This window comes from Myotis nattereri (assembly GCF_964212035.1).
Source record: "Myotis nattereri genome assembly, chromosome: 5".
Taxonomy (NCBI): Eukaryota; Metazoa; Chordata; class Mammalia; order Chiroptera; family Vespertilionidae; genus Myotis; species Myotis nattereri.
In genome coordinates this window covers 32,340,743-32,577,153 of record NC_138080.1, presented here as the reverse complement: position 1 = coordinate 32,577,153, position 236,411 = coordinate 32,340,743, and the positions used below count along the sequence as shown (strand labels likewise).

Below are 236,411 nucleotides of genomic sequence, written 5' to 3'. Positions count from 1 at the left end.
TGAGCAGCCATTTGAGCTGCTGCTCTGCCGGGGCTCTGACTCTTCTGTCCTTCCCACTGTTGACACTTTATTTGCCTTTCCCAGAAGGTTGACCTGCCTGCCAGCTGGGGCAAGGCAGGGGGGGGTCAGGTCCTGGGCATCTGGGTGAGGGTGTAACTTTGGTCCAGCCTGCAGCTGTTGCAGGTGTGGTCTGTCCGAGACACCTGCCAGGAGGGCCACAGGCACAGCAGGAAGCCTGGGCCACAACAACATGTTGGTCACCCTCACAGGGAGCTGTCACCTGCGGAGGTGGAGGAATGGAGACCAGGGCACCACACCTCTCTCCTGGCCCAGGGACTCAGCCAGATCAGAGCTCGGGCAGGTCAGGGTGAAGCCCTGGGTCAGGACTTGGGCGGGGTCAAAGGTCAGCCTGAGATGCGGGCCCAGCCGGGATCAGGGATCGATCAGTCTGGGGATTCGGCCAGGATGGGTGCCACATGAGTGCTGAAGGGGGAGTGGACTGGCTGACTCCCCAGTTTCTCCGTGGAGCAGCGTTCTGTCCATCTCTTCTGATTCCACTCGGTGGATCCAAATGGTGACTAAAGCTCGGCTCATGCCTCCTCACCGCCCTCGCACCCGCATCTGCCCGGAGCCGGGCCCGATCCTCACCCCACCGACGAGACAGAGGCACAGCCCGCCCAGGACCGGGTGCGTGAGCTCCAGCGGGGCTCTCACCTGTCCTCCCGCCTCACCATCGGTGCGGCGTCCCTCCTGGGCGCGACCCGGGAAGGGAATCCGCCAGTCCCCCTCACTTACAGGAAAACGGTATCAGGACGGTGAGGTCACCACCCCGACACTCCCCCTCGCGCCCCGCCCTGGCCCGGCCCAGTTCCCAATTCCCCGCCCCTGCTCCCAATTCCCCGCCCCGGCCCCGCCCCGCGCCGGGGACGTCACAAAAAATGACCCCAAAAGCACGGCGTGCGGGGCCGCGGCGGCGCAGCCCAGTCTGCCCTCCTCTCTGCGGACAGGCGTCAGGGGTGCTCGCCGAGCGGGGGGCTGCAGCAGCCTCCCACAGGTCGGAAGCACCAAGGCACTGGGGCGCTCGGCCCCCTCCCTCCCGGCTGTCGCGCTCGGCGCGCGCCCGGCGGCCCGAGGGAGGGGGACTCCACTTCCCGGCGTGCCCCGCGGAGGAACGCAGGTGTAGTCGGGGCCGGGCCGCGGCACGCAGGCGCAGTCGGAACCCGGTGGCGGCGCGCAGGCGCAGCCCGGGGCGGGGCGCGCGGGCCGAGCCGAGGGGAGCGCCGGGCAGGCGGCGGCGCCAGAGCGAGTGGAGCGCTCGGGGGTCGCGGGCGGCGGCGGCGGCGGCGGCGGCGTAGAGGAGGAAGGCGGCGGCGGCCCCGGCGGCGCCCCCCCGGCCGGCGCGCGGCCCGACCCGGCCCGCGCCCCCGCGGCGGCCTCGCCACCCATCGCGCCCCCGCTCCCGGGCTCCTCCTCCGCCGCCGCCGCCATGGCCCGGCCGCTGGTACCCAGCTCACAGAAGGCGCTGTTGCTCGAGCTCAAGGGGCTGCAGGAGGAGCCGGTGGAGGGCTTCCGGGTGACCCTGGTGGACGAGGGCGACCTGTACAACTGGGAGGTGGCCATTTTCGGCCCCCCCAACACCTACTACGAGGGCGGCTACTTTAAGGTGAGCCCGCAGCCCATTCGGATGCCCCGACCCTTCTCGCATGGTGATCCCCCTCTCCCTTTGCCCAGGCTCTCCGCTGTCACTCGGGGTTCCTCAGTCACCCCTTCCCAGGCCCAGGAGTCCCCGAGAACTTAAACTCAGACCCCCCCCCCGAGTGGAGGCTCGGGGCGCTGTTTTGTTTGGGCGGGTTCTTGTTTACTTCCCTCCTGGGAGGTCTCAGCCCCTGGTGCCCCCTTCCCCGGCCCCTCCCTGGCGAACCCAGCCTTCAGCCCCTTTCCCAGCCCCCTGCCCGGAACAGACAAAGGCCTCCCCAGAACCAGCAAGCACTATTGTTGGGGAGCACCGGCCTCGGGGAGGGCAGCAGGGAGGGAGGGTGGCCGGCGGTGTGGGGGTAGGGGTCTGGCTCCGCCACTTGCTCAGATGCTAACAAAGGCCTGGATGGGTTTGGCAGCCGGACCTGCTTGGAAAGCAGCCACCCTTGCCGATAGCAGCGGGCCAAGCCCTCGCAGCTTTATCCGGAGCTTTACAAAACCTGTTCTCTCGGGAAGGTTGGGGCGGAGGTGTCACTCCTGCCTCCCCTGTCCTGGGAGCCACACTCCGGGGGGAGCCCCGTGGGCCTCCAGGACCCTCGCCGAAGCTCCGGCTCCTCTCACCCCAGCTGGCCTTGCTCAGGTTCCACTAAGCAGATGGCCAGAATCTCACTCTGGGCCGTTTCTTCTGTGGTTTAATTCCAAGCAGTTCCCTGTTGTTGTTGTTGTTGGGATCAGGAAAGGGAAGTAGGTGCTTTCCCTGGGACTGGTGTGACAAAGGACTCGGGCAGCTTTCTCGTCCTCAGGATCTTAGTCCAGATGTGGCCTAGGAAGGACCCCTTTCAGGTAGCAGGCCTTGACTTTTTGAGCCAGAGGGATGAGGCAAGGCGTCTCCCTGTGGGAGAGGTGAGAAATGAGAATAGAGCTTAGGAACACACCCCATCACAGCCTGCCAAGAGCATGACTAGGACCTGCCAGGTTTTGCCTGGCTGGGAGGCCTGGGTGGGGAGCAGAAACCACAGCCAGGCCAGGCTGGGGGGTGGGGAGGGAGGGGCAGTGCTGCCCAGACAGATGTCTCTGTTTGCACTTTTGACTAATGTTTTGGTCTCACCTGCTCAGTTGTCTGTGAGGGAGCCGCCTGGCCTGCTGGGGTGGATGAGGGGAGGAGTGTGTACAGCCCTGGTCTGAGTTGTGAATTTGGAGTCAGACTGCCCCAGGCAGGGAGCAGATTTGGGGCTGATTGCTGAAAGGTTTACCCAGCCCCCTCCCTAGCCGCCTTTGTCTGCTTGGAGAGCAGCAGGCTGCGAGGATAAGGGCTCCTTCAGAACCAGGATCCCACCCTTAGGCAAAGCCAGGCCAGGACTAAGATTGCGTAGAGCGGTAAAGGATGTGATGGCTGGCTATGGCTTCCTCAGTGGTTGCAGGGATTGTGAGGAGAGCCTCCCAGGTTTTTCTGGGGATAATCTCATTTTCCTAGAAAAGAATGGATTGTGGAGGGAGCCTGCCAGACTTTGATCACATCTGCCATAGGGTCTAAGGAAGCCAGTATGGAGTCTAGGGTGGTTCTGCCACCCACCCAGTCCTCCCATTCCGGTCTCCATGTGGTCAGGTAGGGAGTGGGTTTAACCCTCTTCCGCAGGAGATGTGGAAATGCCCATGGGCCACCGTCACTTCCCAACCACTTCCTCCAGCACCTTTTCGAGGCCCAACCCAGCTGCCCCTAATTCTCCTTTATGAGACAGGCCCCGGGCAGTATAGTGTGCTAAAGGGTGCCAGAGAAACCAGGTTCTGGAGCCCCTCCTACTTCACTTGCTGTGTGCCCTTGGGGAAGGTGCTTTCATTCTCAGGGGTAAACAAGGCATGATGAGACCTGATGGGTGCTTGGTGCAGGGAAGGCCTGTCCCCCCCCCCCCCCCTCCACTGAGGAGGCCTCAGCCATTTCTCAGGGCGTCACTTGTTCTGCCGCCACAGCTAGTGGCCTCATCATGTAGCCGAGAGCAGAAGGACTTGACCCAAATGGCCCCCACCCAGCAGAGATGCCCTGTTCCTCTGTGGCCCCTAGCCTGCTCTTCGCCCCTGAGAGCCTGAGGCACTGCCAGGATCCTGGGCCAGATGTCCCGAAACCTGCGACTTGGGGCTTAAGCAAGCAAAAGAAGCTTCCTCACCTACTGAAACTATGTAGCTCTGTCACCCAATCGGTCAGGTGGCCCTCCCCGTCTCCCACGTGACCTTCCTGTCTGCCTCTTGATCTCCCAAGATGGACACCTGTGGGCAGAGTGTGTCCACCCAGCACTGACTCATCTCCCACAGGGCCCAGGCCACAGAGGTGTCGGGAAGACCTGCCAAGTGAACACACATCTATTTTAATCCTCCCCACAACCTGGGCACTGAGGCAGGGAGTCCAGCACTGTACTGAGGCGCACAGCTCCCAGGGCCAAGGCCTAGGCCCCTGCTGGTCTGTGGAGCTGTTTGCTGGTGTGAGCCCACCTTGGGGCCCAGCCTCCTGACCCTCCTACAGGCCTGGGCCAGATGGGCCTGGAGCTGCTCTTTGGGCAAGTGCCCACACTCCCCAGTAGCAGGATGGTTACCAGGATCAGCTCAGGTGACCCCCAAAAAGCCCATGGCAACCTATTGTGCACCTGACCCCAGATCTGTTAGGGGTTTGTGCGGCATGTGCAGGATTCCTTCTGCGCACAAGTGCCCGTCCCAGCTGAGTGGCCCTTCTGTAGAGGGGTGTCCATCCCAGCCTGATGTCCTTGTTCGTGTGTTTATGGACGGAGTCCTCAAGAGGTATCCTGTCCTGTCCAGCCTGCACCCATACTCGGCACTGATGGGACAACAGGGCCAGCCCTTGTTGAGTCCTCCTGCTCTCTGCCCACCCCCCAGGCACGCCTCAAGTTTCCCATCGACTACCCTTACTCCCCACCAGCCTTTCGGTTCCTGACCAAGATGTGGCACCCCAACATCTATGAGGTGAGCCTGCCTCTCCCCACTTACCCCTCCCAGCCTCTCTGCAATGGGGGCGGGCAGGGGAGGGGCACTGTGTGGCCTGACATGCTGGTATGGGCACTGATCCCTCCCTCCTGTCCCTGCACAGACAGGGGACGTGTGCATCTCCATTCTCCACCCCCCAGTCGATGACCCCCAGAGCGGTGAGCTGCCCTCGGAGCGGTGGAACCCCACCCAAAATGTCAGGTGAGGCTGGTCAGCAGGTAGACGTGCCCCCCCGACCCCCAGCATTTCTGACTTCTTTGCTCCAGACATGGGGAGACACACCTGTGTCATCCTTGGGGTCACAGCTCCTTGCAGTGCTTTGGCATCTATTGAAACTGGTCTTCTGCAAGCGTGCTGGGGCCCTGGGGGTCCGGGGCCATCTCTGCTGGCCTCTCCCCTCATTTCCTGACACACACTGCCCCATCAAATGGGAATCCTGTGTTCATATCTTTCTGCCCATAGGATCTTCCCTCTGCCTTACCCTGAGGTCTCCCCTCCTTTCTCATCCTCCACCGAGCCTAGCCAAGTCCCCAGGCCTGGCACCCCACCTCTTTGCCTGCATATCCTTAGTCCTGCCCAGGCCATAGTAAGAGATGGTAGCTCAGAGGGACCCTTTTGCCAGGCAGGGCACTAGGGCATGGAAGAGGCGTGTTTCAAGTGGAAGGAAGGTGCTCCTGGGCTTGACTGCCCACACCTATCTTGTCCAGAGAGCTGGGCATGCAGCAAAGGGCAGGAGTAGTCAGGGAAGGCCCGCTGAGAAGTCTAGACAGATGTTGCTTTTGGGATAGGGAGGTACAAGGGGATCTCTGAGTGGGTATTGGCTTTATGGTGTGTCCAAAAACTCCCCAAGTGACATTCAGGCCTCAGAGGCTGCAAAGCTGGCATTTAGCGTGTTCTCCAATAAATAGCAGCCACCAGGGGGCTGTGCTCAGCCTGTGGCTCCTGCTACAACGTCGGACCTGGCTTCCAGGATGTGTAGTGCAGCCAGTGAACACCCCTCACACCCTGTACCCACTGACTTTGTGCTCCCTCCCCCAGGACCATCCTCCTGAGCGTCATCTCCCTCCTCAACGAACCAAACACCTTTTCCCCAGCTAACGTGGACGCCTCTGTGATGTACAGGAAGTGGAAAGAGAGCAAAGGCAAGGACCGGGAGTACACAGACATCATCCGGTAAGGAAGGGCTCCCAGATAACCTGGCTTCTCACATCTGTCCACAGGGCAGGAGTCACCAATGGGGAAACCTAGGCCACTGGACAGTGGAAAAGATCCAACCAGATTCAAGCCCAACCCATTGGTTCTTTCCTCCTGTCTCCCCTCTCTCCCTCCCTCTCTCTCTCTCTCTCTCTCTTTCTTCCTCTTCTCCTCCTCCTCCTCCTCCTCCTTTTTAAAAGAAAATTGGGTGTTTTCTGCAATTTCAAATATCTTTCATACAAGTCCATGTATGTAATGTAGTAAGTAGACATACTGTGTGTGTGTGCATGTTGGGATATGGGTGTATCACACACACAGGCATAATAGTGCAGCACAGAAATAGATACCCAGGTGTCCAGCAGCGAGCTCCAGAGGTCCTCCCAGTGTTCCCTTTACCCCTTGCCCCCCTCTCTCCAGGGCAGCATCTCTGACAATGGGGGCCTGTGGTAAGTGTGTCCAGCAAATGGTGGGGGTATGGCTTGCCTGTCCGCTTTTAGGTGCTTCATGACCCACATCCAGGCATACACGTGTCCTTCCACTGCTTGTTTCTGTTCCTCATCAGTTTTTCATATGGTCATTCTTCATGTTACTGAGATTGTGCTTTGTGTAATGTTTTATCTTTCCCACTTAATAATTTGCTGTTGCGAACATCACTTAAGTTTGTAATTTTGAAACTTGGAATCATTATTTAAAGGCAGAAAAAACATATGGTATCAGCATATTTAGAAAATAGCCTTCTTTTCTGAAAAGATAATTTTTTCGTGGTTCTAACTTAAGGATTTGCGAGAATTAGCCTCTTATTCTTGTAGTTGTTCCCAGTGCTCTTCCCTCACAAATGAGCAGGCAAACATCTTCCAGACTCCATATGGTGGATTCTCAGCAGTGCGGGTGCCAGATCGGGGGCTGAACCTTGTTTGGGGCTCTGGGTGTGCAGTCCACTGGCTTTCTGTCCAAGCTGTGTGACCCATTCTTTTGCCTCTTCTGTTTGTCGAATTCTGTGAGCTCTTGTGTCCATTGTCCATTGTCACTTTTTATCATGGAGTTTACTGATTTGTTTCATGACAAACGGCCCTTTATTAGCTTTTTTCTAAATACCTTTCAGTTTGTCATTTACCTTTTATTTTTTATTTATTTATGTTTTTATTGATTTCAGAGAGGAAGGGAGAGAGAGATAGAAACATCAATGATGAGAGAGAATCACTGATTGGCTGCCTTCTGCATGCCCCCTACTGGGGTTCGAGTCTGCAACCCGGGCATGTGCCCTTGACTGGAATCCAACCTGGGACCCTTCACTCTACAGGCTGACGCTCTATCCACTGAGCCAAACCAGATAGGGCTCATTTACCTTTTAATTAGAAAAGCAAATAAGAAGTTAAACACACCCCTGCCTTATGGCCCAGTCATTCCAGGCTTAAGTACTTACCCAAGAGAAACAGGCACATTCTGCACCAGCATCCATGCAATGTTCAAAACAGCACCAACTCGCCAAAAACAAACAACAACCCAAATGTACATCCACGGTGAAGGATGAGCAAGCTATGGCCTGTTCACCAGCCATGTGGACACATCTCCAGGTGTTAAGCTTCGTGAAGGAAGCCAGGCAAACAAGGGAGCACACTCCTGGACAGGAATCCTAGGAAGTGCATCTGTGGCCATCGGGGATATGGGCTTTAAGAGGCATAGGGGCCATAACCGGTTTGGCTCAGTGGATAGATCATTGGCCTGCAGACTGAAGGGTCTCAGGTTCGATTCCAGTCAAGGGCATGTGCCCGGGTTGCAGGCTCAGTTCCCAGTGGGGGGTGTGCAGGAGGCAGCCAATCAGTGATTCTCATCATTGATGTTTCTATCTCCCTCTCCCTTCCTCTCTGAAATCAATAATATATATTTTAAAAAGGCATAGGGGCTCTGGCTTGTTTAGCTCAGTGGATAGAGCATTGAACCACATCCAGTACAGCCAGGGGTGAACCTGAGGAGGGGTGGTGAAGGTTTAAAGAAAATAGACAAGAGAATACAGCTGGGGCTAGGTAGGATCACTACCTAGATGAGAAAACAGTGACAGCTTGTAAGTGAAGCTTTATTTTATAGTCAGATCACACAAAGCAAAACAAGGGGAGTTGTCAGCATGTTTACAATGTTCTTGCGAGTTTCAAAATCTATTTTGTTACTCAAGCCTTGTTTTGGCAGCACTTGCTGCACTTCCCACAGCCCATTAGCTACCTAGGAACAAGGGAGGACTATAAGGTCAAGCTTAATTGTGCTAAGAGGGCTCTGCCCTCCAAGCTGGGACTTGTATGTGGCTCTGCCACAGGTGAGTCTGAGACTTGACTCTATAGCCCCTCCCTACAGAGCGTCAGCCTGCGGACTGAAGGGTCCTGGGTTCTATTCTGGTCAAGGGCACATGCTCAGGTTGCAGGCTTGATCCCCAGTGGGGGGCGTGCAGGAGGCTGCCCATCAGTGATTCTCATCATTGATATTTCTCTCTCTCCCCCTCCCTTACTTTCTGAAACCAATAAAAATATATGTTAAAAAATAAAAGAGGCATAGGGGCGTCTGGGGTGATGGGTACATTTGTGATCTCATTTGTGGGGTGCTTTCAGGAGGCACATGTGTGTCAGAGCTCACTGCTGACACATTACATGGGTACAGTTCGTGTTAATAAAGCTATGGACAAATCAAATAACGAAGGCAAAAACATTTATGTACAAATAGAAGCAAAAACCCCATGATCCTAATACCTAATGGTTCATGTCTGGGTGTATCCTTCCAGATGTTTATCCAAAAAATGGGACCACGCTGTATAGGACACTTTGTAACCAACTTTTTAGTCAGGTTTGTTGAGATGTCATGTCCAGTGGAGCTCATCCTTTTTGGAGTCAGTTTGGTGAGTTTTGATAGTCAACATGATAATCTCCTTGCTGAGGTGCAGATCCAGCTCCACCCCCTGAACTTTCCTCCCACTCTACCCCAGCAGCCCCTGCTCTTACCTAGAAAGTAGGAAACAGCCTTTAGTAGCTTCCTGGGGCCTGATCTTTGAGGCTGTCCATGTGTTTACTTGTCATAACTTGCTTTTCCCTTCCTAAGAAACCAACCATTTTTTGTCTCTAAACAGCCCTCAGTTCTCCGTTTCACCTCATCCTGCAGTTTGACTAGTCCCGTCTTACCCACATGTGTGTGCACCTGTGAGCAGATGTACGCGCGCACATGGCATTGGTGGCCTTGCAGTGTCAGGTCTTCTACCTGTCCTGTGGTGCCCCTCTCTATCAACTTCTGTTTTCTTTTCCCTTACTAAATTCTGCTGGCTTCTTTTAGTCTGGCCTGTTTTTGCTGGTTGTTCTGTAGTGGTGTATGTAACAATTTTCTAAACCACTTTGACACACACAGCCCCCAGGGGACCCATGAGCAACAGGGTGCACCCTTCTCTGTATCCCCCTGTGGTCCCGGGAAAGCTGTCCTTGATGCTGGGCAGTCATAGTTTCCAGTCTGGGAGCTGATGAACTGTGATGGACATAGCAGCACTAGTCCCCCACCAGCCATCCTAGGAGGTGCTTGGCAAGCACCTGCTCTGCCAGCCTCATTTGATACTTGTGCACAACCCTCAGGGTCTCAGGGTGAGTGCTGGGTGGCACCTTCAGAGTATCCTGCCCACGTGGCCCGCTCCTTTGCCAGTTCTTCCCCGCCACCTCCCACATGGTGCCGAAATAAAATCCAGACTATTTTTATCCCTCCAGACTCCCTGTGGGCCAGCTCACATGTGCCCACGTGGGTAGCTGTGATGGCTGCTTTCTGCCTGTGTGCTCACCCCCATCTGCGTTCCCACATGTTCTGTCAGCGTGACCAGGCAGAGCCCCTGGTGGGCTTAGAGGTTTTAGCATCTGTGGATTGGTCCTGCGAGGTTCCAGTTTCAGATGTACTTGGTGCTGGGGCTGGGGTGTTGACGGTCAGGTGTATGTCCCATGGAATGTTACTACCCGGTGTCACCTCATTTGTCCTCCCTTTCACTGTAAACAGGAGCATTTCCCAAACCTCGCCTGCTGCCTCGTGAGCAGTGCAGTGCTGAGTCCACACTTTCCAGGGTGAGCTCGTCCCATCCTTTCTCTCTCTCCCAGGGTGCTGTCCCCACCATCCACTTTTCCTCCCTCTGCCTGCCTCCTAGGCTCCTCAGCTGGTTGAAGTCCTCAGCTGTGGCCCTGGAGGACTAACCCCCTTGATATTTTGTCAGCTGGGTTAAGTGTACACTTTCGTGGCAACCTTTTAAACCTAGTGTAGCAATCTTCCAGGATCCTTGGTCCCTGCTGCAGTGTCCCCTGTGGCTTGGCCTCGGTCAGGCCCCTCCCCGGGGCTTAGTGCACGAGTCACACTCCACAAAGCTGCCTGGTCACCTCCTTTCCTCCAAGGGCATCTGGCTATGGATCCTGACAAGGCCATAGCTCGCCTGACTCCCTGCCTGTCTCTCCCCCAGGAAGCAGGTCTTGGGGACCAAGGTGGACGCGGAGCGGGATGGTGTAAAGGTGCCCACCACGCTGGCTGAGTACTGCGTGAAGACCAAGGCCCCGGCGCCCGATGAGGGCTCGGACCTCTTCTACGATGACTATTACGAAGATGCCGAGGCTGAAGCTGACAGCTGCTTTGGGGACGATGAGGATGACTCTGGCAACGAGGAGTCCTGACACCATGTCCCGCGCCGAATAAACTTACAGATTTTACCTCACCAGGCCCAGACTCTGTGGGCTCTCGGGCACCTCCTGACGCCGAGACTACCTCAGGGAGGTGGCTCCGCTCTTGCCTTGTCTCCTTGGTCTCGCTTTCCTTCTCCCATGTTTGTTCTGGGTTTTCCTCTGCTTCAGAGGAGGGGCCCCGTTAGTGCTGGGCACCTGGTGGGCCTTGGGGCAAAGGTGGCCTGAGGGCCCGGACTCCAGCCCTGTCTACTGGAGCCAGAGACTTGGGGCTCCCAGCTCATGAGTGGACAGATTAACTTGTCACCTCTTCTCTCGGCTTTGGTTTGTTTGGAATCTAAATAAAACAACTTTATGAGAAGCCCAGAGACCAACCTTTCCTTGGCCTCCCCAAGGACTACAGGGTACAGTGGCCGGGCCTGATGCCTGCGGCACCTAAGTGCATGGAGCCCAGGGGCAGGCCTAGCACCTGGGTGCACTCCTGAGGCTGAGGATGTGGGCCCAAGGTCCTGAGCCCTAGGCTGGAAACAACCTGCCACCTCCAGCCCTCAGGTGGCTCCACCCTACTGCCTGCAGACGCTGCACCCAGTGTCACCCAAGCCTCTGACTTTATTTCTGTGTAACTGAAAAGCCTGGAGCAAGCTGGAGCCAGGGTCCGATGGTGACATCAGAACAAAGGCCCGGTGAGCCCTGGCCTGACTGGTTACTGTGGCTGGAGCCTGTCTGACCCCCATGCAGGTGGCGGACAGGTGCACCTGGGCCCTGGCAGACCCCGTAGAGCCTACGCACTTGGTCTGCTTCCTGCTCCATGAATGCACCACAGCCCCAGTGCCACAAGCACAGCTTTTATAGTTGGCCCTCACAATTTTGTTTGTTTGTTAACATGAATGATTTTCCTACATTAAAATGTGCAAAGTTTCACCCAGTTGTTTTAATTTCTTGCTTTCCTTAAACTCAACTGGTGGGCAGCACAGGGCCAGTGAGGCTCCTCTACTCTGACGAACACACCCACTCACCAGAGTACTCAACTGGATTTGAGCAGAGTTCCCCCACCCCCATGGCAACCACACCCTTCCTCCTCCCTGGGCCTTGTCTAGGGGCCTCTGAGCCCCACTGTGCATTACAGGTGAGGCAGCCCGCAGAGCACCCATGAATACTCTTGGACCCCCACATGTATGACCCTCTGCAGGCACCAAGGCCAGGACAACAGCCTGTGTTTTTAGCTTGCAGGCACCTCCTGCTGCTCAGGCCTGGGGATGTACAGCCTCTCTTCAGTTCCTCTTTTAAGTTGGAGGCATTTCCTGCGGGGGAAGCTGAGTCAGCCTCTGCACCTCGCGGGTGGTGAGGGGGAAGATGTCACCCACAGTGTGAGCTACTCTCGGGCTGTTTCCTGTGAGCCCGGCAAGTTGGTGGCAGCCTCCAGAATGGCAGTGAAAGGGAAGGGCCTCCTGGGGCCCAGGAGCCACTAGCCTGCACCAGAAAGCCTTATATTAGCAAACCAGGACCCTTAGCCAAACTAGCCACACCCACTTTACCTGGGTCTGGCTGTTTATGAGCTGCAGCTTCAGTACTGAATAATGTCCCAAAAAGCCAAAAGTACTTAGTTTGGCCATTTATAGAACATTTTGTCAACCTCTGTCTTAGGGTCATGCCAGCACCCACTGCCACCCTCTGGCTTGTTGGTTCAGCTTCTCTCCTTTCCCTGTCTCCACACTCCCAGTGCTACAGAACAAACCACCTGAACTCAGTGACATAGAGCCACTGCCACTGTATACTCCGCTTCTGTGGGTCAGGAATCTGGCAGCTTGTCACCTCGTCACCATGTCTAGGTGACTTAAATCCTGGGACCTGGGGTCTTCTGGAGGCATCTTAACTCAGGTTGGGCGCCTGGGCTGGGGCAACTTCAAGCCCAGGCTCAGAGGGACTGAGTGGCCCGCACATGCCCCCACACCCACCACCAGGGCTTCCTCTCAGCATGGCGGCACAGGCTCCAAGATGACGGTCCCAGGAGCAAGGTCGTTTCTGAGCAGCCTTGGAGGTCACACCACGCCGCTTCAGCTGCACACAATTGGTCGAAAAAGGCACAAACCCACCCAGATTCTAGGAGGGGGGACACAGACCCTACCTCTTGATGGGAGCATGTCGGTGGCCATGTTCTAAAACCGCCGCAAGCCCAGTCACCGTGGCTCAGTGGTTGAGTGTCAACCTACGAACCAAGAGGTCATGGATCAATTGCCGGTCAGAGCAAAAACAGGACACATGCCTGGGTTGTGGGCTCAGTCCCCCGGGGGGGGGGGGGGGGGGGAGGAGGGGAGCGCGGGTGGAGGGGGGCCATGCAGGAGGCAGCCAATCAATGATTCTCATCATTGATGTTTCTATTGCCCCCCTCTTCCTTCCTCTCTGAAATCAGAATGTTTTTAAATAAATAAATAAAACCGCCACAATCTGCCCCGGCCAGTGTGGATCTGTTGGTTGGAGCATCGTTCCATACACCAAAAGGTCGCAGTTTGATTCCCAGTCAGGGCACATACCCAGGTTTCAAGTTCAATCCCCAGCTGGAGGCAACCGATCCTTGTTTCTCCTATCAATGTCTCTCTCTCTCTTTCTCTGTCCCTTCCTCTCTTTCTAAAATCATAAAAGCATGTCCTTGGATGAGGGTTTTTTAAAAATAAATAAAACCGCCACAGTCTGTCCCCTTTTCCTCCATAGACTGTACTCCACACGACTGCCAACAGAGCTTTTGCACACACAGATGTGACTAAAATATCTGAGGCCTCCAGTTTTGAATCATCTTTACTGACCAAGCCAAGGACAGGTGGCTTTGACATGCAGAACTTCAGTGTTCTAAGCTGCATAATCTATATATATATATATAAAAGTCTAATATGCAAATTGTCCCCACGGGAGTTCAACCGGGAGACCAATCACTCGCTATGACATGCGCTGACTACCTGGGGGTGGTGTGGAACGAAGGGAGGCCCTGGCCGGCATCCGGAAGACTCCGATCAGCCCTGATTGCCGGCCAGGCCTAGGTACCCTACCTGTGCATGAATTTCATGCACCGGGCCTCTAGTGGAGTTAATAATTAGAGTTGAGCCCTAGCTGGTTTGGCTCAGTGGATAGAGCTTTGGCCTTGGACTGAAGGGTCCCAGGTTCCATTCTAGTCAAGGGCACACACCTTGGTTGCAGGCTCCTCCCCAGCCTGGGCCCAGGTCAGGGCTCATGCAGGAGACAACCAATCGATGTTTCTCTCTGTCTCCCTCACCTGTGGTCAGCAGGATAACAGCCCCAGAGATGTCCATTCCCTAATCACAGAGTCTGCTCTGGGGAAAGGCAGGAAACAGTTCTTCCCTGAGGTTCCTGCCTACACCGGGGTTTAGCCCAGTGAGGCCCACTTACTACTTCTAGCTTCCAGAACTAAGAGAATAAATTTGTGTGGTTTTAGGCACTGAATGTGAGGTAATTCCTTAATCTGTTACAGCTGCAGGCGGAAACCAACATCCCCAAACTCCGCATTCTCTGTGTGGGCCTCCTCTCACTTTGGGCTCCCCCCGCCCCCCCCCGTCCCCCCCCCCCCCAGTCTGACATCCTTCCAGCTCCAAGTCCAGCAGAGAGTGAGGCCTGTTTCTGGAAAGTTCCAGTAGAAGAAACCTACACCATGGCCCTCAATGAGACTGCTTAGAACAGTGGTTCTCAACCTTCCTAATGCCACCTCCCTTTAATACAGTTCCTCATGTTGTGGTGACCCCCAATTTCATTGTTACAAATTGAACATAATTAAAGCATAGTGATTAATCACAAAAACAGTATGTAATTATATATGTGTTTTCCAATGGTCTTAGGCGACCCCTGTGAAAGGGTCGTTCGACCCCCAAAGGGGTCGCGACCCACAGGTTGAGAACTGCTGGCTTAGAACATTCTGCCCTGAACCAAAAGAGGGGGAATGGAGCAATCTGATTGGCCAATTTGGGTCACATGGATAGGGAGGGCTGAGGAGTAGGCTGGGAGGGAGGGAGGACTGAAGCCCCTGCGAGCCTTCATAACTGCCCCGGCCCTGCCTGGCCCAGAACAGACATCACTGCTCAATATAGCACTCCATGCAGGTGAGCCTGACTAGGACCCTCAGATTTGTGGTCATCCCCCAAGTGCTCATAGCACACGAGTGTTCCTATCATCTGTATCCAGAATAACCAAAGTTTGGAAACAGCCCAAGTGTCCACAGAACGATGAAGGGATAAACAAGATGCGGTCCATCCATACAATGGAGTGATTCAGCCTTACAAAGGAAGGAAACGCTGCTATGTGTTACAACATGGATGAACCTTGAGGACATTGTGCTCAGAGAAGTAAGCCAGACACAGAAGAACAAACACTGTGCAACTGCACTCATACGTGGTCCCTAGCGGAGTCAGATCTGTAGAGACAGAAAGTGGATAAGTGGGTGCCAGAGACCGGGGGTGGGGGCACGGGGAGGTTTAGTGTTTAATGGGGACAGACTGTCAGTTTGGGAAGATGAGAAAGTGCTGAAGATGGATGGTGGCGTTGAGTGGCTACACGACATGAATGAGCTTAGTGCCCCTGAGCTGTATATTTAAAAATGGTTAAGATGGTACATTCTATGTTATATATGTATTTCGTCATGATAAGAAACAGGGGGCCAAGAAAACAACCACCTTAAAACCACACACACAGAGGTGTGAGTTGGGGGTTGAACATGATGGGATATTAGATGATGAGGGGGAACTTTTGTTAATTTTTCAGGCGTGATGTGTAGTGTGGTTTTTCTCTTCAGAGAGACTTTTCTGAAATGCTTCTGGGTGAAAAGCAACTAGCTGGGGTGGGGTGTGTGCTGTGGAGAGTGAAGCTGTGAATGCGACCTCCCCTATAGGAAGGGGTGGGTGGGGTGGGAGGTGCTGGGGGCCCAGGCAGCACCCAAGGCTGAGTTCCCCAGCGCCATGGAGGCCTCCTTATCTCTGCTGCTGCTGCTGGCCCCAGGGGTCCTTTGGGCAGGTGAGTGGGAGCTGAGCAAGGGGGGAAATGCCTGAAGGTTTGGGCGCCGGGTGTTCATGGGTGGGCATCACAACAGATTGGAAACAAGTCCGTTGTCCCCAGAAGGTGACTGATGGAAGAGAGGTCGGCCACTCCAAAAAGGAGGCAAGGCTGAGCCGGGGCCCTGAGGTAGAAAAGTCAGGTCACATCAGGACACTTTCAGATTTTTTCATTTGGACTTAACTTTGATCTTACAGAAAAGTCACTAGAATCCTACAGGTAACTCCCATCTCCTCCTCCTAGATTTCTCAATTGTAAACCTATTGCCGCAGTTGCCTTATCAGCCGCCTCCGGGTGTGTGTATAAAAAATAAATATATGTGTTATTGTTATGAACCAATAGAGAGTAAGTTTCAGGTGCATGGCCTCTCACTCTTAAATGCCATGGGGTGTTTTCTGTGAGCAAGGATGTTCTCTGCACAATTATGGCAGGATTCTCAACACCGTGCATTCATATTAGCTCATCTACAGACCTGACTCAAAAGTCCCTATACGCGTTCCTCATGGAAACAAACCACCCGACCTCCTCCTCCTCCACTACGAGCAGTTTCTTCGTTTCCCCCTGGGTCTTGTGATGCTGGTATTTGTGATGCCTGTGGGTCTGCCTGCTGTGCCCCTGAGGATGGGTTCAGGTTGTGCATTTTCTGCAGGAATCACAGAGGGTTCGCGCCTGCTTCCTGGTGCCATTGTCTAGATCACTTGGTGAAGCTGACAGTCCCCAGATGTCCCCAGAGTAAAATCATTAATTTCCTCTTGTAGTTGTTTTATGGGGAGACTCTGGGACTCTGAAAATATCCTGTGCTCCTCACATCTCACCCTGGAGCTGGATTCACAGAGCACCACAGAAGGTGGGGCAGATGCAGACTTTTTGCTTCCTGGCAGCACCCGACAGGCAGGGTCCTGATATACATACTGGGTTGCAAAGCAAGAAACTACAACCTAGTGAGTGAGGCGACCTGCCCAGCATCGCCTGGTTGGAAGGACAAAGCTGGAATTTGAGCCCCTGCTAGCTGCCTCGCCAAACCATATATGTTTGGCCAGGACTCGATGCCCGGGAGCTTAAGATAAAAGGCGGTGGGAGATGGGCATCGCAGAATTCTAGCGGGGCTGGAGGACTGTGTTGAACTGGGGACCCAGTGGGATACGTGTTCAATCACCCACCCATCATCATTTCTCTCTCTCCCTTCCTTCCATCCATCCATCATTCTTTCTCACTTTCTTCCTTCCTCTTTTCTCCCTCCCCCTTCATCTTTTCTCCCTCTCCCTTCCTTCTATTACACATCCATCCATCTTTTTTTTTTCTCATTACCACCAAACCAGCACTTCAAGAAATGCTAAAGGGACTGTTGGAAGAAGAAGAAATAGAAAGAGAGGGAGGAAGGGAACATCGATGTGAGAGAAACACATGGATTGGTTGTGTCCCACACATGCACCCCAACTGGGTGCTCTACCCACTTAGCAACACCAGCCAGGGCTCTCCATCATTCTTTCTCTCATTCTTCCTTCCTGCCATCCATCATCCCTCCACCCATCATCCTTTCTCTCTCTTTCTCCCTTCCTTCCTTCCATTCATTTATCAGCCATCCATCATTCAGCCATCAGCCATCCATTCATCTATCACCCATTTATCCATCATCCATTTACCATTCATCCATTCATCAGTTGTCAGCCATCCATCATCCATTATCTATTTTGTCATTCATCCATCAGTATTTGCCGAGCACATACTGTTCAGGCCTTTTGTAAACACAACAGACTAGTAGGGTAGACAGTCAATGAGCAAGTCTGTGTGCGACACACTGTCAGGAAGCGCTGAGTGCTAGGGAGAGAACAGAGCAGAGGAAGGGGACGAGGGTTATATTAAGGAAGTTGGGGCGCAGGGGTCTCTGAGGAGATGGCGTTCGAGCAGATACCCAGGGAGGAAGCCAGAGTTGGGAATGTCTGGAGGAAAGGCTGCCAGAGCAGCGTGTGCAAGGAGCCTGAGGCGGGAATGAAGGCAGCGCACTGGAGGAGCCGCGGGGGTGGTGTGGCTGCAGTGGAGTGATGAGGTGTGGGAAGGAGGCAGGACTCGCTGATATGGCTCTTGTGAGTCATGCGGAGTTTGGATGTTTAAAGCATGAAGGGGAATCATAGGAAGATTTTGATCTGATTTACATTTTAAAACTTTTAAAAATATATTTTTTATTGATTTTAGAGAGGAAGAGAGAGGGAAAGAGAGATAGAAGCATCTATGATGACAGAGAATCATTGATTGGCTGCCTCCTGCACACCCCACACTGGGGATCGAGCCCACCACCCAAGCATGTGCCCTGACCAGGAATTGAACCATGACCTCCTGGATCATAGGTTGACGCTCATCCACTAAGCCACACCAGCCAGGCCACTTTAAAACTTTTTATCAACCTTTTAAAATTAATGATTGGCCCTAGCTGGTTTGCCTCAAGTGGATAGAGCGTCGGCCTGCGACTAAAGAGTCCCAGGTTCGATTCCAGCCAAGGGCACATGCCCAGGTTGTGGGCTCAATCCTCAGTAGGGGGCGTGCAGAAGGCAACCGATCAATGATTCTCTCTCATCATTGATGTTTCTATCTCTCTCTCCCTCTCCCTTCCTCTCTGAAATCAATAAAAACAAAAAAAATAAAATCATGATTGATTTTAAAACAATTTTTATAACATTTTTCTTTTGTTTGTTTTTAAAATATGTTTTTATTGATTTTTAGAGCGAGGAAGGGGAAGGGATAGAGAGATAGAAACAATGATGAGAGAGAATCATCATTGATGGGCTGCCGCCTGCACTCCCCCTACTGGGGATCGAGCCCACAACACGGGCGTGTGCCCTGGCCAGGAACTGAGCCCTGACCTCCTGGTTCCTGGGTCAACGCTCAACTGCTGAGCCACACCAGCCAGCCTATAACATCTTTATTGAGATATCAGTCACATGTCATACAATTCACCCTTTTAAATGATATAATTCAAGTGTTTTTAGTGCATTCGGAGTGTTTTGCAACCAGCACCTCTATCTAGTTCCAGAACGTTCCCATCACCCCAAAATGCAGCCCCATCCCCATTAGCAACCACTCCCCATTCCCTCTCACAGCCCCTGGCATCCATTAACCAACCCCCTTCTGATCTCTGTGAATTTGCCTGTTCTGGACATAAATGGAATCACACTGTGTGGCCTTTAGTGTCTGGCGGCTCTCACTGAGCATCATGTGTTCAAGGTCCATGTGTACTGAGTGTCAGGGCTTCACTCCATTGTTATTCATCACCTGATGCTGGAGATTTGGACTGTTCCCACTTTTTCGCAATGTGTGCGCCCCACTGCCGTGAACGTGTATGAACAAGATTTGTGTGGATATATGTTGTCATTTCTCTTGGAGGGGAGTTTCTGAGTCGGGTGGTAACACTTTTAACCTTTGAGGAACTGCCAGGTTATATCCACAGTGGCTGCACCATTTTATATCCCATGGAGGGGATGTGAGGGTCTAGTTTCTCCACTTTATTTATTTATTTTTAATATATTTTTATTGATTCAGAGAGGAAGGGAGAGGGAGAGAGAGAGATAGAGACATCAGTGATGAGAGAGAATCATTGATTGGCTGCTTCCTGCACGGCCCCCTGGCATATGCAACCCGGGCATGTGTAACCCGGGCATGTGCCCTGACCGGGAATCAAACCCAGGACCCTTCAGTCCACAGGCCGACGCTCTATCTACTGAGCCAAATGGGCTAGGGCTAGTTTCTCCACTTTAAACAGCTCCTCCAGCTGCTGCAATAGGCTGCCGCTCTGTGGTGCTCAGGGATGGAATGTGAATGCCAGATGGTCACCTGCTGGTAACCAGGATGTGGGGGTGAGGGATGAGGAGGGATCAAGGGCAGCCCTACCTGTCAATCTGAATGTCTCGGGTAACAGAGGGGGCTGTGTTAGGGTCCAGGCTTCTTGGGCTTGGGGTGGAAGGGTCATGGTGGGGATGGGACACCCAGCCCTAACCTGGCACTCTGTTCCTCTCCCCAGGAAGTGTCGCATTTAAGACCCACATCATCGGTGGTCATGAGGCTGCCCCCCACTCCCGGCCATACATGGTCTCGCTGCAGAAAGCCGGCACCCACTTCTGTGGGGGAGTCCTCGTACACCCGCGGTGGGTGTTGACAGCTGCCCACTGCGTGGTTCAGCCGTGAGTGACCCTGACCTGCCCAGCCCTCTGTCGCCCCAGGCATCCGTATTCTCACTAGGGAGTGGGTCCTGACAGATTTAAGCCAATTATAGGCTCATAGGGGTGTCCCCTTTCCCTCTCCTGTGATTGCTATGGCATGTGTGCGTGACATCGGCATGAGGCATGCATAAGTGACATTAGGCTACAGGATTCCTAGGGAAGCTTTACTTGATACCACAAAGCACCTTCCTTCTGGGCAGAGTTAGGCCTCTTGTGACACCCAGGGATGTGTCTCCCACTGTGGCCATGGGGATAAGCTGGTCTGTGAGAGTGGCAGAACCAACCCAGGAAGCCACCAAATAAATCAATCTTGGAGCTGCCCTACCTCTGGACTAGCCGCTACTAAAGATCCCAGATCAAACTGGTCAAAGTAACCAAAGGGGATCTGTTGGCTCGTGTAACTGAAAAGTCTAGGAGGACATAAGGCTTCAGGAATAGCTGGATCCAGGTGCTTGCACGAGCTAGTCAGGAGCCTGCCCCTCTCAGCTCTTCTGTTGTGTCCCTCGGCCATATAATCAGGAAGGTTCTCACAAGGTGGCAAGGATGGGCCCCCTTAGATCCTGTGGAAAGTTTGTTTCTCTATAGTTGGGGCAAAGTTATGAGGATCGATACTGATGAGCCTACCTAGGGCTTGTGCCAGCCGTAGAACAAATCACTGTGGTTGAGGTATAGCGTATGCCCTGGATGGGGCTGGAGCCCCTCTGAGGGCAGCGTCACACTGAAGGTCATCATTTTTGGACACACAGCGCCTACCTCTGGTCAGGAATGAACTGGAGTCTGGGGCAGGGGTGGCAGCAGGGATAGCTTCCTGGAGAAGGTGGAGAGGAGGCAGTTGAGAAGGAGCAGGGGAAGGACCAGGCAGAGAGAGGCCTGGTAAGGGAGCAGGGGGAGGGGCAGGATCGAGGACCCCTTGGCCTTGAACTCAGCCTAGATGGACCTTGGAAGCAAGGCTCAGGGTATGGGGGGGGGGGGCAGGGGGGGGGCCCGGAGGCTGCAGGATGGCAGCCTGTACCCTGATCCTGTCGCCCACAGGACCCAACAGCTGAGGCTGGTGCTGGGGCTCCACAAGCTCAGAGACTCTGGCCTCACCTTCCGAGTCAAGGCAGCAGTCCTGCACCCCAAGTACAAGCCGGCCCCCAAACTGGACAACGACCTCGCGCTGCTTCAGGTGCGGGGCCTGGCGGGAGGAGTGACAACTGCACCCAGGTCCCGTCTCCCACTGCCGCTGCCCCACTGTCTCTCACTCACCTGTCTCTTTCTGTCACCTGTAGCTGGACGCTAAGGTGCGTCGCAGCAGGACTGTTCGGGCCCTGGGCTTGCCCCGAGGGCGCCAGGCAGTGGCAACAGGAGCAAGGTGCAGTGTGGCAGGCTGGGGGCTGACCCAACCGAGCGGGCAGCTGGCGGGAGCGCTGCAGGAGCTGGACATGCATGTGCTGGACGCCAGGATGTGCAACAACAGCCGCTTCTGGAAAGGCAGCATCACCCACAACCTGATCTGCCTGGAAGCCAAACCCAAGGATCAGGCCCCCTGCAAGGTGAGGGCCAGCAGCAGGGAGGCGAGGCAGCCTGGCCTGAGGGGAGGGCAGAAGCCTCGGCCAGGGGGGGCCTGGGCCCCAGTTCTGTCCATTCTCTGGAGAATTCTGGAGATTGGTACTAGCATTACTATTTCTCAGATACAAAAACTGAGGCACAGAGAAGTTTAATAATTTGCCCTCGGTCACATAGTCAGTGAGCAGCAGGAATGTGCTTTGAGCTCTAGCACCAAAGATAATTATAGCATGTGCAAAGGTCCTGGGATGGGAAGAAGAAGCAAGGAGTGTTTAAAGAACAGGAAGGAAGGAAGGAAGGAAGGAAGGAAGGAAGGAAGGAAGGAAGGAAGGGAGGGAGGGAGGGAGGGAGGGAGGGAGGGAGGGAGGGAGGGAGGAAGGGAGGAAGGGAGGAAGGGAGGAAGGGAGGAAGGGAGGAAGGGAGGAAGGGAGGAAGGGAGGAAGGGAGGAAGAGCTGGGGTGGGGGAGTAAGATGTGTGTAGTGACATGTGGGACCAGGGTACACAGTCAGCCTCCCACCCCCAGGAATAATCATGCTTTGTCCAAGTGACAACAAATGTAACCTGTGTCCTGTGGGTCTGGCAGGGGGACTCAGGCGGGCCCCTGGTGTGCAGCGAAGGCCGGGTGGCTGGAATCCTGTCCTTCAGCTCCAGAGCCTGCACTGACATCTTCAAGCCCCCCGTGGCCACCGCCGTGGCCCCCTACATGTCCTGGATCAGGAAGATCATCGGCCGCTGGTCGGGCCCCCCACAGGCCTGATGCTCCACGGGTGACCCTGGCTCCTTCCTTTGCAGGATCCTCCCTTGCAGGATTATGGGGAGGGGCAGAGAGGGGACCGGACACAGCTCAGAGAACCAATAAATTGTAATAAAGAAATTGTAAGAGTCCTACCTGGATTCTTTTTTTATTATTGTTGATTTGAGAGAGAGAGAGAGAAAGAGAGAAACATCAATGATGAGAGAATCATTGATCAGCTGCCTCTTGCATGTCCCCTACTGGGGACCAAGCCTGCAATCTGGGGCGTGTACCCCGTCGGGGAATCAAACCATGACCTCATGGTACATAAGTCAATGCTCAGCCACTCAGCCACGTGGCAGGCGAGGTTGCACTTCTGAGGCGGCTGCAGGGAGCCCAGCAGCAGGCGAGGGCAGGCTTCTCCCCGGAGGAGCTCCAGGGTGAGGCCCAAAGGGTGGCAGGGGATGCCACTGGGCACAGCTGGGAGCCACAGCCAGAGTTTGGCTGGCAGGGGGTGTGCTGGTGCTGGGGAGCCGGGTGGAGGTCACTGAACAAGCATTCCAGAATATTCTTCTTTTTATTTTTTAGTAATATCTTTACAGTATTTAGAAATAATTCACACACCTTACAGTTCATCCATTTAAAGTGCATAATTCAGTGGTTTTTAGTATGTTCACTAAGTTATATAACCATCACCTCTAATTCCAGAACATCCCATTACCCCAAAAAGCAGCCCCGTCCCCATCAACAATCACCTCTAGCCCCTCCCCAACCCCTGACACCCCAAGTCCACTTCCTGTCCCTGTGGATGTGTCGGTTTCGGAGTTATCACAGGAATGGAATCACACACTGTGGCCTTTTCCACCCTCATTGTAGTGAGGGTCGGCGCTTCGCTCCTCTCCATGGCTGAGTGATAGGCCAGTGTGTGTGTTGTCCTTGAAGGACATTTGAGTGTGTCCACCATTTGACTGTTGTGAATTCACTGCCATGGACACGTGTGCACGAGTATTTGTGTGGACCCACCTGTCCGTTCTCGGGTGGGCACCGAAGGGGAGATTGCTTGGCTGTAGTGGTTGTGGAACTGTTTGAGGCACTGCTGTTTTCCAGCAGAATCTTCGTATCATGAAAATCTGAAACACACAGCAAAATTGAAACAATGATACAGGGAGCACTTCGGTGCTTCGCCATTTCCTGTCCCTCTGTCCCTCTGTCCCTCTGTCCCTCTGTCCATCTGTCCCTCTGGCTCAGCTGTGGACGCTTTTCACAGCACAGTTCCCCAAACCCTTCAGCAGGGGTTTGAGTCCTTCCTCTTCCTCTGTCTCGCTCTGTGTCTTCGTCTCCATCTCTATCTCGCTCTCTCCCTTTCTCTTGAATACAGCAAAATGCATACATCTAAGTGGATGGCTTGCTATTTTGACAAAAACTGACAACTGCCTGCCATCCCAATCCCAGCAGAGATGTGCATTAGTCACCCACAAAGACTCCACTGCCCCTCGCAGTCTTGCCTTAAATTTAGTTTTTAGCCGGGTAGCTCAGTTAGTTAGAGCATCGTCCTGCTACATGAAGGTTGCAGGTCTGATCCTTGATCAGGGCATAAATAAGATCAACCAATGAATGTAAACACTATCCACTTGGCTGGGCCTGGCTGTCAGCAAGCAGGCCTGCCCCAGCCCCAGGGCATGTACCAGGAGCCTGAGCTGTCGCCTCCTTTCCTCCTGCCCCTCACTCACCTCACCGTCACGATGAACCTGCCCGCCCAGATGTGAGGTTTGCTGCAAAGGCTGGTGCTTCTTTTTTTTCAGGCCAACTGAAGCTCCCAACTGCTCCTTTGTTTCTTTTTTTTTTTTATTCTGGGCCAGCTTTAGCTCTGGCTCCAGCTCTGAGGCCTCTGCTGCTGAAAGAAGGTATCTGGTTTGTTTGGGTTCTATAATCAAAACAATGTATAACTCCAGCTCTGAGATCCCGGGCTCACTGAAAGCAGGTTTCTGGGGTTTTGTTTAGCTTCTATATTTGTTACAATGTTTCTTAAACTGCAAGCTCAGAGGCTGGCAAGGCAGGCAGGGAACGTTGGTTTCCTCCGTCACTGAAGCAAGCAAGCCTCATGTTAGTTTCCTCTTTTTTTTCTAGTGCCAAAATAGCAGTCATATTCACTGAGCACTTACTAAGTTTCAGTCCTCTGCAAAGTATCAGGAAACATCAGGAGACTCCTTCCTTCTTTATCTATTACAGAGCAAGGGTGCGAAGGAAGGACAGACACGGTGCAAGGACAGGACGGGGAGGATAGAAAGTGCAGGTTCTCTCTCCTTTAAAAAAATGTTTTTTATTTCAGAGAGAGGAAGGGAGAGGGAGAGAGGGATAGAAACATCAATGATGAGAGAATCATCGATTGGCTGCATCCTACACACCCCCTACTGGGGATTGAGTCCAAAACCCGGGCATGTGCCCTTGACCGAAATCGAACCCAAGACCACAGGCCGATGCTCTATCCACTGAGCCAAATTGGCTAGAACAGGGTTTTTTTTGTTGTTGTTTTTTCCATTTACTTTTAGAGAGTGGAGGGGAGAGAGAGAGAAACATTGATGTGAGACACATCGATTGGTTGCCTCCCAAACTTGCCCTGACTGGGCTGGGATCAAACCTGCAACCCAGGTACATGCCCTTGACTGGGAATTGAACCCGTGACTCTTTGGTCCATGGGCCAACACTCCAACCACTGAGCCACACCGGCCAGGGCTATAAGTGAATTTTTAATGTTTAACTTTCTACTAAAGCATCACCTTTGCAGATAACACACCCAGGTCACAACAGCCTAGTGACTTCTCACAAACCAAACAGTGATGCTGTGATTTAATCAGAATGTATGTTTGGGCTTCACCCACATTCCTGGCACAGGGCTTCTGAAACCTTAGGAGTTTCCTAACTGATAAGACCAAAGGGGTCTTTTGTTGATAACGAGCTCCCCTCAACCACATCTAGGACGGGTCTAAAAGTCAGAGACACCCAGGGGTTAAAACAGCGATTTTCAACCTTTTTCATCTCCCGGCACACACCTCTACTAATATTTGTGGCACACCAAAAACCATATTATATTTTTTGCCTATCTGACAAAAAACAAAAACAAAACAGGTGTAATTTTGATTCATTCACACTGGACAGCTATTGTGTGGGCTGTTGCCATTTTTATATATATATATATATTTTTTTTTATTGTTGCCATTTTTTAATTTGATACTCTAAGGCAGGGGTCCTCAAACTTTTTAAACAGGGGGCCAGTTCACTGTCCCTCAGACCGTTGGAGGGCCAGACTCTAGTTTAAAAAAGAACTATGAACAAATTCCTATGCACACTGCACATATCTTATTTTGAAGTAAAAAAACAAAACGGGAACAAATACAATATTTGTATTTGCATGTGGCCCGCGGGCCGTAGTTTGAGGACCCCTGCTCTAAGGGAAAAGAGGTCAGTGCCCCTGACTGAACAGTCAGGTAGTGCATGTTTTAAAAGTTCTTGTAGCACACTGGTTGACAGTCGCTGGCTTAGAAGGTTGGAATTTTCAGTCCCAACGTGGGAAGGGAGGGTCTGCCAGTTGAGCGCAACCCAAACTCACTCCCCTGCTCCTCGGAGACAGAAGCTCCTGCACTCTCGACCTTCTGGGCCTCACCCCGTGTGGCTCCTCTGCTGTCACCGCGTGCCCTTCATCACCGCACTGCTTATTGTTCTGTACTAGAGGAGATTCGTGCTCGGGGAAGGGGGGGTCCCCCTCAGCCCGGCCTGCACCCTCTTACAGTCCACAAGCCCTCAGGGAGGCCTCGCAGGGAGCAGGCATAAGCCAGCAGTCGGACATCGTTAGCGCTGCCACAGAGGCGGGAGAGGCTCCCACCACCACCACTGTGCTCCCACTGTGCTGGCCAGCCATGAACCCCACTTCTGGCTGAGCAGCGCTCCCCCTATGGGAGTGCACTGACCACCAGGGGGCAGCTCCTGCATTGAGCGTCTGCCCCCTGTAATTAATTAATATTAATTAATTACTATTAATATAGTAATTTTAAAATAAATATTTTAAAATTACTATATTAATGTTAGACTTTTTGCGGACAAGGTTAGTCCTTCTGTCTTCCCCCAAAATGCCAACTACCTTTTCTATAAAGCGTAAATAATGAGTGGAAATGTATATCCCACCTATAAATAGTGGTCATTGTGTCTCATAGCGACCGGTTGTTCTGCCATTTGGTCAATTTGCATATTAGCCTTTTATTATATAGGATAATAAGCAGGTACCTACATGTAAGGAAGTCTTTCCCTGAGGTCTGTGAGCAGCTCGAGCAAATTAATCAAACCCAAGGAGGGGGCTGTGGAAACCTCTGACTGTAGTCTGTCCATCAGAAGCACAGGTGACAATCTGGACTCTTTTTTTTTTAAATATGTTTTTATTGATTTTTAGAGAAAGAGAAAGGGGGAGGAATAGAGAGATAGAAACATCGATGAGAGAATGAGAGAAGAACATCATTGATCAACTGCCTCCTTCACAGCCCCACTGGCTCCCACAGGACCCCCACTGGGGACTGAGCAGGGATTGAGCCCACAACCAAGGCATGTGCCCTGATCACTGAGCCACACCGGCCAGGCACAACCTGGACTCTTGACTGACACCTGAAGTGAGGGCAGTCTAGAGGGACCTGTCCTCCTCCTGCCCCACCTTTCATGGTGTGCATTTTCAAGCTGAAAAGTTGGAAGGTTTTATGGACAACAGTATATCCTGCCTCTGGATTGGGTAACATTTTGCCATATTTGCCTGACCAATTATCTATATATGTAAAAGCTAAGCGACCATAATGACTAGTTGCTATGACGCTCACTGTGGCTGGCCAACTGACCCGATTGGGGCTGGGCCGGCCAGACCCCACCTGTGCATGAATTCGTGCACTGGGCCTCTAGTGTGTATATATACTTTAGAGGCTGAAGCATTTTAAAGTGAGTTCTGGCCCTTCATCCCTACATTAATTTACTTGCCTCTTGTCCCAGGAGGAGTGAGCACCCCCCTATCTCCCCATGAGGCCTTCACTAGGGGTCACCGGGAATCCCACCCAAATTCCAATTCCTTTGCACTTAAAAAAATCTTGTTAAGCTCTAGCATTGGTTAGAGTGTTGCCCAATGTGCCAAGGTTGTAGGTTTGATCTCCTGTCAGGGTACATACAAGAAGCAACCAATGATGCATAAATAAGCAGAAAAGCCTGGCCAGTGTGGCTCAGTCAGTTGATCATTGTTCCATGCACCAGAAGGTCCCCAGTTCAATTCCTGGTCAGGGCACATGCCCGGGTTGTGGGCTTGATCCCCAGTGTGGGGCGTGCAGGAGGCAGCCAACTGATGTTTCACATTGGTTTTTCTCCCTCTCTCTAAAATCAATAAAACAAACAAACAAATAAGCAGAGCAACAAATCGATAAAAAAATTTAAATATCTTTTTAGTCCTTGCTGGTGGCTGAATGGTTAGTGTATTGGCCCGTGCACCAGAGGGTCATGGGTTCAATTCCTGGCCAAGGGCACATATGTGGGTTGCAGGTTTGATCCCTGGCCCTGGTCAGGGTGCGTTCAGAAGGCAACCAACAGATGTGTCTCTCTCTGCGTCTCTCTCACATGGATGTTCCTCTCTCTCTCCCTTCCTCTCTCTCTGTCTCTTCCCCTCCCTCCCACCCTTCCTTCTATTCTCTAAAAAAAAAAAAAAAAAAAAAAAAAAAATCAATGGAAAAAATATTCTGGGGAAAGGATTAACAGAAAAAAGGAAAAAAAAAATTTAAAACTGTGGTGATATTTACATAGCAAACTGTTGCGGATGGGGGACTATTTCCTGCTCTACCCTTCTTTAGGGCTTGTGGCTGAACTAGTAATACGATAATAAATCTACACAAGACTAGATCAACAGGAGAAACATCAATTCAATACATGTGCATGGGAGAATCAGAATATGATGCTCGGATCATAAGATGAGGCTAAAAAAATGATCGAACCATTCTCTTTTTATACTTTTTAGACAAAGAAGCAGTGCATTTGTGAGAAATCACAGGAAGGAGTCAGAGCAGGGCGTACGCGTGGTGGGAAGTCAGCAATGTGCTTATAGAAGCTCTTTGGTGCTGGACTCTCTGCTCTGGTAATGAGGGGGGAGTTACATCCTGAGGTTAGGGGGACAGAGAGGTCAGGGTTCTCTTCTTGCACAAGCAGTTTCTCAAGTAACTTTGATGCAAAATAATTAATGTGCCATTAATGTGGGACATCTTGGGGCAGCCCGCCCAGGGCCCTGACAATAGTAGTTACTCATTTAAAGTATACAATTCAGTGGTATTTAGTTCATTCACAATGTTATGCAACCACCCCTCTATCTAATTCCAGAACATTCCATCACCCAAAAAAATGCCCCATCCCCATCTGCACTCACTCCCTAGTCCCTGACAACTACTGATCCACTTCCTGTCTCTGGATGTGCCTGTTCTGGACATTTCACAGAAATGGAATCACACACTCTGTGGCCTTGTGTCTGGCTTCTCTCACTGAGCATCATGTGTTCAAGGTCCATCCACGCTGTATCGAGTGTCAGTGCCTCGTTCCTTTTCTTGGCTGAATGATATTCCACGGTGTGGATGGATATATTGTGTGTATCCATTCATCCACTGAGAGACACTTGGGCTGTTTCTCTACCTTTTGGCTGCTGTGTACACGGTGGCTTTTCCTCTCTGACTGCTGGTTTCCCCCCGTTAAGCTTCCAGAGACTGGCTGTCATCCCTGCCGGCCCCCCTCAGCCAGCACATGGTCCCTGACTGTCTTTGCAAGAGGCTTTGGTTTTTGTTGTTCTTCATCCTCCTCAAGTGAGACCGGATTTGGAGGCACCGCAGATCTGAGAGGCACTGGACCAAGATCAGTGGAGGCCAGGCCTGTGTTTGCAGGGCAGGAGCCACCCTAAGGGAGAAAGCTTATCTTGCCTTCTCAGCTGTTCCTTCCTGGCCCAGCTGGGTCCCTGCTCCACCCCCCAGGTGTACAGGAGGTCTGGGGTTGCTTAAAGGGACAGAGGAAGCCACCAGCTCGATGAGATATTGCAGCTCCCTCGGGCTGGCGGGCTGGCGGGCTGGCGGGCTGGGGGGCTGGGGGGCTGGCGGGCTGGCGGGCTGGCGGGCTGGGGGGCTGGTGCGGAGGGAAGGTGCTGAGCAAGGCCCTGCACCCGGTGCCCTGTCCTGCCTGGGGACTCAGAGCACTTCCCAGCTGGTTTCTGAAGGTGCCCACGGCTGAGTGCGCTGTGCTCCGGTTTCTGATGCTTCCACCTGGACAGATAGAGAGGGGAGGGCGACAGTGCCATGGAGTGCTGCCCCTGGGGGCCAGAACGAAGCACCACAGACCAGGTGGCCCAGAGCAACAGACATTTTCTCCCCACCTTTCCGGAGCCACACATTGGAAATCGAGGTGTCGGTGGGACCACACTCCCTCCCGCCTCCCGAAGCTCCAGGGGAGGGATGCTCTTGCCTCTTCCAGCTTCTGGGGGTTCCCCCATCCCTGGGCCTGTAGAAGCCTCACCCCAGTCTCTACCTTTTGGTGGCTTATCCTCTGTGTCTGTGTCTCATCTGTTTCTTTAAATATGTTTGTATTGATTTCAGGGAGGAAAGGAGAGGGAGATAGAAACATCAATGATGAGAGAATCATTGATTGGCTGCCTCCTGCACGAGCCCCCAGCTGCCACTGGAGATGGAGCCCACAACCCGGGCATGCGCCCTGACCGGGAATCAAACCGGGACCTCCTGGTTCATAGGTCGACGTTCAACCACTGAGCCACGCCGGCCAGGCTATGTCTCATCGTTGGTCTCCTATAAGGACACCAGTAACACTGGATTTAAGGCCCACCTAATCCAGGACGACCTCATCTCAAGACCCTAAACTTAATTACACCTGCAAAGACCATTTTTCAAAATAAGCTGCCACAGGTCCTGGGGGCGACCATTCAGCCCACTGCACCCTCCTGTCCGCTACCCCAGTCCACTCCCAGCGCTCCCAGCCCCTCTCCCCTCAGTGGTACATACAGATGACGACCCTCCCTTTCTCCAATCCCTCCCAGGGCTCCCCTAATCCACACTCTCCCCCACCCCTGGAGTCACCACCTGGGGAGGGGTTGGATATCAAAGCTCCACCCTTTCAGAAAAATACACAGAGTTAAGCTGGAACATTTTAGGATAAATGGATGGAGTGGGTGTGAAGAGAAGAAAAACCCCATGCCCTCTTCTCTCCCTGTGTCTGTGAGTACGAACGGTTTTATAAGAAAAAGTAGGAAGCAAACAAACCAAAGCCAACACCCTGTGACGGAGCCGTGTCAGGTGTCCTGAGTATGAGGCACTTGAGCCAGGACGGGCAGGAAAGGCCTCTGCCAGGAGGTGGCCAACACCACAACGTAAGGAGGGAGCCAGGCTACAACCTGGGGAGGGCATCCCTGGCGGCAGGCCAGCCCGGGCAAAGGCTTGGAGGCAGGAAGCGGTGCCAGTGAGGCGAGAGCCACGGCTTCGAAGAGACGGAGGGTGCTGGCGCCCAAGGGGTCAGCAGGGGCCAGGCCTGTGGGCTGCGGAGAGAACCTTGGCTTTTCCTTTCCCCGCACGAGGAGCTGGAACAAAGAAGGAAGAGCTGCCCTGCCTTCTTCCGTGGCCTCTCTAACCAGGGAGGCCTGTCCTCTGCCCAGAACAAAGTTGGAGACACAGGCTGAAGGAGAGAGTTGCTTGCCCAGCCAGAGAGCATGGCTCCGTGGTAGAGCATCGACCTTTGAACCAGGAGGCCGCGGGTCAATTCCCAGTCAGGGGCATGCCCGGGTGTGGGGTGTGCAGGAGGCAGCTGAGCAATGACACTTTCATCATTGATGTTTCTATCTCTCCCTTTCCCTTCCTCTCTGAAATCAATAAAAATATATTTCTTTAAAAGAAGAAGAGAGTTGCTTGTTTTGCCCTCTGTTGGAGGAAGATGTCCAGATCTATCCCAGAGGGTGCTGGCATCAGAGGTGGGGCAGGAGCAGGGGGAGGGGGGGAGAGTGAGGACCACCCACAGCTAAGCAGGGGCAGCTGTTGTGTGCAGATGAGTGCACAGCAGGAGCCCAGATGAGGTGGTTGAACCTGACCTCACACAAGGTCAGAGGGTGACCAGTGCCATGAGGGCGATTACAAAGGGGGATGGAGCCAGGCTGCCTTCAAGTGGGTCAGAGATGCCAGGTGAAATACAGGGTGGCCAGTTAAATTTGAATTTCAGATATAGAGCCGATAATGTTTTTAGTGAAAGTACGTCCCAGATACTGTGTGGGATATACTTATACTAAAAAAAATTACTGCTGTTTTAAAAACCTGAAAGGCAAATGTAACAGCGTGTCCTGTATTTTTACTTCCTAAGTCTGGCTCCCCTGATGGGGGTCCTGAAGGCCTGTCCCTGGAAGCAGCGGGGGACTCAGATCCTCCTGCCCTGGGGTGGGGCCAGGACTGAGCCAGGCAGGCATCTGGGGAGTGGGGGTGAGAGGGCACGGCAGGCTTTCGAGGGAGAGGATCAGAAAACTGGGTCTTCAGGAGACTGAGCTTTATTTTGAAAACAAAAGCAAAGGCTGTCCTCAGCCCGGCCTAGGGAGGGCAAGGGCGCAGGCTAGGAGAAATTCCACCTCCCAGGCTGTAGGGGTTTTGAAGCCAGCTGGCTGTCTTCCTCCCTCATTCTGCACGTAGCTCTCGACCCCCATCTGTGTGGCCTCGTGGCCTTGTTAAGCCTGGGGCTTTCAGTTGGCTCTGAGGCTCCCAGGGCCTGAGAGTGGATCTGCCAGGAGTGAAATCCTCACCCTATAGTCCCATTATCAGCAAGTTGTGGCCTATCTGCTCCATCCTCCCAGCCCTTTCCTTGAATGTCCGCTGCAGCTGGGACTCCACACGCTCTGCCCGGCCTCCTCTCTGGATGCTGCCTTCCCCACCAGACAGGCTGTTGTCAGACTGCCACTCACTCCTTCCCATGGCTTCCGCCTCCTCCTCATTCTTATGTCACCTCGTGTGTCGTTGACAGCAAGAAGCTGCCGGACCCCTCCTGCAAAGCAGCCTCCCTTATATCACCCTATTATTTTTTTAATCTTTACCTAAAGATATGTTTTTCTTGATTTGAGAGAGAGAGAGAGAGAGAGAGAGAGAGAGAGAGAGGGAGAGAGAGAGAAACATTGATGTGAGAGAGAAACATGGATGGGCTGCCAGGGCCACCCCTTTTTGTTGTTCATGTTCACCTGAGAATAGTTTTTCCATTTTTTAAATTATTATTATTATTGACTAGAGACCTGGTGCACGAAATTCATGCACGGGTATGGTCCCAAGCCTGGCTGGCAATCGAAGCGCGGGTGTCTGACATGGAAGGGCAGGTTCCAGCTGACCTCTGGGCTCTGGGCAGCACCTGAGCCCCCGGGCCCCCATGCATCCCCCTCCACCCGAGTCCCCACGTGGAGATGTGGTGAGCGAGGCTGGACACCGCGGGCTGGGGAGCAGTGTGGGCCTCTGGGCCACCCAGCAGCGCCACATAGAAGCCGGGTCGGCCTCGCAGACTGGCTCCTGCACGAACTCACAAGGAGCCCAACTGGTCCCTGTGGTCCCCTTGGCTACAGTCCAGCTCACCTGGAAGACGCAGTGCGGGTGCGGGGTGGGTTCCTCGTGGGCACCCAGCAACGGAGCATGGGGGCTCCCCCTGGCATCCTGGGGGAAAGTAGCAGGGGGAGTGAGAGCGAGCTTGGCGGACACCCCAGATTCTTAGGGCACCTCTGTCCCTGTCACCCCCACCCCCACCCCCAAGTAGCCAGGGAGAGGTTTCTGAGCCCGCCATGTTCCGGGCCGCCCCCTGGTGGTCAGCACACGTCATACCAAGCTATCGAACTCTCATTCTCCCATCAAACTCCCAAGGGGACACTTTGCATATTAGCCTTTTATATAGATAGATTTCAAAGAGGAAAGGAGAGGGGAGAGAGATAGAAACATCAATGATGAGAGAGAATCATTGATTGGCTGCCTCCTATATGCCCCACACTGGGGATCAAGCCCGCAACCCAGGCATGTGCCCTGACCAGAAATCAAACTGTGATCTACTGGTTCAGGTTGAAGCTCAACCACTGAGCTATGCTGGCTTGGCCGCTTGTGTTTTAATACTTATCTGAGGGTATGTTTTATTGATTTTAGAGAGAGGAAGGGAGAAAGACATCAGTCATAGATTGCCTCTGGTACACTCCCTGACGGTGGATCGAACTCACACCTACACACCTAGGTATGTGTCCTGACTGGGAATCGAACCTGAAACCTTTTGGTGTACGGGATCATGCTCCAATAACTGAGCCACCTGGCACTGACAGGGCAATAATTGTGTGTTTAACTGTTGGGGTATTTTTCATCAGTTGCACCATTCTGCATTCCCACAGCAATGCATGAGGGCTCTAGTTTCTTCACCTTCTCCAACAATTATTATCTGCCTTTTACATTTTTTTTTTTAAATATATTTTATTGATTTTTTACAGAGAGGAAAGGAGAGAGATAGAGAGTCAGAAACATCGATGAGAGAGAACACATCGACCAGCCGCCTCCTGCACATCCCCCACTGGGGATGTGCCCGCAACCCAGGTACATGCCCTTGACCGGAATCGAACCTGGGACCCTTCAGTCCGCAGGCCGACGCTCTATCCACTGAGCCAAACCGGTTTCGGCAACCTTTTACATTTTTTAAAATTTATTCTTTTAATCTCCACCTGAGGACAGAGAGAGAGAGAGAGAGAGAGAGAGAGAGAGAGAGAGAGAGAGAGGAACATGGATCTGTTGCCTTCCATAGGTTCCCTGACGGGATCAAACACAAAACCCAGGTATGTGCCCTGAATCCAATCAGCAACGTTTTGGTGCACCGGACGACACTCAACCAACTGAGCCCCTCATTATCTGTCTTTTTATTACAGTCATCCTCGTGTTTGTGAAGTAGTGTCTCACTGTGGTTTTGATTTGCATTTCCCTGATGACTCATGATATTGAGCACTTTTCATGGTCTTACTGTTCACTTGCATGTTTTCTTCAGAGAAATGTGTATTCAGAGTCTTTGTTCATTTTTAAATTGGGTTATTGTATTTTTAAATTAAGTTGTAAGTGTTCATTATATATACCCTAGACATCAGTTCCTTATCAGATACATGATTAACCAGTATTTTCTCTCATTCTATGAGTTGTGTTTTCACTTTCTTGGTGTTCTCTGAAGCACGAAAGGTTTAATTTTTTTAAAGTCCAACTTATTTTTTCTTTTGTTGTGTGTGCTTTGTCATATGTAAGAAATTGTTGCCTAATCCAAGGTCACAAAGATTATATTACCCTGCTTTTGTTTTAAATTATTTTGTAGTTTTAAAAATATTTTTATTGATTTCAGAGAGGAAGGGAAAGGGACAGACAGAAACATCAATGATGATTTCAGAGAGAGGAAGGGAGAGGGAGAAAGGGAAACATCAATGACGAAAGAAAATCATTGTCGGCTGCTTCCCACACGCCCCACACTGCGGATCAAGCTCCCAATCCCGGCATGTGCCCTGACTGGGAATCGAACCGTGACCAGTTCATAGGTTGATGCTCAACCACGGAGCCACACCAGCCTGGCTATTTTGTAATTTTTTAAAAGTGTTTGTTGAAAAACATTGGGAACTCAGGGTAGGTTTTCCAGAAAAAATACAGGACTGACAGTTACATTTGAATTTCAAATAAATAGTGAATATTAGATAAATAACGAATACTTTCTTTGCATCACTATGTCCAAATATTGCATGGCATAGTTTCATTAATAAATTACTCATTTTTTACCTAAAATTCAAATTTTAACTGCCTTCAAGGTGTTTTCACGAAATCGGGCAGTCCCAGCCAGAGGACTTACCCCACTTGTCCACAGGGATCCATATGGGCCTCCTTAGTGTTTTGTGTGTCTGTTTTTTGGAGTGTGGTAAAATACACATGATACAAATTGAGCATTTCAACGACAGTCACAGTTTAGTTGTCAACACAAGTCTGAACAAATGAAGGCCCCGCCCCCGTTTCCGAGCAAGGTAGCCACACCCCCAGCTCGCAGGGCGTGGCCCAACGCGGTCACGTGACGCGGCCGCCCAGCCTTAAGCAGCGCAGGTCTGCCGGTGTGCGGGGGCTTGCGTGAGTACGTGCGTCTGCACGCGTGCGCAAACGGCTCCTCCCTGTGCACCCGGGCCCGGCCCGCCTTCCGGGTTCTTATAGCGCCGCGGGCGGCGGTTGGCGACGGGGACGACGGCGGCGACATGGCGGCGGCACTGCTCGTGGTTCTGGGGCTCGTCCTGAGCGTCGAGAGCGGCTCCGGGGCGGGTGAGGACTGGGAGGGGCGGGCAGGGCCGCGGGCGGGCGCGGGCTCGGCCACTGGGGCGCAGGGGGATACCGGAGAGCTCCGCGGGCGGGAGTGCCCGGGGTCAGGAGGCGCCCAGGTGTTCGGGCACCCACGGGACTCCCCGCCGAGGTAGTGTGTGGGGAAACCTTGCCTTAGGGGCCTGAGATCCGACAAGGAAGATCCCTGGAGGTGAAGTCCTAGATTTCCGACCGCCTGGGGGAGGGACGGGGCCCGGGAGGGGCCTGGCCCGTTGGGAGGGATTCAGGAGGCGGCCTCCCACCCTCTCCCTGCGGGAGAGGGACCCTGCGGCTGGGTCTTGCAGCGTCTCCTTTGAACGGGAGCCCAGGAGCCTGGGGAGGTAGCTTGAGGGTGGGCCCCCGCCCGGGGTGTGCTGGGGCGAGGGGTGCGGCGGCGGAGGGCCCCCTGGACTCCCCGGACCCTTGGCTCGCGTCTGGGCAGCAGGCTGTTGTTCTTAAGTGGACGCTGGAAGCACATGCGTGTGAGTGTCCCTGAGGCAGGCGGCTCTGCAGCTGGCAGGGATTGTCATTCTTGCCGGGATTGAGGTCTGAGTCTTGCCCCGGCTATGCCCCTGCCCCTGGTATCCGCACGAACCTTTGAGTTTAAACCCTGGTAGAGAGCCAACAGGCTCTGCCGCCTGTTTTTCTGACTTCTCGGCACAGATAAAAGGTCTAGTCCACACCTCCCTCCTTTTACAGGGGTGGAGTGGGCCGGGAGGGAGGGGGATGTTCCAAGGTCGCCGTAAGGTCGCCCTGGCCACTGGTAAAGAGCAGGAAGTGGAGAGAGTTTTTGCCGACTATCAACAGGCATTACATTTTGGAGCTCTTCTTGGGGGTGGACAGATGTGGTTTGAATGCTCGTGAGAAATGGACGGAGGTATCGCTTCCCAGGGGAAGGCCTGAGAGAGACGTGTGTGCCCCCCCCCCCCCCCATATGAAGACTTCCCATTTGGTTCTGGGTTAAAGATTTATAGTGGCCAGAATGGAGGGAACAAAGTGCAGACCAGAATGGTCTGGGCCTCTTCTGGGGAGGCAGGACCTGTCGGACTCTGAGAGGCTGGTCAACTGCCCTGGGCAGGAGCCCAGAGGGACTGCCTCTAGTGGAAGCTTCACTGGGGTGTTCCTGATCTGTTTTATGATCTCAGTCCGCCTCTTTTGTCTTCATTATCATCAAAACAGCCATGTATTGAATTCTTCTGGGTAAGGGCCTGGCTTCCTGCCAGCCCTCTCTGGAAAGACTCAGGAACCTGTAGACAAGTGAATTAGGAGGCTACACAGCTGCGTTCGGCAGCTTGAGTCCTTTGGAGATAGAGCCCTCGACGGCTGCGGACGGCCAGTGGGTGGAAGCCCCTGTGGTCTCCCTCTGCTGGGAGCACAGTTCCTGAGCTTGTGCCTCTCTCTTTGGAGCAGAAACACTGGGTGCTTCTGAGCCCCAGCCAGAAAGCCAAGAGGATCTGTGCCGTTTTGCATCTTTGGAGCTGTTCTTCACACTTGCCTGAGTCTGACTCCCGGGGACTCCTCTGTGTTTTGTTCTCTTTCACTTTGGACAGCTCTCCTTTTCCCAGGGTATCTTGGAAAGATCTGAAAGTCTTTCTGAGGACGTCACCACATGTCCTTTTTTTTTTTTGCCTAGAAGTGACTCAGTGACAGTGTTTGCCTCTCCGGGCCAGGTCAGCGCCCCAGAAATGCTTTGGGGGCCCTGCCAGGAACAGGTTCCTTGACCTGAGTATAAGCAATCAGCACCCTGTCCCCTGAGACCCAGGGCCAATTCTCCTGCCAGAAGACCCTGGCTCTCCCTGAGATTACCCAGAATCCTGGCGTGTTGGCCAGAAAGGTTGGGAGGGCACGGGCTTTCCAGCTGATGACTTGGCCTCTCTGAGCCTCAGGTGAGGGGAGCAGGAGCTGCTTCCTGATGGGATGGAGGGAGAGGGGAGGAGCCACAGCTGGTTTCCCGGAAACATTCTTGGCTCCTATCTGAGCCCTGCAGTGAGGCCATGGGTGGGGAGAGGGCGGGTGCCTTCTGTCTCATCCTGCAAGTTCCTTGGCTGTTTACCACGAGGCCTGCCTGGCCCCACGCCCCGGCCTGGCTGCCGAGTGGGCACGGAGGAGGGGTAGCTGTTTTTAGATGAAGGTGACTTCACTTGAGAACGTGGGTTACAGTCACGGGGCCAGAATCACAGAATGGAGTTTTCACTTTTCTCTCCCTGTCTCCTGGTGTAGTGTCCTAAGGGTGGAGGCTCCTGCCTCTTCTCCCTGTGAATTCTAGGGGTGCTTCCCCCAAGTCACCTGGGCACTGGGTTTGGTCAGGGGTTGCCAGAGGATTTGCTTTTCAACCTTTCTCCAACATTGCTCAATGCCCTCCACCCCCCCGACCCCCGCCCAGGAGTCTTTTGAGACTATTTTTCGTAATGGCCCTGTCCCAGTGATATTTTAATATCACAGATTTTAACATCGCTTACAGCAGCAAGTGTCTGTGTATGGTGACCCTGGGTAGGGCCACAATCATTGTAATGCCTAAGACACCCCCCGCTTCCCCCTGGGAATGATGTGGCCCTATTGAGGAATAGGAGAGAGATGTGTGCATGGTGGCCAGCTCATAGGAGACTCCATGGTGGGAAGGCTGGCAGGTGGCCCAGGTGGGGCCTTGGTCCCCTGCTGTACATGGCCCTCAGGCTGGAGCAGGGGTGTCTGCCTAAGGGGCTTCAGGCTCACTTTTGAGCCACCTCATTCTCCCACAGGGAGGCAGGTGCAGCTGGGACAAGATCTGACTGACCTCCTTTCTAGCAGCGCCCGGGTGAGGGAATGAGAGCACAGATGGGGGTCCCAGGCTCTAGAGTAGAGAGAGGCAGGCCTGTCGGAGTAGGGCTGCCTTGACCTCACTTCCTACCCTGACTGCTCCCAGCTTTTTATGTAGCTGCTTGTTATGCAATCTTGGAAATTTTGATTCCTGACAAGTGTGGATTACCAGGAGTCTTCCAGATCAGGCAGTGGAACTTCTAGCTTCACACCCCTGTCTGGTTGTAACTGTGCCTGTCCTGAGTCCTGTGAGGTGCCTTCGGGCCACCGCAGGTGGGGAGACCTGAAGGTCCTCTTGTTCCTGGGACTTTGGGGCCACCTTGCCCCAGAACAGACAGCCTGAGGCCCCAGGACCTCCTGGCCAGCAGTTTGTGCTCTCCTACATGCAGCAAGGGAGCCATGTGCATGCATGCACACACATGTATGTGGGTACACATACATGTGTGTGCCTGCCCCTATCACCCACATATGCACACATGTAATGGTTCATGTATGTACATGGCCTGGGATCAGATGGGTGCCCCAGCCCCAGAGGCCTCCTTCTATTTTCTGTCTGGCTGTTGAACTTTTTTTTTTTTTAAATATATTTTTATTGATTTCAGAGAGGAAGGGAAAGGGAGAGAAATAGAAACATCATTTATGAGAGAGAATCATCAATCTGCTGCCTCCTGCACGTCCCCTCCTGGGGATCAAGCCCGCAACCTGGGCATGTGCCCTTGACTGGTATCAAACCTGGGACCCTTCAGTTCCCAGGTGGACGCTCTATCCACTGAGCCAAACCAGCTAGGGCTGGCTGTTGAACTTTTTGCTTCATCTCCTGCTTGCCTGGAATTCTGAGTCATCCTGTCCTCTTTTAAAGAAAGAGCCAGCAGGTGGCCAGTGGTGGGTCAGGAGGACTGGTCTGCTTCAGGAAGAGGCCCTGCCTGGCTGTGCATGTGTCCTGTTCACAGGCAGGCCACCATCCTCCCAGGCTAGAAACACAGCTGGGCAGCTGGGTCTGCATGTGTCAAGTTCGCAGTGGGACAGGGTGGGGGTGCCAACAGCCCACTGAGGACATAGTGCCAGGCCCCTAGCTATTGCCCTGGGACCCAGTGCAGGTTTGGGGTTGGACTGCACCCTCAGGGCATGCTGATCTCAGCTGCCCATGGATTGTGCCAGATCCAGCTGTGATGTCTCTTGAATAAAGTTTTCCTGCTGCCCTTTGGGTTTTGAGGTTTAATTTTCTTTTGTTAATCATCCAGGGATATTTTTTCCATTGATTTTAGAGAGAAGGGAAGAGAGAGAAACATCAATGTAAGAAAGATACATCGATTGGTTGCCTCCCACACATGTGCCAATTGGGGTTGGTAATTGAACCTGTGACCCTTTGGTGCCCGGGCTGATGCTCTAACCCAGTGGTTCTCAACCTTCTGGCCCTTTAAATACAGTTCCTCACGTTGTGACCCAACCACAAAATTATTTTCGTTGCTACTTCATAACTGTAATGTTACTACTGTTATGAATCGTAATGTAAATATCTGATATGCAGGATGGTCTTAGGCGACCCCTGTGAAAGAGTCGTTCAATCGCCAAAGGGGTTGCGACCCATAGGTTGAAAACCGCTGCTCTAACCACTGAGAACACTGGCTTGAGGTTTAATTTTCTTAATGACTAACCCGGTCTCTCTGTGGATGGGTGAGGCTGAGCAAGCTTTGCTTACATAGTGAGAACCTGGTGTCCAGTGGATGCAGAATACCTTTCCTGTCATTTCCTCTGGATTGGCAGTATTAGGCCTGAGCCAGAGGTTTGCTGCCCAAGGATTCAATTTATGCTGTTGCTGAGTTCCAGGCAGCTAAGATAACCATTCAGACAGGGGTCACTACCTCTAGCAATTCTGCCCAATTTCATGTGTTTTGTTCTGTGATTTCACAGTTTTGCTCTAAAAAGTCACTATGTGAGGAAGCAGGGGTCCAGGTGGGGCAGGCCTGCTGAATGGCTGCTAGACTGCTGGGTTTCTTGTAGCTGCTTTTCTGGAATGGTTGACTCTGAATAGAAGTTGTTCAAATATAGTCTCGTATTCTGCTTTTTCACCTAACTTTATACCACAGGCTTCTCCCCACAAACTAAAAGGAAAAGAAGCTCATTGCAAACAGTTATGGCTGGATCTGTTTATGCTCAATCCTGTGGGCATAGCTTTTAGAAGGGATGCCTTGCCTTAAGCGTCATCCCAAGCATCAAAAGGTTGCTGGTTTGATTACCGGGTCAGTGTGCAGGTTGAAAGCTTGATCCCCAGTAGGGGGCGTGCAGGAGACAGCTGATAGATGTTCTGCTCTCACATCGATGTTTCTCCTCTCCCTTTCTCTCTAAAAATAATTAAACCATTAAAACAAAAAAGCCCTAGCCAGTTTGGATCATTGGCCCGTGGACTGAAGGGTCTTGGGTTCGATTCTGGTCAAGGGCACATACTCAGTCACTGGCCCCAGTCGGGGTGCATGCGGGGGGCAACCAAAGACATCTCCAGGGTTCTAGCCTGTGGGTGACCAACCTGGAAAAACAGACACTTCTGAGTAAAGCTCTGCTTCGGAGCGATCCCAAAGAAAGCAAATGGAGGTCAGTGTGGACAGCCCTGTGGTGCCTGGGACCCCATGGTGGTTGGGCAGGGCTCCGGTGTGGACATGGATGTGCTCACTGCCCCACCAATGGTGGTTAGCGTCTGGCATGGCTGGGCGGTGGCAGACCCTGCCCTCAGCAGAGGTCTCCATTTCCCTCACCCTCAACTTCTGGTCCATGGAACACCTGCCTGACTTTATCTGAACACTGGGAGGGCTGGGTTTCACCTCCCATCCCTGGTCCCAAGGAGGAGTTCTCCCAGCTCACCTCCAGTCTCTTGTGCTTCTCACCTTCTGGTTCCTAGTGATTTTCACATTTCGATTCTTCAAGAGGCCATCTGAAACTAACGGGAAGATGTGCCTAATTGGAAATCGAGTTGAAGGGCCTTTACTGATTGAGTCCACGCTCAGTGTCCTGGGCAGGACACATACTGTCTCCTGTACAGTGATTTTGTGGCAGTTGTGAGTGGGCTGTGGGAACTCCCGACCTTCAAGGAAATTAGGATCTGTGCTGGGCTGGACCCATGAGTTGGGACCCTGGGTGGGTGTTGGTCTCTGTCCCCACACCTGCGATCCATGTCTCCTTGACAAAACCTGCCTTGAGCCCTGCATCCTGCCCAGTAGCCCATCACACCCAAAGCCCATTAGTTCTGTAGGAGGTTTCCTTCCTGAACATGCCAGTGCGATTCGAGACTTGTTAACAAGGCCGTGGCTTCCCTGCCAGGAGGTGCTGTGACTGTGTGGAGGAGCCACACTGGATCAGTTGCGGGACAAGTTGGCAGGTGGCTGTGGGGGTTACAGGCTTTGTCCCCCTCTGATCCCTTGGCTAATCTCTCGTTTGGCCACACAGGGAGCAATATCACGACTTCCAAACTTATTGTTGACTCCAAAACACGCCTCACCTGCACCTTGGATTCCAGTGACACTGCCATCCTGGGACACCGCTGGACGAAAGGGGACAAGGTGCTGCAGGAGGACTCGGAGCCCGACCTGACAACGCAGTATGAGTGCGTGAGGCCCATGGAAGCACCCAAACCCCGTGTCCCGCTGGGCCTAGCAGGAGAGGGGTGGGCCTCATTTCAGGGAGCTGGTTTCACCCTGGGCCCCCTGTTGCCCTGTTTGCTCTGATGTATTCTCACTGATAACAGCCATGTGGTCAGCAGGAATGAAGACTGTGATCCGTGGGCTCACTTTGGACAGACGTTAGGTACAAGCTCTGTTCATATCCCTCAGTTGTGAAAAGCTCAGGAACCAGGGAGGGACATCACGGCCTCCATGACCCTTTCTTTTTCTTCAGGCGCTGAAGGGGAGGGGGCACTACATGAGTCCCCCTCAGCCTGGAATCCCTGTGTTCCCAGTTTATTAAGGTCTTGGGCACTCAAGGCTGCCCAGGCTGAAGCCTTGTCTTAACTGAGCCCAAGCCAGCTCTGGAAACACAGAGCTCTGTGGTTTATGGGCTTCTAGGGTCACGGTACAGAAGCTCATTGGTTCGGGTGCCGGGTCAGGAGTGGGGCCAGACCCATCTGCCATCCCCAAAATCACCTTCTCCCTTCTTGATGGGACATGGACACGATGTGCCCTCCTGCAGGATCTCCTGATCATGACCTTCGAGGCTTGCTCTGGCCCCGCAGGGTCAACTCACGACTGCGTCTGCTTGCAGGGTAGACACACACGAGAGCGCAGGACAGTACTTCTGCACCTTCCTCTCGGAACCTACAGGCAGAACCGCCGGCGTGAATGTGGAGGGTGAGTGAATGTGAAGGGTGAGCAGCTTTATGGCCCCCAGATCACGGAGGAAGGGGCAGGCTCATCCATCCCTGGGGTGAGGGGATCCCGCACACTGAAGGGGGGTTGGCTCCTCCAGGCCGTGGGACTCAGGCTCCGCTGTGCTCTGCTCCCCACCAGGGCCCCCCAGGGTTAAGGCTGTGAAGAAGTCAGAGCATGCCACTGAAGGAGAGACAGTTGTGCTGGCCTGCAAGTCTGAGTCTTTCCCCCCGGTCACCGACTGGTTGTGGTACAAGATAAACGACAATGGGGTCCAGGTGAGGGCTGCACCTGCCTGGGGTGGGGCAAAGGCCTGGGCCTCCGCCCTGCTACAAGGTCTGCCTGTCCCCAGATTTTCAACAACGCGTCCCAGAACAAGGTTGTGATGTCCTCGGAGACCAAGACGGAGTTGCACATCCAGAACCTAGACCTGGAGGCAGACCCTGGCAAGTATGCCTGCAATGGCACCAATGCAGAGGGCACTGACCAGGCCATCATCACGCTGCGTGTGCGCAACCGCCTCGCTGCCCTCTGGCCCTTCCTGGGTATCGTGGCTGAGGTGCTCGTGCTTGTCACCATCATCTTCATCTATGAGAAGCGGCGGAAGCCGGACGAGGTCCTGGATGGTGAGCTTGCCCCATGCCCTCTGCTCCCCACCTTTCGGGGACCTGAACACCGTCCTGGAATGCAGTATAGTGGAGGGCGCTTTGGGGTTGAGGGACAGCCCCCTTTTACAGGTCAGGTCCCCAGGAGGTGCTCCACCTTTTTTATTTTTTAAATTTTTATTTTATTTATTTTAGAGAGAGAAACATCAATTTGTTGTTCTGCTTATTTATGCATTGATTGGTTGATTTTTGTATGTGACCTGACTGGGGATTGAACCTGCAACCTTGGCATATCAGACAGTGCTCTAAACAACTGATCTACCCAGCAAGGGCCTCCTGCCCCACCTTCTGAGACTGGGATCTGCTTGCCCCCACAGCCTCACTTGGCTGCTGGCAGGCGTCCTCTCGTGAGCATCTGCTCTCAGTTGCTCAGCCTCCCCTCACATCAGCTGCTTGGGTCCAAGGGCTGCCAGAGCCAAGCAAGCCTGTGACTACCTGATGAAGCTCAGGAAACCTGAGCCGCCCTGGCCAGGTGAGGGCACCTGCATGCCTACCTGCAAGTGGACAAGGAGAGCAGGCAGGGCTCCCAGAGCCACTTGGGCTGACCCCATAGCTCATTTTGAGGGTCCATGTCCCAGGGATGGGACTGCCTCCCCACATGACCAGTCCCTGCAGCACAGGAACCACCTCTGACACCTGTTCTTCTCTTGCACATGACTTGGCTGCGCGTCTGCACAGATGAGGACACGGGCTCTGCTCCACTGTGAGTCTTGGCCTCGCTGAGTGGGGTGGGATGGGGTGGTGGTGTGGGCAGGATTGGAGGAGCTGCTGACCTGGATGCCCCTCCCTCTGTGACTGGGGGTGGGGGGCAGCTGTCTTGTCCTCCTGAGCACTGAAAAGCCCCCTCCTGTCCCCAGGAAGAGCAGCGGGCACATGAATGACAAGGACAAGAACGTCCGCCAGAGGAACTCCAACTGAGTGAGCAAGTGAGTGAGGTGAGGAGCGTGACAGGGTGGGAGTGGGGGCTCCTGCCCTGGCAGAGCTGGCGTCTGAGTGCCCCTTCCTTCCTGCAGGCAGTGAGGAGGAGTCTGCACAGGCCTGAGCTGCTGTTCAGAGGAGCTGTGTTCCAGGTGTTCCTGGTGTTCGCACCATTCCAAGTCCTCTCCTCTTAAAGGAAACCTACCCTGCAAAGTAGACCACACTGTTGATTCAAATCACATGTTTTCTCTTATTTTTAAAAGAAACTAAGCTAGGGTTTTCTCTATGTAGAATTCCATTCCTTAGGGGTTTTGCTTTTTTATTTTTAAGAGCACTCCAGGGGAGCTGCGAGGTTCTGTGGGAAGCCCCTGCTGTCCCCTGCCTATCCCCTCCATGTTCCTTCCTTGCACCCCCAAACCATACCCTTGGTGTCCCCTGGGCATTTAATTTAGCCTCTAGTCCATCATGCTGGGGGGCTGTGGATGACAGACTGGCTTTTCCCTGAGACTCCTCCTTCCACAGCTCACCTCCTGAGGCTGCTTTCTGCTGCTTCACTGCCCTTTTCAGGAGGTCACAGGTCCGAGTGCCTGGCGTCCTGCCTGCCTGAAGCAAGTCCTGTCACATCACCGCAGGTCTGTGTGACCTAGTCCAGCCTGACTTCATGGCCACCCCTCAGAGTATCCCCCTCACTGCTCCTGCCCTCCCCACGCTGGGGAGGGGGGTCTGGATCACCATCATGGGGTGGGAGTTGCTGTAACAGCCCCATTCGCATCTGTGCTCATGGTGACTGAAGAGGCCCCCTCCCCAGTGGGGCCTGAGGCTTCTTCCTTCACAGCGTCCTGACTTACATGGGAGCCCCCAACCCCACCTGCCTGCTCACCAATAAAGGCTGACCCACCTCTCCCTCTCCTGGCTCCTGTCTGTGACTGTCCTGAATCTTACCAGGAGAGTTCATAGGGCAAGCGCTAAGCTGTACTGAGGCCCAGAGGTTGCAGTGCACGCAAGGGCCAGGGCAGGATAGGAATGAAGCGGAGCACTTGGGTTCCTAGGATAAGGGGTAAAAGGAGGGGTGGGCAGGCCACAGGACCATGGGGGGCCCTGTACCAGGTCTGAATGGGATGAGTGGTCAGGTTTTTGAGGCCCTGGACAATGCCTGGGATCCTTCCCACTGGCTGCCCAGTAAAGGCTTGGGGCAGCCAGGACTCAAGAGCTGTGTAGGGGAAGGTGCAAGTGGGAGCACCTGGAGTCTGGCCTCTTGGGACTGTTCCAGCTGACGAGGGCTGGGGCCTAGAAAGCAGGAAGGGCGTGCCTGCTCCTCCAGACTGCACCCCGACAGGTAGGAAGTGTGGACAGGTTGAAGGGCCAGGGAGCATTCTGATGGAGCAGGAGGTCACAGGAGAGAGGGCCTCACTGAACCCTGGACTAGCAGGTACCACTGGGCCTCCACCTGGTACAGGGGGGAAACAGTCCAAGAGAGGGGAAAGAGCTTGTCCAGGGTAAACCCGTTTCTACACCTAGGGAACTCCTCCTCCTGGACACGCCTCAGACTGTAAGCAGGTCTGGGTGAGGGTCGTGGGGAGCATTGGACCAGCTCTTCCGGGATCTCCAGAGAAGCAAGCTTTTTCTGGTGTTGGGGACGGTGCGGCATAACTGCCACGAAGCTGAAACAATAGGCTGTGCCCACCAGGCACTTCACTGAGGCCTCTAAGGCCACACAGCCGTCAGCTACCAGTCTGAGTTCCCCAAGCTTCTGGGGGAGGATAGGGGGTTCACCCTGTTTATCCTGCACCCCACAGCCTGGGGAGCCACCCTTTATTTCACAGAAAGGAACCAAAGTTGCTCCATGCCAGAAATCCCAAGCCTGGTTATTGGGGACTGTCCCTGCCCGGCCCTACCCTCTGGCCGCCACCAGAGGGTGCCACATGCACACTGCTGAGTGGAATGGGCCAGGAAGTAAATTCACAGAGCCCCTTGTTTTTTATTTTATTAGAATCTTTTAAAAGTGTTTCTATTTATTTTGAGAGAGAGAGGAAGGGAGAGATAGAAACAGTGATGAGAGAGAAACATCATCTGTTGGCTGCCTCCTGCATGTCCTCCTGCTGGGCATCCAGCCCACAACCCAGGTATATGCCTTCATCTGGCATCCAGCCAGCAACCTCTTGATTCATGGGTTGACGCCCAACCATTTGAGCCACACCAGTCTGGTGAGAGCCCCTTGTTTTTACTGCCTGGTCCTGTGTGCCTTCCAGCTGGACACATCTGAGTGCCAACCTCCCTTAGCCCAGGGGTCCCTGAGAACACTCCACTTGAACTTTTCTGTGGCCCATAAGTTACACATGCCTACTCATGCTCAGCAACATTGATTGGACGCCAGTGATACACATGGGGCTGAGGAGTCTTTGGAGAGGCCCGAGGTCCAGTGGGAAGATCCACTGGTGACAATGAGGCTGACCCTTCACTAGGGATGGCTTGGCTAGGCCTCCTGGTCAGCCTATCCTCCAACTCTGGGGGCTTGAGCGGGTGTTTGCTTGCTCGGGGTCAGATGAGGCAGCCGCACTGGGTTCTTCATCAAGATGGGCCATGCCGCCCTAATTGGGTGGCTCGGAGCATTGACCTATGTACCAGAGGGTTGTGGGTTTGGGGTACATACCTGGGTTGCAGGTTTGATCCCTGGTTGGGAGTTTGGGAGGCAACCAATCAATGTTTCTCACATCAATGTTTCCCAGCCCCCCCCCCTTTCTAAAATCAATTAAAATTATTTTTAAAAATTTTTAGAAATAAAAGATGGTCAGTGCTGTGGGGTCCAACGTGATTCTGTGGAGCACAGAGCAGCAGATGGAGGGTGTGGAATGGAGAGGTGAGCGGGACTCGGCCTCCAGGGAGAGATGCTCTCATGGCGTGTAGATCGCCATCCAGTTCTTGTGCACATAGAAAATAAACATTAGCACCTGGGCCAGCAGCCTGGTCCCTTTTCCTCACGTTAGGTATTCTAGTCCCTTCACTCAGCAAGCAGCCCTGTGCCACTGGGAGTGTTCTTGGTGACAACTCACTGAACCTACCTCGGTGTCCCCAGGGGTGAGAGGGAGCAGTCCAAGCAGCCAAGTCTGGATTTGTGAGAACATCTTTGGCAAGTGCTTGGAGGGTTCAGGAACCAAGGTCTCAGGGTCACAGCCTGCTGGGGCGGAGGGGCTGTCAGATGAACCAGGACCCATCCCCCAGGCTGCTTGGAGATGCTCCACCTGCTTCCCTGGGCACCGTGAGGACGGGCTGTGGTGGAGGCCTCTGTGGGCCTCCCCGAGCCTCGGCATCAACCCCCATCTGGTGCCATGACCCTCAGAGTCCCTCTGCCTGAAACGAAGGGCTGTCACTGGTCCTCCCAGCCCTCCTGACCCCACCAGAGGTTCTGGGGGCAGTGAGCTCAGCAGGGAAAGGAAACCCAGGTGAGTCCTAAGTCTCCAACTGCAGGCCCCACCCCATGGTGCAGACGGAGGCCCCGGGGAGGGATGCTCTGCCTCAGGTCACTTGCCACTTGGGGTGGACACCAGGGCTCTGTCCTGCACAATGGTGTCTAGACATGCCACCCCCCTTCCTAGAGGTGCGTGTGGGGTCCCGGTCCTGCCATGCGTGGCTGACCGGACATTCAGTATTTCCTGAGTGTGGACATGGACGTTCCAGGCAGCTCTTGAAGCTTCAATTCCAGGGCCCCTCACTGGTCCCCAAACTATGGACTTGAGAGCTTTGGATCTGGACCTGCCCCAGCTGCTGAGAGGGGTGTGAAGTGGTGGCTGACAGGTCATGACCAGTGCTGTGGGGCGGCCTCCGTGGAGGAGACAATGGAGTAATGGCCTGGGGCCTACGGGAGGCTCGGTGTGGGGAGGCCTGTGTCCCAGAGCTCTGGGTGGTGGGAGAGACGGGTTCCTTTCAAAGGCACTGGGGAGTCAGGAGTTTTAGGCAACAGCATTATAAACTGACAGAGTGTTATACCTGTCTACACAGTCCAGCCCCGTGCTGCCATCTCTGGGTGTCATCTACACTCATCCCCTAGGTCCTCAATATCCCTTCCCACACCGGCAGGCACAACTACCTCAGGGCATTCACACAGGCTGTTCCGTCTGCCAGACACTCTTCCTGCAGATGTCCACATAACACTGCCCCTCCCTCCCCCCAGGTCTTCATGCAGACATCACACCACACACCTTCCTTACCCCTTTCATGGCTCTGAATGGTTGTGTAGCACTTACCACCTTCTAAAGGACAGCATGTTGCCCTAAGCTGTTTGGCGCAGTGGAGTGTTGGCCTGCAGACTGAACGGTCTTGGGTTCAATTCTGGTCAAGGGCACATGCCCAGGTTTCAGGCTCAATTTCCAGTAGGGGGCATGCAGGAGGCACCGATCAATGATTCTATCATCGTTGATGTTTCCATCGCTCCCTCTCCCTTCCTCTGAAATCATTTATATATATATATATATATATATATATATATATATATATATATATATATATATATATAATATTTAAAAAGGATGATATATGTTAAATATATATCAAAATATTTATTTTAAAAGGACAATATGTCTCCTAAACATAATGTTTGCAAATTGGTTATCTGTGTTCTCCACTCAACTGTCAGCCCTACCAGGGAGGGGTGGCCCATTAGGCTAACTTTTGAGTCCCAGCCCCTGATCAGATGCTTAATAAATATTTTGGAATGAATGAGTGAGTGAGTGCATTCAGTGCAAAGAATCCTCTGACCTGGCAAGTAGTGAGAGTGAGTGGGAGAGATGGGGGAGGCTGGTGGCAGCCCAACCCAGGGTGGGACCTGTACTTTGTGGAGGAGTCACCGGGCCCTGGGGACAAAACTCCAAGGCTCAGAGAGAGGCTTTGACTTGCAGGCCCATCCCAGGCTCCTAGGAAGCAGTTGCAGGTCTGCCTTTCAGCTGCCAGGCATGGTGGGTTCTCAGGCTGGTCGCACAAAGTTCACTTCCCCACTCTCAGCAACCAACCCCGGGGGTTCTGGCGGCTTGCCCAGACTGACATCTTCCCAGGGCGCACATAAAAGATCCCCCTTCAGCAGGAACACACATCTGCCTGGGGAGGGGGGGGGGGCACAGCCTGGCACTGCCAAGTCTGCCCAGCCTCTCTTGCTGCCTCTGGACAGACAGTGGCCCTGCCTGCCTCCCCAGGGTCTGGCTGAGGGCAGCACAGAGGTGGTCCCGGGTGAAGGCGTAGGAATTCCCAGGGCTCAGGGCAGCCTGATGGAGGCAAGAGATGGCCTAGCTCAGCTCACCCGTTGTCCAAATGTGCAGGGACAAGTCCCATCTCCACTCTCACGGCCCTCACAGCTGGTGGGTGGAGGCACCCAATATGACATCAGGCTGAAAAGTGCCATGAAGGCGGGAGGGTCCCAGGAGGTCAGGGTTCCTGTGTCCTAGGCTGAGGTGTTCCTCCCACTCTTTGAGACCCCTCCTTTCCTCTCCTCCCTCTGTCTTTCCTTTGTGTCCATCTCTAACTCTCCATCCCTCCATCCTCCTCTTGACACTCCCTGGGGGGTGGGTTCAAGAGGGGGGTGGGGGGGGCAGAATAGGGGAGGGGCGAAGGACAGAGTCCTGTCACCTAACCCCAACTTGGCTCCAGCCCCAGAAACAGAACCTCAGGTGCCTCCTCAGAGGTGGGGGCAGAGGGGCTGGAGGCTAGTGGCCTGTCTGGGGCAGAGTAATTGGGCTTCTGGTGGGAAGGGGTGGCAGGCTCTGGGACTTCCGATTTTTTAAAAACTATATGTCTTTACTGATTTCAGAGAGGAAGGGAGAGGGGGAGAGATAGAAACATCAATGATGAGAGAAAATCATTGATTGGCTGCCTCCTGCACGCCCCCCACTGGGGACGGAGCCGGCAACCCCGGGGCATTTGCCCTTGATCGGAACTGAACCCGGGACCCTTCAGTCTGCAGGCTGACGCTCTATCCACTGAGCTAGGGCCCAATTTTTTTATTATTTATTTCAGAGAGGAAAGGAGAGGGAGATAATGATAAGAGAGAATCACCAATCTGATGCCTACTGCACACCCCACACCGAGGATCAGGGATTGAGCCTGCAACCTGGGTATACACCCCGACCAGGAATTGAACTGTGACCTCCTGGTCCATAGGTCGACGCCCAACCACTGAGCCACAATGATTTTAAAGCCCATTAATTTTGTCCTGGTTGGGTAGTCAGATGGTTAGAGCATTGTCCCAATACACCAAGGTTTCCGGTTTGATCCCTCGTTAGGGCAAGAATCTACAAATTAATGCATAAATAAGTGGAACAACAAAGTGATGCTTCTCTCTCCTGTCCTCTCTCTAAAATCAACAAGTAAAAATTTTAAATGCCCACTAAACTTACACTGTGGTCCACTGTGGTTGAGGACCCTGTTTGAGGGTGAGTCACCAGCACCCTTAGGTGGCTCTTCCTCTTGGCCTCAGCTTCCTTATATGCAGAAGGTGGGGGGAGGGGCGACTGAGGAATGAGACCGGCGGCACTGACCCCACTTTGCCCCTCCCCACATAACACATTCTCACTGGAGGGGGCGCTAAGTGAACCCGCAAGGCTCTCGCAGCCTTTAGAAACAGCCTTTTATTATGGAAATCTTCAAACCCAAAGGAAGGAGGCTGGCACGGGAACGCCCCCTCTCCGCGTCCCGCCGGGAATGGTTACCGCCCCGCCGGGTGCTCTGGAAAGAGGAGAAACCCAAGGCCAAGGTCGCGTGCAGAGGTTCAGGCCCCGTGGCTGGGCTCGGTGACCTTGAGCGCGTCCTGCGGTTTCGTGGGCCTTGGGTTCCCCGTCTGGGAAGACACCTGAGCGGGTCTCTCAGGTCTCAGGCCGCGTGACCTTGGGCTGTCCCGACGCGCGGCCTCAGTTTCCCGGCGCGTACGCGGGCAGAGGCGGGACTCCCGCCCCTGCCCAGCCCCTGCGAACCAGGCTCCACCCCACGCGGCTCCGCCCCGCCCCGCCCCCGCCTCCCCCCCTCCCTCGGGCTCAGGCCAGCGGCGGCGGCGGCGGCTCCGCTCCGCACTGCCCGGCGCCGCCTCGCCATGGACGCGCGCGGGGGCGGCGGGCGGCCTGGGGAAAGCCCGGGCGCGACCCCCGCGCCGGGGCCGCCGCCGCCGCTGCCGCCCGCGCCCCCCCAGCAGCAGCCGGCGCCACCGCCGCCGCCCGCGCCCCCTCCTGGCCCCGGGCCCGCGCCCCTCCAGCAGCCGCCCCGTACTGAGGCGGCGCCCCCGGAGGCGGCGGACGAGAGCGGCCCTCGGGCCCGGCTCCGCAGCCGCGACAGCTCGTGCGGCCGCCCGGGCACCCCGGGCGCGGCAAGCACGGCCAAGGGCAGCCCGAATGGCGAGTGCGGGCGCGGCGAGCCGCAGTGCAGCCCCGCGGGGCCGGAGGGCCTGGCGCGGGGGCCCAAGGTGTCGTTCTCATGCCGTGGGGCAGCGGCGGGGCCCGCGTCGGGCCCGGCTCCGGGGCCCGGCCCGGCGGACGAGGCGGGCAGCGAGGAGGCGGGCCCGGCCGGGGAGCCGCGCGGCAGCCAGGCCAGCTTCATGCAGCGCCAGTTCGGCGCGCTCCTGCAGCCGGGCGTCAACAAGTTCTCGCTGCGGATGTTCGGCAGCCAGAAGGCTGTGGAACGCGAGCAAGAGCGCGTCAAGTCGGCGGGGGCCTGGATCATCCACCCGTACAGCGACTTCAGGTACCGCCACCGGGAGGGGCGGGCAGGCGCGGAGGGGTCGCAGCGAGCGGAAGCGCCGGGGCTGTCCTTGGAGCGTCTCGGGGAGGGCGGGGCGCTCGCCCGGCGGTTGACCTCGGGGCCCCTCGGTGACCTCGGGCGCGCCCAGGACCCGCCTGGAATGACCTGGGCGCGCGAGGCTCCGCCCTTGGAGGGGCACTGGGAGGTGCGCGCAGACTCCTGCCCTAACCCTGGCGCTCCCCCTCCCACGCACCCACACATCCCCAGCCCTGCCGGGAGGGCGCACGTCACGGCCGCAGAACTAGGGTCTGAGCGCGGAGGGACGGAGAGGACGAATAGAGGGGAACGTGAGCGCCAGGGAGGCGGCAGAGCGGAAGGAAGGAGGAAGTGCGCCCTGGAAGGACGCGCCTTGGAAAGGCTAGCAGAGAAAGGGTTAAGCGGCCACGGCCCGCTCCACGATTTCCACCTGCGCTTCACATCCCTGGGAGGTGCGTCCCGTCCCGAGCCTGGGAATTGCGCGAGGAGGGGGCGCTGAGCATCCCGGGGTCTCCCGCCGTGTCTTCTCTGAGCCGCTCAGCCTCTGGGTGGTATGCACATGTGTCAGTGGGTGTGTAGATGTTATGGATAAAACCGGTTGATTGATGCGTGGAAAGGCTCAGAGCGAGGTTAGGCGCAGGGTCACCACCGTGCCCCCGCACCACCCCTTCTGCAGCCAAGAGGAAGCCTAGGGCCACCCAACAAGACCTATATTATTGCGGTTCTTGTTCCTTGGCTTGCGCTCTGTGGCCTGCGAGCATGGACACTGCAGACCGTGTGTGTGATCACGAGCATGTGACTGTGGGAGGCGGGGGTCCTGGGGGCTTGGGCTGAGGAATGGGGAGGAGCGTGTTCCTAGGTGTGTGTCTGTGTGGTGGGGGGAAATGGAGGTGTGTGTGCGTGTGCCAGGGTGGGTGTGCACCGGTGGGCAGTGTTTGTGAGTTGTATGCACGGTGTGTGTGAAGTTTTGTGTTCGCGAGTGGGGTCCGTGTGGGACGCCTCCAGGCTTCCCAGCCCGGCTCTCAGGGCGGGCGCGATTTCAGCACCACGGACAGCATCCCAGCCGCGGCTCCCAGCCCGCCAGAACTCCTCACCCAGAGGTTCTCCATCTCCCCGCCATGTCCATGTCCGAGGTCTCCACTTGACAACTGGGGAAGCCCAGGGGCACACAAATCTGGGACAAGGCTGGAAGAAAGCCTGGGATTTCAGCTCCTCAGCCCTCAGACCTTCCCTGGGAGGTGAATATAGCCTTAACCAGTGGCTTGAGTTTTGAGAGAGGCCGTGGAGGGGTGAGAGGTGGGGAGTTGCCGGGCCTAGGGGCAGTCCAGATGGTATGCATCTGGATGGTCTTGACCTGCGTGGAGGCTCAGCATTCCTTTGTAGGTGGTACAGGCTGGGAGAGCTTGGGTCTCAGCTGTGAAGGGTCATGTTCCAGTCTATGAAAAGGGGGAGCTAGTGCCAACTGGCTGAGACAGTGCGCTGAGGACATGGTAGGCAGGGGGAGATGGCTGAGAAAGTAACCATCCCCTCATTCCCTCCAGCACTTAGGTGGTCCTAGGCTTCCTCTTCTTCACAGAAGGGGTAGTGTGAGGCGTGGGTGAGGGGTGCTGGGGGGAGCAGTTGGGCTCCCCATCCTGTGTCCCTTGAGCACAGTCGACTGTGGGATCCTGGGCAGGCCATGAGGTCTGGGCTGGTTAGATAATTGTAAAATAGGATGAGCAAGTGGGGGGTGGCCTGTAGTTGGGACTAGGGGAGCCACAGTCAAATTGAAAAACTTAGGCTGCTGCCAAGTTGGGGTGCAGCAGGACCTCTACAACCCCCATGCTTTCAGAACTGTGCCACATCTAGAACCTCTGATTCAACATGGAGACAGACTCCAAGCACATGACCAGAACAATGCTTCCTGGGCCCCTCCTGGGCCAGGTGTTGTAGGAGCACCTTAGGAATATTGATTTAGCCTCACATCAGCTGTGAGGTGGTGCTGCAGCTACCTGCATTTTACATATGAGAAAGGTGGGGCACAGAGAGGTAAAGTCACTTGCCCAAAGCCACACAGCTAGTCAAGGGCAGATCAGGTATTTACACCTAGGCAGTCTGGCCCTATCCATGTTCTTGACTGCTGGGCAGCCTGGCCTCTGGCCATGTGCCATACAGGCCAAGAAGACATGGAAGGAAAAGGCATTCTGGGGATTGATCAAGATATTGGGAGCACCTGGATGTGTTGCCAAGTGGTTAGAGCGTTGTCCCTCACGAGGAAGGGCTGCAAGTTCAATTCCTGGTCACGGGCACGTACCTGGGTTGCAGATTTGATCCCAGCTGGGTCAGGCGAGTATGAGAGGCAACCAACCAATGTCTCTCTAACTTCCTGAGCCCCCATGTTTATCTCTATCGCTATCATCTCTATATCTATCTTCCTCCCTTCCACTCTCTCTAAAAATCAATGGAAAATCCTCGGGTGAGGATTAACAAAACAAGAACAAACAGTTCACAGAGCAGGGGGAGGGGCCTTTCTGGATCCACTTTTCCACTTTAGCTTCCTTGTGTCCTCAAACCCCGAAGATGCAGATGCCAATTCCAGTGGTGTCCCTGTCTGCACACCATTCCTGATTTTAAATGGAAATTGGGGCGGTGAGGTGGACGTTCCCTCCTGAGCAGCCCCAGGGTCCCACCTAGGGCCACAGAGTCTCCACTTCCTTGAGCTATGACTTCTTTGCTTGCCGTGGAGCCTGTGCCTGCACACTGGCCTGGCACTTGGCTGGCACCGAGAACAGGACAATGACTGTTTGGTACTGGAAGAGCCCTGGCTGTGCCTCATTCTGTGCGGGCTGCATGGCGTGTGCAGGGAGGAGGGCGTTTACAGAGGCCTGTGGGCGGGACGCATCTCAGCCAAGACGGCACTGTGGAGGGTGTCTTCTGCAAGCCCCCGTGTCATCTATGACTGGTCTCGAGTCCTTTCTGGAACTCCCTGCTCAGTTTCCCCAAATGTGAGATGGTGGTGGTATGAGCAAAAGGGGGTATTCTGGCTTTCACAGCTATGCCAGCATCACGCCAGGCCTCAGATCTCACACGGTTCTCCCCTCCTTCCTGTGGAATGATAGCCTTTGTACAAGCTGGTCCCCCTGCCACACATGTCCTCGCCCCAGTGCTTCTGATTTCCAGCTCCCATTTACAAGTCCCTTCCCCCAGGATCCCATTCAGCATGTGCACCTGCTGTCCCCACCCGCATTGTGCCTGCTGCCTTTTCACTTGGGGTTGTCTACTTGCCCATCAGTCCTCCACCATGGGCATGAGGGTCTATAGAGATCCCTGTCACAGTGGGTGCCCACGACATCTCTGAACTCCCTGAGCGGCATGCTTGGGTGCTGGGCAGGTTGAGGGGAGCTCTCACCTGGGGGTGGAGTCCTCATCTCCCAGAGAGAGTTTAGGCAAGTGGCTTCCTTGCTGCCTTTCATCTGTTCATAAGTCTGTAAGTGCCTTTGAGATCTGACTTGAGTCTTTCCTATTGCTGTTGATTTTCAGTATAATGTTCCTGAACTGTCTATTGCTGGGAGGCCTTGTATGGGAGGAAAGAAATGAGTTGGTCCCTTTCCTGGCCCTCAGAGCGGTTTCTACAAAGCCAGGATCTGCGGATGCTGACTTGTTTTTGTGTCATGTTCCCTGCGGTCCCCCAGACTGGGGTAGCAGGGGAGGCTGACTTGAAGAAACTTACAGGACTAGACACCCTGTCCCCCGGCCCCCGATGGCCCAAAGGATCAGCTGGAGATCAGGATCGGAGGGCTCTCTGCAAATCCCTACACTTTCTCATAGGAATAAACCCCACTTTATCCAGAGTGGGTGGGCCAAGGGCCAAGGGCTAGGGTTTCCCTGGCTCCAGACCCAACATGAAGCACTTGGAATTGGGAGCAGTGAAAAAACCCATTTCCCAGGTGGGAGGATTGAGGCCCGGCCCACCCTCCATCTGGGAGGAAGTTAACTCCATGATCCTTGTAAAGGGGTCAGGACTGGAGTTAACCGAAGCCTCTCTCATCACTCCAGAGGCTTCCTGCTAGAATTTCAAACCTCTGGTCCCTGAATTCCCTGCTTTAAACTCTCACCTCCCCAGGCCTTCTCAAGGGGATGCTTGGGGGTTGGGAGGGAGGAGCTTCCTCAGCCGCTTGCTTGCTTAGGCCAGACCCTGCCGCACTTCCCCCATCAGCAAACCCACTTCAAATCCAACAAACACAAGTTATCTCATCTCCTGCCGAATGCCATCCTCTGCCCACTTCCTGGCCTCTGGCTGCCAGCAGAGGCGTCGCAAGGTACACCTAAGTCCATCTTTCCCTCACTTAAAGCCTCCCTGGCCCAAACTCCCAAGGCCCTTAAAGCCACCATCTGTCCCCTCCCATCATCTCCTCTCACCTCCTTTACTCCCCTCTGCTCCACCCCAGGCCACCCAGCCAGCCTTGAAAGGGGAACCCACTGCAGCCACAGGACCTTTGCACTTCCTGCTCCCTCTGCCATGGTGCAGTGCCTCCCACACTCAACCAAGGGCTCCTTCTCCATAATCCGTTCAGATGCCACTTGCTGCAAGAAGTCCTCCCAGACCACCCTGGCTAGAGTGGTCCCTCTGAAGCACCCCTTTTATTTATCTGTTTGTATGGAACACCTGTCTCCCCGCCTGAGTTTGGGCCTTGAGGGAGGGCCAGGTCTGTTTGGTCAGTGTGTGTCCTCATGGCCGGGCACACCTTCAACCCCACAGTCCGCCCTGTCTTGGGATAAGCTGGGAATCCGGCATCTTCCCTGGCAGGAGTATCTCTTTCCTAATCCCTGACACTCGCCTCTTATAGCTCTACATCCGAGGGCTCAGGCCCCTAATCCTCCATCCCCGCTCTCCCTTAATCACAGACCTGGCCCCTAATCCCTCAGATTTGCCAGATATGTAATTCCCACGTTCTGGATTCTCGCATCCTGGAGGGAGGGAGCCGGCTGCCTTGATCACCATGTCCCCACCAGTGGCTGTGGGGGCCTCAACCCAGTTCCTGCTGGGAAGTCTGGCTGCCTGGGTCCTGTCACTTACACCGGCCATGCCTCAGATTGTCTGAGCCAAGAGAATAGCTGGGCAGCTGCTAGAGGAGAACTGAGCTCAGGGTGGTGGCAGCCAGCAGGGCCCCACTGAGGTCACCAGCCTGTGTGGGTGCTCCTGGAAGAGGCTGCAGGCCCTCTCCCATCTATAGGGTGCAGGGGCTGAGGGGCCTGGGCCTGGGGCCAGGGGTCATTGCTGATGAGCCTTCCCCTCCCTGTGCCTCTCTGGCCTGCTTTTCTCTGTGTGAACTGGCCAGTCCGTCCACTGCCCTCCTGGAAGGAGCAGCGGGATATGGGTGCTTCCACAGAAGCAAGGGCTCCACTGTTATTTGTTAGGGGACGTTTTAAAATACAGGACTTAACTGTGGTCATTGGAGGTGCTGAGTAACTGAGGGCTGACCGTGCATCAGCTCCTGCTTGGCTGCCTGACAGTATCCCAGTGGTCCCTGTGCCCTGGTGGTACCTGGGGTGCCCGATGAGGAAGGGGCTGCTGGGATTGGGCGGATGAGGCATTGGGGCTCAGAGAAGGAGAGTGACTAGCCCCTGGCTGCACGGTTCGGGGGGTGGGCAGGGTGCTGGGGCACATACCCTGGGTTCCTCTACCTTCCACCCAGTTCCTTTACCCCCAGTCTCAGTTTCCCCTTGGGGGGACCAGGCTGGCTGGAGAGGACAAGGGACAAGCCCCACGCCAACTGGGGGCATCCAGTTGGAGCAGGTGAGATGTCCTGTGCATGGTACCAGGTCGTCCTGCCCATCAGCCCCTTTTCAGTCCCCTGCCTTCTGCCCCGGCACCTTAAAAGCCCAGGGGACACCACGCAGGATGGGAAGACAGTGCATGGCATGTGATCGGGCTGAGGCTCAGAGCCCGTGGGCAGAGCTCCAGACAGCGGGACAGTAGACAGAGGGCAGGCCCTGGGGGTGGCAGTGCTGGGTTCCAAAGCCTTGCCCCAATTCCCTGGCTGTGGCACCTCTCCCGTCTGTCAGTGGGGAAGTGTGGTGCCTGTCCCTACCTCCCCCACCCCAAGAATAAAAGGAGAGAATGTCTGGAGAGTCACATGTCAAGGATGCCCTCCTGCTCTGTGGTCATTTAGATAGTTTCTAGGCCCCCTGGTGGTTTCTAGGCCGCCCTGGCCTTCTGTTACTCTTTCTTGCTTGCTCTGTAACAGGGTGTATGCCCCCAAAATGGGGGCAGAAGTTCTCATTTCAGAGAGGGTGGGGATGGGATTAGGAGCTCTATAGTGGATGCTCTGGGTATTGGGAGCAGGTGGGGCCCCTCGATCCAATTGGATGTTGAGGCCTTGGGGTCTCAAGGATGAGTAGGTGCCTCAGATGGGGGGGCCTGAGCCCCACACCTTGTCTAGATTCAGGTGAAAAAAGGTTTGGAATTTCTAGTAATCATTTGATTTTGCCCTTAACACCCACCCCCAGATCAAGTCAGCCCTTCAGTTCCCTCCAGGTCTTTATCCCACCCCAGATGGGTTTGTCCAGGGCTCTCCCATAGGACCAGTGCCCTCCCATCATGGCCAGAGCACCCACCACCATTGCGAGAAGGTTCCATCACATGTGGGCGGGCAGTTCCCTGGGAGGACCCTCAAAAGCTGCCCCGCCCTGGGCTCCTCCGGGATGAATAGAAGAGACTGAGGTTCCCAAGGACTGGGAGGACTTGCCCAAGGTCACACCTGCCGGTGGGCAAAAGTGGGTGTCGGCCAGCTCTGGCCGCTGCCCCCACAGTGTTAGATGCTGGGTCTCTTCCAGCCTTTGGCTCTCCCAGGCTGAGCTATTGTGAATATGTTGGTGCAAATAACTTTTTAATTTTTTTTCTCTTCCTCTTGGACAGTTTCCTTGGGATCAATTCCCTGGAGTGGAACACCAGCCGGTAGGCGTGGTGTTAATAGCTCTCACAGCGCCATCAGAAAGGAGCCAATTTACAGCAGCTACCAAAATAGGGAGCTCACTGCAGCCAAGCCAGTGCGAGGGCTCACGGCGTTTTATTTACGTGTGCTCGTTGGGGCGAGTCCCTCCAGCCACTGAGAACCTCAGTCTCTTCTTCTGTCCATCCGGGAGGAGCCCCGGGAGTTGCAGGCTTTGAGGGTCCTTCCGGGCAATGCCCCACCTACATGTGACAGCGCCTTCCCTCAGTGCACGTGGGGTCTCCAGCCATGATGGGGCGAGTGCTGGTCCGACAGGAGAGTCCGCACAAACCCCCTTGGGGATTGAAGACCCCGAGAGACACCTGAGAGGCTGACATGATGGGGGGGGGCGTGCCTTTCCCTCCACATTAAAGGAAAAATCAAATACTTGTCTGTTCAAAATTCGAGACCCTCCTTTGCCTGAATCTAGGCAGCAGGTGTGGGCTCAGACCCATGATCTGGGGCAGCTGCTCATCACTGAGACCCCCAGGCTTCGTGTTTGTTTGTTGTTTATAATGTTAACATATGTATATATACACATAACATAAAATTTGGCATTTACTCATTTGAAAGTGTACAATTGGTTCAGTGGATAGTGTTGGCCTGCGGACTGAAAGGTCCCAGGTTCGATTCCCGGTCAAGGGCACATGCCTGGGTTGTGGGCTTGATCCCTAGTGTGGGGCGTGCAGGAGGCAGCCAATCAATGATCCTCTCTCATCATTGATGTTTCTATTTCTCTCTCCCTCTCCCTTCCTCTTTGAAATCAATAAAAATTTATGTTTTTTTAAAAAAGCGTACAATTGAGTGGCATTAAGTACAATCACAATGTGTTGTGTACCCCTCATCCCATCCATGTCCAGAACATTTGCATTTTCCAAAACGGAAACTCCCTATCCCCCTCCTCACCCCTGGCAACCATGAACCTACTTCCTGTGCCTGTGGATGTGCCTGTCCGGACATTTCACATCATTGGAGTCACACGCTGAGTGGCCTTCTGTGTCTGCTTCTCTCACTGAGCATCGTTTTTCAAAGTTTACACGTGTTGTAGTGTCAGTGCTTCGTTCCTTTTCATAGCCAGGTAATATTCCGGTGTGTGGGTGGACCACAGTCGCTCAGTGATGGACATTTGGGTGGCTCCCACCTTTTTGGTGTTATGAATCGTGATGCTGTGAACATGCGGGCGCAGTACCTGTTTGAGTCTCTTCTTACAATCTTTGATATATATATAATTTCAGAGAGGAGGGGAGAGGGAGAGAGAGATAGAAACCTCAATGATGAGAGAGAATCAGTGATTGGCTGCCTCCTGCACGCCCCACACTGGGGATCGAGCCTGCAACCCGGACATGTGCCCTGACTGGGAATCGAACTGTGACCTCCTGGTTCATAGGTCGAAGCTCAACCACTGAGCCACCCTAGCCGGGCCCTTCTTTCAATCTTTTTTTTTTTAAATGTATATTTTATTGATTTTTTACTGAGAGGGAGGGAGAGAGATAGAGAGTTAGAAACATTGATCAGCCGCCTCCTGCACACCTCCTACTGGGGATGTGCCCGCAACCAAAGTACATGCCCTTGACTGGAATCGAACCTGGGACCTTTCAGTCCGCAGGCCGACGCTCTATCCACTGAGCCACCCCAGCCGGGCCCTTCTTTCAATCTTAAGATGGAACTGCTGCATCGAATGGCGACTCAGTTTAACTTTTTGAGGAACTGGCAGTTCTCCCTCCGAGTGGTTTTGATTCACATTTGCTTGATTGCTGCGAGCCAGCAGTTTGTCCGTGTGGCCTTTTGCTGTGTCTGTCTGTCCTCATGACCACTTTATTCAGGACACCGTGCTGGGCCAGCTGTAGCTGTTCCTCGAGTGGATGGGCCCTGTTCTGAGAGCGCTCTCCAGGTGGAATTTAGGACTTGACCTCGGGGTCTTGTATTTGGGAATGGAAGCAGCCCGTCATCCCTTTTCCAGGCGCATTTCTCGCACCAAATGTCCGAGCAGTTGCCAAGCCCTGTTGCCCAGCTTCCTCCCACAGTCTCGGCCCTTTGCCCTGGCCCCACCTGGTCTTTGCCACCTTCCCCAGCTGGACTGGCACCCCTTCCTGTCTGTGGCACTCGGGGTGCTTCCTGCAATGGAAATACAAGCACCTGGATGCCCACCTGCTGGTGCTGGTGTCCTGGATCCCCAGGCCAAGCTGACGTGTCCAGCTCCCACCCTGCACTCTCCAACCCCCGGCGCCCCCGCTGAACCTGCCATCATGCTCCTTGCACTGCCACCACCACCCCCTCCCCACCACCCTGGCCTCGCTCTGCTTAGCTCCCTCTCCTTTCTTGTCCCTTGGACTCCACCCTTACGCCAGGCACATTGGGTGTTTTGGTCAAAGGAAAGTTTTAGTCAATTTTTGGGCGACCTCTTCCTTAGGCTTTGTGAGGTCTGGAGCTTCTTCAGGGAGGGAAGGTCAGAAGTGAGCCAGCGAGAGGGCCTCGGGCTGGGGCAGCCAGCGGGCTGTGGGGTTCCGTAAGGGGTTCATTCTGCCCTGTAAGAGGAGGAATCCACTCCAGGAGGTCCCCCGCCTGGAGACAGAGTCCACATTAGCTACCCGGGCGCCACAGTCTCGGATTTGCTGGAGGAGGAGAGATCTGGGCTGGTCCTCGAAGGCGCAGGTGCACAGCGGGGAGGGCAGGCCTCCAGAGCGCACGGCGTGGGCCGGGGCTCCAGGGCTGACGCCACGCCTCTCCCCAGGTTCTACTGGGACTTCACCATGCTGCTGTTCATGGTGGGCAACCTCATCATCATCCCGGTGGGCATCACCTTCTTCAAGGACGAGACCACCGCCCCGTGGATCGTGTTCAACGTGGTCTCGGACACGTTCTTCCTCATGGACCTGGTGCTGAACTTCCGCACGGGCATCGTGATCGAGGACAACACGGAGATCATCCTGGACCCTGAGAAGATCAAGAAGAAGTACCTGCGCACGTGGTTCGTGGTGGACTTTGTGTCCTCCATCCCCGTGGACTATATCTTCCTCATCGTGGAGAAAGGCATCGACTCCGAGGTCTACAAGACGGCGCGCGCCCTGCGCATCGTGCGCTTCACCAAAATCCTCAGCCTGCTGCGGCTGCTGCGCCTGTCGCGACTCATCCGCTACATCCACCAGTGGGAGGAGGTGAGGGCGCTGTGGGCGGGGCCGTTGCTGCAGGGCGGGGCTGTGAGGGCCCAGGGGCGGGGCCACAGGAGAAGGCCGGCGGGGTTCCAGGCGCAGGAGGGGGGGGGGGGTCACAAAGGCTGCAGTGAAGGGCCTGCACCACAGGGGCTAGAACTTGGGCGTGGTGTGGGGCTCGGTGGGGTCCCAGGGGCCCCTGCAGGGCGGAGCCACGGGCTGTGGTCACAGGGAACACAGCGCAGACTCTTGACACATCTGCGCCCCTTTCCTTCATTCTGCCCTGTAAGAGGAGGAATCCACAGCTCCGTTTGGCAGTGGGGAAACTGAGGCCCAAGGAAGTGAAGTCATGTCCCTGTCCCCCAAGTCGGGACCGCCCATACCCAGTGATGTCACCCCCAGTTCCCAAGGCAGCGACAGGCCCCGAGGGGGGAAGCGGGCAGGGACAGGGTAGCTGGAAGGGGCAGTGGTCCTGCCTACACGCCCTCAGGACATTTCACTAACCAGAAAGGTAGCAGGGCCTCCTGGGAGTGTGGGATGCTGGGAGGGGATTTGGGTCCTGCGGGGCGTGAGGCGGTGTGGGGGGCTCCTTTCTACCTCACTGCGTCCCGCCCCAGATTTTCCACATGACCTACGACCTGGCGAGCGCGGTCATGCGCATCTGCAACCTCATCAGCATGATGCTGCTGCTGTGCCACTGGGACGGCTGCCTGCAGTTCCTGGTGCCCATGCTGCAGGACTTCCCCCGCAACTGCTGGGTGTCAATCAACGGCATGGTGGTAAGGCCCCGCCCTGGGCCACGCCCACCCGGGCCTCGTCCTGGGGACCCAAAATTGTGCCCCTCTGGGGCCAGGAACAGGCAGCTCCTTGATCATTCCAGTGACTATAACAACTTTTGTCACCAGACATAACATCTGCTTACTACCCCCCCCCCCATTGAGTCTACTTTCTAATGTACATCATTTATTCAAAAGAAAAAAAGAAAGAAAGAAATGAGAATGTGGTATCATGGGCCATCCTATATAATAAAAGGCTAATATGCAAACTGACCGAACGGCAAAACGACCGGTCGCTATGATGCGCACTGACCACCAGGGGGCAGACGCTCAATGCAGTGCGCTCCCACAGGGGGAGCTCCGCTCAGCCAGAAGCCAGGCTCAAGGCTGGCAAGTGTGGCAGCGGTGGCGGGAGCCTCTCCCGCCTTTGTGGCAGTCAGACACCCCCTGAGGGCTCCCAGACTGCAAGAGGGCGCAGGCTGGGCTGAGGGACCCCCTACACACAAGTGCATGAATTTTGTGCTCCGGGCCCCTAGTAAAATATAACAATCCATGGAGAGACCCAGTCACCACTTGCTGCCCAGCTGAGATGCCCACTGTTGAAAAGGGCGAGTCTTGGGTGCTCTTTAGCACCACAAGGAGCCTTTCTCCCACCCCTGGAGTGTGGAGCCGCTGGCACTGGTGGGGTGGGTAGCACTCGGAGCTGGGCAGGAGCGGGAGGAGGGATGGGGGCGTTGATGGGCGAGAGACAGCAGAGGGAGCATCCTCAGGCGCGCACCCAGCGCCTGGCACAGCTGCTGGCTGAGGCAGCTCATTGTCTGGCCGGACACCCGGGCATGCTGTCCTGTTTCCTGAATGGGCCCCACTGCCCCCTCCCACAGCCGGGTTAACTGAGGACGGGGCCGGGGGGCGGGGGGGAGAGCATCCTCCTGGCCCTGCCAGATGCCTCCACCCTCCTGCCCTCTGATCGGATTCTGGTGTCCCCGCTCACCGTCCACAGGGTCCCTGAACTTTCACATCCTCTGACCCATTCTAAGCAGAGGCTGCAAAGGGGGGTGGAGGGGGGTGCTCCTGAGCACCCAGGGCCGGACTCTGGCCCCCCTGATCCTCAGTTTCTCCGGGCGTGAAGTGAGGAAGCAGCTCCAGACCTGCTCCTGGTGCTGACTCACTGTGACACGCACACACGTCACATCACCTGCCTGAGTCCAGTTTCTTAGTTGTCCCTGGACATGGGAAGCTCTCCACCTTGGACGCCTGGGGGAGGACAGGCAGCTGGGCCCTGGGGCCAAGGAGCTCCCTGGGGCTGTGAGCACCTGCCCACTGCCCACCTGTGTGTGGCTTTGCAGAATCACTCGTGGAGCGAGCTCTACTCCTTTGCGCTCTTCAAGGCCATGAGCCACATGCTCTGCATTGGGTACGGCCGGCAGGCACCTGAGAGCATGACGGACATCTGGCTGACGATGCTGAGTATGATCGTGGGTGCCACCTGCTACGCTATGTTCATCGGACACGCCACAGCCCTCATCCAGTCACTGGACTCCTCGAGGCGCCAGTACCAGGAGAAGGTCTGGGGGGCCCACCCCACTATTCCTCCAGCTCCTGGTGGGGGGTGTGGGGGCCCCAGAGGGAAGTCTGGAGCCCGGAAGGGACATATGCCGAGGAGGGGGATAGAAGTGAGGGTGTCCAAACAGGGCAGGGCCAGCCCATGAGGCATCAGGGAGCTCTCTGGGAGCAGGGAACACGGGGGCCTCTCTTGGGGGTGAAATTCTGGGGTTTCGGGCTGGCTTGGGGGAGGCTATGGCAGGGAAGGCACTGAGCAGGGTCCAGGAGGACTGGGGTCACTTGCATACGTGCTGGTCAGCCAGGTCTGTGGGGGAGGCCACTGGGGGAGCAAATACGTTCAGCCACTTGGACCTGGCCTCAGGGTTGGGGGAGCCTCCATGCGACTAGTCCAAGGGCCCGGGGACTGGAAAAGCTGAGGGAAAGCAGGTGCTGGCCCTGTAGACCAGCCCTTTCTGGAATATGGCCTTGATGTCTGCCCTGTGCCTCAGTTTCTCTAAGGGCCAAGGGTGAGCTTGGCCCCCACCCCATTGCTGTCCCTATCTATCCTGCACTGCTGCCAGGTGGCTGACCCTGGCTGGGCAGCTGTGAGCACCCCCAGCAGTGCCAGTCGGGTTAGCCGGGTCAGCTGGGCCCAGTGCCAGGTGCCCTGGCTGTCCGGAAGCCACGGCCTCACACCCAAACATGAGCTGGTGCTGCCACCCGCCCACCATCACGGGTTCTGCTGAGCTCAGGGCAGCTGTGGCTGGGTGGGGCCGGAGTGGAAATGGAGCTGGGGCACCCCTGGGGGTGCCATCCTCGGGACAGCAGGGCCTGGCACCTCTGCCACATCCCCTGGGTTTATAGAAAGATCCTGGGGGGGGAGGGGGCACCAGGGTCATAGGCAGAGTTGGGGGTCTCTGGAATGGGGGACCAGCATCTTGGGGGCCTGGGGTCAAGCTGTCAGGGATAGGACACAAGGAGTAACTGCTGTTAGCATCAGCAAAACCCAAGTATTGCACGGGATCCACTTACACGAAACATTTTTGCTGTTGATCTGAAACACAGATGTAACTGGGTGTCCTGTGCCTGTTGTGGTTGTAGTTAAACTTGGGGGCCCATTTAGGCTGAGGCAGGGGTTCCCCGAACAGCAAGCAGCCACTGACCTCGGCCCCTCATGCCGCCCCCACAGTACAAGCAGGTGGAGCAGTACATGTCCTTCCACAAGCTGCCTGCGGACTTCCGACAGAAAATCCACGACTACTATGAGCACCGCTACCAGGGCAAGATGTTCGACGAGGACAGCATCCTGGGCGAGCTCAATGGGCCCCTGCGAGAGGTGAGGCGGGGCCACAGGGCCCTCGGGTTGGGTAAGGTTTGAGACTCCCCTGCTCTCCAGCTCCCAGGCCCCCAGATGAGGAGGGACTGGCCCAGCTGCAATATGAAGGACTCAAGCTGGACTTGTACACACACCAATGTCCCTCCCTGGGCCTCTGCCTCCTGCACTCCCATGATGCCCCAGCCACCCTGGGTCCCTGACCCTGACCCTAAGCCCATACTACTTACCTTGTTTGGGGCTGTGTTAGACAGCGGGAGAAGGCAGAGGAAGGAAGGCTGGAGCCAGTCAGCTTAGGCGGGTTGTGGAGTCAATTCCAGCTCTGCCCCTCAGCCGGTGCGACACCGGGCAAGATTCCTGGGGCAGCCGTGAGGGATGACCACCCACTGGACAGCTTAAAACAACAGGAGTTTAGTGTCTCAGGTTCTGGAGATCACAAGTCCGAGATGAAGGTGTCACAGGGCTGTTTCACTACGGAGCCTCCAGCCAGGGTCCTTTCTGCCTCTTCCTGCTTCTGGTGTAGCCAGCAGTCATGGGTGACCCTGGGCTTAGAGTTGTATCACCCCGATCTCCACCTCCGCTTCCTGTGTGTGTGTCTGTCCTCTTATAAGGATGTCAGTCACTCAGGGCCCACCTACTCCAGTGTGACCTCATCTTAACTAATGACAACTGCAAAGACCCTATTTCAACATAAGGTCACATTCCCAGGGACCCGGGGTTCAGGACTTCAGCATACCTTCTGGGGAGACATGATTCAACCCACAGCACCCACCAAGCAGCTACTGAGCGAGTCTGTGAGCCCTGCACTGTGCGCTCAGGGAGGTCCAGAGGGAGGAGCTTTGGGAAGGACGGGATCACAGAGGGGAGAAGGAGGTGACATCTTGAGGCGTTGTGACCCTGTGGGTATCCCAGGTGGAGGGCACAGCTAGGGAAAGGCCTTGAGGAGGGAAGATGTTTTTTTCTAATGCTTGTATAGTTTCACTCATTTTTATTTTTTAATCTTTATTGTTGAGACTATTACAGATGTCCCTCTTTTCTCCCCTCATTGCCCCCCTCCACCCTCTTCCTGCCCCACCCCAGGCCTTCACCACCCTATTGTCTGTGTCCATAGCTAATGCATATATGCGTATAAGATCTTTGGTTAATCTCTTCCCATCCCCCTCCCCCCTTCCCTCTGAGATTCATCAGTCTGTTCCACGTTTCCATACTGCTGATTCTATTTTATTCACCAGTTTATTTTGTTCATTAGATTTCTTGTTCATTTGATTTTTAGATTCAGTTGTTGATAGATATGTATTTATTGCCATTTTATTATTAGCATTTTTTATCTTTATCTTTTTCTTCTTCTTAAAGAATACCCTTCAACATTTCATTAATACTGGTTTGGTGGTGATGAACTCCTTTAGCTCTTTATTGTCTGTGAAGCTCTTTATCTGACCTTCTAAATGATAGCTTTGCTAGGCAGAATAATCTTAGCTGTAGGTCCTTGCTATTCATCACTTTGAATATTTATTGTCACTCCCTTCTGGCCTGCAGAGTTTCTATTGAGAAATCAGCTGACAGTCATATGGGTGTTCCCTTGTAGGTAACTAACTGCTTTTCTCTTGATGCTTTTTTCTTTTCTTAAATATATTTTTATTGCTCTCAGAGAGGAAGGAAGAGGGAGAGAGAGATAGAAACATCCATGATGAGAGAAATCATAGATCGGCTGCCTCCTGCATGTCCCCCCCCAGGGATCAAGCCCACAACCTTGACCGGAATCGAACCTGGGACCTGCAGGCTGACGCTCTATCCACTGAGCCAAGCCGGCCAGGGCTCTCTTGCTGGTTTTAAGACTTTCTCTTTGTCTTTAACCCTTGGCATTTTAATTATAACGTGTCTTGGTGTGGGCCTCTTTGGGTTCCTCTTGTTTGGGACTCTGCGCTTTCTGGACTTGTAAGTCTATTTCTTTCACGAGGTAGGGGGTTTTCTGTCATTATTTCTTCAAGTAGGTTTTCAACATCTTGCTCTCTCTTCTCTTTCTGGCACCCACATAATGCAAATGTTGATACACTTGAAGTTGTCCCAGAGGCTCCTTACACTGTCTTCATATTTTTTAATTTTTTCTTTTTTTAAAAATATATTTTATTGATTTCTTACAGAGAGGAAGGGAGAGGGGTAGAGAGTCAGAAACATCGATAAGAGAGAAACATCGGTCAGCTGCCTCCTGCACATTCCTTACTGGGGATGTGCCCGCAATCAAGGTACATACCCTTGACTGGAATTGAACCTGGGACCCTTGAGTCCACAGGCCGATGCTCTATCCACTGAGCCAAACCGGTTAGGCAGTGGTTCTCAACCTTCTGGCCCTTTAAATACAGTTCCTCATGTTGTGACCCAACCATAAAATTATTTTCATTGCTACTTCATAACTAATGTTGCTACTGTTATGAGTCGTAATGTATCTGATATGCAGGATGGTCTTAGGCTGTCCCTGTGAAAGGGTCGTTTGACCGCCAAAGGGGTCGTTTGACAGGTTGAGAACCGCTGGGTTAGGGCTTTGCTTTCTGATTGGATGTTTTTTGCTTCCTCATATTTCAAATTGTTTGATTCTTGGAGTTCCCTGCTCTACTGTTGAATCCCTGTAAATTATTCTTTTATTTTTTAAATTATTTTATTTATTTATTTTAAATATTTTTATTTCAGAAAAGAAGGGAGAGGGAGAGAGAGAGATAGAAACATCAATGAAGAGAGATAATCACCGATCCGCTGCTTCCTGCATGTCCCCTACTGGGGATCGAGCCCACAACCCAGGCATGCGCTCTTGACTGGAATTAAACTTGGGACCCTTCAGTCCGCAGGCCGATGCTCTATCCACTGAACCAAATCAGCTAGAGCTGTAAATTATTCTTTATTTCAGTCAGTGCATGCTTAATTTCTGACTGGTCCTTTTTCATATCTTTGACATTCTCATTAAGATCCTTGAAAGTCTCACTAAGTCCCTTGAAGCTCTCATGAAGATCCTTGAGTAACCTTATAACTATGGTTTTAAACTCTATATCCAGTAGTTTGCTTTCTCCATTTCTTTCATTTGTGACATGTTTGTCTCCGCATTTTGGCTGCTTCCCTGTGTTTGTTTCTACGTATTGGGTAGAGCTGCTATGTCTCCTTGAGTTGACAGAGTGGCCTCGTGTCGTAGGTGTCCTGTAGGGTCCAGTGGCTCAGCCTCCCCAGTCACCTGAGCTGGGAGCTCTAGGTGCACCCCTGTGTGGGCTGCACAGTCTTGTTGTAGCTGAGCCTTGATCGCTGCTGATGTCACTGGGAGGAACTGACCTCCAGGCCAATTGGCTGTGAGCACCAGCTGTGACTACAGTGGGAGAGCTGCTGTGCAGGAGACGCCCTATGGAGCAGGACTTGCTTCAGTGGGGCTTTGGTGGTTACTGAGTCTGCCCCTTGAGTGTGTTGTGTGTCGCTTGTGGGTGTGTAGAGTTGTAATCTGGTATGGTCTGACTGGCTCTAGAGCAGTGGTTCTCAACCTTGGCTGCACATTAGAATCACCTGGGGACCTTTTTAAAATCCTGATTTCTGGGCCTCATCCTCCAGAAATTCTGTTTCTTTGTTACTAATGTTGTGACCCCACCCCATAACAAAGAAACAGAATTTCCGGAGGATGAGGCCCAGAAATCAGGATTTTAAAAAGATTCCCAGGTGATTCTAATATGCAGCCAAGGTTGAGAACCACTGCTCTAGAGTCTCCAGGGAGGTGCAAAGTCAGCCACTGCCTGGGGCCACCCGGCAGGAGCTACAGAGAAATCTGCAGATGCCTGCTATTTGTATTGGGCTAGGAAGTGCCCAGGCAAGACCTAGCTGTGAAGCAAAGCAGGCTGGTGCTAGTGCCGGGTCTTTGGCCTTTTATTGTTACGTTTGGGGCATGCTGACCCCAGCTGCAGCTTATTTGAGAGGTTTTAACAAAGTCTGAAGCCTGAGCCAGGACAGGCCGTTCATATAGAAAAGCTGCTGCAAACAGCTTGGATGGGGCGGGTTCTCCGGGAACCACCAGGTGGAGCAAACAGTGTGTTCTAGGCCAGCGTTCACCAACCTTTCGGACCTGACGGGCCACCAGTGGTCCACTGACCACGGGTTGGCGACCACTGCCTAGGCCAGCCGTGGGCAAACTACGGCCCGCGGGCCGGATCCGGCCTGTTTGAAATGAATAAAACTAAAAAAAAAAAAAAAAGACCGTACCCTTTTATGTAATGATGTTTACTTTGAATTTATATTAGTTCACACAAACACTCCATCCATGCTTTTGTTCCGGCCCTCCGGTCCAGTTTAAGAACCCATTGTGGCCCTCGAGTCAAAAAGTTTGCCCACCCCTGGTCTAGGCTGATTGAGACTCAGCTATGGTGCCTGCCAGTCAGCCCTGCGACAGGGGCGGTCTGCGCACAGGAAACAATCCCCATCTGGGAGAAAGCGCCCCGAGTTCCTGCCCCAATGCCAGACAATCCAGTTCTTCCCGGTATGTTTCTGGGTCCCCCAACACCTCCTGGCGCTGGAGCTCAGAGGGATAGAGTTCAACTAAGCTTGTGCACTGGCTCTTTAAGATTTGCACCTGGGTCTCCAGCAGCCTCCCTTGTCACTGAGCCCCAATCCCCACTGGCTGTTCCAGCCCGAAGTCACTGGGAGCCTGGGCTGGGGTCTGGTGTGGGGCTGGGCCCTCCGCTCCTCACAGGCAGCCTCTGCAGGGACGCTGTCCCTCCCGGCTGAGAAGAGCGGTCCGCGGGGGGCGTCGGGCCCTCTGGTTCTGCCCCCCTCCCCTCCTGCCAGTGTCAGAGTGCTTTCTCCTCTGCTCCTCTGGTTGTAAGGCTTCGTTCAGCCAGCTTCCGAGGTGGTTCTGAACGGTGGGTGCTCTGGACTGCAGCTGTAATTGTGATGCGGTCGTGGGAGGCCACAAGTCCAGTGTTTCCCTACGCCACCACCTTCATTCTCCTCATTTATTTTTTCATTCCCATTTCCCATCCCCACCCCTCCGGCAACCATTAACTTGTTCTCAATATCTGTAGTTCTGTTTCTATTTTGTTTTGTTTATTCACTTATTTTTTATTTATTTTTTAGATTCCATATGCAAGTGAAGCAATACAGTATTTATCTGTATTGACTTATTTCACTTAGCATAATACCCATAATAACCATAGACATACATGTCCATTCATGTTGCAAATGGCAAGATTTCATTCTTTATATATATATATAATTGATTTTAGCCCTAGCTGGTATGGCTCAGTGGATAGAGCGTCAGACTGTGGACTGTGGGGTCCCAGGTTGGATTCCAGTCAAGGACACATGCCCTGATTGTGGGCTCGATCCCCAGTAGGGGGTGTGCAGGAGACAGCCGATCAATTATTTTCTCTCATCCTTGATGTTTCTCCCTCTCCCTCTCCCTCTCTGAAATCAATAAAATACACACACACACACACACACACACACACACTAATAAAAGTGTAATATGCTAATTAGACTGGATCGACCAGACATCTTCCGGATGTCTGAATTCCTTCTGGACAAAGCCACGGGGTGGGTGCCAAAGCAGAGGTGGTTAGGGGAGATCAGTCCGTCAGGGGAGCAAGCAGTTAGGGGTGATCAGGCCGGTGCGGGGGAGCAAGCAGTTAGGGGGCGATCAGGCTGGCAAGGGAGGGCAGTTGGGGGCGATCAGGCAGGCAGGCAGGCAAGTGGTTAGGAGCCAGCAGTCCCTGATTGTGAGAGGGATCCCAGATTGGAGAGGGTGCAGGCCGGGCTGAGGGACACCCACTCCTCCATGCACAAATTGTTGTGCACCGGGCTTCTAGTTTTAATATAAAAAACATTAAAAAATAAGTAAAATAAAATTGATTTTAGAGAGAGGAAGGAAGAGAGAGAGAGAAAAACATCAATTGGTGACCTCCTGCATGCGCTCTGACTGAGGATTGAACCTGCAACTTGGCTGTGTGCCCTGACTGGGAATCAAACCTGCTACCTTTTGATGTACAGGATGATGGCTCCAACCAACTGAGCCACACTGGCCAGGGCTCATACTTTTATTTTATTTTAAATATATTTTTATTGATTTCAGAGAGGAAGGAAGAGGGAGAGAGAGAAACATCAGTAATGAGAGAGAATCATTGATCGGCTGCTTCCTGCACGCCCCCTACTGGGGATCGAGCCCACAACCCAGGTGTTGTGCCCTGACCGGGGATCAAACCATGACCTCCTGGTTCACAGGTCAATGCTCAGCTGCTGAGCCACGCCGGCCGGGCTCATTCTTTCATTTATTTATTTTAAAATATATTTTATTGACTTTTTACAGAGAGGAATAGAGTTAGAAACATTGATCAGCTGCCTCCTGCACACCCCCTACTGGGGATGTGCCCGCAACCAAGGTACATGCCCTTGACCGGAATCGAACCTGGGACCCTTCAGTCCACAGGCCGACACTCTATCCACTGAGCCAAACTGGTTAGGGCTCATTCTTTTTTTTCTTTTTTTTGCCAAGTAATATTCCATTGTATATGTAGGGTATCCCCCCAAAATGTATACACACTTTAACAGCTGATAGCTCAACTGATGTTTCTTTTCAGATTTAACCCATTCGAATTAATAATTATTCAAAGAGTGTATACATTTTTTGGTACAACTTGTATATACCACTTCCTTTAAAAAATATTTTTTTTTATTGATTTCAGAGAGGAAGGAAGAGGGAAAGATAGAAACATCAATGATGAGGGAGAGTCATTGATCAGCTGCCTCCTGCAGATCCCACACTGGAGATCAAGCCCGAAACTCAGGCATATGCCCTGACTGGGAATCCAACTGTGACCTCCTGGTTCATAGGTCAACCACTGAGCCACACTGGCTGGGCTACTTTTTTTATCCATTCACCTATGAATGAATACCTAGATTGTTTCTATATCTTGGTTATTGTAAATAATGATGAAATAAACATAGAGGTGCATATGCCTTTTCAAATTGGTATTTGGTTTTTTTGGATAAATACCCAGAAGTGGGATTGCTGGGTCATATGGAAACTCTATTTTTAATTATTTGAGGAACCTCTATTTTCCACAGTGGCTGCGCCAATCTGCAGTTTCACCAACAGGCATAGGGTCCCCTTTCTCCACATCCTCACCAACACTCACTCTTTGTGTCTTTTTTATAATAGCCATTGTGATAGATGTGAGGTGATATATCTCATTGTGGCTTTAATTTACATTTCTCTGATGATTAGTGACATTGAACTTCTTCATGTCCGTTAGCCATCTGTACGTCCTCTTTGGAGAAATGTCTATTCAGGTCTTCTGCCCATCTTTTAACTGGACTGTTTTTTCTGGTGTTAGTTGCATAGATTCCTTATATATTTGTTTTGTTTTGTCTTGTTTTTGTTTCTTTTTCTGTTTATTTTCCCTTATATATTTTGGGATATCAATACCTTATCAGATGTATCATTGGTGATTACCTTTTCACCTTCAATAGGTTGTATTTTCATTTTGTGGTTTTCTTCATGTGCAAAAACTTTAGTTTGCTGTAGTTCCATTTGTTTTCCTTTTGTTTTCCTTGTCCAAGGAGACATACCCAAGGATTGCTTAGGCCCTGGCTGATGTGCTCAGTGGCTAGAACATCAGCCTGCCCACTGAAGTGTCTCAGATTTGATTCCCGCTCCAGGGCACATACCTGGATTATGGGTTCACTTCCCACCCCTGGTTGGAGCATGTGCAGGAGGCAACCAATTGATGCGTTTCTCTCACATCAGTGTTTCTCTCTCCCTCTTCCTCCTGCCCTCCTTTCCACTCTCTCTCTGAAAAGTAATGGAAAAAATATCCTCAGGCCCAGCCGTTGTGGCTCAGTGGTTGAGCATTGACTCATAAATTAAGGGGTCATAAGTTCGATTTTCCATCAAGGGCACATGCTCTGGTTGTGGCCTTGGTCCCCAGTACGGGGAGAGCAGGAGGCAGCCAATCTATGTTTCTCTCTCATCGATGTTTCTATCCTTTTCCCTTCCTCTCTCCCTAAAATCAATAAAAGAACATATTTAAAATTAAATAAATAAAATATTTAAAAAGAAAAAATATCCTTGGGTGAGAATTAACAACAAAAGATTGCTAAGACCCATGTCAAAGAGTTTACTGTTTTCCTCTAGTAATTTTTTGGTTTCAGGTCTTATGTTTAAGTCTTTAATCTGTTTTGAGTTCATTTTTGTATATACTGTAAGATAGTGATCCAATTTATTTTTTTATTATTTATTATTTAAATCCTCACCTGAGGATATTTTTCCATGATTTTTAGAGAGAGTAGAAGAGAGAGGAAAAGACAGAGAGAAAAGTCGATGTGAGAGGAACACATTGATTGGTTGCCTCCTGCATGCGCCTGCCCAGGGTCTGGCTGGGGGAGAAGTCTGCAACCAAGGTACGTGCCCTTGACCAGAACTGAACTCAGGACCCTTTGGTCCGCAGGCTGACACTTTATCCACTGAGCCAATGGGCCAGGGCAGAAAGTGATCCAAATTTAACTTTTTTTTCATTTATCTGCCCAGTTTTCTCAATACCACCTATTGAAGAACCTGTCTTTATCCCATTATATATCCCTTTTCTTCTTTATCCTACATTAATTGGTCATATAAGTAAGGATTTCTTGGCTCTCTATTCTCTTCCATTGATCTACTAGTATATGTCTGTTTTTATGCCACTACCATGCTATTTTTTAAAAAATTAAATGTATTGGGGTAACATTGGTTAACATAATTACATAAATTTCAGGTGAACAACTTTATTATATACATCTATCCTAGAGGCCTAGTGCACGAATTTGTGCACTAGTGGGGTCCCTTGGCCTGGCCTGTGGGATTGGGCTGAAACCAGCTCTCCAACATCCCCTGGGGGTCCCAAATTGTGAGAGGGCGCAGGCCAGGCCGAAGGACCCCACTGGTGCACGATCAGGTACCTAACACGGGAGGTTAGCCAGCCAGGAAGGGACAGCAGGAGGGCTCCAGGGCATATCCAGCTCATCTCACTCAGGCCTAATTGGCCAGACCCCAGCAGCAAGGTAACCTACCGGTCTGAGTGTCTGCCCCCTGGTGGTCAATGCACGTCATAGCAACTGGTTGACTGTCTGCCCCCTAGTGGTCAGTGCACATCATAGTGAGTGGTTGAGCGCCCTTAGCATATCATTAGCATATTATGCTTTGAACGGACAACCAGACGACAGGTCACTTAGCATATTAGGCTTTTATTAGATAGTCTATTGTGTGCTCACCACCTGAAGCCTAGTCTCCCACCACCACCATATATTTTACCCTCTTTGTCCTCCCCCACCTCTTCCCTTCTGGTAACCACCTTCCTGTTGTCTGTATCAATTACTTTGTTTTATTTGTTCATTTGTTGCTTTTTATTTTATATCCAACATGAATAAAATCATATGGTTCTTATCCTTTTCCATCTGACATATCTCACTTAGCAAGGTACTCTCCAGATCCATCCATGTTGTTGCAAATGGCCATACTTCATCCTTTTTATGGCCGAGTAGTATTCCATACCACCTCTTTATCCAATCACCCATCAAAGGACACCTAGGCTGTTGCCATATATGGCCACAGTCAACATAGGGATACATATATTCTCATGACTAAATGCTTTCAAAATGTTTGGGTAGCCCTAGCTGGTTTGGCTCAGTGGATAGAGCATTGGCCTGCAGACTGAAAGGTCCCGGGTTCGATTATGGTCAAGGGCACATGCCCAGGTTGTGGGCTCAATCCCCAGTGTGGGGGCATGTAATGATTCTCTCTCATCATTGATGTTTCTATTTCTCTCTCCCTCTCCCTTCCTCTCTGATTAAAAAAAAATTTTTTTTAAGTTATAAAAAAATTTTTAGGGGGGTAAATACCTGGAAGGATTGCTGGATCATGTGGTACCCCTATTCTTTTTGAAAAATAGGTATTTTTATTGCTTTCATAGAGGAAGGGAGAGGGAGAAAGAAAAATGTCAATGATTGGCCACCTTCTGCACACCCCACACTGGGGAACTAGCCCCACCCTGGGCATGTGCCCTGTCCGGGAATCAAACCGTGACCTCCTGGTCCATAGGTCTACAACCACTGAGCCATGCGGCTGGATGTCTTTCATCCTTAGGATAGTGAGGTTGTGAGGTTTTCTGTCTAAGAGCGCACGGTATGTTCATGTTTCCTTCAGTGCCTTCAGGAGCGTTCTCCAGTTTCCCTTATATAGGTTTGGACATGGCTTATTACCTTCAGGCCACATTTGTTTGTTTAGCTCTTTATGCTGGTGTAAATGGGATCTTCTCATCCATTATATTTTCTTTTTTTTTTTAATTAGAGAGGGAGAAAGAGAAACATTGATTTGTTGTTCACTTATTTATGCATTCATCGGTTGATTCTTGTATGTGCCCTGACTGGAGATTGAACCCGCAACCTTAGTGCATTGGGAAGATGCTCTAAGCAACTTCTAAGCCAGGGCTCATCCATTATACCTTCCCTGAGAAGTTACTGTGTGTGTATACAAAAGCTGTTGATTTTAAGGTGAGTTTTCCTTTTTATTGAAATACATCGTAGAGAAAACTCATGTCGTAAGGGCACTCGATGTTGTATAAAATGAAATCCCCATGTGTCACCCAGTTCAAACAGGAAACATTTAAGTCTCCCAGCTTTTTTGTCAAGGTTAACTGTCAACCTGACTTCTTCCATGTTGGTTTATTTTAATGTTCTTAGTTTTTTTAAATTTATTTTTATTGATTTCAGAGAGGAAGGGAGAGGGAGAGAAATCAATGATGAGAGAATCACTGATTGGCTGCCTTCTGCACACCCCCTTGTAGGGATCAAGTCTGCAACCCAGGCATGTGCCCTTGACTGGAATTGAACTCAGGACCCTTCAGTCCACAGGCTGACGCTCTATCCACTGAGACAAACTGGATAGGGCTTCGTTTATTTTTCTATCACTTGCTAGTATGACTAACTTCCATTATAGCTTTCTATTGATTCCTGAGGGTTTTTTAGGCAGTCACATTAAAGGAGATAGTTAAGAGATAGTTTAATTTTTCCTTTCCAATTTTTATGTCTGCAATTGCTTTTTCTTGTCTCATGGCCACCATTGCCAATACAGTGGTAAATTATAGGGAATAGTGTATGTATTTTCTTGATCCATTCTTTTTTTTAAATATATTTTTGTTGATTTCAGAAAGGAAGAGATGAAAACATCAATGGTGAGAGAATCATTGGCTGCCTCCTGCAGGTCCCACACTGGGGCTTGAGCTTGCAACCCGGGCATATGCCTCACCAGGAATGGAACCCTGATCTCCTGGTTCATTGGTCAATGCTCAACCACTGAGCCACACTGGCCTGGCTCTCGCTCCATTCTTTGGTGGCAAAACCTCTAGTATTTTTCCGTTAAGTAAAAGGCTGGCTTTCAGGCTTAAGTGTTAAACCCATTTCACAGACGAAGAAACTGAGGTGAAACAAGTCCCAAAGGTAGATTGAGATGGAAGCAACAGCTCAAACTGTATCCTGATGTCAACCCTGCCTCCTGCCCCTACAGGAGATTGTGAACTTCAACTGCCGGAAGCTGGTGGCCTCGATGCCACTGTTTGCCAATGCTGACCCCAACTTTGTCACAGCCATGCTGACCAAACTCAAGTTCGAGGTCTTCCAGCCCGGTGACTACATCATCCGCGAAGGCACCATTGGCAAGAAGATGTACTTCATACAGCATGGCGTGGTCAGTGTGCTCACCAAGGGCAACAAGGAGATGAAGCTGTCCGATGGCTCCTATTTCGGGGGTTAGTGTCTGTGGGACCAGGGAACAGGCAAGATAAAGCTGGCCCCTTCCTGGGGAGGGAGGGTTATGTGGGGAGGCCTCGAGGTGTCGGCAGGAAGGACCTCTGACCAGAAGGGCCACATCAGCAGAGGGTGGGCTAGACCGTGTTCAGGGCAGCTGGGCGCACCCTAGGGATGAATGGGTGCAGCTGGGTGTTGCCCAGCCCCTGAGGTGCCTCCCTTGACTATACACAGAGATCTGCCTGCTAACGCGCGGCCGGCGCACAGCAAGCGTGCGAGCTGACACCTACTGCCGCCTCTACTCACTGAGTGTGGACAACTTCAACGAGGTGCTGGAGGAGTACCCCATGATGCGGCGGGCTTTCGAGACCGTTGCCATTGACCGCCTGGACCGCATCGGTGAGTGGCCCTGGCTGTGGTCCTAGGAGAAACTGTGCTGAGATGGGAGGTGGCGTGGCCTAGATGACCTGCAGGAAACTTGATTCCGACTGGCTTTCTCCCCTGGTCAAACACAGCCCTGGTTTCCCAAGGAAGGAAGAGTGTGGGGTGTTGCCAGTTGTGCAGAACTCTGATGATTTGGCAAACACTTGCTGAGCACCCACCGTGTGCCAGGAGGTGTGGCTGGAGGGCCGTGAGGATGCCTCTGGCACTGCCCTCAGGAAGCTCGCACCATAGAGGGCATGTGGGAGGGGTGGGGCTTCCTGGAGGTGCTAAGTGGGAACCAGCATTAGTAGGTGTTGCTAGGATGAGAAGGCCTGTCCTTTACACATGGATGCAGTATGTGAAAGGGCCCTGAGGTGAGAAAGAGCCTGGAGTCCAGAGAGCCAGGGAAGCTGAGAGGAGGGAGGCTGGGGAGGTAGGCAAGAACCCAGGCACACAGGGCCTAGTGGGCAGGGGAGACATTTGGACTATAAATCAGGAGCAATAGGGAGCCACAGACAATTCTAGGCAGGGGAGGACCTGACCACATTTGTATTCTACAGGGTAGACAGGTGGGTGGTACATAGTAGCCTTGGGAGTAAGGTGCAGTGGAGGGAATCTCAGCAATAGTTGGGATGTGGAGCCCTCAGGACGCTGCCAACTAGAGGCAGAGATAGTGGCCCTTGCTGCTATTTGTGGGAATAAAGACAATGGCTGAAAAGGCAGGACTGGATGGGGCAGAGAGGGGTTAGAGGGAGGACTTTTCTGTATACAGAAAGTGCTCGATACATGTTTATATACAAGACACTCAACAATTTGCTCTATACAGTAGGTATTTAACATATTTGTGACAGGTGCTTGGACTTATTTGCTATATACAGCAGGCACTCAACACATGCCTACTATATGTTACACACTTGGCACTCTGGCTGTGAACAGGCAGGTATTCTGGGTATGTTGCTGTATACTACAGGTGCTCAATACATGATTGCTACATACAGGAAATGCTCCATGTATGCTGGCAGTCTACATAGGTGTCTCATACCTGCTTTATGTATGCAGCAGGTGCTCTTCGCTTGCTACACACAATAGGTGCTTGATTCCTGTTTGTATATAGATCATGCATAGCTGCTATATACAGGGGTCCTCAATTTTTGCTTCCCATACACAGCAGACACTTGTACCATCCCTTTGTATACAGGAGGCTTTCAAATACACACAATAGAGCAGGGGTCCTCAAACTTTTTAAACAGGGGGCCAGTTCACTGTCCCTCAGACTGTTGGAGGGCCGGACTATAGTTTAAAAAAAAAAAATGAACAAATTCCTATGCACACTGCACATATCTTATTTTGAAGTAAAAAAACAAAACGAGAACAAATACAATATTTGTATTTGCATGTGGCCTGCGGGCTGAAGTTTGAGGATCCCTGCAATAGAGAGTAGGTGCCAATACCTGCTTGTTATGTGCAGGAGGCACTCAATATACTTATCACTGTATGCAGGAGGTGCTCAGTAGTGCCTGCGGTATGCTTTGCATACAGGCTATAGAGTAGGTGCCCGATACATGATGCTTGGTGTATACAGGAGGCATTCGCTATACATCTGTGTAAGTACAGGCTGTAGAGAGTAGGTGAGAATACCTGCTGGCTGTATGCAGGAGGCCCGCAATACACACAGGTGTATGTGTACTGGCTCTAAAGAGTAGGTGCCTGACCTGCTTGCTTTATGCAGGTGTTCTGTGCCTATTGGTTGTAGTGTTGGTGCCCAATACCTGGTTGATGTATGCAGGAGGTGCTCAGTACGTGCAGCAGTATGCCTACTGGACACACCCGCTCACTGTATGCAGGCGGCGCTCCCCTGTGCACTGACATCTCCCCTGTCCCCAGGCAAGAAGAACTCGATCCTGCTGCACAAGGTCCAACACGACCTCCACTCAGGCGTGTTCAACAACCAGGAGAACGCCATCATCCAGGAGATCGTCAAGTACGACCGGGAGATGGTGCAGCAGGCCGAGCTGGGCCAGCGCGTGGGCCTCTTCCCGCCGCCCCCGCCGCCGCAGGTCACCTCGGCCATTGCCACGCTGCAGCAGGCCGTGGCCATGAGCTTCTGCCCGCAGGTGGCACGCCCACTCGTGGGGCCGCTGGCACTCAGCTCGCCCCGCCTTGTGCGGCGCCTGCCCCCGGGGCCTGTGCCTGCTGCCACTGCCTCACCAGGGCCCCCACCTGCTGCTAGTCCCCCGGGCGCACCTGCCAGTCCCCGGGCACCACGGACCTCGCCCTATGGCGGCGCACCCTGCTCTCCGGCTGCACCCAGAGCCGGGCCCGCACTTCCAGCGCGCCGCCTGAGCCGCGCCTCGCGCCCGCTGTCTGCCTCACAGCCCTCGCTGCCCCACGGCGCTCCGGGCCCCGGCCCCGCAGCTTCCGCGCGTCCAGCCAGCAGCTCCACGCCACGCCTGGGGCCCATATCCACCACGCGGGCCGCTGGGCCCAGCCCGGACCGCAGGGACTCGGCCTTGCCCAGTGTCACAGGAGGCCTCGACCCGCTGGACTCGGCGCGCTCGCGCCTTTCGTCCAACTTGTGACCCTCGCTGCACCGCCCCACGGGCCCGGGTGGGCCAGGGGCGGGGCCTTCATCCAAACCAAAGCCATGCCATTGCGCTGCCCCGGCCACCCACCCCAGAAGCCATAGAGGAGACGTAGGTAGTTGTAGTCGGACGGACGGGCCCCTGCCGTCCCCCCTCATCACCCTGCGCCCACCCACATTGCCCCCGCATCCCGGTGGTAGCCTCACAGGCATGTGAGGGGGCTCCCTTCACCTCGGTGCCTCAGTTTCCCCAACTGTGAAACAGGGAGGGAGCCACCCCATGGCCGAAAGGAGATAGCTGTGGACTTCCGCCCACCCCCACCCTCGTAGCTGGCCCGCTGTCCGATGAGGATTCTGTTTAAGTGCAATACTTGGCCTGCTGGCTTCCCTGCTGCCCACATCGCACTCACGCAATAACCGGCCCCGCCCCGTCCATGCGCGCCCTGCGGTGACCTCCCTGGAGTGGGCACACGCAGCACCCTCCAGCACCCAGCGCCCGGGGGTCGGCAGTCCTGGCTACACCTGGGTGTGGGGGCAAGGCTGGGGATTCCCCACCTTTGTGATGAATGTACTGACTAGCCGAGGCAGCAATGCTCCCACCACACCCCCCAGGCCCCACTAACCTCCACACCCCCATTCCGCGCAATAAACGACAGCATTGGCGCCCAGCCTGCCCGCATCTGCTTGCCGGGAGCCCACAGACGGCAGGGCAGCACACACCCTCTCCCTGCAGAAGGCAGCGCTCCCCTAGGTAGCAACAGAGCTTTATTTACACTATGGTACAGAGGGCCCCAGGGACAGCCCGGTGGGCCTGCATCAGCTGAAGAAGTACGTTGAGTGCTTTACCTGGTCCAGGTCGAAGGTCCCTGCAGAACAGAGCAGGAAGACCATGAACCCTGGTCCTGGGACGGACTAGAAAGGCCCAGCCCCCAGCCGGCAATTGGGACAGCCCTCCCCTGCCCGTGGCCCTACCTGTCTTGGGTACTGACAGTAGCATTTCCTGCAACTTGGCGACTTGGGCATTGGTGGACCTGAAGCGGAGAGAGTGGAGTGAGGTCCAGGAAGGATGGGGGGGTGGGGGAGCGTGGAAAGTACAGGAGGTGGGGATGTCTCACCTGGGGCCAGAGCAGTACCGCTCCACCAGGAACCTGGACAGGTCATGCAGGATGGGCTGGCTGTGCAGGCGAACAAACTGCTCACGGCACACCTTGGGGGATGAGGGGGTGTTTCAGGAGCTGGGAACAAGGGCCTGAGGGAAGGGGTCACCACCCCCTGCCCCAACACCTGAATGGGCACTGGGACCAAAAGCCAGGCGGAAGCTTTGTGGTTCAAGGTCCCTCATGGAGTGAGCCATGGGACCAGGGGTGTCCATTCTTGGGCAGGTGGGTCCTGGCAGGCACCTGATTCATGACGGCGACATCAGCTGCGTGGGTCCAGAAACAGTCGTGCACGGAGACAAAGGTCAGGCCCTTCCTGCAGCAGAGGAGGGGCTTCCATGAGGAGGGCCCAGCTCCTGAAACTGGTCTGGGGGCTCAGTCCAGTGATGTACCACCACCCTCTTCTCTCCTCACGCGCCACCCCCCCCTCATTCCTGCAACTGTCCCCTCAGCATACAGATAAAAAGTTCTCATCTTAGAATGGAACTCTGCTCCCCATCCTCTTCACCGTGCTCCCAGCTGCGGCCTGGTTGATTCTCGGCTCCCTGCAGGCACCAGTGAGTGCTGTCCCCCAGCCCATCACCCACCACGGGGCTTCATCACGCACGGGGGAAGGATGGGAGCACAGAATTTGCCCTTGACCCCTAAGCTCAGCCCAGCCAACCCTCCAATTTTAAAAAAATGGATTTTAGAGCGGGAAGAGAGGGAGAGGGAGGGGTGGAGAGAGAAGGAAATACCAATCAATTGCCTCACACATGCATCCCTATGGGGGATTGAGCCTGCAAGCCAGGTATGTGTATGGGATGATGCTACAAACGAGCCATGCCAGCCAAGGCTTTAATGGTCTTTTCTAACAGAACTGTCCACACACCTGCCCAATTACCACAGGTTCACCGTCTCTGAGGGGCTCAGGACAGGAAACCAGAAGCTCTGCAGCTGCCACAAGGCCCATGCACCTGACATGACAACGCAAGCCCCTAGACCTTGCCATGCAGTGTGTGGCTGCACTCACCTGGGTGGACGGGGTCACAGGGACCTCCAGGGCCAGCTTTACACTCAGAGGAACTACCCCTTCCCTCCATGGCCCCACACTCCCCCCTCACTTAGACCTCACTGCCCCAGGGCCATGCACATGTTTGCACAACGATCTTCTGGGCACCAGGCCCAACAGACTCACAGGGCTGGGTTCCCCGCCTGCTGTAGGTCTCTGTCCCAACTCCCACCTGCAGGAATGGCTTCACAACCTGTCTCCCACACTCTAAGGGTCTCCCCCATGTCCCCAGCACCAGGCCTGCCTGCAGGTGGTTAATGAATGTGTGCTGTGCAGATGTAGGACCTACCTGTAACAGTGCAGGGCTGTAAGCATCATGTGTGAGGAGTCCAGGGAGTGGATGAAGTTGGGTGGGAAACCATTCTTCTGCTTCAGTGTGTTGGGCTTCCTATGTGTGGGGTTGGGGTATGCTCAGGTAGAGGACCCAGTATCTCTACCCTGGTCAGCACCCCCGCCCCGCAGTCCTCACCCAGCTATCTCTCAGTCCAGCTAACCCCCCCACTCTGCACTCACTGGTTGGTGTCCCCACTGCTGCAGAAGGTGAGACTCTGGATCCCTCCACTGATCTGTGGGATTGGGGTGGAAGGAGAATGGGGCATGAGGCCTGCCCTAGCAACTGGGGTGCAGGTGGGGGTGGGCATGGAGGTGGGGGCCGTACATACCGACACCTTGGAGTCGTGGTGATAGGGCTGAATGATGGGGATACCCAGGGGGGTGACCCACTCCACAGCCAAGCCGGATCGAGCAATGAGCCGGGCACTCTCCGTCAGCCAGCGCTGCAGGGATGGGCACAGGCTCAGTGTGGGGCCCAGTCTGGGAAGCCACCCTGGGAAGGGGAGGAGGAGGAGGAGGACATACCTGGATGGCCCGAGTGCTTGAGAACATTTCCTGGAGACTGTTGAACACCTGGCGCACAAGGTAGTGAGAGGCCTGCCACACGAACTCCTGGGGACGGCAGGGCACAGAAGTGTGGGGCAAGCTTGGAGGGAAGGGGCAGCCTCTATGCCTACGCCACAGCCCAGGGCCAGGTGATCTCACAAGGCTGTCCCAGATACCTGAAGTCCACACCCCCATTTTTCAGGTATAGAAACCAAGGCCTGAGGGCCCAAGAAGATAGCTTGCTCCTCTGGATCCCTCCCCCTCCCCCCTCCCCCCACAGTGGGGGGAAACACGCCCCTCCCTCAGAGCTGCCTGCTGCCCAGCAGCCAACTGCCCAGCAGGGGAAGCTGCAGGCTGGATGTGGGGTAAAACTGCACACCTGGGGGAAGTCGCTGAGCTCCCGGAGGCGCTTCTCGATCTGCAGGCGGCCCCCGTAGCGGGTGACCCCGTACACCACGGTCATCACCGTCTGCTTGACCACCTTGCGGCTGATGAAGCCCTCCAAAACCTTGGCCACCTGCACACCCCGCTCAGCGTCCTGCCTGCGGAACACCTCCACCTGGGCAGGTGCCGGAAGTCAGTAGGTCGACCCCAGGACCCTCTGCCTGCCTCCCTGTCTGGGCCCACCCACCCTACCAGCAGCACCCCCATGAGGTCCCTTCTCTGTTGGCCTCACAGTTCCCCCTTCTGACACCTCCCCTGGGAAGCCTACCCTGACTGCCCAGTCACATCACATTCAACAGGAGAGGCCATGGGGTTGGCAACACACAGGTATTCACAGGACAGACCGCGGTAGGCTTTGGGGATGAGAACAGGTTAGGGGGCCATGGTGCCCACCTGTGATGCTACGCTGCTGTACACATCCTGTGGCACGTCTGAGGGCACCAGGTTGACAGAGGCAGCCCCCACGCTGTCCCGGCCCAGGGCAGCATAGTGCTGCAGGCCGTTACAGGAGCCATCCTGAATGGGGAAGAGATGGTGAGGGGTCTGGGCAGGGCTGGCAGGAGCATCCTTGGCAATGAACCACAGCTCTGTGCTCCCCCAGCACTCTGCTCGTATTGCCACCTTGCTGGACCCCAATTCTTAGGGGCAGGTATTGTTAACCCACCACAAAGGGGAAACTGAGGCACATGAAACAGGGAATGTGCCTGCATGAGGCCACAGTACAAGCCCCGGTAGACCCATTGGGGCTGGGCCCCACACAAAGACACCAGCTAGATGCCTACACTGTCCTGCGGAACCTCAGACTCGAGACAACTTTGGGTAGTCCCCCTCCACACCAGGGTCCCTACCAACTCACCTGGTGAACGGGGAAATGGGAGACGTAAGCGGCAGGGTTGGGGGCACGCACAGCCTGAGCAATCTCCATGCAGCAGGCCAGGGCTTGCCAGGGCTCATCTGCCTCCATCCACCACTTCCGGCCCTGCAGGAGGGCAGTGTGCTGGGTGAGGCTGGGTTGGGGTCAGTGGGATGGGGCTTCCTGAGCAAGGATGGGAGCTGGGCTGGCCCTGGTGATGTGAGGACACAAGGAGGCTGAGACAGAGCCTCTGGGATAGCAAGGTGAGGACAGGAGTGATGGACACGGAGGGAGACTGGGCCCAGCCCTGAGTGAGCAGTCATGAGATGGGGATGGGAAGAGGCTACCACAGAGTGGGAGGTGGCCAGTGGACTGGGGCAAAGGAAAAGGCCAGAAAAAAAGGTTTGTCCCAAGGGGAAGACTCGGGGGGCTGGGGTTATTGATTCTGGCCTAGACGTGGGGCTGCCTAGAGGGTGTCCTAGGCTGGTGCTGAGGTGGCTGGAGCAGAGTGAGGACAGGCCAAGATACAGACAGAGGGAGGAGGCTGCCCCTACCGTCATGGGCTGGTCAGCTGAGTCCAGGATGTCGTCCATTATCTCATCAGCAAAGGCCAGGCGTGCCTGCAGTGACTCACGCTTCTTAAGCCCAGTGAGGTTGACCAAGTGAATCTTGAGCCAGTTAAGGCCATGGGGGCCAAGAGGTCGGCCCTGGGCAAACTCCAGCAGGGCCCGTGCCAGGTCACTGCCCAGGTGGTTGAAGTGGGGTGGGCAGGGGTAGGTGCGTCCTCGGAAGTCCATGTTGTGAGGCAGCCAGAAGACACGGTGCCGCAGGTGCTGGGCCAACGAGAGGCGGTAGAGAGCATCAGTCCGCAGACTATGCATCTCCCGCGCCACCTTCAGGCAGCGGGCCAGCTCCCGCCGCAGTTCCGTCTTGTGCTCCGGAGAGGCATTGGCTGGCAGGCGTTGCTTGGATGGGCGGGGTGCCTCAGAGGCAGGGGATGGCACGCCCAGGCGGGGGCAGCCCTTGGCATTGAAGATGGCTAGCACCAGGTCCAGCACTCGCCCATTGACACGCCAGGCACAGTTGCCCAGCTGGGTGAGGGCATCCAGGGCACCATGCAGCTCAGTGGGTGGGCAGCCCTCCAGCAGGCGCTGGTGCTGTATGGTGCCCTCCAAAGAGCGCATCAGCTTGGTGGGGCTCAGCAGGAAGGCACCTGAGTGTGGCGAAGTCCAGGGCAGTGGCGGGCACAGCATGGGCACTTCGGCTGACTCAAAGGTCATTGTGCGCTCGGCCGCAGTTTCCAGCAGCTGTATGAAGGCTGGATGTGGCTTCAGGATCCCAATCTGGGGGTCAGAAGGGGCAGACACCAATCAAGGAGTCAACTGCCCCAAAGGCAAGCAGCAGGCAGAGGGCCCCAAGCCCCCATCAGATGCCTTATCCTGAGATCAGGCCATGACAGAGGATTTCCATAGTACCCCACCACCCTGAGCCCCAGCCTCATCTCAGACCCCCACACTCTAAGTGCCTTCTGCCCTGAATACAGGGGAGGGCTCGCTAGGCCCAGAAGCCGCTTTCCCGTCAGTGTACCTGGCGGAAGCTCTGGAAGGAGTACACATGGTAGAGGACGGGGATGAGCTTCTGGGTGTCCTGCAGCTGGGCCAGGTTGCTGGGCATCTTCACTGTCTGCACGAGCACCTCAGCCAGCTGTTTGCCCAGCTGCACCACCACAGTCAAGGGCCAGGGCTGGTCTTGGGAGGCCTCGGTTGTCCCCAGTGCCTCCCAGTGCTGCCGTGGCAAACGGGACATCACCACCTGTGGGCAGCATCATGGGTCAGGGGGCTGGGCAGAGAGCTCACTCCCAGCCACCCCCACAGGTGCAAAGTTACAGATGAGGAAACAAGGTGGGGGCAGCCAGAAAGTGGCAGGGGCTGGGGGCATAACCAACTGCCCCAGGGTGGGAGGGAGGGGAGTAGGGGGAGCTCAGTTTCCCCACCTGGAAACCCACTAGGCTCCCTACCCCTGAGGAACTCCCAAATCCCAGGCCCAGGAGCAGCTCCTCATTCCACCCCCCTCCAGACCTTACCTGTGTGTCCGATGCCAGCAGGTGTAGGTACTTGAAATAGCGCTCCTGCAGTGCCTGCACCTCATCGTTGAGCTGCTTCCTCTGCACCACGTGTCGGTTGAAGATGCGCATGCCCAGCTCATGTGCCAGGGAGAGAAGTGACTCTCCCTGCTGGGACAGCACCTGCAAGGTCTGATGGTGGTGCGGTAAGCCCCTTGCCCCACAGGTGCCCACACTCTACCCACCCATTTCCTGTCCCATCCCCACATGCCCACCTGCAGCATCAGCTGCGTAAGCTCCCCCTCGCTGAGCAGGCACAGGTACGGGAGGAGTGAGGGGCGGCCCTCGCGGGCAGCTTGGGCCTCTCTGGCCTTTGTCTGTTGCAGCGCCAGGCACAGCTCTGCCTCCCAACGGGTGCGTAGCTCCTGCAGGGTCTTTCGCTGTGGGGCAGGGTACAAATGAGGGTCACCACAGTGCCCGATGAGCCCAGTGCTCCCAGGCTCCCAGGAGGAGTCCACCAGGAGGTGGTGCCAAGGTGAACCAAGTAGCTGCTGAGCCCTCTGCTCTAGCAGTCAAGCACACGGCGACCTCAGCTCAGTGAAAGGGAAGGACAGGACAGCTGCAGGGTGGGGAGGAGGGGATGCGGCACAGCAGGCAGCACGCCCAGACCAGGGGACGGATGCCTGGTTTAGCCGAGCAGGAACCTGAGCATAGCTGGGTCCCTTACCGCTTGCAGGACCTCCTTGGTCAGCGACGGGGCCTTCTCCACGGAGTCCACAGTGACAATGGTGGCCATCTCCACACTGAGCTGCTGCCGAAACAGGTCCTTCAGTGTCTCCAAGGGTAGGTGCTGCTTTGGGAAGGATGCAGGGAGGTCCTGCCAGTGGGGACAGGCAGGTGGTGAGGCGCCGGATGCCTGCCCTGCAGACCCGCATCTCTCACAGGCAAAACTTGTCCACAGCCCGCCCTGTGCTGCCCAGAATGCCCCGCCTTGCAGATCACATCCGCTTCTCCAAGTCTCCTGAAAATCATCCATCCTGCACATCACAGGGAAAAGGCTGGTGCAGAACAGCGTGAACAATAACTACACTGGTTTAAAAGCAAAAAGCTCTGTATTTGCCTGGCCTCACTGGGCTAGGTGCTGGACAGCCCAGGAAGGCAACTCAAATTCCTGGGTATCACTTTTTGCTTCTTAAACTTGGAACTGCCTGAATGTGTGACCTGCCTCAAAATAGATAAATTAAAAATAGCAAAACCCAACATGCTGAGAATAAAAAACACAAACACTTGCCCAGCTGGCATGGCTCAGTGGTTGAGCTTTAACCTATGAACCTGGAGGTCATGGTTAGATTCCTGGTCAGGGCACATGCCTGGGTTGCGGGCTCAAATCCTAGTAAGAGGCGTGCAGGAGGCGGCCGATTAATGTTTCTCTCTCATCATTGTTTCCATCCATCTCTCTCTCCCTCTCCCTTCCTCTCTGAAATCACTATATATATATAGTGATTTATACACACACACACACACACACACACACACATATATATATAAATTTATATACACACACACACACACACATATAAATATTTTTTAAGAATCACTATATATATAGATAAATAGATAGATATAGGTATTTTTAAAAAACACGAACAGCCCTAACCGGTTTGGCTCAGTGGATAGAGCATCGGCCTATGGACTGAAGGGTCCCAGGTTCGAGTCCAGTCAAGGGCTTGTACCTTGGTTGCGGGCACATCCCCAGTAGGGGGTGTGCAAGAGGCAGCTGATCGATGTTTTTCTCTCATCAATGTTTCTAACTCTCTATCCCTCTCCCTTCCTCTCTGTAAAAAATCAATATATTAAAAAACAAACAAACCCATAAACACTTGTAAATGCACACCCACAGCAGTGTGATTCACAACAGCCAAATAGTGGACACAATCCAAGTGTCCATCAGCTAATGAATGGATAAACACAATGTGTCCATCACACACTATAATACAGGGTAGGGCAAAAGTAGGTTTACAGTTGTGAATACAGATTTTATTCTTTTTCTTTTTTAAAAAAATATATTTTATTGATTTTTTACAGAGAGGAAGGGACGGAGATAGAGAGTTAGAAACGTCAATGAGAAACATCGATCAGCTGCCTTCTGCACATCTCCCACTGGGGATGTGCCTGCAACCGAGGTACCTGCCCTTGACCGGAATCGAACCTGGGACCCTTCAGTCCGCAGGCCGACGCTCTATCCACTGAGCCAAACCGGTTTCGGCCAGATTTTATTCTTGTATTCTTATTTATTATATTGTTCTCCATGCGAACAACTGAAAACCTACTTTTGCCCCACCCTGTATTACTCAGCCATGAAAAGGAGTGAGACACTGACACTCGCTACAACATGGATGAGCCTGGAAAACATGATGCTCAGTGAGAGAAGCCAGACACAAAAGACCACACAGTGTGAGTCCATTTAAGTGAAATGTCCAGAACAGGCACATCCACAGAGGCAGGGAGTGGGTTAATGGTTGCCAGGAGGCTGGGATTTCTTTTTGGGATGATCGAATGTTCGGGAATTAGAAGTAAACCTACTAAAAAATGCTGAATTACGCTTTAAAAGGTCAACTGTATGGTTGGTGAATTACATCCCAATAAAAACAAGTAAGAACCCAAGGCATCCCGGTGGTTATCCACCCTTAGTGCCGTCCTCTGTCCTGGGAAGCGGTGCTGAGGTCTTGCCCCACCAGCTGCCCCTGCTGCTTTAGAATGAGTTATACCTGCTCTGCTACCACTCCTGTGCTCAGCCTACGGCTGAGTCTCAAGTAGGACAGTGACTGCCGTGGTGCCCGAAGTGCATGTGGCTTTTCCTCCTTCTGTTACCTTCCAGCTTCAACCCTGGGGTGATGGCCCTGCTGGGGGCCAGGAGCTTGCCAACTCTGAGTTGGTTCAAACTCTGAGGAGCAGGGAGGCAGTCCCACAGATGCGGGCGGCTCAGTGAGGAGAAATAAAGGGAGGGCTGAGGCTCCCGGCGCCCCCATAGGGACAGGATGACCGTCGCTCAGCCCGCACGTGATGGGACCCCACCTGCAGGCTGAAGCTCACCGTGCTGTAGATCTCCTTGAGCAGTGGGGAGGTGTTGACCTCGAACGAGGGCAGGGGCGGCTGCGGAGGTAAGAAGGTGGGCTCAGCCTTGCGCACAGCCCTCAGGAGTACGGCCTTGTCCTCCTTGCACAGTGGCAAGCTCATGAAGAGCTCCTGCAGCTGCAGTCCATCCTGGGCCATCTGCTTCAAACACCTGTGGGGGATACATGGTGAACCCCCAACTCACAGAGCCACCTCCAACCAACCTAGAGGTCTCAGCACCAGGGAGCCATCAGGTCCCGCAGAGAATCTGGGCCCCCAGCGCAGGCTACGCCACCCTCCCAGGCCCAACAAGTCACTGTGTTCCTGGCAGGACCACCAGGACACCCACCCACCTTTGGATGGTGCTGGCATCCTGGTCCAGCCGCCCCATGCACTGCAGAGCGGCCGCATAGGACAGCAGGTCTGGGGCGAGGCCGGCATCTTTCATCATGAAGAACACGTAAACCAGCTCTTTGAAGGAGCCCTGGGGAGACCAAGCCAGGGTGAGGGTCTGGGTTGGCCCAGCCTGCTGCCCCCAGACCCCTCTCTGCAGTTATAGAATCAGGCTGGAAAGGACCCCTAGTAGGCAGTGGCGAACTCAGCAGACGGCCCATCTAAGGTTTGTGTGCAGCAGAAATGCTAGCACAGTGGTAAAATCATGGCTGGTCACAAAGGAAGCTTAGGCACCGGGGGGAGGGGTGTCCATACTTTTTGGTTTTGTGGCTATGAACGTGCACAATGTCAGGGCAGCTAAAAAGGGAGCCCTTTCCAGGTCACTGAGCTGCAATAAGTTCCTAAAGTTCTACTATCTTTTCAGAAGACCCACTTTCAGGTTTGTTGGTTTCCTGCTGTTTCTTTTCTCTATCATGGTCTTTGTATTTCTCCCTGACCACCTGCTTTGGGTTTCATTTGCTTCTTTCCCCTAGTTTTCCAACGTGGAAGTTGTGTTACCAGTTGGAAACAGCTGCTGTCTTCCCGCCGAGCATGGCTCTACTGCACCTGTACAGTCACTTAGTTTACATTTCAATTAAATATTCAGTTCTTCACATGCTTAGTAACTACACAGACTGATATAGAAAAAAAAACACACACTTCCACAGGGAGTCTGAGATGGGGCAATGTGGAATTTGCCCCCTCCCATTCCAATCGCAAATATACCAGTAAGTAGATAAGTTATTTCTGTGAGACAACTGAGGACTATGAACAGCTTCTGACAACAAACAAGAGAAAGAGATGAACAGAGAAGGCTGAGGGCCTCAGGAGCCCTCTGGGCAGAGGAGCCTGGAGCACCTTCGTACATGTCCCCTCCACCTCCACAGGGCCATGGGGATTAATTACCGCAACGGTTCCTAACTACTCTGCCTCTGCACAAAGGGACAGTAGGACATCACCACACCCACCCGGCCTCCCAACCTGAGGCCACTGTGGGCCAGTGCCTGTGGATGCCTATTAACTTCCAAAACCACCCAGCACACCCAGCCTATACAGGTCACTTGTATATCAGGCCACTTTTTCATGACTGGGAGAGAGAGCTATTTTCTCTAATTCATATAAACAATTATAGAAAGTCAACAAAATGAAAAGACGGCATATCTCTTAAATGAAGAAACATGAAAAATCTTCAGGGGGAAAAAGAAACCCTAAGAAAACAAAGATAAGTAATCTGATTAAATATTTAAAGAAATGGTTATGCCCTGGCCGGTGCTGCTCAGTGGTCAGAATGTCGGCCCACATCAAAGGGTCATGGGTTCGATTCCCAGTCAAGGGCATGTATCTGGGTTTCAGGTTCATCCCTGGCCCCAGTACGGGCATATGCGAAAGAACAAACCCAAAAACAATGAACCAAGTGGAATAAGTAAACACTTCTCAATAATTACATTAAATGTAAATAGATTAAATGGTCCAATAAAAAGATATTGGGTAGCGGAACGGACTCATCTATATGCTGCTTTTAAGAGACTCACCTCAAATTGAAAGACACATAGGAACTCAAGGTGAAGGGATGGAAAAAAAAATATTCCATGCAAATAGAAACAAAAAGAAAGCTAGAGTAGCAATACTCATATCAGACAAAATAGACTTTAAAACAACAAAAAAATAACTGTAAAAAAGAACAATACATAGTTATAAAGGGGTCAATCCAAGAGGATATAATAATTGTGAATACCTTATGCACCCAACACAGGGCCACCTAAATATAAAAGCAATTTTTAATGGAAATAAGGGGAGAAATCCACAGTAATACAGTAGTAGGGGATTTTAATACCACATTCACTTCAATGGACAAATCATCCAGACAGAAAATTAACAGGGAACATTGACTTTAAATGTCACATTAGACGAGACTGACTTATAGTCATTTATAGATCATTTAATCCCTAAACTGCAGTACACACATTTTTTTCAAGTGTACATAGAACATTCTCTACGATAGATCACAAAATGTCACAAAACAAACACCAATAAATTCAGTAAGATTAAAATCATATTAAGCATCTTTTCCAACCACAGTAGCATAAAATTAGGAAAAAAAACTACAGGAAGACAACTGGAAAAACACAAATATGTGGAGACTAAACAAAATGCCAAACAACCAGTGGGTCAAAGAGGGTATCAAACAAGAAGTCAACAATAACCTTGAGACAAATGGAAATAAAAACACAACTTTACAAAATGTATGGGATGCAGCAAAAGCAATTCTAAGAGTGAAGTCTATAACTATACAGACCAACCTTAAGAAACAAGAAAAATACCAAATAAACAACCTAACTCTAAACCTAAAGGAACTAGAAAAAGAACAAACAAAACCCAAAATAAACAGAAGGAAGAGAAAAGCTAAGATCAGAGAAGAAATAAAGAAAACAGAAAATTACAAACCTTTAGCCAAACTCATCAAGAAAAAAAAAAAAGAGCCCAAATAAGTAAAATCATAAATGAAAGAGGAGTTTCAACTTACACCACAGAAATACAAAGAATAAAGTAAAGAATACTACAATTATATGCCAATAAAAAATGGAAAAATTTCTAGAATTACCTTCTAAGACTGAACCAGGGAGAAAAATAAAATCTAAAGAGACCAATTACTAGCAATGAGATTGAAGCAGTAATCAAAAAACTCCCAACAGCCCAACCAGCGTGGCTCAATGGTTGAGCATCCACCCATGAACCAAGAGGTCACCGGTTTGATTCCCAATCAGGGCACATGTCCAGGTTGTGGGCTCAATCCCCAGCCGGGGGCATGCAGGAGGCAGCCAATCGAGGTCTCTCTCTCTCTATTCCTCTCCCTTCTAAGAAAAAAACAAACAAAACAAAAACAATAAAAACATATTAAAAGAATCAACCAATGAATGCATGAATCAGTGGAACAACAAATCAATGTTTCTCTCCCTCTCTCTAAAATCAATAAAATAAAAATTTAAAAATAAAGACCTGACAAAGGAATTTGGTAAAGTTGCAGGATACAGAAACAATACAGCAGGTCCTTGGGTTAGTCGGATATCCGTTCCTACGGCGCCACGTAAGGCAATTTTCGCCGTAAGTCGGAACCCACCTACATAAGCACCTACATCACTCACATGGAGCACATACACAGCAGTAATGAAGTGAAACAGTAAAAAAAAAAATTTAAAAGAAAGATAACAATTCCTTGCCTTTACTTGTGGTAAATAAATAATAAAAAACATAAAGCACATATGTACATACGTCAAAATGACAGAACTTTTTAACCCAAGGACTGCTTATATACAGAAATCAGTTGCTTTTTATGCACCAATAACGAACAATCAGAAGAAGAAATTAATAAAACAATCCCAGCCCTAGCCAGTTTGGCTCAGTGGATAGAACCTGTGGACTGAAAGGTCCCAGGTTTGATTCCCGTCAAGGGCACATGCCCGGGTTGCTGGCTCGATCCCCAGTAGGGGGCGTGCAGGAGGCAGCCAATCAATGATTCTCTATCATCATTGATGTTTCTCTCTCTCCCTCTCCCTTCCTCTTTGAAATCAATAAAAATATACTTAAAATGATAAAATAAAACAATCCCATTTACAACTGCATCATTCCCTAGGAACAAATTTAACCAAAGAGGTGAATGAAAGACCTGGTCTCAGAAATCTATGACACTGAAGAAAGAAACTGAAGAAGATACAACTAAATGGAAGAATATAACTTGCTTGTGGATTGGAAGGATTAATATTGTAAAAATATCCTTACTACCTAAAGCAATATACAGATTCAGTGCAATCCCTATCAAAATACCAGAGCCATTCTCCTAAGAATTAGAACTAATCCTAAAAATGTAGTGAAACCACAAAATACTCCCAAACAGTCAAAGTAATTTTGAGAAAGAACGAAGTGTGAGGTCTCACGCTCCCTGTTATCAAACTACACTGTGAAGTGTGAAGAGGCTGTTCCTTGAGCTTTCCTTGAGCTGGATCCAGCCAGATCCGCGCTGAACGGAGATTGCTTTCCACAACCTCCGCAGACCGTCTGATCCATGTACTTAGGAGTGGCCCCTAAGTTAGATACTGTGTGCGTGTGGGGATGCCTGGAAGATGCTGGCTGGCCTTATACATTGGTTTCCCAGATATGCTGGTTCCTGAGACAGGCCCTCACCCTGCCCTGGGCAAGGATGTAAGGAGCACCTGGGGGAGTTCATGCCCCAGGTACTCCATCCATCCTGCCCTGTCCCACATTCTCGCTTAGCGCCTGCCACATAGTGCAGAGGAAATCCATCATCGCCACTGCCCAAGACGCACCTCGCATGTAAGTTCCCTATTAATTACCAGACTAGAGTGGCACCCTATTTCTTGGGTCTTAACCTGCCCCCCACGTATGGAGGTAGATTTCTAGTCTCGAGGCTTTCCCCTGGATCTGAGTGTACTGACAGTTGGTGAGCTGGCCAGGAGACTGACGAAATGGGGTTTGGGAAAGAGGCATCCCCACAGGAAATCCCAGGCTGGCCATCAACCCCCATGTGGGGAGGAGAGGAGAGGTCTGAATGCTAGATACCACGTGAGTATGGGGATGCCCTGAAGATGCAGGCTGGCCTTAGGCATTCGCTTAAGTACTCATACACCAGCAAGGAGGGGTGCGCTGGGCCACAGCTGTGGGCTGGCCCCTCTTACAGGTGAGGCAGATGGCCACTGACACCTGGATGGAGGTAGAAGCCAGTGTAACAACTAGAGGATGAACTGATACTAGAAAAGGATGTCAGACTGTCTACAATTTTGTTAGCATTGGAACTGGCCGATAAGAGGTAGGGAGCAAGGCAATAGCTGGAAATCTTGGCTTGTCACTTTGTGAAACTGGGAGAATGCAGGCTCCCGCAGCCTCAGGTCCAAGCACTTGTGGCTAAGACAGGGTTGGGCCAAGTTTCAGCAAAAGACCAGGGAGTGTTTTTGTCTGGCTCATGCAGCCGTGGGACTCGGGGAGACAGCAATTCTATCGCAGCAGGAAGTGGAGAAGAGGAGCAGCATTACGAGCAGCTACATGGGCCTGAGTATGCCACAGTACCCACTCCCTTGTAGGGTGGCCTGGCCAGATGACCATGACCATGACCATCCTGGGCAATGCTGGCCCTGGGAGTCTACAGAAGTACAAGAGATCCTAGAGCGCTGGTCAAGTACCAGGGGATCTACACCCTGGTGTTTCAGGGGTCTGACTGCACCACGGCTACAGTAGGAATGGAAACAGATTTTGCAGACAGACGCCAGCAAATGGTACGCGACACTCATCCCATAGTCAGACACAGTATCTATGATGTGGGGCAATCTGCAGGTCTGGGGGAAGCCATGTGGTCTCAAGACAGAGTTTAAGCTGTGAGGAAGAGAGAAAAGGAAGGAAGGTCCTTTGAACAGAACCCACTGTTTATGGAAGCTGAGGGCTCTGCATCTGTATGTTTATGTATGTCTACACCTGTGTAGTATTTGTGTGATATTTTCTACCTCTGATGGTATTGCTAACTTGTAAAAACAAACCAGAAGCCTCTATTTAATTGATTTAACAATAAATAAGCACTTGTAAGGATTGGCTATTCTAAAATTCCCAGAAGTATAGTTCCAAGTAAGAAAAAATACTGAAACATTAATTACCGGACATAGGTTCACCTACTTTTGTTTCCTTCTTAGAAACCTCTATTTCTAATGAAAACTAAGGGTTAAGAATTCTAATTAAGATGAAAGCAAATTAATAGGTATGTTTTTGGTAATAGAAGGTATAAGGTATTTATATACATTTTTGAGGGAATTGAAGGAAAGTGGATTTGTCCTAAAATAAGGTTGGTTATTTCTGAATGAGTAAGAGATAAAGTACAAGGGGAAAAAGAAAGTTGTAGGTTTGTAGAGAAGGAAACTTTGGAAAGACATGTTAATGTATAGTCAAACTAGTTAAGATTGGAATGAATTTAATTCAGTACATGAATTTAAATATCAAATCAAAAGTAAGCTGAGCCTTAGCCAGTTTGGTTTAGTGGATAAAATGTCAGCCTGCAGACCAAAGGGTCCCAGGTTTGATTCTGGTCAAGGGCATATACCTTGGTTGCAAGCTCCTCCCCGGTCCAGGCCCCGGTTGGGGCTCCTGCAGGAGGCAACCAGTTGATGTGTTTCCCTCACATCAATGTTTCTCTCGGTCTTTCCCTCTCTCTCCTACTCTCCCTAAAAATCAATGGAAAAATATCCTCGGGTGAGAATTAACAAAACAAAACAAAAAAAAGCTGATGCAAAATTAGAGTTCAGTTTTCCCCCTCCATGCTAAAAGTCTTCTGTACTACTGGTCTGATTCTTATAAGATTTATGTGAAAAGTTTTCTGCCGAAATGCAAAAATTCTATGATTTATCAAAATAATTTACTGTGTTTTATACTGTCTTACTCAGGTCTTCGACTGCTTAAGAAATCTGAAACTTAATAGTAAGAGCAAAGCTGAAACCTGTTTGGCTCAGTGGATAGAGCAGGGGTCCTCAAACGAGGCCCGCGGGCCACATGCAAATACAAATATTGTATTTGTTCCCGTTTTGGTTTTTTTACTTCAAAATAAGATATGTGCAGTGTGCATAGGAATTTGTTCATAGTTTTTTTTTAAACTATAGTCCGGCCCTCCAACAGTCTGAGGGACAGTGAACTGGCCCCCAGTTTAAAAAGTTTGAGGACCCCTGGGATAGAGCGTCAGCCTGCGGACTAAAAGGTCCCAGGTTCGATTCCGGTCAAGGGCATGTACCTTGGTTGCGGGCACATCCCTAGTAGATGTGCAAGAGGCAGCTGATCGATGTTTCTCTCTCATCGATGTTTCTAACTCTCTATCTCTCTCCCTTCCTCTCTGTAAAAAATCAATAAAATATATTTTAAAAAAATAGTAAGAGCTAAGTTTTACTAGCAATTAGGCTTATTTGGGAAGCACTATCAAATACATAATAATAACTTTATTTATTTGTATTTTAATAATACAAATTTTGTGTTGTATTTGTATAAGTGTAATTTATAAGTGTTCCAGAAAGTATATGAAATTCCCGGAAATCTGAGATGTCCTGGTGTAGGATGTCTATTGTCAAAATTGAGGCACACACTAATAGGACTGAACTTGAGTATGAGCATGTGGCGCATGTGGATAAAGTCTATTATGCTTCAATAAAAATGGCCCCTCCCCTGGCCAGCTTGCTCAGTGGTTAGAGCACAGTTCTGTTCACTGAAGGGTCGCGTGTTGGATTCCCAGTCGGGGCACATACCCAGGGTGCAGGTTCGATCTTTGGTCAGGGTGCATATGGGCGGCAGCTGATCAATGTTTACCTCTCATATCAATGTTTTTCTCTCTCTAGAATCTCTTGCCCTCTCCCTTCCTCTCTCTCTAGAATCGATGAAAAAAGCATGTCCTTGGTTGAGAATTTTTTTAAAAGGCCCCTCACTGCCAGACTTTTGCCATCCTGACATCCTTGCAACATGGCAGCAGTCTGCTCCTGAATGGGAGAAACTAAGAGGAGTCAACAATGGCTGTAAATTGAAACACCCAGGCTCCCTGGAAGCCCCATTTCTGAGTTTGCTTTCCTTCATGCACCGCAGTGCATTTATGCCGGCCTTCATTCAACTGCCACTCATACTGTCCTCAGTCAGGCTGATGCCCTCACAGTGACAAAGAGACTACTGGAAAATGTTTCCCACTTGGAGTATTCCTTCAAGTGCTCCTTCAAGACTATTTACCGCCCTGACCGGTTTGGCTCAGTGGATAGAGTGTCGGCCTGTGAACTGAAGGGTCCCAGGTTCGATTCCAGTCAAGGGCTTGTACCTTGGTTGCGGGCACATCCCCAGTAGGGGGTGTGCAGGAGGCAGCTGATTGATGTTTCTCTCCCATTGATGTTTCTAACTCTCTATCCCTCTCCCTTCCTCTCTGTAAAAAAATCAATAAAATACATTAAAAAAAAAAAAGACTATTTACCTAGCCCCACCTAGGAATGGTGGCTCAGCACAGTCATTGTTTTGCTTCCTGACCCCTGTGAAATGGACTCATTATGTTGATGACATGACGTTAACCTGTGAAAATTTGCCTCTGCTGCAGAGAACCTTGCAGGCTTTACTGGATCACCGACAACAGAAAGGATAAGCAGTGAATCTGAAGAGAATTCAAGGTCCAGACACCACAGTCAAGTTTCTGGAAGTTCTGTGTTGTACCCAAGGCCATCACTGAGAAAGTAAAGCCTACCCACACCAAAAAATGTGAAAGAGGTACAGGCTCTTGTAGGAATTTGGGGTACTAGTGAACATTTATATCCCATTTAGTACAAAGCCTTCTCCTAGTTAAGAAGGGGCATATATGGGGCTGGGGAGCTGAACAACAGTCTACCTTTGAGAAAGCAAAAACACTGGTCAAACAGACTGAAGTTCCTAGACTCTCCTGAACAGGACTGACATTTGAGTTAGATGTCTCAGTAACCCCAGAAGGTCTGGGTGGGGTTTGATAGCAAAAACAGCAAAGGGAGCCCTGGCCGGTGTGGCTCAGTTGGTTGGGTGCTGTCCTCTGCACTGAAAGGTTGCTGTTTGATTCCCGGTCGGGGCATAAGCCCAAGTTGCGGGCTTGATCCCTAGTAGATGGTGTGTAGGAGGCAGCCGATCGCTGTTTTGCTCTCGCATTGATGTTTCTTTCTCTCTCTCTCTCTCTGACCTTTTCCCTTCCTCTCTCTTTAAAAAAAAAAAAAAAAAAAGTCCTACCTGATTTGGCTCAGTGAATAGAGCGTCAGCCCGCAGACAGAAAGGTCTCGGGTTCGATTCCGGTCCAGTACATATACCCGGGTTTTGGGTTCGATCCCTAGTAGGCGTGCAGGAGGCAGCCGATCAATGATTCTCTCTCATCATGGATATTTCTATTTCTCTCTCCCTCTTCCTTCCTCTCTGAAATCAATAAAAATATTTATTTTTAAAAAAGCTAAAAAGTTTTTGCACAGCAAAGGAAACCATCAACAAAACAAAGAACAACCCACTAAATGGGAAAATGTATTAGTCAATGATACATCCAATAAAGGGTTAATATCCAAAATATATATGGAACTCATACAACTTAACACCCAAAACCAAACAATCCAATTAAAAATTTGGCAGAGGATCTGAATAGACATTTCTCCAAAGAGAATACACAGATGGCCAATAGACATGAAAAGATGCTCAATGTCACTAATCATCAGCAAAATGCAAATTAACCAAAATGAGATCTCACCTCATACTTGATAGAATGGCTATCATCAATATACCAACAAATACCAAGTGTTGGCAAGGATGTGGAGAGAAAAAGAATGCTCATGCACTGTTGGTGAGATTGCAAACTGGTGTAGCCACTATGGAAAACAGTATAAAGGTTCCTCGAAAAATGAAACTAGAACTGCCTTATGAACCAGCGATTCCACTTCTGGGTATTTATCTGAAGAAATCCAAAGACTAGCAGTATATATGAGAAGACATATGCACCCCCATATTCATAGCGACATTATTTATAATAGCCAAGATATGGAAGCAACCTAAGTGTTCATTGCTAGAAAACTGGATAAAGATATGGTACATATATACCATGGAATATTACTTGGTCATTAAAAAAAAAAGAAATTTTATCATTTGTAACAACATGGATGGTCCTAGAGGGTGTCATGCTAAGTGAAATTAGACAGAGAAAAACAAATACTGCATGACCTTACTTATATGTGGAATCTAAAGAACAAAACAATTGGATAAACAAAACAGAAAGAAACCCATAAATGGAGAACAAGCTGATGGCTGCCAAAGGGGAAGATGGGAGTACAAAATAAACAAAAAAGAATATTTCCAATTGGATTGCACTGGTCTAGAGGAAGCATATCTATCCCATCTTCCAAAAACACTTTTAGTAGTACCATCACCCACGTGAAAACACATTTTAAAATATCACTTAAAGAATTATTTAAAAAAATAAAATAAAAAGATAAAGATAAGAATTCACACATACACACACACACGCACACACACACACACATCTCACATACCCTCCCACCCCTCTCCTACACACATGGAGGAAGTCCTAGGTTCAGTGCCTCACTCCTCCCAAGACACTAGCAGAACGGTTCCCCACCTTACAGATGAGAAAGCTAAGGCTCATAAAGAAGTGAGTAGCATGGCCAAAACCGGTTTGGCTCAGTGGATGGAGCATCGGCATGCAGACTGAAGGGTCCCAGGTTCGATTCCGGTCAAGGGCATGTGCCTGGGTTGTGGGCACATCCCCAGTGGGAGATGTGCAGGAGGCAGCTGATCGATGTTTCTCTCTCATCGATGTTTCTAACTCTCTATCTCTCTCCCTTCCTCTCTGTAAAAAATCAAAAAAAATCTTAAAAAAAAAAAAAAAGAAGTGAGTGGCATGACCGCCAAGTTCCATCCTACACATGCCGGCCACCCAGAAACATTACTTAGGAAACCAAGGAAGCCATGCAGCCCTGCAGTGTCATGGCCCAGGCTAATCAAACACATCCTGCTGTAACAGTGCTCTCTGCTGGGAATGCTGGAAGCTTCATGGACTCAGATTGGAGGATGACCCCTTCATCTCAACTAACTCAAGGAACTGAGTACATCTCCCACAATGATGCAAGCAAAACACAGCTGACTGTCACCTGGGGGGATGTCGGCATCTCCACGTCATAGCACAGTGAGGCAGATGGTAGTCACCAGGCTGCTCCTGGGCCTCGCTGTTAGTCCGTCAGTCAAGCACATGGACGTCTCCATCACAGATGCCCTCACATGTCGGTGCATGTATCTGCACAAACTGGCTCCTTTATCCCCTCAGCAGTAACAGATTTTCCTACAGTTCCTCAAATTGAAGCTGCATGTGAAGAACATTCTCCTGAACAGCCAGAGTCAAAGAAGGAATCGCAGGGGGACTGGAAATACTCAGAGATGAAGAAAAGGGAGAAACACAGAAGCCGGCTAAGGCAGCACCCAGAGGGAAGTCCATAGCTATGAACGCCTGTATTCAAAAAGGAGTCTTAAGACAATCACCTAACCTTCCACCCCAGGAAACAAAGAAAAGGAGCAAACTAAACCCAAAGCAGGGAAGTCATTATCCTGGTGAGGGCCTGCAGGCTGCTCTAAACCCCTTGCCCTAGCCCAGTGGACCAGAAGGAAACGCACAAAAACATGAGCAGGATTTCATCCTTCTTTTTTGGTTATTTTCAAAACTTCTTTGGAGGGCCACATGAGATTTATATCCAACAAGCCTACAAGAATTAGAGTAGTTGGGGGATAGGGGAGGCTAGGGGACTGTCTAGGGCGGGGGGATAAAATGGACACATATGTAATACCCTTTGTAATACTTTAAGCAATAAATAAAAATAAAAATTAAAAAAATAATTTAAAAAAAAAGAATTAGAGTAGTAACAAAGCACTTGAAGTTTGGGTCTAAAAGACAAAAGCATAAGAATCTAAGTGCAGCCACAGGCAAATTTCGCCCCCCAGCCTCACCTCTACCTGTGACAGGTGGTGACCCGGTTTCCTCTGGCCCACCTAGCCCCGCTCACCTTGCGAGCCCAGCCAAGCAGAAGGGTGTTGTACATGGGCAGGGTGAGTACCCGCTGCTGCCGGGACTTCCTGTGATGCATGACCAGCACGTGATGGGCGAGGGGCAGCTGGTCCGCAAGCACGCAGCACTCCAAGAAGGCCAGAAGCCTCTGCTGCTGGGCCTCGTACCGCATCCTGGAGAGCCTATTCGCCTGATCATGCTGCTCCTCTCGGCTCAGCCTCTTAGGGGCCTCCTGTAGCAGCTGGGCCAGCTGCTCCTCCCAGGGACTCCTGGGGGTGCTGCGTTCCCAACGCTGCAGCCAGCCTGCCAACTGCCTATTCAGCAGTTGGGGCTCCACACGCAGCTGATGCTTGCGGGCCTGCTTCTGCAGGTTTTCCTCCAGCTTTTGCTTGCGCTTCTGCATCACGAGCTTCTCCTTGTGCAACTTCTGTGCCCAGCGGGTGGTGAGCCCCAGGGCAGCACCCTCGTTTCCTGCCTCCACCTTCCTGGGTGACTGGGAGCCATCGGCCTCTGGGATTCGAGCCACATCCAACAGCTTCACCCTCATCTCTGAAACACTGTCGGCCTGCAGCTGCCGCACTCTGGCCTCCAGCACTGTGGGGAGGCAAAGGGCAAGGATGTCAGGGGAACCTGGTTCAAATCCCTCCAAACACCCTGCCAGCCAGGAGGTAGGAGGCAGCTGGTCTCACCTGCTCTTGAGGCCTCCCTTCTATGTATTTGCTGATAACTCCCACATGTCCCTGGACTTCTAAGCATATGCACCCCACTCACCTACTTAGCACCTCTCCACCCAATCCCCCGAGCACTAAACTTCCCATACATGCTCCTGATGTCCCCTCCGCATCTGTCACCACAGCTCTGTCTTCCAGGTGCTCAGCCCAAAACCCCAGGGATGTCTACACCGCTCTCCCTCCAAGTCCATTCTGTTGGCACATCCCCAGGGCTCTGTTCTCAAAAGCTACCCAGGTGCCCCCATGGCCTCCCACTGCCCCTACCACTCACTCTGCTCCAGCCATAATGGCCTCCAGGCCTTTGCACTTGCTGCTTGTGCTGACACGAAGGCTCTCACCAAGGATGCCCAGCCCAGCCCTGCTCTGCAGGACCAGCAGCTCTGTTCTCTGTTCTGTTGTCACAGTTCCCAAGACACTGAACTAGCAAATACAGAGCCACGGCTCCTGGGGAAACACAAGGTTCCTGCGAGCTTCCAATCACATTTCTGCCAGCTGATCAGCACATCTTGTTTTATATATGTTTCTGTTTAAGAGCCCTTATCTCACGTATATTGCTAATTCAGTAACATTAAGCTCACAGTCTACAGCACTATCACTCACATCTGAACAAAGTGAGCTAACATTTTCTCCAAAAGGCACAGCACTGCCTTCCTGCTCAGGATCAATGGACAGAACCCCAGCTTTACACCTGATGCCACTTAAACAGCAACATCACCAACAAACAGCACAAAAATGTAAAAGCATGGCACCAAGTACACCTGAAAAGGCCACTGCTTTACAGGATGCACTGAAATAAAGCAGAGCGTCCTTGGTTCCACCTCAGTGTGGTACACGCACATCAGGAAACTGCAATGCTCACTGCTCTGCACATGTCTATACACGATCATGAAAACTCCTCAAGAATTGATTTGGGTTTGCGAATCAATTTTAACTGCTTTGCAAATATGCAATCAGTGGATCAACTACATTTATCTTCTGTCTGCACCTCTAATTACATCAAGCCCCAGAGTAGGAGGCCAGCACACAGAAGGGGCGCTAGAAGGATTCATGGAAATGAAAAGACAAGCATAAACTTGGCCCTCAGAGTGGCTGAAACTCAGGAGAATCACACACACAGGAGAGACCTGCAGGGTGGAACATGTCGAGGAAGAAATGAGGCAGATGTGAGAGGGAACGGGGACATCTAAGCTGAGCTGGGAGACTCGATCCCTGGCTCCTGCGGGAGGCAAACAATTAATGTGTCTCTCTCACACAGATGTTTCTCTCTCCTCCACCTTCCTCCCATTCACTCTCTCTAAAAATCCATGGATGCTGCCCTAGCTGGTTTGGCTCAGTAGATAGAACATTGGCCTGCAGACTGAAGGGTCCTGGGTTTGATTCCAGTCAAGGGCACATGCCCGGCTTGCGGCTCGATCCCCAGTAGGGGGCGTGTAGGAGGCAGCCGATCAATGATTCTCTCTCATCATTGATGTTTCTATCTCTCCCTCTCCCTTCCTCTCTGAAGTCAATAAAAATATTTTTAAAAATAAAAATAAAAAATCAATGGATGCTGTATACCTGAAACTAATACAAAATAATATTGAACATAAACTGTAACTGAAAAAAAAATTTTAAATAAATTAAAAATACTTAAATTTTAGCCGAAACCGGTTTGGCTCAGTGGATAGAGCGTCGGCCTGGGGACTGAAAGGTCCCGGGTTCGATTCCGGTCAAGGGCATGTACCTTGGTTGCGGGCATATCCCCAGTGGGAGATGTGCAGGAGGCAGCTGATCAATGTTTCTCTCTCATCGATGTTTCTAACTCTCTATCTCTCTCCCTTCCTCTCTGTAAAAAAATCAATAAAATATATTTAAAAAAAAATACTTAAATTTTAAAAAATCAATGGAAAAAATATCCTTGGGTGAGGAAAACAAAAACAAAAGAAGAAAGAAGTACCTGCAATACACATACACAAAGCAGCTCTCTATCCAAGAGCCCGGATGGTCTGTCCTTGCCTTGCTTTCTGTATAGGATTCTATCTTCAGCTGTGGTATAATATTTTGTTTTGTTTCTGTTTTTTATTTTTATTTGCATGTCATCCTTGTGCAGGAGCCATGCTAATCTTCTCTGTATCATTACAATTTTAGTATATGTACTGCCGAAGTGAGCACTGTTTGTTTTTTAAATTAAATTGTGTCCTTGTGGTGAATAAATTAAATACATTTTTGTTTTGTTCGTTTTTACAAAAAACAATTAGGTGGGTAAGAAACAATAGGTGTGTAAAGCTGCAGGTGTGTACAGTTGTAGGTGCATGGATGTTGCAGGTTTGTGTAAGTTGCAGAAGTTATATTCAAAAGGTGTATAAGTTGTGTAGGGAGTGTGGATGTTGCAGGGGTGTGTGGAGGAGGGATCTTAATAATGTTAGCCCCTCCAAGGCAGAGACACAGCCTCTGAGTCACCCAGCAGCATCTGTTGGGTCAGCAGCATGAAGGGCTTGCTGTGATGCATCGCAGGTGCCTCTTGGCCCATTGTGCTCCCACAGGTTGAGCTCCCGCCATGTACCCTAGCTGGTCTGGGGATCTAGACAACACTCCAGCGGACCAAAGGGTAGCCTGAGACCCGAGCGATGACATCAGGAAGCACATGCTTTACTTCTACTACAGCCAAGTGGTGCAGGGCTTTGCGGCTCCAAATAGCTGGGCATCCCCACAGCTAACTTTCCTCAAAAAATCCTATATAATAAAAAGCCTAATATGCAAATTGACCAACCAGTGGAAAGACAGTGAAACAACTAGTCACTATGATGCACACTGACCACCAGGGGGCAGACGCTCAATGCAGGAGCTGTCCCCAGCCTGCAGGCCCCAGGTCAGCCAAGGCAGGTGTCAGTGAGGGGGCCCCCCTCCCCGATCACCTCACCAGTCGCCCCACAGATTGGCCCTGATTGCCAGCCAGGCCTAGGGACCCTACCCGTGCACGAATTTCATGCACTAGGCCTCTAGTAGTAGATAATCTTCCAGTTAATGTACCCATCGGCATTTTTTTTATGAATGGGCCAGTGTTGTAAATGGAGATGTCTATAAAATGGTGGTGAAAACAGGATGAAACTCATACTACAAGACTACAAAAAGTCCATGGAAACTCATATCATGCATACTTTCAAAGAGGACTTCATGGGGAAATCTTCAACGTGGCCACTGTTGGTTACCTCAGATCAGAAAAAAACTTTGATTCTCTAGAGCAGCGGTTCTCAACCTGTGGGTCGCGACCCCTTTGGGGGTCGAACGACCCTTTCACAGGGGTCACCTAAATACTACATCCTACATATCAGATATTTACATTACGATTCATAACAGTAGCAAAATTAGAGTTATGAAGTAGCAACGAAAATAATTTTATGGTTGGGGGTCACCACAACATGAGGAACTGTATTAAAGGATTGTGGCATTAGGAAGGTTGAGAACCACTGCTCTAGAGTCACTTATTTCAACAATTCAAGATGATATTGAGGAAGTTAAGAAACAACTAAGCCGAAACCGGTATGGCTCAGTGGATAGAGCGTCAGCCTGCGGACTGAAAGGTCCCAGGTTCGATTCCGGTCAAGGGCATGTACCTGGGTTGTGGGCACATCCCCAGTAGGAGATGTGCAGGAGGCAGCTGATCGATGTTTCTCTCTCATCGATGTTTCTAGCTCTCTATCTCTCTCCCTTCCTCTCTGTAAAAAATCAATAAAATATATTTAAAAAAAAAAAAAAAAAAAAAGAAACAACTAGATTGCCCTAGCCAGTTTGACTCAGTGGATAGAGCGTCAGCCTGCTGACTCAAGGGTCACTGGTTCGATTCCGGCCAAGGGCATGTAACTTGGTTGCGGGCACATCCCCAGTGGGGAATGTGCAGGAGGCAGCTGATCGATGTTTCTCTCTCATCGATGTTTCTAACTCTCGATCCCTCTCCCTTCCTCTCTGTAAAAAATCAATAAAATGTATTTAAAAAAAAAAAAGAAACAACTAGATTGACTAGAACATTTGAAACTCAAAGAAGACAATTTCTTATAGGTTCCTAAAAGTAAAATGATGAATGGCCACTGATGAAAAATCATATTTATTCATTCACTGTTTTCTACTATTTTACTACTCATAACTATTTCTTTTGTTGTTCTTTTTAATCCTCACCCAAGGATATGTTTTTATTGATTTTTAAAGAGAGAGAGCAAGGGGCGGGGGGAGGGGAGGGAGAGAAACACTGATGTGAAAAACATAGATTGGTGCCTCCCATATGCGCCCCAACTGGGGATTGAACCCACAACCTAAGTATGTGCCCTGACTGGGAATCAAACCCACAACCTTTTGGTGCACGGGACAATGCTTCAACCAACTGAGCCACTGGCTAGGGCTCATCTTAGTTATATTTTAAAAATCATAAATTTCTGCCCTTTCTCTCTCTCTCTAAAATCAGTAAGTAAATAAATAAATTTTTAAAAGTAAATGTATTAAATAGAGGTTGGCTAAGTGGATAGAGTGTCAGCCTGTGAACTGAAAGGTCCCAGGTTCAATTCCTGGGCACATGCCCCAGTTTCGGGCTCGATCCCCAGGAGGCCTGTAGGAGGCAGCCGATCAATGATTCTCTTTCATCACTGATGTTTCTATCTCTTTCTCCCTCTCTGAAATCAATAAAAATATATTTTTAAAAAAGTAAATGTATTAAGTAGAGGTTGGATAATTTATTATAAAACTAAGGGGGAAATTCATACATTGTATTTTCGGTATTTTGTTCATTAATAAATTACAAACATGAAGACTTGTGAAATTTTATTTTAATTGGTCATTTCCTTTATAAGGTCAAATCATTATATTGTGTTCATTTTTGTTACTGCTGCCTTAGTTCTAATGGATTTAGACTCCCTCTGCCTATCATTTTTTTGTCTGTCTTTTAAAACATTAAAATGAGTGTTTTTCGGGGGGGAGGGGAAAGAATTTTATATATGACCAAGCTAACTAAGATTGGAATGGATAACTAAGTCAGTTGCATTATTTATATGTGTATAAGTATGTATGTAAACTCTCATGAGATCTTTAATCATGGTCAGTTAAAAATCTTTTGTCGCCCAACTGGCGTGGCTCAGTGGTTGAGTTGAACCAGGAGGTTGTGGTTCAATGCTCGGTCAGGCACCCACCTGGGTGGCAAGAAGCAGCCAATCAATGATTCTCTCTCATCACTGATGTTTTGATCCCTCTCCCCCTCTCCCTTCCTCTCTGAAATAAAAATTTATATATTTTGTCATTTACAGACAGTTACTGTTTTACTCTGACCGGTAAAATGTTCTAAAAATGTTCCTTCTTCAGATAAATTTATGGAGAAGACTGACACTCTAAGATACAGATTTCTAATTAACTTTCATATCACAACATTGAATACAGTGAAGATTTACAGAACTCTTAAAGAAAAACTGGATTCACAAAACTGCTAACAAAAAGATCAAGATCAATAAGAATAACATGGGAATAAATGAACTGATAAGGACTGGGTTTTTTTATCCTTGTTTTCCAGATATAAGAATTTTTTTCCTTCTAAGGTAGCTATGACCAGCCCTCCCCCCAACCTGCAATTTAGTAAATTATAATTTTGTAAGCAGAATTAAAACATTTACCTTTCCTTCCTACTTGATTCCTCCAGAATTTCAGATACACACACACACACACACACACACACACCTAATTGATTTCAGAGAGGAAGGGAGAGGCAGAAAGATAGAAACATCAATGATGAGAGAGAATCACTGATTGATTGATTGCCTGTCTTCTGCACACCCCCTACTGAGGATGAAGCCTGCAACCCTGGCATGTGCCCGTGACTGGAATCGAATCTGGGACCCTTCAGTTCACAGGCCGACACTCTATCCACTGAGCCAAACCAGGTAGGGCCAGGTACTCTTAACTAATCCAAATTTAAAGGTGTTGACTTTTGGATTCATGTTTCCCAATTTAAAGAAAACTCTTGCACCTAACAGACTGCTCAACCAAGAGGATGTGAAATTTAAAATTACTAGGAAGTGAAGAAGACAACACCTGTTGTCGACAACTAACCCAAGATTCCAGATCAGGCCTGTATAATCTACACACCTTCCTTTTCCTTACTTCTCACAAATAATGAGAGGCCAAGCACTCATTATATATTTTGTTTCCCCTTAATTTCCGTCTGGGATGATAGCTCCACAAGGGACATCATCTTTAAACCTACTTCACAAGTCAAAACATGCAACTATTTACATACGTAGTCAGGTTTAATACCTGGCATGTCAGCCCTAATGAAGGTACCAGATTTGGAAAAATACTTTTCCTTGGGCAGGTATTACAATGAATAAATATACACTATTAGAAACGTATCCAGCCCTGACCGGTTTGGCTCAGTGGATAGAGCGTTGGCCTGCGGACTCAAGGGTCCTAGGTTCGATTCCGATCAAGGGCATGTACCTTGGTTGCGGGCACATCCCCAGTAGGGGGCGTGCAGGAGGCAGCTGATCGATGTTTCTCGCTCATCATGTTTCTAACTCTCTATCCCTCTCCCTTTCTCTCTGTAAAAAATCAATAAAAAATAAAAATAAAAAATAAAAAGAAACGTATCCAAAACCTTAGAGGAAACTGCTAGAGCTACTGCTAAAACAACAGCCAATCGGGAAAAAAAAAATCTTTAAGTTCCCTTGTGTGAATTATAACTGCTATTGACCATATCCTAGCTGAGCAAGGTGGGGTTTCCTCTGTTAGTTGTACTTGGATAAAACACCTCTGGTAAAATAAAGAAAAAAACTAGATAAAATTCAGGCACAAGTCAAATGATTAAATACAGTGCCCACTGACACCTCATGGTTCTCTAACATCTTCAGCTGACTTCTCTCAGGTATCACCCCGGCTCAGACCTATTCTTCATATTGGACTTAGCATTTTGTTTGTACAGAAACTTTTGCTGTTCTAGATCACTGTTTTGCACAGTTCGATGTTATAAAGGTACCATTTTGATAATGGTTGTTCAAAGTTTTGAAACTATCACTAAGGCCTGAGACTTCATATGAGAAACTCAAGAAACTACAGATGTTTATCCTTAAAGAAATATGGGCGGGGAATATGATGGCAAAGCCTTCCTCTGTTCTGGCGCTCATTGCTCAAATGTGTCCTGAGGCTCCTGAAAAACTACCTTCCCTGCACGGGACATGACATGCCAGGAATGAGCCTTCCTGGTGATGAGGAACCAGCAATGGCATGACATATCCAAAATGAGCCACCTGACAACAAAGGACCAATGATACTTTTAATAACTGATCAGTGCTGCTTTATGATGGTTGACCAGCAATGTTTTCAAGGAAAGATCTTGAACAAAAGGGAGGAAATGTCAAAAAAAAAAAAAAAAAAGGAGCCACTTTAAAATGGAGCTGGAGCAGCCATCCCAAAGGAACTGCCTTGCACATCTCTCTCTTTTTTAAAATATATTTTATTGATTTTCCACAGAGAGGAAGGGAGAGGGATAGAGAGAAACATCGATGAGAGAGAAACATCGATCAGCTGCCTCCTGCACACTCCCCACTGGGGATGTGCCCACAACCAAGGTACATGCCCTTAACCAGAATCAAACCTGGGACCCTTGAGTCTGCAGGCTGACGCTCTATCCACTGAGCCAAACCAGTCAGGGCTGCCTTGCACATCTCTTACTTCAAACCTTGGAATGTTGAAACAGAACAAGACTGCCTGGCCAGTATGGCTCAGTGGTTGACCATCAACCCATGAACTAGGGGGTCACAGTTCAATTCTCAGACAGGGCACATGCCCGGGTTGCGGGATCGATCCACAGTTGGGGGCCTGTATGAGGCAGCTGATCAATGATTCTCTCTCATCAATGATGTTTCTATCCCTCGCTCCCTTTCCCTTCCTTTCTCTGAAATCAATGAAAATATACTTAAAAAAGTAAACAGGCTAAGATAACCTTTGGACTGGGCCTAAGCAACTTTGTGTTTCAAAAAACTATTTGTAAAGGTAGTAAGAAAGCAGATAATTATGACTACTGGACTGATGGCCATCGGACTAAAAATTTAAAATGTTGTGTATAATTAGCGCCACTTCGTTATGTAACCTGCACCAATAACAATGCCTTCCTTCTATGGATGGAACTGTTCCCCTTCGCTTTCTCATGAAAACCCTTTGCCTTTGTCTCCCAACTGAAACAGTTTGGGTTTCTGCCTGAATTAATGACTCCCAAATAGCTATTCTTATTGGTCTCAAATAAACACTTGTTGCCTCTCACTTTGAAAGCCTTTCTAAGTTAACAATCCCACCAGGGTGTCCACTCAGAAAGCCCAGCTGGGGCAACATGGATCAGGTCAGGGTTCTAATCCCGGCTCTGCCCATACAGCTTCGTGTGGCCTTGGGCCAGTCTCTCCAGCCACAATTTCAGGTGCCGGCTGTCTGGAAAGTGGGAGCACCTGGTGGGTATGGGAAAGGAGGACATTACAAGTGGTCACTGCTTCATCCTCATGGGGGGCCCTCAGGACCACCAGAGAGGTGGGACCACATTAGTTACACCGTTTTACAGACTGACATCCCTACTTGTGGGGTCACTGTGAGAAACCAGGGAGGTGGCCCCTGGCAGAGGGGACAGTGAAGGGGCTGCAGGCCTCCAGCCCTAGCGCTCACCCTCCAGCAGCTCGGCGTGGCCCCAGTCCCTCCGGCGGTCCTGTTCACAAGGGCTGGCAGACGAGCTCCTTCTGCAGCCCCATAGGCCACCCAGGGTCCCTGCGGGAGAGAGGGGTAAGTTAAAGGGGGTCTGGAGCCGGGAGGGGTGGGGGAGCTCACATGGACAGATACTGCAGGATCCGGGGGCAAAGAAGCCCTACATTTTCCGTGGAAGCTGTCAGTGATCAGAGGTCTCACAATGGAAAGAAAACAAAAGCTCAAAGTTAAAGGGGACCCCACGCGCTAAGATAATTGCGGTGAGGGATCAAGGATGGAGTTCCTGGAACCAAAGGTACAGCGAATTCAAATGTCAAGAGCAAACTGGGGTTCAGAAGGCACCAAAAGAAACCAAGAGTCAAAGGTCAAAGTGTCCTGCAGACCCCTGTCAGAAGAGTGTGCCAAGGGCAGGTGAAAGCGGGGTCACGTTAATGCGTTTCCCGGAACCTCAGAAGGCAAAGGTCGTGGCTTTGTAGCTAGATCCCAGGGCAGAAAAGCCAAAGGTCACGGCCGGGTGCTAAGGGTTGGGAGTGGCAGCGGCCGCGACGTCGCCCCTGGGACTCCCCTGTGTTACCTTCCTCGGCCAGGAGGCCCGGGCGGCCCACCGGCCACAAGGCCCATCCGAGCCCAGCCGCGCCGCGGCCCCAGCGCAGCGCCGACATGCCGGACACACGAGGACCCAGCTACCCGCCCGCTCTGCGCCTGCGCTGCCCGTGCCTGCTGGGAGTTGTAGTTCCGAGGCCTACGGCGGCTGCGAAGGGACTCCAGGGCGGCAAAAGCGCCCTCGGAACCACAACTCCCAGGAGCAGCGAGGCCCCGGAGGCACAAGGACGGGCGCAGATACAGCTTTCTGATTGGCTCTTCCTCTGTCAAGAGAGGTGGGCAGAGCCGTTGTTTGGGCGACACTGGGTCGTCTTTGGGAGGATCCAGAACCTGGATTTCTTTTTGTAAATTGACATCGCGCAATAATTAGGACACCGTTCTACAATTTAGAGATTTGTTTTTTTAAAAAAGTATGTTTTTATTGATTTGAGAGAGGGGAAGTGAGAGGGAGAGAGAAACAGTGATGAGAGAAAAGTCACTGAAGGCTGCCTCCTGCACGCCCCCTACTGGAGATCCAGCCCCCAACCCGGGCATTTGCTCTGACGGAGTATAGAGTGGCGAGCTCCTGGTTCATGGGTTGACGCTCAACCACTGAGCCACACCAGCCGGGCACAATTTAGATTTCTGTTCGCAGTCTTCATTAATCCAATAACATCTTTGGGGCAAGAACTATTATTATACCCAGTTTAGTGTGAAGGAAGCTGGGGTTCACAGAGATAAATCAAGTTGCCCAAAGGTACAGTGTGAACATTAATTAGGGAGACTGGAATGAAAGCCCAGTTCTGTCTGAGCCCCAGGCAGACGTGTTTGGGACACTTCCCTGGACATTATCCTCATCCATTCGTCTGGCCTTGATTTACCCACTAGTCCCCAAACGCCCAAGGACAGGAGCATAGTGGGCAGAAAGAGTGGACTAACATACTAAATTGACATGACAAATGCAAGGAAATAATCCCTGGAGCCTGGAACTTCCCAGCCCTGGCCTCCAGGGCCAGAGCTTTAGACTCAGACCTGAAGGTATCCCCACTGTTGACCAACCGAAGGTCACTGCTACCAATTCAATATCAGGAGTCCCCAACTTGGGGGATGACATAGGAGAGACTTTATTCAGTAAAAACAGCTCCCCTGAGGGAATGGCTCAGATAAACCAGATCAAGCACTACAGCTCAGTTAACAAACAGGGGGGGAAATAGCCAGGTACTCTGTGAAACAGAGGTGAGGTGAGGCTGGCTTATATAGAGACAAATGTCCCCCACCCCCACCCCGGTCTCCCTGATTGGTCCACTCCTATACAAATGAGGACTCCAAATTTGCTCAGTTTTGATTGGTCTATATAGCACTGTCCTAATTGGTAGGCTGCATAGTTAGTCAATAAATATGCAAATACTAGGGGTCCAGTGCACAAATTAGTGTACCTTGAAAGGAACTGTGAGCCTTGAGGCTGCAGTGGGCACAGGGGCGGGTCTTGGCCCATCCTCCACACCCGGCCCCTCCTGCAGTGGCCCCCAGGTCCCTCTCTGCCAGCAGCCCCGCTCCCACCGCCACTGCTCCCACACACTGACAGCACCACTCGGCTTGCACCTGCTGACAGCGCAGAGCGATTGGGGCCAGCACCAGCAGCAGGCGCGAGCGGGGCCTGTGCCGTCAGCAGGTGCGAGGGTGGCTGCTGTGCCAATCACCCCTCAGGAGTAGGGGGAGGTGGAGAAGCTGTCAGGGGCAATCAGGCCTGGCAGCCGCCACTCGCACCCACTGATGGCACAAGGCAATCAGGCCAGCGCTGGGTGCCAGCAGCGGGTGCAAGCAGCAGCTCTGGTGCCAGCAGCGGATGCGAGCGGGCCAGCACTGGCCATAGGTGCAGGCACTGGGCAGGACCATGGCATGCAGGAGCAAAGAATTTTCAATAACCACCAGAGGCTCGCCCCGATGACAGCAACCGGCACCCTGCCTTGGTCTGGCGACCCCGCTCACCTGCTCTACCATCCCACCTCGGCCAACGCCTGCCATGTTCCGCACACAGCCCCTGGTGGTTGGTGCACATCATAGCGACCAGTTGATCGGTTGTTGGGTTGTTCCGCCATTCCGTCTATTTGTATATTATGGTTATATGTATATAGATTGGATGGGGCAGGTCTTCAGACCATTGGTCAAATTTCAATTCTAGGAGCTCTCTGGTAAGGGCCAGCTCAGGCAGTGGCAGGAGAATAATACAGGCGGCTGGCAGCCTCGTCTGTGGCTTTTCCCTGATATGCAGCTTGGGTGACAGACCTCTGTAGACAATGGCTGCTAGACTCTGGTTATGCATTTGAGCCCAATTAGCCACAAAGAGTCCTTCTTGGAGGGTCTGTTCCTTTGGGGAATTAACACCACCTATGGTTCAGTTGGAAAAACTGAGACCCGGGGAGGGGAGCCCCTGGTCTGGGGTCGGCTGGCAATGTGGAGGGTGAGAACATCTGGGGTGATGATGTTCCAGGCAGAGGTCATAGCAAGTGTAAGGGCCCTGAGGCTGGAACAAGCATGGACAGTTAGGGGCACTCAATCAGAGTGGGGGTGGAGAAAGGAAGCAGAAAGGACACTGGAGTGATACTCAGGAGCCTGACCACAGTGGGCCCGGGGGCCTCAGCTCAAGCTGCCACCAGTCCCCTTATGCTCCTACTTCCGTTTCCCCACTAGCTCAGAGTGGAGGTTGAACCTGTGCTCTGGAAGGGCCAGACTCCTGGGCCTGGAGGCCTCCTGACAGCACATTCCAGATGCGACTGCCCACATGGGCAAGTGCGCTGTGAGGCACAGTGACGTCACTGCTGGAAATGCCCTCACAGATGGCAGCACCCTCCCAAACCTAGCCCTCATGCACTGATGTCCACAGCAGCAATGATATATAGCAGCCAAAAGGTCGACACAAGCAAGTGCCCATCCATGGGTAAATAGCTGAACACAATGTGGCCCATCCTCACGCTGAAATATTATTACTCCGCTGTGAACAGGAATGAAGCGCTGACCCATGCTACAACGTGGATGGGCCTTAGACACGCAAGACTCCGTGAGAGAAGCCAGACACTAGTGGCCACGCAGAGTGATTCCATTCACGTGAACTATCCAGAACAGGCAAGTCCATAGGCAGAAAGTGGGTTAGTGGGTGCCGGGGGCTAGGGAAAGCGTTGGGGAGTAGGTGCTAAAGGGGAAGCAGTTTCATTTTGGGGTGACAGAATGTTCTGGAACTAGATAGAGGTGGTTGAAAACTCTGCCTGTACTGCAAACACCGTGTGGTATGTGAATTATATTTTAATGGAACTGTCATTAAACTCCAACGACACTTGGGGCAGGGCCAGCTTCCCAGGGGTGGTCCCATCCGTCACACAAGGCCCCCCAAACTATCTTCCTGGGGAGGGGGTTGGAAACACTCGAGGAAGCGAAGACCAAGTTTCTGGCTGGCTGGCAAGTGGGGAATGTTATTCCGAGCCTGTGTGCTGTGCCTCTGCCCAACAAGGTGTAGAGTATCTCATTCCATCCTTCTAGCCTTTCCTTTTCTGGCACATTTTACAGAGAAGGAACGGAGGCTTGGGGACATGCTGAACGCATGCAGGAGCCTCAGGTGCTGGCCTCAGGGCCCCCAGTGTAGTGAGACAGGCTGAATGGACCAGGCCATACGGACAGCCTCCCCCATCTGGAGTCCTGGGGCCTGGGCAGCCCCTGTGTGGCCCTCCTGGGGCCAGGAAGAGGGATCATGGAATCCCCCAGAGCCTCCAGGAAGACGACTCAGCTTCCAGCTGGATCAGTTACTCCTCCAGCGTTCCAGTAGGGTGGGCTTGTCACCTTTTCTTCACCCCCGTGCTATTTAAAGGTGCCACCTGGGGCTATGGCGATAGGACTGGGCTGGTGGGAGCAGAGGGTCAAGGATTGGAACCCTGGGGTGCGTCCTCTGAGGGGCTGTGGGGAAGGCGCTGCCCCTCCCAGGCCTCAGTTTCCCCACCTATCAATGGCGCCTCTTGGCTTGAGTCTGTGAGGTTCATTGTATTCACCACGCAGGACCAAGGGCCCAGGATGGCTCCCAGTGGGGCTTGGACGTCTCGTAAATGATGCGCAGATGTGGGTATAAACGGCGCCACCCCACTCCTAAAGCTCAGGACATGCAGCTCCAGACGCTGGGGATGCGTTGCTGGCCTCGGTCACCATCCACTGGCCACAGACATGTCCATGAGTCCCCGTCCCACCCACAATACCCCATCCACCCACCTGCTCAAATGCCTGTGTGCACCCCACCCCCATGCCCACCCCTCAGCAAAGCCTCCCTCCCAGAGGCCTGGCTCTCAGGAAGCTCCAGTTTGGAGGGCAGACAAGTTCCGTCTGAACGCGCTCAGTCCGGGGGCCTGGCGCGCACAGACAACACTCAGGCCAGACCTTCCCACCCAATCTCTGACCCCTAATCAGCCCCACTTCTTGTCTCTCTGCCCGACTTACCCTCTGCCTCTCCCATATCTGTCTCTCTGTCTCGTTAACCATCTTCCCCTGTGTCTCATACTCTCCATCTCTCCAGCTCAGTTGGAGCTCTGCGTCTTGGTCGCTTTGCCTCTCAGTCTTCGTATTTCGCTCTTTCCCTGTCTCTCGGGTCTTTCTCTGCCTCATTCTCACCGTCTCTGCCTCAAGTCCTTGTCTCTGTCCTTCAGTCTCTTATCTCTGTGTTTGTCTCTATCTCTCTGTCTCTGGGCCCTGCCTGTCTCACACTCACACCCCGCAGCCCTTGCCGGCCAGCCCGGTGATTCACAGACACGCACCACCCTCCCCACAGCGCAAGACAAACACACGCCGAGGCCCCAGCAGGTTTTCCTAAGTGCACCGCCCCCGCCCCTCGCCCACTGCGTCCCGGCGCCGCTCCAGGTGCCCCGCCTGGTGCCCAGCCCGGAGCCTCCCCATTGGCCCAGCCGGGGCGGCCCCTTTCGGACTCTCCGCCCCTGACTCGGCAATGGCAGAGCCGCGGACTGGCTCCGGGAGGCAAAAGCCGGCGGAGAGCGGGCGGCGAGGCCATGCGCTGCCGCCTGTGGCTGGGCCTGGCATGGCTGCTGCTGGCACGGGCTCCCGGCGCTGCGAGGACCTCAGGCGGCCCCCGGAGACCACGCAGCTACCCGCACCTTGAGGGCGACGTGCGCTGGCGGCGCCTTTTCTCCTCCACCCATTTCTTTCTGCGCGTCGACCCCAGCGGCCTCGTGCAAGGCACCCGCTGGTGCCACAGCCCTGACAGTGAGTCGCGTGGGGCTGCCGGGTGACAGGGGTGGGAGGGAGGTTCTGGACCAATGGGCGGGCAGTGACAACTGCAGCGGAAATCTTAAGGATGAGCTGGGCCTTCCCTCACGCGACAGACGGACCTGGGGGCTCCTGTGGTTGCATGGCACTGGCCAAGTCATTTACCCTTTTGGCTTCATTTTCCTCCGCAGTCTAATCGGCCAAACCTAAATGGTCACAGAGGAAGCTCCCAGCTCCAGGCCTGGCTCACTAGCAGAGAAAGGGTGTTGACAGATAGTTGGGTTTGGGGTCACTGGGCCCCTTTGTAGAGGGGAAACTGAGACTCTAGAAAGTTACATCATGCAGTGGGGCCGAGCTGGGCTCTGAACTTGACTCCCACAAGGCAAAACAAACCTCAGGATCTGCCTGGGTGAGGGACCCCTCTGTTTCTTTCTAGGAAACTGAGCCAGAGAGGGGAGATGACCTGCCCAGGGTCACGCTGCTGGGGGGGGGGAGGGGGGGAAGGTTGTGTTGCTGGGTTCCTTGATGCTCAAGAACCTCATCGAGTTGGAGTCACTGTCCCTGTAGCCCCACCCAGTAAACAATAGGCACTCAATAAGTATCTGTGGAATGTATGAGGCAAGAGGAGATGCAGGGGCCAAGAGAAGGGGGTTGGGGACAGTTGGGAGGCCAGGGCGGTTGGTGATGCCATGGGCCTGCCTCAGTCTCCCCACAACTCTGAGCCCTGGGCGGGGGTGGGTGGGGGCTGGGGGAATGAAGCTAATCGCTGGCCACTGCCTGAATCACCACCATTAGGGCAGATAATCACCCCTGCCCTTCCCAGCTGCTTTCATCTGGGGCTCCCAAGGCCCTCATTAGAGTCACTAGACCAGGGCAATGACAGGGGACTGGCTGGGCCGGTTGACTGGTGGTGGACACAGCCAGGCAGGGTGGCCTCAGGCTGGGGTTGAGGCCTGGCTCTGCTGCGTGACCTGAGACAGTTGCTGCTTCTATCTGGGCCTCAGTTTCCCCATCTGGGCAGTGATGGAGTGACAGATGGTTGGTTGATGGCTCTGTGTGGGTTGGACCTGGAGGTCTTCTGTCCTTCATTAATTCAGTGGCTATTGGGCAACTCTTGTATGCTGTACTGGGCACAAGGGACACAGGGTGACCAGGACAGCTCACCTTCATGGGGTTCCAGAACAGAGGGTAAAGCGGTTAAACATGTAATATAATTTCAGAGGGGACCACAGGCGGTGCAAAGAAAATGAAAACAGGGCAATGTACAGGAGGTGACCGGGGGACTGCTTTATCTGGGGGGTCTTGGGGGCCTCTCCTAGGAGGTGGGCTTGGTTGAGCCTATTATCAAGAAAAGGAGCTGACCATGCACAAGAGGAGCCAGGGGCCTGGCTGAGGGAACAGCAGGTGCAAGGCCCCATGGGGGTGGGGTGAGCTTGTTATCTCAGGTATCCAAGTACAAACTGAAAACTAGAGGGCAAAACTTTGACTCCAGATTAGACCTCCGTGCACAGATTTGACCCCATGAAGGTGAGCCGTCTCTGGTCACCAGTATGTCCCTAATGCCCAGCCCAGCATATAAAAGGTGCCCAGATTAGACCCCAGTGCATGGCTGAGGGTGTGTGTGGCTCATCCTGAAGTCCTGCTTCACTGGACAGGAAACATTGGCTCAGAGCCGGGCAGAGCTCGCCCAGGGTCACCCACCGACGGATGGGGCCTGAAGCTGCCTCTGCTCCTTCCCAGGCCTGTTTCCCCCCTTGGGAAGTGGGCACAGTCAGCACCCAGGATCACCACAAAGGCCCTCATAAGAGGAAAGCAGAAGGGTCAGAGTCAGAGATGGAAGAGGCTGTGCTGCTGGCTGTGAAGATAGAGGAAGGGGCCATGAGCCATGGATGTGGCGCCTCTAGAAGCTGGAAAAGGCCAGAATGGTTCTCCCGAGAGCCTAAGGAAGGACCAGTCCTGCCCACACCTGGCCTTAGCCCCCAAGATTATGTAAGACGCCCGACCCCAGAACTGCTGTGTGGGCTTAGTGGGGTATAGTGCTTGGCATAGAGTTGGCACTCAAACAGTGTAAGTGGGTACCAAGTTGAATGCACTGTGCTATAAACACCCCCGTCCCACCTTCAGGCCTTTGCCTGGGCAGTGCCTCCCTTCTGGGGTTTCATCTCCCTATAACCGAGTGGCTGCAGCTGGCTGAGTTGTCAGGGCTGGACATGGCAAAGGCCATGAGAACTGTGGGGGAAGCTGCACGGCCCATGGTCACTGTTACACTCAATACTTGTTCTTACTGAAATTAACAGCTCACTCAGGCAAGCACCTAACTCCTCTGGCTTGGTTTTCTCATCCCTGACCTAACCAGGACTCTCCCCTGCTCCACAGCTTGCTCTGGTTCCCCAGTACCCTTTGGGGAAAGCCCGGCTATTCCCCACTTACATCCAATGTGTCAGGGGCACATCCTGGGGTCAGGCCGTGTGGGTCCCGGGGTATTCCCATACCCAGCACAGGGCCAGGCACACAGGTGGTGCTTGGTGAATGTCACTTGAATGACTGAATGAGGGAGCACATGGGAAGCAGACGGTGGCTGAGGGCCCTGACCGAGCCCTTCCCAGCAGGCATCATTGAGATCCGCTCCATCCGCGTGGGCGTCGTGGCCCTCAAGGCTGTGCACACCGGCTTCTTCGTGGCCATGAGCCGCCGGGGCCACCTCTATGGGTCGGTGAGTGCATGGTCGGGGTGGCTGGTGGTGGGCAGGCACTGGCAGGAAACGGGGTCCAGTGGCCTCATGTTCCCGACCCCCCGCAGCGGATCTACACTGCTCACTGTAGGTTCCAGGAGCGCATTGAGGAGAACGGCTACAACACCTACGCCTCACTTCGCTGGCGTCACCGAGGCCGGCCCATGTTCCTGGCGCTGGACAGGCGGGGGGTCCCTCGACGCGGTGGCCGGACACGGCGGCACCACCTTTCCACTCATTTCCTGCCCGTCATGGTCTCCTGAGGCCCCGAGGGGCCATGAGGCACAGCTAGACAAGATCCAAAAGACATCTGGGCAGGTGGCCAGGGACCAGAGGCCGGAGGAGGCCCAGGCTGTGGCCAAACCATGTCTGGTCACTCATTCTTTTCACAAGCATTGAATGCCTGCTGTCTGCAGGGCTCTGGGGACCCTGCAGGAACACCATGCCCACCCTTGTCTGAATCTGAGGCAGGTGAACACTGAGCTGAGTAGGGGCTGTAGGTGTTACGTCATGAGCTGGGGAGCGAGGAGTCCCCATAAGGCACCTCCTGGACTAGAGACTGAAGGTCACCAGGTTTTGGAAGAGTATTCTGGGTCGGGATACAGCCTATCAGACTCAGCAGTGGGAACCCATTGGAGTGTTGAGGTAAAGAGAAGGGAAGCTAGGGACCAGGGAGTCTGGGGGCCAGTGTGGAGAGGACAGCATGGACATGCAATGGGTGATAGGTCCCGACCTGTGGACATGTTGCCTCACATTGTAAAGGGACTTTGCAGGTAGGATTAAGTCAAGGCCCTGAGATGGGGATGATCCTGGATTATGGGAGGGAGGGGGGAGCATTATCATTACAAGGGTCCTCCTAAGAGGGAGGTCTGAGCATCTGAGTCAGAGATGGAAGAGGCTGTGCTGCTGGCTGTGAAGCTGGAGGGAGGGGCCATGAGCCAGGGATGTGGCGCCTCTAGAAGCTGGAAAAGGCCAGAAATGGTTCTTCCTGGAGCCTAAGGAAGGACCAGTCTTGCCCACACCTGTAGTTAGCCCCTGACACTTAGGCAAGACTCCTGATCCCAGAAGTGTTAGAGAATAAATGCGTGTGGTCACAGCAGATGTAGAAACGCACATACAGGGTCTGAAATTGAGTAATGTCTTCAAAGCTTCTCAGTTCTTCAGGGGGAGAGGTGCCATGTGCAGACTGAGGGGCTTCATGTCAGTGTCCTCCATAGGCTGGGGATGGAGGGGAGTACATGGGAAGTGCTGAGCCTGGGTGAGTGCCCACCACTCTCCCAGAACCCCAGAAACCCCCCACCACAGGGCTGAGTTCTGGAGCCTTGGGCCAGATAATTCCATTCTGGGCCTCAGTTTCTCTCCTACAAAGTGAGAATGATGATTGCCCAACTGGTGTGGCTCAGTGGTTGAGCGTCCACCTATGAACCAGAAAGTTACAGTTTGATTCCAGGTCAGGGCACATGCCAGGGTTGCAGGCTCGATCCCCAGTAGGGGGCATGCAGGAGGCAGCCGAATGAGGATTCTCATTATTGAGGTTTCTATCTCTCCCTCTCCCTTCCTCTCTGAAATTAATAAAAATATATTTCAAAAAATATAAAGTGAGAATGATGATGCCATTTACCCCATGGGGTTTTAAGGGGGAAGGGGGGCTAACGTGGGAGCTCCTCCTAAACTAAGGTGGGACGTTCTGCTTGGGGCAGGTAATCCCTGGGGAGGGGGGTGAGGGCTCCCACCCATCCCAGCCTCCTGCCACTTAACATACAGAACACAAAGCCGGGGTCACTTACTGGGGGGGGAGGGGGGATAGTACAGAGTGGACACTCACTGTGGTCAGGGCCAGTGGTTTCACCCTGGTGACCCTCACTCCAGAACAGCCTTCGTACATGAACACCATCAGCTGCAGGAAGCACGGGCTGGGGAGGCCCGCCTGACAGCTCAGCACATTGGGGTTTCCTGTTTCATGTTTCCAACGCAGTGACCCTCTGCACCTGCTGGTCGAACGTCACCAGTCCACTTCCAGGGTTCTGGTTTGGGACAGCGGTGTTGGCTGGTGCCCAAGAGGCACAACCCAGGGTCCGGCGCAGAAGGAAAACGCCAACCACCTGCTTCTTTAAGTAGGTGTATTTTTAAATAACTTCCAAGATACACATATTTTTTCCTTTAAAAAACATCTGTCAGAGCAGTTTAGTTCTGTTTTGCTGGTCATTCTTGTGGTCCCGAGCCCCCTGCACTCAAGGTGGGGACTGTTGGCCTGTCTGGTGGGGCCAAGACCCCAGCTGAGTGGCTCTACCCCATCTTTCCACAGATCATGCAGGGCCGCATGTGAGCTAACGTCCATTTATTTCAAAGCAGTAATAATTTAAAATTATAAAAACCTTTCCACTGTTGAACATGTAGAGGGTGAGGTTAGAGACAAATGGGACAGGGGATGTTGGGGACGCCTGAGGGCGACATATGCCCTGCGTCCCTCTGTGCCCAGCCCCTCAAGGGACATCCCTGGGGGAGGGCCGGGCTTCCTCCACAGCCTGGAGGCAGTGGGTCCTCCGAGCCTCTGCCCACAGCTGGGGGCACAGCTGGCACCGGAGTCCATGGGAGCCATGGTGGTGTGAGAGCTGAGGCAGGTGGAGGGCACCTCCTGGGCTCTGGGATGTCCATGTCCCCCCTGCCCACAGGGCCTGGTGCTGGCCGGGGTCCTGTGCTTACTCTGGGGACTGGTGGGGGGACTCAGGAGTTGCTTGCTGGGTTCTCATTGCTGGGCGAGCTGGAGGAGGAGGATGATGATGATGATGAGAAGTTCACGGGGGTCATGACTGGGGGGTTGGTGGCCGTGTTCTGTCCTGTGAGGCTTTTTCGGCAGACAGGGCAGCTGTCATGCTTTGTGGGGAGAGAGGGAAGCAATTCAGAGGCTGGCAGGGGGCAGGGGTGGAGAGGGCCCGTGGCCATGGCCACCCACCTGCTCACCTGCTCCAGCCAGGGCACAATGCAGCCGTCATGGAAGAGGTGGTTGCAGGGCAGCTGCCGCACACGCTCACCCAGCTCGTAGTCGTCTTTGCACACAGGGCACTCCAGCCCAGAGCCTGCGGGGAGCGGGGATCCCGTGACACATCCAATCAAAGGTGTCCCATTGGGGAGACTGCCCATCCAGAGCCACTTTGGACCCAGGGGAGGGAAAGAGGCTATGTCCTGAGTCCTGTGTCCCAGGGGAACAGAGAAGACACTGATAAAGCCTCCCCTTCAAACCGACCTTTGGTCTCATATAGAAGTCCTAGGGAAAATACCTTGAAAATAAAAGAAGCTGGGTGACTGAGGGCCACGTACCTACGTGTTCCTCGGTGACAGTGACGGTGGGGAGGGCCTGGATTTTCTCTTTGTCTGCGGGTGGGGGGCCTGTGTTTTCAAACTGATTGAGGAGCTGAAAGACAAGAGGCCAGAGTGCAGGAGCCCTGCCCGACTCTGAAATGCAAGGCTAGGTTACCTGCAAAAGCACTGAGGCCACTTTTGTCCTGGTCCCCCAGACCCTCCATTTAGGGGTTAGAGGTCAGTCACCCCATGAGGCCCAGCCACCGGCTCCTGCCCACTCTTCTGCTCATCTAGTTAGTGTCACCTCACAGCCAGAGCGGGAAGACAGGGCCCTGGGGCTCATGTGGTCCTGTGTCCTGTGAGGCATCAGCTAGAACCAGAGGGCCAGATCCCGTCAGAGACAAAATACTCAAAGGGGTCACTGGTGAGCAGCCCTGAAAGTGGCAATGTTCCTGCCTCACAAGTGCCACAGAGGTCATGGTGAACACCCATCCCTGGCACGCGGTTTCCTGCTTTACAGTGGTGCCAGGCCAGGAGGAGCATTTTGGCTGGTGTGCCCTAGCCTCAGGAGGGAAGTTCTGGGCGCTCGGAAACTGAGCGTCCGCGCCAGGGATGTACTCCACCAGAACACTCCTACAATCCTCTCACCCTCTCAGTGCTGGGGGCTGGGGGGAATGGGCCTGTTGAAACGATGGTGATGACCCTAGTGCCACCTGGGGAGGCCCACCCTGTACCTGCGTGATGATCGCATCCAGCCCGTTGGCCCCCCAGGCGTAGTCCATCGGGTTTGAGTGCAGGACACCCCTGGGCAGAGACGTGTGGGGTTCAAGTGGCAGAGGGGCTGGGGGGCATTTAGGGGACCCGCCCACTTACTCACCAGGGGCCCAGGCCCAGGTTGGGGATTGTGGCTGGAGTGATGATGCCATTGACCAGCTGCTGGATGATCCTGGAACAGAGCAAGGCCAGGCCTGTGGTCAGTGCCTTCCCAGGGTCAGGGCCCCCTTGGGGAGGACACAGAACCCTGGTGCCCAGCTTCTAAATCCACAACATTGAAAGGTTGTGCTTTCGACCAGTAAGATTTCTGATGAGGAAGAATGAAACATGAGAGGGACGCAGAGAAGCATCTCCCTCACCGAGTTCCAGGCCAGGTTTTCCCAAGTCCCGGATGGCACCTATGGCTGTGACACCACATCCAACCCCCATTATACAACCTGGGGGAACATCCTGGAGGTCATGCGAGCCATGGGGTCAACCCTGCTGTGTGCAGCAGGCCCAAAACATCCAGTCCAGATCCTGCTGTCTCCAGAGCTCAAAGTCTGTGGGGTGTGGGTGCTGCTCAGACATGAGACAGCAGGGGCATCAGGGACTGGCTGGGCCGAGCTAGAAATGCCTCCAGCTCAGTGAGGGAAACAGATGGGCTCTATGTAGGTTTAAACCCATTTTAAGTGACACGGGGCTTCATGTACAATCAAGTCTATCTCAGAGATGTGTGAGAAGCCTAGCCTCGCCTCCTCTGGAGAGATGGGGCCTGCAAGGAACAATGTTTTTATTCTCAGTCCTTCTGAGTGCCTTTCCCCTTCCTGTGCAGTCATCAAGCTAAAAAGCCGTTTGGGTACCTGCACAGAGAAGGGGGCAAGGGGCCCCGTTACAGGGCAGGGATATCAGGAACTACCAGCTCGATGCTGCTCTGGGACAAAGACCTGAAGGTGAATCAGCCACACCCAATGAAGCCCTGCTCAGAGGACAATGGGGACACTCAGTGGACATGAGGTTCTCCCAGCCCTGCCCAGGTCCTTGAGCCACACTTCAGCCCCCCCAGTCCCCTAGCGAGGGCCCGACCCCTACCTGCACCACCCCATTTTGCATGGTGGGCTTGGGTGGCTCTGCCAGAACTCATGGGAGAACTGCCCTGCCCAGAGGCAACATCCACACCATCTTCTGGACGGGCAGATGGTCTGAGCGGGGTGGGCAGGCTGGAAGCCCCCAAGAGCAACCCACCCACCTGCCCCCACAGCCCCCTCACCCTTCCAACGTGGGGACGCCTTCGTGCCGGCCGGTGGCCCTCCTTGCAGTGAGGCGGGCTCGGGGCTGCCGGGCGCCATACCGGTGCCGGGACTGCTGCTCTCTCTCCCGCCGGCTCTCGGGGTCCCTGCCATTGTCGGCCAGCGCCCCTGGGGGGAACGTGGGGATCTCAAAGCTGTCGTCAAAGATGCCGAAAGCAAACTGCCCGTAGCCCTGCGGCAGCGTGAAGAGGTGTTGGTCCACATTCTGCGGGAGGAAGGCCGTGACCGTGGGCCCCTTGCATGGCCGCACAGTTCCTCCCCACTGTGGCTACTGTTCTCGGCTCAGGGCTTCAAGGGGACAGGAAGACGCCAGAGGAATCTTGGGGCACATGCAGGATGCAGGAGGCTCTCGGAGGAGGGGCCAAGGATGGGGAGTTCAAGAGGTCCCAGGGCTCTGGCCAGATACTCAGTTGGTTAGAGTATCATCCTGATACACCAAGGTTTCAGGTTTGATCCATGGTCATAGCACATACAACTATCAACCAATAAATGCATAACTAAGAGGAAAAACAAGTTGATGCTTCTCTTTCTATCCATCCCCCTTCTTTTCTCTCTCAAGTCAATTTTAAAAAATTATTTTTTAAGTTAAAAAATAAAAAGGCCCCGGGAGTCAGGGAGAAGGACAACCCTGCCTGTTGGAGAGCAGGGTGAGCAACCACCTGCAGGATGAGGGGCTGAGTCTGTTTCCTCAGCCATGCAGGGCATGATCCGTTGTCAGGGGAGGCCAGTCAACTCACCTCAAATGGCTGCCTGCTTTGGTCTGTGGGGGCTGTGGAGGGAGCGGAACCGTTCTCTGTACTCCTGGGTGGACACGGTGCAAGTCAGCAGTGGGGCGACCCGCTGGAGAAGAGGCAGGACCCCCGCCTGACCCCCATGGGCCTCAGGGTCACTCTCCACCCTCAGCAGCCCCTGCCCTCATCCCAAGTCAGGAGAGTGAAGACCATCTTAATCTCTGGCTGCCCAGGGACTTCAGGGCACTGCCCCAAGCCCAGCCCCTGTCCACCATCACCCTCCCAGGCTCTGTCCACCAAAACGGCTCTGAACCAGCACTGGGTGCAGCACCCACATGTCCCCTTGGCACAGCTCTGCCCTCTCACCCCAGAAGCCTGGATCCTACCAGCATGCACCTGGGCCCAAGACCTCTGTGACCAAGGGGCTGCATTACCTGGTTTCTTCCGGAAGCTCCTCGATGAAACCAGACTCACATCGTGGGCAGATGTAATCCTGTGGGAGGAGAGAGCAGGTGAGTGTGATCTCAGGATCCTGGCCCCCATGTCATCTGCCTCTGTGGACTCGGACATCCCTGCCCGGGGCAGGACACACCTTGGGCCCTGGTCTCAGGCCCCAGCAAGCAGAAGAGGACAGGAGTGAGGCCCAGGATGGGTGTCATCTCAAGAAACCCATCTGTGAAACTGCTGCTGTCCAGGGTCAGACCCAGCAGAGATCCAGGTGGTGGGTATGGACAGCTCAGGGCACACATCAACCAGAGCTACAACCTCTGTATCTTGACCTGCTCCTCTGCAGGTGATCTCCCCACCCACCCACATCCCAGTCACAGAGTTTCAGTGTGTCCACTCAGCATATTAGCTGATGAAGGCTCTGACAAGGCCTGTAGCAACCACGGGCCAGCTAATGCGGGTCCAGTAAAGCTGTTCAAGAGAATGTTCGAGTGACCTCCCTAGACGCACATAAAGGAGATGTGGTCCTGGGCAGGCACGTGACCCTATACTCCTAGATGGCTGCACAAGGGACTGTGTATGGGACTCCAGGGCTATGTGGGCCTCAGAGGTCAGCTCCCAGGAAAGTGGCCACTGACAGCAGAGGGACCGGCCTGTGGATGCCCCACAATGGCATTTCTGGAACATACTGGCAGCCCTGGCAGAGGCTCTGTGACCCTAAGCTGGAGTGTGACCCCATCACACTGGCCACGCCCCCTGCATCCCTCCCTCCCGCAGCCAGGTGGCAGAGACTGTGATGTCCTGAGGGGAGAGCAAGGACCAGCCTCAGGCACACTGTGTACGAGCCCGGAAACCATGCTGATGTCTCTCAAACAAGCCCAGCCTACATCGTGCTTGTTGCGTGTGTGCAGATTTCAGGGTTATCACAGGTGTCCCTAAAGCCACAGACAGGACACAAGACGTGTGCAAGACCTGCTTCTGCCCAAGGTGACATTTCAGAAGCACGGGCCATGTGCTGTGAGAGAAGGTGAGGCTGTTTACCGTCCCATGGGACACCGCCTTCTGTAGGAGCAGCCCCATGGTGGGGTGCCGGACACCTTCACCTGGGCAGCGGGCACTCCACGGCACACACCTGGTCCCTCTCACCTGCCTGGCTGCCAAAAGCAAAGCTGCCAGAGCCAAGTGGGGAGGGCAGGTGGGAGCTGCACAGGTCATTGGGCCTTGTATCCAAAATATATAAAGAATCCTTATAATTCAACATTAAAAAGACAAACAACCCAGTTAAAAAATGACCAAAGGATCATTTCTTCAGATACACAAATGGCCATTTCCCATAAAAAGACGCTTGACACCACAGTAACAGGGAAATGCAGGTCACAACCAGTGAGACAAACTGCACACCCATGGGAGGACTACACTCAAACAGACGACAGAGACAAGTGCTGGCGAGGACATGGAGGAATCAGAACCTCCAACATGCTGTTGGGATGTGCAACGGACAGTCTCTCTATAACACAGTGAGCAGTTCCTCTGAAGGTCACAGTTACCACATGACCTTGAAATGCCACTGCTAGGTGTCCAACCAGAGAAATAAAAACACACCTACAAAGAATCCTATCCAACCATGTCCATGTCTCGAGTCACAAGGGCCACAACAACCCAAGTGTCCATCAACGCTTGAATGTGGTCATCCTCGTCCTGGAACATGACTCAGCCATGAAAAGGAGCGATGCACTGCCACTCGCTGTAACACAAACGGGACCCTGAACACAGGAAGCTCAGTGGGAGAAGCTGCAAGAGGCTACACACAGAGCATGATTCCATCTCTGCGCTCTCTCCAGAACAGGCAAATCCACAGGGGCAGGAAGTGGGTTGGTGGTTGTCAGGGGAGGGAGATGAGGTGACTGCTGATGAGGACAGGTTTCTTTTGGGGCGATGGAATATTCAGAAATTGGATGGAGGGGCTTGGTGCAGGACTCCAAGTATACTAACCACACTGAAGTGTACATTCGAAATGAGTCACATCTCAGTAAATTGTTATAAGAAATGGCGAGGAGAGCAGCCCTCTGCCCTCCTGAGAAGGGGTGTGAGGGCAGCGAGTGACCACACAATCATACCCCAACACGGGGTTCCCAGCCAGTGGAGTGTCACTCAGGTGCTCCTCCTAGCACCCACCTGCCAGCCCTCAGCCTGTTGTTTGCTTCAAGGTTTCACATGAGCTACAGGAGGCTTGGTGAACAGGCCCACGGGGAAATGTGGCTGCAGGGGGGTCTGCATTGGCCACAGTTAGGATGCAGGGAACCAGACACCCCACGAACATGGCAAGGTCAGACAAACCTGCCCATCAGCAGGAGTCTGCCCAGGGAACCCCTCAGCTCCAGGTTCACAGGAAGGTCCCAATCCTAGTACAGCCCTCACCCCGGACTTGTAGATGTGCCATGTGGCCTCAGAATGAACATCAGGTGGACCTGCGGGAAATGGGCAACCTATTTTCCCACTTTTCAGGCTCATTGCAGCTCCTGGGCGCTCACTTCTCTCAGCCTGTCCCATTGTCCTTGTCCTCCAAGGTCCCGACACCCCCCTGAACCAACCACTCTGTGCAGGTCACCATGGAGCCCCATCTCCGCACTAAGCACAGTCAGCACACGGTTAGGTCCAGAACCATCTGGCCAGGCCACTCCCACAGCTCCGCCCCCTCCAGACCCAAGTCCAGGCTACCTCTGCCCTCCCCCTTGCCCTCTCACCCTGGCAGCCTCACGCTGGTCCTGCCCATCTCAAGTCCTCACACCATCCCCTCTGGAGGAGCACTCTTTCCCATATATCTACCTGGCTGGCCCCCTCACGGAAGCTGGGTCTCTGCTCAAACGTCACCTCCCGGCTGCAATCCTCGGTCTCCTCACCTGTAAACGGAGGATGGCCTCAACCCCAGGGCTCTGAAATCCAGCAGCTGAGGACCCAAGGGCTGTGGTTTGACATTGGGTCGTGGTCAGGCCCTGCCTCTGTCCAGAGTCCACAGCGGCCCTTCTGAGCCATAGGCTGCCCCAGTCTTGAGGCAGGGCTCTAGCCTGCTTGCAGGCGGTGGAAAGGAGCCAGAACCAGAAGTCTCCCATGCTCTCCTCCTCAGAGAGCATATCCCAGAGATTTTTATTAAATCAGAGTGGCCAATGGTAGAAACCCACATCCCAGCAAGGGGACTGTGAGATGGAATGTAGCCCTCCCACAGGGCAGAACTTATCTCCAGTGACAGGGCCAAGGTGGCAAGTGCTCCTCTTCTAGGTGGGGACAACAGTCCGCTTGTGGGGACCTAACTTGTGAGCACCTATCCTTAGCCAATGACTTGTCATGAATTAGTTACTCTTCCCCTCAGAGGAAGGGTAACAGGGGACCACCCCAGCATCATCACCATAGCAACAGCAGTGGCCAGCGCACCAAGGATGACACACAGATGCTAAATGCACTGAGCACTCACTCCATACACTGGGCCCCTTGGACATGGTCAGAAGGTACTACGGTATTTGGCCCCTCGTTGGTGACGGGAAGGACATGTGGGCTTTAACATGGGGACCCATGTCCCCTGGACCAGCCCTCAGGATAGGCACCATCCTTTGGCCAAGACTCCTTCACATCACACATAAGCAGAGGGCCCACAGTGAAGTTGGGGAAACTAAGGCAAGAGCTGGAGAGATGCCTGTCTCATATGATTGCCCACTACAGTGACAGTGCCTTAGTGGCCCAGGCCTCCAGGGTCCCTCGGGAATCAGCAGAGCTCCAGGTGCAGCACAGACCCAAGAGGACTGGTGCAGGGGTGTAGCAGGGGTACATGGGCTCAGACCCAAACACAGACAAAATGAGACCTCGACAGCCCAAACCCCTGGGTGCACTTGCTGCTCCTTCCACCCCATGTAAACCGCCTCAATGTCATTGGGAGAACTGTCCCAATCCCATCCCTGTCCCTCACACCCCAGTCATGCCCCATCTGTCTCCGTGAGCCCTACCAGGACCTGGCATCATCTAAGGCCCACTTCACGCCAGCCACACACCCATCACAGACACACAGACCTCAGCAGATGGTTTAATTCAGGGGCACCTACCTAGCCCAACCCTCCTAAATCTTCCCAGGCTGCTTTTGACACCATCATAGGGACTGAGACTCCCATCTCCCACGGACACAACTGGTGTGCAAGAACCTTCACTGAAGGACTGACCTCTGCACAAGCCCCAAGGATGTCAGGCGCAGCAGGTCCACACCCAGGCCCCTGCAGTCACGCACATGCACCACGTCCCCAGCACTCGTTTCCACGTAAGGATCGAGTCTGGGCCTGTGCATCAGCCTCACGGCCTCCAAGCCGGCTGGCCTGTCTGGTTCCTGCTCTCACATGCCACACTCCAGCCAGGCGACCCACCTTTCCCTTTGCGTCTGGGAGTCAGGTGCTGGGCTCCTTTGTACAAAGATACTCCCAGTGGACCTCATGGAGCGAGTGTGGATTATCTCATCAAACCCATCGGACAGCGAGGAGACCTGAGGCCCAGGGAGGTTGAACACCTCACCCACACACAGCGGAGAAGAGGTGCAGCTGGTGCAACCTCAGCAGGATCCTAGATTCGAGCCCAGCTGATAGAGAGAAGCCCATGAGTCCAGGGTACCTGAGAAAGAGCTACTGTGACAACAGCCATTTCCTGTCACTACTGCAGTAGGAGCTGCATAAAAACCAGCCCAAGTGTCTTACAGCAGACACAGTGGGGCTAGTTTCCCACAAACACAAGTCCCCGTTTCTGAGGGCGAGTGCTGGCTGGGACCTTCTGCTGTTACCAAGAACCAACTTTCCCTGCCTAAGAACACCAGGTGTTCCCCTTAGTGATAAACATCCCCCTGTCTACTGAGCCTCATTGCATCCCACACCAAGCACCCTCCCACCCACCCAGGTACCCCCTCCCCGCCATACTTGCTCTTAGGATATTTACCAACATTCCTGACTAAATACTTGACAATCAGTGTTCAAGGTTGGCTCCCTGACCAACCAGTTTATAAACCCTGAGGGCAAAGGTGATGGCTATCTTGACACCACTGGGTTCTGTGACTAGGAAGGTCCTCACCAGCCCAGAAGAGGTCAGAGTCTGCCTGGTCCAAGGCCATATAGCCAGGAAGTGGCCAGGCCAGGCCAGGCCAGGCCCCGGGCCCTGTGCTGGCCCCAGGATGGGAAACCGAGGACAGCCAACTGTGCAGAGATGCCCAGCTGCAGCCTCAGCCTCAGCCTCCCCCCAGGGCCTACCCCGGGGCTCACACCAGCTGTGAGGGACTGCATCCAACTCACCCAGGCCGGTGAGCTGTCAGGCGGCCAGCCCCTTCCTGCCACAGTGGAGAAGGAAAGAACCAAGAGCTGGGGCGCAGGAGGCCAGAAGAGACAGAAGCAAGACTCCCCAAGTCCGTGCTCACCCACCCGAGGTTTCGGTTTCATTCTATTTTCCCCTTTCCCTAGGAAGGGGAGGAAGGCCCGTGCTCCTGGAAGCCACACCACTCCTACTCCCTCTCTCCTCCTGGACCCTAGGCACCACTCTCCAAACCCCGGCTCCAGTTCCTCGTCTTCTCTGTGGCTGGGCTCATCTGAACAGACTCCTTCTCCTGGCTCTTCCTGGCCCCCTCCCAGGAGCTGGAAAGGAAGGACTAAGTGTGGCTTTGAAATCAAAACAGGCTCTTCCACCCACCAGCCAGGTGACCGTGGGGAGATGAAGCTCAAGGAGCGCACCCTGTAGATGCTCGGTAAACCCTGGCCACTTCCAGATCCCACGCCCGCTCCCGGGGAACTGGCCCAGCAGCGAATGTCAGGTCCGTGGCCGGCATGGGCCGCCGAGGGCCTGTTTTTCCACCTGTGCAATGGGACCGGGTCAGCCAAGAGCAGGGGAACCTACTGACTCAGAATCTCCGGGGTGAGGGGCCTGGAAAACTGTCTGTATCCAGCAGCCCCCTCCTGGACCACACGGCGCGACCAGGCCACCTTGGGAAATCCGGCCTCAAAGAGCCAGACGCTGGGTGGGCTCAAGCCCCCAGGGAGCGCAGGATCGCGGGCGCGGGCCAGCTGTCAGACCGGCGCGGGGCCACAGCCGCTCGTCCCGACGGCGGAGCGCAGGTGGGGGGCTTCCACCGGCGGCCCACGGCGAGGCGCGGCGCCGCCGACGCGCTCCGGGAACGGCCCCCGGTCACCTTTCCTCCGAGGCCCCGCTTCCTCCTGGGCGGCGCGCCGGAGCAGGTCACGCGGCCTCTACGAACCTCCGTTTCCCCGTCGGGGACCCAGCGGCCTCCCGGGGCGGGAGGCCGCGGATCGGGATCACCGGCCCCGCGGCGCCACCGGGGACAGGCCCCGCCTCGGAAACCCCCGCAGGGCCCATACCGCCGCCGCCGGGGCTCAGTTTCCTCGTCTGGGCCAGCTCGCCGCAGGACGCAGGAGAGAGCCCGCCGCCCAACGCCCGGCTCGGGGCTCACCGGCAGACGCGGCACGATCTCGACCGAGCAGCAGTGGCAAAAGTACCGTCCGGGCTGCGGCGACGCCTCAGCCATGGCCGCCGCCGCCTCCTCCGCGCCGCCCGCCCACCGCGCGGCGTCCGCCGCCGGCCGTTTGCTGTTCTCTCGCCGGCCGACGAGCCCGCGCACGCTCACGCACGGCACGCACGGCGCACGGGGCGGAGTGGAGAGCGCGGGAGCCGGTCTGGCGGCGCGCACAGCGGGCGGTGGCCCGGTCGACGGTGGCCGCCGAGGGGCAAACTAGGTGCAGGAGCCTCCCGAGCTCGGCGTTGGACAGAGGGGCGGGCCCGAACGGGGCGAGGTCGAGCTGCTTCTCCAGACCTAACCTGCAAAGGCTCCCCACTGCCCCTCACGACTCCTCCGACCTCAAGTCCCGCTATCTCCCCTCACCGTCCTGATTGCTCCTGGAATGCAACAGGCGCGCTCCCACCTCCCGGCCCTTGCACTGGCTGTGCTTCTGCCGGGTGCGCCGTTCTCCTAGACACGGGGGCGTTCTTCCTCATGTCTTTCAATTCTTTCAAAATGTCTAATCTATTGAGATGCCCTCCTCACTAGCACTATTTTCACCTAATAAACTGTTGGGTCAGCTCCACAGCAGATGAGATGTTTGTATTTTGTTTCCGGCTAGAGTAGACTCATAACAGTGCCTGGCACACGGGCATTCCCTAAACAACTGTGGAATGAATACAGACAAGAGACCCATTCCTGAATCAAAGGAGGTCCCGGCCCAATCATGCATTTCTTTCTTTCTCTACTCAACAAATATCCATTGAGCACCTGGCTGCAAGGACACAGCATGGGAAACGACAGTGAAAAGGGTGGTCTGAAATACTACTCTCTGGCTGGAGCAAACACAGATGGGTTCAGACACCGCTAGTTGCTTAAGGTTGAGCCAGAGGATGGAACCCTAAGGTGGCCCTGGCTCTTCCTGGGGACACAGTCAGAGCTTCCGAGGGGAGAGGGCATTAGCCAGGGTGCTGAGGAAATAAAAAGTGCCGTTCATGTGTAAACGGTCCTGAGTGGCCCTGACCGATTTGGCTCAGTAGATGGAAAGATGGCCTGCGGACTGAGAGGTCCCAGGTTCGATTCTGGTCAAGGGCATGTACCTTGGTTGCGGGCACATCCCCGGTGGGAAGTGTGCAGGCGTCAGCTGATTGATGTTTCTCTCTCATAGATGTTTCTGACTCTCTATCTCTCTCCCTTCCTCTCTGTAAAAAAATCAAATATATATATATATATATTTAAGAAAGGTCTTGAATGTCAAGAGGCTAAGGAGCGGGATTTGTCTGCCAGCCAGTGTCTTGTCTCCCGCAAGGCTCAGGGGCGATTCTTGTTCTGACCACCAGAGTGCGCACTGGCCCCATCACTGGGAATCCAGGAACTCAGATCCAGGGAGGAGTAGATCCTTTGCCTAAGAGACCTCTTGTGCCCAGCTACTGGCTCACTTCACCCGCCGACATTCATTCTTTAATTCTGCAGAAGTGTATGAAGTACCACCCAAGAGGCCTTGGAGCCAGTAGGCTCATGTTCAAATCTCACAAACCACACTGGCTGTGTGACCCTGAACAAGTTGCTTAACCTCTCTGGGCAGGTGGCAGAAACTGCCTCCCAGAGCTTAGATGAGACTTAGGACACACGTGAGTAGCCACAGCACCTCCTTGGTCTTCAGTGGGCCCTGCTGCCTGCCCTGGGGTCATCTGCCTCCCACCCATCCCCTCTCCAGCTCAGCCTCATTGGCCCCTTTGGGGTACGCCCAGCTGGCTCTCACCTCAAGGCCTTTGCATGGGCATGCCTTCTGTTGGGAGTGCCTTTTCCACTGTCCCTTCTCTTATTCTGCTTCTCAGGAGATTGTCCCCACCCCTTCATGGGAGAGCCCCATCCCCCAATGCATCCTGCTGCTCAGCACCCTGATCTCTTCCACTACAGCCATCCCCTAATCCGGGAGTTAGCAATGGTGTCTCCCAATATGTGAGGCCAACACCCAACATACAGTGCATGGTCAAGAGTCTTGAGTAACTGAACATTAATGAGTACCTGCTGGGTGCCAGACCCAGGCAAAGCTCTGGCCATGCAGTGGGAACAAGAACACAGGTTTCCATGTTCTAAAACTACGAGTTCAGGCCCTGGCTGGGTGGCTCAGTTGGTTGGAGCATTGTCCCATACACCAAAAGGTTGTGGGCCTGGCCGAGATGGCACAGTCTGGACTGGGCTTCTACAGACACCTCCAGGCCTCAGGGTCACCTCTTCAGAGACCCCACAACCTTCCTGTTCCCAGAGTCTCCATATTGCCACCTGTCTTCACACCTTGTTCACTCCCTTGTTTGTTTCCAGCCTGGCAGGGACTGTACCGTTGTGTCAACACACTGAACCCAAAGGCCCACCTGTATTGGCCTATTGCTGCTGTAACAAATCACCACCACTTACTTGGTGGCATAAAAAACCACAAGTCTTTCTCTTCCAGTTCTGGAGGTCAGAAGTTCAACATGGTTTTTGCAGAGCTAAAATCAAGGTATCAGCAGAGTTGCATTCCTTCCCATAGGCTCCAGGGAAGAATCTGTTTCCAACCCTTTTTAGCTTCAAGAACTTGCCCACATTCCTTGGCTCTTGGCCCCTTCCTCTATCTTCACAGCCAGCAATGGCAGGTCATGTCCTTTTTTTTAAAAAAAATATATATATTTCTTTATTGATTTCAGAGAGGAAAGAAGAGGGAGATAGAAACATTAATGATGAGAGAGAATCATTGATTGGCTGCCTCCTGCACGCCCCCTACTGGGGATTGAGCCCACAACCCAGGTATGTGCCCTTGGCCAGAATCGAACCTGGGACCATTCAGTCCACAGGCTGACGCTCTATCCACTGAGCCAAACAGGCTAGGGCAGGTCATGTCCTTCTTATGTAGCATCTCTCTGAATACAGAGGGAAAGGTGTTCACTTTTTTTTGTCTCAACTTTTTTTTTTTTAAATATATTTTTATTGATTTTTTACAGAGATGAAGGGAGAGGGATAGAAAGTTAGAAACATTGATGAGAGAGAAACATCCATCAGCTGCCTCCTGCACACCTCCCACTGGGGATGTGCCCACAACCAAGGTACATGCCCTTGACCAGAATCGAACCTGGGACCCTTCAGTCCGCAGGCCAATGCTCTATCCACTGAGCCAAACCGGCTAGGGCATGTCTCAACTTTTAAGGATCCTGTGATGACACTGGGCTCACCAGGGAATCCAGGATTGCCTCCCCATCCGAAGGTCCTTAAAATGCAAAGTGTCTCTGCCATCGAAGGTGACATAGTTACAGGGTCCAGGGATTAGGATCAGATGTCTCTGCTTGAGTTGGGCTTTCTCTTACTTAGAGCATAAACATCCCATTATTGTGCATTTGTTCCCACCCCCCTCTTCCCCATGGTTCAGTCCAACTCCCAAGTCTCAATTTAAATGTCCTGTTCCTCTGAAAAGTCTTTCTTGGTCTCTCCCAGGCTGGGACAGGTATGGCCTTGGGGTGTTCATCACAGCTCTGATCACAATCAATTGTTACTGCCAATTTTCCTGTGGGGTCGGGGGAGAGAGAAGCCTGGAATGGTAAGCAGGGGCCATGGGGAGTCATGGTGGGTGTTTGAGCTGGGAGTAGCAGGTAAGGCTGAGGCTGGGTCAGGGTAGAGAAGAAAGTACAAATGGAAAAGACTTTAATGGGAAGGCAGAGGCTCCCCAGAGAGGACCAGTGACTTGCTTGAGGTCACCCAGCACATGGCCTCTGGGGTGGGGAGACACCAGGCTAGGGAGCAAGAGGCCACTGGCAGCTGGCCTGTTTGGAATCCACACTGGGCTGACAATGACCTTTTGATTTGCACAGCCCAGGCCACGGTGTCTGAGATCAGGTCTCGGCCAAGGTCGCACTGTCCAGCCCCCACACATCCTTGGTGAGAACACAGAGTTTTATCCCTGCTCCATTCCCCAACCAAGGGAGAACCTCCTCAGCCTGTTAGAGGCCAAGGCCAAGTCCAGACAAATGGGCATCTTCCCTCAGTGCCGCTGGGCAGTAACGTAGCCCTTGGCCGCTGGCTGGAGGATATGGGTCAGGCCGGCAGCTAAGGTGGAGGAAGAGGTCTGGACTTGGCATCTGATGGCAGAAAGTATTGAGCATGCAGGACAGGTGCTGTGCTATGTGGCCACAGGGACGCTCCATGTCCACACCTGAAGAGGAGGCAGATGCAGGAATGGGGGGTGATGAGGCAGATGTGGCCCTGGGAGATACCCAGTTTTTCTCCATTTTTAAATTTTTCCTGAAAGCATTTACCACTCTTTGAAGTTATATATCAATTTATGTGTCTTTGTGTTTTATTGGCTATGGCCCCTACAAACCATGAGCTCAGTGAAGACAAGATTGGGCCTGCCTTGGTCACCCTGGTAGCCCAGCACCCTACAACAGTCCCTGCCACCAGGAGGTGGTCATTCATTATTTCTTAGAAGCACCAACACAGAGGAGCTGCACAGAACCCATGAGCACTTTGAGGGCGCCCTGAACAATTTGGGAGGCCCCCAAGGTAGAAGGGATCAGTTCCAAAACAGGAAGAGGATCTGGCTGCACCAAGGCCCCTGTGGACTCACTTCCCAGGTCCACACGGATGGACACCCATCATAAACTGAGGGACACCCAAGGTTCCAAGGCACAGAACCTGAGCAGAGAGGAGGGAATTCCCCTAAGACAGTAAGTTATTGTGAGTGTGGCCCGGGCACACCTCTGCAGAGGTCTGGGAGGGGCTGCACAGTCTCCCAGGGTGTGAGGGGCAAAGAATAGGCACACGGTAGGCACTTTGGAAGTCTGATGCTATGATTATTGCAGTCAGTGATGTTGGGACCATTTGTGTCCCTGGTCTCTCCCTGCAGCCCCAGCTCCTCCCCTCCCCAAAACACTTGCTCACACCCAGCTGTGCCCACTGGCTAGAGCAGCCAGGAGCTAGGTGGCGGCCTGGGGTGTGAGCAGCCAGTCTGGGGCTGAGGTCCCCCAGTGTGGGTATGGGGCAGAATAGGGAGGGGAGGATCTCATATGAGCCATGCAAGTGACCACATGCAATCCACGAGGTGGTACACACTCCCCATGAGTAACCGGTTAGCTCAGCCACAGCCCTTCAGCTGAAGAGCCCCAAACTCACGGTGACGCCTCGAACTCACACCACGATCACAATTTGGCCCCCTTGCCTTCGCTACAGCCATACGAAGGCTCCCAGGTCGGGCCACCACCCACTAGCCGCCACCCCCGGTGGCCAGGCCCAGCCCCTGCACACATCGCGCACGACTCTGCCTCGTGCCCCGCCATTCACGCGCCCCGCCCCGGCCCGGCCCCGCCCGCGGGACCTTTATAGGGAGCGCCGGCCCGGAGCACTGGGAAGTCGGTGCCGCCGCCCTCCCTGCTGCCCGCCTGCGCGTCCCGGTCCGACGCGGGGGCCGCTGCCGCCGCTGCCGTCTCTGTGTTCGCCATGCGTCCCAGGGCGCCCGGGCCACTGTGGCCACTGCCCTGGGGGGCCCTGGCTTGGGCCGTGGGCTTCGTGGGCTCCGTAGGCTCGGGGGACCCCTCGCCCGGTGAGTGGGGTGGCCGGAAAAGGCGGGTGGGGTGGACCACCCACGTGGGCCTGCCCGGAATGCGGATGGGGGAATGTTGGGGGTCGTAGCGGCGGCTGCAGCTGGGAGGTGGAGGGCGATGACCAGGGGCCGCTGCAGATTGAATCCGGGAGGTCTTGGGGCTCCCCCTCCCCCAGCCCCAAAGGGCCTGAAAGAGGGTAATCAGGAGGTCAGAACAGATGTGACTCTCACAATGATGATTAATAGTAGTCACAAGGACTGATAGTTATTGAGCGCTTCGTGTCTACCTCTTACCTCCCTGAATCCATATAACAGTCCAATGGTGTGGGAACTCATCATGACTGTTTTCCAGGTGGGGGAAACTGAGGTATGGGATCACACAGTTTGTAAGTGGCAGAGCCAGAACTGGAAGCCGTGCTATCTGGGTCCTGACACCTCAGAGAGGCAGGGCTAGGTGGCCGGACCCAGGACCTCCAGCAGGGGCTTCAGATTTTCCCTGCGTCTGGCTTAGGCAGAGGGGTCATTGGAACATCCTACCTGCCACTCACTGGGAGACCACTCTTGGTCTGTTTCCCGTTTTATGAGCACCAGGTGCTGACTTCCCAGAGTTGGTCCCTGGGAGGCACTCAGTACAGCACCTGGGAACCAGTGAGCTCTCTGGGATGGGGGCCATGGCTATTCCTACCCCCATTTAAGGGTGAAGAAACTGAGGCCATCTACCCCCCCGCCCCCCCATACCCAGCAGCTCCATCCAGCCCTGCATGGAGGGAAGGGAGGGAGAGTGGAGCCCCCTCCCCGAAGGCCATGTCCCCGGGGAGACAGTGAGCTCATGCAAAGGGAATGTTCCCAACTTGGAGTGAGTAAGAGGCAGGCCAGCGATGGGGGGGGTGATGGGGGGGCGGGCGCAGTGCTGCAAGGAGAGGGGGTTCTGCATGCCCTCGGCTGCTGTTTAGACAAAGGGCAGAGGCAGTAGAGGCAGCTCCAGAGCCTGCTGACCCTGACACATCCAGCTCTGGGTGTTTGATTGGGCAGGATGCCAGGCCTGGGTGGGTAGGGGGGGAGATGAGGGGGGTGCGTGGATAGAGGAGAGCTTCCAGGATGGTTGGGGGTTGGCTAGGGGTTCGTGGTGGAGTAGTTGGAGGGTGAGGCTCAGAGAGGAGGATCCCAAAAGGATCTGGAGCTCCTCCTTCCCAGGATGGGAGTAGATCACCCTCTTAGGAATTACTGAGTACCAACTGTATGCATCCCCAGGGCTGGGAGCTGGGTGGAAGGTCCAGGCTTGGGTGTCAGGAATGGTACAGGAGGGCACCTCTGGTCCCATAGGAACTGCCCTCCTGGTCCACAGGTGGTGTCTGCTGGCTCCAGCAGGGCAAAGAGGCCACCTGCAGCTTGGTGCTGAAGACCGATGTGAGCCAGGCTGAGTGTTGTGCCTCTGGCAACATTGACACTGCCTGGTCCAACCTCACCCACCCAGGGAACAAGATCAGCCTCCTGGGCTTCTTGGGCCTTGTCCACTGCCTCCCCTGCAAAGGTGAGACCCCAGGCGTCAGCCACAATCCAAGGTCACTATAGTCGAAGGTGGACCTGCTGGAAGTGAGCTCCCCGTCTTGGGGGTATGCAGGAGGAAGTTGAGGCTGCTGAGAGGCGCAGTTGTGGAGGGGATCCCGGTCTCAGCTTCCCTCAGTTGAGGATTCAGGAAGAAGCTCTGAGGACTCCCCAGCTTGGTTTCCATCCTCGGGGCCTTTACTTATCCCAAGCCCTCTGCCAGGATGGCCTTTCCCACCTGCACCCCACCTGGTGGAAGTATACTCAACTCACAACTAGCTCCTGGGAAAGTAGATTTTCCTGATGGGCCCTTCTGGTTTGTGACCCCACACTCAGTGTCCCAACTATCTTTATCTGCCCTTAACCCCACAGATTCCAGGGAACTGTGGTGGACCCCAGCTGCATGTTTAGTAATCATGGGCCTTCTGGACCATGTTCTGAGAAATGCTGCCTCCTCCATCCAACAAGGAGTTCTTCAAGGGCTCTCCCACACCCCTGTGGTCAGGGCTGAACCTGCAGGGACCTAGAAGGGACATGACTTGAAGGAGGTGGGCATTAGAGACAGGGTGTTGGGGAATGATTAGGAGTTTACAGCTGTAGAAAGTAGGGGGGCGGGTGGGGGGAGCATCAGCAGAGACCATAGCCTGGGATGGAGTCCTGGTGGGTGGGGTCAGGGCAGGGGAGCAGGGAGGAGGCTGGAGCTGAGGGCTGCAGACCTGAAGAAGGCCAAGCTGAGGAGCCTGGCTGAGCTCTGAGATGTGATTAATCCCAGACCAGCCTGGCTGGGTGGTCCTAAAGTCAACACCATGTACCCTGGCTCACTCTAGAACCCCCTTTGGCTTCTGGGAGGAGGACAGACTTCAAAAAAATGCCTGGCCTGGACATGAGATGGTCCAGGACCCCACCCCCCATTCTGGCCTTGGGGACAGGAACTCAGCCCCCACTTCTCCCTCTTGTATGAAGCCACACAGGCAGAACATTTCCAGATGTGTATGTGGGCGGTCGGCGCCCAGGTGCAGCCCACATGCCCTGGCATGGGTAACCAATGTGGGGGCGCAGTGCATTCTCTTAGTAGTAGCATCCACTTATCCTGTAAGGTGGGTTCCCCCATCAGCCCCACTCTGTACACAGGGAAACTGAGGCTAGAGTGTAAACTTGGCTCGGAGTCTGCCCTCCAGACCCACCAGCAACAGAACTGAGTTGTTGGGGTTGGGGGGGCGGGGGGGGGGGGGAGTGTCCATCCAGGATCTGGCCTGGAGCTATGCTGAGGTGCTCCTGGCTCTTCTCCACTCACAGCAGTGAGGGGCCTCAATTTTCCAAGCAGCATGACCTCGTACAGTGGTTGGGAGGCTGCAATGAGCCTGGGAGAGCCTGAGAGGCAGGAGCAGCCATTAGTGGGGTCTGATTTGCATTTCCAAAGGACGGGGCCTGAATAGGGGCAGGGACCCAAGAGGCAGACTTCCCCTGGTCAGACCTGTTTCCCTACCTGAGAAATGGGGCTGCGAGGGGTGGGTAACTCCCAGTTCAGAGGCCCGCTCCCCAGGAAGTGAGCCTCATGCCAGGCGCCAACGCCCCGCCCTCCCTGTCCCCTCCTCTGGGGAGGTTCTGGCAGGCATGGGGCAAGGACACTGCCTGGATGGGGTGGAGCCCCCCACCCTACCCCCGGGCTGACGCAGCAGGGCCTCCCGCCGGCCTGCCCAGAAACGCGAGTCGAGTCAGGGAACAGACGTCAGTAGCGCGGGCTGGACCCCAAGATTGGGGCAGAGACGCCCTTCCCGCCCACACTGAGCCCCGCCTCCAGACACAGCCCCCAGCCCCAGGCGCCCACCAGGACAGTGGCTGAATCTCTCCCACAACCGACCCGCACCCCGACCCCGACTCAGTATCCTCGCCGTGCGCCCCGACTTCGGACAGCCCCCCACTCCGGCCCGGCCGCTAGCCCTCAGAAAAGGGGGCGAGGCGCCGTGGACTCAGAAGACCTCTGGCCACGGCCACGAGCCCCAGCCCACGGGCGCACGTCCTGTGTCCGCAGATTCGTGCGAGGGCGTGGAGTGCGGCCCCGGCAAGGCGTGCCGCATGCTGGGGGGCCGCCCGCGCTGCGAGTGCACCCCGGACTGCGAGGAGCTCCCGGCGCGCCTACAGGTCTGCGGCTCCGACGGCGCCACCTACCGTGACGAGTGCGAGCTGCGCGCAGCGCGCTGCCGCGGCCACCCAGACCTGCGCGTCATGTACAGGGGCCGCTGCCGCAGTACGTTGGGGCGGGGCCTTCTGGGGGTGGAGCCACCGGGCGGGCGCCTCCGTACCCGGGCCGCAGTGCGGGGGGCGGGGCCTGCGGGAGGGCGGGGCCTCCGGTGCGTTGTGCCTAGCGGTGTAGGTAGAGGTCTTGAGAGTTGGGGCCGGGCTTGTGGTGGGCGGGGCCTAGGTGGCGAGGTCGTGGGCGGAGTCTAATAAAGGGAGTCTTTATGTTGCTGGGAAAGCGTCAGTGGATTGGGTCTTTGTGGGATCGAGAATAAGGAAGAGTACGGTGGAAGTTTGGAAAGGAGTTCTGGGGCTCACGTGGGGTGAGAAGTATGGGTGCGTGACTCAGGGGCTTGAGAGTGCAATAAGAGGGGACGGGGCTTGAGGGTGGACTTGGGCTGTGGGCGAGGTCTCGTTGAAGGGATTGGGCTTCTGCTACAACCGAGGAGGCGGGCCTGAGGGTGCCCTCAGTGTTGTGGGCAGGGTTCGTCCTCCAGGTGGCGCCCCTGACCCGCCCTGGCGCCCTATCCACAGAGTCCTGCGCGCACGTGGTGTGCCAGCGGCCACAGTCGTGCGTGGTGGACCAGACAGGCAGTGCCCACTGCGTGATGTGTCGCTCTGCGCCCTGCCCCGCGCCCTCCAGCCCTGGCCAGGAACTCTGCGGCAACAACAACGTCACCTACATGTCTTCGTGCCACCTCCGCCAGGCCACCTGCTTCCTGGGCCGTTCCATTGGCGTGCGACACCCGGGCAGCTGCGCAGGTGCGGGGCGGAGCGGGGAGCAGTGGTGGGCTGTAGGCCCCAGCCCCTCTCCGTACCCCCATTTCTCTGTTCGTCCCTCCTACTCAGCAGGCACCCCTGAGCCAGCAGATGTTGAGTCGGAGGAAGAAGAGGAGAACTTTGTGTGACTTAACAGGGTGGCCTGGGCCTGGCGTTCAAGGCCTCCCCCATTTTATTTATTGCCAGAGCAAAGCCTAATTTATGTCCCATGGACACTCCCCAGAGCCAGGACCGGACCACTTGCGGGAGCCCTGGACCCTTCCCCCCAACCATATCTTGGAAGAATTGGTGGGAGGAGGCCTGGGAGCAGTGCTGGTAGGGGAACCCTCCACCCCAAACACCCTACTACTGTTCAAGAGGACCCTGCTTCTGTTCCCTCGGGAATAGCTATTAATTATCACTGCCACTGAGAGGACTGAGAGTTCTCTGCCAGCAATTAATGAAAAGGCACCCTAGCCTTCTAGAACAGAAACCAAGGGATGGGAGGGGTCCACAACCTGGGTGCATATACATGGACCTCAGAACATGCTCAGAACCCCGGACAGGTCAAGGAAGCAGTCTGTCCCCTACCAACCCAAGTATTCAGGGCTTTCCTTCCCCACTGCCTCCACGTACCCAGTAGGTCCTGTAAAGGCCCCTGAGAAAAGCCCAGCTTATCCCCTTGTCAGGGAGGCACTGTCTGTGCCTCCTGACATAGGCCTCAGCTCAGCATTAGCTCAGAACAGGGCCCAATCCACTTCGGGTGAGATCTCCTGGGGCCCAGGAGCCCCTACTCATCCGGTGGGATATAGACACCAAGGCCCACTGCACACCTGGCCTCCTGGAGCTACGTGTCTGAACAGCACCCCTAGTGCCTGCTGACCCGTCCACAGGTGAGGTCCAGACACAGGACCCCTTGGTATCATGAGGCCCACCCTTGGGTCTCCAGGCCCAGTTCCTAGGTGAACCCTCATTGCCCACCAGCTAGGCTTAGGGGTCTCAACCCCAGCCTAGGGCCAATTCCCTGCATTCCTGGGCTGTCACTCAATGCCACCTCCTTGTGCCTTTGTGTAGACCAGAGGATCAGACCCGATATGGGAATTCAGCTCCTCAAGTTTGGGGCAAGGAGCTCAGGGGGCAGTGTGCCCACCCTCTCCCAGCCCCCAGGAAGTGCCTTACCTATGTCACCCAGAAAAGTGTCCTTGAGTAGGTGAGTTTGCCCAAGCCACCCAATCAGGCAATTTTCCCCGCCCTGGGGTCCTGCCTCACCAAAGAAATAAAGATTGTAAAAAGCCACTTGGGGTCAATTCCTGGTCTACTCTCTCTCAGCCTCTGTGCTGCCCACTTTGGTAGGGGGTTACTAGTCTGGAGCCTGGGTTACTATTAGGGTAGTAAGTGGGGGCTCTAGACGCATCTGGAAGAGCATGAGCATATGTCCTTGCGGCAGCCACTGTCCATCTTGGCCTCAGTGTCTAGCTCTGGGCAGTGGGCAGCACCCAGGGAGAGGGCTGAGACAGGTAGAGTGGTGGTGGGAGTGGGTGGAAGAGAAAGGCGACCAAGGGAGGAAGTGGCTCATCTGGACCCTCAGCCACCTTGAGGCCAAGAAGAAACTCAAGGGATGTGGGTAGACCATCATGTCTGGTTGTCAGTTAACATTTTATTCAGATATTCTGGCCCTTTTTGTTGGAATTTATGCCCACCCACCCTCTAAGCTCCCTGGAAGGTTCTGTGGACCCCCTGCCCCAGCCACAGAATCTTCCAGGCCAGAACTGTTTGCATCGGTTGTCATCTCATTTGGGTACACCGTGCTGCTGTGGTTCAGGAAGCTCCTGGGGGGTCCCCAGTGGTCCTGGGTGAGGAGCTGAGTTGGGGGCTGTGGGGTCGCTGCCGAACCACACCCCAGATCCAGGTCACAAAAGCAGACACCTGTGTGTATACATCTGGGGTCTTGGGGTCGCCACACCAGAGGCCAGAGAAGGAAACGAGGCCATGGGCCAGGTTCCTGCACACCAGGGGCCCCCCGGAGTCCGCCTGGGGGATGAAGGGAAAGGTGAGCTCAGGGGTTCTTCTCTCAGCCTCACTTTGCCTGAAGGAGCTTCTACATGTAATGCCCACCAGGACCCTTTCCTGCCCTCAAAATCCTTCCACGACCCCCGAGTGCTCTTAAACCCTCACCTCAGCCTTCAAGACCCTTAGGATCCTGCCCACATCTCTCTCCCTCACTCATCTGGTTCCAGCCACACCAGCCTTCCTGGCTCTTCCTAGAGCAAGCCAAGCTTCATCAGCCACTAAGCTTCCGCGTGTCTTTGAGATCTGTTACTGTCCCCTACTGGACACTGCTTGTATAAACATAGAATTCTGCAGCTGTTTGTGCAGTACAGACCTGAACAGCTGTGCATGGCAGCCCTGTGACTGTCTCTCTGCCTGTCACGCCTTCCCTCAGATCTTAAGGCTCCTTCAAGTCTCAGCTCAAAGGTGCTCTCCTCAGAGAAGCCTTCTGAATAGTCACCCTAAAACTCCTGCTTCCTCCCCTCCCCTCCCCTCCTGGTCCTAGCACCCTAATTGTCATCTGGAATTAGCTCTGCTCCTCTGAGTGGCAGTTCTATATAGATAGAGAGGATGGAGTGAGGTCCAGAGAGGTGAAGCGACTTTTCCAAGGCCTGGAAAGTGGCACAGTCTGGACTTGGGCCCAGGCAGTTGGGCTCCAGAACCTGTGTTTTGAACCATTGGACTCTCTTGCCTAAAACAAAAGTCCTTCAGGCTGAGTTTCTTCCTCTGCACCAGGGCCAGGGTATTAGGAGCAGGAGCTCCTTCCTGGAGATCTGTTACTGCCTGTACTGGATCCTGTTTATAAATACACAAATCTGTAGCTCTTTGTGCACGGCATAGCCATACATGGTCTGGTCTAGGGTAAGCTGGACTTGGTTCCCAAGGCTCTGCCCAGCTCTGACCCTTCTCTGTGAGCCTTGGTCCCCCCATGTGGTAAGTGGGAGGGACGGACAACGAATATCTTACCGAGCAGAAGCCTCGCCGCCGTCGGTCCCCACTCTGGGTGCAGACCATGGCAGGGCTGAGCTGGCCCTTCCAGGAGCTATTGCAGACGTCCAGGCCCAGCACGCGGACCTCGGCCTCCATCAGCCCAGGTGGCAAGTCCTCAAAGTTGGACACAGAGCCCCAGCCGGCCACATGGCACCTCGTCCCGGCCCTGGGTGGCCTGGTGCCCCTTTGGGGCAGCCTCAGCAGCCCCACTGCAGGACCCAGGATGGCAGAGCTGTTCAGCTACAGGGAGAACACCGAGTTTTGGACCACCCAAACCATCACCACTGCTCCTGCCTCAGTTTACCCACCTGTGACACCTGATCTCTTGGCCTTATGGAGAGAAAGCAATGGCTGTCAGAAGGCCCACTGCTTTTGCCACCACATGCCCCCTGTCCATCAGCCCTTACCCACTCAACCCAAATGGTCTTTCTAAACAGCATCTCCTTCCCTGCTCTAAGCCCTCCCATTGCTCCTTTATTGCCCTTGGAAGAAAATGCTTGCCCCCCATTAATTCCGCCCCCCTAGCCAGAATAAATTTACTGTCATGTCCTGGGCCCACCCCCACACTTTTGCTCATACTGTACCCCCCACCTGGAGCACCTTCTTATCCAACTTTCAGGTCTCAGCTTAGACACCACCTTCTCCAGGAAGCTCTCCAAGACTCCCAGGCTAGGGCCAGTGCCTCCTCTGGGCAACCACGTGCCCCTGTCATGGCCAGTTTATCCAGCTGCCACCCGGTTAGACTGAAGGCTTTAAAGGGGTCAGCCCCATGGCTTGTTCCTGGCTGTGTCCCTGCTGACGGGCACACAGCTGGCACTCAATCAACAGTTTTGGAATGAATGACATGGGCCCCTAATTTTGGTACACACCCCCTGACCTTGGGCACATCCCTGACCACCCCAACCTCAGTTTCCCCATCTGCACAATGGGATGGGTGACTCAGAGCAGTGGGTTCCAAGCTTTGGGGTTCCAAAGGTGAGTAAAATCCAGGCGTTGGCTGCTGACATCCACTGCCCCCCTTTTATTTGCCAAGAGAACCCCATAACCCTGACCTTCCTGTTCCCCGGGATCCATCCAGTCATATTGAGTATCTCCCCCTTTTAACTTTTCAACACATTTGGAGGGCAAGTTTGGGGCATTCTCCCTTTGAAACAGAGGCCCTGGGGGTTCCTGGAGTTGAATTTGGGGTGCCTGGGTAGGAACTGCAGGGGGGTAGTTGTAAAGGACACACCCCATGGGGAAGCAGAGGGAAATTCACATTTATGGGTGAAGCCACTTCCTGGCCAGAAAGCCCCAGGAAGGGCCCAAGTAGCAGGGACTTGAGGTCTTTCGTGGCCCTAGTGCCCCGTTTGTTCCCCCTGCCAGCCTGAACATTGAGCACCTGCTGTGAGCCATGAACGGTCATAAACGCGGCAAAAATCCCTGCCCTCAGGTCCAGAGGAGGCAGTGAACAATGGTGAAGCAGCAAATGTGCAGGTGCTGCTAGCAGGTGACAGTCGTGCTGGACATAAGAAAGGTGGAACAGGGAGAAGGAACAGCAGGACAGGGGCAGGTTGCAGGATGAGGGGGTCATCAAAGAAGGTCTCCTGAGAAGGGGACATTTGAGCAAAGACTTCACCTGACTCAGGTGTTTCAGGATCCTTCAGCTATTTTAAAACAGGTTCAGTCATCATGGGAGTAGCGGGGACAGGTCAGACTTACATCCAGTGTTCCTCCCCGTGAAGCTCACCTGCAGCAGGCAGATGTCATTGGCGTGGGTTGTGGGCTGGTAGTCAGGGTGCCTGATGACAGCTGAGACGCTGAACACCTGCTGGGTGGGCTCCGAGGTGCGAATGTTGTGAGCCCCCAGCACCACCCGGACTGTTCGTGGGTCTCTGCAGTGGGGAGGGGTATAGTGAGGGAGACCGGGGTAGGGCTGCCTAGCACAGGCTTTGGTAGCCCCATTGGCAAAACTGGTGCACGGCAACCCACTTAACCTTGATGTCAACCCTGTGATAATAATTATGCTTCATTCCCACCTCAATTACAGTATTAATGCTAATATCGCAATACTAATTCTAATAACTAAGCTATATTTAGGACGAATTGAATATTTTTATATTTATTATAATTCCCACCTCAATTATAACATTATCTCTGAGGAGGTTCAGGACATGCCTCCCCAAGATGTGCCCCTTTAGCATTGGGATTTTTTTTTTTTAATTGATTTCAGAGAGAGGAAGGGAGAGGGAGAGAGAGAAACATCAACGATGAGAGAGAATCATTGATCGACTGCCTCCTGCACGCCCCCTACTGGATATCGAGCCTGCAACCCAGATATGTGCCTGACTGGGGATCAAACCATGACCTCCTGGTTCATAGATCGAAGCTCAACCACTAAGCCACACTGGCCAGACTGACATGTGGATTATTTTGAGCTGAAGGCCATCAAGACCCTCTGGGCTCAAAAGAAACTTCTACCTCTTGCTTAACCACCTACATGAGTCTAAATTGGGGGCCTGGCCCATAATGAGAGTTACCACCAAAGATAACGTTTTATCACCTATCTGGAGGGCAGGGCAAGCTTCTAAAGGCCTTGAGGATGACCCTTCTTCCCGCTGATGCCTCATCCATAGCTCAGGTGACATAGATACCTCATCTGTCCTTTCTGTTCCTGAACCTCTCATGGATGTGGGGGCTCTGACTCCCTCATGTATGTGGGTCATCCACATGTATGTATGCATTAAATTTGATTATTTTCCTTTGTTAAACTGTCTCATGTAGATTTAATTATCAGGCCATCTGGAAGAACCTAGAAAGGTGGAGGAAATTTTCTTTTTTCAATAATTTCAATGTTAATGTTATTACTAGGGATCCGGTGCATGGATTCATGCACTGGTGGGGTCCTCGCTGTGGGCTGTGGGGATTGTGCCGAAACTGGCAGTCCAATGCCATCTGCCACTCCTGCCTGCCCACTCCCACTCATCCTGGCCCCACGTGCCTGCCACCGGCTCAAGCCCAGTCAGTCCCCATCCGTGAGCCCTGCTTCTGGCACCCATGGGTCAGCTGAGTGGCGCTCCCATTGTGGGAGCACATTGACCACCAGGGGGCAGCTCCTGCATTGAGCGTCTGCCCCCTGGTGGTCAGTGCATGTCATAGCGACCAGGCGACAGGTCGTTTGGTCGCTTAGGCTTTTATACGTATAGGTAGATTATAAACCCAGCACAGCGATGATAACATCTTCTTATTATCATGGAGGATCCTTGACAAGGTGGGGGTGGTCCCACTTTTCCCCTTTGTTGTCCCATAAAGCTGGCCCCAGAAATGCCTCCTCCTGCAAGAGACCCCCAGGGAAGGGGGTGGGATCTGGCCATCCCAACCCTTCCCCCATCTGGAATGTAGCAATGCCCACACCAGGAACACCCCTCCCCACTCCCACCCCTGAAATTTAGCCAGAGCATTCTGGGGCCCCCAGTGGCAGCAAGCAGGAGGGGGACCCCCAGGTGGGCTCACCTGTCAATGAGGCAGTGGGCAGCTGAGACCACCCAGCGGGCACGGAGCAGGAAGCCACCGCAGTGATGCTGGCCCTCAAAGCTCACCGATGCCATGTAGGGACGGGAGTGCGGGGTCACCTCTCGGCCCCCAATGATCCTAGCCCCCCAGGAGCCTGCAGAGGGGAGGAGGGGTATGTTGGGAGGGGCAGCAGATGGGTTAATGGAGGCAGCTTAGGCACTGGGTGGAATGGGGGTCGAGTTGAGGGATAAAGAGTTGGAGATAGAGAGAGACAGAGATAGAAAGAGAAACGCAGAAGGACACAGAGTGAGTGACAAGGAGCCCAGAGCAGGCCCTTGAATGTGCCAGGAGGAGGACTGGACCCCAGAAAACTTGGGCCTGCGCCTACACCTGCGCCTGGTCAAGATCTCAGCTGGGCCTCCCACCCCATTGCCTGGAGAGGCCCTAGAGGAAGAGCAGCCAGGGGTTGTGTAGCTGAACCAAGTCAGGGCCCAAGTGTGGGGTACCTCAGCATTTTCTGGGGTGAGCCTGGGAGGGGCCCTTGGGGTACCTGGGGAGTCCCCTCTATATGGGGACTCCTGGAGGTCCTTACCTGGAAGCCTCATGGACATCATCAGAGCAGTGGCCATAGTCAGCAAAAGTTGGTCCCAGCCCTCTGCCCCAGGCCCCATGGCCCCAGACTTCTCAAGGCTGAAGTCTCCCTGAGAGCTTTGAGGACCAAGGCACCTACCCTCACCCAACGGCCTGGAAAGGGGGAACTCAGCTGTGGTCTGTGGTTGGAGGCCCCTTCAGGCCCCACCAGCAACGCTCAGATCTGAGCTGGTGATAGTGGGAAACCGATGATTTGACGGCCTTGGGGTTGTTGATCATAATTGCACAGGAGGAAACAGCAGTGGGGGGAGCAGGGGTCTGCCTGCCCAGGCATACCCTGGCTCCACCAGTCCCTGGGGCCCTGGAGGTCACTTACCCTCTCTGTGCTTCAGTTTATCCAGCGTCTGTCCCCAACCACACACCTTTGAGGGGGTTGGTATAAGCATCACTGAAGCTGCAGGTGTGTGGAACCTCATTTAGTTCTGGAGTGACCCGAGGATGTCGGTATTGTTTCTATCCCCATGCTACAGATGGGGAAACTGAGGCACAGAGAAGGAGTGAGAGGCCAGGGTTGCAGCCTCAGGACAGCTCCTATTGCTCCTGCCAGGGGCCAGTTCTACCACAGCCAGGCCCATTTCCTTCCCATCTGATGAGCAGTTGTGAAACAGACAACTGTCCTTCATGGTCCCCACTAACCAAGTTCCCAGAAGCCCTGCAAAATGGGCTGGATGGGGGTCGATATTTCCATTTTCCAACCTGAGGTGCAGAGAGGGGAGTCTGGTTTGTTTGGGGCTGCCTGGAAGGTGGTCATGAGCCCAGAACTCTTGGGCTATAGTCCTTGACTGTTCTTCCCATGGAGGACTTGGGTGGCTTTCCCAGTCAGAGCAGACGCAACAACAGCAGTGACAATGATGATAGCAATAATAATGATAATAATGGCGCCCTTTACCAAACACTTACTTTTATTATTTTTTTATAAAAAAAATATTTTTATTGCCCTAGCTGGTTTGGCTCAATGGGTAGAGCATTGGCCTGTGGACTGAAGGGTCCCAGGTTCGATTCCAGCCAAGGGCACATGCCTAGGCTGCGGGCTCAATCCCCAGTAAGGGGCACGCAGGAGGCAGCCGATCAATGATTCTCTCTCATCATTGATGTTTCTATCTCTCTCTCCCTCGCCCTTCCTCTCTAAGATCAATAAAATATATTTTAAAAAATATCTTTATTGATTTCAGAGAGGAAAAGAGAGGGAGAGAGAGATAGAAACATCAATGATGAGAGAGAATCATTGATTGGCCGCCTCCTGCATGCCCCCTACTGGGGATCGAGCCCGAAACCTGGGCATGTGCACTTAACTGGAATGAACCCAGGACCCTTCAGACTTCAGGCCGATGCTCTATCCACTGAGCCAAACCAGCTAGGGCCCTACTTTTATTATTAATTTGTTAGAGCTCTTTATATGTTGAGGAGATTGATTCATGGTCATATTAATTTCTTTTCTGAGAATTCCCAGGTGCAGAGGACACAAGCCCTCCTGGGGAGTGAGTTTGGGTTCTGCTGATCTGTAGATGGACCAATGCTGAACCAGCCAGAGCTGGGTAGCCCCATCAGGTTCCCATTCCCCTTACCTGTGAAGGCTGGGGATCCCAGGGCCATGGAACAGGCCAGGAAGACAGCAGGAGTCGGGGCTCTGGCATGCTGCTCTGTAAAGGGCCTGGCCTAGCTGGGCCCGAGGGTTGGGGTTATACAGCTGGGCGGGGGGGGGAAGCTCGAGCCCCTTTTCTTCTGGGATACAGTCTCTCTCATGTTTAGCTTACACCTCCTTGGCCCCTTCTGGGTGGGAGACACAGGCCTGAGCTGAAGTCAGGGCTAGAGGGAGGGAAAGGGATCTATGACGCAGGGATAGAGGAGGAGTGGGCTTTTGGGGCCTGCACAGAGCCCAGTGTGAAACGTCCCCTGGAGTCCAAGGGCCCCAGAGGATGTCCCGGAGCAGCCAAGCTGTGAGGTGGGTTCAAAGCAGGGGCAGGGGTGCTGGGCAGAGGTGGCTAAGGAGGCGGAAGGAGAAGAGGCATCATCATGGCAGCCGTGGTTGCAAGTGGTACAGGAGTGGGCGTGGCCCCAGCGGGATGGGAGCTGCAGCACACTGAGCAGAGGATTGAGGACTGGGTGATGTGGCCGCCTCTCTGGAGGGTGAAAGGTCAACTCAAGCCCAGTGCGCTAGTTCAGGACACACCCTGCCTTGTCCCATCTTTTGGGGGGCTGTCCCTGCTACTTGGGCTGCTTCTCCCGACCATCTCTGCCTGACTTGATTTCCCCAGCTCATGTGTCACTACCTCTAGGAAGCAACTGCCTGCATGCCTGAGTCTGGGGTGTGGATGTTGGGGTCTTGGGGCTCCCAGGCAGGGCCTTGAGAGTTGTGGGAAGGAATTTGACTTTTTTTTTTTAATATATTTTATTGATTTTTTACAGAGAGGAAGGGAGAGAGAGATAGAGAGTTAGAAACATCAATGGGAGAGAAACATCGATCAGCCGCCTCCTGCACACTCCCTACTGGGGATGTGCCCGCAACCCAGGTACATGCCCTTGACCGGAATCGAACCTGGGACTTTTCAGTCCGCAGGCCGATGCTCTATCCACTGAGCCAAACCGGTTTTGGCTAGGAATTTGACTTTTGATGTAAAGGAGGTGGGAGCCTTGGAAAGTTTTAAGGCTGAGAAAGATGTATATGTTTTGTGGGAGGGGAGATGCTGCCAACAGTCCCTCTCCATCCTCCTATTTTCTTTCTTTAAAAAAAAAAATTTGTATTGATTTCAGAGAGGAAGGGAGAGGGAGAGAGAGCTAGAAACCTCAGTGATGCCAGAGAATCGTTGATCTGCTGCTTCTTGCACGCCCCCTACTGGGCAACCCGGGCATGTGCCCTAACCATGACCTCCTGGTTCATAGGTCAATGCTCAACCACTGAGCCACACCTGACGGGCTCCTTTTTTTAAAAAAATACTTCATGAATTTACTTGTCATCCTTGCACAGGGGCCATGCTAATTTTCTCTGTATCCTTCCAATTTTAGTATATGTGTTGCCCAAGCCAGCACTCTTCTTCCTATTTTTAAACAAAATGCATCCAGCATCCCTAAAACCTTGAATCATTTACTTAGTAGACCAAAAAATGCCATTTCTCTGAGGATAAGATTCCTGCATATCTGGCACCTAACACTGCTGGGTGCACAGTAGGTGCTCAATAAATCTTTTGGACTGAGTGAACACAGACACAGAGGGGCAGCGATGGAATTACTCACAGCTTCCTTTTGCTGAGCAATACCTGTACTAAATATTGCCTCTGGCTGCTTTCATGTTGCAATGGAAGACCTGCGGCTGCAATGCTGAAAATATTTATTATGTGGCCCTTTATAGGAGTAGTTTACCAAACCCTGTGCTACTGTGTGCTGCACTCTGTCCCAAGCCCTTTCTGTGTGTTCACTCTGTTAACCCTCCCAGCTGCCATAGGAGATGGAGAAATGAGGCTCAGAGAGGTTAAGAAACAGACCCAGGGTCACACAGCACATGAGGCTCTGATCTGGGACTCAAGCCCAGGGCCCCTGATGTTTCTCTGGGTCTTTTTTTTTTTTTAAGTTTGCTAATTTACCTCATTATTTTAATGCTAAATGAATGCACATTTATTGTAAAAAGGAGGAGATGAAAAGGCCTATAAACAAAGAGGTGGCAGTGTCCCTGTCCCCTCTGGGGTGAGCCTAATGCTTCTCTAGGGCCCATCCAAAGCTATTTCCCTTTGCACACACACACATCCGTTTATTAAGCACCTGCTGAGTAGAACTATTTTACTTAAAGGAAAATAGTTTAGGAGGGTTTTAGAAGAATCTCTCTTCCCTGCCCTCCCCCCAGCCAGACCCCAGTTAGTAAGTGTGTTTGGGGCCAGGGGACTAGAGTTCTTATAAGAACCTGGGAAGTCATGGCCGCAGTCTACATGTTGGCAGTGACAGGTCCTGCCTCTCTCCTAGTCTGTGGGATTCACACCGTGACACATGCAGCATGAAGGACTCAAGATAGCCTGCAAGGAATCAAGGGGAAGGCAGGGGAACCGGTTGCCTCTGTCTTTTGCCTGTGCCTGCTTCTCACATGATCTTGTCCAGACTTCCCCTAGCTCAGCCCTGGCCTCACCCTAAACCTGGACGGCCAGCTGCCCACCCAACGTCACCCTTTGTTGTCCCTCCCAACCCCATCACGTTAACATGTCCCTTCCAGTGGCTCAATCTGGAAATGGGGAGACTCCAATGCCTGTCATCCCACAACCCGTCGGTAGCAATCCTGTCAGCTCTCCCTTCAAGATCCGTCCACAATGCACCTGCCTCTCAATCTTATTCAGCCTGAGGGGGGGTCCCAGTTCAGCCTCTGCCAGGCCTCCAAGCCTCTCCGCTTTGCCCTTGTTAATTCACTCCCCACCTGGCAGCCAGAGGGGCCACCACAAAAATAAATCAGGTTGGTCCCTCTCCTGCTCTAAACTCTGCTGTGGCTCCCTAGTGCCCTCAGGACAAAGCCTGAGCTCTCCTTGCTCCCTCCTCTAACCACCTCACTCATCCTGGCTACAGAGGCCTGCAGTGTGTGCTGTGAGAGCTGAGGCAGATTTAAATCATTTACCCTCCTCCAACTCCAACTCCAGGACCAGCGCCCAGCAAGTGCTCAGAAGCTTAAGGAATTGCTGTGTTATTATCATTCCTCCTCAGCTGGGCCTGGCTTGGTCCCACGGCCCCGCCTTTGCACTTGCAGTGCCCTCTACCTGAACGCTCCTCTTCCAGACCGCCAGGCTGCAGCAGAGGCGGCAGCTCCTCGGAGCGGCCTCCGGACTCCTCCACCCCCCCGCCCCGGGGTCCCACTGGTCTTTTGCCCCCTGCCTCCCCTCCCCCGCTTCCCTTCTGGAACGGGCGCTGGGAGGGACAGGGTTTTGTCCAGGTCAATCTAGGGCTAGCGCACAGACCCAGCCTGGCCGCCAGCACCGAACCCTGGGACAAGGGATGAATGACTCCGGGCGCGGGGTGCGGCGCAGCTCCAGGGAGGTGCCAGGCCAGGCCCACGGCCGGCGGGGAGGCTGCGGGCACAGCCCGCGCGCGGGGATGGGGGCGCTGCGGCAACGCCGGCGGCCGGCAGGAGGCGCAGCGCCGGCCGCGGCGCCCGGAGGTGGGAGGGGACCGAGCGGGGAGGGGAGCGACAGAGAAACGCGGTGGCGGCGGCGACGGCGCGCGCGCTCAGCCCACCCCCCGCGCCCGCCGCCGCCCGGACAATAAACAGCCGCGCGCGGGGCGATGCCGGAGCCGGTGCCTACGCCCCCGCGCCGCGCAGCCCGGGTCGCTTGGCCTTAGCCCACCGCCCTCCTCCCGCCCTGCGCGCCCACCGAGTTCGCCCCGGCTCAGCATCGCCGACCCAATCGGACCTCCGCGGGGAAATGGAGTGAGTAGGCGCGCCCGGGCCGGGGCCGGGGGCTGTGGGCGGGGGCCCAGCAAGGGGCGAGGCCTCTTCTACCGCCCCCCATCGGGAGCGTCGCGGCCCCCGCGTGGAGAGGGGGTGGCGAGGGGCTTCCGGGACCCCCAGCTCAGCTCCGGAAAGACTCGGGCTGGGCTGCGCCGGCCCGGAGACCTCCCCCTACCCCACCCCGGCGGCGCACGGGCTCACAGAGACTCCGGCGTGAGCGGCTGGGGGGCAGCCCAGGACACTGGGAGGGGGAGGCGCGTGTTTCTGTCCGCGCCCGGCCCGCACCCCCTGGGCTAGCCTCGGCCACCTGTGGGCTCCTGAGTGGGCCCCCTGGGGTGATGGAGCGACCCCTCCCCATTGCACAGGTCAGGCCTTGAGCTCACCCTCCCCACCCTCACCCCCTCACTCCCCAGCCTGAGCTCGCTGCTCGCTGCGCCCTGGACGCGCCCACGGGTCAATCCTCCCTCCGTCTGGCTGCCCTCCCCACCGGCCTCGAGTGCTGTCTAGAGCCCCTGTTAAGGCCGGGGCCTGGCGGGGGGGGGGGGGGGGTCGGGAGGGGGGCGGCAGCCAGATGTTGTCCCGAGTTACCACTGGAGGGAGGGGCCTTCTCTCCAGGCTTCCGGTCTGGGGTGTGTGAGACTGGGGGTCCAGGTGCCTTCCGACAGGAGAGCATGGAGTTGATCCCCTCCGGGAAAGTGCCCCCTACATAGGGCCCCAGATGGTGTAGCCAAGAGGGCACTGACCCCTGCCTGCCATGGAATGGGTGGCCTGGGTCTGTGGAGGGTGAGGCGAAGAGTTCCTGGGCCAGGGTTCTTGCACAAGCAGGTGCTGAATGAGTGTGCACGGTCATTTCAGACAGTCCTGCTTTCTGGCGTCGGGGTGGCCCCACGCCCCCACTCCCACAGGTGGGCGCCGGGAGGTTGTAATGTGTGTTGGCCGGGGCAGGGAGTGGGAAGCAGGTGTCTGGGGTCCCGGCAGCCTGCTCACTATGTGTGTGTGGGGGGGCAGCTGTTATCCTGCTCTGGGTCAGGTCCCCATGGGGCAGGGGGCCTGGACTTGTAGGTCTGGCCAGTCCAGCTCCCCTGCCCTTCCCACTGGTGTGTTTTCTGAACATACAACTTTCCCCCAGGGATTCACCCGTGACCCACCACACCCTCAGTGGGGTGGGAGCCCCCGCCTCCTGCCCTCCTCGGAATGTGACACCCAGTGTCCTCTGCTTTTGAAAACCCAGACAAAGACCTAGCTGCTCCCCAACCCGCCCTGGGAGCCCAGCCAGGGGCTCAGGGGAGCCAGGGCCCAGACTTGTCTGCACTACGATCCCCCACTTGTTTACCTGCTCTGCTCCCTGGGACCAAGGGGAGCCTCTAGGCCTCCTGACAGCCGACCCTGGGCCGGGTGTGGCCTTGGGGAGGCGGCTGCCTTGGAGAATGAGAGGTGAGAATCTAGGAAAATGCCCACCCAGAGCAGAGCAATGAGGGATGTTTTGATCGGATCTCATTGTTTCCTTTCCCACCACTCCTTTCTTTCTCAGTGTGGATACTGAGGCCCTGGGGGGGCGAGGGGGGGGGGGCGGGGGGCAGTACTGCCCCGAGGTCACACAGCACAAGTAGGGTGCCCTGTCCTGTACCTTCTTGGTCACAGGTCAGATATGGTGCCATGCCCACCCCCCCATTAGGTGGATCACTGGCTTTTCTGGGTACAGATGTGGGGTGGGACTTGGCATTACCTGGCTCAAATAGGCATGAGAGAAAGCTTGGGTTGACGATGGTGAGGAGAGGCTGCACTGGTGCTGCCCTGACTGGAACACCTGCCCCTTGCTCAATCCTTGCTCATGGTCCTTTCCCATGAGGGCAGAGCAGGCTCCAGGCACAGAGGCAACAGCCCCTAGAACAAGTCACTCACCTCGTTCCGTTTCTGTGGATTTTGCCATCAGAGTCACAGGAGATGGTTGTAAGGCTTGTGGTGGTGCTGGGAACTTTCTTTTAAAAATAAAAATTTAGCCGAAACCGGTTTGGCTCAATGGATAGAGCGTCGGCCTGCAGACTGAGAGGTCCCGGGTTCGATTCCGGTCGGGGGCATGTGCCTGGGTTGCGGGCACATCCCCGATGGGGGATGTGCAGGAGGCAGCTGATCGATGTTTCTCTCTCATCGATGTTTCTAACTCTCTCTATCTCTCTCCCTTCCTCTCTGTGAAAAATCAATAAAATATATTAAAAAAATAAATAAATAAAAATAAAAATAAAAATTTAAAAAGAGAATCTGAAAAGATAAATTTAAGAATTTCACAAAATGTTGTTAAAGGATTAAACACGTTTTCCTTCGTTTAAGAATTTAAGGATTAAACATATATTCATTAGTTTAAGACTTTAAGGATTTATTGAAAAGCAGCAACTGATCACCGCGCTGTCGGGATAGATGGCTGATGCTGCAAAGATGGGACAAGGGTGGGGGTGGCAGAGCAGGGACGCTCTCCTGGTGGGGAGAGCTGGATGCCAGCCCTGCCCTGGGAGGACTTGCGGTGTGGGCCCCCGTGAGGTACTGCTCCTCTAGGAGCCTCAGGGTCTGGCTGGTAAAGTAACGATATTTTAGCTGAGGGCAGCCATTCTCAAATGCCCAAGCTGTGTCCTGGTTGAAGGCAGGGCTCCAGCCCTGGGATAGGAGCTAGAGAGCGGAGCTGGGGCAGGACCTGCCCAGATTTCTTCCCACCCTCAGGCCTGGACATCTTTAAGAAGTCTCTGTTGGGTGCTAACTGGATCCTTAATGTTTTTTTCACACTTGCTAATCTCCCTTTTTAATGAGAGACACAGCCAGTTAAAAGGCAGCAATATCCAGTGATAATTGAATAACAAGCTCTCGTTTTCACTGTGTCTATTTTTCAGTGTTTTTACTCTGTGGCCGAGGCTTCTTGTTTTCCCAGTCTTGGTAACAATGAAATGTTTCCTTCTAAAACCAGGGGGTTCGACTCAAACAGTGAGTGATGTGAAGGGAAGGAACAAGCCGATAATGCTAGAGGTAGAGGCAGGAACATGGGAATGTGGTTCGAGAAGTGCTGGCATCATTTATTTGCTTTAAAATCATTTAGTGAGCACTTGCTCTACACCTGTTCGGAGCGCTCTGTCCCTGTGAATTAATTCTCTTGATCTTTACAGCAGCCCTGTAAGGTGGGGAAACTGAGGCATGGAGAGATGATCTGACATGCTGGAGGCCACAGCTGATAAGGAGGAGGGCTTGGGTTTGCTGGGCTTTCCTCATAGTGGCCAGGGTGGGAAGGGAATCTTTGTACCTTCCTATGTCCCAGGGACTTTGGTCTACAGGGTTCCTAGGTATTCTGGCATCCGCTTTCCAACCTGGTTGGTAGCCTTGGCCCCTGGGGGCATGTGCCCCTGCGGACCGCCCCCCCCCCCGCCCCCCCTGCCCCAGACCTCTTCTGTGACTGCTAATTTGAGAGTAGGGCATGGAAAGGGAGTGTCCTGACTCCTTATGAGAATGGGTATGTCACTCATCCTCCCTGGGCCGCACTTTTCACATTTGGTGAGTGGAGACATGAACCTAGCTAGCCCCCTCCCAGGTGAGGCACAGTTAGGAGAGGAGTCGGTGCCGTATGGACTTGGATCTTGTAATACCAACCCCAAGCGAGATCCACCCTCAAGGGTCTCAGATTTTGATGCTGGGAAATGGGTTGATGCTCGGGAAAAAAAAAAAATCACATTACCTCTTTCCAAGTCTGGGACCCTGCTCCCGTCCGTCCTTCCTCCACCAGGGAAGTGTCTTATCCACGCATTTGAGAAACACTCCCTCCTGACCATCCTAGCCCCATGCTGGGTCAGAAGGCCTCAAAGGACGAGGTGGAGAGTAAGGTTTTTAGTCCTGTCCATCATGGACCTTTTCTGTGAAAGATATTTAAGGGTTGACCCGGTAGACAGAAAGGAGCACCTGGTAGGAAGAGTGGCCTGTGCATTTCTGCTAGAGGCAGGAAAGCACTGGGAGAGGGAGCACTCTGGTTTGCGCTCCTGGGGCTAGGTCCTTACAGACCTCGAGTGCCCAGCTGGGGCCATGGGGAGCCATGGGTGGTGTCTGAGCAGGGGAGCAGTGAGAGCTGATGCCAGGCACCAGAAGAGACTCTTTTAAAAAAAAAAATATATATATATATATAATATATATATATATATAATATATATATATATATTATATATATATATTTTTTATTGAATTCAGAGAGAAAAGGGAGAGGGAGAGAAAGATAGAAACATCAATGAGAGAGAATCACTGACTGGATGCCTCCTGCACCCCCCCCACTGGGGATTGAGCCCACAACCTGGGCATGTGCCCTTGACTGGAATTGAACCTGGATCCCTTCAGTCCTCAGGCCGACACTCTATCCACTGACCCAAACCAGCTAGGGCTAGAAGAGATTCTTGCAGGTGAGGAGCCAGATTGGTGAGGAGCTAGTCAGGGTCTAGCCTAGACGGGGCAGGTGGGGGCAGCTCAGAGACGAGTGCCAAAGTCAGGGGAGCAGGACCCAAAGTCTGGGTGGGCATAGACCTGATTTCAGAGTTTTGTGGTGCCAGAGCCATGCACAGGGCCAGGCTGTCCTGGTCAGAGAGAGATGGCTCAATCCCTGGACGCACAGAGAGGCTGGGAGTTGCCCTGGCCACGCCGCCAAAGGGTCTCTGTGCGGCATCCGATGGCTACGTAGAGGTCTTGAGTCTAACGAGTGTGAAATCGGGCTGGGATGCCTGTCTCCTGCCCACAGGTTTCAAGCAAGAATTCAGGGACAGTCAAAGCCCGTCTCTGGGACAGTATGGATTGGGCTGAAAATTGAGAGGTAGAAACCAAGCCAGGCCTTGTGGTGGGCAGATTAGGTAAGGACCAAAGCGAGGCCAGGCTGCGTGGGGGTCACTGCGTGGACAAGGGTAGTGGTGGGACGGGGCCACGCCTCGGAGCCCGGCTTGGGTGAGCAGAGGGGGTGGGGGTCAGTGATGTGGGGGCCTTGAAGGCTGAGTGAAGGGAAGGGGCTTGGCAGAGGGCTTGCAGGGAATGAAAAGGTGATGTGCTAGTCAGTTTGTGTTCAAATCTTTTTGATCATGGAGAGTCTCAGGGCAGGGCCAGCAGGGCAGGACCCGTGCTCTGACCCTGGCCTGGCTCTTGGTGAGGGGGTCAGCATTTCTGCTCTATAAAGGTATACATTTATTTTTACCAGCTTTATTGAGATATCATTCATACACCACACAATCCACCCACACAGCTGTACAACCATCACCTCTAATTCCAGAACATTCCATCAGCCCTAAAACAGGCCCCATCCCCTTTTGCAGGTACCCCCATCCCCGCCCCTCCCTCCCCACCCCAGCCCCTGGCAACCACTAACCCCACTCTGTCTCTGGAATGTGCCTGTCCTGGACATTTCACATAAATGGAATCACATACTGTGTGGCCTTTTGTGTCTGGCTTCTCTCACTGAGCATCATGTGTTCAAGGTTCATCCACATTGTAGCAAGAATCAGTGCTTCACTTCTTTTCATGGCTGAGTCGTATTCCATTGAATGGATGGACCATATTGTGTTTATCCACTCATCGTTGATGGACGCTTGGGTTGTTTTCTATATTAATTTGTACAGTCACTTCCTAGGTAGTCGGGGCCTGTCCCTTGCTGGATGTGGGCAACCCAGATCCTGTTTTAGATCAATGTGACAGTGTTTCTTTCTTTTCTTTTCTTTTCTTTTCTTTTCTTTCTTTTTCTTTTTTTTAATATATTTTAATTGACTTCAGAGAGGAAGGAAGAGGGAGAGACAGAAACATCCATGAGAGAGAATCATGGTGGATCGGCTGCCTCCTGCACGTCCCCCACTGGGGATCGAGCCCCCAACCCGGGCATGTGCTCTTGTCCGGAGTCGAACCTGGGACCTTTCAGTTCACAGGCTGATGCTCTATCCACTGAGCCAAACCGGCTAGGGCAGCCGTGGGCAAACTACGGCCCGCGGGCCTGATCCGGCCCGTTTGAAATGAATAAAACTAAAAAAAAAAAAAAAGACCATACCCTTTTATGTAATGATGTTTACTTTGAATTTATATTAGTTCACACAAACACTCCATCCATGCTTTTGTTCCGGCCCTCCAATCCAGTTTAAGAACCCATTGTGGCCCTCGAGTCAAAAAGTTTGCCCACCCCTGGGCTAGGGCAACAGTGTTTCTTTCTTTTTTTCTTTTTTAAAATATATTTTATTGATTTCCCACAGAGAGGAAGGGAGAGAGATAGAGAGTTAGAAACATCGATGAGAGAGAAACATCCATCAGCTGCCTCCTGCACATCTCCCACTGGGGATATGCCCGCAACCAAGGCACATGCCCTTGACTGGAATCGAACCCGGGACCCTTCAGTCCGCAGGCCGACGCTCTATCCACTGAGCCAAACCGGTTTCGGCAACAGTGTTTCTTTAAAAGGAAAAAATGGAGGTGGTCATAAGACAGGTGGTCAGTCCAGGGTGTAGCAGGAATGTGAAGAGGGGAGAGGAACCTTTAGGTGGAGCCGCCTCTAAAAATGGAAATACCCTAATTGACTTGCTGGCACAGTGAATATTTATTGAGAACCTGCTGTATCCTGGGTGCTGGGTACATGGCAGCGACAAAAAGAGACAGTTACTGTCCTCGTGAGGAAATAAGAAACACAGTAAGTAAAGGTCCGGGGTGTTGCATGAGGGCGAGAGCTGGCGGGGGCACTGGGGGGTGCAGGGGCTGAAACTTAAGTAGGGAGATCAGAGGAAGCCTAGGTAAGGAGGTGGTGACTGAGGAAAGCCCTATGGCAGCGGTTCTCAACCTGTGGGTCGAGACCCCTTTGGGGGTCGAACGACCCTTTCACAGGGGTCGCCTAAGACCATCGGAAAACACATATATAATTACATATTGTTTTTATGATTAATAACTATGCTTTAATGATGTTCAATTTGTAACAATGAAATTGGGGGTCACCACAACATGAGGAACTGTGTTAAAGGGCCGCGGCATCAGGAAGGTTGAGAACCACTGCCCTATGGGAACTAGTGAGGCCTGCGGATGCACCCGGCAGCGCGGACACAGCCAATGCAAAGCCTTGGGTCGTAACGTGCTTTGTGCTTTGGCCGTCTGAGTGCGGCTGGGGTGGAGTGAGGGGGGGGGGCAGGAACCATGGGTCTTTGGGGTGGGTCTCTGCAGCTGGATCTGCCTTGGCCCCTGGGGAAGGCCTCTGTCTACATTGCCTCCATTCATGCTCCACTGCCCTCCTGTTGAAGGGCCCAGGGCAGGGTCCAGCTCTTCCTGCTCTGCCCCAGGTTAATAGGCAACAGGTTTGCTCCTCTAGGTCTGTGTCCTGCTCTGACCTCAGTCTCCACCATCCGGTGATGTCTCTCTGCCTTGAACCTCCTAGGCAGCTAATGCCTCATGGGCTGTCCACCTCGTTAGTGACAGTCGAGGTCCTGGGAGTCACCGGGGGAGGGGAGGAGAGCCAAGCCAGGAAGGCTTGCTGGAGGAGGAGACTGCACTTGAGCAGAGCTTGGAGGTGGAGGAGGGAAAGGGAGGCGGAGGGAGCTGATGAAGGGTGACGGGGAAGCTGGAGGGCTGGGAAACTGGAGGGCTGGGAGGCGGAGGTGTTCTCAGGGTGACAGAGCTGTGGAGGGTTGGGAGGCAGGAAGGCGCTGGGCAGACAAAGGACCCCCAGGAAGCTGGGAACCAGCGAGTGGCATGGGGACTTCCCCCTCGACATCCCCCTCCTCCAAGGAGGGAAAGGGCCCACTGGGCCACGGGACTCCCTCTCTCACCCCCACCTCCCAGCCCGCGTGACTCGGCCCCACCCTCCCCTCATGGCCAAGGTCGTTGTCAGCTGTTTCCTTTCAATTAACACAGGAATGTTCCAGCGCTGGGCTCCGAGCCTGCCTGGGCCAGGACCCCCTCATTCTGGCTGGAGCTGCCCAGGCGTAGGCTCTTGGAAGAACGAGTGCGATCCCCACACCCGCCTGGGCCCGCCTGTTCTGCCCGCTGGGTGACCTTGGGCCCGTTGCATAACCTCTCTGGTCTTTAAAAAATAAACGCCCGGCAAAGCTGGGGCCTCCGCCGGGCGCGTTGGGTTTGGGCCTCATTAGCTCATCCTCTGGGGCCAGGATTATCTCACGCGCTCACGGCCGACACCCTCTCCTCGTCCTGAGCCGCCCACATTGCCTCTGGAGCCCAGAATTTGCTCCAAGCGCCATAAAAATAATCGCGCAAGGACTGGAGGCTTCGCCGCGCGGAGGGTGGGCGTCCGGGAGCGGGCGTGCCCCTCCACCAGCAGTTGCTAGCGGCGGCCCAGGGCGAAGCGCAGTCAGTGGAGGCGCAGAGCAGCCAGCGACTCCTCCCGCCCCCCCCCCCCCCCCGCGTGAAGCCAGGGGGGCAGCTGCCACGCAGTTCTAAATCCTCCCCTTGTGTTTTAGCCAAAACTGAGCTTCTCCACCCAGCCTGTCAGATCTTTTGTGATCTGGCCTCTGCTTTCCTCACGAGCCCCAGAGCGCATTCCAACCATCCCACTGGCCCACCCCTGCCCTGCCAGACCTGGGGACACCCCCTCCTCCTTGCGCCTGTCCGAGCAGGTCCCACCGCCCCCACTGAGCAGCCTCCTTTCATCCACTGATGACATGGGTCTAAGGGCCATCAGGAGGATGGACACTTAGCATGTGTCATTTACAGACTTCCCTCCTCCCCAGCCTCAGTTTCCCCTCCTGTTAAACGAGGCTGGGACCGGCCTGGAAGGTGGGGAGCGCCCGGGAAGCGGTTCTTATTTATAGCTGTTTCACGAGAGTTCAGCGGCCCTACTGTGCTTTATTGTTCTCATTTATGATGCTGAACGTTATCTTGGCTTAAACTTGGCCACCTCGCGCCAGGGCGGATCCAGAGCCTTCCAGGGTAGGAACCCCTCCCTTGGGCGGGTGCCCCTGGGCCCCAGAGGGGACTCCACCCCCAAGCAGTGGGGGGCGGGGTAGACCCAGTTACCTCCGCCTCCCATCCTTTTTAGGCCCCTGAAGCCCCTGCCCCCAGCACTGGGCTGGGGGCGGGAGATGCGTAGCGGGGCCCACACCCTCGTGCAGGCCTCCGAGTTGCCTTGGGGATGGCGCGGTTGCCAGGGCAACCGCCTTCCGCGGGCCTGCCATCCATCACCAGGAGGCAGAGGCGCCCCCAGGCCTGGGGAGGGGCCATGAGAAGGGTGCACAGCCTGCGCCCCTTGGGCTGTGACAGGGACGGGAATGGGGAGGGATGAGAATTCTCTTGCGGCCCACCTACCCTTCCCCTGCCCTGGCTCGGCCAGCAGGGACAGGCCGCCTAAGGCAGGACACCGCCCGCCTTGTCTGCAGCCCGTGGAGCCGTCCCTATGTCCCTGTGTCCGGTCTGAATGACCACCTGCCCACCATGGTAGAAACATGGCATTACGTGGCTGGTCCCTCTGCCCAGCAGGCCCTGCGCGCACTGGGGTCTCAGCTGCTATATGACCCCTCCCCCGCTCCGCCTCCTTCCTGGAGGGACCCCTGGGGGCTTGATTGGAGCTGGGAAAGGGATGGCCGGCCTGTGTGTGGTCCAGAGCTGGGCAGCTGTGGTTTGAATCCGAGCTGTTCCCCTTCCTAGCTGGGTGACTTTGGGCAAAGAGCTTGCCCTCTCTGGGCTTAGTTCCCAGCCATGGGAAGAGCATACCAGGCAGAGGGAACAACACGTGCAGAGGCCCTGAGGTAGGAATGACCTTGGTGTAGACGAGGCACAGCCAAGAGGTCCTGCTGGCTGGAACAGAGTGAGGAAGGAGAGCAGGGGGTGAGGGCAGGCCAGTGGGTGGGGGTTGGGTTATGCTGGTTTCATCATTTCTCTCCAGGGGTGATGGGCGCCAGGGAGACTTAGAGCAGGAGTGTGACAGGGTCTGATTCTCCTTTTGAGGTGCTGCCTCTGGTTGGGGGGTGGAGAGAGGCTGTCGGGGGGCCAGGGAGCTGGCAGGTAGTGGTCGAGTCCTGGGCTGTGGTGGGAGATGTGGGGTTTGTGAGAAGTGAGGGGATGGGAACACAGGGGTGGCACCCGGCCTCCTCACACAGGGCGATGGGCAGACCCAGAAGCCTAGCTGACCTGGCCCTTCAGGAAGGGCCCGTGAGCTGAGTAGGTGGATCCAGCTTTTCCTGAACTCCATTCAGCCGAAGCAGCTTTCCTGAGAAAGGAGAGAGGGAAGTCGCAGAGGGTGCAGCTAGCGCTGCTGGGGCCCTCGGAGGCGCAGGGGGGGCAGGTGCCACCCGCCAGGAAGGGAAGAGTTGAGTGGGGTCACCTGGCTGGGGCGTGGGAGCCAGATGACTTCAGAGGTCTCAGTGAGGCCAGGAAACTGAAGCTGAGTCGGACAGGCGGCTGGGGCGCTGTGGTCCAGGGTAGATCACCCCAAGGGCACCTGGGCGGGGCCGGGGCGGGGCTTTGGCCCAGGGTGCACCCAGTACACTGTGTGATTTGAGCCTGTTTTCCTGCTGAGCCACAAGGGGAGGGGGCGGCTTAACAGGGAGGATGTAGAGCTGGGTGTCTGCTCCAACTGTCCATGTGGGTAAACTGAGGCCCAGAGGGGCAGATGGTCTTTGGAGACCACAGGGTGGTTCTGGGCTCTGATACAAGGCCAAGGGGTGTTGGGGTGGTGGTAGAACCAAAGAACGGTCTGTCATTTCAGTCCCTGTGAAGATAAGGGGCTTTGGGCAGGGAAGGGGGACAGATCCCACCGCCACCACTGTGCCAGCTGGCCCTGGCCCTGGCTCCGGCCCTGGCCCAGCAAGACTGGGCCTCCTGTCCACGCCTCCCAGAGGGGCCCTGGGATCATTTGGGATTTGGGGCAGAGGCCAGGACCCACCCCACCCCCCCACCCCCCCAGGCCTGGAGAATGCTCCCTAGGCGGGAGGGTGAGCAGGAGCTGTCCTGATCTGTCTCCCCGTCTGGGCAAGGAGGTGAGACAGCTTGTCTTGACACATCCCTCAGCCTTTGATTCCTGGTGGACCCCGATCTGTCCTTTACAGCCCAGCCTCCCCAAACCCTTCCTGGGGCTTTAGACAGAGCCTCACCACCCCCCTCCCCTCTCTTGGTACTGCCCTGAAGGGAAGGCAGGAGGATCTGTGGGGAGAATTAATGAGGTAAAAAGGCTGGATCTGGAGAATGGTGCTGCCTCCGAGGGGGGCAGGTCCCGCTTTACAGAAGGGAGACTCGGGAAGGCCGGCCAAGCCTCTGGCCACCATCACCCTTGGCCACCATCACCCAGCTGGAAGACAGCCCGGGGGTTTGAACCAGATCTGCTGAAAGTAGGGGTGGGGTGGACCTCTGGCTTGACCTTGTCCGTCTACACCCCCCCCCGCCCCCCCGCAGGGTCCTGGCAGGGGAGACCACATTCCAGCAGGAGCGGCTGCAGGCCATTGCAGTGAGTTCTTCCTACCCCTTGGATGGTGTGGCCAGTGGGGGGACCTGGGTCTCATGGGCTCCTCACTCAGCACAGGGACCCTGTGACTCAGTGGTGCCTGCTGGTGCTTCCCCACAGATAAAATCCTCTTTAATCCTTGGAATGTGGAACCTTAGACCACTAGCCCTCTTAGAGCCCCTTAAAGGTGGGGAAACTGAGGCATGGTAGAATCCTGCCCTTATTTATGCCCCGACTGGGGGAATGGGCTGGTCGGGGGGCAGGTCGGAGGCCAGTGGGCCAAGTGGGTGCCATTCACAGAAAAAAGCAGGCTCGCTGTGGCCAGAGCCTTGGGTGGGTGGGTGAGGTCTTCGTGGTGCCCCTGCCTGATCCTGACCCCATCCCGTCCGTCTGTCCATCAGGAGAAACGGAAGAAGCAGGCAGAGATTGAGAACAAGCGGCGGCAGCTGGAGGACGACCGGCGGCAGCTGCAGCATCTGAAGGTACCCGGCGTCGGGCTCCCCCTCCGGAGCCCGGCCTCGGCAGAGGGGCGGGAGGGGGTGGCAGTGCCCAGAGGCCCCGAGTCTCAGTCGGGTATGGGGCTGGGAGAGCAGGAAACCTGAGGTGACCTGATCCAGACTCCGACCCTGATTTTGACCCCGCCTCCTGCTGCCCCCAGTCCAAGGCGTTGCGGGAACGATGGCTGCTGGAGGGGACTCCGTCCTCAGCCTCAGAGGGCGACAGAGACATGAGGAGGCAGATGCAGGAGGATGAGCAGAAGGCCCGGCACCTGGAGGAGTCCATCTCCAGGTGGGTGGGGAGCCACACAGACCCGCACGAAGTCTGGGTGTGGGAACCCCGAGCAGTGGGCCCTGGTGGGCTAGGATGGGGTTTGGCCGCCTTGCTCCGTGTGTGTGTGTGTGTGTGTGTGTGTGTGTGTGTGTGTGTGAGATGGGAGCAGGAAGACCTCCACATGCTGGAAATGGGGGTGCACAGGCTTGGATGCCACAGCTCAGTGCTTTAATGGGGACGTGTAACCGGGCTTAAGGTGGCTGAGGGAGGCAATGTGGGCTTTCGGGAGCATCGGCTGCCCTGCTCGACCCCTCCCTTCTGTTGACACTCCAGCAAAGCAGGTGCAGGAGGTCCGAGGAGTCAGGGCGGATCCCTGAGTCCCTGAGGATGGGAGTTGCCAGCAGTGGCCTCCCCAGGGGCTTCCTGGCGCCAGCCCAGCTGACGAGCTCTTCCCAGCTACGTTCTAATGGAGGCCACAGAGGCACTGGCAGCTGGGCCTGCAGGAAGGCTGGGAGGGGCAGGCTGGGGAAAGTGACCATCCCCCTGGGCTGGGACAAAAGGCCCAGAATTTCCGGGCAGGCGAGAGGCCCAGGCTCAGCTCCAGGGTAGCAGGGTCAGGGTGGAGGGAAATGACAGCCAACATTCCAAATGTCCACTTGGCCAAGGAAAGGCCTGAGAGGCATGAGACCTGCCCAGGCCCCATCGCACACGGGGCCATCGCCCCACAGAAGCTGGCCCTGTGGTGGGGACTTAGAATCCTGTCCTGATGTGTTTGGTTTGGAAGAAAGTGGGCTGGAATTTCCCTCCCTGGCCTCAGTTTCCTGCCTGTGAACAGAGAAGGCAGAAGTCCTTCTGTGCATCTTTTTTTTTTTTTCTTCTTTTTTTAAAAATATATTTTATTGATTTTAGAGAGGAAAGGAGAGGGGGAGAGAGAAACATCAATGATGAGAGAGAATCATTGATTGGCTGCCTCCTGCACGCCCCCCACTGGGGATCAAGCCCGCAACCCAGGCATGTGCCCTTGGCCGGAATCGAACCCAGCACCCCCCAGTCCGCAGGCCGACGCTCTATCCATTGAGCAAAACCAGCTAGGGCTGTGCATCTTAATTCCCCTTTTAAAATATATTTTTATTGATTTCAGAGAGGAAGGGAGAGGGAGAGAGAGATAGAAACATCAATGATGAGAGAGAATCATGGATTGGCTGCCTCCTGCACGCCCCCACTGGGGATTGAGCCCACAACTTGGGCATGTGCCCTGACCAGGAATTGAACCCTGACCTTCTGTTTCATAGGTCAATGCTCAACCACTGAACTATGCCAGCCAGGCTGTGCATCTTAAGTCTAACAGACATTAAGCTGAGGGCTGAGACGGGTCTACGTAGAGACAGTCAGGACTGACCAGACAGAGCACCACTTGCTGGGTGGGGTGGAACGTCAGTGGAAATTACTGGCCGCGAATTACTGGCTGGACAAGGTGAACTTCTTTACATCACACCTTGTTGGGTGCGGCCCTGGGGTAAGGAGGGGCTCGCTTGAACCCTACTGTGAGTTTAGCACATGCTGAGTGCTGTGGAGGGGCCTGGGCTTTCTCCTCAGAGTAGCTCTACCAGCCGAATTTTGCCCATTCGGTGTCCCCTGACTGGACACCTCCTCCAGGAAGCCCTCCAGGCTGACCCAAGCTGTGTCCATCCTGTTGACATGGGCTCATTTTGTTAGAAAGCTGAAGACTCATCCTTGTCTGTCCCTCTGGGTAGGGGCAGCTGGGCAGGATTTAATATACCAGCTTTGTTTTCACAGGTTTATGTTTAGTTATCTTCTGATACTTGGAAAGTGACATGTTTTTTCCAGTTTTCCTGTAGAGATAAAGCTTCCTGTAAAAATAAATGTATTTGAGTGGGGGAAAAAGGAGAGTCAGTTGGAAGCAAATGAAGTCAGCAATGGCATGGGTGGTGAAGGGACCGAGCAGCCTGGGTTCAGGTTCCAGTTCTGCTACTTGCTGGCTACGTGCAGTCTTCACTCTGCCTCAGTTTCCCCAATCACGAGGGGAAGTGACAGGAATACCTCACAAAGTGTTAGGAAACATCAAAGTCAAGGGGTCCCCAATGGAAAGTGCCCAGAATGGTGCAGGGCGTGCAGAAGGGCCTGGTTAGGGCTGTCACTGCGCCCTCTCCCCAGGCTGGAGCAGGAGATTGAGGTGCTGGAGAACACAGACACACGGCCAGCCGTCGCCAAGGAGAACGTGGCCGCCCCCAGCCCAGCCAAACAGACCCAGAAGGCAGAAGTGGTACTGAATTCTCAGCAGGTAAGGAGGTCCCAAGGGCCCCACCCCTGCCGGCCCCAGAGTGAAACCCCACCCCTGCTGGGGCCAGATTCAGCGCTTGCATTCACACCTCATGTCCTGGCCAGTTTGGCTCAGCGGATATGGTGTCGGCCTGTGGACCGAAGGGTCCTGGGTTCGATACTCGTCAAGGGCAAGTACCTCGGTTGCTCCTCCCTGGCCTGGCCCTCGTCGGGCCATGTGCAGGAGGCAACCAATCGACGTGTTTCTCTCACATGGATATGTCTCTCTGTCTTTCCCTCTCTCTTCCACCCTCTAAAAATCAACGGAAAAAGATCCTCGGGTGAGGATTAAAAACAACAACAACCACAAACAAATCTCGGCCTGCCACTTCCCAGCCATGGGACCTGGGGCACCTGGCTTCGCCTCTCTGGGCCTCAGTTTCCCCAGCCATAAGAGCGCCCACGTGCTGGGATGTCACGAGGGTTAAATGACTCCATGGACGACCAGCACTTCATACAAGACCTGACACTGAAGGAGCTTTCCACGACTGCCACCCCCTTCTCGTCTTTGTCATTACTTTTACTGAGCACTGGGCGTGCTTGGTCCATTTGACGGAAGACAAAAACGGAGGCCCAGAGAGATAGAGAGAGGGGTTCAAGGCCATGCAGTGAAGTGTGGTCTTTGTTGGACTCAGCTATTGATTTTAGGGCCTGATGTCTATAGCAGGTTCTATTGATCCCAGACCCTGGCACAATGGGCCCCAAGCTTGTGGTCACCACAGTACATTCACGCAAATCCAGGAGCCTCCCGACCACACTTGTGCTTAGGACTCCAGGGGCCTATGGGACCCGCTTCCTTTCCCTCTACCAATACTTGCCACCCCCATCCCAGATGCCCAAGGAGGCATCTGATTCATGGGAGGGCTGGGCAAGCTTCTGGGAAGGACGTGGGTTTTGAAGGTTGAGTAGGAGTTCTCCAGGTGCAGACTCAAGATGAGAGAGGGCTTTCAGTGAGACTGATTGAGTGTAGATTGTTGGCATGGTCCCTGCCTTCATGATGTCCATATTCTGGGGGGAGCGGGGAGGGCAGAGACAGAAACACTGGCTGAAAAAAGAAAAAAAGGAAACACTGGCTGAACAGATAATATGCAGTAGTAACAACTTGAGAGATTGCAGTGTGTTTGGGGGGCTGCCTTTGGGTTGGGTGGTCAGGGGGCTGGGAGAGGAGCCAGACAAGAGAAATCCAGGGAACAGCCTTGCTAGGTAGAGGGACACACAGAGGCCCTCCCTGGAACAGGGATGTGTTCAAGGAACAGTGAGGGGGCCAGGAAGCCAGCGGAGAGGGAGGAAGGAGAGGCTGGTGGGCACGGGTCTGCTTACGCAGAGCCCAGGGATTGCCCAAAAGGATTCTGGGGCACCAGGAGCCACTGATGCTGCTGAGCCGGGCAGGGACACCTGGCTGTCACGGCTAGGGGTGGGGTCACGGCTGAGTCAGACCTTCCCAGGCTCCTACCCCCATGGGTGGGGCCCTGGTTGATGGGAGGGGGACATGGGCACCACTAACCCCTCTGTTCTTTCTTACAGACCCCAGTGGGCACACCCAAAGGTATGCTTTTGGAAGGGACTGGCTGGGCCTCAGCGCACTCGGTGCCCAGAGTGGGGATGGTGTTCGTGGGGAGAGTGCCTTGTTGCTAATAAGTAACAATAATGGCAACAGGACTGTTATTGTTACTCTTCCCAAGGAGCCCGACTTGGAGCCCGGCCCCAAGACCTCATCATCATTGTATTTAGTTTTCACAACATCCCTGGGGTGGGGTTGCTGCAGTACTGCCCACACGCACCCCGCCATAGACGAGGAAACCGAGCCTTGCAGGGGTGTGACTGGGTGAGGCCTTAGCCTTGGAGTTGAGGCTCTGGGTCCGTCCTGCCCACTTGAGGGTGCCTGGCCTTGGCTGACCCTCCCTGTCCACTTGCTCTGAGCTCCTGGGCAGGTGGTGTGTGTGTGTGTGGGGGGGGGGGGGTGCCTTGGGTTTCACATCTATAAAACTGGGTCTGTGGGGATGAGAGTTCAGAGGGGCTGGTGGGGAGAACGAGGTCCCCACTGTCCTGGAGATCAGGCACCATTTAAAAGAACAAGAGTCCAGGAAACAGATTTAAAAAAAAAAGAAAACCAACCAAAATTTGAACTCTGGGACCCATTTTATTCCCCCCCAAATTATTAGAGGTATAATATACACATTTGCAAATATTTCACATGTATATAGGACATTTAAATGTATATGCTTAGGTATAAATATAATCGTTAATTAAATATATTCATTATATTAAAATTATTTAATATAAATTATATTTTTAAAATATACCTTAAACTTGTCTACTTTCCAATGGGGTGTATGGAAGGAGAGTCACCAGCTAGAAATGAAGGTGGTGGCCAGAAGCGTCTTGGCCTGATTTCTTTTGTGTTAATTATTCATAAGGAGAGTCTCCTTGTCTTACTGGGGAATTAAAAATTTATAATTGAAAAAAATCTACGCAGGCTTCTCAGGGATTTTGTGAAAATCACTTGGGCCGAGAGACAGGAAATGGACTGTGGGCCCATGTGTGTTCTGTGAGGGGAGGGGTTCCATGTGTGTCTGGGAGATGGGGGCATGTGCATGCTAGGGGAGGGGCCACGTGTCTGGGCAAGTGTGCCTACAGGTGTCCATGTGATGGGGGACATCTAGATGTCTGGGTGGTTGTCCTGGTGTCTGGGGATTCTGTCTCATCATCTCTCCTCTGACCCTCATCTCTCTCTTCACTCTTTGCTCCCGAAGCAGCGAAGCCAGCCTCCAACACCCCCGTGAGGACGGTGGAAGGCTCCCCCATGATGAAGGCAGGTAGGTCAGCCCCCAGCCTCGGCCCCCATGTCCAGCTGCTGTCCTGGGCCAAGTGTCGGTCCTGGGGAGCCTGTGGTAATGGGGGTGGTGTCCGGACCAAGGCTGTAGCTCCAAGCCTGGGGTAGGGCCTGGCCGATGCCTCTGCTTTGGCTCCTTGGTCACACGCCGGTCCAACTTCCCCAAGAAGATGGGCCCCCTTGCATGGCTGCTCTAACCCATCACTTTCTCACAGCTTCCATCCCCTTAACCACGCCACTCGCTCCCGGAGCCCCGAGGGGGTGGCGCACATGTTCAAACACACGCGCACACTGTAAATCCTCCTCCTCTACACGCGGGCTGCCTCAGGAGGGGGCGTGAGTGCCCTGTCCCTGGCGGTGACCAAGCTGGGCCTCAGGCATTCCTTCTAGGAAGCAGGAAGAGACAGGGTTAGTGCTAAGCATTCTACGAGGTCAGGTTCAAATCCCTGCTCTGCCCCCAACACCTGGCACCTGAGTCTCCAGCTGCGGGAGGGGTGGAACTGCAGTGACCTCACACCTGAGGCCTCGCAGAGAGCCATAAAAGTCACAGAACCTTCCTGCTACTCCTGCTGTTATTGAGGCGAGGAGCGGGTGAAGACCCTCTTAGGGGCAGGGTGGCTGGGATGTGACAGCACTCGGGAGGCAACGGCAGCAGAGAGGCCCAGGGTCTCCGAGTTCTGCCCCAGCGGGCAGGAGGCAGGGGTACTATTTCCAGAGAAGAAGGGGGGCCTCTTCAGGGCTCCTGTGCCAGTTAGACCACCCCCGAGGCCAGCACTTGTCCCCTCAGTTGGCAACCTCGTGCAGTGTACGTCCCGTCCAACTCTGTGTCTGCAGATGGGGGTGTTAGGCTGTGTAGGGACATGAGATTAAATAACATTGAGTCATTCTTTCAACAAGTGCTTATTGAGCCCCTGCTGAGTGACACAGCTTGGGGGAGCTGGTATTCTGATGGGCCCACAGCCCATAAAATTAACTTACGGAGAAAACAAGGCAGACCCTGAGGAGTTGAAGGGGGGACAATTTTAATAAGGGGGTTCAGGAGAGGCCAAAGTTAGGAGGTGACATTCGAGCAAGGACCCAAAAGAAGTGAGGGAGCAAGGCGTGCAGACATCGGCGCTAAATGGGGTCCAGGTGGAGGGCACGGCGCATGCAAAGGCCCTGAGACGGGTATGCTGTGTTGTGGCAGTAGAATAAGTGAGGGAGAGGGACGCACTGGAGTCATGGTCTTGCAGGGTCCCCTAGGCATGGGAGCCAGGGAGGGCCTGGGCCGAGCAGGGATGTGCTCACTGGCGTCCTCTGGTGGCTGAGGGAAAACAAGCAGTGGGAGGCCAGGGCCAATCCTGACGCGAGTTCTCACAGGTGCCCTCTAGCGGCTTTAGGGAGAACAGACCGTGGGCTGCAGACGGGGTGAGAAGTGTACTGGGTTCAGGGTGTTCTGATGGACAGAGTAGAGGGTGAGAGAGGGAGAGGTGGGAGCTGCTCTTACTGGGGCCGCAAGACCCAGGAGGGGCAGATTGGGAGGGGCTCTTGGACGTGGTGATGTGGGGGTTCCCATGGTAGGGTGGAGGGAGGCAGTGTGATACTGGGATTTGGGGTGGGGTCCTTGGGGGTCAGTGCCAGGACTCAGTCTCCCCGTGTAGTGTTGTGGTAATGATTTCTACAGAACGTGGATGAGAGGCTGGGCATGGAATAGTGGCCCTAAGGGGTAATGACAGTCACTTGTTTTGAGAGGAAATTATCCATTCTTCATAGAGGTAGATGAGGACAGACTCCATAGTCGACTAAAAAGAGGTGTGGACAGATAATGCGGGCGTCTGGCCTGTTAACCCAAGTTCTGATGGTAGCTGTGACCATGGGCAAGGCAGCCCTCCTTCTACACACTCTCTCTCGGAGCAAGTGGGATAGTGTAAGGCTTCCCACATAGGGTGGGTGGTGAGGATGGGCCTCGTGTGGAGCAGAGGAATACAGACCTGCGGCCAGGGCACTGGGGAGCCACAGAAGGATGTTGAGCTGGGGAGGTCTGCGCTTAAGGTGTCCCCGCTGCTTGGCTCTGTGCTGCCAGCTCCCCTCCCTGGCTTGGCTGCAGCCCAGCGGGGGGCACTTGGGCGGGCGGCCATGGCGTAACCCGTGCCTCTCGTGCCAGCCATGTACTCGGTTGAGATCACGGTGGAGAAGGACAAGGTGACCGGGGAGACCCGGGTGCTGTCCAGCACCACCTTGCTCCCTCGGGAGCCGCTCCTTCAGGGCGTCAAGGTCTACGAGGACGAGACCAAAGGTACGAGACCCCCACTCCCTGCCCCAAAACCCCTCTCACTGCCTGAGCCAGATCCTGACCCCCATCTGACCTGACAGGGATCCCTTTCAGGGACAGGGCCTCAGCCCGCTCCGTTGCTTAGAGCTTGAACCCGTGGCCCAGTCCTTCTTACATTCCAGGCACTTGCCTTGAAGGCTGGCTAAGCTCCAGGTGCCAGACGGGGCCGGGAAGCAAATCCCCAGTGGGACTCCCTGGTCAGTGAGCCAAGCCCTTCTTCAACCCTGAGCTCACAAATAACTTGTTGAAATAATTACTGTTGTGATAGAGGCTACAAAAAGTCCCGAAGATAGAGGGGGCCACGAGCTGGTCAGGCAGGAGGGGGCTAGGGAAGGATCCTCAGGGGAGGTAAACAGGAGCTTATTGGATGACAGCACCGTGTAGGGGAACAGTGCACCTGTCAGAGGCCACAGCACGTGCAAAGGCCCTGAGGTGGGATGGAGTTTGCGGGACTGGAGGAACTGAGAAGAGCCTGTGGACTGATACAGAGTGGAGGGAGGAAACTAGAGAACTTGGGGAGGGGTGAGCAGGCAATGATATCTGATTTGTTTTCTAGGGTTCCCCCTGGTGACTGGGAGGGGAACAGGCTGTGGGAGACACCCAACTAGGAAGACTGGAATACAGAGGAGCAAGGGAGCTGGGGCAAAAGGCCTAAGTCTGTGTGTGTGTGTGCGTGTGTGTGTGAATATAATTCATATACCATCAAATTCACTCTTATTTAAATAAGAAACATGTTTATTTAAACTGTACACTCCATCAGTATTTACAGAGCAGTTTCTTTTTTAAAAAATGTATATTTTATTGACTTCAGAGAGAGGAAGAGAGAAGGGGGGGGGGGAGAGAGAGAGAGAGAGAGAGAGAGAGAGAGAGAGAGAGAGAAATATCAATGATGAGAGAGAATCATTGATCAGCTGCCTCTTGCACACCCGCTTCTGGGGATTGATCCCTGCAACCCAGGCATGTGCCCTTACTGGGAATTGAACCGCAGCCTCCTGGTTCATAGATTGATGCTCAACCAGTAAGCCACCCTGGTCAGGCCATGAACATCTTTGTTCACTTTTGGCGTGAGCGGTAGGATATACTTAAAGGACCCTGGGGAGGGGGAGTTCTGGCAACATTTTTGTGATACTAGTAAAAGAAAATAAATCCACTTTAGTAAACAAAATACGTTTTAAGAAGACATGTTAAAAGGTACATTAAAAAATCAAGCAGCGTTCGCTTCGGCAGCACATATACTAAAAAAAAAATTTTTTAAATTGGACCGATACAGAGAAAATTATGGCCCCTGTGCAAGGATGACACACAAATTTGTGAAGCATTCCATATTTTATATATATATATATATATATATATATATATATATATATATCAAGGCAAACATTAGCTTTCTTGATGGAATGGAGTTCACAGGACCAGTCCCCCGAGTCAAGTATAAGGTGAATACAATTCAGCTCTAGAGTCCATTAGCACATCCACAACATTTCTCTTGTAAGGAAATGATAGAAGGTGCTCAGTGCACAATTCTGTGGGTTTGGGTGTGTTCACCACGTGGTACACCCTCACTAGCTACTTCCAGAACATTTTTGTTCCCCAAATAAAATCCCATCGTTCCCCGCCCCCCCCCCCCCCCCCCAGCCCTTAACGACACTGACCCGCTTCCTGTCCTGGACATTTCACACAAATGGGATCGCACGCTGCGTGGCTGCTCTTACCGAGCGTCATGTGTTTAGGGTCCATCCATGTTCACATCTTATGATTGAATTGTAGTCCGTTGTTTGCATGGACCACATTATGTTTATCCCGCCATCTGTTGATGGACATTTAGGTTGTTTCCACCCTATGGTTTTATAAGTTTGTGTGAGTGAATGTTCCATTTTTCTTGGGCAAATACCTAGGAGTGGAATTGCTGGGTCATATGGGGACTCTTTAACCGCATGAGGAATTGCCGGGGTGTTTTCCACAGTGGCTGTACCATGTTATTTTCCCACCAGCAGTGCATGAGGGGTCCAATTTCTCCGCATCCTTGACATGTTAATGTGGGGTTTTTTCTTTGTTAGTATAGCCATCCTGTTGGATGTGAAGTGACATTCCACTGTGGTTTTGATTTCCAAAGCCTCATGTTCTTAGTTGTTATTTGAGTCTCCGGGGTGCCCAGAATGCTATTATGGGGGTCCTGCTGTAGCCCAGCTCTGCTGTGCTTTAGCATCGGTCGCCACCCGGTGGTCCGTGAGGTCCGAAAGGTTGGCGACCACTGCTTTAGAGCATAGACCCAGGTAGGATTCTGGTCCAGTTCTCATCAGCTGTGTGGTCTTGGCAGAAATGACCGCATGAGGCTGAGTGGCAGAGATTTCTGTGCTGGCAAAAGGTCCTCACCATGGCCCCTCTGCCCAGCCTGGCCCCGCCCCTGGGGAGTCAGGACCCTCCAGACTGGACTCTGGTTGCTTAGCAATGGGAAGGTGATCCACTTCCATGGCAGCTGAGGGCTCCGATTCCTATCTTGGGGCAATGGCCATTGGGAAATACTCAGCTTGATTCTGTATTACCTGGCCATATCCATCCTCTGGGCCTCCAGCTCAAAGTCACTTTGAGGCCTTGAAGCGTGGACCCCGCCCCCCCCCCCCCCCCCCCTCTGGAAACTGAAAGGTGAGAGCACTTTCCTTCTGGCCAGAAGCCAGAAATCGGAGCCCTGACCCTTGGCCAGGGAGGAGTGAGTCCTCAGGCTCTGTAAGCCCCTCCCTCTGCCCCAGGCAGCCAGGCAGCTGTGCTTCTAGGGCTGTGATCTGGGGCTGGCGTCAAACTGTGGCCAGACTCCTCTTGGTGCTGAAACCCCATCCTTAGAGACTGCAACACAGCTCAGAAAGCGACAGATCAGAGAGACACGGAGCAGGACGGTTGGAGAGATTTTGAAAATGCTTTTAACAGATTGATTACGAGGCGTTGGGGGAGAAAGATTGACTGCGGGAATAAAACTCCGCCCCATGGAGAATGAATGTTCTTGTCAAACACAGGTAAAGCATTTTCAGAAAGTGGCCTGTTCTGAACTGCAGAGGTGTCGGTACTATCTTATGCTCCGTATCCCCAGACCACAGTCCCTCACTCCCCAATGTTTATAATCTCTTTTGTAATAAATCGTGGCTTAGAGAGACAGTCAGTCAAAATGGAAGTTATAAAGATATTTAAACTTGAAAAAGGACAAAGTAATTTAATACATGGGCTGCAGCCAAAGCTGAACTCAGAGGAGAGGTATATAGCCTTTGGGCATTTACCGGAAAACAAGAAAGACTGGGTGAATGAACTAAAATTAATTCAGGATCAACCACATAAACCAGAGGAAGGAAGAAAGGATCCCTGCAACTCCTCAGGGCCAGGAAACAGACCTGGACCAGGGTCAGGGTCCACCTAAACAGCTATGTAGCCTCCTGCTAATTACTTCCCTTCTCTGAACTTCTGTTTCTACCATCTTTTCAGTAGAAAACAAAACAAAACAAAAAACAGAAGCACAAATAGTTTAAAATGCAAGACAATAACATCCCAATTCATTGAATTCCAGTCTTTCTTTGTTTATAACAAGTGCTTTTGTGCCCAGGAATTTTCCTGTGTACTCCAGTTTGGCTGTGCCCACAGATCCCAACAGGGAGCTTAGATGTCCGTCTAATTTGGTTTATGGTTTTCTCTTTTAAAAATATATATTTTTATGATTTCAGAGAGGACGGGAGAGGGAGAGAGAGATAGAAACATCAGTGATGAGAGAGAATCATTGATCAGCTGCCTCCTGCACGCCCCCTACTGGAGATTGAGCCTGCAACTTGGGCATGTGCCCTGACAGGAATCGAACTGTGACCTCCTGGTTCAGAGGTCAATGCCCAACCACTGAGCCACACTGGCCGGGCTATGATTTTCTCTTTAGCCTGGAGTGTGGCTCGCAGACCTGCCAGGCCTTCCCTCCGGTCTCAGGTCTCACTCTCTCTCTTCACCCCGCCAGTGGTCCATGCCGTGGACGGCACCGCGGTGAACGGGATCCAGCCACTGAGCTCCTCCGAGGTGGACGATCTCATCCACAAGGCAGATGAAGTCACGCTGAGTGAGGCAGGGCCCGTGGCTGGGGCAGCAGAGACCGGGGAAGCGTCGGAGGAGGCCGTCCGGACCACCACACCCTCCAGGCGGGAGATCACCGGAGTCCAGGCGCAGCCTGGCGAGGCCACGTCCGGCCCACCGGGCATCCAGCCTGGCCAGGAGCCCCCGGTCACCATGATCTTCATGGGGTACCAGAATGTGGAGGATGAGGCAGAAAGCCAGAAAGTGCTGGGGCTGCAGGACACCATCACGGCGGAGCTGGTGGTCATCGAGGACGAGGCCGAGCCCAAGGAGGCCGCCCCACCCAACGGCAGTGCGGCCGAGCCCCCGACCACTGCAGGCTCCCGGGAGGAGAACCAGGTGGGGCCCGAGGCCCCTGCCAGCGACACCCAGGACCTTGACATGAAGAAGCAGCGTTGTAAATGCTGCTCCATCATGTGAGCCGCAGGCCCCAGACCCCGGCCCCACCCTTCACACCACAGAGACCCACAGCCCGGCCCCGGGGCCTGCCCACCCTCCACCCACAGTCATGGACCCCAGGACATGCTATGTTGTCACATCTTCCTTCTGAGAACAGGAAAGAGAGGGTCAGGGGTCCCGTGCCCATTCCCACCCCGACACACCCGAAACCACTGAGCTGTGTGCCTGGTAGGACAGAGACACGGACAGACCCACTTCTCCCAAAACGAGGGTCCCCCACGTGTCACGGCAGCTCCACAGACGGGCTTTTGCCCACAGCGTTCCTGGCTGGTGGGACCCAGGCCTCTGCCGCCCCAGGCAAGCCCGCTACCCTCCGGGCCCCCTGCCTGTGCCTTTCTGCTGCCTCCGGTGAGGTCTCCGAGGGGACATCGCAGAGAGGGGTGGAGAGCCAGGGGTCCTGGGCGCCTTTTCTGTCCCCACTCAGCCCCTGGAAGCGAGGTTCCCCGGCAAAGGCACCGGTGTCGGGATCTTGGGCAGTTGGGGTGAGGCTGTGCCTCATGGGGGAGCCTCAGTCGGAGGCCAGGCTCCGGTTCTTAGAATAAAGCGGGGGCCCCTCCGGAACCCCAGCCCAATGTGCCCTTCCCTTGATGCTCTCCATGGGCGTGACCAGTGCACGATGGGGCCTGGGAAGGGGGAGCCCAGAGGACGCACACCCCACCTGTGCTGTCTTCTGGATGGGGCCGGTGAGGGTCTTCGAGTTGCACCCTGCACAGGGCAGGGCCATGCGAGCCACTTCTTGTCCTGAGCTCCCACCCTCACTGGGCCCTCCTTCCTCCTGGTGCTAATTTGAGGACCCTGGGGGGCTGCCCCAGCCCATTCTCCAGCCTACTTGGGCCAGAGTCCTGGGTCTCCCTAACCATACCCCAGAGATCAGGCCGACTGCCGGCTCTGCTAGGCTTGGCACATTCTGGGCAGCGGAGGGGCCCACAGCCTGGGGCAGGGAGCGTCCCCTGGTTGCAGCAGGAGACCCCCATTGGCTACCCAGCCCAGTGTGAGCCTCCCCCCACCTCGTTGGAAGGGGTGAGGGGTGAGGGACTCGCCTCTGGGTAGCAGACACCCAGGTGTGCACACACCTCTCCCAGGTTGCAGCCACACTCATCCTCAGAGGCACATTCATGCCCACGCTTACGCATCCTCTCCTGTGGAGGCTGTAGGATGACCAGGCCCCATCTTGGGCCCCTCCCCTGGGCCCCCACTCCTGGTGCCCAGGCTGAGGCAGCCCCCTCACCACTGCCTCCGAGGAGCCATGCAAGGGCTGCCTGAAACCAGCCCGGCCTGTCTCAGCTCTGCCCCTTGGGGGTGGGAGGAGAGGCCCTCTCTGAGGCGGCCCCCAGCAGTGGCATGGACCCCCTCCCTCCTCAAGCTGCCGAGTCCTGGAGCCGAGAGCCTGCGCGGAAGTGCCCTTGCTGCCCCCTCTGCTTTCGATGTGTGACAGGCCCGTGTTCCTGACTTTCCCAGAGAAGCAAATAAACCCCGTGAACGCCCTGGGTCCTGGAGTTCTTGATTTCTCTGGGGCCGGGAGGATGTGGCCAGCCAGGGGGTGGGTGGGGCCCGCCTGGGTGGCCTTAAAGGGAGGCTGCGTGGGGCCCTGCACTCCTCCAGCTCACCTGGTACTGAGGTGGGGACATTGGTGGAGGCCACACCCAGGCTTGAACACATCTGAGCAGCACCTGGGCAGGTAAGACCTGGAGGTAAAGGGGCAGCAGCCAGTGGCAGGACTTGCTTTCTGTTTCCCGTGGAGGCTTCCATTCCAGACCCGCCCTGCCCCTCTCATCCCTTGGCGGGGAGGCTGCCCCTTGCTGGCTCGCAGCACCCCAAGAAACCGAAAGGATCCCACAGACACCCCCGCGTTCTGTAGAGAACCGGCCCCTGAAAAGATAGATGGGGCCATGGGGGAGGACGCGTTTATGGGGGCTGCAACCCCATTTGACCTCACTGTGGCTGGGAAAGTCGCTGTCCCCCTGGGCCTCAGCTTGCCCACCCGTTCAATGCTTTGGACCCTGAGTGGGCCCCCCGTCTGGGAGCAGGACATTGGGTGCTTGTCTCCACAGTGCTCCCAGCACACCGGGGGACAGTCTCTGCCGTTTGGGGCCTCGGTTTCCCCAATAGGGCGGTAAGGATGGTGGGCAGGTTCCAGTCCCAGCCCCACACCAGCACTGGGCCCTTCGGCCCAGGAGTCTGCAGTCTGTGGCTGCAGAACAGACAGGAGGACGCGCAGTGAGTGGTGTGCAGGGAAGACGGCAAGGCTGTCGCCCCAGGTTTCGCCAGAACTGGCCCATGTGGAACGCTCACGCTGTCCCTCTGGGCTGAGCCCTGTGTCTGGACCTGCCTCACACCCTCATCCCAGGCCGGCCGGCCCGGTTTGGGGCTCAGGCCCACTCGACGGAAGGAGAGACTGAGGTTGAGAGGGAACCTGCAGCCAGCCAAGGGCAGGACACAGCCCCAGCCCAACCTCCTGTGTCCCCGGCCCCGTAGACTGGCCACTGGTCCCGGTGCCCTGACTTTCCTGGCCGCCCTGGCCAGGCTCTGCACCTCAACCAAGAATCGGGCGGGACAGCTGAGCACCTGGGAGGACCCGCCACCCAGTTAGGAATCCCCGTGTGCTCCGTGTGGCAGTGGGACCCGGGCTGTGCCCACCCACCACCATTTCTGCCACTTTGGGTCTTCAGTCGGCTCTTTATATCAGATCCGAGTGGCCCGGGGCATCCTCCCCACTGTGTGATGGCCCGTTTCATGAGAAGGAAACAGGCTCAGAGAGGCTGCCGGGATTTGAACCCGGACCCGCTGGCTCCCCCAGACGCCGGCCAGCTGAGCTTGTCCCAGAAAAGGACTCTGGGGGAGTAGCCCCAAAGGTGGGTGGAGCCAGGTGGCACCATGGATGTATGGGACTCAGACCCCCACAAATGGGCAGCTGGTTCCCGTACCTGCTGTGTGGCCCTGGACACAATGTCCCCTCTCTGCGTGGCACTGAGGGTGTGGGAAAGCCAGGTGGCAGCTAGAGGGCGGTTTCGGGTGAATTCCAGCTCCGGGGGCTGGAGGCCCTGGGGCCGGGGCTGGGCTGGGGGCAGAGTGCAGTGGGCATGGTGCCTGGGTGTCCGCTTTCTCCCTCCTCCTCCGACCTTTGTTTCCTGATCCCGGGTGGGGCCGGGGAGGAGGGAGTGCACCTGCCTCCCTTGGGTGGGGCCTTCCCCTGGCAACCTGAGGGGAGGGCGGCGCCGCCAGAGTGGAGCCGAGGCTGGGAGGCTGCTGGGGGCCTGGAGCTGGCAGGTGAGACGGGGGGGCGTGGGGGCAGGATGCACCCAAAGCGACGGCGGGGTGGGTCCCGCATGGGGTGGGTCAGTTTTTGGAACGGGGATTCCTGTGTCAGTTGGCATCATCCGCTCACCGGTGGGGCCCTGGGGAAGCAGGGGGAGAGGCACTCCATTCTCACCGCATACCCCTCTGGACCCAGCTGGGGTCCCAGGGGGTGGTGGGGTTCTCCCATTGTTCTTCAATCCCGTTGCTCTGAAATATTGAGGTCTGTGTCCTTCCTGCCACGCCCCCCCCCCCCCCCCCCCCCCCCCGGGAGCAGAGAGCTCATCCCTGAGCCTTGCTAAGGTCTCAATCTCCACTCTGGGCTTCTGGCCTCAAATCTAAGAACCTTGAGCCCTGACCCTCCAAGAGAGGGGCCTGCCTGGCACCATGGCCAGAGGCCAGAGAGGCCCCGTCCCCCTCCGCCTGTGGGTTCTGAGAACCCTGGAGGCCGATGGGGAGGCACTTAGCACCAGCCAGAGCCTCGCTTGGGGCGCAGCATATAACAACTCCACGGGGTCCAGGGCTTGGCTGGGAGGGGGAGGGCACTGGGGGGGAGGGGTGGGGGGGGCAGTGTGTTCCTGTCGGCATAGAGGCTCCGTCCAGCAGGAGACACAGAGACTCAGTTGTGTATCAAAGGGATGGAGTCTCTGCCCAGCCAGGGCCTGGGAGGCTGCAGCCTTGAGTGATGAAGAGGAGCCCCTTCCTGCTGTGTGACCTTCCCTGTCTGAGTCACAGCCTCTCCAGCAGGCCTTTGCCCTGATGGCAGGAGGCCAGTTTCGGTGATGAGCAAGCAAATGTGTGGCCCCAGGGGCCATAAACCCCGTTTTGGTTTTGTATTGACATGGGTGTGGAGGTGGGGCTGGGAAGGAGCAATCCAGGAGGGCTTCCTGAAGGAGAGCAACCCACTGGGAGTGAGGGTTTGAACTTCAGGACCTGTTTCCCTGTCACTCCTGTGTGACCTGAGGTGAGCCGCTTCTCCTCTCTGGGCCTTGGTTCCCTCTGCTGCAAACTGGGGACAAGAATGGTCCCCTCATCACAGGATCTTGTGAGGAGCAAATACGATGAGGGGTGAGCTGAGACTTGCCCAAGGTCATAGGTGAGAGGGGCCCTGGGGCCTTGAACCCAAGACCCAGACTGAGTCCCACTCCTTGTTGTCCTCAGTGAATCGCCTGGGAGAAGTGGGCCTAGGAGGATGGGTGCCCCACCCTCCCCTCACCTGGAGGAGAGACCCAGCTCTCTTTTCCAAGAACGAATGTGCCCTGTGGGTTATAAATCCTGGTGAACGAACATCCAGCTATTCACTCAGCAAACACTCTGAGTCACCCCTGCCACACCTGTCCTTCCCAGGGAGCCCCAGGGCATGGGGACAGAGCTGACCCAGAGGACAGGCTGTGGTCTACAGGGGAGCCCCAGAGGGGCAGCCAGGTCTGCAGCTAAAATAACCCAACCCCCACACCCTGAGAACCTGGAGTGAGTACTGTTTGCAGAGACCACACCCTGTCAGCCAGCCATTATTAAATTCCTGCTGAATACCGGACTCTGGCTGGGCTGCAGGAGAGGTGCTCGCCCACCGGGGGCCCTGAGAGAGAGGGTCCTGGGCCAAGAGGTGGGAGAAGACAGGCCTTAAGTAAACTCATTCCCCTTTCAAAGACACGTTTACCCCCAATAACTTCCAAAGAGAAAATCTCTGTGGGCGACTGCTCCGTCATTGGAACAGTGGCTCAGCCCAGTGTCTTGGGATTTACTGTCCAAACCGCTGTTTTAAACATTGTTTTTCTAATTATAGTTTCCACAATTGATAGATACAAAAATTGCATGATCGATAACCTTGTTAGTTGTAACACTGTTCCCATGATCGATTTTATGTTGCTTGGTAACACTTCCCCAGTTCAAGGACATGCTGTGTTTTTCCTTTTAGAACCACATTTAGCGTTACCAGCAAGTTGGTATAAAAAGGTAGCGGACGTGCATAGCAGCTCTGGTGGAACCAGGGTCCAGGGCAGGGAACAAGAGCTGCTTGAGGAGTTGGGAACAGCCTGTCTTCCTTTTCTCAGCTGTAAAAAGGTGATGCCTAACATTAGGTGCTGGGCCAGGTTTAGATGATAGCGCCAACAATGGGGTAATCTGGGGGGCTCCCTGGAGGAGGTGTCCTGTGGGCTGCTGCTAAGGAGGCTGTGGAGGTGCAGAAATGATGGACCTTCAGGCAAAGGGGGCTTCAGGGGGATGAGGCGGTTCAGATTTGAGGTGGAGGCACCTACAGAGTTTGGGAATTTGCGCTGAGGCCAGATGGAGGCCTCGAGCACCTGGGGAAAGCAGTGAGAACTGAACCATGGAGATCCCAGGAACCACAGAGATGTGAGATCGGTGTGTGACCTTGTAGGAAGCGCCTGGACACGGGGGGCGGGGGAGGCGGCTCTGGGCCTCCCTGGGGCACTGGGTTAGGGTGTGGCCTGGCCTAGCAGGATAAGGTCCAGGCATTCCTAGCCTATCCTGGCTTTATGTGGCTGAGGTGCGGTGGGTTGGGTTGTCTGGGACGGGACAAGGTGCAGGAGAGACCAGGATGTGGCGTCTGGGAAGCTGAAGTCTCTGCCAGTTGCTGCCCGCTCTGGGCCTCAGTTTCCCCACTGGACATCCTTCCGCGAGAGGCAGGCCTGCTGGAACCATCTGACATTTCATCAAGTGTCAGATGAAAACCATCACAGAGCCCTGGCCGGCGTGGCTCAGCAGATAGAGCATCGGCCTGCGGACTGAAGGGTCCCGGGTTCGATTCCGGTCAAGGGCATGTGCCTCGGTTGCAAGCTCGATCCCTGTCTCATGTGGGAGGCAACCAACCCATGTGTCTCTCTCACATCGATGTATCTCTCTTTCTGTCTCTCCCCCTCCCTTCCACTCTCTCTAAATATCAATGGGGGGAAAATATCCTCAGATGAGGACTAACAAAAAATAGTAATAATAAAATAAAATAAATGCCAATTTATTTTTTAAAAAAACAGAAAAACAATCACAGGGCCCTGGCCAGGTAGCTCAGTTGATTACAGCATCATCCTTATACACCAAGGTTGTGTTTTGATCCCTGGTCAGGGCACAAATAAGAATTAACCAATGAATGCATAAATAAGTAGAACAACAACTCGATCTCTCTCTCTCTCTCTCTCTGAAATCAATTAAAAACAACAATCAAGCCCTAGCCCAGTGATGGCGAACCTATGACACACGAACTCATTTTTTTGGTTGATTTTTCTTTGTTAAATGGCATTTAAATATATAAAACAAATATCAAAAATATAAATCTTTGTTTTACTATGGTTGCAAATATCAAAAATTTTCTATATGTGACACGGCACCAGAGTTAAGTTAGGGTTTTCCAAAATGCTGACACGCCGAGCTCAAAAGGTTCGCCATCACTGCCCTAGCTGGTTTGGCTCAGTGGATAGAGCGTCGGCCTGCGAACTGAAGGGTCCCAGGTTCGATTTCGGTCAAGGGCATATGCCGGGGTTGTGGGCTCGATCCCCAGTGGGGGACTTGCAGGAGGCAGCCGATCGGTGATTCTCTCTCATCGTGGATGTTTCTGTCTCTCCCTCTCCATTCCTCTCTGAAATCAATAAAATATATATTTCAAAAGAGCAACAATCAGCCCGGCTGGCGTGGCTCAGTGGTTGAGCATCGACCTATGAACCAGGAGGTCGCGGTTTGATTCCTGGTCAGGGCACATGCCTGGGTTGTGGGCTCTGCAGGAAGCAGCTGATCAATGATTCTCATCATTAATGTTTCTATCTCTCCCTCTCCTTCTCCCTTCCTCTCTGAAATCAATAAAATATATTTTTTATTTTATTTTATTTTATTTTTTTAATAAAATCTTTATTGTTCAGATTATTACATTTGTTCCTCTTTTTTCCCCCCCATAACTCCCCTCCTCCCAGTTCCCGCCCCACCCTCCGCCCTCACTCCCCACCCACTGTCCTCATCCATAGGTGCACGATTTTTGTCCAGTCTCTTCCCGCATCTCCCACACCCCTTTCCCCACCAAGAATAGTCAGTCCATTCCCTTTCTATGTCCCTGATTCTATTATGATCACCAGATTATTTATTCACTTGATTCTTAGATTCACTTGTTGATAGATGCATATTTGTTGTTCATAATTTGTATCATTACCTTTTTCTTCTTCTTCCTCTTCTTCTTTTTTTTTTTTTTTAAATATATTTTATTGATTTTTTACAGAGAGGAAGGGAGAGAGATAGAGAGTTAGAAACATCGATGAGAGAGAAACATCAATCAGCTGCCTCCTGCACACACCCCACAGGGGAAGTGCCTGCAACCCAGGCACATGCCCTCGACCGGAATCGAACCTGGGACCCTTCAGTCCGCAGGCCGACGCCCTATCCGCTGAGCCAAACCGGCTTTGGCCTTCCTCTTCTTAAAGGATACCTTTCAGCATTTCATATAATACTGGTTTGGTGGTGATGAACTCCTTTAGCTTTTCCTTATCTGTGAAGCTCTTTATCTGACCTTCAGTTCTGAATGATAGCTTTGCTGGTTAAAGTAATCTTGGTTGTAGGTTCTTGGTATTCATCACTTTGAATATTTCTTGCCACTCCCTTCTGGCCTGCAAAGTTTCTGTTGAGAAATCAGCTGACAGTCGTATGGGTATTCCCTTGGAGGTAACTGGGTTTCTTTCTCTTGCTGCTTTTAAGATTCTCTCTTTGTCTTTTGCTCTTGGCATTTTAATTATGATGTGTCTTGGTGTGGTCCTCTTTGGATTCCTTTTGTTTGGGGTTCTCTGCGCTTCCTGGACCTTTAAGTCTATTTCTTTCACCAGGTGGGGGAAGTTTTCTGTCATTATTTCTTCAAATAGGTTTTCAATATCTTGCTCTCTCTCATCTTCTGGCACCCCTATAATTCTGATGTTGGTACGCTTGAAGCTGTCCCAGAGGCTCCTTACACTATCTTCGTATTTTCGGATTCTTTTTTCATTTTGCTTTTCTGGTTGGGTGTTTTTTGCTTCTTCGCGTTTCGAATCTTTGACTTGATTCTTGCGCTCCTCTGGTCTGCTGTTGGGTGTCTGTATAATATTCTTTATTTCAGTCGGTGTATGCTTAATTTCTAGTTGGTTCTTTATCACAACATCGAGGGTCTCATTAGATTTCTTGAGGATCTCACTACATTTATCGGCGGTCTCACCAGTCTTTTCGAGGGCCTTACTAAGTTTATCGGCAGTTTCTAGACAGTTCTTGAGAGACCTTAAAAGTGTGGTTTTGAGCTCTATATTTTCCATTTCTGACATTTGCGTCCTGTTTCTTTGTCTCCGCATTTTTATATCTTTTCTTGGTGCACCCCCTAGTGGTCTTTGTGCACAGTCTTGTAGTTAAGCCTTGATTGTTGTTGGTAATACCAGGGGTGATTTGACCTCCAGGCTAACTGGCTATGAGAGTGGGCTGTGTCTGCAGTGGGAGAGCTTCTGTGCTGGATCTCTAGGGCGGTGCTAATCTAGCCTTTGCCTGAGGCTATCTGGCAAATGGCTCAGCACAGGGCTTGGGCGGGGCGGGTCCCTGGGGATCTACAAGGCTGGTGGAGCAAGCAGTTATGGCTGCTCTCAGTTCCGTCCCTAGGGGCTCTGCCTCTCAGAGTCCCAGCAACCGCTGCAAACCTCAGAGAGAAAGCTGCCTTCGAGTTCCGACCCAAGCCAGACAGTCCCCCTTCTCCCGTTTGAGTCTGAAAATATATATTTTAAAAACAACAACTACCACAGAGGGAACTTCAGAATGTGTGTGCCCTGGGAGAGAGGTAGATACAGGTACTGGCAGGGGGCCTGGGGCCTGGTGGGGCCCAGAGAGGTTGCCCAGGGATGGCTTTGGGTCCAGACAAGGTGAACTGAGTGAAAGAGGGGAGGAGTAGGGTTAGGGCAGCAGGGGATCCCCAAGACTGGATGTGCAGTGTGCCTGGGAGATGATGAGCAGAGGTGCCTGCAAATGGCAGATATACATGAGGCAAGTCGTTGGATCAGTGCAGGGGTGAGATTCACGTGTGGCTGGATCCAGGAGTTCAAACAACATTTTTAGGATGTTGTGTTGGGGTTGGGGTTGCTCTTGAACAGGCTGTGTCCACAAGGGGGCATGTGTGGCCCCCAGAATTGATCAGTTTCATTCCCCCAACCTAACAAGCCTCACAGGAAGAGGGTACGATTTCCACAGTCAAGTGCCAGGATTTCATGTCATTGACCAGGTTGAGGCCTATGTCCATCCAGGAACCAATCACAGAGGCCAGGGGGAGGGGGTGCTCTGATTGGCCAGGCGGAGTCACTTCTCTATCTCTGAACCAATCACAGAGGCCGCTTGGGCAAGACTTTACCCTTGGAGGAGCTGGACATTGTGCCCCTCCCCAAGTGCTCTTACCTGATGGTGCGCTTCCTTCTCATCCTCAGGGAGCTGGGAGCGTCTCCACCCCAGAACTTGTGGTGGCTGAAACCCCAGAACATGGACCGAGTGACCAGATACCCCATCTTCAGCATCCCCCACTCACCAGGCATGGCCGGCCTGGCTCTCAATGGGGACACCAGTTACACATACCAGCTGGTGAATGTGGAGCCCTCGGACAGCAACTGGGACCAGGACCAGACTGTAGTGTGGGCGGGTGACCGCCAGGCCCCGCCGGACGTGCTGAGGACAGGGGCGTCTTGCAGCCTGCGCACCTTCCTCAGCCAGCCGTCCCTGCAGCTGGAGGACGAGGAGGATGAGGTGATGAAGGCCTACCACCTGGACACCAGGGACACCCTGCTCAGGCGGCCACCGGACCTGGAGCGAGAGCGCTGGGCAGTCATCCAGGGCCAAGCGGTGAGGAAGAGCGGCACGGTGGCCACGCTCCATGGCACCCCTGACAACGGGGCCCCCAGGACCCCCGGACGACCTCAGCTCATCCCCCTGGAGGAAAACGTGGTCGACAGGGAGCAGATCAACTTCCTGGCAGCGAGGCAGCAGTTCCTGAGCCTGGAGCAGGCAAATGCCAGGGTCCCTCCGACCCCGCCAGCCTGGGTGGCCCCAGAGTGTGCCCCACCCCGGATCAGCCAGGCCCCCCAGGCCCCGAACACACCGCCCCTCGCCAACGGCTATGCCGTCTCGGTCAAGCCCCAGGTGAAGGAGGTGGTCATGGAAGAGAAGAGGGTCCGCGGCTGGCCCACGGGGCCTGGTGCCCAGGCTATGGGAGACCCCGGTGCCCGGTCCCCAGCGGAGTCACCGGAGGCCCCCAAGGAGACACCCATCGAGCGGGAGATCCGAGTGGCCCAGGAGCGCGAGGCAGCTCTGCGCGAGCAGAGGGGGCTGCGGGGCGCAGCGGGCCCCCAGGAGTTGGTGGAGATACCCAGCCGGCCCCTGCTGACCAGGCTGAGCCTGCCCGCGGCCCCTCGGCGGGACAGGGGGCGCCCTTCGCTCTATGTGCAGCGCGACATTGCCCAGGAGACGCAGCGCGAGGAGGACCACCGGCGGGAGGGCCTGCAGGGGGGCTGGGTGCCCAAGCCCGGCTGCCTCTCCGGGGGCCCCCAGCCGGGACTCAGGAGAGCACTGAGCTCAGACTCCATCCTGGGCCTGGCCCCAGACACCAGGGCGGACGACCCCACTCCGGAGCTGAGGAAGGTGAACCGCATCCCCCCGGACGCCTACCAGCCGTACCTGAGCCCCGGGGCCCCCCGGCCATGGTTCCCAGCCTTCCACGCACGGGGCCAGCCTGGCGGTCCCGCTGCGGACGAGGCCAAGGCGGTGGCAAAGGCCCCAGGGTCTCAGAGGCATCTCTCGGAATCCTCTAGAAAACCCTCGGGCACAAAGCAGGAGTCCTGGAAGCCCTGGGGGGCACCCCCACCCGCCAACAGGGGTGTCGTGCGATGGGAGTACTTCCGCCTGCGTCCCCTGCGGTTCAGGGTCCCAGACGTGCCCCAGAAGGCCGAGACCCCCCGAAGCTGGGGCTGGGAAGTGGCTGGGGCCCCCCCTCTGAGGCTCCAAAGGTCCCAGTCCTCGGAGCTGCTGGAGCGGGAGGTGGAGAGTGTCCTGCGGCGGGAGCAAGAGGTGGCGGAGGAGCGACGCAATGCCCTCTTCCCGGAGGTCTTCTCGCCGCCGCTGGACTGTGACCCCGACTCCAGGAGCTCCTCCCGGGCTTCGGGTGAGGAAGGGCCGGGCGGGAACGGCTGCTGGGGTCTGGTCCCGGAGGCTGGAGCAGAGAAGGGTGGGCAGGTGGAGGTGGGGGTATGGAGAGGGACTGTAGGCGCATAAAAGGTTTACAGATGCTGCATCCTCTTGGTCAATCGTTGCTCTTTGTTATGAAAGATCTCCTGTGTCACTTTTTTTAAAATATATTTTATTGATTTTTTACAGAGAGAAAGGGAGAGAGATAGAGAGTTAGAAACATCGATGAGAGAGAAACATCGATCAGCTGCCTCCCGCACATCTCCCACTGGGGATGTGCCCGCAACCCAGGTACATGCCCTTGACCGGAATCGAACCCGGGACCCTTCAGTCCGCAGGCCGACGCTCCATCCACTGAGCCAAACCGGTTTCGGCTCCTGTGTCACTTTTAACGTTTTCACCTGGCATGAGATCTCACCCATCCATCTACCCAGTTCTTTCTGACTCGCTGTTTTGGTCATTCTTTTTCTTTTCTTTCTTTTTTTTTTTATATATATATTTTTTATTGATTTCAGAGAGGAAGGAAGAGGGAGAGAGAGATAGAAACATCCATGATGAGAGTGAATCATGGGTCGGCTGCCTTCTGCAAGGCTCCCCCTGGGGATCGAGCCCACAACCGGGGCATGTGCCTTTGACCGGAATCGAACCTGGGACCCTTCAATTCGAAGGCCAACACTCCATCCAGTGAGCCAAACCGGCTAAGGCTGTTTTGGTCATTCTATCAGTTTTCCTGGCAAGCTCTCTGCTCTGCACGTCTGTTCACTCACCTGCCTCCTTACGTGGTCCAGGCAGTCTGTGCCTCCCAGGCCTTGGTCTGATAGATGTTCTGCCCTCAAGGGACTATGGCACCCTCCCTGATGCTCCGTCCTCCCCCCTGACCCCGCAGGCACCACAGGCAGCTACTCAGTGTCCGAGTCACACGTCTTCACCCCCATCCGCCTGCACTCGGGCCTGGTGTGGACGGCAGAGGCCCCTGCTGAGGCTGCTCCTGGGCAGAGAAAGAAGAAGGAGCAGTGGGTGAGTCTAGAACCCTGGCCATCCCCCTTGGAGGCCTGGCTGAGTCCTGACACCTCCTACAGGAAGGTGGAGTGAGACTTGTCAAAGGTCACATGGCCCCTGAGTTCCTGAGCTGGGACTTGCACCCAGGCCTGAATCCATGCCACACATTTGTAACTATGAGGCCACCTCCTCCCTGAGTGGAGGACCGGGGACACCATGGAGAATAATACCAACTCCAGCCTCACCCACCTGGAACTCACAGCCTGGCCTCATGGGTTTGGGCACCGTGAACTGGGTTCAGTTCTCAGCTCTGCCACTTGGCTGCTGTGTGATGTTGGACAAGTCCCTGCCCCTCTCTGATCCTCAGTCTCCTCCTTTGTGAAATTACCATGAGATGAGCCATCTCCGAGCCTTAGAGCAGGGCCGGGCCATGGGATGGGTTCCATCAAAAGTGACTGTCTTTATTATGCTGAAGTTGACAGAAAGAGAAAAAAAACTGCAAGGGGTAGCCTGAGGCTGCACTGGGGGGAACAGCATGAGGGAACAGCATGGTGGATGGCTGCATCTGTGGTCATCGAGGGGCACTCAGGAGGACCATGTGGGCATGGAAACCTTCCCTCCTGCCTCAAGGGGTGACTGAGTGGACTTTGCATTGAGTTCCAGGCGGGCTCTGGGGTGGGGCAGGGCCAGAAGGCCAGGGCTGACGCATGTTCCTTTCCTGTAGTATGCCGGCATCAACCCCTTGGACCACATCAACTCGGAGGTGAGTGTGCTCCTGGGGGCCAGGACTGTCTTTTCCTCCCCTGTCTAAGCCCCCTGCCCCATGGCACCAGGGCCATCAAAAGCTTTTCTTTGGGATGTGAAAACGTCACTGGGTAGCTCCTTGATTGGCAGTGTCTTCCCACAGTGGATTTTGCTTGGATCTGCTTGTGATGCCTGCATGGGTACAGATTGTGTAAAATGGGTGCACTTGCAGCTTCTTTGTCAAATGATGAAGGTTTTGGAACAGATTGGGCCCAAGGCAAGGGCGTTTTTTTTTTGAGGGAGGGGTTCATCTGAGAGTGTGGAGAAGGCCCGCTATCTCAGTGGGTTTGTGGGACATATTTGGGGCCATCTTGGAGCTGAGCCTGCGAAGCCAGACCCAGATAGTTCCCCTGCCATGGAGCTCCGACGGGTTAGCACATCCCTTGGTGCTATTAGTTGGAGTTGAAGGTCGAAACAGAGGAGGGGGTGGCCCTGCTTTGCCCCTGTTCTAAGCCTAGGCTATGAGTTGGCGGGGGTGGGGGGGTAGGACTCTCATGGGGACTCTGTACCTCCTCTTGCAGGTCCTGGAAGCCACGCGGGTGACCCGCCACAAGAACGCGATGGCTGAACGCTGGGAAGCCGGTGTCTATGCCAGTGAGGATGAGGACTGAGCCTGCAGACGGGGGCACCGTGACCCTATGGGAACTGCCAAGACCATCCCCTAGGCCCCCCGCTTTAGGAAACAGGTCCCCATTTGAACCCACAATCCGAGGACCACAATGACATGCCCACAATCCCGAGTGTGGGTGTGCGCCCTGACCCGAGGGCTTTCTTTTCTGATTTTATTTTCCTAGAGAAATTGTTCTGCTTTTTCTGGGTCTAAAGCTGGGAATGAAACGGGACCTCTGTCAATTCTTCCTGCTTCTAGGACTTTGCCAAAACGCTCTTGGTCCGAGAAGAAAGGAGACCCGCTCCCCTCCCCCACTCCAGTTGTCATTGCTCCCACTAGTCTGAGGGCAGAGAGGCTGGGTGGGGGGAGGCATGGGTCCTGGCACCTTGAGGAGCTGCCGGTCTGCGGAGAGGCACACTCGGCCCCCCTCTAAGTCCCAATCTGAGAAGGGGGACGCGCCCCCACTCCACCCCTGGGAAACCGTCCAGTCTGAGGAAGGAAACCTGAGCGCCCAGTCTGAGGGCCTCGCGGGGCAAAGCCCTGGGGACAGCACATGACCTGCAGAACAAGGGCTTGATCTGTGGGCTAAAAGGAGTTCTTCTGTTCCCCCCCAAACTGCTGGTCCACATCCACCGTGAAATAAACCCTCCTCCCTCTGGTTCATTTCTCTTGGTGACACTCACTGCTCCCACCGGAACCTCTGGCCTTCACCCCACCGCACGGGGCTGTCAGGGTCACACAGCGTCCCCAGCACGTGGCACACAGTAGGTGCCCCATCAGTGCTTGTGGGGTGACCATCCTCAGTAACGCCAGGCCCAGACTTCGATGCTGTCCCATCCCCCTGAGCCAGGCATTGCTCTGCAATCGGTCCGTGCTGATCAAGGCAAGAGCTGTGTGATTCCACTCACAGGGGCGCCTAGAGGAGTGAGATTCTCAGGGCCGGGAAGTCGATGGCGGGTGATGGGCTGGGGAGGAGGGGTCAGTCTTTAATGGGGTCAAAGCGTCAGTTTGGGAAGATGAGAAAGTTCTGGAGACGGATGGTGGGGTTGGCTGCCCGGCAGTGTGAATGTGCTTAATGCCACAGAGCCATACACTTAAAAATGGTTAAGACAGTAAATTTTGTTATGTGTATCTTAACGCTATAAACGGTGGGGGGGTATTGGCTCTCTTGAAGGCATAAGAAGGCTGTTGGGAACCATCAGGGAGGGTTTAAAAAATTAGAAGTGGCCCTGGCCGGTTTGCTTAGTGGTTAGAGTGTCAGCCTGCACACCAAAGGATCGCAGGTTCGATTCCCAGTCAAGGGCATGTACGTTGGTTGCAGGTTTGATCCCTGGCCCGGTAGGGGCTCATGCAGGAGGCAACCAATAGATGTGTTTCTCTGGCATCGATGTTTCTCTCTCTCTCTGTCTCTCTCTGTCTCTCTCTCTACACACACACACACACACACACACACACACTTGCCTCCCACTCTCTCTAAAAGCCATGGAAGAATGTCCTCAGGTGAGGATTTAAAAAAACCCCACAGCTGAAACCGGTTTGGCTCAGTGGATAGAGTGTCAGCCTGTGGACTGAAGGGTCCCAGGTTCGATTCCGGTCAAGGGCATGTGCCTGGGTTGTGGGCACATCCCCAGTGGGAGATGTGCAGAAGGCAGCTGATCGATGTTTCTCTCTCATTGATGTTTCTAACTCTCTGTCTCTCTCCCTTCCTCTCTGTAAAAAATCAATAAAATATATTTAAAAAGATCAAAACAAACAAAAAAAACCCCCCACAGACTTGAAGTGCCCTAAAAATGCAATGTCCTCTTGACTTGTCCCGACTGGCATGTCCTGAGGAGGCCAGAAGTTCGACCCCTGGAATTGTCTTGTTTTTCAAATGTATTTTTCATTTTAATTCTTTTAATGAGGCAGTCCCCTTGGAAAGCAGCGAGAGGATTCTATCCACCTGCCCGACTGGCTGCCCAGGAGGTATTTGGTGAAAGGTTTAAATAAATTCTTAGTGGAATTCCCACAGGAGGGCGGGTCTGTCTGCAAAGTGGAGGGACTCTCAGGGTGAAACGAAACCGGGCGGCCCAGTGGGAGGCACTTCTCAGATCTTGTGTCTGCGGGCCGGCTGCCCCCCGCTCATTCCTGGGAGCTGTAGATGCTTTTCCCTGGCTTCCCCAGCTCGCTGTATTATGATCCGAGAAGGGAGGAGCGTTTTCTCCCAGGCCATTAGAAAGGCTGAAATACAAACCGAGCTTCTGACTAAAATGCCAGAACCCTGCCTCCCTCCCTCCCAGGCCTGCTTCTCAGCACTTTTTGCAGCACCCCCTCCTTTCCCTCTGAGCATCATTCTTTTTTAACTGACTCCTGCAGGGTCGTGGGGTATTCAGGAGGCCATGCCTCGAGGGAACCCCTCTCATGCATGTGGACTCAGGGCTGCCATCCGATGAGGGGGCAGGGTTGTGAGATAAAACCCAGAACACCAGTTAAATGTAAATTTTAGGCCAATAACAAATGATTTTTTTTATAATAGCAAATTTTTTTTATTAATTTCAGAGAGGAAGGGAGAGGGAGAGAGAAAGATAGAAACATCAATGATGCGAGAGAATCATTGATTGGCTGCCTCCTGCACGCTCCCCACTGGGGTTCGAGTCCACAACCCGGGCATGTGCCCTTGGCTGGAATTGAACCTGGGACCCTTCAGTTCGAAGGCCAACGCTCTATCCACTGAGCCAAACCAGCAAGGGCTATAATAGCAGATTTTTAAAAATACATGTTTTTATTGATTTCAGAGAGGAAAGGAGAGGGAGAGAGAGATAAAAACATCAATGATGAGAGAGAATCATTGATTGGCGGCCTTCTTCACACCCCACACTGGGGATCACACTCCCACACTGGAGATTGAGCCGGCAACCTGAGCATGTGCCCTGACGGTGAATTGAATCATGACCTCCTGGTTCATGGGTTGACATTCAGACACTAAGCTATGCTGGCTGGGCAACACATGACATAAATATATTATATATATATTTAATATATATATAATTTTTTAACTGATTTCAGAGAGGAAGGGAGAAGGAGAGAAAGATAGAAACATCAATGATGCGAGAGAATCATTGATTGGCTGCCTCCTGCACGCTCCCCACTGGGGTTCGAGCCCACAACCCGGGCATGTGCCCTTGGCTGGAATCGAACCCGGGACCCTTCAGTCCACAGGCCAACGCTCTATCCACTGAGCCAAACCAGCTAGGGCACAAATGACTTTTTTAGTATAAGCATGTCCCATGCAATATTTGGGACATAGGGATGCTTGAAAAAAATCACTCATTGTTCCTCTGAAGTTCAAATGTAACTGGCCGTCCTGTATGTGTAGTTACTAAATCTGGCTGCCCGGAGGGACCTGTGGGCACCCAGGAGCAGCAGGCAGGCAGGTCCTGACACATGAGCACTTCAAATGCATGTGTCACACGTGCTGCTGTTCCTCCAGCCGCGTGCGGCACATGACCAGGACATGTGTCAGGCTTGAGTCAGGACAAGAGGGTTACATAGGAGCATGGGAGGCCAGGCACGAGGACTATTCCTGGAATAATCTCTCAGACCGTGGGGCCTGGGGAGACACTTACCCTCCCTGTGCCTCAGTTTCCTCATTTGTACTACAGGATATCAATGGTATAGTATCACCTTCACAGGGCAGTGGTGAGGACTAACTGATTAACAGAGTACTACTACCTGGTAAACATACAACAAACGCCGAATCAGTGTTGGCTCTGATTAACCGTTGTGTGATCATTTGGTTCATATCTATTGTCCCACCAGGCTGGCCACCTGATTGGAGGGGGAAGGGAGTGTCTGTCTCGTCCCTGTTATGTACCCAGCGCCCAGACCATCGCCTAGCAAACCATAGGTGCTCAATAAAGATCGCAGTTTCTCGTCAGTTACTAAGTGGCTGGCGCTGTTCAAATCACTGCGACCCAGCCGGGACCAAGGGGCATGGTGTCCACGCCGCAGAGCTCACAGGGATGAAACAATGGCACTTAGATGTGTGATGTAATGGCTGGTGACGTAAACAAGGTAATGAAAACCGTAAGCAGGAACAGAACCGTACGCAGGGAGTGATGAGGTGGCTTCCTGGATCAGGGCGGTCGGGGGAGGCCTCTCGGAAGACGTGACCTTGGAGCAAAGGCCAGACTTGGGTGGAAGAATGAGCCAGAGGAGCATAACTAGGAAGCGGGCACAGCACATGCGAAGGCCATGCAAAAGCACATGCAAAGGCACAGCTCATGCTGGGCCATGACCGGCACGTTCGGGGGACAGCAGGGAGAACTGTGTGGTTGGAGTGGAATGAGTGAGGGCGATAGAGGGAGGAGGTGACGGGGAGGAGATGATGGATAGGGCAGGACTTGGGCTTTACCCCACGGCTGTGGGAGCCACGAAGGCTGTGGGAGCCACGAAGGCTGTGGGAGCCATGAAGGCCGTGGGCAGAACAGAGTGGGTGCTCACAGGCGCCCTCTGGTGACTTTGGGAGGACAGACCGCGGAGGACAGGGCAGAGCTAGATAGGGACAGACCTGGAGGTCCCTGGTGGAGTCCCTACGTTTGGCCAGTGCAGGTGGATGAGAAATGTTTGTGGAGAGAAGGCAGGGAATAAATAGCCCCAAGGTTGACCCCTCCTGGTCCAAGGGCCCTGTGGCTCCCGGTTTTCTTGCTGCCCTCCCAGGTCCTCGCCACATGGCAGCTCAGGGCTGTTTGCTGCTCCCCAGGCCGTTACAAAAGGCTTGCCTGATTAGGTCAGCCACCCGCCATAATCTCCTTTTGGGTCAACTCAGAGTCAACTGATTTGGGAACATTAATTTCATCTGAAAAAGCCCTCTCCACTTTTTACCAAATAAGGTCCTACACACACTCAAGGGGGTTACACGGGGTGTGTACACGGGGGCAAGATTCTTGGGGCCACCTCGGAATTCTGGCCATTTGGGAGGACCTAAAGTGGGGCTGGGGCATGGGCTCTGGTGGGGTGAATGGGGTTCAAACCGCATCCCTAGTGCTTAATCATTGGGTTGGCTTAAGTTAACCAGCTATGTTCCCCTTCAGAGCCTCAGTTTCCCTATCAGCAAAGGGGAGATGACCCCTTAGCCCACAGAACTGATGGGCCCATGAAATGAGGTGAATGATAGTTACTTGCCCTTGACATTCAGAACACAAACTTCTCTTCCTCGGCCATCAGTGTTTTACTTTTGTTTGTTTTAAAGATTTTGCCAACAGCCCTGGCTGGTGTGGATCGGTGGTTGGAGCATTGGCCCACGTACCAAAGAATCATGGGTTCGATTGCTGGTCAAGGACAGGTACCTGGGTTGCAGGTTCAATCCCAGCCTCAGTTGGAGTGTGTGCGGGAGGCAACCAATCAATATGTCTCTCTCACATAAATGTTTCTCTCTCCCTCTCCCTCCCTCCCTCCTTTCCACTCTCCTTAAAAATAAAATAGAGGGGCCCTAACCGGTTTGGCTCAGTGGATAGAGTGTCAGCCTGTGGACTGAAGGGTCCTGGAGTCGATTCCGGTCAAGGGCATGTACCTTGGCTGCGGGCACATCCCCAGTAGGGGGTGTGCAGGAGGCAGGTGATCAATGTTTCTCTCTCATCGATGTTTCTAACTCTCTATCCCTCTCCCTTCCTCTCTGTAAAAAATCAATAAAATATTTTTTAAATAAATAAATAGAGGAAAATCCTCAAATGAGGATTAACCAAAAAGAAAAGAAAAGAAGTTGCCAAGAGTGAAAAAGCAGGACATATTTTAAAATCTGGATGTCTCACTTCTCTCGAGAAGCCCCCACTCTCTGGCCAGGCTGGCCGGGCTTTATGGAGCTGCACTGGGCCAGAGGAGAGCAGCATCCATGCTTCAGACAGGCCCCTGGCCCCCGAGGTCCCGCCTGACCTCGCTCAGGTGGGCTCTGAGTGGGCCCATGAGGGAGAACACCTGTCTCTTTTGCCACATTTCCTCTTTTACAAGAGCGCTGAAGGAACTATAATTGGATAAAAACCAGCGATGGCCTAGTGAGAACAGTTTCTTTAAAACTATATCCTCCTAGCCTGGCCGGCATGGCTCGGTGGTTGAGCGTTGACCTATGAACCAGAAGGTCACGGTTTGATTCCTGGTCAGGGCACATGCCTAGGTTACCAGCTCAGTCCCCAGTGTGGGGCGTATGATGCCCAGTGTGGGCTGTGCTGAAGGCAGCCAATCAATGATTCTCTCTCATCATTGATATTTCTATCTCTCTCTCCTTCTCTCTTCCTCTCTAAAATCAATAAAAATACATGGTAAGGTGGGGAGCGGGGTAAGCCTGGTCCCTGAAGCAAATTCCAGGTATCCTTCCAGTGGGACCTACCTTGGGGTGAAAACTGGATCTGAAATATGAGGTCATTTGCAGGGCCCCGGTGCCCTGCTTTGCAAAGGCAATTGCTGTCTTGTGTTAAACAGGGTTCCCCCAAACTCATGTCCACTCGGAACTTCTGAATGCCATGTCACTGGAGACAGGGCCTTTGCAGGCCTGAGGACAGACCGAGTAGGTGGATATAGTGGTTTCTGTCCCTCCGTGAGCTTATCTGTGACACGATGGGTTGTCAGTGGCTGCCAACGGCCAAACGTTGGACATGGAGCCCACGTGTCCCCTGGCTGGGTTCCTTGGCTTGCTGGCTCAGGTGTCCATCATCTCTGCCCATTCCTCTCCCAGCCTCATTGACCCCCAGGGGCATTATGAGGGTTACCAGGCACCTGGCGCACGGTCGGTCGGTGCTGAATAGATGTTGGTTCTGGTTACTATAGGTAAGTAAATAAACCAATCCTCACCAGACAACTACGGACTTAAAGCAACTTCCTGATTTGAGGTCGAGAGGAGCAACTGCATGCTGCCACCAGAGGGCAGCAAAACACCAGCAATGTGTTCTCTGCGCCCACCCGCCCAGAGACGCCTGCCCACTGCATCTTGCAAGTTCCAGGTCCTCTCCCTGGCCGAGGCTCCCCAGCGCCGCCTAGCGCCCAGGCTGGAGGAGGCACAGCCCCAGCCCCACAAAAGGCCCCTGGGCCTCTGCGAACAAGAGAGGGAGGGGAGGTGGATGGCGTCCATCAAGCCGTATTACAGAGAAAAACGCACGCCCTCTAATACATTTTAATGTATTTAAACATTTTAATGGATTTCTTCCCCAGCACATTAAAGTAGTTGAAAATTTTTGAAAAATTAAAAAAGTATGTGTTCGCTGGGTGGCTCAGTTGGTTGGAGCGGCGTCCCACACAACAGAAGGCTGCAGATTTGATTCTCAGTCAGGGCGCATACCTAGGTTACAGGTTCAATCCCCAGTTGGGGTGCATGCAAGAGGCAACCAATTGATATTTCTCTCACATCAATCAATGTTTCTCTCTCTCTCTCTCTCTCTCTCTCTCTCTCTCTCTCTCTCTCTCTTTCAATAAAGCATCCTCAAGTGAGGGTGTATTAAAACTCATGGCAGCCCTGACCGGTTTGGCTTAGTGGATAGAGCGTCGGCCTGTGGACTGAAGGGTCCCAGGTTCAATTCCGGTCAAGGGCATGTACCTCGGTTGTGGGCACATCCCCAGTGAGGGGTGTGCACGAGGCAGCTGATCGATGTTTCTCTCTCATCGATGTTTCTAAGTCTCTATCCCTCTCCCTTCCTCTCTGTAAAAAAAATCATTAAAATATATTAAAAAAAACAAACTCATGGCAAACTCTCTCTCACACACACACACACACACACGCACACACACACCTCATGGCACTATTTTTAGGTTTAAATATATATTTTTGTATTTATAGTCCAGACAGAATGCATGCATTTCTCCCAGTCCTGCTCCTGCAAACCAGGTTTCCTGTGTTGGTTTCCTGCCTGGGACCTGCTGAGCGAGCAGTGACAACTTGTGGGCATGGAGTGTCCTTTGTGAGATGAGAATGTTCTGGAATTAGACAGTAGTGAGGGTCGCACAAGTCTGTGAACGTACTAAAAACCACTGGATGGTCCACTCTAAAATAGTGGATTTGTATGGGTTGCAATTACATCTCAATTGAAAGAAGACCTCTCTAGAACTTTCTGAAGGTGGCTGCCTCCTTTGTATTCGCGTCTGCTGTGACATCAGAGGTTCCCATTGGCAGGTGCTGGCCAGCACTTGGCACTACTGATCTTGGTTTTAGCTGTTCTCCTATGGCCGTGGTCCCTCCCTGGCATTTTTTTTTAAAATATATTTTATTGATTTTTTACAGAGAGGAAGGGAGAGAGATAGTTAGAAACATCGATGAGAGAGAAACATCGATCAGCTGCCTCCTGCACATCTCCCACTGGGGATGTGCCCGCAACCCAGATACATGCCCTTGACCAGAATCGAACCTGGGACTTTTCAGTCTGCAGGCTGACGCTCTATCCACTGAGCCAAACCGGCTTGGGCACCTCCCTGGCATTTTAATCTGAGCTTCCCTGTGGACTGGCGCTGTCAAGTACATGCTCATGGCCTTTGGGGGTCCTTCCCCAGGACCCGCCTTTCCAAGTCCTTGGCCCATTTTCTTAACTTGGGTTGGCTGACTTCAGGTCATTGATTTGTGAGAGTTCTTTACATGTGTTAGACCTGAGTTCTTCGTTGCATTATGCACTGCAAATACCTTCTCCCAGCCTGTGCTTTGCCTTTTGACTCCCCTAATGGTGTATTTGGATAAACCAAATTGTTTAAAATAAAATAGTAAATATTTTAATTAGAAATACATTCTACAGGCAAGGAGGCTCAGCAGATGAGTCACTGAGGAGATAGTCTGCCAGCAGCAGCATCAGCTTTTCCATGTGAAGGGCAGAGAAAATGAGGTTGGCTTCATTCACAAAGAGCCCAAGGTTCTCAGAAGCACCCTGACTTAACCTGGGTCCCCTGAGGCAGCAGCCCCTGATCTGAGTAGAAGCCTGGGACGGATGTTTCTGGAAGAGGCGCCCCCCTCGCCGCCGCTGCCGCCCACATTAGTATATTTCTAGCAAATCTGCAGGTTTGGCATGAAACCCCCAGTTTCAAGTTACAAAACCTCATTTCCTGCCAAATGGAATGGAAGGGGCTGGAGACGGAAGGCCACTATTTATGTCTTGTCCGCTCTGGCTGGCTGCCTCGTAGGTCAATCATTTGTGTAACTATGCGGTGTGGAATGAGGACATGGCCACCCACAGGGGCTCCCTGAGGATGTGCCCCATCCCTGTCCACTTCTAGGTCCCCCAAGGGACCATGGGTGCTGGGAGGTGCCAGAGCGGGCAGCTGAAAGCTGTGTGTTCACCCTGGGTCATCAGTGCCCAGCCTTTATGGGCATTAAATGTCTGGGGTCTTGCAATTCTTTTCTTTCTTTTTTTTAAAAAAATCTCTATATATAAAAGGCTAAGCGACTGTCTGACGGACCAACCGTTCGACCGACCGACCATCTGACCAACCATCCGACCAGCCGGTAGGTATGACACACACTGACCACCAGGGGGCAAATGCTCAACGCAGGAGCTGCCGAGCGAAAGCAACCTTGCAGAGTGCCCTCTCACACTCTGGGACCCCTCAGGGGATGTCAGAGAGCTGGTTTCAGCCCGATTCTCACGGGCCAGGCCGAGGGACCCCACCTGCCAGAGGGACCTCGCTCACTCTGCAGACGCCCTTCGAGCTGGCCGGGGAGGGACCCACGGGAGGTTGGCTCCAGGGCGTGTCTGGCCCTCTCGCCCATCCCACCCCGCTGGCCACTTTCTAATTAATTTTCTTTCAATGTGCACTGGGCCTCTAGTATTTTTATTGATTTCAGAGAGGAAGAGAGAGGGAGAAAGAGATAGAATCATTGATGAGAGAGAATCACTAATCAGCTGCCTCCTGCACGCCCCACACTGGGGATCAAGGCCACACCGGGCATGTGCCCTGATTGGGAATCCAACCGTGACCTCCTGGTTCATAGTGAGACGCTCAACCACTGAACCACACCAGCTGGGCTGGGCTCTTGCAATTTTTCACAAAAGAATTGAAAATTGGCTGGTGCCCGAGGGGCAAGTCAGCCCTGACCACACCTCTCTCTTGATTCCAGGTGGCTAGAAGGTGGCACAGGCAGGGTCTGAAGTGGGGCCAGGACCCTCCCCCCTTGCGCCCTCACACCAGCCCTATTGATAACAGGAACCCATGGAAAGTTCTCCTGGTCCCACTGAGCTGCTCTCATCAATAAGTCATTGGCAGGATGAATGATTCCTCCCCAGGGAGCAGCAGAGAGGCGGCCGCCTCACCCTTTCCATGCCCTGGGTGAGACACGTCGGATGTCGAAACTGCTGGCCAGGCCATTCCTCAAAAGTTCAAACAGGGAATCGCTGTGTGACCTAGCCAGTCCCCTCCTCGGTGGAAATGAAGATGAGGACTGAAAACATATGAACACACAATAGCCTGTACACCCATGTTCAAAACTCGCCATTCCAGCAGCACAATTCACAGCAGCCAAAGGTGAACACAACCCAAGTGTCCGCCGATGGGTGAATGGACAAACACCGTGTGGTCCCTCCACACACTGGAATAATACTCAGCTCTGAAAAGGAGCGAAGCGCTGACACTCGTTACAACGTGGACGGACCTTGAACACAGGACGCTCAGGGAGAGAGGCCAGACCCAAGGCCACACGGTGTGTGATCCCATTTCTGTGAAATGCCCAGAACAGGCACATCCACAGGGACAGGAAGTGATCAGAGGCTGGGGAGGGAGATGGGGGTGACTAGTAATGGGAAGGATTTTTGCGGGGGGGGGGGGGAGGTGATGAGGATGCTCTGGAATTAATAGTATTGATGGTTTGACAATTCTATGAATATACTAGAAACCATTGAATTTTATAATTTACTTCTTCTGCATAGTGGTGGGGGTTTTTAAATCCTCACCTGAGGATACGTTTTGATTGATTTTGGAGAGAGGGGAAGGGAGAAAGAGAGGCAGAAACATCGATGTGATAGAGAAGCATTGATTGGTTGCCTCCCAGCCCCTACCGAACATCGAACCTGCAACCTAGGTAAGTGCCCTGACCAGGAGCCGAACCCACAACCTTTTGGTGTAGGGACGATGCTCCAACCAACTGACTGGGCCAAGGGCTCTGCGTCGTTTTAAAATCTCTATTTTCCAGGTACAATTTATACAACGCAGGTGGGTATACTAAAAAAGTCTGTTCCAGCCCTGGCCGGTTTGGCTCAGTGGATAGAGCATCGGCCTGCAGACTGAGAGGTCCCAGGTTCGATTCCGGTCAAGGGCATGTACCTGGGTTGTGGGCACATCCCCAGTAGGGAGTGTGCAGGAGGCAGCTGATCGATGTTTCTCTCTCATCGATGTTTCTGACTCTCTATCCCTCTCCCTTCCTCTCTGTAAAAAAATCAATAAAATATATATTTAAAAAAAAAAAAAAAGTCTGTTCCAGCCCGGCTGGTGTGGCTCAGTGGATAGAGCGTCAGCCTGCGGGCTGAAGGGTCCCAGGTTCGATTCCGGTCAAGGGCATGTACCTTGGTTGCGGGCACATCCCCAGTAGGGAGTGTGCAGGAGGCAGCTGATCGATGTTTCTCTCTCATCGATGTTTCTGACTCTCTATCCCTCTCCCTTCCTCTCTGTAAAAAAATCAATAAAATATATATTTAAAAAAAAAAAAAAAGTCTGTTCCAGCCCGGCTGGCGTGGCTCATTGATTGAGCGTCGACCTAGGAACCAGGAGGTCACAGTTCAATTCCCAGGCAGGGCACATGCCCGGGTTGTGGGCTCGATCCCCAGTGAGGGGCGTGCAGGAGGCAGCCAAACAACGATTCTCTCTCCTCGTTGATGTTTCTATCTCGCTCTCGCTCTCCCTTTCTCTCTGAAATCAATGAAGATATATTAAAAAACAAAACAAAATGTCTGTCCTAACTCACCATTTCACTTATCCCACCAGTTCACCGTTCTAGGAGCATACCCTTCCCACAGTCCTCTTCCCAGCTTCACTGAGGATGACTGACCTATAACAGTTGTGTGCATTCCCTGGCACCAAGATGCTGACGGAGATGAGGCTGCCGGCCGCTAGCAAGCCTCTCAGCGGGCCGGGGCCGCAGGACTGAGCACCACCCGGAGGCGGCGGCCACACTCACCACAGACACGGGCTCCCTGTGGGCCACGGAGCTGCCATGGGGAAGAGAAGCCCGTTGCATCGCTGGCTAGCTCTGTGGAGGGAGCAAACACGGTGACGTGTGTGAAGGCTTTGAAAACCGGATGCAATGGTGAACTAGGAGACGTCATCCTGGTGGGGAGAAGCAGAGGTTCAGCAGAAGCGATGGGAGGTGGAGACCAGCTCCAGGCTGGACTCAGCCTTGGTTCTATCATCCATGAACCTTCCCCTAGGAGAGCTGGGGCGCCGACTGCAGAAGGTGACCGGGCCACGCGAGGGTTTCCACAGAAAGGGGACCTTACTAGTGCCGAGGGCCAGGCTGTGCTCTCTGATGAGCTGTCTCTCTGCTCACGAGGGGTCTGATATTCGAAAAACTCGGTCAGGGCGTTTTGGTCCAGGTTTCCCCCTCCCTCGTAAAACGGCAGAAGACTCGCTTCCATGACTTGCCTTGTGGTGCCTCAGGTCTGCTGGGCAGCAGCAACCTCACCTGGATCCACCCTCCACCTGAGCACCAGGAGAAGGATGCAGGGGGCTTCATTACAGTCCCCCCCCCCGCCGCCCCCCGCACGTAGCTCTCAAATGACAACAATGCCAACTCGGAGTAACGCACAGCCTCACCAAGCGAGGCTCTCCAGCCAGGGCAGCCTCGGGGGCCAAAAGCAGGAGCTCGGACCCAGGCTCTGTGTGCACCCACTCCACGGAGGAGCCGGCTCACCGGTGGGAATGAAGGAAGACCAGCCAGCCACTGCCAAAGGGCAGTAGTTCTTCAAAAAGCCAAACCTGGAGCCCTGGCAGGTGTGGCTACGTTGGTTGGAGCATCGTCCTGTACGCCAAAGGGTCGCGAGTTTGATTCCTGGTCAGGGCACATACCCGGGTTGTGGGTTTGATCCCAGTTGGCGTGCATGCGGGAGGCAACCTATGGATATATCTCTCTCACATCAATGTTCCTCTCCCCCCCCCCCTTCCTCTCTGTCTAAAATCAATAAAATCATATCCTCAGGCCCTAGCTGGTTTGGCTCAATGGATAGAGCATTGGCTGAAGGGTCCCAGGTTCGATTCCAGCCAAGGGCACATGCCTGGGTTGCAGGCTCGATCTCCAGTAGAGGGTGTGCAGGAGGCAGCCAATCAATGATTCTCTCTCATCATTCATGTTTCTATCTCTCTCTCCCTCTCCTTCCTCTCTAAAATCAATAAAATACATTTTTTAAAAATCATATCCTCAGGATTAAAAAATAATGATAATAAAAAAGCCGGCACAGCTGGTATGGCTCAACGGCTGAGCATCGACCCATGAACCAAGAGCTGCCCAGTTTGATTCCCCGTCAGGGCACAGACCCAGGCTCAGTGCAGTGCATGCAGGAGGCGGCCAATCGATGTTTCTTTGTCATCAGTGTTTTCATCTCTCTATCCCTCTCCCTTCCTCTCTCTCTAAAAAAATCAATGAAAACATATATTTTTTAAAAAGCCAAACTTAGCCCTAACCGGTTTGGCTCAGTGGATAGAGCTTCCGCCTGCAGACTGAAAGGTCCCAGGTTTGATTCTGACCAAGGGCATGTACCTTCATTACGGGCACATCCCCAGTAGAAGGTGTGCAGGAGGCAGCTGATCGATGTTTCTCTCTCATTGATGTTTCTAACTCTCTATCCCTCTCCTTTCCTCTCTGTGAAAAATCAATAAAAATATATATATATATTTTTTAAAAAGCCAAACTTAGTTACCTCTGTCCCAGCAATTCCACTGCTAGGTCTCTACCCCAAATAAACAAAATCAGCTATTCAGACCAAAACATGTGTATGACTGTTCACAGCAGCACAATTCACAACAGCCAAAGAGCAAAACAGCAGGTGAGCAGACCAACACGACATGGTTCAGCCACGCACTGAAGTGTTATTCGGCCATAAAAAGGAGCGAAGCCAATACAACACACAGATGCTGTATTATAGAATTGTATAACTGAGACCTACATAATTTTATTAACTAGTGTCACCCCAATAAATTCAATGAAAAAATTTTTAAAAGGGAGTGAAGCGCTGACACTCGCTACGACGTGGATGGACTTTGAACACAGGACGCTCAGTGAGAGAAGCCAGACAAAAGGCCAGGCCGTGTGATTCCATTTATGTGAAATGGCAGCGCAGGCACAGGAAGTGGGTTAGTGTCCGGGGCTGGGGAGGCAATGGGGGAGTGGCTACTAATAGGGATAGGGCTTCTTGTTAGAGTGGTGGAATGTTCTGGAATTAGATAGAGGTGATTGAAAATATAGTAAATGTCACTTAAAATGATTAATTCTATGTTATGTGAATTTCACTTCAATTTTTTTTATTGTTTTATTGCTTAAAGTATTACAAAGGGTATTACAGATGTGTCCTTCCCCCTCCCAACCCCACCCCCCGCCCTTGACAATCCCCTGGCCTCCCCTACCCCCCAGTCACTTCAATTTTTAAAAAAGGAGCCTGGCCTGTGTAGCTCAGTAGGTTGAACGTCATCTCATGCACAGGAGGTCAGGGCACATGCCCGGGTGGTGGACTTGATCCCCAGTTCGAGGTGTGCAAGAGGCAGCTGATCGCTGTTTCTATCTCTCTCCCTTCCTCTCCCTGAAAAAAATCAATGAAAGCATGTTTTTTATAAAAAGGATTCGTGCTCAGAGCAGCTTTGCTCCCGGATTGTTCACACCCTGTGATGGCCGCTGTGTGCCTGCCCGGTGCTGGCCGTGGTGATGGGCCTGTGTAACAGTAAAGGCCCTAGGATAGCCCCTGTGAGGACTGGCCCAGATCCCAATGCCCAGTACCCTGAGAACAGTCTCATTGGAGCAGCTGCAGCCCCCTGAGTGCTGGGACCCTGCGGAGGCCTGGCCTGTGCTCGCTGGTCTGTCCTGCTTTCCTTCCTGGAGGAGGTCGCGGTCACACAGAGGGAGGTTTCCTCTCTAAGGGTCGAAGGGTCTCCACAGACCAGTCCTCAGCTCCACACGGGGCAACCCTGGTCCCTCCTTTAGAGACACATGGAGGCACAGGGTGGTGAGCAGCTCCTGAAATCCCCCACCCCCACCCCAGGACCCCACCCAGGTCAGTCCGCCTCCAAGTGTGAGCCCACTGGCACCAGGCACGGGGGACATAAATACACACTCCATCGGTGTGGATCCAGCTGAGGACCTGGGAGAATGATTTTGTTTTGTTTTAATTTCTCTTTATTGCCCTGGCCGGTTTGGCTCAGTGGATAGAGCAGTGGTTCTCAACCTTCTGGCCCTTTAAATACAGTTCCTCCTATTGTGACCCAACCATAAAATTATTTTCGTTGCTACTTCCTAACTGTAATGTTGCTACTGTTATGAATCGTCATGTAAATATCTGATACGCAGGATGGTCTTAGGCGACCCCTGTGAAAGGGTCGTTTGACCGCCAAAGGGTTTGTGACCCACAGGTTGAGAACCGCTGGGATAGAGGGTTGGCCTGCGAACTGAAAGTTCCCAGGTTCAGTTCTGGTCAAGGGCACATGCCCGGGTTGTGGGCTCGATCCCCAGTGGGGGACTTGCAGGAGGCAGCCGGTCCATGATTCTGTCTCATGGTGGATGTTTCTATCTCTCTCTCCCTCTTCCTTCCTCTCTGAAGTCAATAAAAAAATATTTTTTTAAAAAATTATCTTTATTGTTTAAAGTCTTACAGATGTCCCCCATTTTCACCTCATTGATCCCCCCCCACCCCAGGCCTTCACCACACTATTGTCTGTGTCTGTGGGTTATGCATAAATGCAGATAAATTCTTTGGTTAATCTCCCCTCCCCCCTCCCCCTTTCCTCTGAGATTTGTCAGTCTGCTCCATGTTTCTATGTCTCTGGATCTATTTTGTTCATCAGTTTAGTTTTGGAGTGGAGTGATGTTAACCCCTGCCTCAGTTTCCCCACTGGGAATCTGGTTGGCCTCCAAGGCTGGCCACTGTCTAACTGTTAGGGGCAGAAATAGAATAGTGGGAACTAGCTACAATTATAAGAAATATTAATCATGCTCTGTTAACCAGGATTATTCTGTTCTGATTAGAGAAAGCACATTCTAGCTGGGCAGAGAGCTGTATGCCCGGGGACAGGAATGCAGTCCGTTCTCCTGTTCCAAGAACTGCCTGCAATCATGGAAAGATTAACAACCTTGTTGCTGAAACAACGTGGTCCCGGAGGCACCAGCCCTGGGCGCCCCCAGCCCGCATGGCCTGTGACCTGTAACCATTGCACCTTGTCCACTTCCCCATGCCTGTCATTCCTACTTTCCCATGTAATCTTTGCCCTTCTATCCAGTATAAGCGGTTGGCTTATGGGGTGGGGTGGGGCGGGGTGTGCAGAACAGATATTTGTGGATGACCTGCTGCTCTCCCATACTGCTGGCATGATCGGAATAAACACTCATGTACGATTCAACCCTATATCTGCTTAGTTGGTTCAATTACTGACAGGCAGCCGGTATCCGAACCGGTATCATAACCAGTATCCGAAACTCCCCTGAGTTCAGGCCTGTGTGTCCACCACCCAGCCTGGTCTGCAAGGGGCTGAAATCTCTTTCCACCTCCCTCCTCCCAACGGCTAAGTGTGGGGAGGCACGGATGTCCTGGCTGCAGAGTGGACAGTGTTGATGGGGGTGGCCTGAGGCCAGTGAGCGTGGATGACCAGCCTGCGGTGGCCCAGGGCATGAGGGCCAGCTGCACACACTTAGACGCAATAACCCCAGTGCGGTGTCTCTGGGGGAGGGGGTGCAGCATGGAAGGGTGCTAGCATGTCCCAGGGTGGTTCCTGGATGAACACGCAAAGTCCCTAAATGCTGGCGGCAGCCGAGAACAAAGGGGAAAAGGAGTTCCTGGCCATCTCATGTAAAACAAGCAAACAAACAAGTGGGGACAAAGGAAGGAATGCTCGGAATGCGGCCAGGTCCCCTTCCGGCTGCGGGTGCGGGTGCGGGTGCGGCTGAGGCTGACCGTTCAGGACCAGAGGCCACCCAGGCTCCCTTAGCCTCTGCGCTCTGTGGGAGGGAACAAAGAAAATTATTAACACTAAGGAATTTTGCTGTCTTTACTGGGGTTGCGATTGCTCCCTCCTGGCATGTTTATTGCAAGGGGCATTTGGGGATCTGAGTGGGGACCCCTCAGAGTTTGAATTCTTGGGCGTGAAAGAACCCTGTGGAAGCTTCCAGAGAGCTTCGCAGGGAGGAATAAGCGTGAACTTCGCAGGCTGCTGGAGGAACAGGGGGCGGGCATTTGAGGAGCAGTGTTCTTAAGCCTTGGCCTGGTGTGCTGAGGCCCCTCTCCCGGAACCGTATACAATGTCTGGAAATGACACAACATTCCACACTTTGGAGATAAACACCAGCATTTGGTATGTGTGTGTGTGTTTTTTATGGTTGGATCTGTTTTATCTTCAGCAAAAAGGAAGGAGCCTGTGCCTGCCCAACAAATTCTAGAGTTTTCCTCCAGGATCATGCTGGGGGAGGGGGGAGGGTTAAACTGCAGCTGGACAGAGAAGCTGGGGCAGGGGAGGGAAATGTGGCTTTCTTCAAAGAATAAAGAGGTAGCCCTGGCCGGTGTGGCCCAGTGGTTGGAGCGCGGGCCCAGCACTGAAGGGTCTGGGGTTCAATTGCCAGTTAAGAGCACGTACTTGGGTTGTGGTTTGCTGGTGCGGGGGGCACCGGGTCATGTGGCTCTCTCACATCCATGTTTCTCTCTTCTCTTTCTCCCCACACTCCCTTCCTTCCACTCTCTCTGAAAAAGTAATGGAAAGCCCTGACTGGTTTGGCTCAGTGGATAGAGCGTCGGCCTGCGGCCTCAGGGGTCCCGGGTTCGATTCCGGTCAAGAGCATGTATCTTGGTTGCGGGCACATCCCCATGTAGGGGGTGTGCAGGAGGCAGCCGATCGATGCTTCTCTCTTATCGATGTTTCTCTCTATCCCTCTCCCTTCCTCTCTGTCAAAAATCAACAAAATATATTTTTTTAAAAAAAGTAATGGAAAGAATACCCTCAGGTGAGGATTAACCAAACAACATCAACAAAAGGAGATGTCGATTTTAGGGAACGAAGAATTGCTATCATCTCTGTCTTTCTGGGTTTTTGTTGTTGTTTGTTGAACTCTGCTGTTCGGATAGGGAGACCCTGGGCGTGGGCTGGTCGGAGGTCCAGGAGAGGCAGTGTTCTGAGGTCAGCTGTGCTGGGGAGGGCTCCCCGTTGCTCTGGAATGTGGGTGGGGCTGCCAGAAACGTTGTGCCTGACCCCTGTCCTCAATGACGGGGCACCCAGATTTAGGGCTGGACTTGCCTGCGGGCCCCCAGCACATCCTGCGTTTAAAGAAGCCCAGGGAAGGAGGTGCTGCCTATGCGAGGAGGGAGCCCCAGAAACGCTGACCAGGAGGAGGACGTGAGGCTGTCAGCACCGGCAGCCCTGCCAACATTGAAGATGTTTCCAGAATTTTGGTTTGGGAAGATGAAAGAGTTGTGGGGATGGATGGCTGCACTACAATGTGAATGTACTTGATGCCACCAACCTGCAGGATTGAAAATGGTGAAAGGGGTAAATGTGATGGTATGCATATTTTACACTTTTTTTTTTTTTTTACTAATTTAAAAAAATACTTTACAATTTAAAAAAAAATGATGTTTCAGAGGAAACGTTAATATCACCTGGAAAGTTTCAGGATATAAAATAAGGGGAAAGGAACAAGGAAGCAAGTCTCACTTTGGTGAACACAATAAAACTACAAAATAAAATTCAAAGCCCCTGCTCAAACACACTAGCAGTTGTTCCCTCTGGATTACTGGGGACATTTATTTCCTCTTCTACTCTATTTTTAAATCTTTTGCTACACTAACATGGGAAACTGAGTTGGTTGATAAATGCAAAATGCATCATGAAAAAATGAATGGCACCCTAGCTGATTTGGCTCAGTGGATAGAGTGTTGGCCTTCGGACTGAAGGGTCCCGGGTTCGATTCTGATCAAGGGCACATGCCTGGGGTTGTGAGCTCAATCCCCAGTAGGGGGCGTGCAGGAGGCAGCCAATCAATGATTCTCTCTCATCACTGATGTTTCTATCTCTCTTTCCCTCTCCCTTCCTCTCTGAGATCAGTAAAGTATATGGGGAGTATATGAAATCAATAAAGTGAATGGCCTGAGGGCCATTTAAAACTCAGAGGATGGAAGATGCATAGGGGTGGGAGCATGATGCCAATCTTACAAAACAAAAAAAAACGACTGTATGTCCGCTCAGATTTTGTGGTGGAAAATAGGGCCTTGGAAATGTCGGGGAGCAAATAGTGTGAACTTGGAACAGCTGGCATATGCAAGGAACAGGGCACAGGAGCTCTGCATGTTTATTTTGTATTATTTTTGGGGGGGTGTGAATTGGTTACTATGATACTTAGATTTTAACCAATGTTTAGAAAATATTAGCATGATTGGGATTATATATGTGTATACAGACATTATGTATGTGTATATACGTATACACATATCTACATTTATATATCCACTTACTTTCCTTACCACATACATAGATATAGCCTTGGCAGGCATGACTCAGCAGTTGGAGCCTTAGTCTGCTCACCAAAGAGTCGCAGGTTCAATTTCCGGTCACGGGCACGTACCTCGGTTGCAGGCTGGATCCAGCCCCTGGTTGGGGCGGATGTGGGAGGCAGCCAATGGATGTGTCTCTCTCACATCGCTGTTTCTCACTCTCTCCCCCTCCTTTCCACTCTCTCTAAAAATCAATGGAAAAATGTCCTCAGGTGAGGATTAACAGACAAACAAAAAATCAGTGGAAACAATATCTTTGGGGGAGGATTAGAAAACAAACAGAAAGGTAAATAGATATAGGAAACCTGAAAGGAAGGCCTACGAGGTTAAAGGTGATTACTACTGACTTGAGTAGTGGGAGTTTCAGGTAATTTTTAGTTTTCTTCTATTTGGTTACCTAATTGTTTACAGTGAGCTTTTCTTTTAAAAAAAAAATACTTGCCTTTTCATTTAAAAAAAATATTTTTATTGATTTCAGAGAGGAAGGGAGAGGGAGAGAGAGATTGAAACATCAATGATGAGAGAGAATCATTGATTGGCTGCCTCCTGCACACCCCCTACAGGGGATCAAGCCCGAAACCCCAGCATTTGCCCTTGACCTGAATCGAACCCCGGGACCCTTCAGTTTGCAGGCCAGTGCTTTATCCACTGAGCCAAACCAGCTAGGGCTACAACGAGCATTAAACATCCCCACATTTAAAACTCAGTAAGCCGAAACCGGTTTGGCTCAGTGGATAGAGCGTCGGCCTGCGGACTGAAGGGTCCCGTGTTCGATTCTGGTCAAGGGCATGTACCTGGGTTGCGGGCACATCCCCAGTAGGAGATGTGCAGGAGGCAGCTGATCGATGTTTCTCTCTCATCGATGTTTCTAACTCTCTATCTCTATCCCTTCCTCTCTCTGTAAAAAGTCAATAAAATATATTAAAAAAAAAAAAAAAAAAAAACCACACCAACAACCTTTAAAAAACAAAAACAAAAAACAACTCAGTAAGAAAAATAATGCAGAAAAGCCTCAGGAACAAAAAGAGAAATCCCACCCCCATCGGCAGCCACTCCCCAGCCCCTTCCTAGCCCCTGACAACTACTAACCCACTTCCTGTCTCTGAATCTGCCTGCTGTGGGCATTCCACATGAATGGAATCACACACTGTGGCTTTCCGTGTCTGGCTTCTCTCGCTGAGCATCATGGTTTCAAGGCCCATCCACGTATCTGGGCTTCACTCCTTTTCTCGGCCGAGCAATATTCCAGCGTGTGGATGGGGCACATTTATCTGTTGATGGACACCCGTTGTTCCCACGTTATGGCTTTTGTGGATCATGCTGCTGTGTACAGTGTTTTGCTTGTTTCCGTGTAAAGTTTTATGTGGATGTGTTTTTGTTTCTCTTGGAGTGAAATTCCTAGGAAGAAATTGCTAGGTCAGACAGTAACTCCATGCTCACCCTTTAGGACAGTAGTTCTCAACCTTCTGGCCCTTTAAATACAGCTCCTCATGTTGTGACCCAACCATAAAATTATTTTCGTTGCTACTTCATCACTGTAATGTTGCTACTGTTATGAATCGTCATGTAAATATCTGATATGCAGGATGGTCTTAGGCGACCCCTGTGAAAGGGTCGTTCGACCGCCAAAGGGGTCGCGACCCACAGGTTGAGAACTGCTGCTTTAGGAGAACTGCCACTGTTTTCCACAGCAGCTGCCCGTTTCACAGCCCAGCAGCTGTGCACCAGGGTTCCAACCTCTCCAAGTCCTCGTCCACCCCTGTGGTCACCACGTGAACAGTGGCCATCCTGTGGGTGTGAGGCACCGTCTCGCTGTGAGTGTGTTTGGGCAGCATTTCCTCCAGGTCTCATGTTGTTGAGCGTCTTCTCATGGCCTTGTTAGTCATTTGTCCATCTTCTCTACAGAAACGTCTGTTCAGAACTGCAGAGGAACTTGGAGCCAGGGGCCTTGGCCCCTTCTCCTCCCTCTTCTGTGGATTAGCAAGTAAGCAACCCCACCCTCCAGCCCATCCAAATGAGAACAAGCTGGCGACAGTGTCTCCACTCCGGGAAGGGTGGCTTCTGTAGAACCAGGCACCACACGCGTGTGTGTTCAGCCCGAGATGAGGGACAGGGTCCGTCCTGACCCCCTGTGGGTTCTCAGGAGCCTACCCAGGCAGGTGGCCCGGAGGCCATCCAAGCAGACTGCCTGAGACTCCAGATCAAGTGTCCGTTCCTGCTATAAACTATTGATGCCGGCAATGTCACCACTGGAAGGCTGGCTGTCTGGGGTGTCATATGTTAGCTGTTATGAAATGCAAGGGCCGCTCTTCCTTGTGTCCTCGAGTCCTATCTGCCTGCCTTGGGGGCACGTTCTCCCCAGTGCGCCTGGATCCTTCCAGAATTAGCTTTTTACCGGGATTCCAGGTCCCCCCACTGTGCAGCCTGACCTCCTTCCGGGGTCATCTGCAGAGGACTCAGGGGCTTTATTTAAAGTCAGCTGACATTGGGCAGTTACTCTCTGGGGGGGGGGGGGACGGGACCATCCTGGCCACTTGTGGGATATAGAGCAGCATCCCTGGCCCCCTGGTGTCAGGAACACCCACAGTGTGACAACCACAAATGTCCTCAGGCATGGTCCAGTATCCAAGGGGGAGGGAGGGAACAAAAAGAATCTTCTGGGTGAGAAAGGCTGCTTTCCTGTATGTAGGAAAGGCTCTGCTGCCGTGACCAGGAAGGGGCTGGGGTCCTCACCCCCAGTGAGTGAGGACTTGGGTCTGTGCCCCTACCCTGGTCAGGATATGCTGGGCAGCCCAGAGCCCCTGATCTGCTCCATCCCAGCTGGTGCCCATGGCCCCATGACCCTGTGGGCAGGCGGGCATCGGAGTGAACAGATGGCCATAGGATCACTTACAGCCCAGCTCACATTCCCTCTCCCTATCAAGACATCCTCCTTTTCATAAATTTTGCAAGGGCCACGGAAGCAAGCCAACTTTCCTGTCACCAGGCAAAGCTGCCAGCCCAGACAGGACCGCCACCGTCCACCGCCCTGGCCACACTTCTCAAAGGCATAATGAGTTTCCTGCGGCTGTCGTGACCGAGAGCCATGAGCTGGATGACTTAAAACAACACGCATTTACTCTCTCCCTTTTCTGGAGGCCAGAAGTCAGAGACCAAGGTGCTAGCAGGCTGGTTCTTTCTGGAAGCTGTGAGGGCAGATGTTGGTGTTGCCAGCAACCTTGGTGTCCCGGGCTGGTGACCTCAGTACCCCCCCCCCCCCTCTGCCTCCATTGTCACTGTGGCCTCTCCCGTTTGTATGCAGATTTCCCTCTTCCTATAAGGACACCAGTCATTGCATTCGGGCCACCCCACTCCTGTGTGACCTCATCTTAACTGTTTACATCTGCACAGACCCCATTTCCAGGCAAGGTCACATTCATGGGTGCGGGCGTCAGGACGTGGACACATCTTTTGGGACCATGATTCAACCCTTGACAGGACGCTGGTGGTTCCGTCCTCCACACTCTTGGCCCAGCAGTCCAGTGGCTAGCCCTCCCCCCTCACATTAAATGCGGCTGCTCAGGGAGGCTGCCCTGACCTGCCCCAGCCCCTTCCTGCCTTTCTCTCTGGCATTTCCTGCAGGGGCCATTGCAGCCGCCTGCTGATGTTTGCTGCCCTCAGCTTTGTGTTTATCGTCCATCTTCCGAGGCCCAGGCTTTCTGCACAGCCCAGTGCCCAGCAGGGACCCCGACATGACTTTGAGCCATTTGGGCTCCTGACCACTTGAGAGAAAGACCCCTGGCCCACCCCTCTTCATGGGCTGCACATGGTGGCCCCTCCTGGGAGGACAGTTCAGGGAGGGACTTCCCATGGAGAAGTCTGACCAGCACAGAGGCCAGGAGATGAGGGTCAGTGTCAGCCCTGAGGAGCCATAGGGGACGTCATGGCTTGTCAGTGTTTCGTTCCTTTTCATGGCCGAGTAATATTCCACTGTGTATGTGGCTGCATCACGTTTCGTTTGTCCGTTCATCTGTCAATGAACGCTTTTGGCTGCTGTGCACACTCCTGCACAAGTGATTGTGTGAATTTGAGTTTCATTTCTCTTGAGCACATACCTAGAAGTGTTGCTGTGTCAGGTGGTCACTCTATGTGGACTCCTTGTGGGACAGGCCTGTTTGCCCCAGGGAAGGCGGAGCGGCCTCGGGTATCTTACAGGCTAAGAAGCTCAGGCAGCTGACTCAATGGGTCTCTGGCCTGAGGGAAAGGAAGTGATAATATTTCACACTCAGAGGATTAAAGAGTTAAAACTGGAAGGCACCCAGCACTAGCTGAGCTCCCATGGGGTGTGGATCAGCCTGGGGGTGGTATAGTGCTGAAGGTGGAAACTAAGTTCTAGCTCTAGGGCAGGACCTGGGGAGAGGGTGGGTTCCTGGGGGCGGGGGGGGGGGGGCAAGCCAGGCTTGTTTGGGCCAGTAAGGCCTAGGGAGTTAGCCATCGGCCTGAGGGCCTGGAAGAAGGGAGTCTGAGCCCTGGATGTGGGATCTATGATAAGACCCTTGAGAGGTGACCACGACAATTCAAGGGAAGCACCTTGGAGACCCCCTCCCTACCTCACAGAGACAGGGGGCTGGGCAGGGCCTGGCAGGGATAGTGGAGGAAGAGGCCTGGGGCCTATGGGAGGAGGGGACCAGCTGAGGTCTGGTAGCTGGGGAGTCGGCTGTTCCCTGATAGACCCAGGCTGGAGGCAGCTTTTGAATATGCTTAGGCCTGAGAGAGTCCCAGAAGGTCCAGGAGAGGGTCCAGGCCACCCAGCTGGGGCCGGGGGAGGAGCTCCAGCTTGGAGGAGCTGGGAGTAGTCTCTTTAATCCCCCGATGCCCTAGTTCAGTTCAACAGAAATGTGGAAAAAGGGTCAGAAAGTCTGGGAGGTCTTCTAGGGGGAGGGAAGATGTGAGCAGACTTGCCCAAGCCCAAGCCCAGGTCCCCCACACCCCATGGCTTTGTAATCTAGGCAATGGGTAAACAAACATGGGACTAAATCCAGAACTATTAAGCTATTTTCATTTGCAACAGGAAGGTAAACCAAAGGGAGGTGAAGAGGGACAGGCCTGGCCATGCCCCTTCGTTTTGACAAAGAGATAAACTGAGGCACCATCCTCCACTCCCATCTGATTCGAGAAGGGAACCGGGGCCCTGGGATACCTGCCCTCCACCCCCATCTGGCTCCCACTCACCAGCCTTGCTCCTGCCACAGAGGATCATTTTCAAAATTATCAAACAATTGCAAGGTGAGCATGTGGCCGCGCTCACCCTGAAACATTCATGAGGGAAGCAGCTGGCTGGCAAGATTAGGATGGAAGCACCGAGAAGGGAAAGGGCAGACAAAGAGGAGGCTGGCTCCCCTAGATAAACCAGGGGCACAGATCTAATTGTCAGCGCCCTGCCCTAAGCCTTTGCAATCATGAAGGCCCCACCAGCAGCCTTTTGTTGCTGGTCCGAGTTTCAGATGGTGCTGTGGACTGACCAGTTGGGCTGGGGGTCACTACTAGATTATATTCACATCTAATCCCTGAACCTGTGAGCATGACCTTATTTGGGAAAGGAGGTCTTTGCAGGTGCTCTTAAGGGTCTTGTTAACATAAAAAACATTCAAACCTGTAAAGAATTTTTGTGAGTTTATTTGAGCCAAACTGTTGACAATTGCCGGGAAGCAATATCTCAACGGACTGAGATAGTGAGAAAGGTGGGTTTTCCTGTTTTTATACATTGCAATCAAAGGAGGGACGTATGTGGGTTACATGAAATTCATTGGTGATAGATTAGAGAGGCGGGAGAAAGCAAAGCAGGGAAACCTCTGGGATTGGATAAAAAGTAAAATGATAGACACATACTTAGGTGGGTGCAGGAATAATTAACATAACAATGAAGGGATGTGTGGTATCTGTCCTGGCACCCAGGCACATTAGGTTGTGCCCCAAGGGGTCCAGAAAAAGGGAAGTTACAAGTTACCAAGACATTTCAAGGACATGTTATTATAGACGCAAAAAGACAGATAGGCTCAGTTAAGGTAAAGGGGACCTTGTCAGTGAAGATAGCGGCCTAGGACGGGACTATCCACCCTAACTGCTTTTATTTATTTATTTATTTTTAAAATATATATTTTTATTGATTTCAGAGAGGAAGGGAGAGGGAGAGAGAGATAGAAACATCAATGATGAGAATCATTGATTGACTGCTTCCTGCACGCCCCCCACTGGGAACCAAGCAGGAAACCCAGGCATGTGGGTCGGAATTGAACCTGAGACCCTTCAGTCCGAAGGCCGATGCTCTATCCACTGAGCCAAACTGGCTAGGGCCATAACTGCTTTTAGTTAAAGTTTAATTTCAGACCATCCTTTGTGGTTACTTTAGGTCTCTGAGTTTGCAAGACTGTCATGCAGGTCTTCCCTGAGCTTGTCAGGTCAGCATGTGGCCCCTTTAGTCCACAGTCTTGAGGTGAGATCTTCCTGGATTATCCCAATAGGCCCTAAATCCAATGAGAAATGTCTATTTTAGAGACACAGAGAGAATAAGGGAGAAAAACGGCCACCTGATCAGTCAGAGACCAGAGTGATGTGCCTACAAGTCAAGAGCCTGGAGCCCCCAGCCTGAGAGAGGCATTAGGCTCCTCCCCTGGAGCCTCTAGATCAGTGGTTCTCAACCCTCCTAATGCCGCGACCCTTTAATACAGCTCCTCATGTTGTGGTGACCCCCCACCATAAGATTATTTTCATTGCTACTTCATAACTGTAATTTTGCTACTGTTATGAATCATAATGTAAATATCTGATATGCAAGATGTATTTTCATTGTTACAAATTGAACATAATTAAAGCATAGTGATTAATCACAAAAACAATATGTAATTATATATGTGTTTTCCGATGGTCTTAGGCGACCCCTGTGAAAGGATCGTCAAAGGGGTCGCGACCCACAGGTTGAGAACCGCTGCTCTAGAGGGAGCGTGGACCTGTTGACACCTTCATTTCAGACTTCTGGCCTTCAGAGAGTGGGAGACTAAAGGGGGAAGTTGTGTAGGTTTAGGGAAGAATCTTCCAGAGGGAACTGCTGCACCAAGGAGGCCGGCCAGTGAGGTCAGAAACCAGAAAGGTGGCCAATGGTGTGGGCCTCCCGGCTGCCAGGCTGCCTGGGGCTTGAACTCTGAGCAAGACAGGAGCCCTGGCAGGGCCAAGCTCAGAAGTGGGTTCTAACACAGTCTGATGGCTCAGACCGCCCCCGCCCCCCCCAAGGCCAGCTGCCTCTCTTCTCTCCCCCAGACCCTGCCATGAAGGGTTGGCGGTGGGGAGGCAGCCCTGGCACTGGTCACCAAAGGATGAGCAACTGGCCCCGGTGGTGCCCAAACCCGAGCGTGGACGGGAGTCTGGGAGGGAGCAGATCTCCTGAGACCGGAGGGGGCCCAAACCCGCAGGGCAGGCGGCTTCCTGTGACCCGGGCAGCCGCTGGCTCCTGGGCTGCGTCCAGGTCCGCCAGGCCCGGCGAGTGCTGTTGCCAGGACTACGGGCTCTTGCCGGTGAAACGAAACCAACCCGCGAGGCAGAGAGGAGACAAATGCCATTGCTGCTCCCTCTCTGGGCTGGTGCCATTTAAACGTCCCCCTTTCGGCAGGGACGTCAAGCAAACTATCATCACAACAGCTTCCGCTGCTTCTGCTTCGCACCGAGAACCTCGCCAAGCCCACGATGCCCGTCGGCTCCGACGCCGGTGCCACCAGCAGCGCCGGGGAGCCGGCCCTCAGCAGCCTCCCGGCTCTGGCCCCTGATCTCAGGTGGAACTCCCGCTGCCCACCTCGCTGGCCTCGGTTTCCCCGCTTCTCTCCGAAGGGGCAACCCGTCACAGACAACCCTGTGAATACGCACTCATACGCACTCCTGGGAATACGTTTAGGGTGTTTTTCCTGCTGCTGGGGCGGAGCGCACCCGGTTCTGAATTTCCCATGATGGCAGGATTCTGCTTTCTGCCACCTCGGCTCACGAGCCCCGTGTGCAGGACTGCCCTCGGCCCTCGCTGCTGCGAAACCAACAGGCCGGTCGGGGCGGTCCCTGACCACATTGCGCCTGAAGGCTCGGTGGCCAGCAGTGAGGACAGGCCTGGCGTCTGGGATGCGTTAAGCGGCCTCTGCCTCCCCACCTACTAACCTAGGAGTAACGTCTCAATTTGAATCAGACTTTTCTGCCACGTGCCCACAAGCAAGATGGAGCCTAATAGGTGTCCCGCCCGACTCCAAGATGGCCACGCGCCTCCCTTTGCTCTCACGCGTGAGGGGGACAACACCTGCCCGTTTGCAAGATGGTGGCAACCTAGGGCGAGCACGCTTTCCGCCATCGGACTCGCCACGTACCCACTCTCAAGATGGCTTCTCCCGCAAAGCCCTAGGCAGGAGGGCTGCTGGCTCATTGGTTCCGGCTTTGTCACGTGCTCCCACCTTTTCTCCCCTCCCCCGAGTCCATGGGCCGTTTCCGCCTTGAGCCCTGACGGACGGCCACATTCTCCAACGGTCGCCTGCCATTCCTCTTAGCTCCACCCCTCAAGCGGCCTCCTAGCCACTGGGAGGCGCTGGTGGGGGCTCGCAGCGCTCTCCCCGCCTCTCTGAGCAGCGGGAGCCAATGGGCAGAGCGCGCAAGGGACGTGTTCAGGCGTCTCCGCCATTTTGTGAGTCTATAACTCGGAGCCGTTGGGTCGGTTCCTGCTATTCCGGCGCCTCCACTCCGTCCCTTGCGGGTCTCTTCTGTGTGCAATGGACGGGTGAGTCATGTCTATCCGCGCTTCCCGCTCCCCTTCTCGCGCTCCAGCCTTCCTCTTGCGGCCGCCTGGGCCTCCTCGGAGCAACGGCTCGCCTGCCGGGGCCACAGCGCCTCCGGGATCCTTCCCCTACTCCCGGCCGCGGGCGCGGAGGGAAGTTGCCAGGAGCGAGAGGTGTCCCCACATCTCCCGAGCCGGGGGTCGGCCGGCCCAGACCTTCCCACCGTCGTGCTCGTTTCCGGTCTCTTCGCGGCTAGTCTCGAACACACGCGGCGGCCGCGCGACCCTTTCCGCTGGTCTCCTCCCCTCCCCCCCGCGCTTCCCTTTGCGCTTTCCACGTGCCCCTTCCTGCTATCCGTCCGGCCCTTCCCGGTCCCCGTCCTGTTCTTCCCGCTCCCCGTCCTGCCCCCCACGCGCGCGTGCGCAGTTTTTCGAACTCTTCTGAGGCCCCGGTGCGCGTGCGCAGCCTTTCCCGCCGCACCGACTTTGCACTCGGCCTCCCCCGCCCGCGGCGGTCCCGGGCGCGCTGGGAAGACGCCGCCCTTCTGCCCGGAAGGGCGCGGGCCCTCCTCCGCCCCCGCCCTGCCCCTCCCGTGCTTCCCACAAAGAACGGCCGCGCACCGGGTTCAGCTCCAGGGCCGGGGGTGTCGGGGAGGGGCCCTCGCGTTCCCTTTGTTCCCGCCATCCCGGGGCTCCTTGTACGGGAGTTCTTAAAGCACGAGTTGGCCCACCCCAGCCGTGGAGTTCCAGGCCCTAGAGCCCGCGGAACGACCCACGTGGGTCGGCACGACCGGACCCCGAGCTTTCGGGCAGTGTAGCCGGCTGGCCGGCCATTCAGCCGCCTTGGGAGAGGGAAGGGGCCGCTCCGGGGCTTGTGTGCGCACCAGGGACGAGAGAAATGGGAAGGGCGGTGGGGCGATCTAGGTTTTACATTGTGGGTTATCATATCCTTGAACAGATCTGAGGTTGCACAGGCTCTGCACTTTACGGTGGAGATTTAGGGCCAACGCACAAAGCTGTATTCTGTGAGCCCGAGACATGCGTCTGCCAGTTTAGGGACTTTTTTTTTTTCTTCCCCCCGCCCGGATGTTCTGGTCTGGAGGAAATGATAGAACTTGTTAAAAATGAAACTAACTTTAAACAGGGCCTTTTCTTCTTTCGTGTTAGTCTAATTGTTTTCATTTCCCCTTGGGAGGGTTAGGTTCTGATTTTTAAAAAAGTGAGCCAGAAGATTCCAAAGGTAGTTCTTATCTTTAGATCTGGAGCTTTGAAAGCCCTCCTTCCCTAGACTGACCTGGGGGGGGGTGAGAGTGTAGTTAAAATGCCTGGACGGTCACTATCTCTGTGCCTCTGGTTTTAAATGATACGTTTCAGGCTTAATTAAATTCAGCCTTTTAGAAAAACTGCTGGGGCATGAGGAATGTGATCTGGGGTCCACCTTCCGTTTTGGGTGGACCTCCCAGGGAATCCCCAATCCAGTTGGCCTGGACTGTGGGTGCACATAAGTGGGAATTTAAGGGGCCCTGCAGGGAAATCTTGATGGAAAGTGGGGACTGTGGTCCAGTTCTGTTTTCTTCCCTCAAGGACAGTTGGAGTGTTTTGTCCCCCAGATGTGGCTTGGTGGCCTAGTCCCGTCTGCAGCCTCTTTTGAATGGTGTATTATCCAGGCAGCCGGGTTCTCTTTGGAAAGTTTGGAAGGGCCATTTCATGTAAAACTGCCTGAGGGGCCCTCCCAGGGAGCAATGTGTTGCCCTGGGTTAGCAGACGGGAAGCTGCATGTTTTTAATTCTTTCCGTTTTTCTGAGTTTTTCCTTGACTCTATAAGGTTTTAAAAACCCTGTTGACACTAGCCCATAATGTTTTTTATACTGAAGAGGTGAAGCCCTACAGTAGAGGCAGTAGCCAGTGAGATGTGCAGCTGATGGCAGGACTAGGGTGTAGCGCTTGGGGTCGTGCTGTTCTGGGGGTAGCGGGTGTTGGATCTTCTGCCCATTCTGAGACCAGCCTTTCCCTGGCTGGTGAGGGGGACATCTTTGTGTGACATTATGGGAGGCTCTGGTCACAGGCCACTAAGCCAGGTGACCTGGTGTGTGTGTGTGGGCGGGGGGGGGGTGCTGACTAAGTTCTTCTCCTTGAGTCATTAAGGACCTTGTGAGTTTACATTTAGAATCCTAGGAGAGTTTTATGTTTGTACTGAGAGCTGGTGTGCAGTTGAGGACTGCGGGAACCTCGGCAGCCATGGTTTCTTCTCACCTTCCCTAGCTGGGCCTGGAGCAGGGAGAAAGTCCAGTCACAGGGAGCCAGGTTGATGAGTAACTGGTGTTAATTTTATCTGATTATTTCATCTTTGCTGCCTCCTTCCTCTGGAGGATGCCATTCTTTGAACAGTTCCCTTGTTGAGTGCCTTTCTCATCCCCCTGGAGCTGTGACCTCAAGGCCTTGTGAGCTACCTTGTCACTAGGCTTCCCTGCTTGAAACATTCTCCAAGCATTTCCAGTTTTTAGAAAGCAAACAACAGCACTTCAGCTTTTAACAACAAGCATCAAGTGTCCCTCCTGGGGCTTTTGGGGGGTGGGGGTGTTTTTGTCTGGGGGCCTGCTGGGAGGGAGGGGAGCTAGAGCACAATGATGGCTCCTTTTTCAAGTTGAGATTAAAGGCAACCGGCAGCTCACTCCCCTGCCCTAAGCTTACTAGTTATCTGAGGACCTCATTGGGGGGACTGTGCAGCCAGAGAAGCCCTTCGCTGGCGGGCCTATCCTGAAAGTCCCGGCAGTAGCTGCTGTGGTACACCTGCTAACGTTCTTTTTCTCTCTCTCTCTACAGCATTGTCCCAGACATAGCAGTTGGTACAAAGGTAGGCATTGCTGACTCTGCTACCCTGCTGCTGGCATGGCCTCTGATCTGGTGCTGCCCTTGTAGGCCCCTTCCCTCCTGCTGAGCACTGGGGCTTCTTCTGACAGCAGCGCTCCCATGGTCTGGTCCAGGGGTCCTCAAACTACGGCCCGCGGGCCACATGCAAATGCAAATATTATATTTGTTCCCGTTTTGTTTTTTTACTTCAAAATAAGATATGTGCAGTGTGCATAGGAATTTGTTCATAGTTTTTTTTTTAACTATAGTCTGGCCCTCCAACGGTCTGAGGGACAGTGAACTAGCCCCCTGTTTAAAAAGTTTGAGGGCCCCTGGTCTACAGCATGTATAGGGCAGACAGTTTGCAGGTTGGGCTCTCAGACACCTTTCCTTTGCCCTGCCTGCATCCAGCTAATTCCAGGCACTGCTTCCAACAGTGTGAGTTCAGTGGCCTCTCGGTGGTAAATGCACCTTTGGCCCTAATTTGGGACCCCTCCTTCCTGCCCAGGCGAGAGTCCTGTGATTGGGACTGAGGATATTTGCCAAGGGTTCTAAGTACCGTTGGTTTGATGCAGAAAAAGTTGAAACTTGGTTGTACCCCAAGTAGTTTATGAGGTGGCTGGTGGGATAGGAGGGTACAGAGGTGCTACTACTCTTTTTACTTTTAAATATATTTTTCTTGATTTTAAAGAGGATGGGAGAGAGAGATAAAGAAACATGAGTGACGAGAATCATTGATCGGCTGCCTCCTGCATACCCCCCACTGGGGTTTGAGCCCACAACCTGGGTGTGTGCCCTTGACTGGAATCAAACCTGGGACCCTTCAGTCCGCAGGCCGACACTATCCACTAAGCCAAACCGGCTAGGGCCAGAGGTGCTACTTTTGATGCCATTGTGATTTGAGTACTTTTTGGTCTGCACATCTGATTGCTTCTTTTGAGATGAAAGAAAATGAAGGTGTGTCCCCTTTATATGCCATCCTCGGTACTTGGGACATTTAAGCTGTAGAAAGGACAGAGCTGGCAGTGGCTGTCCCCACAGGAAGTGGGGCCACGATGGTTCTCAGTTCTCCCCTCAGGTGAGGACCAAGCCTATGCACACTGCAGTAAGCGGCATCCAGGGATGCCTGGTGCCAACTGAATACTTCTACAGATTTGGTACCGCGTGCTGGCAGCAATTGGGGGCTGGGGAGTCCACTGCAGGTGGGTTGGTCAGTGAGCCATGCTGCTGGGGTGGGTTTGGGTTTTCCCAGGTAGAGTCTTGTCTTCACAGGCTGCCTATCCTGATCTTCCTGCAGATAAAACCTGTTTGTTCAGTGGTAGGAGGAGGGGAGAGGGACTTTCATCTGAAGCATTTGTATCCATCACAGAAAATGTCTGGCTTCCTGTAATCCTCCTGGTTTTGCCTGTTTCCAGCTGGAGCAGCTCTGTCTGGGGTTATCCTTAGAGCGGTCCTTCCTGGCCAGTCCCAGGCGACCGCTGCTTTCAGAATCAGATCTGTGCAGGACAAACTCGAGATTCTAGTGGGTGGGTGGTGGGGGGCTACTTGACCTCAGGAGGGCAGCATGGTTGGGTCCTGGGCACCACTGACCATCACCCCAGCTTTAGAACAAGCTGTGCCATAAGTTAGAAGTGTCCAGAGATTAACAATTCTTAGCTCCTGATTAAAAAGCAAAGGTTCCCCTTAACATACTGTTGGGAGCAGGTGTGCCTTGTTCCCAGCAGGAAGCACACAGCTTGGGGGCTTTTTCAATAGATGCTGAATTGACTTTGGGTAAGGTACCGTAGGGTCTCCCCACATGCCCTGGTCGTGGTCTCAGTGTCCCTGTGCTCTGGGGATGGGGGAGTTGCCGTTTAGGAGACCTGACCTGTGTCCTGGGGAAGGGGGGCCTAGGGGAATGTGGACAGACAAGTGGTCACAATTTGCCCACAAATGTGGGAGCATGAGAGTCAGGAGTGTTGCCACTCAAATGATGGCCCACCTGGCACTGGTCAGAGACAGCAGTTCAGATGCCCTTTTTAAGGTTGTGCAGTCAGCATGTGGGAGCCACATAGTCCTGGCTCTTGTCCAGCTTTGGGGGAGTCACCTTTGTGAACCTAAAGGGGGCAGGGATATGGGCCAGAACTCCCAGTCCAGAGGCAGGAACCTTCTTGAGGCTTGCACAGGTGAGACTCACCTGCCCTTGGTGGCCCCAGGGGTTCTGGGGCTGAGGTGCACTCTGCCTGGTGGCTTTGTCCCCACTGAAGCCTGGGTGTCCACTCAGGAAGAGCTCAGTCATGACACGCCCAGAATGTTTCGTTTTATATTAGACCCCAGCCCTCAGAGACCAGCAATTTTAACTTTCTGTTCCTTGGCTCTAAGCACCACTGGGTTTGAGCAGCCCTCACAGCCTTAGGCTATGGGGAGGCTTCTGGGTGCTTGCCTAGCCAGGGGTCTGGGAGGTGGGGATATGCCCACAGAGCAGGGACCAATGGTGATGTGGCCATTCCTGATCCTCTTCTTGAAGAGCAGTTTGTAAACCTCGTCTCCCTTCAGTAGGTCCTGACACCTGCCTGTGGGCGGGGATTCTGAGGGCTTTTAGAGCACCTCAGCTCTGCCTGTGGTAGATGGCAGCCCTGGGTGATGGTTGCGCTTGTTTGAGTAACAACTAAGTTGGCAGTTTGGAGGAAGGGCAAAGATAAGGTGTCCTTGAGAAAAAGGCAGTTTGAGGGAGAAGGGGCGAGGCTCGTAACCCTGAGAGCCAAGGCCCAGTTGAGCTGGTCTTTCCTGTTCCTGCTACAGGCCTGAGGGGGCACTGAAGTGGGGGTGGGGGAGACACCCTCCCCTGATTTCCAACCTTGGTCCTAGTTCATGTTGATGGAGTCCTGTCACAGCTCTGCCCCAACACCCAACACGTCCTAAAGCCTGCAAGTTCCTGGTGCTCATGCTCTTGTTCCTAGCAGAGTCTGTCCTGGGTGGGGGCTGCATCCTGAGTCTCCACTTGCATGACTGCACTGCAGCCTCATACAGCTCACCCCCTGAGTAAAAGTAGTCCTGTCCTTGGGCCTCGGTCCACAGGAGGGATGCCTGTCTGCCTGCTTTCTAAGCCCAGAGTCAGACTAACGTGATCGGGGAGTTGATTTAATTAGATCGAGACTCAGGAGTAAATAGGTTGTTTCTGGAAAGAAAACAGGCAGGTCAGAAGTCATAGGAGCCCGCCTACAGATGAGCAGTTCTAGAGCTGCCCTCAGACCCTGTTTTCTGTCACTAGATAGTGTTGCTGGCTCACAGAGAGGTAGTGTTTCTAGTCAGTGAGTGATGAAGCTGCGGCTCAGGTGTCCTCACACAGCTGGAAAATAGGCCGAGCTCCGGAGACCAAGGGAATAGCTGCAGTGTGACAAGGGGGCTTTGTTCTCAAGTTTGCAAGCAGCTTTGTAATGATAAAGACAGCCTAACAGTCTCAAGGTGGCCGGCTAGGCCTGCCCTTGAGGCACCTGACCTGAGGCCTGTCCACAGACCCTGTAAGGGTTCCCCAGAACCTGGAGATGGGAGTGACATTTTAATCCCTTGTCAGCCCCCCCGCCCCCCAAAAGCAGCCACATCTGGGACTGTGAGGCCATCTGGAGGTGGGACAGACACAGTGCAGGGCAGTGTCTTCACATCTGAGCAGCAAGGTATTCTGGGAGGATGGTGTCTGCAGCTGTGCCAGGCCACCTCCAGCCCCACTTCAGCACCCCCTCTCTTCCAGCGGGGATCGGACGAGCTCTTCTCTGCCTGTGTCACTAACGGACCCTTTATCATGAGCAGCAACTCAGCCTCTGCAGGTAACTGCTGACCATAGCCCTTCGTCCCTGCCGTGGGGGCGCCCTCTCTGTGCCCAAGTAGGCTCTGCTTCGAGAACACTGGGGTGAAATGATTTGGGCTGTGACCTTAGCCCTGGTTCATACATGGGCACTTACTGGGAGCTGTGCGTGTGAGGGGTGCACCAGCTGTGGAGAACACTCTGCTTGGATCCTGTCAGGGAGGAAGCGGATTCTGAGGAGGTGGGGGGATACTGCTGTGTGAGAGCCTAGGAGGCGCTCTGTGTTAGACGTACCACCTTTCTTCTCAGCAAACGGAAATGACAGCAAAAAGTTCAAAGGTGACAACAGAAGTACAGGTGTGCCCTCCAGAGTGATCCATATCCGGAAGCTTCCCAGCGATGTCACCGAGGGCGAGGTCATTTCCCTGGGACTGCCTTTTGGGAAGGTCACCAACCTCTTGATGCTGAAAGGGAAAAACCAGGTATGTGAGCACATCCCAGGAAGGGCCCTAGGCCTGCTTTAGGAGTGTGGTGCCAGGCTTCTTCCGGGGGTCTGGGTCTGGCTTACGCCCCCACCCCCACCAGGCCTTCATTGAGATGAACACAGAGGAGGCAGCCAACACTATGGTGAACTACTACACCTCGGTGACACCTGTGCTTCGTGGCCAGCCCATCTACATCCAGTTCTCCAACCATAAGGAACTTAAGACCGACAGCTCACCCAACCAGGCAGTGCGTCATCCCCTCATCCCCTCCCAGGTCTGGGGTGGGACAGGGCTCTTGGTGTGAGCCTGGGGGCAGTGGGACTCATGCTGTCCCCCCAACAGCGGGCCCAGGCGGCCTTGCAGGCAGTGAACTCAGTTCAGTCGGGGAACCTGTCACTGGCTGCCTCAGCTGCTGCCGTGGATGCCGGGATGGCGATGGCTGGCCAGAGTCCAGTGCTCAGGATCATCGTGGAAAACCTCTTCTACCCAGTCACCTTGGACGTGCTTCACCAGGTGAGGTGGAGTCCAGGTGCCCCCATTTTCCACCCAGACCCTGGGCAGAGGTTGACTGTTCTTGCTTTTCTGACAGATCTTCTCCAAGTTTGGCACAGTTCTGAAGATTATCACTTTCACCAAGAACAACCAGTTCCAGGCACTGCTGCAGTATGCCGAACCCGTGAGCGCCCAGCATGCTAAGCTGGTGAGTGGGTACCCAGAGACGCCTGCCTGCCTTCTTCAGCCCCAGGGCCCCAGCCACTCACAGCTTTCCCCTCCTCCCCCGCAGTCGCTGGATGGGCAGAACATCTACAACGCTTGCTGTACACTTCGCATCGACTTTTCTAAGCTCACCAGCCTCAACGTCAAGTACAACAATGACAAGAGCCGAGACTATACCCGTCCTGACCTGCCCTCTGGTGACAGCCAACCCTCACTGGACCAGACCATGGCTGCAGCCTTTGGTAAGATTCCTGGGAAGGTGCCTGCTACTGCCGTGTGCCATAGTCAAGGACGCGCAGCTCAGTCTTAAGTGACCAGGCCCCAGGAGTCCCAGGATGCCCGCCCTGCGCCCAGGGAGGTTGGCGCCCATCACTCCTTCCATGGCCATAGCACCCAGCTTGGGTGGACATTGGACCTGCCTGCTGGGTGTGGGGTGCGCCGGCTTGGCTCACTCGGCTCTGGTGGCGGAGGTTGTGGGTGCAATGATTAGTGTCTCATTTGTTTCTAGGTGCACCTGGTATAATGTCAGCCTCTCCATATGCAGGAGCTGGTTTCCCTCCCACCTTTGCCATTCCTCAAGCTGCAGGTACTCAAACACTTGGTCTTGGTCCCCATAACTGACTGTGCATGCCCACACACCTTTCAGTAGCTCTGCCGACATGCGAGCTGACGGGCGCAGTCACGGGGGGAGCCCATCTTCCTGGGCGCGGGCTTCTGGGTTCCCTGAGGAGCCTGGACAGGGTAGTCGTAGGACAGGGCCACGCAGAGAATACTCTAACCCCACAGTCTCTGGTCTGATTCCTTCAAGCACCTCCCGGGCAAGGACGTGTACACACAGTGGTTGGAGGGCTGTGTCCCTAGTAGGTGAATTAAGTGTCCTGGTAAGATCAGCATGAGCTGGGTGGGCACACCTGAGCGTCCCTCCTGGGGGCTGGGCGCCCACAATGTAACGACTACCATGTGACAGTCATGAGCCTGCTGTGTCCTGCCCAGTGTGCCATCTGCATGGTGATGGGTACCTGCATGCACACGAGGCCGAGGCTCGATTCTGCATTCATGGAGCTGGAGCTTTTGTGCTGTATGGGCGCATGTAGCCTGGTCCAAACCCAGTACAATCTGCTGTGAGGAGGATGAAGGAGCCAGCGGGCCATATGGCCAGGATAGGCCGAGTGCAGACACCTCCTGTGTGTCTCCTTTTGCATGAGGATGGGCAGGACTTCGCTCCCCTTTTGGTGGAAAGCAGGCTGTACTGCTCATCTCCTTCCTGCCTCTTCCTGCAGGCCTCTCAGTTCCCAATGTGCATGGGGCCCTGGCCCCTCTGGCCATCCCATCCGCGGCGGCGGCAGCGGCGGCAGCTGGCCGGATCGCCATCCCAGGCCTAGGAGGGCCTGGAAATTCTGTTCTGCTGGTCAGCAACCTCAACCCTGAGGTAGGTGGCTCTTTCAGGCTGTTTTTCCTGGAGGCTCAGGCAGGGGAGTTGTGCATCTAGGTCTTAGTGCAAACTATCAGTAGGCCACGCTCCTGTAATCCACAGGCCAGTCCTTATGCAGTTCCACTCTGTGCTCGCGTCCTGCCCTCCCTTCCCACTGTGCTGGAAGCTCTGTCCCTGAACATCCTAGTTTACATTTCCAATTTCATAGTGTTTAGAGTTAAAATATTTTTTGATACTTTCATGAAAGCAATCAAAATTTTGAACTAAAAACATCTCTGTTTGAGGAGGCCTCTGGGCACCTCTGCTCAGGAGGGCCATGGTCTGTGCTGCCCCCACAACTCTTGAGTCATAGTCCTACTATAGCCAACCTACACTTGTCTCAAGGCCAAGTTTGGCTCAGAGAGCATGGGTGAGATCAAGGCTCAAAATATTTAACTCTAGAGAGATGGGATTAATGTTCAATTAGCGTTTCAGACTGTTTTCTCATCTGTCTGACCACTCCTATCATCTCTTGGCCTGGGGCGGCCGGTGCCTTGTCTGACTGAGTTATTAGATGCTCTAGAAGCCTCACTAACAGACTCCACCCCTCGTGCTTGTGTGAGCGTTTACACTCTGCCGCAGCAGTCAGCAGGAGACAGTTCCGGGGGAGCTGAGCCCAGCAAGGGGCTTGGCAGGAGCAGGGCAAGGCCGAGGGGCAGCAGCGTCTCCTGCTCACTGTGCGGACGGGCTTTCCTGCCTGCTCCACGAGGTGGACCTGTGACTAGGAATGTGTGTAGATCTGACTGATGGAACACTGCGGATTTTCTTATGTATTTACTGACCTGTGTTTTTTGCTACTTTTTTTCTTTTCTCCCCTTCCCCTTTCCCAATTTTTTTTCTGATCCGGAATTTCTTTGCCAACTGACTGCACGGTACTTCTGCTTCCTGTTGTTGCTTGAAACAAAACAAAACCATAAATAAATAAAAACAAAATTCCCCCTCAAACCCTGCTCTCCGGAAACCAACCTGCCCTTGAATATTAACATCCTGACAACTTCATCATCCATCAACCTGCACGCCTGTGGGGCTGCCTCCTCGTGGTGGACGATGGCAACTCGCCCCCTGACCTCTCCCTTTCCCTGTCCCTCCGCTGCCTTGCTCTGCTGTCCTCTAAAGAGAGTCACACCCCAAAGCCTCTTTATTCTTTTCGGTATGTTATCATTCACACTTTTATTATCTTGTTTTCATTTAATTGAGGTTATTTTTATGCCCTAAGATGTACTATGAGTTTGCAGTTCTGCCTCGTTACTTGGTTTGCCTTCGGTTTGTGTATTTATTTGGATTTTTTTAGACACGCATGGTTTATTGCCCTGCATGCTCTCGCAGAGTTAAGCGTGTTGGTAGCATGTAAAGTGATGGCTCTTTGGCAATTGACCTTTCCTGGATTTTATGACGTCTTTGCTGAAGGGAGTCCTCCTGGTAACGTCCCTGTGACTAGACGCAGGTTCCCAGAGGCAGAATAGCAAACCTTCAGGAAGAGCCAGTCCTGTGAGGGTGTGCGGGTCATGGGGGCTGGTGTGGGAGGCGGCATCAGATCCTAGGCTCAGAGCTCTGTCCCCACACTTTTGAAGGCGTGTATGGCGATGTGCAACGGGTGAAGATTTTGTTCAATAAGAAGGAGAATGCCTTGGTACAGATGGCAGATGGGAGCCAGGCCCAGCTGGGTAAGTGGGGATGGCTGAAGATGGGGTGAGGAACCAGACCTGTGCCTGGGGCCTTTAGGTCATATGGGTCCTACCTTTCCAGCCATGAGCCACCTTAACGGACATAAACTGCATGGAAAGCCTGTGCGCATCACCCTCTCCAAGCACCAAAACGTACAGCTGCCCCGGGAGGGCCAGGAGGACCAGGGCCTCACCAAAGACTACGGGAACTCACCCCTGCACCGCTTCAAGAAGCCTGGCTCTAAGAACTTCCAGAACATCTTCCCACCCTCGGCCACCCTGCACCTTTCCAACATCCCGTAGGTGGCACATGGTGGGGAGCAATGGGGGAGGAGGGTCTCCCTGAACCACCAGGCTTTTGGCAGGTGGTCCTGCTGTAAGCTGCCTCTGTCCTTCCTGAAACACTCCCAGAACAAACAAGGAAGGAGGGGGTGGCATTTTTTGCAAACCTGTTTGGTGTCATTTTTTGTGACTCTTGATAGATCTTTAAGATATGGTTGTTCTGCAATATCTGTGGGCGCCTAAAACAGTGAACAGCCCCCAGGCCCCTCCCTCACCTCAGAATTACTGTCCTCGAGCGAGTAGCCAGATGGTCTGCTCAGGTCTTCCCTCTCCCTACAGGCCCTCCATATCTGAGGACGACCTCAAGATACTCTTCTCCAGCAACGGCGGAATTGTCAAAGGGTTCAAGTTCTTCCAGTGAGCATGAAACCCTCTCCCCACCTGCCCTCCCTCCCCGTTTGTCTTCCCCCCTCCACCTCATGCTGTCTCTACCCCTTGTCCTGCAGGAAGGATCGCAAGATGGCACTGATTCAGATGGGTTCAGTGGAGGAGGCCATCCAGGCGCTCATCGACCTGCACAACCACGACCTGGGAGAGAACCACCACCTGCGGGTGTCCTTCTCCAAGTCCACTATCTAGACTCCCCACCAAGGACCAGCCTGCCGGGTAGTCCCGGCAACAACTTCCATCATTCCAGAAAATAGCCACTTTAAAAAGCAGCTGAAGTGACCTTAAAAAGACCAGAGATTTTATTTTTTTAAAGAGAAAATCAGTTTACCTGTTTTTAAAAAAATTAAATCTAATTCACCTTGCTCACCTTTGGGAGATAGGGTGCCAGCCTCAGGCTCTTGGTGACCCGTGGACGATATGCCTACCCCTTCTGCAGGGTGAGTGTTCCCAAGCCTCCACTCAGCTTTTTTGTGCCTTAAAACCCACTGCTCTGGCAGGGCCTTTTTTTGCAGTAGCAAATGCATAGGGGTTTGGGGACAGGGGACTGCTTCCCCACGGGGATCATGTGCCTGGCATGGCAGGAGGCTGCCAGCTGCAGGGTCTGCGGACATCCTAATCCTCCATTTAATCAAGTGTCTTGATTCTCCCCTCTCCCTGCCCCTGGCTTGAGGTGCCCCTCCTGGGCCAAGACCCTCTAGGGTGCATCCCTGGCACTTCTTCAGCTTGGAGCTTTGTTTTATCATAAGTCTTTGTATTGTGCTTTTATGCAGTTGCAGACATCTGTGCCTAGCAATATTTCCAGTTGACCAAATATTCTAATCTTCATTTATATGCAAAAGAAATAGTTTTAAGTAACCTTTTATATAGCAAGATGATAAAAGTGGTATGAGTGTAATCTAAATTTCTTCCTTATATGACCTTGTATACTGTACTTTTTATTTTATTCCTTGTAATTAAGTTGCAGGGCAGGATCTAGTTTCCAGGGCAGACGCAGTGGTGGGCCACTGCGGAGCCTGGGTTCTCTTCCTAGAAAGCCCCAGGCCTGAGACCTTCAGATGCCTTACACATAGCCTGTCCTCTGTCTGGGAGGACAAGGGCTCTCTTAAACTTTCAGGGTTTCTTTTTTCCTGCAAATCATGGACCAAAGTTTTTTGTTTTTTTGTCTGCCTCTAACGCTGGGACCCATTAAGGTGGGACAATAGCCCTCGAGTCTTAACTGTCTCCTTTACCTTGTATAGTCCTACACTCATGGGTCCAAGGGGCTTTCCTGTGCACAGACCTTGTGCTGGCTGGCCCCTCTTCCTGGGGCCTGGACCCCAAGTGTTCATGTTGGGGTGGGGACGAGGGATTAAATATTTATAATTTTTTATACCTGTTGTAAGACATGAGGGGCAGCAAATGCAGTTTTTTATGGTGACACAGATGTATATTTTGATACCAGCAATTACAGGCTCAGTATTGTAACGTGGAGCGTGGCACATTCCACTGCCTGCCTTACGGCTTGTAATGTTGAGAAAACTGAATTAAAGCAATTTTATAACAACTCTTGCCTTTTCCGCAGGCTTTCTGTTCACATTGTAGAAGGCAGTTTGGCTAGTCTGTACTGGACTTTGAATAAACTCTTCTGTATCCTGCACTCATTTCCCTCTTTATTGGGCTTGCTTGTCTTCACTGCTGTTTTCTTTGTGAATTCAGACATTTGTTTGGCGCCCCCCCCCCCCCCCAGTGACGTTAGGATTTCAGGGGGAAGTTTTATGGGCCAGTGAGCCCTGCTTGGGAGTCCCACCTGTCCTGTCCCAGTGCGGGTGGCCTTCCCTGGCAAGTAAGCATGAATCTGAAAAGGGGCAACTCCCCAGATGCTGCAAACCACACTAAAATCTTTTCCATGTTCCAGTTAGAACCTTGCTGCAGTCTCTGGGCACTGGACAGAACTCAGTGCCTTGCTCCTAGTGCCCTGTCCTTCGTGCTCCGGGCCCTGGTCACATGGCCCCTGAAAGCCTACAGCCAGCCCAGGACCCTGGGGCCTGTGTGCATGGCCAGGGCTGCCTCCGTGGGGGAACCTCAGACCAGGATGACTGCAGCCAGGACTCCAATTCAACCTTTTATTGTCTGATTGCAAAATGCCGCCACTCCCCTCTTTCCCCAGTACCCCCATGCTGTTGCACCCCCACCCCCACCCTCACCCCAGCCTGCCGGGCCCCTGGGCACTCAGTCCTTGAACCTGCGGGCTGCCTGCATCTTATGGTAGTAGCTTTCAGCCTCTGACTCACAAGAGGTGGAATCCCGCTCACCCAGTGCCAGGCCA

The 236,411-nt window shown here is 53.7% G+C and overlaps 13 protein-coding genes across 34 annotated transcripts in view; 9 read left to right on the top strand and 4 right to left on the bottom strand.

The window, feature by feature from the left end:
• The first annotated feature begins 1,339 nt into the window (after positions 1-1,339).
• On the top strand, positions 1,340-11,474 carry CDC34 (cell division cycle 34, ubiquitin conjugating enzyme). 3 transcript variants are annotated; one of them, XM_081091617.1, is made up of 5 exons: positions 1,340-1,663; positions 4,579-4,665; positions 4,790-4,887; positions 5,725-5,859; positions 10,340-11,474. In XM_081091617.1, the coding sequence occupies exons 1-5, from the start codon at positions 1,487-1,489 to the stop codon at positions 10,545-10,547; spliced, it is 705 nt and encodes a 234-aa protein (XP_080947743.1). In that variant the 5' UTR covers positions 1,340-1,486; the 3' UTR covers positions 10,548-11,474. The 3 variants fall into 3 exon arrangements, with proteins under 3 accessions (XP_080947743.1, XP_080947744.1, XP_080947742.1); XM_081091618.1 differs by having other exon boundaries at positions 1,428-1,663; positions 10,344-11,474; XM_081091616.1 differs by having other exon boundaries at positions 1,441-1,663; positions 4,501-4,665.
• Positions 11,475-15,471: 3,997 nt separating this feature from the next.
• Positions 15,472-22,247, top strand: GZMM (granzyme M). The gene is made up of 5 exons (XM_081090693.1): positions 15,472-15,563; positions 19,615-19,774; positions 20,846-20,981; positions 21,085-21,348; positions 21,946-22,247. The coding sequence occupies exons 1-5, from the start codon at positions 15,509-15,511 to the stop codon at positions 22,117-22,119; spliced, it is 789 nt and encodes a 262-aa protein (XP_080946819.1). The 5' UTR covers positions 15,472-15,508; the 3' UTR covers positions 22,120-22,247.
• Positions 22,248-35,201: 12,954 nt separating this feature from the next.
• BSG (basigin (Ok blood group)) lies at positions 35,202-45,133 on the top strand. Of its 12 annotated transcripts, none has more exons than XR_013996018.1 (10): positions 35,269-35,459; positions 41,730-41,886; positions 42,540-42,625; positions 42,785-42,921; positions 42,996-43,269; positions 43,987-44,011; positions 44,166-44,234; positions 44,322-44,378; positions 44,749-44,934; positions 45,035-45,133. XR_013996018.1 is itself a non-coding variant. In XM_081091812.1 (8 exons), the coding sequence occupies exons 1-7, from the start codon at positions 35,396-35,398 to the stop codon at positions 44,224-44,226; spliced, it is 804 nt and encodes a 267-aa protein (XP_080947938.1). In that variant the 5' UTR covers positions 35,202-35,395; the 3' UTR covers positions 44,227-44,234; positions 44,322-45,133. The 12 variants fall into 12 exon arrangements, 4 of the variants coding, with proteins under 4 accessions (XP_080947938.1, XP_080947936.1, XP_080947937.1 ...); XR_013996021.1 differs by having other exon boundaries at positions 44,166-44,243; XR_013996019.1 differs by having other exon boundaries at positions 44,749-45,133.
• Positions 45,134-51,295: 6,162 nt separating this feature from the next.
• On the top strand, positions 51,296-81,212 carry HCN2 (hyperpolarization activated cyclic nucleotide gated potassium and sodium channel 2; the record flags this gene model as incomplete). The annotated part of the gene is made up of 8 exons (XM_081091005.1): positions 51,296-51,939; positions 61,675-62,098; positions 62,710-62,871; positions 64,215-64,433; positions 65,600-65,746; positions 77,295-77,535; positions 77,768-77,932; positions 79,841-81,212. 8 exons carry the CDS (start codon positions 51,296-51,298, stop codon positions 80,533-80,535), a joined length of 2,697 nt encoding a protein of 898 aa, XP_080947131.1. The 3' UTR covers positions 80,536-81,212.
• Positions 81,213-81,285: 73 nt separating this feature from the next.
• Positions 81,286-112,235, bottom strand: POLRMT (RNA polymerase mitochondrial). Its single transcript, XM_081091004.1, has 21 exons — positions 112,107-112,235; positions 111,497-111,595; positions 102,106-102,701; positions 90,451-90,581; positions 90,077-90,269; positions 87,711-87,860; positions 87,259-87,423; positions 87,005-87,175; positions 86,509-86,733; positions 85,476-86,264; positions 84,925-85,047; positions 84,462-84,584; positions 84,004-84,183; positions 83,604-83,690; positions 83,408-83,521; positions 83,259-83,311; positions 83,035-83,133; positions 81,938-82,010; positions 81,653-81,744; positions 81,510-81,568; positions 81,286-81,403 (listed from the first exon to the last, which is right to left on the bottom strand). The coding sequence occupies exons 1-21, from the start codon at positions 112,192-112,194 to the stop codon at positions 81,354-81,356; spliced, it is 3,660 nt and encodes a 1,219-aa protein (XP_080947130.1). The 5' UTR covers positions 112,195-112,235; the 3' UTR covers positions 81,286-81,353.
• Positions 112,236-117,126: 4,891 nt separating this feature from the next.
• FGF22 (fibroblast growth factor 22) lies at positions 117,127-121,233 on the top strand. 2 transcript variants are annotated; one of them, XM_081092120.1, is made up of 3 exons: positions 117,127-117,367; positions 119,980-120,083; positions 120,170-120,462. In XM_081092120.1, the coding sequence occupies exons 1-3, from the start codon at positions 117,154-117,156 to the stop codon at positions 120,362-120,364; spliced, it is 513 nt and encodes a 170-aa protein (XP_080948246.1). In that variant the 5' UTR covers positions 117,127-117,153; the 3' UTR covers positions 120,365-120,462. The 2 variants fall into 2 exon arrangements, with proteins under 2 accessions (XP_080948246.1, XP_080948245.1); XM_081092119.1 differs by having other exon boundaries at positions 119,980-121,233.
• RNF126 (ring finger protein 126) lies at positions 121,174-133,272 on the bottom strand. 5 transcript variants are annotated; one of them, XR_013996046.1, is made up of 11 exons: positions 133,121-133,271; positions 126,630-126,688; positions 126,202-126,265; positions 125,425-125,669; positions 124,279-124,347; positions 124,136-124,205; positions 123,420-123,513; positions 123,063-123,178; positions 122,805-122,975; positions 121,927-122,125; positions 121,174-121,319 (listed from the first exon to the last, which is right to left on the bottom strand). XR_013996046.1 is itself a non-coding variant. In XM_081092116.1 (9 exons), exons 1-9 carry the CDS (start codon positions 133,193-133,195, stop codon positions 122,826-122,828), a joined length of 942 nt encoding a protein of 313 aa, XP_080948242.1. In that variant the 5' UTR covers positions 133,196-133,271; the 3' UTR covers positions 122,208-122,825. The 5 variants fall into 5 exon arrangements, 3 of the variants coding, with proteins under 3 accessions (XP_080948242.1, XP_080948243.1, XP_080948244.1); XR_013996047.1 differs by having other exon boundaries at positions 121,927-122,089; XM_081092116.1 differs by lacking the exons at positions 121,174-121,319; positions 121,927-122,125 and having other exon boundaries at positions 122,208-122,975.
• A 5,359-nt stretch (positions 133,273-138,631) lies between these two features.
• Positions 138,632-144,571, top strand: FSTL3 (follistatin like 3; the record flags this gene model as incomplete). Of its 2 annotated transcripts, XM_081093485.1 has the most annotated exons (5): positions 138,632-138,734; positions 140,080-140,265; positions 142,312-142,527; positions 143,052-143,279; positions 143,367-144,571. In XM_081093485.1, 5 exons carry the CDS (start codon positions 138,632-138,634, stop codon positions 143,423-143,425), a joined length of 792 nt encoding a protein of 263 aa, XP_080949611.1. In that variant the 3' UTR covers positions 143,426-144,571. The 2 variants fall into 2 exon arrangements, with proteins under 2 accessions (XP_080949611.1, XP_080949610.1); XM_081093484.1 differs by having other exon boundaries at positions 143,052-144,571.
• Positions 144,572-145,094: 523 nt separating this feature from the next.
• PRSS57 (serine protease 57) lies at positions 145,095-150,478 on the bottom strand (the record flags this gene model as incomplete). The annotated part of the gene is made up of 5 exons (XM_081092735.1): positions 145,095-145,307; positions 146,292-146,555; positions 148,045-148,189; positions 149,808-149,961; positions 150,400-150,478. 5 exons carry the CDS (start codon positions 150,476-150,478, stop codon positions 145,095-145,097), a joined length of 855 nt encoding a protein of 284 aa, XP_080948861.1.
• A 5,119-nt stretch (positions 150,479-155,597) lies between these two features.
• On the top strand, positions 155,598-181,580 carry PALM (paralemmin). Of its 2 annotated transcripts, XM_081093447.1 has the most exons (9): positions 155,691-155,853; positions 167,239-167,290; positions 167,689-167,769; positions 167,946-168,076; positions 170,234-170,360; positions 171,923-171,944; positions 173,152-173,214; positions 175,375-175,506; positions 179,525-181,580. In XM_081093447.1, the coding sequence occupies exons 1-9, from the start codon at positions 155,849-155,851 to the stop codon at positions 180,055-180,057; spliced, it is 1,146 nt and encodes a 381-aa protein (XP_080949573.1). In that variant the 5' UTR covers positions 155,691-155,848; the 3' UTR covers positions 180,058-181,580. The 2 variants fall into 2 exon arrangements, with proteins under 2 accessions (XP_080949572.1, XP_080949573.1); XM_081093446.1 differs by lacking the exon at positions 175,375-175,506 and having other exon boundaries at positions 155,598-155,853.
• Positions 181,581-181,619: 39 nt separating this feature from the next.
• On the top strand, positions 181,620-193,970 carry MISP (mitotic spindle positioning; the record flags this gene model as incomplete). The annotated part of the gene is made up of 5 exons (XM_081093445.1): positions 181,620-181,774; positions 189,810-191,533; positions 192,443-192,573; positions 193,280-193,318; positions 193,881-193,970. The coding sequence occupies 5 exons, from the start codon at positions 181,620-181,622 to the stop codon at positions 193,968-193,970; spliced, it is 2,139 nt and encodes a 712-aa protein (XP_080949571.1).
• Positions 193,971-222,312: 28,342 nt separating this feature from the next.
• On the top strand, positions 222,313-235,741 carry PTBP1 (polypyrimidine tract binding protein 1). 2 transcript variants are annotated; one of them, XM_081091169.1, is made up of 15 exons: positions 222,313-222,409; positions 225,230-225,260; positions 228,984-229,059; positions 229,347-229,519; positions 229,623-229,769; positions 229,865-230,035; positions 230,112-230,222; positions 230,307-230,481; positions 230,748-230,825; positions 231,520-231,668; positions 232,827-232,860; positions 233,282-233,374; positions 233,457-233,673; positions 233,996-234,073; positions 234,163-235,741. In XM_081091169.1, the coding sequence occupies exons 1-15, from the start codon at positions 222,402-222,404 to the stop codon at positions 234,293-234,295; spliced, it is 1,674 nt and encodes a 557-aa protein (XP_080947295.1). In that variant the 5' UTR covers positions 222,313-222,401; the 3' UTR covers positions 234,296-235,741. The 2 variants fall into 2 exon arrangements, with proteins under 2 accessions (XP_080947295.1, XP_080947296.1); XM_081091170.1 differs by having other exon boundaries at positions 222,338-222,409; positions 230,784-230,825.
• PLPPR3 (phospholipid phosphatase related 3) overlaps positions 235,514-236,411 on the bottom strand; it is a 7,578-nt gene continuing 6,680 nt past the window's right edge. Inside the window, exon 8 of the mRNA XM_081091168.1 lies at positions 235,514-236,411. This exon is cut by the window's right edge and continues 1,259 nt beyond it. Coding sequence (XP_080947294.1) covers positions 236,315-236,411 — 97 coding nt within the window. The 3' untranslated portion in view covers positions 235,514-236,314.

Bases quoted from the DNA above. Each gene is read 5' to 3' on its own strand.
- CDC34 (XM_081091616.1), top strand. From the start codon at position 1,487: ATGGCCCGGCCGCTGGTACCCAGCTCACAGAAGGCGCTGTTGCTCGAG. The intron at 4,888-5,724 runs GTGAGGCTGGTC...TCCCTCCCCCAG, and splicing joins AACCCCACCCAAAATGTCAG to GACCATCCTCCTGAGCGTCA. The intron at 5,860-10,339 runs GTAAGGAAGGGC...TCTCTCCCCCAG, and splicing joins GAGTACACAGACATCATCCG to GAAGCAGGTCTTGGGGACCA.
- GZMM (XM_081090693.1), top strand. From the start codon at position 15,509: ATGGAGGCCTCCTTATCTCTGCTGCTGCTGCTGGCCCCAGGGGTCCTT. The intron at 19,775-20,845 runs GTGAGTGACCCT...TGTCGCCCACAG, and splicing joins GCCCACTGCGTGGTTCAGCC to GACCCAACAGCTGAGGCTGG. The intron at 20,982-21,084 runs GTGCGGGGCCTG...TGTCACCTGTAG, and splicing joins ACGACCTCGCGCTGCTTCAG to CTGGACGCTAAGGTGCGTCG.
- BSG (XM_081091812.1), top strand. From the start codon at position 35,396: ATGGCGGCGGCACTGCTCGTGGTTCTGGGGCTCGTCCTGAGCGTCGAG. The intron at 43,270-43,986 runs GTGAGCTTGCCC...GCGTCTGCACAG, and splicing joins GCCGGACGAGGTCCTGGATG to ATGAGGACACGGGCTCTGCT. The intron at 44,012-44,165 runs GTGAGTCTTGGC...TCCTGTCCCCAG, and splicing joins GACACGGGCTCTGCTCCACT to GAAGAGCAGCGGGCACATGA.
- POLRMT (XM_081091004.1), bottom strand. From the start codon at position 112,194: ATGTCGGCGCTGCGCTGGGGCCGCGGCGCGGCTGGGCTCGGATGGGCC. The intron at 83,312-83,407 runs GTATGTACGGCC...CCAATCCCACAG, and splicing joins ACCACGACTCCAAGGTGTCG to ATCAGTGGAGGGATCCAGAG. The intron at 81,745-81,937 runs GTGCCTGCCAGG...TCATCCCCCAAG, and splicing joins ATGTCGCCGTCATGAATCAG to GTGTGCCGTGAGCAGTTTGT.
- FGF22 (XM_081092119.1), top strand. From the start codon at position 117,154: ATGCGCTGCCGCCTGTGGCTGGGCCTGGCATGGCTGCTGCTGGCACGG. The intron at 117,368-119,979 runs GTGAGTCGCGTG...CCTTCCCAGCAG, and splicing joins CTGGTGCCACAGCCCTGACA to GCATCATTGAGATCCGCTCC.
- RNF126 (XM_081092116.1), bottom strand. From the start codon at position 133,195: ATGGCTGAGGCGTCGCCGCAGCCCGGACGGTACTTTTGCCACTGCTGC. The intron at 126,266-126,629 runs GTAATGCAGCCC...GTGTCCACCCAG, and splicing joins GAGCTTCCGGAAGAAACCAG to GAGTACAGAGAACGGTTCCG. The intron at 124,348-125,424 runs GTGAGGGGGCTG...GCTCTGTTCCAG, and splicing joins GGCGTCCCCACGTTGGAAGG to GATCATCCAGCAGCTGGTCA.
- PALM (XM_081093447.1), top strand. The intron at 168,077-170,233 runs GTGGGTGGGGAG...CCCTCTCCCCAG, and splicing joins CTGGAGGAGTCCATCTCCAG to GCTGGAGCAGGAGATTGAGG. The intron at 171,945-173,151 runs GTATGCTTTTGG...TTGCTCCCGAAG, and splicing joins CCCAGTGGGCACACCCAAAG to CAGCGAAGCCAGCCTCCAAC.
- PTBP1 (XM_081091169.1), top strand. The intron at 231,669-232,826 runs GTAGGTGGCTCT...TGTCCTCTAAAG, and splicing joins TCAGCAACCTCAACCCTGAG to AGAGTCACACCCCAAAGCCT. The intron at 233,375-233,456 runs GTAAGTGGGGAT...CTACCTTTCCAG, and splicing joins TGGGAGCCAGGCCCAGCTGG to CCATGAGCCACCTTAACGGA.